Below are 288,358 nucleotides of genomic sequence, written 5' to 3'. Positions count from 1 at the left end.
ATAGTTAAAATTAATTGGGGGTTTCTACTCCATCTTTGATTATTTAGTTCCCAGATAAAAGACACACAAACTTTTATATTTATAATAAGCTTTTAAGCACTAAATCTGGGCAGATATCAACCCTCTACACTATTCTGTTTATCTGTCAATAACCAGGAGATATGACTTGTCATGTTCTGCCTAGGCCATTCTTACTCTGATTGGCCAGCCCTCACAGACAGGTCTCACAATCCATCTAGCCCATGTCCTCTTCTCCTCTCTCTTCACTCTCATGGTCTCTGCCTCAGACCCCAAGCCCTGGGAATTGAAGTCACATATACCTCTCTTCTAACCAGGTATAGGCTGTAGGCATTTTTGTTCAACCAATAGTTTTAAATCAAGAAGTAAGGTTACATAGCATCACTTGGTATATGTGAGGATTTCCTTGTCCCTAAGATCTTGAGGGGCAGTATTTAGCATTACGATGCATAGCAACAGTAGTACCTTTGGTTACTTGTGTACATTCAGACTATTTCAGAAACAAAGACACTGAGCAGGGCCTGAGGAGATGGCTCATAGGTAAATTCCAAAGCATGAGGACCTGTCTTTAATTCCTAGAACCCACGTATGAAAGTCAGGTATGATGACAAAGACTTAAAATTCCAGCACAGGCTATACAAAGACTGGGGTCCATGGGGCTTACTAGTTGGCCACCCTGATGGTCTTGGCAAGTGCTAGGACAATGAGAGAACCTGTAACAACAATAAGTGTGGAGAACAGTGACATTCTCTGTGGCCCTCTGTGCCGCATGTACACAAAACAGTTATTCAGCATGCACATTCTCGGCAGGAGCTGAGCAAGGCAATGCTGACTTCCTGCTCTACTTCTACTATACAAGCCTCGTTCCAACCATGTATCTAGTGTCACTGTTTGGCACTTTTGTGGGTTTTGTTGTGATGTCGCTGCTTCAAATGGACCCCAAGCATGGTGCAAAGTGTTCTCTCTGGCGTTTCTGTGTACACACAGAAGCTAGGCAGGCTCTGATGAAGGAAGTATACAGACATGTTGGCAAACCCTCATGTAGGAGCAAGAGGAGGTGATGTTGGCCATGAGTTTAGTGTTAATGAACTAACGCCATTAAATAACAAAAATCTGCAGCAATCGTATTGATCGATTGATGTAGAGGTTCTTGTCTGCTTACCTGCAGTTTGAGATTTGCTTATTCAAGGTGGGTGGTGAATCTCTAAAACAACCACTGTGACTAATGAGAATCTATTGTGTTTCTTCTTTATTTGAACAGATAGTCCACAGGCGATCCGAGAAAACAACAACTTACCGTGATTTTCAGCATTTTAGAGGTAGGACAGAAGGGGTATTCCCAGGGAGAAATACAGAGAGCCGTGGATAGAAAGCACCTTTGAATTTTCCCAAGTTCGTGTTCAACACAAGGGACCTCTCTTGGGACATGCTAAGAGTCTAAGGATCATTAGGCCAAGAACATCTGGTTGTAACCTTTGAAACAACTTCATTCAGGGTGCACTGTGTGATTTATGAGGAATTATCACAAGCATCATCTCTATTATAAATTTCATATCTACTCTGTGAGAATGCAAAATGAGACCCCTATTCCCTCATGTGGCATTGTCCTCAATGAGGAGACAGCTTGATTAAGACTCGTAGCAGTTCAGTGGCGTGAGTAGAAATTGAACCCAGGCCCTCCTGCACAGCTCATCCTGATGTTTTCCAGGCCTGTTTTGGTGGCTGTTCCCCTGTGACCCTCCCTTCTATTGGCATTTTCTCCATGCAGCAGTCAATGATGAGCTGAACCAATAGTTTTATTTTTGTTGCTGTTACTGTGGCTGAGATAGGTCACAAGTAGCTCAGGCTGGCCTTGACTTTGGCATGTAGCAGAGGTTAGCCGTGCATTCCTAATCCTTTTGCTTCCACCTCCTGAGCCGGGCATTGCAAGCATATGCCATCATGCCTGGATAAACTATCATATATTTAATTATCAGTGGTCATCAGAAAACAAGTGAATTTTCAGTTCATGTCAAAGCTGCGAAGCATGTCACTGTTAGTAGCCACCTATGGAAAGCAAGACTCATGTATAACCTAGAGCAGTGTGGTTCTCAGCCTTCCTAATGCTGTGACCCTTTAGTACAGTTCCTCATGTTGTGGTGAACCCCCCCAGCTATAAAATTATTTTGTTCCTACTTCATAACTGTAATTTTACTACTATCATGAACCATGATGTATTTTTTGAGTCTCAGGTAACCCCTGTGAAAATGTCATTTGATTGCAATCCACAGGTTGAGAACCCCTGCCCTAGACAATAGGAGTAGGGTGGTCGAGGAAATGTGGTATTTATGTGGACATACACAAAACAGTAAATTAGGCTGTTTAGCCAAAGCATCATGTCTTAGATCAGTTCACGGTTGGGACATGCTGGTTGTGCGATCTGGAAAGAGTAACAATGGGTTTGCAGGGGGAAAAAATGGCTTTTTAGTTCCGAATACCTTTGTACATATGATATGCAGTTGATCACATCCCAATTTAGTGCTGAAGAAACATTCCAGAAAACACGGGGCAGCAGTGGATAATCATCAGAGAAGCAGAGAAACTGCCACCACCCACCATCCACAGCCTTCAGTCCTTGTTCAATGAGGGAATATGGAACCAACACTTACATCTTTCTGTCCCCATTAGAATTGTCCTAATGGGGAGCCCACATAAGCCTGGGATTCTAGGAACCCACAGGACTTCATTTCACTGGCAACAACTACCTGGGGCCAGATTTGGGATCTGTTCCAAAATGGAACAGAACTACAGAATGAATTTGTATGTCTGTGTGTATACATATACACATACACATGTACATATATATATATAGTCAAATTGGCAATCGAGATTAGCCACCACCCTCTAAGGTGATGTCAGTTTTAGGTAGGTTTTGAGAAACAAACAATTAGCTATGAACTGAGAGACCATGGTTTAAAAAAATATAAGTTGCTCTCTGTGGAAAAGAGCAAAGCTCCGTTTGGGCTCACAGTTTAAGAACTCACAGTCCAGCCTTCATTTCCATTAGTTCTGGGCCTGTGGGGAAGTGGCCCACCTCACAGACAACAGGAAGCGGAGAGAAAGGTGGGCTGTTGGAGACTTGGTATTGTTCTCAGAGGCAGCCTCCAGTGACCTACGTGCTAAAGGCAGGCTCTGACTCTCCAAGTTCCTATAACCTCCAACCTCCCCCAAACAGTCCCCCAAATGAGGATCAAGCCCTCAATACAGAAGCCTGTTGGGGACATCTCAGAATCCAACTGCCACATCCTCTGCTGTACACAGTCCCTGCAGAGAGGTACAGTTCAGATTCTGGTCACTCCGGAGAAGTGTCTTGACAGCTGTTTCCATGGCAGTGATAGGAGAAGAGTGGAGATCAATGAAACCTGTAGGGGAGGGGAATCACTGCAGTGAACCCTCGGATAACCTATAATGTAGACCACACGGTCTAGTTTTCTTTAAAGTGGGGACTCGGTGAATAGAGAGAAAGCTGACACAGAAAGCTAATCTCCCTCCTTCTTGTCTGCTGGCAAGGGGATTCCCAACTCCAGAAAGTCACTCGTGCTTCCACACTGCTCCGTGCGGGCTGAAAACTTACCAGACTGGAGAGCATGGACTGGGAGACAGGAGAAGAAAACATTCCAAGCTTTCAAAGAAAACGCGTTCAAGGCGCTATGGCGGATTTGTGGAGATGGGAAAGGGTGGCCCAGGCAACAGGCAAATCTTAGAACTAGCACTGCCTTAAAGGGATGCTCTCCCCAGCCTTGCTCTTGTCTCACCTCACAGACAAGACAGAGACATCCAACGCCTCTGACAGCGGGTATTTACAGAGGGACCTGCTGTTACTATCCTGAGGGATCTACCTCCTTCACACAGGAAAAATGAACAGACCTCCTCACCTCATCAAACTATCGTGGATGTCCAGTCATTTGGGAACAGTTAACAGGAAAACACTACTCTGTTCCCAGTGCTTCCCTGTAACCCAGAGGCCTGGGTTTGCATTTTCCATACCTGAATGAGGCTGGGCTCCTCTTGGGAGGACAAGAGGAGAAAGGGAGGGTGAGCAGCAGGTCACTGGATTTTTTTCCTTTCTGCCTGAATGTGGCATTTATCCTCAGCACTCTGCCAGATTCCTGAAATCCTCGTGTCTTTACAAAATATTTTTCTATTTAGTTGAATCAGGCGGTACAACCGCAATACGTCTTCTCTCTGTGGCTGCCTTTCACAGCCAGCGCCTTCACGAGACTTAGATGAGGTTTGGGTGATTCATGGCGCTTAAACTTCTCCAGAGCACTTTTTTCCATTGGAAAATTCTCTGAAACTGAATGCATCATCAACACGGTTGTCCATGCATTAAAGAGCTACAAGCAAAACAATGAGCACCATTTTTTAAAACCTACGCTTAAGCCAAGAAAAACAGTTATATCACAAGACGTTAAAAGACCTTATATTTCAGTTTCCAGGGATCTTTCATGAAGAACATGGCCTGTCTTTGTCTTAGGGCCCCTTATTCTAGGCTTTCTAAATTGCAAACGAAAGAAATCGCTTATATTTCATTTAGCTTGTTTTCAAGTTATTAGCATGATATATGGAGGCATAAGTAATGCGACCTGCTCTATTTATGTGCAACTGATCACCCTTCAACCGTGTTAATTCTTTTCTTCATTGCTGGGGAAAACAATGGTTTTTTGTAATTTAGCTGGCTTTCTCACTGTTGTTTTTACATATTAAATGAGAAGAGAGTTACCTAACATGCCTTCATGTGAGTTCTTTTACAGTCTCGTATGAACGTAGAAGTTGTACTAATGAAACACAAATCTCACCTGGAACTTAATTAAAGATACAAGACTTAAGTGTGATCGCACGCAGCTACACTCCCACTACTGAAGAGGCTGATTGAGGACACCTGAAAGTTGATGCCAGACTGGGAGCTCCAGGACATCTTGAAACAAATATCCAGACTCAAAGCAAACAAACGTGTGTGTGTGTGTGTGTGTGTGTGTGTGTGTGTGTGTGTGTGTGTGTATGCATGTGCATGTGTAATATATTTTCCCATTGTGTGAATTCATTGCACATGGTATTGTTATATAAGTACGTTTCATGTAAGTATGTGGACTATATTTTCCCCACATCTCCTTACTCTCCAATTTTTCCCCTTCTTGTCCCCCTTCTGCTTCCCAGAGTTTTGCTTCTACGTTATATTACACAGATATGTCATATATACACAAATGATTTTATGTTTCTGTATAAAATATATACCTGCCTACATTTTTCCCTATTTGTCTCTATTCGCATAATGAAAAATTGTCCCAATTGTCTGAATCCAGAGATGCAGACTCGTGTTTATTGTAACACTCATTTGGTTTTCCCAAATGTCAAGTGAGCATGGCATTTCCCACCCAAGTTCCTCAGCAGAGTGAGACAGGAATATCATGGGTTTGAGGCCAGCCTGGGCAACATGGTAAAATCTCAACTCAAGGGAAAGAAATGTCTCCCATCCCAATGTGTAATGTGCTTATTCTCTTATTTAACAAATATTTATTGAACCTAATTATGTCTTAGAGAAAAACACAGAGCACTGCTTAAGGGACAGCCTGTGTAGGAAGGGATGCTAACACCTATAAGGGTATATGTAAGCCATGATTTACCAATTAAGGTATGAATCTCTGCCTGCACACATAGTAAACACTTAGTAAATATTAAGCACCACCAATGCTATATTTATTGATTGCTAGAGATAGAAGATAGGTGTGCATAGCTCCTATTCTTGAGAAGCTTACAATCAATATATAAACATAAGAGACCCATACCATAATTCCTACATCAAAATTATGCAAAAACAAGTTGAACTTTTCATGTGCTTTGTGTAATTTGTATAAACTACTCTGTCTGTCAAAGTTGTATCTGAATCTACAAGGGTTAAACATATGCTATTCCAGGGTTAAAAACATACCATTGTGCTGTGTCCTGTCCTTGCAAAACTGCACATTTTTCATACCAATAAAAATGTTAGGAAATTTTATAATAGGGCTTGAAATCAGAAGGCGTGGGTATATAAGTTAGCACTCTTCTTATTACATGGAAAAGAAATTCAAATCAAATTCACTTAAGCAAAAAAGAGAAATTCATTCATTACCTCATGGAGCTGAGAAATCAGAGTTCAGCTAGCTTATCAAGGTCAGTATCTCCCTCATCCTCTCTCCAAACTCTGTGTGCCTAGTCTTCTGAATAGTTCCTATGCCCATAAGCTTCCAGGGTTATATCTTCCTCACTGGCTATCCTTGGAATAGACTAAATTACTTTTCTTCTTGGACTCTAGCAAAACTCCCTATGGAACTCTTACTGACCAGCTTGGGTGGCAAGTCCATACGGCAACCACTGCCACAAGCCCACTTTTGGACCAGACGTGGGGTCATTCCCATTGACACCACATCTAACTAGAATGAGAAGTGGGCTGTTTCCGGAAGGAAAGGGAATGGTGAACAGAGAAATGCAGATAAAAACAACTCTGAGAGTCTGTCTCACCCCAATCAGGACAACACTCATCCATAAAACAAGTGAGGCCAAATGCTGGCAGGAGTTTCTGACAAACCTTCGTTCACCGATGATGGGACTGTAAACTAGTTAAGCCACTACGGAAGTCAGCATGGAACTTCCTCAAGAAACCAATAGTTGGCCCATAATGTGACCTACACCACCTAATACAGCACTCCTGGGTATTAGACAAAGGACAAGTTATCACGTAGAAAAGATACTTGTACATCAATAATTACCACAGTATGGGGTGACCAACAACCATGGGAAGGGAAGGGAAGGGAGAGGAGGGGAGGGGAGGGGAGGGGAGGGGAGGGGAGGGGAAGGGAAGGGGAGGGGAGGGAAATGTGGATTAGGCCAGGTGTGGTGGTACATGCTTCTAATCCCAACACTTAGGAGACTGGAGCAGGTGGATCTCAAGGATAGCCTGGTCAACATAGTAGGCCACAGTAGGCCAGCTAGGGCTACATAGTGAAACTGTGTCTCAAAAAAAGAAAGTGTGGGGTTGTGGATTTAGCTCAGTGGTAGAGTGCTTGCCTAGCAAGTGCAAGGCCCTAGGTTCAGTCCCCAGCTCTGAAAAAAAGAAAAAAAAAAGTGTGCTTTATAGACATAGTGGAACTTTTTCAGTCATAAATAAAAAATGAAGTTATGTCATTTGCAGGAAAATGGATACAAACAGATGATTATATTAAGCAAGTTAAGACAGTCTCAGAGAACCAAATACCACAAATTTCTCTTGTTTTAAAGTCCTATACATAATGACGTATAACTTATATATGGACAGAAGATGTGAAGAAAGCACCAAAACTGGGGGACAATGGGGAATAAATGGGAGGGGTGTGAACTAGAGGGAGGGCAGTTGGTATGAGGAGAGGGTGCTCAAAAATATATTACATACTCGCAAAAAAAAATGGCATTTTATCATCCTGCAGAATTTTCTTTTAAAAGAGTCGCTGTGAGGGATGAATAGATGGCTTAGATGGTCTAGAGCATGAGTACCTTGAAGTGGGTCAGTACACCCCATTGCTGGAGTCCCAGTGCCTGGCCCAGTGTTGGACAGAAGTCAGAACTCAAGGTGTAATTGACTTATGACTGCATCCTTACTGGAAAGGTTCCTGGCTGTTACCCACATACAGCTCTCTATACAACTGGAAGACAGGAATAAAATTCCTGCTTACGGTGAGAATCTGGCCATTAGTGTGTTAAGGTCAGGTTTGGAAACAGCCAGATTTCCACAGCTACTTGGTGTCTGGTTTTACCTCCAGATGAGCAGTCTTCATACATTGTTCAGGAAGCAGCTTCTTCACACTGTGGTATCTTAGAAAAACAGTACTCACGTCTCTCTTGACCATTCCATATCTAGCAACTGTTGATGATCTTAGGCACGTTCTCAGTGTCTTCACTTTCTCATCAGAACAGGAAGACTCAGAACCTCTAAAGAATTGAAATTAAAGCCACATTCAGACCAATAGTACCAGGACCAGTAAACAAAACGTTGGCTGGACCTTGGCAGAAGTTGATATTACCTGATCTGTAAGCCACAGACCTCTGAACCAGGTTGATTATATAAAAGCACCTAAAATAATTGATCTAAGCAGTAGTGAAACTAAAAGATGTGGAAAAACATTGTTCTATTAGATCCTCCACAAATCTAATCAGAGCAGAAATATTTGACCACACTTGAGAGAAACATCTCTCTAGCCTCCGGCAATTTGATTTTCGTCTGTCACTTTTGCTGAGGGTGTGGTCAGTTGGTGGTTTTGGATATAATTTAATTTAAATTACTGGGACATTTTACTCCACTTTAGTATACTACATATATTGTTTTAATGTCTATCTTTATGACATAAGGTTAGGAAACTGCTGGACTCATTCTTTTTTTTTTTTTTTTTTTTTAGAAAGAACCTATGAAAACTATTTATTACTGTGAGGTTAGTTAATCTTAGAAGGAAATACCATAACGCGGATTGAGTTGCGTTTTGCTGGCACCACGATTATTTTTAAGAAGAAAATTTTGTCTGGAGATCTTGATGCGGCTCCATTTCATCTTGAGTCTTCCATGCCACAATTCCGGCTTTGGAAATGCATGATGATGTCCTCTTCCAGAATTATTCGTTTCTAAGAATCAAGTGTGTTACAGAGTACTATATATTTGTCACTTCCTAGAAATATTTAGTCACAGAACGAAAGGTGTCTCAAAGCAGAAATAGAAATCAAGGTCACATCTCAGAAAAGGAGATGAGGAAAATATAAGAGCCTGAGGAAGGGGAGGAGCTCTGGGAGATGCCCGAGGAAGGGGAGGAGCTCTGGGAGACGCCCAGAGGAAGGGGAGGAGCTCTGGGAGATGCCCGAGGAAGGGGAGGAGCTCTGGGAGACGCCCGAGGAAGGGGAGGAGCTCTGGGAGACGCCCGAGGAAGGGGAGGAGCTCTGGGAGACGCCCGAGGAAGGGGAGGAGCTCTGGGAGATGCCCGAGGAAGGGGAGAAGCTCTGGGAGATGCCCAGAAAAAGGGGAGGAGCTCTGTGAGATGCCCGAGGAAGGGGAGGAGCTCTGTGAGACGCCCGAGGAAGGGGAGGAGCTCTATAAAATGCAGTCCTATGGAAAGGCGGTACGTTTGCACTCCGTTTGCACTCATGAACTCAAAGTAGCACTGGTTACCTGAAGGAAACCTGTACAAGCCCGACCCTTCCCTGAGGACCCACTAACAGGTGATGGTTCCTGGCAGAGGGAGACTCATTTTCTTTACTGGTATATTTAAGTTGCCCATCTTCTAGTAAGTAAACATCCAGGCATATATGCACAACCCTGACTAAACTCACAGGTTCACACACCAAAACTAGCATGAAGTAGGAGGGGGTGGGGGCTGCTAGGAAGAAGGGTTTAGTGGAAGTGGGATAAGAGAAGAGTAGGATGTGAGAGAGGCCCATACCATAATATACATGTAGATAATTGTCAAAGAATAAAACAACGGGGAGAGGCAGAGGCAGAGGCAGAAAAGTGTCCGATAATCCAGCCCTTGAAACCTTGACACCTGTCCGCCTAGCATCACACATCACCCACATACTGTCTTTTTATGAGGTTCCCTAGTTTCCTCTGGAAGAAAGAAAAACCCAGCTTCGGTATCTTTTAAAACAACAAATGATGTTTAGGTTTTCTTATCTAGCGGTCCTCTCCATTTACTGCAGATAACATCAGCTACAGAATCAAAACACTGATCTGAAGCTCCCGGGGTCATGGCCCTGCTTTGTCCTTCCTAACATATACTGTTGGTCTTGACTTTCCAGAATTCTGCTGAGAAAGCAGACAACAGCTGGCTCTGACTACAGCGCTCGCGGCCCCCTAGTGGGGCAAACGCAGTTCCAACCTGAATGCAGAATGCATGCAAATGAAATAATAAGCCGCAGTCACAAAGGGAGAGCATGAGAATACCCAGGGAGGTGTTGAAATCGTTTCAGAGAAAAGCTCATTATGGGGGAAAACATACAAACAACAATAACCCAAACCGAAGCTCAGACTGCACGTCTAAGGGATATTGAACGTGGAGTCAGCAGGAATAAGATGCAAAATCAAAAGGAAGGGCAACAGCAAAGTATCTGTCATGCAAATGCGGCCGGCAAAACGACAGTCTGTGAGGGCTGGAGATTCCCTTCTTACCTACCGGTGAGCAGCACATCCTGATGCTAAAGCTCACCCGCCCAGCTCAGCTGGACCCTTACTGCTGACATGACGATTACTTCCCTTTGTGTCAGTCCACCAGGTGTATTGCTTATACAAATTGGGAACAGGAGGAAGGGGCCAGGACAGAGAAAGAAGATTGGCTGTTTTGTTTTGGCTTTTTCTCCGTTAACATTAAATTTTATTTTTCTTGGCTATTTTATGTATTTACATTTCAAATGTTATCCCGTTCCTCCCTCTCCCAGACCCCCTCCCCCTGCTTCTATCAGGATGCTCTCACTCCCACCCACCCACTCCCACCTCACCACCCTAGCATTACCCTAGACTGGGGAATTGAGCCTTCACAGGACCAAGGGCTTTTCCTCCCATTGATGCCTGACAAGGCCATCCTCTGCTACATATTCAGCTTGAGCCATGGGTCCCTCCATGTGTACTCATTGGTTGGTAGTTTAGTTCCTGGGAGCTCTGGGTGGGGGTGTTTGATTGGTTGATATTGTTGTTCTTCCTATGGTGTTGCAAACCCCTTTAGCTCCTTCAGTCCTTTCTCTGACTCCTCCATTGGAGTCCCCTTCTTTAGTCCAATGGTTAGCTGCAACCACCCTCATCTGCATCAGTAGGGCTCTGGCAGAGTCTCTCAGGAGACACCCCTATCTGGCTCCTGTCAGCAAGCAGTTCTTGGCATCAGCAATAGTGACTGGGTTTGATGGCTGCATATGGGATGTACCCCCAAGTGAATCGAATAATCCTATTGAAAATGGGGTACAGAGCTAAACAAAGAATTCTCAACTGAGGAATACTGAATAGCTGAGAAGCACCTAAAGAAATGTTCAGCATCCTTAGCCATCAGGGAAATGCGAATTAAAACAACCCTGAGATTCCACCTCACACCAGTCAGAATGGCTAAGATGAAAACTCAGGTAACAGTAGACTTTAGCAAGGATGTGGAGAAATAGGAACACTCCTCCGTTGTTGGTGGGAATGAAAGCTCTAGAAATCAGTCTGGCGGTTGCTCAGAAAATTGAACATAGTACTACCTAAGGACCCAGCTATACCACTCCTGGGCATATACCCAAAAGATGCTCCATCATACAACAAGGACACATCATACTCCACTATGTTCGTAGCAGCCTTATCTATAATAGCCAGAAGCTGAAAAGAACCCAGATGTCCCTCAACAGAGAAATGGATACAGAAAATGTGGTACATCTACACAATGGAGTACTACTCAGCTATCAAAAATGATGACTTTATGAAATTCATAGGCAAATGAATGGAACTAGAAAATATCATCCTGAGTGAGGTAACCCAGTCACAAAAGAACACACATGGAAAACACTCATTGATAAGTGGATATTAGCCCAAAAGCTTGGAAGATTGACTGTTCTGATAGACCCACATCAGGCTCATCCTGTGCAACTTTACTGTCTTTCCAACCACAATGGTAACAACTGGATGGACACTGGGATCCTTAACCCTTTATGTTCTGCATGCTAATTAGCACCCTCCTTACTGGTCATGTTTTCTCAAAGTGCAAAACACAGGAGTGCACTAGGAGTTGATAAAATACTTGTTTTGAAAGCAAGAGAAACCACATTCAATCACACAAAAAGTGGGGATAGGTATGATGGCACAAACTTAACAATCTCAGTGCTAGGGAGAAAAAGACAGTGGATACCTGGGGTTTGCTGGCTAGCAAGCCTAGCTTACCTGAAGAATTCTAGACTAGTGAGCAATTATTTTAAACAAGGGGTGGGCAGTGACATGCAAGGCTAACTCTGAACTCCACATGCACACATGCACATGTACACATGTACATGTACACATGCAAAAACACAAGGACCCTAACTGGCAGTCACTGACAGTCATCAGACTTGCTGTGTACTACATAAGCTTGGCAAAATCCAGAACTATAAATTGACAAACTCAGCTCAGGCCACGGGGCCTGCAGAGAACAGAAATCTCTCCATCACCTGCGGGCACTCCTCCAACTCACAAGTACAGTTTTCAGATGGGATGCTTTGTGTAGAGAGATGGAAATCTCTCCTGTTCCAAGGTCCCATTTTCCCTTCTTAACTCATGCCCATAAATAACCCTCACTATCTGCAGCCTCTTTCCTATCTCTAACCAAATCTGGGGAGTCATTGTTCAGTGTTTTAATTCTATTGTATCCACAGGGAAGATGTCTGTGCCAACTAGTGTCTTTTGTGCAAAAGCCCTGGTGTCAGAAAAATTAAATTTGTCCCTGGTCTTAGACTCATCAGATTTTATATCCGAAGGTGACATTAGAAATCCCCTCAAACCAGCACCCCTTTGCTCTCAACCCATCATCCCAACAACTACCTAAGAAGGAACAGACCCTAAGAACTTAACTGACTTGCTCAAGGAGAAACAGTGAGCTAAGCAAGTTTTCTTCTCAAACTATATATTCTAACCATCCCTTAAACATGTCTGTGTATGCTTCTCAACTACACACAAGCTCTGGGGTTCTCTTTTAACAACAATCTCCACTAGGTGATTTACTAACCCTAGCACACATAGGATCCTGTATGAAACTACCTGTTGTGGGAAGGTGGGCTGTGAATCAGTCTAAAGGTGACTGAATCTCCAGACGGGTAACCTCCCGATTTGTTGTAATCAACAAGCACTGAATTAAGATGGCTTAGTGGCTATTTTGATTTGCATTTCCCTGATGACTATGGATGTTGAACATTTCTGTAGGTGCTTCTCAGCCATTCGATATTCCTCAGTTAAGAATTCTTTATTTAGCTCTGTACCCCACTTTTAATAGGGTTATTTGATTCTCTGGAGTCTAACTTCTTGAGTTCTTAAATGACTAAGATAAAAAAACTCAGGTGACAATAGATGCTGGCAAGAATGTGGAGAAAAAGGAACACTCCTCCATTGTTGGTGGAAATGCAAGCTGGTACAACCACTGTGGAAATCAGTCTGGTGTTTAGACTAGTATTCAGAAAATTAGAACTAGTACTACCTGGGGACCCAGCTCTACCACTCCTGGGCATATACCCAAAAGATGCTCCAATACAACAAAGACACGTGCTCCACTCTGTTCATAGCAGCCTTATTTAAAACAGCCAGAAGCTGGAAAGAACCCAGATATCCCTCAACAGAGGAATGGATACAGAAAATGTGGTACATCTACACAATGGAGTACTACTCAGCTATTAAAAACAATGACTTCATGAAATTCATAGGTAAATGAATGGAACTAGAAAATGTCATCCTGAGTGAGGTAACCCAAACACAAAAAAATAGACATGGCATGCATTCACTGATAAGTGGACATTAGCCCAAAAGCTCAAATTACCCAAGATATAATCCACAGGCAACATGAAGCTCAAGAAGAAGGACAGCCAGATGTGGATGCTTCAGTCCATCTTAGAAGGGGGAACAAAACTGTTCATAGGAGGAAATACAGAGACAAAAGTTTGGAGTAGAGATTGAAAGAATGGCCATTCAGAGCCTGCCCCACCTGGGGATCCAGCCCATATACATAGTCAGTAAACCCAGACAATACTGCTGATGCCAAGAAATGTATGCTGACAGAAGCCTGATATAGCTGTCTCCTGAGAGGCTCTGCCAGAGCATGACAAATACAGAGGGGGATGATTGCATCCAAACATTGAACTGAGAACAGGGTCCCCAGTGGAGGAGTTAGAGAAAGGTTTGAAAGAGCTGAAGGGGTTTGCAATCCCATAAGAGCAACAATACCAACCAACCAGAGCTCCCAGGGACTAAACCACATCCAAAGAGTACACATGGACAGACCCATGGCTCCAGCTGCATATGTAGCAGAGGATGGCCTTGTTCGGCACCAATGGGAGGAAAAGCCCTTGGTCCTGCCAAGGCTGGATGCCCTTAGTTTAGGGGAAGGTCAGGGTAGGAAAGGGGGTGGTTGGGGAGGGGGAACACACGCATAGAAGAAGGGGGAGGGGGACGGAATAGAGGTTTATGGACAGGAAACCAGGAAAGGGGATAACATTTGAAATGTAAATTTAAAAAAAAGATATCTTAGTGGCTGGTCAATTAACCCCAAATGAAGAACAGAACTGACTGACCTGAACTCAGCCTTGCCTCTAGAATATATAATTCGTAACAAATATGGGAAATAATCTGTTTCTAAATTAACAGATTCATTTATTTTTGAGAGTATCAGTGTTTTAATTGTGCTTAAGTTTCTTCATTACATAGTAGCTAACCCAATTGCTGTCTTCTTAGCCTATAAGACCCTGGAGAACTTAGAATTGTTTCTTCTATTTTTAGAAGGGTGCATTTGTGAATACTACATTTTATGGGTCTGAATCTGACAATGTTGAGTATAAAAAGGAACATTTTCTTCAGTATTAATATGCTGTGATTTTGCCAGTGAGCTAATTTTACTGTTCAAATGACCTAGCTTACACACTGTGGAGGCTGTCTTCCCAGGATGACAGCTGCAATCTTCTTTAGAACAGCTGTGACAGGTTACATGGGACCTCTGAGATTGGGCTCCTGGACTGTTGATGTTCCCTCATAGAGAAAGGGACTAGGAAGCATCACCAGACCCTTACCTGAGCCTCTAGCCACATCCGCACCTTCCTGACAGTCCTGTGTAAATCTGCTCCAGTTCTATGTAGTGTGGTGATCTTGAAAGGTCATAGAAGATATATGCATACTGTAGAAGGTTCACGGAATCGCAGTTCCACCTATGCAGTGAAGGGAAGTTGTCACCCATGCTGAGGTGAGATTCTGTGGTGTGTGACTTTTTGGGTCATCCTTAAGTAACTTCTAACACATTGATGCCACAAGTTTGTCTTTGGTGCAATCGTACGGTGCCTGTTGGTGGTGCTGCACAAAGCAGGACCAGCATTTATTTTCATCTCCCCACACAGAAAGGTCTCACGGTGTCCCATATCCAGTCTGTTTTTACATCACTATCCTTCTTCCATGTTCCATGCAGCTCTTTCTTCCCATTGTTTTGCAAAGATAATTTTACTATTAGTAGTATCATCATTATTATCATTATCATTATTATTATTATCAGTGTATACTTGAGGGTACATATGGGCATCACATATGTGCAGATGCTCTCCAAGGCCAGAGATGCCCTGGAATAGGAATTATGAGTAATTGTGAGCTGCCCGGAATGGGTTTCGGGAAACAAACCTGGGTTCCTCTGAAAGAACAAGTGTACTTAGCCTCTGAGCCAGCTTCTCCATCATTGATTTCTATCCCCGCCCCTACCTACCCCCCAGTCCCCGAAGGAGAGATTTCTTCTCCAGTTTAAGTGCATGTGACCTTTCCTACAAAGGGTGCACTGTATGTTCTGATTTTCCTCTCCAAGAATTTGAGAACCTGAGGAGTCTCAACTGCCAAACTTTGGAAATCTCACTCATTTGTGGATTTGTGGAAATCAAGGCTCTTTTAGTTATATGTAGTTTTTAGTTAGTTAATTCTCTCAGGCTGTATCACGGAGCTCAGAGAAGCTTTGCTGAGAATATACGAGAGGATCCCTTCTTTCCAAGGCAGCACTTATAGCAAAAACTATTTCCAATGTAATGTTTTCTCTTTATTAACCTTTGGGTACTCAACGACTCCATCTTCGATCTGTGACAGCTTCTCCAAGTGCTTTAACAGCATGGGTTTCTGGGGGAGCACAGGTATTTGTCATTACAAGTGCAGAGGAGTCCAAGGTGAATATGTTGGGAAGTGAGAGGCCAGACACAAGGTGAGTCTTGCATTCATCTCACCCCTTTGCTGTCCCACGTCTCTGCACACCTCACTATGCCTCAGCTATGTTACTGCTTCACTGCTGTTCTGTTTCCTCTTGGGGAAGTTTCATTTCTCTAGATGGCCTAATATTTGCTATTTTAGCACAAACTTAAAACTCTGAGGTGCAGGACTAGCCATCAATACCCATTTTTTTCTTTATAATTTTTTGAAAATACATTCTTTTCCCATATAATAAATCTTGATTATAGATTCCTCTCCCTGCACTCCACCCAGTTCCTCCTCACCTTACCTCCCCTCCAGATACATTCCCTTTCTGTCCCTCATTAGGAAAGAACATGCTTCCAAGAGACAACAACAAATATGACAAAATGAAGTATAAAAGGAAGCAAAAACTATCATATCAAAGTTGGACATGGCAACCCAACAGGAGGACAAGAGTCCCAAGAGCAGGCACAAGAGTCAGAGACTCACTTGTTCTCACAGTCAGGAGTCCCATTATAAAAAAAAAATAGCTAAATGAGATTATTACAGAGGATTGGATGCAAACCATGAAGGCCCTGAGTACGCTGCTTTAGTGTCTGAATTCATATTCAACTTGCTTAGTTGATTCAGAGGGCTTTGTTCTCATGGTGTTCTCCATCCCCTCTGATTCTTACCCTCTCCACCTCTTCTTCTGTGGGATTCTCTGAGATCTGAGGAGAGGGATTTGATAGAAACCTCCAGTTTAGACTTTCTCTCCTCAGAATGTCTCTGTCTCTGTCTTCATTTGCCGATGGAGGAAGCCTCTCTGACGATGGCTGGGTAAAGCCATTGATGTTATGGGTTCCCAAGCCAGATGAAGGACGTAGAGCACTGCCCAAATCCTTGACAGCTCTCAGAGCATCTCACAGAGAACAGGGCAGGACCTGGGCCACCCCGTACCCAAGTCAAGATTGGGCCTACTCAACTCCATAGAGTCGAAGGCCATAGTGTAATAAAGCCAGTTAGGCTGCTGCTTCCCTGCCAGAGAGCTGGCTTCTCGGAAATCATGTGACCTGAAGTCTGCTAATCTAGCTGATATGTTTGGAAGACATTTGCCCCTATCCCCCTGACCCCAACACTTCTTCCCTTGTCCTTTCTCCCCACCACCACCACTTTAAGTTATATAAACAAGCCCCACTATTTCAACAAATGAGCTGTCCTCTGACACAATCTCCCAGGTACTCACCACTGCCCTGAGACTCTGCTCCACAGCTCCTCTGCACCCTGAGACTGCCAACCAATGGGGGTGGGGGACCCACACTATGAGTATAGTATATCATTAGGAGTCATTTTGTTGGTGTTTTTGTAAACCGGTGTTTTAATCCAGGTCTCTGGGCTATCTAGTCTCTAGTCCTTAGTTATTGACTCAGTATTGGATGTGGGTTCCTTTTGATGGTGTGGGCCTTAAGTCAAATCAGACATTGGTTGGCTACTCCTACAAGTTCTGTACCACCATTGGCCTAACATATTTTGCAAGCTGGACAGGCTGTGGGTCAAAGTTTTGTGTCTGGGTTGGAGTCCATGTTTCTTTCATGATACCCTACAGTGTACCTTCCTGCAACAAAGAGACAAGAAAACATAGGGATAAAGGCTCTATGTGGGCACCTGCTTGACTTCTCCATGTTCAATGAGTTGTGTGGATGTTTTCCTCATCAATGCAGAGAGCGACCCTTTGTATTAGCATCAGCCTGGGTTGTTTGGGGATTTCCATGGTACTCTCTTGGCCAGTAACCTAACTGAATGTAGCCCGGCCCCACCTGGCTACAAGAAATGATCTGTTGAGACTTTTTTATTTCCCCAATACTAGGAATCTTCTTTGGGACCTCCTTCATAGATTCTAAGATGTTTCCGGTGCATAGTATCCATGTCGCCCCTGAAATGCACCCCCAATTTTAGCCATCCCTTCTCTCACTCCTCACTCAACCCATCCCATCTCCCCTGACACACATACCTGATCCCTCCTGCCTTCACCCCTACCCACCTTCCAGTCCACCTGTAAAATATCTTCTATTTTCCATTCCCAGGTAGACCCATATGCCCCATGTCCTAGACTTCTCCTCTCCTTTTCTAACCTCTCTGGATCTACAGTTTGGCTATCATTTACTTAATGGCTAATATCTAGTTATAAGTAAATACATACCATATGTCTGTATTTCTGGGTCTGGGTTACCTCTCTCAAGATGATTTTTTTTTCTAGCTCCATCCATTTGACTGCACATTTTATATTAGTTTTTTAACAGCTCCCTTGTGTAAATGTACTACATTTTCTATCCACTCTTCAGTTGAGGGACACCTAGGTTGTTTCTAATTCCTTCTATACTGAATAAAACCACAATGCACATGGTTGAGCAAGTGACCTTGTGTTAGAATGGAGTGTCCTTTGAGTATATGCTCAAGATTGGTATGGTTGTGTCTTGACGTAGATCGATTCCCAAGTTTCTGAGAAACTGATTTCCTCAGTGGTGGAGAAGCCAAAGACTCGATTTTTATTTCTTCTCAGTCTACTTCAACAATATTCTTATAAGTCCAGCAAACCCTGTCATTTTATAGTCCAGCAATAAACTGATAGCCCCTAATTTTGTATCTCCAGGAAAGCTCTTCAAACTGTGCTCTGATGAGTTAGAGTCAACTGTTCATGTGGCCAACTCCATTTGAATATTTAAGGAATCACTCAGGCTTGGTTGCCACAAGCTGAACTTAGGGTCTTCCCCAAACCTTCTCTACAAACTTTGTCCTTATCTCCATTCTTCATGCTTACACCTGTTCTTCATAAGTATCATAAACACTTACAGAAAATGTACATGCCCATTAATATGAGCCAAACTTTTTCCTGATCATAATGTAATAAAGCTAGAATCTAAATTCAATCATGTGTTAATCTTCAAACCAGATATAAATAAATCTTAGTGTAAAAGAAGAAATCAAGATTGAACTGAAATTTATTCAGAAAGTAACAAAATATCTGCATTGTAAGTCAAAACTGGTAGAATGTGAGAGGAAAGGAAATTGTGGAGTTTTAAATGGGTTTTCTAGCAAATGAAGTTAAAAATAAAGAAATATACAGTCAGGCCATTAGAAAAATAATCACAAAATTAGCCCAATCAAAGTCAAAGGAAGGAAATCCAGACATAGTAGCACATTATCTGTAACCCATCTTGTTGAGATAAGAGGCAGGAAGATAGTGAGTAATAGACAGCCTGCCTGCTCCTCCCCCCGCCCCGTGTGTGTGTGTGTGTGTGTGTGTGTGTGTGTGTGTGTGTGTGTGTTCATATATAAATATGTTTATATGTATATATGAATAATCTACTAAAAGTCAATTTAATATGAGTCAATTATATGCCTTTTACAAATTTACTCACCCTACTAAACCAAATTTAAAGAAAATACGAGCTAGAAAAGACAATAAGAACAAAAATATTTACGTTCATACAGATAGGATGAAATGTTTGTGATTCCAAAGGAAAATATATAGCAGGTAGAAAAGACCATCTTTAAAATAGAATGCTCAATAGTTCAACAAAGAAGAAATGTAAGAGTTGGTTAAAGTTTCACCCCTGCAAAAATGCATAAGCCTTGGGCCACTTTAGAGATCATTCCTACAGTCTTTGAAAAACCATATGGTCCGCTCTAAACTGCATTCTCAACTTACTCCCTGAGGGTACCTTTGCTCTGGTGCTGATCTTGTTACAAGAATACTGAAGAATTTCCTGATTAAAACAGTAGAAAACTCTAAATAGCACCGTAGCAAATTAAACTCCATAGCATGCTAACCAGTACCACATAGGATTCAATTAGCTATTTGCAAAGAATGAAAAGGTAATTTAATAAAATATTACAAATGAAATAAAACATGTTTGCTGAGTTTTAAATGTACTTCGAATTAAGCTCTAATTCCTGATTGAAGTTACAGTGTGCTGGGAATAGGAATGACTTACTGAAGTTCACCAGGATGTGATATAGAAAGTTACAACCAGTGTCCTACATACAAAATGAAGCGATAGAAATGACTGCATGAAGTTATGGGCTGAATAACTGTGCTTCTTTAATTATGTTTAGCCTGCATTGATTACTTACTCCCTGTTCTAATACTTTTTCATAGGAGACAGAAGTGTCATTGTGAAGGTGATATAATTACCTATTTATAATATCAAGAGTAGGGCTGGGGAGATGGGTCAGTTAATAAAGCACCTGAACGGGAGCATGAGGGGCTGAATTTGGATCCCCAGCACCTATGTAAAAGGCTGGGTGCAATGGCCTGTATCTCTAATCTCAGTCCTGTGCAGGATGACGTTAGGCAGGCTGGTCATACTTAATTGGTGACCTCCAGGTTCCATGAGGCATCCTGTTACTGGTATTTTTTTTAGAAGTGTTGCAGTTTTCCTCTTAATCCAGTTTGCTTCCTAATAATTGAAAATGGGTTGTTATATTTGTTTAATAGTTTTAAGGGCAAAACAGGTGAGTAGTATTAGTCTATTAATCCTTTAAACTAATCTGGGTACCTCCCAGCCCAAATCCCCATGATGCATGCATTTCTTTTCTTTTTCTTTTTCTTTCTTTTTTTTTTTTTAACTGTTCTGACTCTCTGGGCTCCAGGTATTGGCCCCTGGTGTCTTTTGGACTCTCTCTTTGTGTCCTCATAAAATCCCCCACTTCTTCTCTCCCCTGTCTCCTCCTCTGGCTGGGAGGAAGTCTATCCCTATTCTCTCCCCTGCTCAGTCACTGGCTGACAAGTTAACTTTATTGACCAATCAGGCAATAGTTGGGGAGCCATATTTATATAACATTGAGACAGGAGATTCTTATAATAGGAAATGCAACCAGATATGGTGGCACAGAAATCAATATTTTAATGATACAAGAATAATCCTTACACAGTGCACAATAACATTGTGCTTTCAAGAGCTTGTCTCAAAAACTAAAGTGGAGAATAATTGGTGGGAAACACTTTATGTTAATTTTTGGCCTTACATCTTGTATACCCATACTCACATATGTAAGAACAAATACACAAATGTTCAAAATGATCAACTCAAAACAACTATTATAATTAACATATATAACTTTATACTGAACTGACTTTAATACATAAATCTATCTGAAGACAATAATAAGAAACAGTATCAAGAAAAAAACCTATTTCAAACTTCAAATCAAGAGGCAACATGGGTAGAAAAAACTCTTTTGAAATATACAATAAATATTTATAAGAAACATTATTTTTCTGAGAGATAGTTTTAAGAGGAGTTAAGTGGACAGCAGAATATACTATCATGTTGAGTAAGAGATTTCAATACCCAGCTATTTTAGCCTCCATAAGGACATTTGCAAGTCGGTATAATCCCAACAAAACTCCTCTCGACATGTATTTATGGAATCTGACAAAAATCCTATATTAGACAGTACCAAGTATTTCGGGAAAAGAATAACTAATTAAAAATCAAGCTACATGCTTGCTTCAGCAGCACATATACTAAAATTGGAATGATAGAGAGAAGATTAGCATGGCCCCTGTGCAAGGATGACAGGTAAATTAGTGAAGAATTCCATATTTTTCTAATATCAAATAAGATTGACTTTCAACTAAAAGTTATCAAAAAAGATAAGGAAGGACACTTCATATTCATCAAAGGAAAAATCCAACAAGACGAACTCTCAATCCTGAATATCTATACTACAAATGCAAGGATACCTACATTCATAAAAGAAACCTTACTAAAGCTCAAAGCACACATTGCACCTCACACAATAATAGTTATAAACCAATGGATTTAACAGATATTTATAGAATATTTCATCCTAAAACAAAAGAATATGCTTTCTTCTCAGCATCTCATGGTACCTTCTCCAAAAATTACCATATAATGGGTCACAAAACAGGCCTCAACAAATACAAAAAGATTGAAATAATCCCGTGCATCCTATCAGATCACCATGGACTAAGGCTGATCTTCGATAACAACAAAAATGACAGAAAGCACACATACAAATGGAAGTTGAACAACTCTCTACTCAATGATAAATTGGTCAAGGAAGAGATAAACAATTAAAGACTTTTTAGAATTTAATGAAAATGAAGGCACAACATAGCCAAATTATGGGACACAATGAAAGCAGTGCTAAGAGGAAAACTCAAAAAGAAACTGGAGAGAGCATACACTAGCAGCCTGACAGCACATCTAAAAGCTCTAGAACAAAAAGAAGCAAATACACCCAAGAGGAGTAGACAGCAGGAAATAATCAAACTCAAGGCTGAAATAAACCAAGTAGAAACAAAAAGAACATACAAAGAATCAACAAAACAAGGAGCTGGTTCTTGGAGAAAATCAACAAGATAGATAAACCCTTAGCCAGACTAACCAGAGGGCAGAGAGACAGTATCCAAATTAACAAAATCAGAAATGGGGGAGACATAGCAACAGAAACTGAGGAAATTCAAAAAAATCATCAGATCCTACTACAAAAGCCTGTGTTCAACAAACCTGGAAAGTTTGGGTGAAAAGGACAATTTTCTAGACAGATACCAGGTACCAAAGTTAAATCAGGACCAGATAAACCATCTAAACAGTCCCATAACTCCTAAAGAAATAGTTATTAAAAGTCTCCCAACCAAAAAACAGCCCAGGGCCAGATTGGTTTAGTGCAGAATTCTATCAGACCTTCATAGAAGACCTAATACCAATACTATTCAAACTATTCCACAAAATAGAAACAGAAGGAACACTACCCAATTCCTTCTATGAAGCCACAATTATGCTTATACTAAACCACACAAAGACCCAACAAAGAAAGAGAACTTCAGACCAATTCCCTTATGAATATTGATGCAAAAATACTTAATAAAATTCTTGCAAGCCAAATAAAAGAACACATCAAAACAATCATCCATCATGATCAAGTAGGCTTCATCCCAGGGATGCAGGGATGGTTCAATATGCGGAAATCCATCAATGTAATCCACTATCTAAACAAATTCAGTCCTTCTTAGAAGGAGGAACAAAAATATTCATAGGAAGAGATATGGAGACAAAGTTGGGAGTAGATACTGAGGGAATGGCCATTCAGAGCCTGCCCCACCTGGGGATCCAGCCCATATACATACGGCCACCAAACCCAGACAATATTGCTGATGCCAAGAAGTACAGCTGATATAGCTGTCTCCTGAGAGGCTCTCCCAGAGCCTGACAAATACAGAGGCGAATGCTAGCAGCCAATCACTGAACTAAAAACAGGGTCCACATTGGAAGAGTTAGAGAAAAGATTGAAAGAGCTGAAGGGGTCTGCAACCCCATAAGAATAACAATACCAACCAACCAGAGCTCCCAGGGACTAAACCACCACCCAAAGGGTACACATGGACAGATCCATGGCTCCAGTGCATATGCAGCAGAGGATGGCCTTGTTGGCTACCAGAGGGAGGAGAATATCTTGGTCCTGCCAAGGCTGGACCCCCTCCCCCAGTGTAGGGGAATGTCAGAGCGAGAAGGTGGGAAGGGGTAAGTGGTTGGGTGGGGAAAAGGGGATAACATTTTAAATGTAAATAATAAAATATCCAATAAAAATCATTAAGAAAAGAAGCAAAACAAAGGAGGAAAGGCCAGAAAGAACTCCATAAATTCTGGCTGTGTGCACAAAGGGCATTGAGCTGATTGCTGTCATCAGTTCAGTTTTCTGGGAGATGGGTATGGAACCTGAATTAATCACGTAGCCAACAATTCAGTTGCATGGGGCGTGGGGAGCTCAACCGAGCTTCAGAAACCAAGACTTAAGTGAGTTTCCAGTTCGCAGTACTCAGTACCAACACGTGAGAGCAGGGAAGCACCATCCTGAGTAACCAGAAAGAAGAGAGACTCTCCTGGGTACCACCTAATCATCTCTGAGGCCTGCCTCTAATTTGTATCTTTTTGTTAAAGCAATATTGCCATTATATGTGTGGTAGGTTACTTCAGCGAATTATCAAATCCTAGAATAGTCATAGGAACCCATAAACTTATGGCCGACCAGTCAGAAGTAAGGGTAGCCCTAGAGGTCCCCAAACTTAAAGGTGGAATCCGAAATGAGAATAGTTTTGTAAAGGACTATTATTTAACTTTGAACTTCAGAAGCTCATCACAACATACAAAAACGAAATAAAGGGTAATAGATTAGTAATCTTAGCTTTGGCAAAATCTTCGTGATACAATTCAATATACAGAAAATATCAGTGTTCTATGGCTGTGATGAGACACAATGGCCAAGGCAGCATATAAAAGAAAGCATTTAACTAGTTGTGGTAGTTTGAATAAGAATGGTCCCCACAGGCTTGTACATTTGAACATCTGCTCATTAGGGAGTGGTGCTACTGGACAGGGATTAGTAAATTTGGCCTTGTTGAAGTAGGTGTGGCCTTGCTGGAGGAAGTGTGTCACTGGGGGTGAGCTTTGAGGTTTCAAAAACTCACACCAGGCCCAGAGTCTCTTTCTCTTCCTACTGCCTGCTCAACTCTCAGCTCCTTCTCCAACACCGTGTCTCCCTGAGTGCTGCCACAGTTAAATGTTTTCCTTTATAAGAGTTGCCTTGGTCATGTATCTTTTCACAAGAGTAGAGCACTGACCAAGACACTGGTGGCTTGTTTACAATTTCAGGAAGTTAGTCCACAGTCCCTACCATGGGTGACATGGAATTTACTCTACTTACATATAGGGTGAATATAAAATGATGTCTTTGAAGGAACAAGACTCCTGTTGTAGTGTTGCATTCTTTGGATTGGTTTAATTTTAACCCTGGTAACCTATCACTGCTCAGAGAACAACAGTCCTTAGGAGGGTACTTGGTGTGCTAAGAGGCCTATGGCAGTTATGTTGCAGGATACTTGATCACACTGTGACCCTGAGATTGTGTTATTAACTGGAAAAAAAAAAAACCCTAAACCAAAACAAAACATGTTTCTAGTTGTGGTGTTGCACAGCCCTTGGCACACATCTTTAATTCTTCTGACTGGAGTATAGACACTCCCTTAGTAAACATCTTTAATTCCAAACAATGAAGGTAAAGTTAGTTTGTAGAAAGAAGCACCCGTCTTTGAAAGCGACATCTAGTTGAATGGCAGGCAAAGTGAATCAGAGAAAGATTTGACAGAATAGGGTATGCTCAATGCTCATGAGAGAGGAAAGGGAAGCTGTATGAGGGAGCAGTGTAGAGATAGAAAAGGAGGCAGTTTTACTGAGAGAGTTTTACAGAGACAGGTTGAAGAGAGAACAAGCTAAACACGGGTAAAGACAGAAAAAGCCAGAAAATGAAAAGGAGCCAGAAGGTTGGAGAAGATTGCCAAAGTTAGTTTGAAACCAAGCAAAGAAATTCAATCAGAGCCCAAGAGAAGCCAGATTGGATCAGTCAGCTTGGGGAGGAGTTTGAGCCAGACCAGCTGAGTTGAACCAGCCAGCCAGAGCTCAAAAAGAATTAGGAAGAGTGAGCGTATTCAGCAGTAAGTTTTAGAGGCTGAAAATATATTCTAGACCTCAATTATATTGTATGGAGGCTAGAGGCTTCCTCAGCTAGGCCTAGGTTAGCAGATGGAGGGAGCTAAGCTTCTAATACAACAATTACTACAAGAGAGTAAAACTTTACTTTTACATTTGACACTCCAACGTGTGGCAGGACCTCAAAGAGAAATCATACCAGCTGTGGGCAAACTGAAGCGCCATCGGATTTGAAAAACACCCAGCGTGATCAGAGAAGAGAAAGCCCATCATCATTGAAGAAAGCCGAGGACTTCTGACAGAAACATTACAGAGAACAGAAGACAGAGTCATCTGAAGGTCTGCCTGATGGTCCCCTCATCTCACACTCCCTAGTCACTACCGGGGACAGTATGCTTGCTTTTAGCTCAACAAACAAGTAATGGGCTTTTTTTTCCCTAGAATAATCAATACCAGTTTATGATGTTTGTAGATTTTGGAGGACAGAGAAATTTTACCTGAAAATAGTGAGCTGTCTCACTGTCTCTTAGTTTTGTTTCTGTTTTTCCTGACTAAGATATTTCAAATGTCATCCAAAGGGAAAGAACTCAGGCATCAGTGGATATTGAACCGTGTTCTTCTCACTAACGTTAGCTGACCTGTTACTTAACAAGCCAATGTAATTAATTTCAGTTTAGGTGGAGATTTTTAAGAAATGAAAGCTCTTGTCAGAGCATACTAATGTGTGAGTTTAAAAACTAGTTCCTTTAAAAATTAAAAGTCTCCTGTATGATTATATTTTTCAAACTAATGGAAACAAATTTGAAATGACCCATTGTCTTTCTCCCTTCCATCTTGCCCACCCTTATTTCCCTTTTAAGAAGCTATAATGTCTAGAAAGCTGTACAAACAATTAAGCTAAATCATTTCGTAAGCGGTTCTGTGAAATGCAAGACTGGTTTTTTTCTTAAAGTCCAAATGTGTAACTCAGCCTACATGAGCATATAAGCATATTTTGCTTAAATTACATTTCCATCTGACAATATTAATTTCATCAAGGAAGCTTAGTATAAAATTAATTATAGCTATCATTTATGTTATTTCATCTTCTCCTTCCATTGAAGCTTCAATGAGAATTCATCAACGGAAGGGCAGGATTCACATTTTAACAACAATAATAAAGAAAATAACCAAAACTGCTTTCCCCACCCCTACTCCTTCGGTTCTGTGAGTAAAGACTTATCACTTAATGTCATCTGAAATGTAATAATGTATTTAGAGGTTCAGGGGAAATGCCTCCAATGGAAATAATGAGGGCACATCTAGTCACATTCTCCCGCTGACAGAGGACATTTCTATCTCAGTGACTTTGGTGAATACAATGATGGTTTGAGAAACGAATCCCAGGGAAGGACCTGAGTAAGGCTTTCGAGAGCAAGCTGTTAAATGTGAAGACAAGGGTACCACCTTGGTTCACTTGACGATCCCAGAACAGTAACATGTATAAAGAGAAGAACTTTGTGCTTTAGACTGCTTCTTCACAGTTCACCTTCCCATGAGTGTTCGTAAGAACTTCTGCTCAAGAGAACAAGCCACTGCTGGAAGCATCATCTGGGCAGACAGTACACAGCCTCAGACAGACAGCAAAGACAAGATGGAAGATAGAGAAGGCAAAAGCTTTTCCGAGGTGCACACAGCTACTGATCATTTCAAGGAAGTCTATTTCAACATCCTCAGCTTTCATTGACACTTCCAGAGCTTGACCTCCCTGAGAACTTCAGAAATACACCCTGGTTCTCTTATCCCTCACCTCTGGCAAGTGCCCTGTACTTTGAGGTCCTCCCGGAATCAAAGGCTTCCCTTTCAGTATGATGAATTGATCAGTGGAGCAAAAGCTTGCAGCATGCCATTAGTGTCCAAGCACAAGTGTGGGTTAAGACTTTTTGGTCACCACGTTCATTGCATTCTACAATGGGAAGACAGAAGGGAGGGTCATTCTCTTTTGTGCTCATCTCTCATATCCTAATTAAAGTCACAAAATGCAGCAATTTGTGCTTGGGCTATGGGAGATCTAAGAAAATAATTAAGATAAAACCTGAGTGTTGATGTAGTGTACCCAATGGCAATAAACACATAGCAGAGTTCCCAGGCCTTACTATGTACAGCTTAGAAGAGTATTTATAAGAAAAACACCAATTTGATGCAAGGCCAACCTTGCTATAGTTTTTCTATTTTCAGCAATAATGATGCTTTGTTTTGATGATGGCAGTGGGTGGTGATGGTGGTGGTGGTGTGTGTGTGAGGTGTGTGTGTGTGTGTGCGTGTGTGTTGCTTCATGCGCTCACATGCCACAGCACACACGTGCATAGACGTCCATTTTTGGGAATTGATTCTCTTCTTCCACCACCACATAGGCTCCGTGATCAGACTCAGGTCTTCAAGCTCGGCAGCCGGCAACTTTGCCCTCTACACCATCTAAGCAGCCTGACACGTCCCTGATGAGTACACAAGGTTGGAAAATGGACTTAACACCCTAAAGGCCACCAGAATAACTCAATGAAAATAGGAGCAGAAGATATACTCCTTAACATATTGTGCCTGTGGGCATGTTGATCTTGGTTCTCAAAGGGTCCCTGGCAGAGCTAAGCTCCAGTTGTCCAGAGTAGTCAGCTTAGGGAGGGGCTTGGACCGGCTCTTCATGTCTCCTTTTCAAGCTTTCCTACTCCCAGCTGCGACAGTCATTTATGAGAATAGTTCACTTGTCCGCAAGCCCGGGGCTCAGGTTCTGCTCTCATAGAGGATGCAAGCCACACTGCCTTCTGCATGCTATTTTATATGACATCAGAATGGTCAAAATGTCCATGATTGCATAAAACCATTTTCATTTCTATTTCATAGCTGTAATTTTGCTACTGTTGTGAATCATATCTGTTATGCAGGATACCTGATATGTGACCCCTAAAGGGGTTGAGACCCACAGGTTAAGAACCACCAGTCTATAGCGTGACAGTTGACAGAGTATCTTTGAGTCAAAGAAATACTGGGTAATAAATTCACATTTTAAATTCTCCTATATTGTCACCAAGATAGCAAAGAAACATTTTAACTAAAATTTTCAAGACACTATTAAATGCTTTTGTGTTACAATTTCCCCCAGGATTGAAACATTCCATCCTTTCCTTAAGCAGGAAAGCAAACAACTCACATAGCTCAAGAAAGTTCCCAAAACTGACCAGACTCACTAGACTCCTCCCTGCCAGAGAAAGAAATAAAAGTTAAGGATCCTTCTCCTTTTTGGACAAGGAAACCAAGCTAGAAAAAGCACTCTCAGGCAAGCTTAGCTGCAAAGAAGACTGGGCCAGGACCAGCTGCCTGGAAGAAGCAGAACCAGCTGAGCTGCTCGGAAGCGGTTAGACCAGAGTCGCTTAGAAAGAACACTCTCCAATCTGTTGAGCTACAGGCTGTGCAGTCTGCTTCATGTTCCCAGCTTTGTGAGGTGTGGCTCCTGCTGGGGTGAGCCTTGGAGACACAGATTTCTCTTGATGTGTTTCTGCTCCTATAAGTAACCCCTCACCCATACCCCTTGTCTTAGTTAGGGTTTTACTGCTATGAGCAGACACTGTTACCAAGGCAAGTCTTAAAAAAGACAACATTTAATTGGAGCTGGTCTACAGGTTCAGAGGTTCAGTCCATTATCATCAAGGTAGGAGCATGGCAGCATCCAGGCAGGCATGGTGCAGGCAGAGCTGAGAGTTCTACGTCTTCATCTGAAGGCTGCTAGCAGAATACTGGCTTCCAGGCAGCTAGGATGAGGGTCCTAAAGTCCACACCCACAATGGCACACCTACTCCAACAGGGCCACACCTACTCCAACAGGGCCACACCTTCTAATAGTGCCACTCCCTGAGCCTAGCATATACAAACCATCACACCCCTGTAAGTGACCCCTTCACCCATACTCTTGTAAGTAACCCTAACTCATTGGTTCACAAAGTTGGACTTTGATGGTGTCTATTCTTTGGTCTGTTGTGGGAACCCTACTATGGGGAATACTGTGTTTTAAGTCTCCTCAAAGAAAGTTTTGTCATACAACAGATACTATAAGTATACATTTCTGTTTCATTTGGGTACAAATACTCCCATAATCAATTCACACTATGTCTATATATTCCATGAACTTTGGAGTTAGGATGAAAATAAAGAAATTGTGTTAGGTATTCTACAGCATTAACCTAAACTATTTAGCATACTCTTCAATTTAATGGAACTTTTATAAGCCCTATATTAGTAATAGTCATGCAGTTTTATATATTACCTTCCACAAAATTGAAAGCCAAAGCATTCTGTACTTGTCAATGTTAAGATGCTTCTAGATGGTGTTCCAGGACACATGCCTTAAACTGTAACTTAAATACACAGCTTAATACATCCTAAGTATATAAATATATGAACAAATATTTCTTAACTACATATCTTAATATAATGCCATCTCAAATACCTGCTTCATTTAACTAGAATTGGCTGCTCCTCTTCTGAACATTCAACGTCATTATAGTTCTGTCAATTATAAAAACTGCTCTCTATCAGAACATAAAATTAGAATTTATCCATACCTCAGTATAATTCTTCTCAGGTGTCATGACCTGACCCCTAAGGGTGTCAGCTTTGAGATAGCTTCCAAGATAATTAATTTGGTATTACATGCCAGTCAGTAAATTACTAACCTACAAAACAGCCAGTTTTATGAGAAACTTTTTCCCAGTTTCATGTAATTTTATGTCGACAAACAAAATAAACTTAGAGGCTAAAATCTAATAGGAAAAAAAAATACCAGATACATGTTACCAAAAAGGCTGTTGGCACACTTCCCAATTGTTCTAGTTAAAGTTATTGCTGCTATGATGAAACACTGTGGCCAAAAGCAAGTTGAAGAGGCAAGGGTTTATTTGAATTACACTTCTATGTTGTAGTCCATCACGGAAGGAAATCAGGACAGAACTCAAGCAGGGCTGAAATTCAAAGGCAGGAGCTGATGCAGAGGCCATAGAGAGGTGCTGCTTACAGACTTGCTCCCCTTGACTTGTTCAGCCTGCTTTCTTATAGAATCTTGGACTACCAGCCCAGAGGTGCTCCCCCCTACATGAGTAGGGCTTCCCCACAGCAGTCGCTAATTAGAAAGTGCCTTACAGGCTGGTCTAGAGCTGCATTTTATGAAGGTATTTTCTCCACGGAGGCTCCATGCTCTCAGATGACTGTAGCTTGTGTCAACCAGACATGAAATGAATTTGATGACTGCATAACAAACTCTGCAAATCAGATGGTTTCTAGTGCTGGCCACTTGCAAAATTACATGAGTTCATCGGCTAATTAGTAATACTTTTGATGATTATTCTTAGGTTTAGGGGCTTAATCAACTTAAGAGGGATTTCAAATGGGTTAGATATTCTTATGTGAAACTCCTTCCCTTCCCAGAAATTTATCAGCTAGTTCTCAGTAGACCTGAGATTACAAAAAAAAAAAAAAAAAAAAAGATGGAGAAATGAAATCGGGGTAAGGTACATGACATAAAGTAGTAAGAAAGAGAAATGAAGGAATTAGGAGAGAGGGGAAGCAAGAAGGTGAGAGAGAAAATAGAAAATACATACATGTTCTATTGTTAATATATCCATTTGTAGATTCGAAAGATGATGAAAGATGATGTCCACCTTGTTCATCTCCAATAGGGATGAATTAACCACAAAACCTTGTAGTTTTTATTTAGTAATTATCTAATTTTACCATATATTTATATGCTTTTGCTTAACGTACACGGATAACTTTTAAAAATATTAGCATTTGCAGCCTTAACAAATATGATGGACACCTTTTTGATTTCTAAGCCTATTTTACTGTTGTAGCAGAGTGCCTCTAGGAAGTGACTGCAGCAATCCAGACAAGAGAGGATCGGGTCTCAGATGGCTTTAAGCAAAGGAAAGAAGCGACAAAGCTTAGAAGCCCACAAGACCCCAGAGGCACAGTAACTTGTGACTCAGGCCTGTGAGGTCAGGTGATGTACAAGGAATTATTTAGAAAAGTCTGGATACCTAGGAGAATAGTAATGACCGTGAGCCGAGTTCATTGTCTTGGAGATTTTAGTCACAAGGTTTTAGTTGTGAGAGAAGGGCATGACGGGTATTCCACACAGGCCTGAAAATTGGGGTAGGGAATGTAAAGCTTAAGTTACGGCGTGGGAAAACTTCCCATCACCTGGCATCCCTGCATGCTGTATGGGACATGCAAACCATCTTCATCAAGCAGGATTCTGTCTACACGGAATGGCCATCTTGGGTTATTAACATCCTCTGATGTTGTTTCAATTTGAAAGGTCATACCGACTTTCTTCTTGCTTCTCACAGCCCTCCCTGAGGAAAAGCTTACTCACCAGCTGTGCCCACTTGTCCTCAGGGATTCTACAGCAGCCCTCTTGTAAAGAGAAGGTGGCATCATGCTGAAGCCGCTAGGCTATTCTGAGTAAAGACCTTCTTCACGAGTCAGAAGGCTAAGTCACAAGCCCATCCCTGCTTTCTCAAGTGACTTGTTTTTAAACTGTAGACTTCGGGGATGACGTCTTTCTTCAAAATGCTTTCAAAATGTATTGTTTATAGACGGGCATGCTCATCTTTTTAATTAGACCACCATGTATCTCCAGTTTGAGATAATTTTCTTCTCTCCAGGGGTGTTTATAGTGAACCTCTAGATTTCATGCTGCTGTTAGACATTCATTTTGAGTCACATAACTCTTCATTTTACCTGAATTAAATGATACGTGCTGATAGAACCATGACACTTTGGTAACACTGTTGTCGTTAGAAGCACAGAGGGGCTGAAGAGATGGCCCTGTGGTTAGAGCACTTGCTGCTCTCCCAGAGGACTTAGATTCAATTCCCAGCATCCACAGGACTGCACAGCTGTCTATAACTCCAGTTCCAGGGGATTCAATACCTTCCACAGGCCTTTGCAGGCATGCACATGGTTCACATGCAGGCAATCCCCATTGCATAAAAAAAAAAAAGAAATTTTAAAAAGGAAACTACAAGACATGAAACAGGAAATTGTCCTTGTCATCTGCCTTTAATAGTCTGCTTTTCCATACAGCATTCTATCCAATGCTGCTGTCTAGTTGACAGTAGTTCCAACCACAGTTTGTTGACTGGTTCATGATATAAATCACATAATATTGACCAATGCAATTCTGTTCATTTTGCCTCCACTCCAAATATTATAATTCCTCAAGCACATGATAAAGAGCACTTTGCCTCTCTTTTATCTTAAATGCTTTCCAAACACTTACACTGTATCTTGTGTTGCTACCTCACATGTTTTCCTGCTTTGTTTTCATCCACAGAATCATTCTTTGTGTGAGTCACTCATCCCACCTGGGCATCCATCCCATCTGCAGACACCAAACCTCCACACTACCGCGGATGCCAAGAAGCACTTGCTGACGGAGCCTGGTATGGCTGTTCCCTGAGAGGCTCTGACAGCACCTGACCAATACAGCCAATACTCACAGCCAACCATGTGGATGAGCCCAGACCCCAGTGGAAGAGCTAGGGGAAGGACTAAAGGAGCTGAATGGGGTTGCAACACCATAGGAAGAACAATATCAACTAATTGAACCACTCAGAGCTCCCAGGGACTATACCACCAATCAAAGAGTATACGTGGAGGGAGCCATGGCCCCAGATACATATGTAGCAAGGGATAGCCTTACCTGACATCAATGGAGCCCCAGCATGGGGGGATGCTAGAGTGTTGAGGCAGGAGTAGATGAGTGGGTGGAACACCCTCATAGAGGTAAAGGGGAAGGGGGGAAGGGGAGATGGGATGGGGGTTTGTGGAGGGATAACTGGGAAGAGTGATATCGTTTGAAATATAAATGAATGAAATTATTAATCAAAAAGAAAGAACGCACACAAGTCTTTCATGGTTTTGTCAATGCTTCAATAGGACTTCCTGAGTCTTCAGTGTTGTTTTAGGAGCAGAAAAGGAAAACCAAGCTATAGTATCTGAAACTTGGCCAGCTATGTACACTTAAATAATGGTTTTAAAAATGTCTATCCAGTGGCCTTGTTGGGCACCAATGAGAGAAGCCCTTGGTCCTGCCAAGGCTGGACCCCCCAGTGTAGGAGAATGTCAGAGCAGGGAGGCAGGAAGGGGGGTGGTTGGGGAGGGGAACACCCTTATAGAAAAAGGGGGAGGGGGATGGAATGGGGGGCTTATGGATGGGAAACTGGGAAAGGGAATAATATTTGAAATATAAATAAAAAGTATCCAATAAAATTTTTTTTTAAAAAGAAAGAAAATGTTCATCCAGATTTAGGTTTTCACAAAGAAATCTTTAGCTCGGTGCTTCACTCCGTTATCCTTAATATCATTAAAATTAATTGTAATTATAAAATTTTAAAGTTACTTCCTGGCATATCATTCTGATATGTCATCTTAATGCTGACAGTTTTAGAGGGCATTAAATTTTACTCTCAATATTTGTGACTGTTTTCCTTAACACCAAGGAAGATATCATCCTTAAATACTCTCACTAACTCATTTTATTTCGTCTTTGGGGATCAAGGGGATCGATTTGTCTAGGAGCCAAAGACATTCAGCAGAACTAAAAAGTTTTCAAGGATGGCCACACAAAGGCCAATCAATTCATTCAAGATCGTGAAACATTCAGAATTTATCTTGGGGATATGTGGCTCGGGCTCGAACTTCTTTGCTTAGGAAGTGCCTGGGTTAGAAGGCCCCAGCACCGAAAGGCAAACAAACCACAGGGTGGCTCATCTTGAAATAGTCAGCTGCTGTGCCTTCTCCTCACCCAGCTCTGATCCTTCCTCTACCAAGTGTCCAGGCGCTATATGACCAGACTCTCACTTCTTCTCCCAGGATGGGAGAGTGAGGACAGGAGCTATTTCAGGTGAACTGAGCATAAGGCTCTAAAGTAGAAGGATTGAATTTCCTGAATAAGAAACTCAGAGTGAGCCTAGCAAGATAGCGTACATCTTTAACTCCAGCACTCAGGAAGCAGAGGCAGATAGATCTCTGTGAGTTCAAGGCCAGCCAAGGCGTACAGTAATACCCTCCCCATCCCCTCTCCAAAAGAAAGAACTTAGTGTATAAGTGAAAAACATTTGAGTGTGGCAACTTCTGGCTACCGTGTCCTGAAGGTTCTCAAATCAGACTGTGTCCTCTACCACTGGATAGTCTACGGCCTGCAATGGCTTCCTTGGACCATTTCACTTCTGTGATACAGTATCCGCCCTGCTTTCTTGTCCTTTTGATAAACAACTGGTATCTGCCATCACTTTGAAGATCTAGAAATCACAAACTATTTGTGTAATAGTTTATCTCATTTATTTTTTGTATTTTAGTTACTTTTCTCTTGCTATGACAATACATCATGACCAGGGCAACTTATAAAAGAAAGCTTTTAACTGGACTCACAACTTCAGAGTGTCAGAGTCCAAAATGGCCCACAAAGGTCGCACCAGGAACAACTGAGAGCTCACATCTTGACTCACGAGTAGGAAGCAGAGGGATGGTAGACTTGTGAAACCTCAAAGCTTATGACACATCTCCTCCTACAAGATCACACCTCCCAATCTTCCTCCAGTTCCACAAACTAACTCCCCAGCTCCTCTCCAAAAGAGTTTCACAAACTAGATACCAAGTATTCAAAGATATGGGGGGATGGGGTGCTCAATCAACCACCACAGCTGAGGAGACATAAGCACATCAGACCGAAGGCCTCCTGCCTAGCTTCAGTTCTGAACCTGCTAACCATCCGTCCCCCTCTCTTGCCCCACTCTTGCCAGTCTCAGGCATGCTACCCCTGCTGCTCCTGCCTTACCTCAGGCCTTCAACATCAGGGGCCTGCATCCTAGTTTGTTGGTTTGGGTTGACTATGACCTTTCCCATTAGTGGTTAACAATCTATCATTTTAGATGTAAACAAATTGGCTGGGAGATTTCCCTGCAACCTTAACAGCCCTGCCAAGCCTACAGAGGACTCTCGTACTCTGCAGAGAAGCCGTAACTTGGGGCATGGGTTTCTGAGACAATTACGTTTGGTCTTTAAGCCAATGAAATGTTTGGCTTGTGATAGCAGTGAATAAGAATAGGAGAAGGGAGAAGGAACCTGAAAAGGAAATCAAGGCCCAGGTCTTACGGGATTTTCTAATCACTTCGGGGATTTTAAACTTCACCTGGAAGTAACAGGAATCAGAATTGGGGTTTTCAGCAGATCAACTGCATGACCAGATTGATATTCTAGTTCAAAGTTGCACGAGATTTGGGAAGATCGGTGAGAGCCCTAAGGCAAGGATGTAGGCCCATGATGCTAAAGGCCTGACCTAAGGGAAGAGTAGCTGGGGGTAGGGTACCAGAGACTGGGGCAGGAGAGAGAGACAGATTGCTCAGTGGGTACAGAATTGAAGCAGGGCAGGAGGACTTAGGGCAGAAGGTAACTTTCACAGTAAGTGAGTGGGGTCAGCATGCTGCAGCTGTGGACTTGAGAAACTAGAAGAAAGGTTTTTCAGTGTGATTGTACCAGAGAAATGGCGTTTGAGTTGAGGAGATGCTCAATACCATGGTTTGATACACTATACAGTGTACGTGTGTATCAAACATCATAAAAGTGCGTAATTGCAACTACAAAGATGACTCAATTGTTAAGAGCACCAGGTGCTCTTCCAGAGGATCTGGGTTCAGCTCCCAGCACCCACATCGCTGTTAAAAACTGCCCATGACTCTTATCTACCTCCTCGAACCACCGTAGGCTTCTGTGAATAGATAGCACATAAATTAATTCCCTCAACCCCTGGAGAGAGCATCTAGGATAAGAGGGCCGATAACTGAAAGAAACTGTATTTACTGAGCATTACTGAGAAGATACACACACAATAGAAACCAAGAAAGGAAACCTGTTAGAAGAGAAGACAGCCCGGGAGACAAATCACCGATGCAAGAGGACCTTGAAGTTCAGGTAACCGCCACCAGGTGGAGTGTGGTCTCTGGGTTAGAGTCTATTCTAGCCCAAGTTCCCACAAATACATTAACCTGACAGACACAGGTGAGCATGTGTCTTGTCACTTGGTCTAGGACTCTTGGCAGAGCCAGAAATAGGATTTCCATGCTAATGCAGAGAAAAGGTAAGGCTTACGGAGGGGGGAAACAGCTTCCTGTGTTGCCGTTTGCAAGGAAACTTCCAGCAAGGCTTTTTGTCTCGAAGTCTTCATTTTAAAACAAATGAAGTTAGAGTGGCCTTTTCAGTTCCTCTGACTGCAGTGTGATAAACAAGAAGAATATCCACAGAAAATATCTCCCTCACACTGTTTCACCGCCCGGGAAAAACAAAACAGAACAATGCAGGCCCTTGTCCTCCCAGGCCTAACATTCCGGCAGGTTTAGACATATTTGTAAACTAAGGTTGCTACAATATAGCCAAGTGTGGTAATGGATTGCGATGTGTCCCACCCCCGGCCATATGTAGCCAAGAATAGCTATGAATACAACCTAACAGAAAATCATAAATTTGATCAAAACAGTATGACACCAGGAAGAGTGTGTGTGTGTGTGTGTGTGTGTGTGTGTGTGTGTGTGTGTGTGTATGGGCAACAATGTAGTGAAATAATGTCACAAGATCAAACAGTCTGTGTGTAGGGAAGCACAGAGAAGCCCTGATTGCTCCAGAGTTCTCCCTAGAATGAACTTTATATCTGCGTATGTGTCTTCAAGAGATCCTGGTGACAAGACTCCTATGCTTACAGTACCAAGGCCTGGAGGTGTATTCCTGTACATAAAAGGAAGTAGATACCAACGGAGGAACAGGAGTGCAGCAAAGGGCTGACTATCGGACCTAATGTTGAGCCGAAGGAATTGGGAAGGCAGTGTCACTCTTCCATCATTTGATGTTCTCCTTTGTTTCCAGGAGAGCAAACATTTTAGCATTGCATAGCCTTTTCCGTCTCTTGTGGCCAGGTGCCAATCCAGGAATGCTTAAGGTAGTGACCCAGGTCATCAGGCTTGGTGTCATGTGCCATTGCCCACTGAGACGAGGGCAGTCCTCCAATCACCTTAAATTCTTCCCAAGTGAAGGCAGGTAAGATGGCTCGAATGGTAATGAAGTATGCCACCAGGTGACCAAGCTTGACAACCTAAGTTCAGTCCCCAGGGATTCCCATGGTAGAAAGGGAAAACCAAGCTTGTCTTCTAACTTCTACATGTATGTCGTGGTATGTCACAAATTCTTCCCCCTCATTAAATAAAAAAAATAATTTTCATAATTTTTAAATGCTTCCCACATAAACTTTTTAATCATGGGTGTAAGTTGCAGACCACAGTGCCCTACCACCACCAAAAAAAAAAAAAAAAAAAAAAAGTATAAATCAGTCTGTCACCCCTCTCCATCATACAGAAGTCGGGCAGGAGGAACCTCAGAGACCGTGGCCCTAGGATGATACAGGCCTCGTGGAACTCCAATAGAGTCCATTGGCCAACTCTGGGCAAGTCGTCTGCTGCACCTCCATTTTCTCATCTGTAGAATGGAGCCACATTGCATACCACACGATGGATGGCACCACCCTGGCGTCTTGGAGAATAAGATTCGTGGCAGTGGAGTGGCAGCTGTTGTAGATTGTATCAGCAGGTATGAGCCCCCTTCTTCTCTCTGGCCGTTCTACGGCTAAACCATGTTTCTCTGAAGGAACTTGAGTTGGCAAGAAAAGCACCTCAGTAGACAAGCTCTTCCTTGGCTTTGGACCTTCCACATCGCCAGGGGCCACCAGGCATCAGTGGTGCCCGTTAGGAGGACTCAGGGTAGGAGTTTCTCATGCCAGGATGATGAACTCGTAGGGTAGTTCGCTGAGTTCTAGTCCTGGAATACCCATCTTCATAGTATTATAACCTTCCAAAAAAATGGCCATCTCTACAGGTGAGCACACACCACCCCCACGTGTGAATATTAGCAATACCAAAGCCATCTGAAATAGGGTCTAATGAGAAAGAACTACTTAGGCACACGTCACAGAACGTGCCAGTTCCTTTAAACTGTCCTGAACTATTTCTTAACTTGGTCTGATCTTGGTTTTCCTTTTCTCACATTAATTGTAACCCCTCCCCGTGTTGACAGAAGGGTGACGGTGTATGGACTATGCTTAACCTTAGCGTTTGGCAAACTTTGGGAAAAGCTGTGCCCCCCTCACCTGCTGGAGGGTTACCCTCCCTCCTTAGCAGGGGCCCTTCAGCCTGCACAGCAGTCACAAGACTCCAGCCATCTAGAACTTAGTCTCTCACTCTCCCCGTGTTTACCTATGCTAAGAGAAGATCTGCCCCATGACCGTTGGCTTCTCGTGGAACACCCCTCCCGAGTCCCCTGGGCTCCTGCAGGTTTGTCCTGCTGTTCCCCTGTCTTTTGGGGGGCCCAGGGCATGTGCTCAGGCAAGTGTTGTACCACTGAGCCACACCCCTGGCCTTTCTGTTATCTCTTACAGGGTGACATAGCTTCAGGTCGGCATTCTTAGCTTCCTGCATCTACCTAAGCTCTCTACCACGTACAACAAGCAAGAATGGTCTTTTCTTCTTTTAAACAATTTTGAACTCTTAAAGCAAGTGATGCTTAAAAAAAAAAAAACACTTTAAATTCTCTTTGTTTTGAAGGCTATGAAGCTTCTCCGTGACACTGTGGATACTTGCCATTCATTTGTCTAAAGCCACAGAGTCTACAATCCCAAGAGTGATGGTCATTGTAGACTCAGTAACGATGCATTAGTGCAGCTTGAGGACTGTACAAAATGGACCAGTCTGGGGCATGGAGAGAACGCAGGGGTCTGCATGTGCGGGGCGGGCAGGCTTACGGACTACTATGCTGCCCTCTCCACTTTGCTCTGATCTAAAACTGCACCCCCAGAAGTCCAGTCTGCTGAGTGAAAGCCATGGGTATCTTTACATCACGGTTCCGAGGCCGTGATGGACAAGGAAGCTGTTGTTTTTTACTACGCCTTCTCACTGGGCTGCTTGAAGAGCCGTGAATCCGATGGGTGTGGTTCTCATCGTTAGGATTTCTGCAACTGAAATGAAAGGGGAAAACGGAACTAAGTCATCCAACTAAGCCCTTAATTCCACTCAGATAGCATGAAGAAAGCACTCTGGGTAGTGACCAGGGAGCGGCTGTGAAGGGCTCCTCCCAGAGCTCCTGCTAAGGGCTCCTCCCAGAGCTCCTGCTAGCCCTCCTCCTCTGACTTCTTCCCCCACGCTGAGCAGTTTCTGAGCTTCATCTTGTACGCTCCCTCTTCCACCTCCAACCCTGTTAAAGGAAGGTGTGGACCTTTAATGCCAGATAGCTCAAGTGCTTCTAACAGGAGCCTGGTAGAGCTGGCATCATGTGGACCCAGGCCGCAGCCCTGCAGATGTCCCAAGCTGAACATGCGGTTTTCTCATCGCACCTGCAAACCAGTGACGCAGAGCATGGAGGACTGACGGACTTACATTTCCCTCCTAGTTATCAATTTTCTTGCTTTTTGTTTTTGGGGTTTTGTTTTGTTTTTTGAACCAGGGTCTCATACAACTCAGGCTGTCCTCAAACTCCCTATACTGCTGGGGATGGCCATGAGCTTCTGATCCTCCTGTCTCCGCCTCCCACGTGCTAGAAGTACAGGCGTACATCACCGCACACCCAGTAGATACAGCGCTGGGGATTGGACTCACGGATTCGCATGTGTTAGGCAAGCATTCTACCCACTGGGCTACATCCTCAGCCTCCTTCCTGCTTTTCCCTAAATTTCCTCTTTACTCGGTGCACCTCGGAGGGAAAAACGGACAACCATACAGACATTGCCCCTTGTGCCAGGCTCAACGATCAACTTTTGAGAAGAAAGTATGAGAAATTAGTACTTTTCTCCTATCTGCTAGGATGATGGCACCATTACAAAGAGATGTGCAGCCTTTCAACAACGGCCATCGTAACTTTCTCTGACTGGGCCACCATGCCTCTGCGCTATTTAATATAGCATAAAGAAACAGCTAACCCACATGTCCCTATGAGAACGGTTAAATAAATTATGGCCCATCTGTAGAAGGAGAATAAAGGAAGTGTAGCTCCCAGATGGCGACGAGTGTGTGATGAGGGCAAGTCACTAGCTGCAGATCACTATCTCTAGAATGTTCTTACTATCTAGAAAGAAAATGTTTACATAGGCATTTTCTGAAGTCTAGACAGTTAGACAAGTGACTCGTGAGACACTGCCCGCAAGGATTTAGGGGAAAGATAATTTATTCACTGTATGGGATACTGTCAGTAACTTGACTGTTAGTTATAATGAGCGACTACTGTGCGGTGCATGTGCTCATAAGGGGCGTATAGGTGTGGACAGGGGTGTGTGCAAGTGTAGTGTGTGCACTGGAGGCTAGGGATCATTGTTGAGTATTGTTCCTCGGGCACCAGTCCCCTTGTGTTTTGAGATAGGGGCTCAGTTGTATCTGGAGTGCACCAGCTTAGCGAGATTGGCTGCAGCAAGCCCCATCGATCCACCTGTCTCCGCCTCTGACACTAGGATTATAAGCACGCACCGCCATGCAGGGACCTTTCCCTGGGTCAATGTTTTAGAAGTAAACAGTGAAATAGAGGGCACTAGAGACAGGGACGGGAAACAAGGGAAGCAGCAAGAGAAATGAAAGGGGCTTTCGAGAATGGAAAGGTGTTAAGGGAGGGAACAGGAGCTCCGCATAGAAAAGGGTGGGTGCACATATCAGTATAGCTGTGCACATGAATGGAACCTTACAGAAAATTGTCTGTGTCAAAATACATACAAATATATGTGTACATAGGACAGAAACAAAAAGTGCCTAAGCCATATATGGAGACCACGCCACTGTTTAACTATGCACCCTGAGTTCAACTCCATTTCTCTCCATGTTTGTACATGGTATCTCTAATGGTTTAACTTAAGAAAGCTGATGGTTATTGGTTAACTATGATATACAAAAATCACTTAAAGATGTGCATTATTTTAATCCTTAACCAAAAAACTATTCTAATAGGAAGTTATCTCTATTTCATGAGAAATCTATTTCATGAGATATTTGCCTAACATTGTGTAGTTTTTAGAAGATGTAGCCAGGATTTCTTCCAATTCTTGGACTCTGAGGCTTCTGCTTTCTATGCTACCATCACAGATTCCTTCATGAAAACTTTGAGGTGGATACTGTTATCCCCAGTTAGGAGATGAGGGAAAAGGAGTTTAGAAAATTTAAGTACCCTTTACCCAAAAGTTTATTAAAATATAAGGAAAAGAGGACCAAAGACTGGGAGTGTATGTCAGTGGCAGTGTCTCCCCCATATGCACAAGATCCTGACCCTGAGTTCCACGTCCAACACCGGACAGGGTGGGACGGACTCAGGTGGGTGTCTGCACGTTACCCACAACGGTCTCCACTATTACCAAGCAGATTATCTCTTTGGTAACACTTTACAAAACTCACTTCTGGGCAGGGGAGATCATTCGGCAAATGAAGGTGCTTCCCACCAAGCCTGATGACCCCAGTTCAGCCCCTGAACCCCATGAGGTGAAGGAGACAATAGACACCTACAAGCTGACCTCAGACCTCTGAATGTACACACCCCATCAACCACAAGTAAGTAAATGCATTTTTTTTAAAGAGCCTATTTCTAGTAATATAAAAGGAGGAATTTACTTAAGTATACAAGGTCTGAAATATAATTTTGAAAAAGGGCCTAGCATGTACAAAGCCCCAGGTATGATCCCCAGCACCATATAAACCATGTAGGATGGTCAATAGGTATTGACCTTAGCAAGCCAGAAGGGAAAGCAGGGGGATCAGGAGTCCTACACGGCGGGAAGGCCAGTGTAAGCTGCCTGGAAACCCTTTCTCAAAAAGAAATTTAAAATAAAATTTAAAATAAATGATTGGAAAGATGGGAGAGAGGGAGAAGTGAGGAGGAGGGGCAGAGGGAGTTGGGAAGAGAGACCCACTTCCTGGATAAAGATTGTGTTCTCTGGAATCCAGCTTAGAGGATGCATCTCCACGTGATATCACACAAAGTTTAACTGTGTTCGTGGGACTGACCCTCAGCGTGGTCTCTCACCCCTCATAACTACTGCTCTAGAGAAACTTCCAACTTCACGGGAAAAGGAGGAGGGCTCTGAGGCCACATAAATAAAGACATTGTGCAACAGAGCGTGTGGCTTGTGGGAAGGCGGTTAGAGCGCTTGCCCTCTGCATTTTAGGATGAGCTTACTCATCCGTGGTGTTCCAGGGCACGGGAAAGCACCGCTGGATGACAGATAGGCCATTCTTCACAGGTGAGGCCTGAGCCATTGACCCATCATCTGGAGGGCATGACATTGAATTGCCAGGCAGCGGGGGGAGGGGGAGGTGATGGATTTGCACTGGTCTCTGTGTGCTCTCCGTTCCTTTGTCCCACTGTGAGCGATGACAAGTGAGGGCATTGGAATTCAAGAGGTGGTATCGTCGTGATATACGAGATTACTAATAGCCTCTGCAACCTTAGCGCAAGGACAAAGAGCAGGCTCCTGTGCAAACCCTGAGAACGGGTGACCCATTTTCTGTCTGGCTTTGTACAATTGAGCGACGCGATAAGAAACTATGCGAAGCTGTTTTCAATGTCAGCCACAGCTCCTGCTTCCATAAATAGGACGATACAGAGAGCACAGTGCCCTGAGCCTAGTGTGAGACAAGTTCTTTTTACGGCATGTGTTAGATTTATATGCCTCTGTCTCTGTGCTTTATAACAAGGCCATCCTGCCAGCATGCCCTTAGAATGGGACAGATGCAATATTTCCTTCTGGCGGGAGGCCGGATATAGGGGGAGGGGATGCAGCTTTATCACTCGAAGGAGCTAGAAGAACTCATCCCCAAGAGACCCTTAAGAGAAGATAAGTGGGGAAGGCTAGATGACTATTTATCTAATAAAACCTGATTGGAAGCAACAGGTGAGCTAGCGTCTAATCCACCTTGAAGTCATCAGGAAACTCCAAAGAAAGCTGCATCAAATTGCAAATGACTTCCTCTAATGATAGATATTAATTATACAGGGAAGACTGCAATAGGACCATACAATGGATGTTTGCATCTTCATTATTCAGTATTTCATGCCGCGATGATAAAGCCATAATGACAGAATAGCAAACAAGCTTTTTATTTATATGTCTGCCTCATAGGAAGCCAGACTTTGAAAGTCAAACCCGAGTTTGGAGGAAGTTGGTAAAAGGCACAGAGACACTTGCAAGGGGTGAGCAGAGATCTCAGGGACTGGAAGCCATATAAAATAGGTGGTGGGAAAGACATGTGTTTCCTTATGACAAACACACTCTTAAGACTGCATCAAGGTCTTCCTGTGAGTTTTCTAACAATGGGGGTTGGGGGGGGTGTCTGACTCCAACTCTGTTGCCTGCCTTTGGATCCCTTTCTCCTAACTGGGCTGCCTTGTCTGGCTTCAGCGGGAGAGGATGTGTTTAGTCCTGATGGGACTTATTGGGGGCAGGACTCAGAGAAGGGGGGTAATGGAGGAAGGAGTGGGAAGACAGGACTGGGAGGAGAGGAGGAAGGGGGACTTTGATCAGGATGTAAAGTGAATTAATTAAGTAATTAATGGGGAATTAAAGTCTCACCACTAGGGGATGACAGCACATTGCTGATGTGTTCAACAGTGCCCAGACCCTATGAAACAATACAGTCTTCCCATCATGACACAGAGAGAGTGGCTCTTGTGTCATCGCCGAGCAGCACCTGTTACTTTTATTCTTGCTAAATGCTCTGTGGGCTTATGAAGTCCTGGTGAAGGGCAGAACCAAGCTGTGGGAGACCAAGAGTAGGTGGCAAGGCCAGCAGGCTGAGATCACCTGCAAGCTGAGAAGCAAGGCAGGAAGCAGTGGGTGGAAAGGCAGGCGGGTGGAGCGATGCCTGAACTTACAAGGCAAACAAGCTACAGGGAGGGTGAAGAAAGCCCTTGACCATACTTTACTAAGTAGCTTGTCAACAGGCAAGGCAAACTGGGAGAGGATAAGGAAGAGAGAGGCAGCAGGCTGACCTGCCTGGAATCCTAAAATTCCCCTCTCAGAAGAAACTGTGCTAACTGGGGCTAGCACCTCACTCCTCCATGGCGGGCCTCCTGTGTGCCTTGTTAGCATGCTTGTCAGCTACTCGGTTTGATGTTTTTGCAGATTGAGTTTGTAAGTCTTGATTGCTTGTGACTCCTCCCTACCCCTTTTTTCTTCTTCTTCTCCAAATGGAGAAAACAAATACTTTCCCTATTTCAATAAAATTAGATAAAATAAAATAAAGTGGCCCAGGCTGCATTTTTCTTCCAGTACTCTCTCTGGAAACTGATAAAGGATTGTTTATGTATTTTGTTATTTAAGACTCCAGTTTCATTGGGTTGTTCTGTCAGTATGAATTGTAGAAAACCAATCTGAAAAAGAGAGGCTGTGGGGAAAGAAGGAAAGCCCAGCTATGTCTATCCCACCAGCTCTGAAACGGTGACAACCCACGGTGGGTGGAGACCAGGGAGGGAAGGGCACCTACAGGCAGATTAGTGCTGATCTTTTTTTGTGGAATGTGTAAGGTGTTAGGTTCTATCCACAGCATCACAGAGAAAAAAGAGAGGGAAGGAGCTAAGGAGGAAGGGAGGGAGGGGGAGGGAAGGAAGGAGGGAAGGAGGGAAGGAGGGAGGAAAATGCTTTTCAACTTACTAAACAAACCCTATCTTGCCAATTAAATACAAAAAGTCTAAGTTACAAATGAAACCTGTAACTTGTTTTATCATGAACCACCATGAATTAAACAAGGCTTATCAGAATGGTTAGAGTTATTTGTCGACTTAAAACCACATTCTTCATTTACACAACATACATGTTGCGGTGTGCTGAGACCGCACTTGTAGTTAATTTTGTTTCTGGAATGCAAGCTACTGTATCTCAGGAAACAACGGCCTTGTGTTCCCTTACCTCCAGGTGACAGACTGTGGACTGAAAGGGTGACTGGTGCCCTAGAACATCTGTTTTCCAGTCACGTGGAAGAGTTTCATAAGAACAAGCATTGACTTGACTAAGGTGTTGACATCTCCTGAGCAGGAAGAGCAAGTGACAGGAAGTATGCTTCACACCCACACACCAAAAACTGATTCTTCCATGCCACTGATAAACCACTCTCTAACACTAACCCCAACCCCAACCCCAACCCTAACTCTAACCCTAACCCTAACCCTAACAGCAACCCCAACCCCAACCCAAACCCCAACCCTAACCCTAACATCAACCCCCAACCCCAACCCCAACCCCAACCCCAACCCCAACCCTAACCCCTACCCCTACCCTTACCCCAACCCCAACCCCAACCCTAACCCTAACCCTAACCCTAACCCTAACCCCAACCCTAACCCTAACCCTAACCCTAACCCTAACCCTAACCCTAACCCTAACCCCAACCCTAACCCTAACCCCAACCCCAACCCTAACCCCAACCCTAACCCTAAACCCTAACCCTAACCCTAACCCCAACCCCAACCCTAACCCTAACAACCCTAACCCTAACCCTAACCCTAACCCTAACCCCCCCCATAAAAGGCTCATCTGATAGTTACAAGTTCCCCTGAGTGAACCAGATCTGAGCAGTTAAGGGAAACAGAAACTCTGTCTCTTTTCCACAGAGCATTTGTTCCATGAAAACTTACTAGGTGCTACTACATTCAAAGTAATTGGAAAATAAATTATTCACAGGGCTTGGTAGAGTGTTTGCCGAGCATGCAACAGAGCCCTAGATCCACCAACTGTATAAAGTGGGTATAGTGGCACACACATTTAATGTCAGGATTTTGGAGGTAGGGACATTCTCAGCTACATAGCCAGCCAGTTTGAGGCCACCCTGTATACATGAGGCCTTGTCTCAAAAAAAATAGCCACAGTATGTCTGTCTGTCTCATTTATGGAAAAGAAAATTAGATAGGGACTAAAGAAAACTGCTTCTCTGGGCAAAGTTGAGAGTGGATTGAAGAGTATATGAGGTGGTTATTGCTTCCAGTGCGAGATGAACATGAGTTTTCCAGGTAAGAGTAACACAGTCTTGTGGTTTGAATCTGAAACACGTGTTTCTAAGCTCTGGCCTCAAATCATGGCTATTTCGAAGGTTGTGGAGCTCTTAGAAGATAAGGACCAGATGTAGAAGTCAGTCACTAAGGAATACAGTGTCCTGGTTCTGGCCCGACCTCCAGCTTCCTTACCCACAGGGATGTGAAGAGGTCCCATCGCATACTCCCACCATCAGAAGCTCCTCCATGCCTCCCCACCACAATAGGTTCTGAGCAAAAGTAAAGCTTTACTCCTTTAAGGTTGATTTTCCTGGGAGTTGTGGCCACTGTGATTGAAAAGTGACTAAGACACACAGAAAGCAAGTGAACTGGGTTGAAGACCTGGGAAGACACCTTGCCATTAAGATAATGTGTAGGGATTTGGTTGGGAAGGGGGAACTAACAGCAGTTTGTTTTGAAAAACAAACTAGGCTTATTGTTCAAGAAATATTTGCCAAAATTCTGTAGAGTGCCAGACACTAAGAGTCAAGATAAAAAGTGTGATAAAGGCCTTCCCATCACTGTTTTCCAAGCGAGACAAAGGTACTGGTGACGTTTGAGCATCATTTGCAATGTATCACCTCAGGACCCACTTTATCACTAATGAGTCGGACGATGCATTTTTCATAAAATCTTGAGGCAGTTTCCACGAGCCCTTAGTTGGTGTGCTGATGTCATATGTTGTTCATATCCAAGGAGCCTAGGGTTTTGTGAATGTGATGAACAAGCAACTCAGTGAATGTTGCATTGTGTGATGCATGCCACGAGAGATAAAGAGAGTGCAGCTTGATGAGGCCAGCAAGTCAGAGGAGGCAAAAATGGCGGGAGTGGGAAGGAAGATAAGGCCATGGAATTGTCTTAAGTGCTCTACTGAATAGCCATTTGACAACAGCCATGAGTAGACTGTGGGAAGTGTTTAACAGAAACAAAAGGTACAGAGATATTTCTCCACTGTCTGGGATGCTAAGTACTGTGGTTCAGACTTTTACACTACGTTCTTTCTGCTCCCATCTAGCCTATATTCTACTTGGTCACTGTAGTGTGTGAAAAAGAATGGCCCTCATAGACCCATATATTTGAATGGTTAGGGAGCAGCATTAAGAACTGTGGCTTTGTCAGGATGGGTGTGGCTTTGTTGGAGAAAGTGTGTCATTGGAGGTGGGCTTCAGGATTTCAGAAGTTTAAGCCAGATCTAGTGCCTGACTCTTCCTGCTGCCTGAGGATTTGGGATGTAGAACTCTTCACTTCTCTCTATCACTATGTCTACCTATGTGCCACTATGTCCCAAGCCATGATTATAATGGACTAAACCAATGATGACAAGCCAGTACCAATGAAATGTTTTCTTTTATTAGAGTTACCATGGCTATGTTGTCTCTTCCCAGCAACAGAACCCCTAAGACAGTCATCTATGTGCTTAAAATTCTTAAAGTTCTCCATTGCTTCTTAATGGGGTGGTTAAGATTCATAATGCCTTGGTGAACCAGCTCTTTTTGTAAACCCCTCCTAATGCTCTCTGGTGAACTTCAGTTCAACCATCAGGCCTTTCTTTAGAGTCTTATGATCCTCATACTTTCTCCTGCCATAAGCAAGTTCTCTAAGCCACTCCCAACCTGAGACCTCTAGTGACCTCCTAGTAGAGCATGCCTGAATTCCGTGAGGTCACATCTCCCTTGGGCAGGGTTGCCCTGTAGCCACGAGGTAAACATCACTTTCCATTAAGTCCAAAGACCTGGTCTGCTTTTTTATCTTGCCTTCACTTCCTGAGAATGGATGTGGTCCACATTACCTCTCAGTATCTGTTTGAATCATTTCTATGGAGTATGTCTAGGTACAAAGATTAGTGATAATGCTTATGACAAAAGATCAGTAACACGAAATACTTTGGAGAAATTTAGAAGGTTGGAGGTTATTAAATGACCACAGACGCTGTGATAAGAACACTGTTGTGGTTTAAATATGAAATGTCTCCCATTGGCTATGTGTTCCAACACTTAGTCCCCAGCTAATGACACTATATTAGAAGGCTGTAACTTGTTGGAGGGAGTAGGTCAATTGGGGTGGGCCTTGAGGTTTGGTAACCTGGCCCCATTCCCTTTCTGTTCATGACTTCCTGACTGTGTATATGATATGACAGCTGCCTCATACTCCTACATCATGCTTTTCCTCCCCGATGGACTGTTTCCTTCCAACTGTAAGCCAAACTGAGTCCTTTCTCCTTTAAGAATCCCTCTTCTTGCGTAGCATTTGATCACAATAATGAGAAAATGGCTAATAAGTTCCCAATGGTGGCTAAGCAGTTTCAGTAGCAAAATTATCAAAGAGAACCTTTAGATGGTGATTAAGTAGAGATAGGAATGTCAGCAACCTGATTATGAGTAGAGGAGAAATGAAGATTAAAAGAGAAGGAAAGGAGGCACCAAAGCCAAAGAACTACCTGGAAAGGAAGAACTAGGAAGTTTGTTGTGATCAAAACAACAAGAACAGATCACAAAACTGAAGAAGAAGGAAAAAGGCATGAGGTTTAATTCATGCAACAAGGAGACAGGAGAGGAGAATTGACACATGGAGAAATCACCCTAAAAACCCTGCTTTAGAATGAGTGGGAATGAGACATTAGAATTCCAAGATTTGTGGTAAGTGGTTTAGATGCATTATATATTTTTTAATTTACACAGTAATTTTACCATGTCAGCATAATTAGCAGGGTTTTACACAAAACAAACTACGAGTCCTCTGCCAGTGAATGGTGCCTCAGGCGTCTATGTTTATGGACTGTCTTCTTCCAGGCAGTCTAATCCATTCTAAGTGGATTTCCCAGATATATAAGATTTGAGCAAAACACTGTCTCAAGCCTTGACTATAACAAAAAAAAAATGGCCCCCTTTTAGCTGTTTCTCTACTTTGGAGACAGAGGTGTTCAGATATGAAGCTCACTAACAGAAGTAGAGGGGTTTTAGTTGAGAAGGGTCTTGTGAACAGCTCTCAGTAGTCCCGCTGGCTCTCCTGATTGACCTCATGGTCTTGGTCACCACAAATATCACAGACATAAATATCTCTATGTCTTTATTATGTCAAGCCATGTGGAATGCTTCCATCTCGATGGGTGTTAATAGATCACAAAGCCCTGTCTTTGGACTAGGGCTCCAGAATTGCCACTTCCACCACTCCTCAAACAATTGTTTTGACATTCTGAAGCCCCTCCCTTCTTCTTTTCTTGTTTTGAGACAAGGTCTCAAATACCCAAGGCTAGCCTCCAGCTCACCATGTAGCCAAGAATGCCCTTGACTTCTGACCCTTAGAAGATCTCTTAAGTGCTGGGTTCCTGTGCTGCCACTCCTGGTGTATGTGGGTGGAACCTAGAGTCTCATGCGTGCTAGTCAAGAACTCTGCTAAGTTAGACACACTCCAACATCAGATGCTATCCAGTTCTCAAATATAATCTGCTTGCTATTCTATTGTACTGAGTAAATATGATGGTGGACACCCTCGGAGGGGACCACATCTTGGTCTCTGTAATATGAGTAGTTTCTGGGAAACTAGACAGTTGTTAAATTAAGAATCTGAAGATGACTAGATTATCCTAAATTGGCCGGTGGGCACAGAGTAATCTCAAAGGTACTTATTAATGAAGGAAGAAGGCAAGGCAGAGTTGAAGAGGTTTGGAAGTACAGAGCTGCTGACTTGACAACTGGAATCAAATGTCAAGTAAGGCAAATAAACATAGGCAGCTTAGACAGCCTGCAGAAGAGACACAACCTACTTACCCCTTGATGAGCCCAGCGAGGCATGTTTCAGGATCTCGGACCTCCAGAACAGTAAAATCACAAGTTTGTGTCAGGATATGCCAATACATTTGTGGTGATTTGATCCAGCACAGCAGGAAACAAATGCAAACACTTTTAACTAACTCTTCCCCTATGTGGCCATCTTACTGGGGACACTGAATGCCTTTTAAGATGAACCTTGTACCAATTATACCACATTCTTTACCAAAAGTTCTCCGCTAATGAGGCATAGTGGTGCTCAACTGCAAACCTAGTATTTAAGAGACAGAGGTCACAGAATGGGGGATTGTAGGCCATCCTTGTCTACTAGCAAGTTCAAAGTCAGTCTGAGCTACATGACATCCAGTCTCAAACAACTAAGAACGTGGGTCTGGGGGATGGCTTAGTAGTTAAGAGGACTTGATGCTTTTACAAAGAACCAGAGTTTGGTTTCCAGCATGCTTGTAGGAAGGTTCTCAACCACCTGGAACTCCAGCTCCAGGGGGATCCAATGCCCTTGTCTAGCATATTCATTCTCTCTCTCTCTCTCTCTCTCTCTCTCTCTCTCTCTCTCTCTCTCTCTCTCTCTCTCTCACACACACACACACACACACACACACACACACACATGTTATCAAAAATAAAATAAATCTTTTCAGAAAACTAAATAAAACCAAAGGGGAAAAAAACTTCAAAAAGCATAAAAAGTTCCCAGCGGATAGCTTTGGAATTTGCTTCTCTGCTCTGGTTCTCTAATGTGGGTCCATCAGACTCACCTTTCGGGCTTATTAAGACCGAGAGCATTTTATTGTTCACATTCTGACTTTCCATCGTAATAGTAGTGTCTGTTTTCTTTTTGAACCTCTTCTAAATGTTACAAGGTCAAAGGGAAGGAATTAAAGGGCTAGGTCAACTTTACGGTCGATTCAGCTTCCCAGACATCATCCACATAGTTTTCCAATGTCGGTGGGTGTAACTTATGCAACATTTCATTACATCTTTGCAAAAGGAAGTCAGTAGAGTAACAAGATAATATGCAGATTTATTAATGTTTCAGGAAAGGTAGAGCTAATTAAGCTTTTGAGAAAACATGTTTCTTTCTATGTCAGCCTTAAGAACAAACCTGCCAGAGACGGAGGCTGTGTCATACACTAGGGGAACAATGACTGTCAGTATTTAAAAAGAAGTAGCAGAGAGGATTTTGAACAGATATCATGCCACATTTTCTGCTGTCACTATTACATTGTAAGTATTGAAATATTGCACCACAGCAACAAATACATCCAATTATGTGTCTACCTAAATAAAGAACTGAGTCACCTACTTGTCTAATTCATGCAAATCACAAAACAGTCTTATTCAGCAACACCGTTCTACAATGTCACTTAAGGCAATTCCTGGTTTCTCTGCTACATATTACAAGACTAGAGAGACCGAAACTGTCTACTATTTTGATACGCTATAACCACATCATTTCTTTAAGAGATTGTTCTTAAAGTGAGAGCAACCCACTCTCCTTTACCTAAAAAGACCCACGTTCCTATTTCTACCATCTGGTCTTTCTCAGCACTACTTCTGAACTACGCTTTCCCAGATGTGAGTTTTCGGTGCTGGGATGGATAGTTACCCATCAACTCAACCCAGGCTGGCATCAGCTGGAAGGAGTCTCAGTGATGAGTCCTCTAGATCAGGTGGAGTGGTGAGCATGTCTGTGGGGCTCGTTCTTCAAGACCTTGACTAATGTGGGAGGGCTCGGCTTGAACACAGGCAATACTGTTCCCTGTTTTGGGACCCTGAACTGTGTGGGAGTATGTCAAGCCAGCTAAGTATTTCAGTCTGCACCCATTCACTTCTCTCTGCTCTTGACTGTGGATATGTGTGACTACCTATCTCAGGCTCGTGCAACCGTGACACCTACCACACCTAAAATCCCATTTTTATCCTCTAACTTGTCTGTTGTCAGTGTATTTCATCACAGCAATAAAAATGGAACTATGACAATCTCCACGGCTCGTCAAAGCTACCTTCAAACCCTAATCACTGAGGTTTTGTCCTTTGGGGGAGGGGGTAGCTTTCCCTTTGATTCTAGATTCTGTTTGTCTGTTTGTTTGCTCATTTGTTTGTTTTGAGACAGTCTTGCTAAGCATCTCCTGTGAACCTCAAGTTTTTAGTTTCAGCCTCCTAAGTGCTGGGATTCTAGCATGAGCCATCACACTCAGTCACCCACAGAGTTCCTGATGGTGCAGGTTTGAGGAATTGTTTGTGAATTCTTGTGAATTCCAAAGTGACGCTGGAGCCACTGCCAGGGACCTGTACTCTGAGGACCTCTGTTCAAAGCCAAACCCCAGTGACCAGTTGAAACTGCTCCAGTTGTGTTGGACCAACCAATACACCTATGGTGAGTATGGGTAACCGGCTCGGTTTCCTCTCCAGAAAAACAGCCTAACGGGACTAATCTGCCGACTGATAGTGCTGTAATCAGTTCTACTGCTGTTCTCTGCATTCTCTGGACACAAAGAAACCATTCTGAAAACATAGACCTTAACATTAGACATGTATGTAAACAAATGCCTAGCAGACAGCATGATCAGTGGAAGCAGGCCCTGCAGAGCTTACAAACGACCCGACAATCCTGCTTATGGCGCCTCACTCATCTGCTTAGGTCATCAAGCCAAAAAGAAACCATTGTTCAGACTCTCTGCTTCTTCAATAACAGTGTGAACCAAGGAGTCCACTTTACGTTTAATATTTTATATTACGCAACAAGGACTTTCTAGAACCAACTTTCCCAAGCCACATTTTTAAAACTAAGGTTAAAAATCTCACAAAAGAAAGCAAATTTGTTTCTTAGCTGGTCGTCTAATGAAATAGACCTCCTCCAGCAACTAATAAAGCATGTCTTTTAGCATTAGTAAATTCGGACGAGGCCTCTTTAATACAACGGAAAAGTGTATATTGGTCCTCAGCTCATTAGTTTTAGTATGCCCTATTAAAATATCTTACTTGCATTTTTGTGTCTGCCAAGATGTCAGTTCTGACATGACTCTCTTCAGGCGAAATGTGGTTGGCCTTTCCTCGTTTTTCGCTGACACAGAAAATGAACAATTTCCTAATATCATTGAGGGTAATGCTATCTGAATCATAGGAAGTTCAAGTATAAATGAGGTGCCCATGCTAAGTCATCTGCAGAAAGGTACAATTTTACAACCGGCTGAATTAGTTCAGGGCATGAAAATTTAGCAGCCAGACTAACCAGTTCTAAGAGTACATCTGACCGATAAAAAAAAAAAAAAAAGAAAGAAAGAAAAGAAAATTTCCAATCCATAAAAGGACCCGGCTTGAGGATCTGCATTTCCATTTGCATATAACATTTGACTTTAATCTAATGTATGTGCAAGTTGCTTCCTGCAGTGTTGAGCATTAACTATAAAGCACCCTTATCTAAGTGTATTTGATGATTTGGGTTGTCCATTAAAATATTTAAATTGAGCACTTAAGTACAGTTTAGAAAATTATATTCTCTACATTTGAAATAACCGTAAATAAAACTCTCTTTAAATTATTATGGAAGAATAATGCTAAGTGAAAAAAGCAGAATACAAAATTGAATCTACACTATAATTGCAACTATATAAAATTGGTTATGCATGCAAACAAGATTGGAGGAAACGGGGAAATGTAAGTGATTTAAGAAAGTACATTGAAGAGTTGCTTTTAAAAACCTCCTTCTCTTTACAGTCCTTTTCTGTAAAACTTCCAAAAAACATTTAAACCCTTTTAGGGAAGTTCTATGTTCTCTTAAATTGAATGTTTTCCTAGCATTCCTATAAACATAAAAAAGATAGTTTGCATATAAGGTAATACAGCTGCCGTCTCCTTTCATTCAAAACTGTATTTTAAGCTCATGTGAGGACATACGTTAATGCATGTTTCCAGACATCATTATTGCCATTCGTCACTAGCATTGCAGTTATCAAAAATACTAGTCTTCAAACCAGAAGTGATCGTGGGATCATAATAAAGACAAATGAACTAAATTACTGATGAGTTGAAAGTTGCCGTCTTTTGATGAAACAGCCAGCAGGAATTGTCAGACTAATTAACTCAGGGTCAAGCTGCCGCTGAACCAAATGCCAGAATGATCAAAATCCAATACAGGCTATGCCCCGTTACTCCACTAAGACTACGTATTTGTACTTAAGAGTAATGATCTGATATGTTAAGAAAGTTCAGCTCAGTAAAAATAACTGCTGGTGAGAACTATTTGTGCCAGGGCTGGTGTCAGCAAATCGCTCAAGTTCTTGTAGTGTAGTTCAGTCTGTTCAGTTCTGAAAGTGAGGGCTTCCTAACATCTCACGCTGTGTAGGCCCGAGGAGGAGTTCCAGTATAATTTCACATTCTCAATCTTGCTGCTGTGTGGTGAGAAGCAGGAGTGATCTGAGGAACGGGGCTAACAGAACACACCATTAAAAACTCAGGATTAAGGGACTGAAGAGATAAACCCAGTCGGCAAAGTGCTTGCTGTGCAAGAATGAGAAGCCACGTTAAACAAAAGCCAGGCCCAGTGGTGCCTCTCCATACTCCCTGACCTCCGCACTAGGAGGAGGAGGCAGGCTTCTCTGAAGCTCACTGGCCACCAGCATAGCCTGCTTTGGAGGTTCCAGGCCAGTGACAAAGTCGGAGAAAGTGGATGAAGCCAGCCAAGGTTACTGTCTGTCCTTCACAGACACATGCGCATGCATATTCATGCTTATTCGTGAACAAACTCACTGCTTAGGCTTAAATAGACAATGCCCAGCCCCCACCCTGCCCCTGCCATTCATCTCTCAGTTTAAGATGAGGCTTAAATAGTTCTTCCTTTCCTGGCCTCCTTTAACATTTCCATTGTCTACATTAAACTGTAATCCACTCATAAAAAATATTCCAAGAGCTTTAAGTTAGTTATAGATTATTAGGGTGGTGTCTTAAGTTCTTCTAGTATCCATGCCAACCACCTTCACCTCCATACCCAAAACACTCACACACAACCAGCGTGTGTGTATTTGGTTCAACATAAGTAAAAGGTAGGATTGACTAGGAATGTAGGACATGTTGAATTGGATACAGTGAAATACATGGGCCATGCATTCAGGTGTTCTTGAGTAGTTTCCAACTGGAGCCATACAGTTGTCACAAAGAAGGGGAGCCCACAGGCAGTTAACAGAGAGGCTACTAAAATGCTAACAAATTAAAAAAAAAAACAACCACTTTAATATATATTAAAGCATCATTCCCTAAATGGCCATAGTGCCAAGACTGAGAAGCCCACAGTATCCACACACTGATGGAAGCTTACAATTACCATGTCTAAGTCTTAATTATCTTGGCTCAACAAAACAGCCAGTCATTCAAACACAATGACTACTTTCACTTAACAGCCTGTCCAGTTTTAAAATAACATATGGGGGAATTTGGTTGTGCAGAACTTGAATCGCTGTATTAAAAGGCCACCGTGGTCCCCGCTCTAATTGTTCAGTGACTTCTAACCATAAGCTGCACAGTAAAGATTATACTCGGCTCTTAAGTGACATAGGCATCTTCGTGAGGAAATAAAGCCGCCACAGCTTCATTGGCACAAGTTACTCCAAGGCTGTTTACAAATCTGCTTCTGCTGGGAAACTGTAACTTCCTTAGGAACGTGACCCACTTCCTGGCTAATCCAAGCTAATCCATAGGTGGACACCGCACATGCTGAAGAGGTAGGTGGGGGGTGGTAGAATGTGGGAAAATGACACTAGGAAGAGAGATTTGGCTCTTTACTGCACTTGACAATGACAGGGTTTGTTGTTGTTCTCATAGTAAGCTTTTTAATAGAAAATAAAATTAGGATTTTAATTTCAGGCTGCCAAGATGGTTCAAGACATGTTTCCAAGCCTGATGACCTGCGTTAACCACCCAAGATACATAGGGTAAGGATATACAGGATTGAAGGAGATAAACAACTCCCACAATTTGTCCTCTGATATCGTGTGTGTGTGTGTGTGTGTGCGCGCGCGCGCGCATGTGTACACATGCACATACGTGTCTGTCTCTCTGTGTGCAGGCATGCACTTACACAAGTAATATACTATAGCTTAAAATAGTTTTTAAAGTTTCAAAATTTACCTGGTGTTGTGGCTGAATCTTGTCCCTCCTAGTCAGAAAAAGATATATTAAAATTCTAACCTAGGCACCTTTATTAGAAGAAATGTCACGGAAGGTGTATTTAAGTAAAAATGAGGGAATTCAGGTAGTCCCATCACCAAGGACAGCTGGTGATATATAAGATGGGGAAATTTGGCTACAGACTCAATACAGTAATGCCAGCATGTATTAAACACACACACACACACACACACAAATCAAAGCAGAGACTGGTTTGAGCTTCAAATCTCAAGGATGATTGCCAGAAACTGCTGTAAGCTAAGGGAGAGGCAGTGGACACAGTTGGACATAACATATTCTCTTTGGGCATGGGTTTAAGCAAACAAGAGACCATCAGCTGCTTCCATTTGTTGCTGATCAAACACCAATGATGGAAACTTCTAGTGTTCATACGTGAGGGTTCATTGCCCTCTGACACTTTGTCCCTACAGAGAGTTCCTCACAACCTACTGAGAGCTGTGGTGACTGCAACTTGAGTGTCTGCTCACCCCAGCTCCCACTCAAAGGAAACCTAACTAAGTATAGTTTCTGCACTTCCTCAGCTCCAATGATCTTTGCTGTCCCTTCAGTTCAGGCACATGATAATAAACTAGTCATCAGGACAAGTCGCTGTGTACACCAACTCTCATTTTCTTTCTAGCTCCGTTAACGAACAAAGATCTGTTCTTTCAAAAGACTCGGTTGATGGATAAGGGTCTATTGCACACAGAGAGAATCACTAGTCAGGTCCCAAGGTGATTTGGGATGTTTAAGTAGACGGCTCCATCCCCTTTCACCTTAGACTCTTCCAGATCACGATACTTAGGAAGACATCAGACAGCTGGGTGTTTCTTGCCTTCCCAGGACTGTGCTAGAATTCTTAGGCCAATAACCCAGTACCGCAGAAAGCTGTTAGCAGAGGAAGACATTGCAGGAGTGGCGTAATCCAGAGCAGACAGTCTACCACATGGAAGTTGCATCTTTGACTTTGACATACATTTGGACCTCAGATGAGGAAGATTAGCATATGCACCCACAGGTGTCAGTGAGTCACTAATTCTCCCTCTTCCATGCCTTCCCTGAACTTAATACCCAACCTTAAGACCCACTGCTTCTCAAGTGAAGAAGAGGGTATGGCATACATAAATAGTTCTGCTCATTCCTTGCCCTTGCCCGTGCCCTTCCCTCTTGGACCATTGGTTGGATTTTTAGACCATTTTGTTTCTTCCATGCCCTTGTTCCTTCCACATTTCCCTCCATCCTTATCCTTCATCCTCATCCTCCATCCTCATCCTCCACCCTCATTGCCATGTCTTATCATCATTATCACTCCAGAACATAATTTTTACCCCCTTCCCTCCTATTCTCTTTAACCTATCAAGATAGGAATCCTTTGTTACTCAAGTAGGATCATTCAATTTTCAAGCCATCCCTAATCACTTGAATCTGGGGGTTCCATAACTCCAAAATTTTGCTCTCAGAATGTGTGTGTGTGTGTGTGTGTGTGTGTCCTATCATCCTTACCATTGTGTCATATGTCTGTTTAGGGTAAGTAAGTATCCTCCTCTTCTGGTTTCTAAGGGATATGGGGACACACCAGTCCCTGCACTGTCCTAACATAAGGAATGTACACAATTAATATTTAACTGAATCAATAAAAACATAATAAGAGAATTCCAGCATATGCATATAGCTTCAACACTGGGTACACATTGACCAAGCATCTACCTTGTGCTTTGTATATAAAAAGTGATTCAATTATATTCTTTTATTCTTTGTAGAAGTACTTTCCTCATGTAAAAAATTTTGACCTTTGCAAATATTTAGCACAAGACTATTTTATAGCAGTTAAAATAAAATGTAAAATATTCCCCTACAATCAGCTGTGCATTAGCATGCACTAACCTAATTAAAAAGCAAGAACTGTAACAGGAGAAAGGAGATGGGCCATACATGGATTGCAAGGAAATAAGAAGAACTAAGTCTAAAATGAAAAGGAGACATTCTATCCCATAAAGGTCAAAAGAACATTGTCAAACTAGCTTTTCCACTTGGGGTCTTACTTATGAGATAGGCAATGTATCATTTTAAAACCACATATAAATATATATTTTTAATAAAGATAAATGTCTTTGTAAGTAATGAAAAGTTATATTCTTTTGTCAGATTGTCACCCTCAGATAGACCAAGAACAAAGCGTCTTATGCACATGTATCCATGGTTCTCAGTAGCTAGAATAGGCTCCTCCAGACAGTTATTCAGAACATTTTGCCATTTTGCTATCTATAAATTATGTTATTTCAGACTAAAATGGAATCTGAACCTGCTCTTTAATTAAACTGGAAAAAAAAGGTGACTATCTGACACCTTCCTTTTTAAATATAAAGCCAAGGAGCTGGGGCTATAACCCAGTTGATAGACTCTATCTATGCATGTAGCCCTGGATTTGATTCCTGACACCACATAAAAACAGGCATGGTACGACAGACCTTTCATTGATAGCCATGCCAGGATCCATGATACCTTGTCTTAAAAAACTGATGTGTAAAACAGAGAAAGGGAAGGGAGGAATAAAAGAGGAAGAGAAGTAGAAAGAGAGAGAGTCAGAGACTCCAACAAGCATTCAGTTAAATCTATTTGTGGCTAGAGCCATGGCTTTCATAATAAAATCTAGTGTAAAATAAGGGGTAAGTTCACATGTATGTCACTTTTATAAATGGACAATGTGCTCTTCCCAAGTTACCTACCTGATTCACTAGAAATCATCTCTTCATTAAAAGAATAGCCTAGAAAAGACTTCAGAAGGCAACAAAGATTCCATGGTCTGTGAATGTTCTGTTGTTTATCTTAGTTTGTCTTTGCTGGGAAGAGACACCTTGACCACCTCAACTCTTACAAATGGAAACATTTACAGTTCAGAGGTTTAGTCCATTATCATCACAGTAGGAAGCATAGGGGCATGCAGACAGCAGGAAGACAGAGTGACACTGGGCTTGGCTTGAACATCTAAAACCTCAAAGCCCACCCCCAGGGGCTCACTCCCTCCAACAGGCCTAACTCCTAACAGTGCCATTCCCTATGGGCATATGGAAGACGTTTTCGTTTAAACCACCACTTTGTTCTAGTCTTGAAAATGGCAAAAAAAAAATTAATCTATAATTTATATGATTATATGATTTCTTTTTTTCTAGTATGTGAGTAACTGGCAGAGGGAAGCTGAGTAGAAAAACATTCATCATTCTTCTAGATGAGGATATTTTGGTAAATGATGATTTGAGAAGTTCTCTCTCCATCCTCCTAAATAAACCGCTGCTCCATTTTGGGCCTAGACCTTGTTGGTTTATTGTCCCACGCACGACTTTCCGCCGGCAAGAAGCACGCGAGACATAGAAATTCTTACTATGAGTGACTTTATTTCTGTCTATTCTCTCTCATGGTGGAAGCCCGAGCTTGCTTCGATATTTATCCTGAAACTACAAATTGGTTGCTACTCCTCATCATTGGCATGAACAAATCTCCCCATAGGGAGCCGGGCTTGCGTAAAGGCTAGCGCCATCTTGACTGACCTGGCCTTCCACGTTTTCCATCTAGTGGTGGCGAATGTTATTGCGACCCTCAAATATATATAATTTTATAGCAGTCAAAGATCACCCCCATCGCTGTCAATGAAGAAACCTCAGCACGATGTGCAGGGGTTGATCAAAACTGAGTGTCTCAATCCCAGTGCAGTGATCCAAAAAGCAGAGAACTCAGAATACAGAGAGAGACCCTCTCCTCCCAAAGGGAAGGGAACTCAGATACAGAGTAAGTCCTTTCCAGGGGCCCTTAAAAGTGCTTGAAATAACGGCCTTGTCACATTACTGTTGAGATCTGAGTTTGCAAACCAACCATGGTATGAATACTGATCCACAGCATAGGGCTGATCAAACAGAGCCTTCCCGATAAGTGAAAGGCACCTCATTAAAATGGTCAAGCACTCCTATAATGAAATTTAGTTTCCAATTGTTAGTTTAAAGTTCACCCATTGTACTTGTCTAACAATAGGGAGGATAACTCAGACACTGTAGACACAATGTCTGTAGGTAATGCAATAGCAGCCAAAGTGTCAAGGTCTTTTCCAGGACAGTTCATCAGTCATTTTTCTGGAACAACCAGCAGACAATGGAACCAATTTCTGAGATCTGTATGAAGGACAGAGTTCTCCAGTCATTGTAGCTTTACACTTTCTGTGAAGGTAAAATGGCAGTTCCAGTTACCAGTTAAGGCAGCAAGAGTCACCAGGGAAATAGAAATAGCTGGAATCAAGCAGTGTACAGAGTCTGAGCGTGGGCCACAGTGGGACACGCAGGAAACACACTGACTGCACAACGGCAAGATTTCTGTGATGACAAAAGGTGAAGGGGGATCTTCCGCCTTCCTTTCAGGGCAGAGGAATGACTCTAGGACCCTAACCACGAGAGCTGAATCTTCATGTAACCAGGATCAGCAAGTCTCAGCAACCACCCAGGCAGCTGACACTCTTGGCATCCTGTGAAAAAACACAAACATTCCCTCTTCCCCATATAAAATATCTGGACAGGATCATGTCAATATGTGGATCTCTATTTCACCCTAGGCAGGAGTATGCCTAGTTGTAAACCATTTTGGCATCCAAATTTTAAAATTGAAATAAAAGGAGTATTATTAGCATTCAGGCTAACTCCCCCTTTTATTTATTAAAATTATTAAAATATTATTTCTTAAAGATAAGTCCTCGAGGATTAAATTGAGGGACACTGAGCACTTGTATTTATAATTTGACTTGTATACAAATTATTGGTCTCCAGCCACTTTTTTCTTATGTAAGGCCTAATCTGTCTGGTATCTGTCCTCCCCTAAAGGAGTCTAGGCAATCCAGTTTGAGTTCTTAAATGTCCTATAAAGGAACAGTATTTAGTGCTCTTAACCACTAAGCCATCTCTCCAGCACCCTCCACAAACTTTATTTACCTAAACATGAGCATTAATTAGAAATGTCAAATCCTGTAAACAAGGTCCAGATTTAGCCTTATTTAGAAATCTGAGTTGGCATGAGGCTGATTTGAAAGTAAGCAAACGGAGTCTTCCTCTTTTAAATAGGGTGTGTTATCAACTCCATTATCATTTTCAAAGAGCTGGGTCTATGGTTTTGTTTAGTTCTCTGGAGCCTAGAGCACTGAAAGGACAGTGAGTTGTCAGACAATTTATACTGGAATCATCACTGATTTCAAGTAGAAAACCTGTCTCTAATAAAGCATTAAGTAATTGTAAAATTTGAGGTTAGTAGTATCTAAAAAGGAAAACTTTTAATCAATTTAAAAAACCACAAGCCACACCTTTGGCTATCAGTATATGAATTGAAAGTTGATTTTTAACATTTAAAAACAGTGGCTACATACGTAATTTAATAGTCTATATTGAAGCAGGGGAACTCAAGAGAATAAACAAGTGATCCAATCATACATGTATTTTCATTAGATGAACCATCTATAAATACAGTAATCGCATTTTCTATGGGTTGTATGCACAAATTTACAGTAAATACAAAAGCATGTAAGGAGTAAAATTATCAATTTTGCCTGAAATTTGTATATGTAATAGGCCAAATATCAATATTTTGTAATAACCAATTAACTCTTGTTTGGAATAAGATATGTTTCACCAGGTTTCTTTTTAAAATACTTCCATGACTCTAGCCTACAATTCTGTATTAACACAGCTGAAGTTTTATCTCCAATGTGCATAACAAAGACCTAAGTCCTCTCGTAAGGGGAGGTACTTAGACAATTAACATATCTTTAGAAGCTTAAAATTAGTTTCAAATATTCTTTTCTGGAGTAGTGCAACAGCTACTCCCCAAATATTAAAGCTCATTTTGAGAGCAAATGTTTGTAGTAAAAATTTCCATATACACTGAAAGATTCAAAGTTCTAACTTCTTACATTGAAGAAGCAACAAAATTACATAATATAAGGCTATTAGCCACTTTTAATGATATCACTCTATGAGCTCTCTAAAATTATAAGCAAGCTCACAAAATAAAAACTCACAATCGTCAGGATGTAAACAAACTGCATAAAAACAATCCTCTAAATCTATCTTGAAATGGCAGTTGGAGTAAGCAAACAAGCTGTAATGTTCTCATAAGTTCTAAAACCTCATCAATCCTTTATAAATCTTGTAACAATCTCTATCCAATACAATCTCTACCTGTTTGATTTTTCCTCAATTATAAATAAATTTTAGTTAATCAATGAACACTGGCAATCCTTAATCACAATCTTAAATTCTCCTTGTAACAGCAGACCACCACCACAAGGTCACCTGAGCTCTTAGTACGTGACTAGGCAGCTGTTCTCCTCCGCAGTGGAAATTAGCATTAGAATACAGATAACTTCAGGGCAAGCCACACTTTTGGAAAGCAAAACTCAACCCCCAACAACAATCTAGTCACCAAGGCACCACAAGTCTATCTATTATGTTGTAAAGTTTGACTATCAATTCTACATTTGAACGCACAGTCTCCAATACCTTTCGAGACAATGTCCTAAATTCTTTTAGAAGCCTGGTTTCTAGCATAAGAATTCCATAAAAATATTACCTCAATTTAGACCTGTCTCACTAGGGTGGCCCAATGTCACGTGTTGTCTAGAATTACTTCATCCAAATTACAGTTTTAAGCTAACTTTCTGTTGCCAATATTATACCTTTTTAACCACATCCAATAACTTGAAAGCCAATAGTCCACAACCAAGGCAAGCAGAGCATATTTAAACATTTAAAACCAATGAGAAACAAAATTGAAGTGGCTACACATATCTAACCACCATTTTTACCTTTTTAGCTATGATTTTAAGAGATGCACCACACCTGTTGAGTCAATTAACCAGTCAGGATTTTTTCTAAGAGAAACAGCTATCAACTCTTGTACCAAAAAAGCTGAGAAGCTGTTAGAAGATCAGCCCGTGTAGACGCTTAGACAGCTTCTAAGCAGCTCCTCCAGCTAATCTAGACACCTGGCTCTAGGCACAGGGCTTTAAAGACCTGATTGAAACCTTTTTCTATTCATTTGTTCCCTTTGAACCGAGTTAAAACCAAGTCAAGGTGTGTAACCGGCAGATAAGGTTTTTACCATTTTTTTTTGAACACGAAACGAAAACATTTAAACAACGAGAAACAAAAAATCACAGACATAAACTGACAGACACGGGGACATCCTGGTGCACCAGAGACAAACAATAGACAAAGAGGAAAAAACCAGATGGTGTTCCGGTGACTATCCACTCGGGTGGAGTTGATATGGGCGATGGATTGTCTCAATTCCTGGACTAGTCCACCAACGTGTTGAGACCCAATTCCTGTAAGATACTAAGATATATTATCTGAGCGACAACCGACATTTGCCAATGGTATAAGTGAAACACAGCCCTGAATATTTTTACTCAAACCCAATTACATAAACTCCATCAGGCTGTGCACGGGCACTGAGATGTCCTTTGTTTGATTCTCCTGAATAAATTTTCAGCGGTCTGCCTCGATCAAATCTGATCAGCATGACTCTGTAAAGCTGTCGAAAAGACGGACGCCCAAGGCCCCGAGAAATGGAAGGAGCTTAATTATACCTTTTTATAAGCACCAAGACAAAGTTTTTCTCCCAAAATACTGTGTTCCTTTTAATTCTCTCCCGGGACATTTTTTCCCAACTTCTCACCTCCGAATTGAGGGGACTGCTACTTGAGATCGATCAGTTTCCTTTTCTCGTGCAACTTTTCACTACCCCTGTTTCTGACCATCTTTTTCCTTGCTCCAACGCTCTCCGCTTTGTTGTTTTACCTAGGCAGTTCCCATGCAACCTCTGACGCCTTTTGGCGGTAGCTAGAAACTCAAAGGTCAATAGAAAAGCCCGAGGGTTGAGAGCAACCACAGCGCACCTGCTCCGGCAAGGGCTGAGTTGAGCGGATCAAAAGAGAGTCTTACCCCACTCATAGCTTCTGAATTTCTCCCACTGAAATGGAGGCTTCCCAGGCAGTGTTTTTATCCAGGGTTTCTTGGCACCAAATGTCCCAATGCAACACTTTCCGCTTCAAGAAGCACGCGAGACATAGAAATTCTTACTATGAGTGACATTTCTGTCTATTCCTCTCTCATGGTGGAAGCCCGCTTCCCGCCAGGCGCATTCTATTTATCCCCGATGTGATTCCACACCTGATTGGTTGCTTACTCATGACCTCATCAGGCACGCCCCGGAATGGGCAAAGACCTGGCAGGAAGGCACTCTTGTACATGCGCACAGTTAACTTCCTGAGGGGGGGGGGGCCGGCTGGCGCGGCAAAGGCTGGCGCCATCTTGACTTACTTGGCCTTCCAGTTGGGGCGCAGTGGAAGCCAGCGCCATCTAGTGGTGGCGAATGTTATTGCGGCCCTCTACAGTTTATGTCAACAGTAGTCACTCATCTCTGTTTTATCAACCACTTATCTTCCAGTGCTGCTGTGTAACAATCCTTGATAGTTATAAAGAACTACAAAAATATACTCAATGCCATTGGCGACCTTAAATACTCTGAAGATGCACAGAGCAAGCAGAAATAACACTGACAGTAGAAGTCAATGCTTTTGCACTGCTCTCAGATTTTCTTGTGTACTCTTGATATGGAGGAACCTCTAAGATGTTTTGCTTATGCGGGCTGTATCTACTGGGTTGTAAGACCCGAAACAGTACATTTCAACCCACAAGCATACATTCCATCAGTCCCGTCATCGCATGCCATGGGATCTCGGGAATGACAGTGGTAGAAATGTCAATGAAGTCTTCAAACTGTTATGAAAATTATTTTGACTTCATAAGCTCATTGAAGGGATCATTGAGATGCTCATGGGTCCCCAGACCCACATTCTGAGAACTTTCAGTGAATGAATACAAATGCACTCCTCATCAATATAGTTCTAAAAGAGCTTTGGAAGACAAGGGCATGAATTTCCCAAACAGTGAGAGAAGTCATGGGGAGCAGAGCCAGAAGTCAGAAGCATACAGGGAGCTTGCTATTTAGAGTGATGCTTAGCGGGGCTAGTGATCTGCCACTCACTCTCCTGTTCACACAGCTATGTAACACAGCTTGTCTCCATGGCTTATATTTGAAATAATAGCTTCTTGGAATCCATCCCAGAGAAGTGAAATTTCATGTCTATACAAAAACCTGTACAGAAATGTTCATGGCAGCTTTCTTTGTTATTTATCAAAGGTAGAAATCACCAAACTGTCCTCTAATGGGTTCAATAGCCATGGGGTATTACATAGAAATAACGAAGGAAGAAAGTATCAAAAGATAGAAGGTGGTTGGATCTGCAAGTTAAAACACTATTCAACTTCAAAGAGTTAATGCTACATGATTCCATTCATGCAATTCTCTCAAAAGAAGATTATGAGCAAAAGAGATTCATGGTTTTGAGTATTCAAGGATCTCGGCAAAGGAGAGAATAGGGAGACAAGTGTGATTATGGAGGAGCGGCCAGAGGAATACTGTTCTGGTTTGCTGTCCACTGCTGTAATAAACACCATGACCAAAAGCATCTTGATGAGGGAAGGGTTTGTTTGTTTGGAGTCCGGCACTGAGGAACATCTGGGCAGGAACTCAAACAGGAACTAAGCTAGAGATCACAGAGGAATGCTGTTTACTACTGACCTGATCTGGTACTGGCATCCGCTCAGCTGTCTATCATAGATAGCCCAAGAGCCTTCCTAGGGATGGCTCTATAGACAGTAGACTGGGCCATCCTACATTACTTAAGAATGAAGAAAATGCCCCACAGAAGTGCCTATGGGTCAGTCCGATCAACATAGTTCTTCGGCAGAGGCTCCCTCCACCAACATCGACACAAAGCTAATCAGAACATCTTCCTGATGGGATCCTACCTGTGTCTTTAGTGCGTGGTGGACCATGAACTAATTCATGCTAAGATGAAATGGGACTCGCAACACAGCTCACTTGTATTGACTTCCTAATTTTTTGTATTGCACTATTACTGTCACATTCAGGTAAAAACTGGTTCAATATACAGTTGCTATGAATCTATAATGTTTCAATATTTAAAATTATATAATTGTGGATACATACATATTCCCTTGTTTTGTCCACAGAGATTTCATAGAAACAATGACATTCCATCCGGAACAAGCACACCTGGCACCCAAACCTTTTACTCTTTTCTTGTTAAAGGGGTGTGTGTGTGTGTAGTTTGCCTTCACGTGTGCATGTGCACTGAGGCCAGAAGAGGCATCAGATGCCCTGGAACTGGGCAGGTACAGACAGTTGTAAGCTTCCTACAGATGCTAAGAAGTGAACCTGTGTCCTCTGGAAGAGCAGCCAGTGCTTTTGAGGGAATATAGCTCAATGGTAGTGCACTTGCTCAGCTCACCAAATTTCCATAACAGTGAAAATTAATAGGAGTCAGTAAGGAATCATGGGTAAATCCAGGGAAATGTACAAGAGGTCTTTGGAGCTTCTTGTATACCTCAGAGCAAAGAGATGCTACACAAAACAAAACAGCACACAGACAGGGGTCGGGGGTGGGCACCGGAGCCAAGTCAAAGTGGCAGTGCCAAAAGATGGCAAACTGTGGGCAGCAAAGTAAAGTAATATAGCATTATCCCCAGGGAACAAAGTACAGATCCCAGAGTCCATGCCAGCATCAGCATTGAGTGAACAAACAAGTGTGAGAGAGAATAATTCCTTTTGCAGAATTCCAAGTCTGTCCTGGAGGAGGCAAAGTCCAACTCCCCTTCCTATGGCTAGCTCTGCTCACTGACTTTTGCCAGCAAGCATGGCTCCTTGATGTAATGACTTCCTTTCAAAAAGGTTACAGAAATGAGGTGAGACTGAGAACTTTACCAGAAGGAAGCCAAAGAGGGCATAGAAGATCTGAGTTCCCCTGTCCAAGATTCATGATGCAAATTTAATCATGAGACACACAGCACCAACCGAGGGATGTTCAACAACATACCTAACAGTATCCCTCGAAACTGTCAAGATGTCAGGCAAAGGAACCTTCACGGTCAAGAAAAGATAGGAAGCATAAGAACTAAGGAAACATGGAATCCTGGAAAGAGACAAGCAAGACAATAGGTTATGCAATTACCTTAAAACAATAAGGTAATGCATCAAGTGCAGTCGTCAATCATTAACCTTTATGTCAGTATAATGCAAGAATCCAGTAAGGGAAACTGAGGAACGGAAGGAAGACTAAGGAACAGGACCTGGACTCTGCACAATGCTTGCTTGCCTTTTTTTTTTTAACTGCTCTAAAATGAAAGTGCTGTTTTTAAAATAGTTATGAGTAGGTTCTCTACTGTTGGTTATTTGGAATTACCTCGTTACATATGTGCATTTTAATGAGCTTTGGGGAGGATCCACCCATACTCAATGGAGACTTATTTATCTGGGTTGATTCTCTTTCTTAGGTGTTCAACTACAGAAAAAAAATCATAAATGTCAGTTGTCTACTAAGGACAGAGCATCAACCAGGAAGTGATAAGACAGTGGAGCCATGCATAAGCAGACACTGATACGCAGGGCAGACATCAGCTCTGGTAGTGAAGTGGAGACAGACAGGCCGATTCTTAGACAACGCCTGGAGCTAGCAGGCCCATGCTAACCCGCCGAGCCTACTGGCATTGCGTGGGCTCAGCTTGGGAGTTGAGATTCTCTTCTCCTTTTCTTTTACCTCTGTTCCCTTCCGTCCCCTCTCTCCTTTCCCCTTCCTCCTTCTCTTCTTCCTCTTTCCCTCTCCCCCTCTCCCTCCCTCCTGCCCTCCCCACTCTTCCCTTTCCCTCGGTCTTTCTCTTTCCCTGTCCATCTCCCTTCCTTTGTTTTCTCTCTCCTTCTCTTTAAATGGAGTTGTTTTTATTTTTGTAGGAAATATCCATCAATTTTTTTTCACATTTCAGAGAAGACAGTGGGTTCTGCTTAATAACATACCGTGATTACAAACCTTCACTAGGATGTGAGCCAAACCAGAAAATGTCTTCATGTTGCAAAGGAGAAAATTATGCATTAAAAGCACCTGTGTGTAGAGTGAATTGGTGTGAAAAAGATTAAAATTAGTAGAGCTAACGCACAGAGTTTTGCACTGGCACAGATGAAAGTTATTCAAACACTTAATACTCAGAAAACAGAGACTGATGAGTGCTAGTCCTAGCTTGCTCTCTTCTTTGTATTCAGTCCAGGACCCCATCCCACTACCTGGTGTCATCCACAGTTTAGGTACATCTTCTCACACCAATTAACATAATCAAAATAATCCCTTACAGGCACACCAGAAGGCTAAGCTAACCAAGATAATCCCACACGAATAGGTCATGAGCCTTGTCTTCTAGGTGAATCCAGATCCTGTGAAGTGGGCACTATTAACTGTCCTAACACCTGTGAATTTGCATTTGCTTATTAAGTTTGTCATTGTCATTAATATGTTGGCATGACACTATGGTGTCTAAACTGTCTTCAAGCTTCTGGTGCAATAAATGCTAAACCACTAGAATTTATGGGTCTCAGCAGGGGTGTTAGACAATAATACTCATTTAAGTTAAACTTTAAAGTAAAAGAAAGAGAAGATTGACTCCTTTCTTCACTTGAGAACAAGACAAGCATGTTCTGGAGTGTTGGTGCTGCATGAGTGACTGTCACATTGCAGAAAACCAAGCCGTTGCTTTTCTCATTGTCCCTTGTCCCATTTGGTTTCCAAGGCTTTCTCACACATGCATTTCTGTCCATTTTAGCAGCTCAGAGTCCACTCTGGGGCACAACCCCAGTGACTTGGTGCTGTTGGGGTTTCTCACGTGGTCATCATGTGCAGGGAAGGCATTCAGAGGAGTGAAGCCTTGGGAAAGCAGAAACTATACAGGACACAGTGAATGTCAAATGCTGGGGCCAGGCTCTGCCTCTGCCCTGAAGAGTGGAACCAGAAATTACCAACATTTAAGGAAGACTTAGGGTGAACCAGACTCTGTATTATGTGTTAGCCTTCTGTCTAAGCTCCACTCTCACAGTTACCTGGCAACAGCCAGGTGTGCCTGAGGGTATAAAAGGGTCTGCTCAGCCCCTCCTCACTCTCTTGCCCCTTCGTCCCTTCTCTCCCCATTCCCCTCCCCCTTCTCTCCACTTGCTCATGGCCGGTCTCTCCCCCTCTCCTCCTCTCCTCTTCTACTCTCCTATTTCTCTCCTTCTCTCTTTCTCTGCACTACTAACCTCCTAATTCCCCTCCCCATGCCGTGAATAAACTCTGTTCTGTACTGTACTGTCTTGTGGCTGGTCCCTCAGGGGAAAGGGATGTCTCAGCATGGGCCCGCTGAGGAACCCCTTTCCCCAGACCTCCATAGAACATAACCCCACCCATCTTTTATAAACACAACATTGGTGTGGAAACCCAGGACACATCCTCTCTTTATCTGTTTATAAACACATCAGTGCGTGCTTTATGTGGTACACTATTATCTCACATAGTCTGCCTAATAATGCTTAGGTACCGGTTCTCACAATTCTCCACTTTCAGACGGGGAAATAGGCTTCACCAAGTTAATTGTGAAATAAGTATTTACATTTTATTAGCACATTCTCTCTTGTTATTGTGAAGCCTACAAATTTATCTCCAATTTCTTTTCTAATAACTCCACACATTCCAAGATATATGTATATGTTTTCTTAAATTATTATTATTCCTTGAACAAAACCTAATATTTGATACTAAACTATAAGCCAGGACCATCTGATGGCTTAGCAGTGAAAGGTACTCATTGCTAGCTGACAACTTGAACTTGACCTGTGGAGTCTACTTGGCAGAAAAAGAGAACTGATTGTCAAAACATGTCCTCAGATCCCCTCATGATTGCTGTGGCAATGCCCCGCCCCCACCCACAGAGAGAATAAATACTTAGGTAGATAAGTAAATAAAAAAGATTTAAAAGCAAATTACCAGTTTTCTTAATAATCCACCACTTAACATCTTGATAAGCATGTAGACTTTGAATTTTCATGCATGCGGACATGCAATTAATGTGAAATAAAGATATTACGTGACTCAGCTTACAGAAGTAGTTACTTTGCCAGGTCTTCAGCCTATTTACCACCTGGATTGCATTTACCCCATGGATGTGGATGTGAAAAGCGACCTTGCCCCCATCATGACGCTCTGCTCGTGTACTTTGTATCCGCTCTGGCTCTCTCGTCTCTGTCCAGAGTCACTAGTTTGGAGATTCAGGACTAAGAGTTTCCATTTCACCAGTGTGACCTTGAGCTCTCTCAAAGCCTTGTGAATAGGACTAAGTCATCAACATATGGAACTACAGGAATTTCCTGAAGAATAAGAAAATGTCTCAGGCCCTCTAAAACCAAGACTCAAGCAGAATAAGATCCACGGGATGGCGTTGGGGCACACCTTTAATCCCAACACGAGATCTTTGTGAATTCAAGGCCAGCCTGATCTACAGAGTGAAATCCAGGGCGGCCAGAATTGTTACACCTGGAAATGTGTCTCAGAAACCCATTTGAAAGTCAGAAAATTAACGTCAATAACATCCTTCAAGAAAACATTTTCCAAGGCCAGACATGGCTGGAGAATACCACAGATCAGACCCTGGTCTCTCATTTGGAAGCTTTCAAAGCAAATGAGTTTTTCTGGGAACTTCTTTTTGTTTGAGGGAGTCCATCCCCTGCTGCACTTTCTCCCCTTGCATGAGGAGAACAGCGTTAGCTTTCTGGGTTTGGTTCCTAGGTCCTCTGACCTCTGCTCATTGTTTATTTTTAATCTCCAGACAGGTAAAGGTTCTTTTCCAGACTTTAATCTTTGCTTCTCTGGAAACGCTTCATTACGCCTCCCTGTAATATCCAGAATTAAATGGTACAGCTCATTTATTCTGTTTCTGGGTTGCTTCTTTGTTTTTTAATGCAACATTGGAAATGACTTTGAAAGGACTGACCTAAAGTTTTTACCACTTAATTTATTTTGTTCTTTTTCCTTCTAGATAATTGTGGAAGAGAAAGCTCCTTAACATTAAGAAATTATAAGGTCACCCAGAGTGCTGGAATAGGAAGCTTGGGCAGGGCAAATGCGACATTCTGTGGAGAAGGAGAATGATATTTTTCTATCTAGTTTTCCAGGTAGAATCAGACAGGAAATAAATATCCTATTTCTACCAGAGCTGTGGTAAACATGATGAGTAATTTCCCCCTGAAAGAATGTCACTTGGGGATTCCTAAAGTGAACAAGATATTTTACATAATGAGCGTATACATCTAGATACATATAACATCTGTGAGATTTGGCTGAAGGCCAGTTAGAGCAGACAGTAGTATTGTAAACTAAGGTCCCTGGAAGGAAAGCCATACCTGTGATGACTAATTAGAATCCATGATTATGAACAGTTGGGCTATCCTGGAGCCACAGCCAATGATCTTGGACTAGTTTTATTCCCTTTTGAAAACCATCAATTGCTAACCAGTGATGTCTGACTTAATATCATTGTGACTATCCAAACCTTTAAAGTGGATCATTCAAAGACCTCTGGCTTCCAGTGGCACGGAACCCAACAATGCCATCCCACACCAACTGAGACACCCGTTGACATTTGCTGTCAACCATCCTCCTGTGGCCCCAGCTAGTGTACTCGATAAATGTTTTGATGTAGGATTTGCATTGTTCTGCATTCAATAAAATCTCACGTGGAATCCATGGTGAGGTGATACTTAGAGGAACCTGAAATAGCGTTCTTGGCCCATGACCACTCCTATTTGGTTTCAAAATAGAATACTTCTTAGTCTTTTTAGGGTTCAATCTACATTCTTGCATCTACAGTTTGATAGACTGGAATAAAGGCAAGGGCCGGGGTGTAGCTTAGCAGTAGAGCGAGGGTTTAATGTATCTGAGGCCTTGGTTTCAATGCCCACACTAAAAAGCACAGAGAGAGGACAATGAAGACTGTTCTTCTTCCTCAGGTGGAGGTGTGGACTTTGGGTTGGTGGCTTGAGGGTTTTGTGTCCTGGAGACAGGGTCTTACGTAACCCAGGTCAGCTCTGAACTCAGTAAATCATCAAATTCCTTTAATTCCTGACACTTACATCTCTGGCTGCCAAATGATGGTATGGTAGGTGTACTGTACCACACCCAGCTTGGAGGTGACTCTCAGGCTACCCCACAACACACTTCATCTTTGCTTTCCTCAATTATAAAAGGAGACTGAAACATTATGTTAGTTATAAACATTAAGTTCTTCTGCAATTTTACATTTCTCTTGGGAGCAGAGAGTAAAAGCTAATGATGACTAAGATTCGAAGAACTTCTCCACTCAGCTGCCCACACGGACAGACCATTTTCATGAAAATGCGAAGGTCCACAGGGTTGGGTTTTGACTTATTCCCCAGTATTTGATAAGTGTTATCCTGGAGTATATAGTCAATAAATATGAACTGAACAAATGGGTGAAAATGTGTCTAATATTTTAAAGACTAGGCATGTTTAGAAAGACTGTACAATAATTCCATTTAATTGAAAATTAAAGAAGGTCTGTGTGATGGTTAATGTTGACTGTTGACTTAACAGTATTTGGAATCACCTAGAAGACTTGCCTCCAGGCATATTCTGAGGGATTGTTTATGGTTTTGATTTCTTTGTTTTCTGGTTTGGTTTAGTTTGGTTTTTCGAGTCAGGATTTCTCTGTGTAGCCCTGGCTGTGATGGAACTCACTCTGTAGACCAGGCTAGCCTGAAACTCAAAAGAGATGTGCCTATAGCTTGTCGCCGCCCCCTGAGATGTGGGATCAAAGGTGTGCCCTGCCACCACCTGGCAGAGAATTGCCTTGATAGGTCAGTTGATATGAAAGAAGTCCCCTTGGGTCCTGGACTTCATAAAAGGAGAAAGCTTTGAAGAACAGCACTTCTCATTTATTATTGTCCTCTTGCCTGTGGCTGCAATATGACCATCCAGTAGAAGCTCCTGATGTTTGACTTCCCTTCCATGAGGAACTTTTCCTCACAAACTCCATCCAAAACAAATCTTGTCCTTAACTCTGTCTGGTCAGGCACTTTGTCAGCTACAGGAAAATCACTAACACTGACTTGTTTGTCATAATTGGGACATTCAAAATGTGGTCAAACTAAGAAAACATGTCTGACTTCTCTCTGTTTGCTTTCTTTAGACTAGAGGCTGGATTGATAATCCCATGGTTAAGACCCTTTGTTTCTCTTACTGAGGACATGAGCTTAGTTCCTATCACTTATGGCAGCTAACAGCTACCTGTAACTCCAGCTTCAGGGGATCTAATGTAATCTCTGGCCTCTGAGGATTCTGAACACACACACACACTCACATATACAACTCACACACACACTCAAACACAGACACACACATACACACACAGAGACACATACATATATACACACATTCACACACAGAGACATACATATATACACACATTCACACACAGAGACACATATACACACATTCATATACAGATACATATACACACACACACATACACACACTCACACACAGACCCATACATATATTCACACACTCACACACAGACACACACACACACATACACACACACACACACACGAACACACATACACACATATACACATACACTCACACACAGACACATACACACACACGCTCACACATACAGACAAATAAATAGAATAATAGAATAAAATATGCACTGGAAATGATCTCTTGTTAGAACTTCTGTGACAACTCTTTTCAAAGAGGGTGTGTACTTAAGGGATACAAACCATGCATACTTCCCAGAACACCATGTAGGTGTAATAATTTTCAATTAAATGCTAATGAAATGGATTAATATACAAAGTGAACCCCACAACACCCAAAAGAAATCTCTCAACTATCAAATCATTATGTAGATGTTGACACCAGTCTAAGCTGTGTGATTTCAACTGTAAGTCCATGGTTGAAATCCATTCTAACTCCTCATCCCACCCTCATGGCAAAGGAATTATTTCCTATCATGGAAAACTAATTACATAGCAAAGCTCAAGTGCATAAAGTGCAGCTTCTCCCACTAAAATCAAAGTTCACATTTAATTGCACATAGTAAGCATTTTATGGTGTGTGGATGCTGTCAACACCCAAGACTTTTCTCTGAGCAAGGGTCAAGACGGGAAGGATACAACATGGAAAACAGCAAGAAGCAAGCTCTTGGGCTAAACCCTGTGAGTTCTTTTAGAAGTCTATCTCACTATTCAGACATAATTGATTTTCTTAAAAAAGAAAAAAAAAAGAATGGGCCTTTTGAATAAAACTTGAAGCATAGATTTTTATCTCTTATGATTTGGGCTGAATATGGACAGGTTCAACATTCTTGTCAAATGAGGATGGAGAATTAGTTGGGGATTTAAATAAGACAAAATTATGTAGGATTTCTGGTAAATGAGATAATAAATGTATGAATAATGAAAGAAAGAAGGGGGCAGTAAAATGGATCAGTGCTGGTGCCTCCCATTGCAGGGGAAAGTTTGGGGAAAACATGGTAACATAGACCTCCTACGTTAGCCCGTGGGGCACAGAGCAGCAGGCAAAGAGTGGAGGAACAGGCCTGGAGCCCCAAGTTAGGTCATTGCGGGTCTAGAGCGTGACTCAGTCAAATTCCAGGAGACACCTGACGTAACAAAGGTGAAAAGGCAGATGGGGTAGAGGGGTGGGGTGAAGCATCTTAGTGGAATTTTGTGGAATACGGACTCAGAGATGAAGTAACATCTTCTTGCGTTTGTCAATTCCACCGTTGCCCAAGAACAACTTAAGAAAAGATCTCTTTCGGTTCCCAGTTTCAGTGAGTCCAGACCATGGCTTTGGGGAACAGCTAGCTACATCTTAACTGATAGAAAGCAGAGAGAAGACGTGCAGGAAGGAGCTGTTGTTCCAGGGCATTCGTGTACCCCAAAAAGACCACCACAGAGCTGATTACCATGCAGTCACCTTAGGGTCTCTTTATTCAAGCTCAAGCTTTGGTCACACCACTGTCCTTACTGCAGGAGAACAGGAGGGGATCCCTAGCCCAGTTTCAGACAAACATAAAAACAAAATGGAGGTATCTAGCCTGGTACACATCTGATTGGGAGACCATTTTGGCCTTTAACATAATTGGCTGGTGCTGGGCGTCAAACTATAAATTAACTTCTGTTGTCCTCCTGATTGGTGGTTGTTGTGGAGTAAAGTGTCAGGGGCAGGCTTGTGACCTGGAGGTGCAGAATTGTCAGGGAATAACCTGGAAACTGGTGCTAGGTATCGACCTGTTAGTCAACTTGAGTTGAACCGTAGGTCAGGTTCTCTAAGCTGGTGTCTGAACCCAAAAAATTTGGTCTCTAAGAGTCGGAACAAGACACAGCATTCAACAACATGGCCCCTGACGTACTTCCGCCCTCTAAGCCCTCCCTCTCACCTTCACCACTTCCTCATAATGCAGCCATATTATAAGCCTATCAAGAGAAGAATCTACTCATTAGTCTGAACCCTTATGACCCACCTCCGGGAAAAGCCTGTGGAGTCAAACCTGGAACTGAACTTCACTAATCACTTAGGTGTTTCTTAATCCAATCAATGTGACGAAATTAAGCATTTGTCCTAGCATTACTAAAATTACTGGTACTAGCGTAAGTCACCCAATGACGAGAAGAACCTATTGCCAGTCAAGCCTACGTATGCATGTTGGAGGAAGATCGTATTGGAAAATGGCTTCTGGATCTGTTTACTGCTTATGACTCTGCTGAACCAGGCCTGCTAACACGAACCACATGTGTTCCAAAGGACACTCTACCGTTCCTAATTATTTAGGGTAATGTATTTAGTTACACACTAAATTAATGCTAATTGAAGTTGGAAGAGGTTCAGAAGGCAATTAAATATTACTTGGAATAGAGCACTAGAGTAGGATATGTCGTTTTTCTCAGTACAGAAATTGTGTTGAATGATTGCACCAAGCTAAATTGACATCATCCCCACCCACTCCTGAATTCCAGCAAATAATTCAATCTTCTTAGCTCATCTCTAAATCAAATGAAAATGAGAGAAAAGATGATGCCAGCATTTCTCCTTACTTAGATTTTCCTTTTCGGCTACTTAGACTAGAGCTTTGAAGATCTTAAGGTAGAGTCCATAACCTCTGGTCACATATTGTGTTTCTGTTTTATATCTTTGCTAATACTGTCCAGAAATAACAGAGAATATTCAGAAGCTTGTTCTAACAAAGAATTGCAATGTAACTTCTGAAAGGAGCTTTTGTCGACTGAAGAGACAAGTCATGGTTAAGACGAGATGGGTACTCTACCAAAAGATGTGGGCTCCTTTCCCAGCATCCACTTGGTGTGGCTCACAGCATCCACAACTCCAAATCTAGAGATCCAACTCCTCTTCTGGACTCCACATGGTGCACAGATATACACAGGCAATATGCATATATATGTACATACATATATATGTGTGTATGTATGTATGTACAATACACACACACACACACACATATATGAATGATAAAAAGAACTCTGTATACTATGTCTAGCTTTTGGTCCCTTGGTCCCATTTCCCCAACAAAGAGCACTGTATACTCTTAACTGCTTGGCCACCTCTACAGCCCTATGTATGTTATGTATGTTATATTTTATTCCTTATTTTTTGTAAGTTAAACTGGATACCTATTTTATATATACCTACATTATTTGGTCCCAAGTAAATTATTATGTTCTGAAAAATGCCTTTACCCAGAAAACTAGCTTATCACAAAGCAAATATAAAATGACATACAAGATTATGTTTAACATACTATGCTATAGATGTGAATAAAATTAATTTTAATTAATTTACTGTAAATTAAAGTAAGTTTGAGGCTTACAACACCACCCTGGTAATTACTTACATGATATTTCCCCTGGGTTTGGCTAGAATCAGAGGAATAATTAAGTGACTTCAGGTCTCTAATGTGTAATGACAATTTGGAGACTCAGAGGAAGATTTGTTCCCTCTCATGAGGGAGATTTCCTATAGGGAAAAAAGTAAGAATTAAAACTCAGAGGAAAAAAAATGCATCCAAAGGGAGGAGATTGTAATTCAACAGGAGGAGAACTGATAAAGGATGCAGGTCCTCTGAGGCCCGAGGAAGCAGAGCACCATGGATATGGAAGAGTTCCGGCTCATTTTATAAAATGAAAGTAGTTCCTCCCACAGGTACATGACACTTACTATGCTTTAGACAAAATAGGTATTTCTACTCTGAGTCTGTACTGGGAGGAGTTGAATAAGCAGTCTTAAAATGATGGTCTCAGTTTTAAAATAAAATTTGAAAATAATCCCATGGGAAGAAACCAAGGGCAGAGCTGGGGTGACACGCCAGCAAGTTTTCAAAGACGAGAAATATCCAAGCAGAGAGACAAGAGGGACCACTGCAGTTGGGATGGCTGATTTCAACTGACAACCTGGTTGGATTCATAAACACCTAGGTCACTAAAGAGACAGGTCTTTGGATGTGCCCATAAGGGCCTCACTAGAAAGGACTAACTCAAACAGAAAGACACACTCTGAGTTTGAACAACACCATACTAAGGCCTGGAGGTCTGAACTGAATAAAAATAAAAAAGAGAGGTGTCTGAGCACCAGCATTCATCTTTCTCCACTGTGGATCCACTAAGAAGCAAGCTTATCTTCTGAGAGCCCTGGGGCCACCCGGCTCCATGCCTTCCCTGACAGGATGGACTGTTCCCTCTCAAACTGTAAGCCAAAGTAAAACCGTTCTCCCTTAAGTTGCCTTGCCAGGGAGTCAGTGCAAAAACAAAAGTTAATGCACACTAACAAAGAAAAGAAATCTCTTTTACCAGCACCAGGAGATGTTTCTAATCAGGGAACTACATATGGTTCATAGTGGCTGAGAGTTAAAGAGGAAGTGCTTGCACATAAACAGAAGACGAATCCTTCTTTGAACACCATGCCATAGAATTTACATCATTCTCGGGGGGGGGAGGTAGGGTATTCATGTGTGTGTCCAGACGTGTGTGTCCAGGTTGTTGTTTTTTTAATGATTTATTTATTTTTATTTATGTGCACTGGGGTTTTGCTCACATGTATTTGTATGTGACGGTGTCAAATGACTTGGACCCTGATTACAGACAATTGTGAGCTACCGTGTGGGTGCTGGGAATTGAACTTAGGTCCTCCCAAAGACCACCCAGTGCTCTTAAACTCTTAGCCACCTCTCTTGATCTTTGTCTTATTTTTAGACAGAGTTTGGAACTTGACAATCTGACTAGCCTGGTTGTTGAGCAAACCCCAAGCCATTGGTCTCTGGCTCTCTGGCACTGAGATCACAAGCACATAAACAAACCCAGCTATGTTTGCCTTGGTTCTGGAGGATTTAACTCGAGTTAAGGTGGGCATTTTTTCAGTGGTTCTCTACTCATCCTTACTGTTATGGATTTTAAGAAAATGAGGGTTTCACTACGATTGCTTCAAAGATTTATAGCTTGACGTGGAAGCTTTGTTTAGCTGGGGAGACTGAGACAGGAAGCAGCTTAGAAGATGATGCATGACCTTTATAAATGTGTTAACTTGGACTGCTCACCACTGACTGACTGCCATTTTTTAAGGAATGGCTTAAGTTTTCAGTCCTGGGGACACTAGGCTCAGGATACAAAGGAAGGCAGTGGAGAGTTTGCAAACTAGGCTTGCAATAGCAACCAAGACACATATTCTGGATAATTAAAGGCAGGTTTAACAAAACAAATAACAAAGCCCTGGGAAGAAGAACACAGGAACGTGAAAGGACACACAGTACCCAGGATCTGGAAACAGTGTGGCTGTCATCACCACAGGCCTGGAGGAGAGGAAGAGCCGTTGCTGGAAACTCAAGAACATTATGATGTGGGCAAAAAGACTTTCTGAAGAGTAGCCATGACCTTAGGCAATGGCCACAACAAATCTAATACAACCTGCAAGGAGAAATGACCTTCCTTTGCCCCAGTCACCTCCCACCACTGAACGTGTCATTGGTTCCTCATTGGGCAGATTCAATAAGAGGGAGCTTTTGTATGGTTCCAGCAGAACTAACTCCTAAGCAAAGGAGTAGCAAAGGTGGAAAGTGGACACAGGCTCAAATAGAAGACATCTATGTTTATATGTGTCTACTAACATGCATTTGGAGCATATACATCCCTATGCTGCAGTTCCCTTGAGGTCTACTCAGCTACAAAATCCTAATGAGGTTCCATGTAAACCTAAAAGTGCCCCCACTGATGGCATTTTTCAAAGAAGGTAGCAAAGAGAAATGGAAGAAACAATTGATTGCACAGGAGAAGCCCAACTGCTCCCAGGTGTTTGGCCAGCACTGGAAATTCTCAGCTTCCTCCCACCAACCACACCATGCTCTCCTACTCTCTGCCAGCACCTCAGTTGTAGGGGCTTTCGAAAGGGTCATTCCCAAGCAGCATCTCTCTAGCATCAGTCTTAGCGCTTAGGTCTTATTATTAAGTTGTCTCCTCTTTATATTGGTAAAGGCCAATGGAAAATGACTGCTATGCATACAGGAGCTTCTCGTAAAAGTCTTCCACATCCTACTCATAGTCCTCCTTGCTCCGTGGTGTAGCAACAATCCAGTCTGCCCCCATATCAATAGGTCAGTTGTGCAAGCAGTACAATAGCTGAGGGGTTTCTCTCCAATTCCAAAGCCCAGGCTGAGCAGCAATTAGAAGGAAAGGCTTTATCTTCCATGCCCCAGGAATCGAGTAGGTAGCAATGGAACATACCTCTCCCACACAGGTCCAGTGGACAGATAGTACACTATAGTCTCTGGAAGAGGCTATAAAGAAAGGCAGGCCCACTGCCCGCATTAGAATCCTCTATTGGAACAGCTCTTCAGATGCTCAGGTGTTTCTGTGAAGACCTCTTACTGGGGCCTCCGAACCCTTGTGTGCAGCTGGACTCTGTACTTTTGCATTCATAGCCCTTGTCTTCTCTCTATTAGGCCTAGGAACTAGAATAGCAGGAGCTCTTTACCCAGATGCACAGCCCGAGACTGACCCTGCCTTAATGGATACATCTAAAATAGTCTACCTCTGCATGGATGTCTCTCTGACTTTTACTAGGTGCTTTTCCATAGAAAGAAGGTGTGACCCTGGAAGCAGCTCGTTTTTCCTGTTTATCCTCTTGTTTATACTGTCAAAGTAAGGGAATATTCAAATGTAATGCTTACTTTGACTTACTGTCTTAAGTAAGCATTGTAATATATGGTGGTATGCTCTCTTTCTCTCTGTCTCTCTGTCTCTTTGTCTCCCTCCCTCTCATTTCATCATAAATTCTTCCCTTGTCTGTCCAGTGACAGAAGCAAACAACGAAAATCATGAAATAACCTCTGCTTCCAGTTTATCCTTTGGACTCTGCCAAAAATAACAATTTTAAAACAATGCTACTTCTGAGGAAGATTGGGCAAAATTAGTTCTGCTGTCACACTCTCAGTTATTTAACCAGTCAGGTCTTTCCTAAAACTGACTAGATCCAATGAAAGCAAGCTACCAGGACCTGTGAAAGGACAAACTCTGGCCTTTGGTGTTAAACGCACTGTTACGTGCATCAGTATCCATGAGAAAAGGCAAGCAGAAATGGTTCAGACTTAACTAGGATGGGCAAGATTCTGTGCAGTCTTGTCCTAGAGTTCTCCTGACCTTCAATGTGACATAGTCCAAATAAACCTGGACTCTGAGCATCCCAGAGCACATGACACTGGTCCTTTGTTGCTGACTTCATCAATGCTAGATGGAAGGCTCCCCAGATAAGGGGCATAAGTCCCATTAAAATCTAGAGGGTAGGGCCAGTGAGATGGCTCGGCAGACAAGGTCGTTTGCTGCCAAGTCTGATGACCCAAACTCAATCCCTGGGACTCACATAGAGGAAGAAGAGAATTGACTTCCCAAATTGTTTTCTCTTTGATTTGGAAGCAATGTGCTTCACTTGGAAAGACTGTTCCAAAGCCTTCATCAGGTGACACAGAAGACAGTGTGAAAAGAGATTGTACAAGTACGAAAGGCTTAGCTTCTTTGCCAAGCACAAGGCAGACCTCATAGAACTGCAGGGTCTATTTTATGAACATTTAATAGATAAGCCATGAGGTACATTTGATAAGCTTCAATATGGAGTTGAAGTGGAGTCTACAGTTCTGGATCAAAGACATTTTGCATCAAGTTCAAATCTACAGGGTCGAAATAAGCTATACAAAGTAGGCTGCCTACAACCGCATTTAACCCCTACTATTGCATGCAAAAAGTCACCTTCTTTCATGGGTAACCTCATGAAAGTTCTCTATGCCCATCTGATGAAGAAAGGAAAATCCAGGTTTGGTTAATAGATGAGATTACTGAATAGTTTGGTATGAAGCAAAATGGATTGTTATAGACCCATGGGGGAAAAAGATAAGATACAGCAGTATAAAAACATTACCATGGCAGACACAATTCTGATGAGAAAGTGTTGTGCCAGGAAATGTCCATGAATTCCAAAAGGCCACCAAGGAGACAATTCCGATGCAATCAAATTAGGGGCTCTTTATTCAAGCTTAAACTTGGGCTCCCCACCAACTCTGACACAGCAGGAAGGTGGAGCCTAATTTCAGGCAAACATTTATAGAGGCAAAAGGGAATATCTAGTCTGGTACACATCTGATTGGGAGCAGGGAAGCATTATGGCCTAACATAATTGGCTCATGCTGGGAGCCAAACCATAAACTTAACTTCTGTTTTCCTCCTGATTGGTGGAAAGGGGCAAACTTGTAACCAGGAGGTGCAGACTTATTGGTAAGTAACCTGGAAACTGGTGCTAGGTATCAGCCTGTTACTTAACTTGAGTTTAACCTTAGGTCAGGTTCTCTAGACCCAAAAGATTTGGTCTTTCCAAAGAAACATTCAAAATAAGAACATATATGGACTCAGTGGTAGTGCCAAATAGTTTGGGTTAGTTGTCCAGAATGCAGAGAGAGCGGGATTGAAGAACGAGAGACAGAAAGTCTGAGCAAGTGTGGCAGGAGCACAGAAGACTAGATGGTTGATGGAGACACGGACAATAAAGACTGTTTACAAGCTTTTAGATGAGAGTCAGGACTTGAAAGAGGAATAAACTTGAGACCATTTGTGTTATTCTCCAGTGCCTGTCTATATTTTGTCCTGGTTCTGAGTTTAAATATGAAACTCGAATTAATTTGGCAAAAGAAACTTCAAGACAGCATAGCATTTAGACTATGACACGACTATTGCAGGCTGCTTTTAGCTGGGTTTACAAGTCAGAAATAGGAACAAACGCAGAGGAGGTAGGCCTGAAAATGTGTAGTTTGTTCAGAAGATGCGATAACTGAAAATTTTGGATAGTGAGGGTGTGATTAGTAAAAAGATGATAACCATTAAGATGAAGCCAAGTACTGTACACTGTAACATCGGGAAGGCTGTGTTGACAGCACTTCAGGAACTGGCCAGTCCTGGGGCGTCACAGGTTCCCGACTGTAAAGCTGCAAAGTCATTAGAAAGACTCCACTGACAGTAGAGTACAGCTCTGGGGCCCTGCCTACATGGAGCTGCCTAGGAAAGTCAAGGCACTCAGCAGTGACTGCTTAACAGTCAAGCTGGTGGAGAACGCTGGCATTGTTCATGTGGTTCTGATTTTGTAGGCATGGAGGATCCAAAAGTTAGGGGGTTGTGGAAGCTTTCTTCTGTATCTTAAACAACCATCACCACCACCAAGCCCCAAGGAGGAGGAGAGAGGAGGAGGAAGGAGGAGGTAGAGGGAGAAAGGAAGGAAGGAAGGAAGGAAGGAAGGAAGGAAGGAAGGAAGGAGGAAGTGGGAGAAAAGAGGAAGAGAAGGACAAATATAGATTTGTGTGTGTGTGTCATTGTGTTCAAAATACCTGGCAGAAGTAACTTAAGGGAGAAAAGATATATTTTGATCATGGTTCAGAGGATCCAGTCCATCATACTAGGAAGGATGTGGCAGGGCAGAATAGGCATGGTATGACAGGCCAGGAAACAAAGGAAAATGCTGGATCTCGTTTTTAAATAACAGGAAAAAAATTCCACACACAAAGTAAGGATAATAGAAGTCCAGGGAGATAACTCAATTGGTAAATTGCTTGTTACACAAGTCTGTTTAGCCAGCACCCATGTTAAAAACCGACAGAGGTAATGTGTATTTATAATACCAGTGGAGAGACTGAGTGGCCAGCAAGCATAGCCTAATTAGTGAGCGTCAGGTTTCAGTGAGAGACCCTGTCTCATAAAACAAGGCAGAAGTCTCCTGAGGATTAAATCTCAAACTGACTTCTGACCTCCACAGGACCATGCACATATATGTTAACATGTACACACACACTCACACTCACACATGCTCACAGAGAGAGACAGAGAAAGGCAGAGGGGGGAGGAAGAGAGGGAGAGAGAGAGAGAGAGAGAGAGAGAGAGAGAGAGAGAGAGAGAGAGACCACACATACACTCCCATGCTCGCAAGAACAAAGAGCAATGTTTCACACTATATTATCTGAATTCAAATAAAGTTTTATTGAAAAGAAACACCACCCTATTCTTTGTACATAGTTTATGGACTCTTCTTTTTTATAACCACAGACCCAAATGGTTGCAACAGAAACCATATGGCCCATAATGCCTAAACTATTTACTAGCTTACTAGCTGGTCCTTGAGGGATAAAATTTTCTGACCCCTTATCCATACTACTCCATTTTATAATGGAATGCACTATGCACATCTAATTTTATGGTTCAGTGGATCAGAAAACACAAGTTTGGCAATTTGGATATCCCATGGTCAAGAATTCAATCTACCCCAAGACCAGTCAGGGTCTCCCTTTCTAATGACTAGTGCTTGGCAGAGTATGACACAGCCTTATTCCAACCCCCCAGGCTCTGTATTCTGCTGTTCCTGCTGCAGTTTGCTAAGTGTTCTGTATAATATTTCTATCTGCCATTGACAGTTTAGGGGGGTGCTTAGCGACAAGGTCTAAGCTAGCAACTATTTTCTGCTTCAGATCTCACTAAATACTGTCACTTCATGAAGTTACCTATTCAATAAGCTGTTATGGCCTACTTAGGGCATATGTTCCCTCAACAGCTCAAAGAAGGCACTGTGCGCAAGACAAGGGGCCGCAGCTTCTCTCCCCCTTCAGGAGAGATGTCCTAGTCTACAGACTCGTAAGTTCTTTCTTCCTCATTCACTGGAGTATAGGTTGCACATGTCCACACTCTTCTCCAAGTTGGCTTCTTTGAGAACTCACTTTGTGATTCTCTGGAGATTGAATATAGATAGTTGCCCCTGATAGGTAAATGCATACTATTTTTTTTATATTTCACTTTGAAAACTTTAAAAATATTTGAAGCTTACTACTAAGTATTTGCTTCAGTACAGATGCCACATCTGAAGCTGAATGTAGCCTTGGCGTCACTCTGTGTATTAGACAGGAATCGACAAAGAATATGAATGTGTATGACATTATCTGAAATGTAATCCATCCATTTTCCCATCCATCCATCTCCACATCTATCCATCCATCCATCCATCCATCCAACCATCCATCCATCCATCCATCCAATAATAAATGTGACTTCCAAATACATAGGATAAATTAAATCCCAAACCTTGAGAAATGAATTCATGTCTCTTGGTCTAACCCTTCTATGTGTTGAGCGTCCTCCAGGCTACTTCTTATTAGCAAGCTTGTGATCCATTCAGCATTTCCTCCTTGAAGATGCATTTCCCCTCTGTACATACATGCTCTCTTGGGATCTGGCTTAGAAGGAATGAGGGACTGAGAAAGTATGGAGAAGAACTGGCATTAGTTTGTGGATTTCAGAAGGCAGTTAGAGGTCAATTTCTTGGGCTCCTTATGGTTATGGTTTGAACACATATTTTTCCTTTTGGGGGGGTTCTATTTCTTACTCACTAATGCTCTTCTAGACAATGTACTCCAAGCTTGGTTCTGAACCATATCTCATAGGTTATGATAAGCTAAGAAGTTATTTTAGCTATATCCTGGTGGATCTGTCTCTCTGTATATATACTTCATTGAGTTTCCAGAACCTCCAAGCTCTGTATTTCCTCATGGAGGCTTTACAGGGCCAGGAGAAACCAAGTGACTCACTACTGTTGCCATAGTAACTGCATACCTTAGCCAGCTCTTTCCTACAACCCTGTAACTTTCACTGCTTTCTATCCTAGGGTACCACCTGTGAAAATTAAAATGTCATAATGGGACCACGTGAGATGGCTTACTCATATCCTGTATTTCTCTGAAAATGCATTTATCCCTACATCCTTCAAGTACGAAGCAGAGATCTAAGAATCTTATTTCAGTGCTAGCTTTTCTTGTGATAATTAGGGAGTCAATCACAGAATCCAAGTCCAAGCCAGAAAACACTGGCACAAAAAATTTCAGAATCTAAGAGAATTCGATAGAAAAGCTATTTCTATGTGCCTATGTGATAGGTAAAAACTGTAAGGATAATCACCACAGAACCTAAGCCTGAGGAGAAAGGAGGGTGTATGGCCCAACACCTACAAAGAGTCATGTAGAGATGTGGTGTCCAGGAGTAACATCGGCATCCCCAGAAGATGATGTTATGAGGAATAAAAAGAAATAAATCCTCTCTTCCTGAGGGTATTTATTTGTCAACTCCAGTATAGCCCATATGAAAAGAGCTCATTGGAATAAAAACGCCATCCTCCAGTGACCATATTTAGCCTCCCAGGGTAAACGGCAGGACAAAGAAAGATGAAGAGCACATTCGGAGGGACAAATAGAAACCGTGTACATCACACAGACCAAACACCAGTCTGTAGATGGAATGACAGGATCTCTAAGCCTGTCCTCACGGGCCCTAAAGATCGCCTATCAGAGAAGTGTGTTGCTCAGTTGCTCTAAGGCAAACACATGTAGAAAAGCTTTGTTGACAAAGATGAATCAGTTTCTTACTGTCTTGATTGTTAACATGAAAGGACAGTAATGAAAGCCTGTGGGGTCAGCGATGGGCCAAACAATCATTCGATACATTTAAAATAAACAAAAAGAAGAGGTAAAAGAAAAATAACCATGATGAAACAGACAGTGGGGTGGGGCCCGGGTCAGTGTATTGGGAAGACTTCATCTCAGAAGTTCCTTCTTGCCATAGATGGGAACTAACACAGAGACTCACGACAGAGAGTGAGAGACTTGGCATGTCTCTCACACCCCAGAGGATCAGAGGACTATACAGAAAAGGCAGAGGGAAGATTGTAAGCTCCACAAGTAATGGGTGACACCCAAGACGCCGTGTACTCCAGGCACAAGGCTGACACACATACAAACTCACAGACACTGTGGCAGCTTGCACAGGACCTGCACAAACTCAAGCCAGACACAACGCCCAGCACTGAGAAGAGGAAGTGAGTACCTGGTCCTACTCCTAATGCAATTGATAACTGCTGGAAAAGAAAAAACTAGTTTTCTACATTTGAGGGTCACTGGATACAGCAGCCACACTCCAGGGCAGACCCATGGCCAGGAATAGTTGGCCAAAACAAGAAAGAGTTCATGTATTTCTGAGACTTTTGTTGTTCTTGTGATAATTTGGAGGGTTTTATCTTTTTGTTTTGTTTTCATGGGGGTTGTTGTTGTTTTGTTTTGTTTATTTTTTTTTCTTTACTTTGTTTTTTGAGAAAAAGAAAGAGCGTGAAGTTAGGTGGGTAGGGAGGAGGGAATGATCCGAGAGAATTTGGGGAGGGGAAAGAATATAATTAAAATATATTGCATACACATTTTTTGAAATAATAAAAAGTATGACTTTAGGGGTGGCAAGACAGCTCAGTGGGCAAATATGCTTGCTTTGCAGCCGTGGTGGCCTTGACTTTTACCTCCTAACCTACATAAAGGAGGACAGAGAAGACAAACTCCATGAAGTTGTTCTCTGACCTCCCCACATGCTCTGTTGTGTACACTTGTGTCAGACATGTACATATACAATGAGTTTTTAAACATTTTCTTAAATGTAGAGGATTTAGAGACAAACAAGGAGCTTTGAGAAAACATCTATAAACTATCAATAGTCTCAAGGGGAATGAAAGTCATAACTAATTCATGATAAATAGCTATTAAAACACAAAACCAATTCCATTCAAAATAGCCTAGGTGAAATTCTGTAAGATAATAGCAAAGGAATGCTCAGAGAACAGGACAGAGAAAAATATAGGGCAAAAAGAAACGATGAGGAAAAAGGTTAAAGACCCTAGAGTACAATATGTTGCCTTCCCTAGGAAAAAAATAATAGAGAAAATTTAAAGAAAGGAGAGATTTTATTTGAACTGCAAATCTCAACTCCCTAGAGTTTTGGAACCTCATTTTCAGGATAATGATTACAGAGGTGAGGTTGGGGGAATCAGAACCAAAGAACATTTTCACAAAAATCCCAAAATGTTAGGTATGTTGAACAGCACAGTATCAAAGCTTATGAGACCGTGATGGAATTGAACTGCTCAGCTGCAACGCTGAAAGCTGGAGGACACTGGAACCCTGTTCTCCAAAGCAGATCTTTTCAGACATAAAAGAATCCAATTCACTTCATGTCCGTCCTTTCTGGAAAGTGAATAAGCAGAAGATACGTACTTAAACTGGAGGAGAGACTAAAGCAAACAATAAACACAGTTCAGGGGACAAGGTGCATCACTGGGAAATAGAGCTTGGACCCTTTGGAACCTCATTTTCAGGATAAAGATTATGGGGCAGTGCCAGTGCAACAGCTGTCCTTCAGACACACCGTGAGTGGCCAGTGGGATCAAGCCTGGAGCCCGAGGCTCTTAGTGAGGAAGAGATACCGGAGACAGAAATGGGACCAATGGATAATCTGCTCATCTTGAATCTAAAAAAAGTATGTGGAGAGCTGACTTGTAAATATGGTGGACAAGGGCTTTGCAGCTGCCTCTGCCCTCCGGTGCCTCTTGCTGCAACCATGATCTGCAACACCACATCCTTTGTCATTGCAGTGGTGGTGAACCCTTGGGCTGCATCTCCTTGGAACTCTTTGCAGACAAAGATCCAAGGACAGCAGGAAAGTTTTACGCTCTAAGAATTGGAGAGAAAAGATGTGGATATAGATGGATTCCTCCTTCCGCAGAATTATCCCAGGATTCATGTGACAGAGTGGTGGCATCACACGCCATGATGGCACTGGTGGCAGGTCTATCCACAGGGAGAAGTTTGAGGAAGCATACAGGCCCTGACATCTTGTCAGTGGCAAATGCAGGAACAAACACAAATGGTTCCCAGTCCTTCATTGGCTCTGCTGAGACCGAGTCTCTGGGTGGCAAACATGTGGACTGTGGGAAGGTAAAGAGGGCATGAGCACCGTGGAAGACCTGGAGTGTTTTCAGTCCAGGATTGGCAAAACCAACAGGAAGGTCACCATTGCCAGCTTCAGTCAGCTCTAATTCTTCTGGTGTGCCAGCATCCGACCCACCAGACCATTCCTTCTATAGCTCAGGAGAGCACTCCAACCCCATCTGCTCACAATCTGTAATCTCTGCTCTCACTGAAGTTCTTTGGGTTCCATATGTTCCTCATTCCTCTTCAAGTCTACCTGGATTGCAGAGTTGAGCTTATGATTATGAATATGAAATATATATACATATGAAAAGCTATAATAATACACATGAATTAGTCAGCACTGTGGAAAAAGAAACAAAAGGTTGTTCATGGAAGGAAATATCATGATACCACATGTGGCTCCACTATGAACTGTATTTGCATGGTGAAATAGTGACAATTAGTAGATTTAAGACTACATAGAGTATAGGGTTGTAGTGGGGTGGCCTGATGCTGCTTGTATTCTAATGCCAATATTGGGCCCCCAGTACCTGGTAGTCCCAGAGCTGAGAGAATCTGCACGTAGAACCAAGTGACTTGATGTGACCCTGTCCCCAGGTTATTTCTGACTGGTAAATAAAGATGCCAACAGCTAATAACTGGGCAGAAGAGACATAGGTGGAGTTTAGGATTCCTGGAATTGGGGGTTGGAAAAGAACCATGAGGAGAAGAAGGTGGAGGAGAAAGAAGAAGCCGCCATGGGTTAGGTGAACCATAAAAAACATGGCCCTGAGGGCTGGCCAGTTGGAGTTAAGAGCAGCCAGATGAAACCCAGTAAATAGTAATAAGTCAGGGTTATCAATAGGAAAGATTCTAATAGCACAGAGGGCAGATACCTGCCCAGTTCTCGTGCTGATTAAGGCTGATTGCAAATATAAAGGGTGTGTGTATCTTTTATCTGGGAACTAAATGGTTCAAAAGCAGGGTAGAAACTCTGGAACGGAATTAAAAATTTTCTATAACATAGGGTGGGAGTAAGATAAACATACCCCTCACTAACGTCCTAGAGAGTTACTGGTAATATTGAAAATGACACGAGAAACAACCATACAGCCAGCCACCATGTGACCTGCCCACTGTGAGAGCCACAATATTGTACAAGAATGTGATGGAGAGTTAGGAGAGAAAGAGAAACAGATGGTCTGAGCACAGTGAAGGGAGGCGGGACTGGAGACATGAGGGCAGAGAGGAACGGCCTGTTATGAGTAACCTGCTCTGCCAGCCAAGGCCATGGTGAAGTCATGGCCATGCGGCAGCAGGGGTCTGTATCAATGTCCAGGCCCATGTTATCCCCAAGGCCATGTGGGGATCCCTAGTCTGGGCTGTGACCATGTTGATGTCCATGGACTGTGCAGAGCTGGCCCTGCCCCTCACTGTCTGTGCACTTGGAACAGCAGACCCTACACCGCCACACCTGGGTAGCACAATGGAGCTGGTCTTGGTGGCAGAGGCATGAATCGGTGAGCTATCCCCAAGGGTGTGAAGCTGGCTCTGCCACCTGTCTGTCATGAGGTGATGTGGACCAGGAGATCTCTCTCTCTCTCTCTCTCTCTCTCTCTCTCTCTCTCTCTCTCTCTCTCTCTCTCACACACACACACACACACACACACACACACACACACACACACCTTGTCCCTTGCTGCCTGTGGCATTGGGCGAGCTATCGAGGACTTTGCTGGAGAGGGAGAGGGTGTAGGACAGCTGGCAGGCTGACCAACTCAGCTACTACTCAGGCTCAGAGCCAGGTCTTTGAGTTGGTCCACCCAATATCTATCCCATCTATGAATCGCTGGGGCTCATGAAGGGGCTGGGCTTGTAGATCCAAAGTTTCGGGATCTCCATGACACAGGACAATAACAGGATATCTGAGCGGAGTCCCAGTGAGCATCCAGTATTGATAGTGCAGCAGAAGCCGAAGCCCTCAAAACATACCAATGACTCGTTGCGATGAACGTTTGCAAGGAAAGGTATGTGGACAAAAGGGTACACTGTGGGACACGCTGTGACAAGGAAAGGTATGTGGACAAAAGGGTACACTGTGGAACACACTGTGACAAGGAAAGGTATGTGGACAAAAGGGTACACTGTGGAACACACTGTGACAAGGAAAGGTATGTGGACAAAAGGGTACACTGTGGGACACGCTGTGACAAGGAAAGGTATGTGGACAAAAGGGTACACTGTGGGACACGCTGTGACAAGGAAAGGTATGTGGACAAAAGGGTCTACTGTGAGACATGCTGTGACAAGGAAAGGTATGTGGACAAAAGGGTACACTGTGGGACACACTGTGACAAGGAAAGGTATGTGGACAAAAGGGTACACTGTGAGACACACTGTGACAAGGAAAGGTATGTGGACAAAAGGGTCCACTGAGACACACTGTGACACTACAGCTTCTATGCTCAGATGTTTGTTTGGCCGGCGTTGTTTGTTTGGTTTTGTTTTGTTTAATTTTTATTTTCTTTGGGGGATTGCAAGGGCAGAGGGTAGATACAAAGGAGCAGGGAGGTGAGTGGGATTGGGGTGTATGATATGAAATCTACAAAGAATCAAAAAGTTTTAAAAAGAAGAAAGAAAGAACTGTCCAAGTCTATTGTTTATCTTTCCCTGAGATTGCCTTCGGTCAGTTCAAACCAGCTCTAAACGTGATCGATTACTTTCTGTTTGGGGAGTAGTGGGTAGAACTTTAGACAGATTCACGAGGCCCATGCTAGCCTCAGATGGGTAACCCCTCTGCCTCTGCTTCCTGAGCACTGGGATAATAGGTCATGTGTTACCATGGTGGACACCAGGCTAACTTCTTACACTGTTTTAGTGCTGAGCCAGCATGGGGCAGTACAATGGGATATCAAAAGAGAGACCAGAGTGTCATGTGAACAGTTAACTGGTTCTCTCAGAGGGCTGTAAGAGCCTTGGTTTGTAACATTTGCCCATTTTCACTGTGTAAATTAATGACTAATTTCAAACCACCAACTCTGTACCACTGAACACAAAGAGGCAGAGCTGGACTCAGAGGACCCTCCTGAGACGCCATGACTCAGTTCCAGGGCTCTGCCTGCGTGGAGTGCCGTTCATGCTTTCTCACCAGACTCTCCTCTGTTGTCTAGATCCAGGAGTAGCTGCTAAAGGGTCTCCTTCTACTCTCTCCATCTTTCTTTCCAAATCCTCCCTGACAATAAAAATCTATGAGGAAACAATTATCCTGCTTTAGCAGTTGATACTTTGCCGCCAAATCTTTAATTGCCTTAAAATATGTTGAAGTAGATGCTCTTCGGAGGAGCTCCTATGCAAGGGGTAGCTTTCTCTCATAGTCCAAGGGAAATTGGAGCAAGGGATAAAACAAGCTGAGAGAGAAAGCCAAACAGCATCAGAAATATCGAGAGATAATGAGATAGTCATTACTCTGTGTGTGCGTGTGTGTGTTTATGTGTGTATGTATATGTGTGAGAATGTTTGTGTGTGATTGTGTGTATGTATATGTGTGAGTGTGCCTAAAATTAATAGCAACCACTTAATATCAAAAGGGTATACTGTGAGACACACTGTGACACTATAGCTTCCATGAGCAAATGTTTGGTGGAGGGTGTCAACTCATGAGCCAGTATTTTAATTTTACCAATTTTCTTACAATTTCAGTTCACAATTTTGATTGAATCAGAATCAAAGCAGTGTCTAAACATAGCTATTAGAGGCTCTTTTAATCTTTAGATTCCTCTTTTCTACTCATTTTTTTCCTTAAAATTTTTGTTGAAAAAAAAAATAACTGGTCCCACTGTCTAGATTGACTTCGTCAACATGGCATCCTTAAACATCCACTTTCTTCTGCATTCCTGTAATTTGGTTGATGGGTGAAGAGCCTTGGTCAGACTTGGATTCAATGATTTTATGTCTCCCTGTACGGATGATGCTAGGTGTCTCCATCATGTAGCACATACCGACTCGTGTATCTGTGTCTGTGTGATGATGACAAACATTCGTGACTGTAACCTTCATCCATGCATTCAGTAGGCCTCAGAGAACAGCGACAATAAGTCCATCAAGGATATCTCTGTATCAACAATTAGTTATCCTAAAGCACGTTTTTGTTGTTTTTAAATAGGCAGGGTTCTCGAATTTCTCTCTTTACTTACCAATTTAAATATCAAATCTGCTCTTCAGAACCTTCCACTGGCGATTAAAAAGGTCGTTCGTGGAGCCTATTTAATTAATTTCAATCTGAGATCAGCTCCTAAGTCCTTTGATGCATCCTTATTTGTCTTTGGTAGCTTCTTTGCTTTCTGATGAGAATGTTCTGGATTAATTTTGCAGGAATTCTTTCCCCAGATCAGCCATTTCTCCGGGAGGTGTGACTCCTTCTCAGGGTCGATACTATTGAGAGGTAACACCTGAGTCCCAAGATCTCATCAGCGCCGTACTCAGTTTCTCTGTGGTTGCCTAGGATGGGATTAGGAAAAAATGCATTGGAAAAGTCTTATTGATAATTTCTCATCAGCAAAACCATGGGGTTTTCATTCAACCCCTTTCACCTTAATTCTGTATATTCCCTTCCCCCACACCTTAAATTTAAACAGTTCAACTATCATATTTATTGGATTTATCCTATGATACACACACATAAACAAGATAGACTGAGGACACCAGCATCTCACAGGGCTACATGAGGAATTCCTTGAGGACTGCCAGAAATAATTTTTGAGAAGCTAGATATTCCATGAAAGAGAGAAAAAAGAAAAATTGGAAATGACAGACTGGGCGTGGCACAATTTGTACCCAAAATGTGGTAAGCTTTAGGTTACAGATCGTTATAGAGGCTGTGGTTCAAGAGGCTGGCTATGTACTGTGTCTATGGAAAACAGGATTTTTAGTATTCGGGAGTATTAATTTATTAATAATCAGTAGTTTAATTTTAAATGAGTATTTATTTTAATTTTTCTTCTGGTAGATATCATCAAGGATTCAGACACCACACATTTAACTTCAAAAATATTAAGGATGGTTTGTCATTTTTTTCCACTGATAGCATTTTCACTGATTCTCTGGGAGCTTCACATCATGCACCCTGATCGCAATCGCTTCCCAGTCCTGCCATGTCCACCCCACCTGTGACTTCCCCCACAAAAAGAAGTTAAAAAATAAAAATAAGAAGAAAAGAAAGAAGCTGGGCTGTGGTGGCACATGGCTTTAATCTCAGCACTAGGGAGGTGGAGGCAGATGGATCTCTATGAGTTCAGGCCAACCTGGTCTGCACAGCAAGTTTCAGAACAGCCAGAGATAAATAGAGAAACCCTGTCTCAAAGAAACAAATTTAAAATAAATACATAGACAGACAGAAAGGAAGAAAGGAAGGAAAAGAGGAAGGAAGGAAGGAAGGAAGGAAGGAAGGAAGGAAGGAAGGAAGGAAGGAAAAGAGGGAGGAAGGAAGGAAGGAGGGAAGGAAGGAAGGAAGGAAGGAAAAGAGGAAGGAAGGAAGGAAGGAAGGAAGGAAGGAAGGAAGGAAGGGAGAAAACAAGTCCACTTTGTGTTATCTACTCATTGGGATATGCTCAAACTCTCAGTGACCTGCCTCTTAAATAGAACTGAGTCCTTCTCCTCCCACATCTTTCTTAAGCCTTTTAAGTTTATAATTCTCTGCTCTAAATTTAAGCTGGAGGCACTTGCTCTAGTGTTCGGGTAAGGGATGGAGGTCAGCTGACCCTAGTCTAAGGATTGGAATCACGTGCCTCTGTCGAACAGAGGCATCAAGGACACCTATGTCACAGCATGGATTATTCTCAGGACAAAAGTCCAGAATACTGCTCAAGAATACAGCCCCACAATTAATGAACTTAACAGAGAAACAAAACAAAACAAACAAAGAACAAAAACCAAGGCTTAGATTTCAAAAGGGTATTCTCTTCTACACTGAACAGCAAGGAAGATAATTTAGATAATTAACTCTTATTCTTACCCCAGAATTCAGAGGCTCTTTCTCTTCTCTCACAGACTTATGTCTCATAATGAATAGCTTGTCTTTTTCCTTCCTATCATTTAACGAGTTTGTTTCTTCTTTTTTTTTTTTTTTTTTCCCCCCTTTCCTTACAGATCCTAAGGTCCAGATGCAATCTGTGAAGTAAAAAGTTCATGGCCAAGTGGCTTGAAGGTTACCCTAGAAACACTTTGTCTTCTTGAAAGGCTGGTACCCTTGCCCATCTCTCCACTCACTAAGTTTGGTCTGTGTCTGTATTAAGGGTTGCTACATTACTGTCTGCCGACTTCCAGGGATACTGCTAAGTACCAAGAAAGCAAGCACTTAGCTGCTTTTAGTCATGACCAATGGTTTGCTAATAAGAGCCTAAAAGGATCTGAAGGAGCAGGGGAAGGATACAGAAAACCTCTAATAGGTCACCATGGGACTTCTGCACCTGTTTATAGAAAGAGAGCAGCAGCAGATTTTATTACAAGCCCAGTTTAGTTTAGACTCATGAGTGGCAGGTTATGCTCATGATAGATGGTGCGGTGATTATGGATGGGGTAGGCAGTGTGTATTTAAGGTAGTGTGTGAAGAATTCATATCGCAACCTACTCTAATGCATCTATAAACAGCTACACATGAGGAGAAGAGACGACACTGGGGTTGTCTGTAGTTTCTGTCTCAAGCATTAACATCCAGGGAGGAAATTCTTCCACCTATTTGTCTCTGCATTGATATGAGAGTGGCCTGGAGACCAATGGGTGGTATTAGATAGAGTTATTTAACACAGAGACAAAAACATCATTTGCTTCTTGTGTGTGGAAACATTGCTTTCCCGGGGTTAAAATAGCGTCTCAGTTAGGGTTTTAGTGCTGTGAAGAGATACCATGACCATGGCAGCTCTTACAAAGGGAAGCATTTAATTGGGGTTGGCTTGCAGTTTCAGAGGTCTCGTCCATTACTGTCCTGGTGGGAAGTGTGGCAATGTGTAGGCAGACATGGTGCTGGAGATGGAGCTGAGAGTTCTATATCTTGATCCACGGGCAGCAAGGAGAGATTGTGAGCCCCACTGGGCATAGCTTGAATGTAAGAGAACTCAAACCTCTCCCCACAGTGACATGGTTCCTCTAACAGGGTCACACCTACTAATAGTGCCACTCCCTATGTTCAAACACATGGATCTATGAGGGCCACTTCTATCCAAACCACCGCAAATAACAATCATGGCTTCCACTCCCAGGATGAGCACTTTTCTATTTAACTTGCACAGAAGATACTTCGTCTGTGTGTTATAGCAGAAGGAACCGCAAGAAGTCATGCAGCCAACCCAAGGTGCTGGGTGGGCTTGTGAACAGCTAGAGAACATGTTTAAGAACAGATGTGTGGGGCTGTAAAACCCCTCAGTTGGAAGAACATTCTCTAGCTGCAGTATCATCATCTACATTAATGTTTGCTATAGACCTTGAATTTGCACTGTGATTCATAAGCACCTAAAAGGTGGATCTATACCAAACTACCAAATTGTGTTGTAAAGTTAGACACACCTGGAATCCTAGCACTTGGATATAGAGGCAGAAGGACCATAGATTTGAGGCCAACCTTGTCTACAGAGTGAGATCATGTCTCCCTGCTGTTTGCCTCCTACCCCAGGAATAAAGAAGAGAGAAAGAAAAAAAAAGAAGGAAGGGAGGGTGGGCCATGCATGGTCCATTGATCACTTAATATAATCAGACATAATATTTCTTCTTTCTGGGAATAATACTGCTTCCCTCTGGTGACAATGTGTAAGCATCTCAAACATTTTGAAGGAAACACATTCTACTGATGACAATCGGGTAAGTCCTATTTCCGGTATGTTATGTTTTCAGAAGTTGGCAAAATATTCAGAACATGTGTAGCCTCTCTTGCCAGCTTGGTTTGGTCCCAGCAATCAGCTGGAGTAGTGTGGTCAGGTGAGAAGAACACACTGGTTGGTTTGACCTTCCTGACTTCCTCAAAGTTTGGCCCAGGAAGATTGGTTTAACTTCACTGCCACTGGTGTTATCGTATAGTAGACAGGACAAATAATCCATCCTTCAACGGGTTACTATGAGAACACCAAGAAAAAGTTACTTAAATTTCCTCACAAAACTCCTAAAACATGACAGATGTTCCAAGAGAATTAACTAACTTTCCAAACATCCGGGTTGAGAAAGGTGTGTTGATAAGCAACCTTTTTGAACTGACTTCAGAATAGCTCCAAGACGTATTTAGTGAACAAAATGAGTTTGAGAAAAATGAATGATATTTATGGTTTGGGGGAGGGGAAAAGATGCAACTTCAGCCATTGATTGGATCATGGACACTTCTGTATTGTTTGAGTTTTACAACATATGCATGTACTTGAATATTATTTTTATAAGACAATAGAAATTAACAACAAAGAAATAAAAACTTGCTGAACCTTTGTGAGTTCCGAATAGATTTTGAAACTGTTAGGGAATGATTTCTCACAGCCCTCTCTTCTCACAGATCAAAGCTGCTCTCAGACTGCATCAGAATGCTTTCTGTGCTGTGAACGCTGACGCAGAAAACTACAAGTGGCCACAGCGCTGAGAGGAAGTGACATCAGCACAATCAGTATACATGGTTCATCTGTTATCTCTGCTCTCTTCCCACAAGGCTCAGGGAACATCGTGGAAGAGGTGGAAGGAAGACTGCAAGAGCACAGGAGGGAACAGTGTCTTCTGGGCATGACAAGAGCACTGCATGCTGAGATAACAGCCAAGTGAGAGGCTCAGACAACAGGTCAAGCCAGTCAACATTCCAGCATAAAGTGGGGAGGGACTTATGAGCCCCAACACCTAATTGAGGAACTATGCACAGGTGAATGTTTCTGGAGAAGGGAAAGTCAGTTTTCTTTAGGGGTGTGACCTCTGATAGGTTGACCACACTCCAGAGGAAGGCCCTATGTCCAGGAGTATAGAGAAAATATGACAGGGACTTAACAGCTTACTAAAAAGAATAAAGAGGACACAGAGTTGGAGAGGGCTGGAAAGATGGAGATGAACCTGAGAGGAGTTAGGGGGAGAAGAAGTTGGAGTGAGTATGAATAATAAGATACTGCACGGGATTCTCAAGGATTAACAAAAATATGAATGAAAAAGTCTACCATAAGCAAGAAGACAGAGAAGCAAACAGGCACATGCAACATGATGTAAAAAGACATATGTACATGTGTGTATGGATGCACACAGCCAACGTTGGTACACACACATGTATGATATATGAGATAATTATGAATAAAAGAGGCTATAAAATTGAGAATAAGGAGTATTGGAAGAATTAAAGGGAGATTATCTGTGAGGAGCTGAAGGGAGCTGAACAATTTGATAGGTGTAACCAGTCTATGTACTCTGTGGGTTCTTTAAGCTTCCACTCTTCTCCACCCCTTTCCTTCCACTCTTTCAACCCCATAACACTAGATAAGATAGAAAAAAGGAGAGAGGGGAAAGGAGTGATGCTATCGTTAGATTACTTCCCGCCGATTAGGAGCACTGGGTTCCATGGAGCAAGTTTGTTCTTCGCTATCAGGATAACTAATTTCTTCTCTTTCTTGTTTCTTCTTTGTGCACAACCACTTAACAAGCCATGACCAGCAGCCACCCACACCCACCAACCAACAAATCACTCCTTTTCTCGGAGCCCTCGCATTTATATACCCTCTGATGAGTTCCCAGAATTCAAACCTCACACAATTGCAGAATCTATCTTCAGCTGGCAGAGTCACTTCCTTGCTAGATCCTGAGGCAAGTCATGGTCAGCTGCTATGGACAGTCTGAAGCAGCCCCATATCCCACACCTGAGATTCAAACGAAGACATATTCCCATAATATTTCTGTTTTTCTAAGAAACCAAAACCCCGAAATTGTCACTACAGATAGGATTAAGAATCACCATGGAAATAAACTCTCGGAAATGTCTGTGAGGGACATCTAGATTGTGCTAGCTGAGGTAGGAAGAATCGCCCTAATTATAGACAGCACCATTCCAGGGGCTGAGTCCTGTACTGAATGGAAAGGGGAGAGAGAGCTGAGCACACAGGCTTGTCACTCCTGCTTCCTCACTGTGTATGACATGTGACCAGCTGCCTCCTTGAGCTCCTGCCCTGCTGCCAGGCCTTCCCCTCCCTACTCTGTATCCCTTTGAACTGTAGCCAAAGCGAACCCTTCTTCCCTTAATCAGCTTCTTGCCAGGTTTTTCACCACAGCAATGAGAAAGATAATTAATGTGGCATCCATTCATTATTTATTCAAACATTTCAGAGCCTACCGTGCCAGGTACTTTTGTTCCAACCCTCTAGGGAGACATGTTACATGCCTCAGTGTGGTGATTGGCCAGGGTAGATAATTCTTTTTCTCTGTAAATTCATTTTCACTTGTCATTGTCAAGTTGTTAATATTGTAATTGGGATTATTTATAAAAATACTCATTAAGACCCCCATCGAATCTGAGGTGAAGCGAGAGAAGCCCCTGTCTCTTCGTGTCACCCTTCAGAGACGTCCGCATTATAAAGAAAAGCATCACTTTGTAAATGCACCTTTACTTTCGTGAAATTTAAGACTTTGGGTCAGGCCACTGTGAACCTGCAGTGTATAAGCATAAGCAAGACACACCCACTGTCAAAGGCTTTACAACACAGCGGTCGTATCTGTCTGCATAGATCATGGGAAAATGCCTTCCCAAGGGTTTTCATCCATGAAAACCTAGGGGGAATAATAATGGAAAGCAAAGTGGAATTTATTAAATTGTTCTTTTATTGTACCTGCGCAATCATTTCGGCTCCGATTTCCACAGGCACAGAAGAAAACCAAATTAAGTCTTGGATTTATTGTCTGCTTTGGGCATCTTGACATCTACTGCGTAAACTTAAGTCTGTTTCCTTGCAACCATTGTCAGAGGCATCTTGTGCTTCTCACTGACAAATTATATAACGAGGAGACAAAGGAGATTACGGCACTAGACAAATCAGGCGGCATCGGTAGGCCTAGCACTCGCCAACCATAAGATCGCTCTCCTGTTTCTCACATCAGATTGCGTTTTTTTTCAACTCTAGCAATCTATTATTTTAAGAGACAGTGTTACAGCATAATGGCATAGAACCATAAAAAGAAAGATAATGGAACAGATGCATTAGGCAAACATCAGCAAAGGGATATATATATATATATATATATATGGCAAATAAGAGACAGGTGACATGAGAGGAAAAGGAGCAAGCCGCCAAGGAGATGTGACAATCGCAAGCTTCCGTGAGCCTAAGGACAAGACATATCAACAGAAATAACAAGGCAGTTGCAAGATCAAACGGAGAGGGCCAAGTCACAGCAAGCAATTTCAACACATCCACACGAGAACAGACATTTAAAGAAACCACGGAAACTTGAGTAGGAAGAGAATGTTTCCGTTGTAAATGCAATGGTAGTGGATATGCATTGCTCCCTAAGCCGAATAAATAAAAACTATACCTGGCACTACATTTTCAAGTACCCATGACTCATTCACATAACTTGATTACAAACAGGTGGCGAATGAGCTCAATGACACTTGAAGAATTAACACATTTCCCAACCACAAGACATATACACACAAAAATAAAAATTAATAGTTTAAATAAATTAATAATCCAAATTAAAATGCAGATATTTAGAAGGCTTTAGTATGCAGCTGATAAGTCATCAGTTAAAGACATTCTCAGGGCAGAAATAGAGATAGCACTTTAGAACAAACAATATCTTGTCTACATCAAAGTATTCTTGTGTTATCAGAACAGACACAAAGGCGCCACGCTGTTATCAGAATCTGGAGGTCCATTCATTAAGAGGAAGAATCAGATATGGCAGAACACATTTGTAATCCTGGTCCTCCTACCCCACAAGGAAGGAAGAGTGAGGTAAATTTGGGACCACTCTGTCCTACAGTAAGACAGATAAGAAAGGAAGGAGGGGGGGAGGGAAGAGTAGGAATATGGAATATTTGGGGGCTGGAGAGATGGCGCAGTGTTAAGGCTGCTCTCCCACGGGACCCAGCTTTGATTCCAAGGACCACATGTCAGCTCGCAGCCTCCTATGATGCCAATCACAAGGGCCTGAAGGCCTTTTGCATCTGCTTATGGCTTCCATAGGCAGCAGGAATACACGTGGCACACACAGATGCATGCAGGCAAAATACTGCACATCTAAAATACTTTTTAAAAAGGACATGGAAACGTTGCTAAATTAAAGTCACATGCATATTCGTGTAAAGCAATATTTACCATGGATACTGATAATTGAGAGAAAATTGGCTGAAAGTCTTAAAAACCAATAGTGTACTGGTCAGTGATGGCATACACGCTCAACCCCAGCACTCTGAAGGCAGAGGCAGGAAGATCTCTATGAGTTAGAAGCCAGCCTGAGAGCTAGTTCCAGGGTGGCCAGAGTTACACAGGGAAACCCTGCCAAAGAGTAAAACGAAATGGACACCAACAAACCAAATAATCCAATTTTTTAAATGGGGTTAGAGATCTCAACAGAGACTTCTCAACAGAGGAATGTCAAATGGACGAGAAGCACTTGAGGAAATGCTCAACATCCTTAGCCACCAGGGAAATGCAAATCAAAATGACTCTGAGATTCCATCTCATACCTGTCAGAATGGCTAAGATCAAAAACACAAGTGTCAGCTCGTGCTGAGGTGGATGAGGAGTGAGGGGAACACTCTTCCACTGCTGGTGAGAGTGCAACCTTGTACAGCCACTTTGAAAATCAATTTTCTCAGAAAGCCAGGAACCAGTCTACCTAAGACCATATCATACCATTCCAAAAGACGTTTCGTCCTACCACAAAGACACGTGCTAACTATGTTCAGATCAGCTTTATTCATAATAGCCGGAAACTGGAAACAACCTAGATTTCCTTCAACTGAGAAATGGATAAAGATGTGGTACATTTACAAGATGGAGTAATACTCATGTGTTTAAAACAATGACATCATGAAATTTGCAGGCAAATGGAACTAGAAAAAAAGTCATTCTGAGTAAGGAAACCCAGACCCAGAAAGACAAACATGGACTATCTCACATATAAGTGGATATTAGCTGTAAAGAAAGGATAACCATGCTACAATATACAAACTCAGAAAGGCAAAGTAACAAGGAGGGCTCAAGGACAATGGGAGGGATGCATGAATCTCGCCGGGAAGGGAAAACAGAATAGATATTGCAGGTGGACTGGGGCAGGGGTAGAGACAGGTACAGGGGGGATCAGGTTGTGGGGATGATGGACAGAGAGAGTACTGGGTGGGACAACTGGAACTAGGGTCAATTCAGGGCAAGGTGGAAAGCTAGTGCAATGGAAGCTCCTGGGAATATATTAGGGTGACCCTAGCCAAGACTCTTATTAATAAGGGATGTGGAGCTGAACCGGCAATTCCTATAACCAGGCAAGACTTCCAATGGAGGGACTGGGACACCAAACTCAGCCACAAAACCTTTCACCTACAATTTGTCCTGCCAACATGATGTGCTGATGGTGTAAAGGCAACATAGAAATTATGGCAGTGGCCGACCCATTACTTGTCCAGCGTGAGACCCATGCCATGAGGGGAGTCCATCCCTGAGGCCTGGTCGCTCACAGACATAGGATAGAACCAAACAATCCCAGAAAAAAAAGTAAAGAAATGATTCCTAATGATACTTTGCTAAACCCATAGCCATAAACACCCCTGTCAGAGTGACTCCATCCAACAGCTGATGGAAAGAGATGTAGAAATACACAGACAAAGATTATACAGAACCCAGTGAATCCTGTGGAAGAAGGGGAGAAAGGACTGTGAGAGCCAAAAGGGTCAAGGATGCCATAAGAAAACCTAAAGAATCAATTAACTTGGGCTCATAGGAGCTCACTGAGACTTAATGGACAACCGGGAAGCCTGAGTGGGTATAACCTAGGCCCTCTAAATATACGTCATGGTTGTGTAGCTTGGTGATTTTGTGAGACCCTTTAATGGCACAGGGACTGTTTCTGACACTTTTGCATGATTTGGGGATCCTTGTCCTACCGGGTTGCCCCACCCAGCCTTAATATGAGGAGAAGTGCCCAGTCTTACGCAATTTGATATCTCTGGGAGGTTTACCCTCTTCTGAAGGGAAACAGAGGAAGAGTACATGGGAAGGGAGGAGTGGGAAGGACCTGGGAGAAGAGGAAAGGAAAACTGTGATTAGGATAGATAAAGAATAAATTAATTCATAAAAAGTATACCAGGGGATGGGGAGATGATTGGGATTGGGGTGCATGATGTGACCGACATTCACAGTAAGAAAACCCTGGTTCTCCAACGTCCCTCTTGTCAATGGCAGGCACAGCTCAATCTGGTCCAATAGGCTTTCCCCACAGCTCTTTCACTGTCTCCTCTGTTCCTTCCTGGACTTCCCCATCCTCTCCCCTCTTGAAGTTTTCCCTCTCAGCTTCTACCCTGTCTTTGAGTTGCTGGTTCACTTTAGTGGGAAAGGGCAGAGAGCACTAGAGTACCCGTCTTTGTTACTCCCCGGCAGTCTCAGATGACTTCACCTGCACAGATCACTACAGTTTCCTTTCGCAGTGCTTCACTTATACCCTGATCGTATACGTTTAGAAGACACTGCCCCAAACGCTGGGCTAGTTGGACTTTTCTCTGTGTTTCTTTAATCCAGAAAAGGGCAGGGCAACTTCTGACTGGAAGTCTTCCCTAAAAATCGAAGGCACTAAATCTCGCCTGCACATCAGTGACATCCAAGAGTGCTGATTTCAGGTAAGAGTAGATTCGGTGCATCAATGTGGATGCCGGCATCCGAAAGATTGACCAACAAAGAGGGTGTTATTAACTATTTTCCCGGATATTATTTTTACTAATATACAAAAGTTCCGTGCTCTATTAAATCCCCACCATCTTTCCTCCAGCGGTGGTATTTGCTTTTTGACATTACACAAACCCAGAGGCAACCCTTAATTTAACAAAATTCTGAAGGTTCCAACAGGATTCCACGTTTGTGTTTTCAGTAAAGCGTAATGAAGTGTTCTTGTCATCTACCTCCCATTCCTCAGTTAACCTCACTGACATGTCCAAGAGCAGAGGGACAGAGCACACTTGGTACAGTGCCGTCCAACCTCCTTAATAATAGTTTTATGTAGTCGTGCTAAGTGCGAATAAAGCCAGATAATTTTATATTAAAATTAAACTTAAATATCAGCCTATCAACCCGGAAGAAATTTGAAGTTAGTAGTTCTTCTCACTTTAGAAGTATAAAATATTGTAGTGCTGAATAAATTTGATAGTGATTTACTATATCAAGAGTTGAACACATCCATGAGTACATTTCAGAGTCTGACTTCTTTCTTTTTATTCTTAGAATAATTTGGGTGCGGATTCTTCAACATTAACTGACTTGGTAGGGATGCCCAGAGTTTACCTCTCTCCCCTTAGCTGGGTTTTACTGTGCTAAGAAATCACTCTTAAAAATGAAAACAAGAAGTAACTGAACATTCTGTCCCTTGTAGATAGCCAAGTAAGGACCGTATTGCCGTGGAAGAGACCCCGGGAAGACGCATGCCACCGGTATTTCAGTTGCCTAGGGGTAGCGTAGTTTATTCTTCAGAAGAGAATTGGTAATGATGTCTTTCCATGGTCTATGAAGTGATTTATCACGTCATGGTAAAACTTCTCAACTTCAAGAAGCAATCTTAAAACTGTATGCTATTGTAAATACATTTCTGGGCTTACCTTATTTGTGCATAAGACTTCTTTTCTTCTACAGTTAGAATGATTTGCTTAGGATATTTTCATCAGTATTAAATCGCTAGATAAGCATTTAAAGTGTCACTGAAAACAGGTATGGACAAAAAAGTTAGACCTGTTTACATTTTGGGCAACATGGTTTGAGATCTCCCATTTCATCATACCTTTAACATCCAGCCTACTCTTAAAATTAAACGAGGAGGAGGAGGAGCTGTGATTTACCAAGTCACTAGTAGTATCTTCCTCCACATGCTTTCAAGGGTAGCTTCACCCTTCACCATTCAGATCTGTGGGAACAACCACAAGATCAAATTACTTAAATTTTGTGGACAAATTATGGTGTTCTAAACTATAAAAAATCAGAACAGATTAATACACATTTTTGTTCTTAGGACTATTCACGATCGAAGTGTTTTTCTATGCAGCACAAAACAAAATTCAAAACAGATGTCTCTTTCAAATAATTCTCTATAAAGGTGGTCTAAACAATATCTGGTGTAGGTATTCCTTCATATAATTACTTCAGTGGCTGTTAACAATTTCCCTATGACAACCACTCACCTGAGAGACTCAAGGGGCACATAAAAACAGAGAAGGCAGGATGGCAAAATGGCTTAGAGCATAAAGGTGCCAAGCCTGACAATCCAAGCTCAATCCCTGAGGTCCACATGGTGGAAGGAAAGAATCAACTCCCATAAGTTGTTCTCTGACTTCCACTTGCAAGCTATGCTATGACTGTGCCCATATACATACATGCATGCATGCATGCATATATATATATATACACATACATACATACATACATACATACATACATACATACATACATACAGAGAGGGGAGAAGAAAGCTTATAGAGACACACAGAGACAATAAATGTTTCAGAAAGCAGAGAAGACACTGAGTGTGCCTACTGGTAGACAGCCTCCCTGGATCCCAGCAGTTCTACTCGTACTGTAAGCAGAAGCATTGGCAGCCCTGAACCACCCTTGCTAGGGTGGGGACAGAGGCAGAAGCATGAAATTGGTGGCAGGAGAAACTGATGGCGTTACAAAGCTTTGCCACTCACAGTGCCAAGAGAAGCTCACTGTTGTCTCTGATCCAGGTATGTTTTGCCTTTTGACAACCTTCATAAAAGTGGGGCAGTCTGAGTTTCGAGATAACCTGTGGATAAAATTTCAGGTCTTTATAGTGTGTGACAGTGTCACTGAGAAATGTATTACCCAAACTAGTAGTAACAGGGCCTAATTATTTCTGACCAAGAAATAGCTTCATATGCATAAGCAGTGTGAGGTGAACTCTGCAGAATTTTCAGGGTATAGGAATGTGTATGGTGTCGCCAGTTGATTCTTATTTCTCTGAGGATTCTTTTGTGTCTGGGAGAGAGTTCGGAGTGTGAGCTAATCGAGGAGGGAATATTCTCCCTAGCTCTGGGCTGCTCTGTCCTGTGAACTGGAGTCCTGGGTGCAGTAAAGGAGGGGAGTAAGCCAAATGTCAGTGTTCATTCTCCCCTTCCTCTCTGTAGATGCAGTGTGACGGGCCACCCCATGCTCCTGCCTCTGTGCCCTATGGAGCCAAAATAAACTTTTCCTCCCTTAATCTGGTTTTGTCAAAGCAGAGAGAAAAGAGTAACTAATGCCGACAGATAAGAGACAGCCATCTCTTCCCAAGGCACTAGGCAGGTGTTAAAGACCGTTAACAAATTATTAAAGTCATTATCAGCCAATGCTAAGTTCTTATTGGAAGCACTCCTTCTAATATTTCCTATACATAAGCAAAGATATTGGGTGATGGGTGATTTGACTTCGTGATTGTCCGCTACAGGACTCGCCCTTACTGTTCTTGCTGCCTTGAGCAAAAGGGCTATCGGTCAAACAGATGACCCACCCTTATACCGACACTGACCATTTTCAACACTTCTTAGACAGCTCGGCGAAGCTCCATGGTTATTAGAACCACTTACTCCAGGGAGCTCATACTCACCTAGTCAGGACTAGTTCAAGCAGTTTAGGGCTAACGTTCTTGGCAACCATTTCCATCCAACCAAGAGGGGGCGCCTTTCCCCTGATGGCACTGCAGAGGGACTACTGTGACTGGTGCGAAGGGGACAGTGGCATGATTGGTTCGAACAGGAACCTTCATTCGCATGAAAGCTTGTTTGAGGCAAACACCCTTTCTTTGTTGGTTCCCTTGCTGAGCCTAATAGGCTCCTGTGTTGTCTCTCCTGGTGCGCAATGTCGGGTTCAGAGAAAGCTCTCCAGTGGTCTTTTCTTACCTGCTTTTAGCAGAGCAGGCTGAGCTGGTGGCACCAAGAAAGTGGCACCAGAAGCAAAGACAGCTGAACAAGCAGCTGGCAGGCCGAGCTGCAGAAGCAGCAAAATCACTCGCTTGGCAGCTAAATAAACAGGGGAGCCGCGGAGAGCACCAGACCTGCGGAAGTAGGGGGCACACAGGAACAGTGCCACGGTGAGAGTGGCAGCGGTGGGAGGCTAGGAGCCACAGTTGCAAGCCTTCATAACTGAAGGGTTGGAGCTAGGGCACTGTCTTAGACAGTGACACAGAGTGGCAGTGATAGTAACAGTTGAAGCGAAGGCCTCAGCATTAACAATGATAGCACCAGAAGCAGCCGCAATGGCCATCAAGATCAGGGGTCCTAGATACCCCAGCTAGAACTGTACTGTCAGCCACTACCAAGAACCGAGCAATCCCAGAGCCTATGTCTGCAAGTGGCAGTGACACCGGCCGCCAATGACTGAGGAACCCTGACTCTCCGAGTCATCTGTAGAGCTAAGAACTCCCAGGATCCCAGTTCTGTGAGAGCTGTAGGAGAGACCGTTTACTGTTGCTCCAACCTGTGTAGTGGAGGCAGCTGTCGCTGCTGACTTGTCCGCCACCTTTTCAAACTCAACCTCATCAAATCTACCTTAGACGCTTTCTCCAAGACCCAGCCCTGACCTTGGTAATCCCGCCATGGTACCGGTAACTCCAGTAGCCCTCACTTTCACTGTAGATCATCTCATATAGGTCTTCTGTGATAAAGGTGGTGTCCCTTCATAGGTTAGGCAAACCCCTTTGTGATCTGAATCCTAGTTCTCTTACTCATCTCCATACTCCCTTTCTTCAAACTCAAGATACATCAAGACCAAGCACACTGCCGTAACCCTCTCATTCAATGGGCAGCTCTAGCCTTAACCGTTTCACTGGCTGCTTCCTAGCCTTCTTCCCCCGCCTTATCACGGTCTGGAGCCTCGTACAGTAGTAGAATTCTCTAGCAGGCTATGTTCTCCAAAAAGGTTGGATTATTTTCCTAATTCTCAGCAAGCAGGAACCTTTGCAGTTCCCAAATACTATCCTTACCCCACTTATCACCTACCCTTGCCCCACTGGGTTGTAATTATAGTGTTTCTGGCTCTCCCGTGTATGCATTTTTCTGTCCCCACTGGCTTGGAGGGTACCTCACATATATGAATATTATAAATACCTAGTGATAAGTGGGTAGATTGGTGGATGGATAAAGAATAGGTAATGAGCTCTGGATATTAATGTGCCAATTTAAACAAAGTATACTTAAAATCAATCAAAGGATAAAGGGGCACACTATCATGTTTCCCTCCTGGAAGGGTATTAGTTGCTGTAATAAATATATCAACAATAGAACGAATCTGACTGCTGTTTCACAGTTCTGAGTACTTTCATGTTCTCTTATTAAACTCTGACAAATTATAAATGTAACCGATAAAATGAAACACAGTAAACATTTTCTACCTAGTATATTTACTCTTAACTGAAAGATGTAAGTCATTTGTTACATTAGAAAACAAGGTAACTCAGGTTTTCTGTTAATATTTCATAAATTTGTATTGTTTTTTAGAGTTCATTCTCACTGTATCAACTCTTTAAAAAATGACTTGAGTCCTTGGTAAAGGGCCAATAGTCCCCAGAGTAAGCGTGACTCTAAATTATTCAGTGATACAGTAAGAAAATATTTGGAAAGGGTAGGTGGAATTTTTACATTTTTACTACCGTTGAAGTAGTGAAAAGAGATAAACTTTAAGCATCTGAGGTAGTGTTTGTGAAATGTATTAAAATAGAATTTGTGAAAGGCATGCAAAGATGGTGCTTATGTATATGTCAGAGTCTTCAACAGGACCCAAGGAGAGTTTGCATAATCACGTTAATGGCACATCTTCCAGTACATTAGCAGAACAGTTAGAGCAAAGTGAAACTCAATGGTCTCTGCCCCATGACTCCCTGGTGCCCATTTAAATGCCAGGGGACTGTGAGCACCGATCAACTTAAGCTAGAGACCTCCTCACAGGTACTTTATCTTCCCTTAAGATTTAATGGTAAGGGTGTAAGGAAATTAAAGGACACGCTTCTTACCAATGAAGTCAAGAAAGGAAAAATGTCAAGTTCAGGGCCATGTTTGTGGAGAAAATTCAAACACAGGCCTGGACAGAGGTGTGAAAAATATAATAGAATCCTCATAGCTCTGTGTAAACATTCCCTAGTCGTTCTTGACACGTGATGGTTCTTACTATTCCCCAATAGGTTACGTTTTCATCTTATTTTTCTACGCATATGTGTTCTTTTAAAGTGTAGGGCTGGAGATAAGGGTTAGCTGTTAAAGGCGAGGCTCACACAGAACAATGTAAACTGTAGGAGAACTTGGCCAGACTTGTGGTTCCTGTTAATTACTCTCCTTATTTAAAGGCGTGGTGTCTTTTTTATTATACGGATTATTTATTCTCCCCCCACTCTCCCCCCCTTAGTTCTCATTTTTGGGTTCTGTTTGGGTGAATTTAAGAGGTGTGGTCTTACTGTAGTGTGTAACTAGAGGCAGGATTTGAGATTTTAAAGATTTCTAATAAGCTCTCTGCTTTGAACTTTTGGATCAGGACATGAGCTCTCGGCTGCTACTCCAGCATGTCTCCCCCTACTGCCGTCAGCACTGAATAGACTCTGACCCTCCCTTCTGCAAGTTGCCTTGATTATGGCACATTTATCAGCAGCCAAAAAGTAACTAAGCGTCCCAGGGATTGAGGTCAAGGGCCTTTCTCCTCTGATCCACGTCCGCAGTCCTCAGTAAGTATTCCTGCCCTTTATAGACCCACTGAGTTTTAAGTACTGGCTACCAGATGCTCACAGTGGTAAGGGAGTTCTGGGACTCAAACGTGGGGCATGAGCACAGAGTATGCACTCGCTGTGTCCCTGAGCACCGAGTGAGTGTGCACTCACTGTGTCCCTGAGCACAGAGTATGCACTCGCTGTGTCCCTGAGCACCGAGTGAATGTGCACTCACTGTGTCCCTGAGCACTGAGTATGCACTCGTTGTGTCCCTGAGCACTGAGTGTGCACTCACTGTGTCCCTGAGCACTGAGTGTGCACTCACTGTGTCCCTGAGCACTGAGTGTGCACTCACTGTATCCCTGAGCACTGAGTGTGCACTCACTGTGTCCCTGATCACTGAGTATGCACTCACTGTGTGACTGAGCACTGAGTATGCACTCACTGTATGACTGAGCACTGAGTATGCACTCATTCTATGACTGAGCACTGAGTATGCACTCACTCTATGACTGAGCACTGAGTATTCCCTTACTGTTATGCACTAGAATGAGCTCACTGTATCACTGAGCTATATTACAGTCCCTATTTGTGCAAATATTTTGATAAATGCCTTTTCTCATTTAGTAAAAATGAAAAAATAATAATGTAAACTAAGTCTCAAAGCACTATAAGTAAAGCTTTATAAATTAAAAGTATAAAAAAACCTTTAAAAACATTTTTACATTCTAATAATTCACCACTTAGGAATGTGTAGTAAGGAGGTGAAAGTCTTGACTCTACCCAAAGATTTGCCTACAGGAAAGTTATGAAGTGATTATTAATAATTAAAAGATAATAAATCATTAAAATGTCAGTCAGAGAGAGTTTAATAAATTATATATGATAAAATACTACATAGACATTTTAATGGCACATTTTGAGATATAAAATAACACAGAAAATGTTCACTATAATTAAGCAGAGATACACACACATACATACATACATACGCCACAAAAGTAACATATATGCCATGTCAAATAGTAGTAAATAGTTAAGTTAGGGTAATAGAATTATAGCACATATTTTTCTTCATTGAATTCTCTTCTGTTTAAATATTTTATGATACTGATATATAAAAAACCACATTGGCTCACTGCACCACAAAAATTAAACGAAATTAAAAATACTCTGATGGGAAAAGTTTTCATTTGCCTCCTAGGTAGGAATAGGCATACAATTTTAAGACATAGCTTTGGGGATGAGTAATACACTAGAAAAGTTAAGTGTGATCTTCTGTCATCTGAAGTAATGTGACACCCTGTGGTGTCACAGCCAGCACTGAGAGGGGAGGAGGAGGACATGTCCGGTCTCCCCAGTGTGTGCCTAGATCTGGCAGAGGAGTTGAGCACCACTTGGTCTCCTCTCACTGTCGCTGCCAGTAGAAATGTGCACCTTAAGGATGCTGGTGGGACGGGCCTTTCTGGGATGCTGTTTTAACCGAGAGCTAAGGATGCTGGTGGGACGGCCTTTCTGGGATGCTGTTTTAACCGAGAGCTAAGGATGCTGGTGGGACGGGCCTTTCTGGGATGCTGTTTTAACCGAGAGCTAAGGATGCTGGTGGGACGGCCTTTCTGGGATGCTGTTTTAACCGAGAGCTAAGGATGCTGGTGGGACGGCCTTTCTGGGATGCTGTTTTAACCGAGAGCTAAAAACCTCTTACCTTTCTAGGGAGAGACTTGACTGGAAGCATCTGTAACTGCTGTGACACAGAAACTCTCCCGCGGCTTCAAGTCAGCAGAGCCATAGACTCACAGTCCACCTAAGACACTAGTAGTTTAACAAGAGACTCTTTCTATTTTGGTACTAATAAAGCAAAATGAAATGTCTTGTATCTTTAGGTTGTGACATTAAATGGATAAATTCATTGAGGGAAAATCTAAATTATGACATCAGTTACAGACTCTTCTAAGTGCAAAACAAACTTAGATAATGTATGTCATTAGAGATACAGAAGTTAAATTTTGGCCATTTCTTTTTAAAAATCAATTTATTGGATTGAAGAGTTTGCCTTGACAGGCATAAGACCCCCAAGGACAAGTTTGTTTCCCGGCTCTGCAAAAGTAAAAATAGCATCAAATCCTTAAAAAAAAACCAATTCATTAACATGCAAAATGTTGCTAATTACTCAATAATTTAGCAATTATTGAAGCTTTAGGACTATACGGACAACTTCTGCCCACTTCACTATGCCACTGGGAAGTCTTTTGGAATTCCCAAAACCACAGAGTCTCCAACTGAGGTCCTATGCTTGCTTGCAGTGGAAGCACCTTCTACAACGACCAGCTTCTTTACAAACTAGAACTTACAACATAAGGCATTATACATATGCATGATCATAGTACACACACATGACTATGATTTTGATAAACTCAACAATTTAATTCTTGTCATTCTCCATTTTATTTCTGATTTCTTGAAGCTTCTATAACTTTCAACATAATGGTATCTGCTTTGATGAACTGTAAATAGTAAAAAAGCACTCAAGGAAATTTTTACCTAAAATCATGCTTTAAAAGGTAGAGAAATAAATCAGTGGGTTAAGGCCTTTGCCGTTAAGCCTAAAAATTGAATCCTATCCTTAGGACTTACATGGTGGAAGGAGAGAACAACACGGGCAACTTTTCCTTTGGTGTCCACATGTATACAAAGCTGTTTGTGATGTTTCTCTTCGTGGTCCTCCAATGGCACTGTAACATTTGTGTTCGTCAATGATCTACTTAGGAAAGTCATAGACTGGACCAAAAGTGAAGAATAGGAGATTTGTACTTTTGTAAAGTACATTTCTAGTGTCCATTCAGCAGATATATATTCCTGTGTACACCTACAGATATCATCTATCTGGTATATGCTAGGTGTTAGGAAGGCTAACAAAAGACACCCTTTGGAACAGATGGTCTTAGGTGACTTCTGGGAAAGGATCATTTGACCCCCTAAAGGGGTCATGATCCACAGAGTGAGAACTGCTGCTTTAAAGAGACAAAGTCATAGAAAAGGAAACCTCAAAAATTTAACAATAAACAGTGCCAATAATTATCACAGTTCAAGTCCATAACCACAATCTCTACTTTGTGATAAGTGTAGATCTCAGTGGCAGTGGGCTCCAGTTTTCAGATAAATGGCAAGGAACGTTGGCCATATGTGTTTGGATCTTAAAGATCTTGATACAATGTAGACTCGATGTATTGTTTATGAGGGAGATGTGGTGAGCTCTGGAATAATGCGCTGATCCAGACTATTGATTGGTCAATTTAGCTATCATTTATCCCTCTCCCTGCACTACGCATGGTAACAGAGCTGGAGAAACAGAGAGGAATCTAACACATCAGTGCCCACAGCTATTTGGTTTCTTGTAGGGAAGGACAACATGAGAATGAAATGAGTACCAATTAGCACAATAGATGTGGGTTTTCCTGGCTATTACGACATCATAGAAAGCCGTTCTCTTTTGAAAAGGAGATTTTTTTTTTTCAGAATACAAAAAACTAGAACTGGAAGAGGTGTTCCCCCGGAAGAGAAAAGGAGAAAGGCTGTCTAGGCTGAGAGGATAGCTCCAAAGGCATGCAACAGCCAGACGATGGCGGCATCATACGACCTCAGAGGCAGCTAATAGAAATCAGTCTCGGGAGGCAGACCACACCAGGGAATGTGTGCTTGCACGAAGGGCCCCACACTTCATTCCGTGGACAAGGGGGGGGCTTAGACATTGTATAAGAATTTAGCCAGGGAGTGACTTCTAGGTTACCTCTGTCAATAGCATAGAATGTAACAAAAAGGAAAAAGAGCCCAAGGTTCCGGAGCAGCACGGAGGTCGTGAGCTTTGCAATTACACTTGACCGCTAGCTTATTGTGTGCTCCAGGACACTGTGAAGAACAACATGTAAGGTTGTCGTCTCTCAAAGCTGATAGTGCAGAAACTGAAGAAGCAAACAGTGGGTGCACAGTGAGGAGACTGGGGCGAGCCCATCATGGAAACTCAGATTTCTCAAAAGGGGAAGCCACAGCTTTCCGAGATTCTGTACAGGGTCAACACCTCCGACTAAACTCAGGGGCTGTGTACATACAATGTTCCAGTATTTAAATTTGTGTATTATGTGTGTGGAGGTCAGTTCTCTCCTCCTACCATGCGGATCCCAAAGACTGAACTCAGGTTATCAAGCTTAGCAGCAAATGCCTTTATCCATAGGGTCCTCTCACTGGCAAGTTGATATTTATAATTATCCAAGAATATGCTATGAGCCTGGGGAGATGGCTCGGCAGTTAAGAGTACTCGCTCTGTTCCAGAGGACCTGGGTTTGGTTCCCAGCACCCATACGCTGTCGCTGTCGCTGTCGCTCTCGCTCTCTCCCCGGCTCTCGCTCTCTCCCCCGCTCTCGCTCTCTCCCCCCTCCTCATTAAATAAACAAATATAACATGTTTATAAAGACTCTGCTATATACTTCCCGGATGTGCTAATCAGACTTCCTTTATTATAACGAGTGCTTCAAAGGCATCTGCTCTCAGTTGGCTCACAGTTTTAGTTTCTGCTGGGGTCCACAATGAGTCGGACTCTGCTTTGGGGCCTCTGTGAGGTGGAGCTGATTGTTCCCTTCATCACATCTAGGGACCAAAAGAGAAGAAGGGGAAGAAGCCAGGGTTCCACAGTTTATCCTCCTCAGGGGGACCCCATCCCAAATAGCCTAGAGACCTCTCATCACTCTAAACGTTTTACAGGCTGCACCATCCCTGAATAGCTCCCCCAAATCCCCTCATACTGTAAGGGTCCGTGATTCACTGAAGAATGATACCCTGGACTCAGATAATATGTAAACGCAAAGTGTATTCTGCAGAAGTCCAGCCTGCTGTGGTCTCCCATTACCAAGATAGAGAGACCCTGACTTGAGCTCACAGGCCCAATTTAAAGCACGTTAGGGGAGTTCCAGGGTAGATGGGCTTTGTCTTACTCTAGTCAAGTGCAGTAGTGTGTGTGTGTGTGTGTGTGTGTGTGTGTGTGTGTGTGTGTGTGTGTGTGTGTGTGGTTATAGACAGGACTTCAGTCTGAACTGAGTGTGGACTATCAATCGAGAAAACCCACTACCTTCGTTTGGACCAGCCTGTCTCATCCCTCTCATCACATGGGTTTCAGGGTTTCTTCATTTAAGATCCAAACAGTAGCATCCCCTGCACCCTGTTCCTGTAACTTTACACACCCTGTGTCGGTTTAATAATCCTCAAAATATATTTGGGACATTGGCAGTTCAGTTGATATTTTCTTACTCTTACTTAAGGTTTCTTAAGGACTTCTTCTGGGTGAAAAACTTACCAGGAACTGGCTTGTTAAAACTTCTTCCCTTAAATACTTAGGATGGAAATGAAATCTTTTCTGCCAGGTCAGCAATCAGAGCAAAGTTAATGTAAGACCCTTATTGATTTAAAAACAAATCCGATTATATTAATCTTTTTTACTTCTTGTCTTGTCTTAAGGTCAAAGGTCAGGAGTCCTTTTGGGGAGAGAGCTTTTAAGGAGAATAATAGAAACAGAAAGCAATGTTTTGTATTTGGTTTTTTAAGTAAGCTCATCACATAAGGATTTAGGATCTAATTAATGGACAAATGGAGGACACCTGACCTTACCCAACCTGAGTTATTTTCTGTCCTCTTTCTTGTTTTGAGTCTAGGTTTTATTTTCAGAAATGATTAAGATATTTAGAAAAAAAAATGGCTGGTAATTAGTATGTGGTATGGTTCTGAAACCTGTGAGTGAATCTTAGAAATTTTCATATCTCTGATGTATGTTTTTTCTTCACGACTGAAAAAATTAACATGATGTCACTGAACGAAATAGTTGAGCAGAAGAATTTAGTAGATAATATAAACAATATTCTGAAGTGAGAGTCCCGGGAAGGAAGTGAGGAAGTCTCGTGTTTTTCCTCAAAAGCTCACGCACTAGCTTGCTTATGGGAAGATATATCTTAAGCTAACCTTTTACGAGGCAATGGGATCTTTTCAGGGCCCGTGGGCACCGAGCACCGAATACTGAAAATGTATTGATGGAACATGTTCCCTTCATCAACTGCTCATGTCTCTAGTTTAACTTCATGTGAAAAAAAAATCAACACACAAGACGGATGCGTGTCTGAAAAATAGGAACCTCGCACACGCCCTTCTATTATCTGAGATCTGCTGGCAACAACCAAACCCTATTTCAAAACTGTGGACATCATTATTACAGAAAATAACCTGTAGGTTGAATGCTAGCACTGCCTCCCAAGAAATGGGCCGTTTTGTGACATCCCCAAAAGTTCTGGTAGCATGTTTAGGAAAGGGGAATTATCCCTGGTTCTCAGAAGAAAACCTCCCTGCCCTTTCCCACTGTGCGTAGGAGGAGGGTGGTCTCCTGGACGGTGACACTCCACATCTTTCTGTGTCTCGGGCCCTTTTGCACCCTACCTCGCAGTCACACTTGGGCTGGTCACAGAAACTTCCAGTTGGTCTGTGGGGTCGTGGGGTTGGGTGGGAAGCACCTTAGAAGGCTGGCTCCACAGCGGCCTCCAGCATGCTCTCCCTGTCCCGGTCACTAAAAGGTGGACAACCTGCAGCTGCCAGAGGCAACATCAGAGTTTATCACTGCCAAAAAAGGGCTGCACCTCCGGCTCTAGCAAGGACGCGCCGAGAAAGGCTGCAGGGCGCCAGAGCGGTCGGACGGGGGAGCGAGAGCCAAAGCTTGCGGAGCGCAGCAGAGCGGGTACCGCAGTCCCGGGAGCCGCCTCGAAGGGAGACAGAGCGCCTAGCCTGTAAATGTGCGAAGGCGGAGCCTGAAGGGGGCGGGGCTGCGAGAGGCGGGGCCTGAGGAATATTAAAGAGGGGCGTGGCTAGGGTGGGAAGGTGGAGCTATGAGAAGGTGTGGTCATGTAGGGGCGGGATATGTGGAAAGCCGAGCCTACTGGAAGGGAGGCGGAGCTAGTGAAGGTGGAGCCCGAGTTCCAGGGAAGCAGAGCCTAAGCTTTAGAGGGGTGGAGCTAGTGTCGTGGGGCGGGGACCGAGTTAAAGAGGCCAGGCCTCCTTGGGGAGGTGGAGCCTATGCTCCAAGAAGGCGGAGCCTCCTAAGGGGAGGCGGGCGCGGGGGCGGTGCCGGGGCGGGCTGCGCAGGCGTCCCTTGCACCTTGTTGATTAGTCAGTGCCGGGAGCGCTGCTATGGCGTTCTTCGGACCCGCGGCTCCTCCTCACGCTGTGCTCGAGGCGGAGGCTAGGAGAGGGCCGAGGAGGAGGAGGCGGGCGGCTGGCCGCCGCAATTGCAGAGCCGGGGCCAAGGGAGGCGGAGGCGGAACGGGAGCCGCCGCAGCTAGCCGGGCCGCCTGTAGTGCTCTCCTGGCTTGAGGGCGCCGGGCGCCAGCCATGCCTCGGTGTGGCTGCTGAAGCCGGGCGCCAGCGTCCCCGCCGCTGTGCCTCGCTGTCCGGCTGCCCGCGGCGGGAGTACGGAGCCGCCAGCCAGCCAGCGGTGGCGCGGGCGCGGGAGCGCGGGGCCGGAGGAGGCGGGGAAGATGGACCCGTCGCCCTCGTTGGGCTGCAGCCTCAAGGATGTGAAGTGGAGCCCAGTGGCTATGCCGCTCGACCTGCTGGTCAGCACCTACCGGCTGCCCCAGATCGCGCGGCTGGACAGCGGTGAGTGCCTGCGGGGCGCACGGGTGCCAGGAAGGGTGGGACCCGTGGTGGGGGTGGGGGGTGTTGGAGGGTCAGTGCTCGCCCCTAGCCGTCTAGTTGGCCCAAGAGGCTGCCGCAGCTCTGGCGCGTTGCTCTCCACTCTCCCCAGCAGCGGCCGTCGCCGCCGGGAGAGGTGCAAATCAGAACCCTTGCAGTGCAGTTAATAAGGACACCTTCCTTACATCGTGGAAACCTACAGATAGTAATCTTGGACGCAAGAATTACTCAATCTGGGAATCTTGAAGTTATCTTAGGCAACTTTCTGACGAAAATAATTGGACTCTGGGTGGTATCTTGCTTGGGGTGCTCTCTCCAACCCGCCCTCTCTGTGTTTACCCAGAAGCTGCAGATTTCAGAGAAAAAGCTCCCAGGTGACCCAATGAAAAGAATCTCGTTTCTTGGCGACCTCTTTTTACAGCTCATCTATTCTGTTTAACCCAACAACGAGTGATTTGGGGCTGTGTGCAGAAAATGTCTTTAGCAGAAGTGATGGTATGTTTAAGGTTAATTATTAGCTTACTGCTCTCCCAGTTTAGAAAGAAAAATTAAGCCACTAAAACATATTGATTTGCAATCTGAGCTTTGAACCAAGAAATGCCAGTATTTCCTGAAACTGACCTCGAGAAAACAACCAAGAATCCCCCTCCGCCACCACTACACACACACACAGATTATTCTGCACTGTGACATCTGCAAGCAAATATGTAGTGGCAGTCAAGTGGACACCTTTGAATTGAGAGTTGTGACATTGGACGGGGCTGATTAAATTGCGTCTGGCTTTTTTGCACTATAACCTCACCAGGTTTATCTTCATGGCACTGCAGATGATAGGAAGAAGTCTGGTCTGCTGTACAGGGTAGTGGGGCACCAGGTCGGTAGCAGGCAGGCACATAGACAGAGAGCTGTGGCCACACACAAGCCGGATCAAAATAGGTCTGAGTAGAAGGATGTTATTTTTTTCCAGTGACAGGCACTTGCTTCACTCCTTGTTTTCTAGAGTAAGAGTGTTTCACCTGAGATGTATAAGTGCCCCCAAGAAATTCCTATTTTATTTCTTGCCTGTGGAGTAAAATTAGACATTAGAAACACTGACAAGAGAATTAACATGTAAGAAAGTTTGTAGAAGCTGGAAAACACTGGCGTTCTTGCTGCCCTTGTCTGCTGGAAGCGGTGGTTGTGGTGGGCACTGGGAATAAACTCGTCTTTGAACTAGGAATGAAGTGTGCAATGGTAATACTGTTGAATCCAGGGGAGGACAGATGGCACATTGAAGCATTTCTGCTTGGCAAAGTGTGTCGTGCTTTTAGTATGTATATGAGACGTGTGCGTGCGCCCCTGTGTGTGTGTGTGTGTGTGTGTGTGTGTGTGTGTGTGTGTGTGTGTGTGTGTGTGTGTGTGTGTGTGTTTGCATGTGGGTGTGTGCGTGTGTGTGTTCACAGTTTTACTTCCTCCTCCACTGTGAAGAATTGTGTGTTTTGGCAGGTTGTGACTCTTTACCTTTCCATTCCCAGACCTTCCCTCATTCTGCAAACTCTGCCAAAACTTCTTAGCCAGGCAAGAGAGCATTGCTGCATTCCATGTGAAAATCATCCGGGCTTCCGCCAAGTGCAAAGAGGCCGTGTATCGCCTCAGACATCACTTCTAAAGTTCCATTCTCCACTTTCCTATCCCTGTCATTCAGTCAAAGGATCCACATTAGCACTGAGCTCACCCCACGCTCCTTTTCAAATGAGGATGTGAGCTACAAGTCCTTAACACTGTCCTTTCAAGGCCTGGGATGGATTTGGTCACCATGTGTGACTCTAGTTCTTTGTTGTAAATTCCTCTTGTGATTACCACTTGAGAATCACTTCAGCACACTAAATTCATACTTGTAGCCAGGACTGTCTTATACCTGATTCCTTCATTAACCAGCCCCACCTCCTTTTTATTAGCATTAATTTTAACATCTGCATAATATTCCTTGGAATAGCTATAATACATTATCTATCTGATCCTCTATTGATGAACATTAAGCTGCTGCTGCTGCTGCTCCTCCTCCTCCTTCCCCCCCCCTCCTCCTCCTCCTTCGTACTATTTGTAAGTTCCGAGATTATGAGCATTCCTGTACACAGGTTTGTTTGGGAGTGAGAATGCATTCCTGGCTTGCTCAATGTACAGGCGTCCCTTCAAAACTTGTGATACAGTTGCCTTTGCTCTAGAGACCAAAGGTTATACTCCTGAAAACATAGGCATTGTGAGAATACCACCGGGCCCACATCCTTACTATAGTAGGACTCTTTGTTTACTTCCTAAGTTTTTGCTAATAATGGGGGACAGGGCACGTGTTATTTTAACAGTTCAATTTGGGTAGACTTTAAAAGAGCCAAGTCATAGATTCCTCCCGCAAACATGGCTCACTACAGCGTTGAAGACACGTTAAGGACATTGCTGCCTTATTTTCAAATGCCACAGGAAAACTCTCAGGATCTATAAAGTCTAATCTTGTGTGTGTGTGTGTGTGTGTGTGTGTGTGTGTGTGTGTGTGTTAGCCAGATTTAATGCTGCGAGAACATTTTACACACATGTATGCATGCACACACACTCACAGACATGAAAAGTAGTCATTCTCCAAATCGTTTGTTTTAAAGGAAACCAGAAAGAAATAGAAAATATGCCCCAGAGAGAGGCTGCCTTTAGAGTCCGAGAACACTGGAAAGTTGGATTCATGGGTCTTGCTCACCGGCTGCCTGTTGCATGCAGGTGTGTTTCCACACGTTGCACACGTTGTCTTCGCTCCTAGCAGCCCTGCTTTAAGGACTTGGGGGAGGGAGTGTAGACTCAGAGGTTGAACAGAAGACTGGAAATGAGCAGTGGGATTTCCAGCAGCCTTTGTGCCCCTCAGTGCAGACTGCGCTGCCTCCTCCTGAGAGAAGGGAGTGGGACGGGCCAGGTCTGACTCCTGCTCTAAATAGCCTCACTGTCTCTGAAAGCATAAGGACCAGAAAGTCAATATTTTTAAAACGGTGTAGACATGGAATTAAGTGCTGGCGTCATCCATCATATTTAGATGGCTTTCTGCTTCTCCAAGGAGGGGCTGGGAAGGGAAGAAGGGAGGTTACAGAGGGAGAAAGTTGGAGAGAAGGAAACAAGTGGCATGTGGGGCTCGCGTTTGTTGTATCTGTTCAAATAACTTCTTTGTACAGTTAGTATTTAAAAAGTGTAGCTTGGTAGTACATGAAGAATTTTCCAGTTCTTTGCATGAGCCAGGCCAATTAGATGCATTTAATTTGATATGTCCTATGATGAAAATTTTAAATTACATTTATTTATTCATATGTATATGTGTATCTCTCTTTCTCTCTCTCGGGGTGTGTGTGTGTGTGTGTGTGTGTGTGTGTGTGTGTGTGTGTGTGTGTGTGTGTTTGCACAGGCATACATACCACATTGTACATGTGGATGTTAGAGGACACCCTAGGGGAGTCAGTTCTCTCCAGCTACCATGGGGGCCTGGGGGATGGGCTTCAGGTCATCTGGCTTCGCAGCCAGTGCTGTTACCCACTGGGCCATCTTACCTGCTCTCCAGTGAAGAACTTTACCTTTGAGAGGTAAATACAAAATTGGTGAGACTTCCTAGGTTTTACCTCCCGAGTCTTTCTGGAGACTCTGAAGGAAAAGACTGCAGTTGTTCTCCCTGGGGAGTTGATAGGATGTGTGTGATCAGCAGAGGCCAGCCCCAGTTATTGACTCGGTGACTGTCAGGTATTTTAAATGGTCGTAGTCTTGTAAACTGTTTATAGGATCAGATTCCATGAATTCATTCAGAACCAGGAAGAGGACAGAGCTGCTCCACTCCAGCAGTCCATGCTCAAAACTGGGTCTATGGAGAGCTGTCATCTACTTCTTCTTGCAAAAGTCTTAAGCTTGGAATTTTCTTCCCTCCCCCCTTCTTCCTTCCTCTCTCTCTCTCTCTCTCTCTCTCTCTCTCTCTCTCTCTCTCTCTCTCTTTCTCTTTCTCTCTCTCTTTCCCTTTAAGAACTCGAGTACCCTAAGTAGATTCTAAACTTGTTCTTTAAAACTTTTCCTTCATTTTAAGTGAAAAAAATATGCAACATATTATAAATATCGGTATTTTAAGTTACATCATCATATCTTTCATAAGCTCTAGTAGAATCTGTATTTGATTCCCAGTGTTCCATATTACTTTTATCACATTTGTGTGTGTATGTGTGTGTGTGTATGTGTATGTGTGTATGTGTGCATGTGCATGTGTGTGTATGTATGTGTGTGTATATGTGTGTATGTTTATGTGTATGTATGTGTGTGTATGTTTGTGTGTATGTGTGTGTATGTGTGTGTATGTGTGTGTGTGTGTTGTGTGTGTGTGTGTGTGTGTGTGTGTGTGTGTGTGTATGTGTGTGTGTGTGTGTATGTGTGTGTATGTGTGTGTGTGTGTGTGTGTATGTGTGTGTGAGTGTGTGTTGTGTGCATGCTTGCACCACAGTGAGTGTGGAGGTCAGAGGACAGCTTGTAGAATTTGGTTCTCTCCTTCCACCTCCTGGGTTTAGGAGCTCCAGCTCAGGCCCTCAGACTTGGCAGCAGGCACCTTTACCCACAGAGTCTTTCCCAGCCTTCGATCTTTATTTTAAAGAAGCATGAATAAGTTCTTGAGCTGTTAAAACTTTGTACCTTTTCCTCATGTTCTTAAATCCGTGCTTCTGCCTCCTCGCACCCAGAATAATGTCCTGACTCAGTCTCCCTTAGTGTTCAAAATGGCTTTATTGATCACTCTGTAAAACGTTCTGAAACAAACAAAGCAAATTGGAATACAGCATTTTGTACTTTTTTTTTTTATACCATCAGACTTTTAGATTTTGAAAAATTCCAGATGTTAACAAAGGTGGCCGTATTATTTGTGACAGGTATGCACGGTACTAGAGGTCAGAGTTCGGCGCTAACAGTACTGGGTCTCACTTTTCATCTTCCTCTGTGGGTTCTGAGCTTGGAGGCTTGGCAGGCTTCTGTGGCAAGTCCCCTTATCCACCAAAGCTTTTACCAAACAAAGAACGCAGGGCTGGGAGTGCGGTTCAGTGATGGAGCACTTAGCATGTCAGAGGCCCTGGGCTCATTCCTGAGCCTTCCCCAGAGCACACGGAATTTCCTAAGCTACAAAAAGTGTCACTCAGATGCTGGAGACTTTTACCCCTCAATTTGTGTCAACACTTTCCTTGTTTCCTTTGTGTCCCCACCCAGTGTATTTTAGAAAGATCTGGGAGAAAACAATATTGTATGAGTTACTTGACTTAAGTGAGTGATGCTTTCAATAATTATCTTTGGAAGTAGGAAATATGGAAATGCATTATTCTGTAGCTTTGAAGGTGGACCCTTACAAAGTGTTGCCTTTGCCTTTGAACACAAACCCGGGTTTGAAGAATGCCAATATAGGATAATAAAAAAAATAGTTCAAGGCTTTGTCTTCCAAAAGGAAAAGGAAGTCCTAGGCTGTCTTCAGTCATGGAGAGAAGAAGGCGATCAAGTTGGAGACAGGTAACGAAGACAGCTTGAGTCTCCTACCTCTTTGCATTAGTCACTCTCCACCTCTATGGCCTGGTATCCAACAAAGAAGCGGCTTAAGGCAGGAGAGGTTTATTTGAGCTCGCAGTCTGAGGTGTGCTAGTCACCATGGGAGGAAGTGAGAGCTTTTGGCAGCTGCTCGCTCCCATCCCTACGGATCAGGACTCAGGAGGAGACAATTGGTGACACCCAGATGACTTTCTCCTGGTTCCCTTTGTTTTCAGGCTGGATCCCAGCCCCTAGTGCAGTGCCACCCACATTCAGAGTAAGTCTTTGGCCTGTAGTTGATTCTCTCTGGAAATGAACTCACATATAGAACCCAAGTGCCTCTCAGTAATACCTGCTTATAAATGTCAGAGATCCTTCTAAGTCCATGTTTTGTCTGTGAAATTCATTTAAGTTCTGAAAATATGCTGTGTGATTGACATGAATGGTGGAGTGTTAGCACGCACATGCGTGCCTTGTGAAATCAACAGCATAGAGATGCTGCCCCAGAACATATGTATATGTGCTTATTTTATGGCTTCACTTCTCCCTGGAAGTTCATTTCCAATACAGAGGGTGCATATACAAACCCAGGGACAGAACAATGGTGTTTAATGATGTTGAAGTCGGAATCAGTAACTGCTGTTTTGTAACTGTATGATCTTGGTTAGATCTCTTCATTTCTTTCATTTGTAGGTTTTTCATGAAGGAAAAATAGACATAACCGCCTCCAATGTGTGCTATAAATGATCCTATAATACTAATTCATTAGGCTCAGACTGTGCAATTCCCTGTGAGAATTGTAGTACTGAGAAAAGCTCTGTTCCTCATGGAGGAAACGGTCTGTGTATCTGCTTATTTTGGGCATTAGTGCAACATACTGCAATAGCACATAAGTATTTCCTGTGTATTGCCTCACGGTTTGTATGTGTATCTAAGGTTGGCTTAGGGATGCCTATATGTGTTCAGAGGGAGGCGTCTGCATGTATCGCTGAGCTCGTGAAGGAACCGGAGCGAGGTGTTATGGCCTTGAGAATCAGGAGATGCTCTGGGTGGCTCGGCCTGATTTTTCTGTGATTTACAGGTGTCATAGACATCTGCAGGTTATGGAACGGAGTGAAGTCTTTATCAGTGAGAAATTGTGGTGAATGAACCATGATTGGGCTGAGAGGCCGGACCAAAGGTCAGGGAGGGATTCTTAACTGAATCAGGGCCACATGTGGGTCTGTCCAAGTGGTACCAAAGCAAAGGGCTAGACATTCGAACATCTGCAGGTGTCTTTTCACAGTTTGGGCTATGGGTGACCTTTTTTAGTGGCTGTGGTTAGTTCTGAATGCCAGGTAAATGATAAGAAAGCCCATTTCACGTGCTCTCGTTCAGGGTATACTCTTCACTTTCTCCCAGTTCTGATATATCCTGCGTGCTGGCCATGTCTGAAAATGGCGACCTCGGGATGGGGGAGGATGTTGTCTTAGGCAGTGGACAGGGATAAACCCTTAGATCCGTGAGTCGAGGGTGGGCACAGCCACTTTAGTGTCGTTGTTTTTTAAGTACCCTGGCTGTTTTGAAAGTTTTACATGAAACCCATTTCCACACCGGCATTGAGAATCTGGGGAAGTGCTTGAATGTTGCTAGCCTCTGTCTCAGTTGAAGAGGGCGTATTTTGGGTCTCTCTCTCTCGTTGACGGCCTTACTAAAATAGCCAGTTCTTGTAGGCCAGCTTGTAAAGTCATTTATTTTTGTTGGCTCTTCCTGAGGGATCTGTCTTTTCACTTCCTAAGCCACAGCTCGTGGAAGACTCATAACCCCCCTCTGGTCTTAGCAGGACCCTCAGTCTTTAGTACACCAACTCTTGTGTACAAATGAAAGGTAACTTCCACTCACAGTTCACATATTTCGTCATTCGTAAAGAATAGTGAAAGGTTTTGAATTTCTGGAGATTAACTCTTTCCTGGCATATTCTCACATGAAAAGCCTCCCCCACTTCCCTACCCACCTCTACTCTGAAATCCACAAGAACCTTTTCTCCAACTGCAGGTTAAAGATACCCAGAGTTATTACTATGTCTCGGCTCCTAGCACAGACCCCGTCCTGCGGGAAGCTGAGTAAGCACTTAATAAGTGAATGAGGAAATTTCAGTGTTAAGAACTGTGTGGCCTGAGACAGGCCTGCAACAGCCGTTAGTTGTAGTATTTTAAATAAATTCTCTCAAGCAATTGCAATTTATTTTCAGGGTAAATAAAAAGTTGCTGGATGAGTAAACCACGTGCTATGCTAAAATGAGGGTGACTGTACATGTTGCACTGTCCATGCCTTTGAATTTTAACTTTGATGTCATTACGCTGCTCACACGGTCCCCATGTGCGTGCCTCAGAGTGCCGGAATCTTTGAGACTAGTCATCACTTGGAGAAAGGAAGGCCCAATGAGGCAGTCATCTGTTCAGTGACCCAGGGTCTCACCATGGACACTAGCAATTTTATTTCTAAGCAAAGCAAACCACTTGGTTGAAATGTGCTACAAGACTGTAATTGCTAATTTGGTACAGTTGTCTCTTCCTAGAATAGCCACAAGACTGACTGTAGTGTCTTAATCCCAGACAATGAGTTTCCTTTTATGCCCTTGAAGGAGTATTCTGTGGAAGGAAAAGTACTCCGAAGCCCTTCGCAGCACTGTGATGCATTGCCTCACAAGTATAGGCAAGGCATCTCAATCGATTCCCAGACTGAAGTGGTTAAACACCGCTTGGGCTTTGGTGGCTTAATGCTTGTTTAATAAATACCATATTGTTGAATTTACAATGCAATATGAATTCCCAGCACTGTGGAGACACTTGTTATTCTGGGTAATACTGACCATGCGCTGCAAGTTACTGAGTTCAAGCCTAGTAACAGCACAGAGGAGAATGCAGTTGTTTTCAGTAGTTTCGGTATAGATCCCTGGGAAGAGTTCAGATATACTGTGTCTGCTGCCTTATTTTCTTAACTCACTGGAGAAAAACTTCCTCAGCCAGACACTTTCTTTCCCCTTTATTAAGACGATAGCTTCTTTAATACCAGACTTCATGATGTTAGAAATGAAACTCAGGGGACTAGATTTACATACTCAGAATAGCTGGCAAGAGTCACCCCCTTTCTGTAACACCACTGTTTCTAATCATGTGTACCCCCATGTAGACAGTTACAAGTACTGGTTATTGGAGACTGCTATCCATTCTTAAAAAGGTTAAAGAACTCCCTGAGAAAACCTTGCATAACACATGAACGCCCACCTCTGCTGGTCCAGCTTCTTCCACAAGTGATGCTCACTTCGGAGCACCGTTCTCTTATAGTCACAGTGGACCGCAAGAATGGTCAGAACCACGGAATGAAGGTCTCCATCCCCTTTCATTTCTGTCCTTGGTCTTATGGCCGTGGGTCTTCCATCACAAACTGTTTTGGGCGTTCATGTTTAGGATATCTCAGCATTCATTTCTACCTTGGGGCCAACGTCCCACAAAATCAGTCAAGCTCCAGGCCCAAGTTAAACAGCAACTTAGCTGGGAGAGAGGCACATGTGTGTATGTGAGATAGAAGTGCTCTAGAAGGTTCAAATTACCTACTTAAAAATAACAAGTCACAGGAAGCTTTATTAAGAGGCTCCCTTATTTTTTTTTCTGTTTATTTTGGTCTCGTGTTTTGGCCAGTTAAAATGGAGCCAGAGTAGACAGGTTCGGCAAAAATTTCAGAAGCTCATTTATCCTGGTTACTGTACATCAGCCAAGGTTAATTTCAGTCATGTCGAACTACGCGCGCACGCACAGAGTGACTTACGCAGCATGGACGAGCCTTTCTCTATGTTGTCAGGGCTGACATGCTAGACCAGAGTTGAAGACTTACACTGTTGCCGCCTTTTTGCTCTGTCTCCTTCAAGCTGTTGTTTCTGTCAAGGTGACCTCATGGTTCCGAATGGCTGCTGGAGCCCTAGCTGTTGCATCCCATGTAGCAAGAAGGGCAAAGGGTATTTCCTCCTAGCTCCTCACCGCCTTTCACTGACGTCTTGTTGGTCAGGGCTTTGGCACTTTGACGTAGGAGAACACAAAGGCAGAGAGTCTGACCTGTATCCAAAGGTGCTGTGGCAGGAGATGGACGCCCATTAGAGACGTCTGTTACTCAGAAAGCTTTTAAAACAGCCCAGCTCCCTGACGTCTCCCTTGCATTTAAGAAGCCTGTTTGTTGTTTGTTTGTTTGTTTGTTTGTTTGGGGGTGGGGATAATTAGAGCTTACTCATGTTAGGTAAGTAATCTCCCATCAGCTACATCCTCAGCAAAGAAACCTGTTATTAGAGCTGAAAGAGCTGTATGAGAAGCACAGGGAGAGCTGTGTCTGTAAGGAACGGTGGTCACACAGCCACCACTGCTTGCCCTGGCACAGTTTTCCCATTTTCCCTCTGTCTTGATAAACTTGTGGGAATAACTGTATAACTCTTGAGAGAAGCGTTTCCCTACTCTGGTCCTTTTGGAAAGAAAGGTGTGATAGCTATATTCAAAGTAGTATTTTCTATTTTCATCATCATAGGAAATTTGGAAAATATAGAAGAAGAAGGCAGAGTGGATATTGGCTTTAAACTCAGAGGGCATATTAACTGTTACGTGACAGTTGGTATTAGGCAGGTACGGAGTGTAAGGAGCAGATAAGAATGTGAAAGCAGGACCAAACTGCCTCTCCGTCAGCTACACACTCTGCTGCACTCTACTTTGTTACTGCTGGAAGGGAAAACTGCTAAGATTAATGGGCTTCTGTCTTAGGAGTGATCATTCGTTTTTCGACCATTTTCCTACTGAGAGATACTCCCTTTGAGTATGCTGTCTTTGAGAACATTTTTGTACTTAAATTGGTAGTTTCTTATCACATCATTGTTTGAGGCTCCCACCCAAAAAAGTTCATGAGTGTTGGTAAGTTGCATCAGGAAACACTGAGACTGTGACAAGTATGACTGTCACTTCACACGCCACCGACTGTCATAGTCATTTCTTAGTCTTTGCTAATTTAGATAATTAAAAAAAAGCATGCCTTTTTTCATTTGTATTAATGTTTCTTTGGTTACTGTTAAGTTAGCCTCAGTAATATATTTTTGTGTGAACTTCCTGAGATTTTTGTTAATAAAACTTTTGTAAAGATCTTGTAATCAAAATAACAAAAAAATCATAACTTTATACTGGTTTCTATGGGATGTTTATGGGATAATCTCAAATTTCATAGGGGCTAATCACTTTCTAAATTTTCTTTCTGTTTTTCTTCTGTTATTAAGTAGCTGTTAGCTCTGATTTTGCAGTTGAATAGTCATGATGAGTTTAGAAATACTGCATGTATTGTTTTGTGCATGTAGTCCGTAATAACACACCCAGACTGATGTTTGGGCCAGTTACGTGAGCCAGACTGTCACTGCTTCAAAGTGTTACAGCCAGGAGTCTAAACACTGGTACTCAAGGCTGAATGATAGAAATTCACGGAGCACTGCAAGTCATGGGGACAAGCTAATACAAGAGCTTGAATGTCATTTGTCTTCTGGTGGACATCTGTGCAAAATGTCTTCCCATGCAGTCTGTGGAGAAGGCAGTTGGAAGAGTCTGTCTCAGTTCTCTCTGTATGGGCCAGTGACTGACAGGAAATGATATTGTCTCAGTCTGCCAACTTGCACTGAAGGCCTTTATTAGCGACTTTATCTATCAGCGTGTGGAGGTGACAGTTGATGAAAGAATATCTTTTATTGCCAGAGGAAGAGCCTCCCAATTACTACACGGTGGATATGGTAGCTCATTCCAGTCTTGCCGTGTCTCATCTTTTGCTCTCCCTTCCATCCCCATGCTCTGTTTTTCTTTGATTCAACTGGAAGATAGTAATCTGAGTATCTTATGTAGAGTTGAATGTGGAGCCTAGAGAGTGGGGAGGGAGGAAGATGAGTGTGCAGTAAGTGCTGGTGTCATGTAGAATCTACTGTCCTAATTCATCCTTTACACCAAGCCCTCCCACCCTTGAAACCTTGTCTGTCCATAGCCCTTAGTCATGGTTCTGTTGCTGTGACAGCAACAGCACGATCAAGGTTTAGTTCATCATGATCATGGCAGGGAGCATGGCAGCAAGCAGGCGTGGTGTTGGAGAAGTTGCTGAGAACTGCATCCCGATCTATAAGCAGAGAGAGACTCTAGGCTTGGTTTAGGCTTTTGAAACCTCAAAGGCCCAGTGCCCAGTGACACACTGCCTCCAACAAGGCCATACCTCCCAATCCTTCTAATCTGTTCAAATGGTGTCGCTCTTTGGTGACCAAGCATTCAAGTTTATCTATTGGGCACTCTTATTCAGACCACCACACTGTGGTCTACTTGAACATCCAGTGTGTGCTCTTCATACTTGCTTTCTATTCACCCTGTATCCCCATTTACCCAGACATGTACACAGTTCTGTCACTGTTTAATAAAAATTGAGTCTTCGGATTAAAGGTGTGCACTACCACAGATGGCTTCATTCTCTTTTTGGTGATAATCCTGGTGATTAGCTCACCAACCCTCCCTCTGTGTAAAGTTATCGATTACTGTTTCCTCAGGATCTTCTAGTTTACGCCTCTTCCCCTCAGCCATCCCTCATACCAGATGTCTTCCTGAGTGTTGTAATGTCTCAGTCAAACAGCGAAATCTGAGGGCTGGGGGGATAACGGGTCTTACGTCAGATCAACTGGAGTTGATTTAATGAGAAGATGAAGTCCAGAAAGTCCATCCCAATCTTATTTTGTCACAGAAATATGGGACCCCATTTCCCCAAGTCAACGTAAACTTAGTGTGAGCTGTCCTTGCCAGCTCAATGCATGCAAGTGAAGTAAGGTCTTATTGCTATGCCAACTTGCATTTCTTCTCTGTAAATCGTACATGTCTCTCTCTCTCTCTCTCTCTCTCTCTCTCTCTCTCTCTCTCTCTCTCTCTCTCTCTCTCTGTGTGTGTGTGTGTGTGTGTGTGTGTGTGTGTGTGTGGTGTTTATATACTAAGGTATGTGCATGTGTAGGGCAGAGGGTCCTAGGCATTGGAGTCAAATCCTCAAGCTGGACAGCATCTCTGGCCACTACATCATCTCACTGCTCCTCTAGATAGGGTTTGTATTCTCTGGGGGATATTTTTATTTACATCTATCTGCTGACTTTGCATTATTCCATTTAACATGTTTTAGATAGACAATCTCTTGTTTTGTTTTTAATCCTGATTAAGGATATCTACCTGGAAACATAGATTGTGCATGTAGTCCTTTAGATTGTTTAGGAAGATTTGAACATTTCAAATTTGTCTTCAGTCCATCTGGAATTAATTTTTGCATATGATGTAAGATTTCTATTTTCTTACAGGCTGCTGTTATGTGAGCCCAGTTATTTAAAAAAAATCTGTTTACTACTGATACGAACTATCTTTGTTGAATTTATTTTGCTTTTTAACAATAGGGAAACACACTTGAGCCACACCTGTCTTTTAGAGATTTCCCTGGGCTGTGTTCCAAGAACATTAAAGGTTAATGAAATCTGAAAACAATCTCTTTATTCACTAAAGAAAAGTCATAGAAGATCTGTCTCTCTAGTATCGATGTGTTCTTCTCATGCAGTAGCCACGGGAGACCCAATAGTTGTTTGTGCAAGGAAAAATTAAATTCCTTTTGAAGCAGGGTTGCCCTGGTGAGGTTTGGAAGCGATAGGAACTTGTAAAATGCCGTCTGGAAGCAGAACCCAGATGCTTTGGCAGTAGGCTTTCTCCAGGGAAGAGTTTGTCTTAAATTCTTTACTAAGCTACTGTGAGTGTGTTTGCACACTCTGTGTGTGTGTGTGTGTGTGTGTGTGTGTGTGTGTGTGTAAGAGAAGGGGTGAGGGAGGAATTGTAAGTTAGGAGGGGGGTTGCAACTTGTACTGGCTTTTAGATTCTATAGTTAAGCGTGTGCTTCTGTTATTTTTGGTACAAACAAGGGGCCCACGCTGGCACACTGTTCTTAATGGTATATTTCTGCCTCCCTTGGACTCCACAATGACCTACCCTTGTTGATTTCTAAAGGTTTAAATTCCCCTTACATTTTGTTTCTCTACCCCAAAATCGTTGTTAACATTGCCTCATACCTCAGTTTCAAACTTCATAGCATCTGAATAAATGATGCAAGGGAACTCAGAGTCGTGACTGAAACTTTGTCTATTGCCTATGTCTTGTGTAAAGTTCCAGCAGACTCTCGACCCTGAGTTCCCTGAGGAACTTTTGGAAGGAGGAATAGAACGTACTTACATTTTTATTTCCTTCTAGATTTGTACTTCTAAGCTGCGAGCAGAAATTCAGACTTCCCCTCCCATCATAGGTTACACAGGGACTAGTGTTGATGTCCCAAATGATAGATTAGAAGTCCAAGTGAATGACTCTCCCCAGGTTTGTTGGGATTACATGATACGTGCACACGTGCACTCCCTTCATTCTTCACTCTACAGTGTTCTAGCAGGTCTGGGCAAGACAAATATCTTGACTCCAGAATCTCTCCTTTCCCGCTATAGCTCAAAGGATTTAGAGACTTTTAAATGGTTTTCATATATATATATATATATATATATATGCATGCGTGTATGTGTGTATGTAGTATGTATATATGTATATATGTGTATGGTATGTATATATGTATATATGTTGCATGCAATATTAAAAAACAATCCATGCTATCGCCGGCTACACTCTAGTAACACAGTTCCCTCTCCCCCATTGGCTGCTGCAAGCCCCAGTCTTCCCTGTTCACCTGCCTCCGAACCCGCTGTACCTTCCCAACCATCCGTCCTCTGCAGCTGTCACAAATCCCCATAACCCAGTGAATCAAAACTCTAGAGGCTTGTAACTTATCAGTCAGATTTATATCACTAAATTCTCAACCCACAAACGCCCATACGGTGAACTCAGAGCCAATTGATATTGATACAAGCTGTCCGCCTACAATGGACGAATTGTCCTGTATTATTCTATCCCTTCTAGGATATTCTTAGCTACCTGTGGCTATTTAACGCCATGTGGATCTGGTTCATCCTCTTCTTCCTCCATCTTCCCTGTCCTTCTGTCCCTCTCTGTCCTGTCTCTGAAATTCTCAGCCCGCCTTCTTTTTTCACTGCCTAATCACAGACCCTGATCTTATATTACATCTGCCTTCACCTGCATATTGACAGGAATACATATATATATATATATATATATATATATATATATATATATATATATATAATGGTTTTACAAACCTATCAGGTGGATACTTTCATCTCATGATTGTCAAATATATATATATATATATTATATATATTATATATATGTGTTATATGAAGTTGTGTTCATACAAGTATATATTCTAGAGTTTTCTAAGGTTCTGACTTCACACTTAATTCTTAAAGGCACCTCCAATCTAAGATTATATCTGTTTGTATTAGCTATATGGGAAGAAATTGTACTGATGAAAACAACATAATGTTGAAATTTTGTTGGTGGATCATTGAGATTTAGTTACACTATTTCATCAAAAGCTATTTGAACTTTCCATGTGTTGTAGGAACATATCCCAAAGTGGACGTAACATATTCATCAATTCTGAAGTTCATGTTTTTAATCAGAATATGTTTTATAATTAGTGGTGTGACGTAGTTAAAACAATGGCGTCTCCTCTGTCTTAGTTGTTGTAAAATAATGATCATCTTACATCTGGGATGTTAATGTCCCAGATGGCATGAATTATGGTCATCCTATGGAATATCTTTCTGATGAGTCCTTCAGTATTCAGAGGAAACATGGGAAACAAAGGTAAGAATGCCCCAGTAGAGGATAGCTATAACCTAAATTGACGTTGTCCCTGAATCATCCATCTCTAATGGGGAATGCTATGATGTAGATCTGGGATGTCTCCCAGAGGCCCTCTTAAAGACCTAGGCCTCAGCTTGGTGCTGTCAGGAGGCCATGGAAACTGTAAAAGATAGGGCCTGATGAAAATACTTCAAGTTACTGTGCTGGGCCACGTTGTAGGATCCTTTCCTGCTGTTTTGCTTCTGGATACAGACAGAATGATTTTATTTTCTGTATGCTTGTGCCATGATGGGGCCTTGCCATGGGCCCCAGAACAACAGGGGCAACCAATGAAGTAGACTCTCCAAGACTGTAGACAAATGTAGCCTTTTGTTATAAGTTAGTCATTTCAAGTAAGTGTTTTTATAGTAACAGAAAGCTAAGAAGAGGGAAACTGTTAGGTAAGGGGTGTGTGTGTGTGTGTGTGTGTGTGTGTGTGTGTGTGTGTGTGTGTGTGTGTACATCTGTGCGTGAAGGTCAGAGAACAACTCTTGGGAGATGATTCTCTCCTGCTACCTTGTAGGACTCGGGGATGACACTCAAGTGCTCAGGCCTGCACTCAAGTGCTCCTCCCAGCCCCTCAGAGCCCTCTCACCAGCCCAAGGATTCCTTTTGGTATAACATACACACAAACATACACACAGTGTAGTTGAGTGGGTACATCCCATCCCAAATAAAGATATGTCTAAGTCTAAATCCCTTCTTATGTTCCCTCACTTAGATAAAGTCTTTGCAGATGCAATTGACAATCATGAGACGAAGGCTCCACCTGATAGGTTTGTAAAACCCTTAGTAAGCATCCTTGTAAGAGAAAGAAGGAGAACTGAGCGAGATTTGGAATGCAGTGGGCAGTGTGACCATGGAGGCAGAAACTGGAGAGTTTCCATGTAAGTCAGGTTTACTGGTGCCATTAGAAGGGAGATGAGGTGGGAAACAGAGGTAGAAAACTCATAGGAATGGTCCTGCTGAGTAATGAAGTTTGGATTTGGCCTCCAAAATGGGGAAGGAATGAATTTCTGTTGCTTTAGATTATCCAGTTCATAATAATTTATTATAGCACTCCCAGAAAACTGCTGTGCCTATCCGGACACTCAAGCACTCGGACACTCACACACAAGTTCTGTTGGCCCATAGTTAAGTAATGCTAGGTTTTTAAAAATAGAAGTTATAAATATAGACGCACATAGACTTTACCCTAACATCCATCAATAGGATGTGCGAGTGGGAGTATGGTAGGCGGTTTACACAGTGCTATTCATTTATAAGCTGTGGATCCTGCAGTTGCTATCTGATACACACGGTACCAAGAGCTGGGAGCACAGAGATAAACAAACGTGGAGCCGACCCAGAGGAGGTTCGCAGGGCCGCCCGCTAGGTGCAGTCTTAGACAGTTAACTCTTACCCCTGAGACAGAGAGAGGGAAATGCTTCATCTCAGGGTCAGTTAATTTTGCCTAGGACTCTTGAGCAGCCATTCAGAAGGCATCATTTGACCAGTGAGCTAGTCATCAAAGCATGAATAGAATTTTGCTCTGTTTAGAACAGGCAGAGTTGTATTCCTGACAGAGCTTCAGAGCAACCGAAACACAGGCATCTGAGAGAGGAAATGAGGCCCTACAGACAAGTTGGAAACAGATTTCGAGGAGCTGTAGCGTACTGAAATTTGGGGTTCACCTGTGGCAACACCAGTAGCCCATAATGTTGAGCTACGTCCAAGACACAAGTGACACTAGATGCATTGGTGAGTGTCAGTGTCAAAACTGCAAATAATGCATATTATAAGAGTAGGCAGGCCACACAGGTCAGAGAAAAGTCTCAGAATGTAGTCGGAGAACATGAAAGGGCTGCAAGGGTAGAGCTGTCTAGATTTGTTTTTTATGAGGATTGTTTTCTTGGAACATCATTTATAGCAATACAAGGCAGGGGTTGAGAAAGAATATTTGGAAGCCATAGGATTATATAGTGAAGAAAACATGTGGCCTGTAGCCCAGAGCAGGTGTGGAGAGCCATGCAGAAGGTGAATGGCGCAGACGTGCAGCCGAGTCTTGCCATGTGACTGGATATGTGAGTGGGGAAGAAGGAAGCTTTAACTAGACCCAAGATTACTGACTTTGTGCCAGTTCTGTATCAGAAATGACCAAAAAATAGGCTGCAGGTTAGTGTTAGCAACAGATAACTCCAGAAGGTCCGGGTTTTCAAACAGAAAAGATTAGGCTGTGGATACAAGGAAAGATAAAGCCTATGGCCGTTTGCGCCACTCAGTCCCCAGCGCTCTGAATAACTGAATAAAAATTAAAGGAAAAACTAGTGGTTTATGGATTTCTCACAAATTGGCTACTCCCTGCCCTCCTCCCCCCCATTCCTCCTCTCACCGTAGGCCCCAGGTTTGGAATCCCCATAACCGTGCGTCCACACTGTTGAAGCAGGAGACTGAATAGGTCTCCTTGGTCCCTTAAAGCCTCTCTCCGGAAATGATGTAGCTCAGATCCCCGATACGTGTCATTGTTAGTGGCTGGTTCTCCTGCCACGCTTCCAAGAGTCGTATCACCATGTGTCAAGAATGATTCCAGATCAGTGATGGTGGAGCTTCAAGAAGACGGCATGATTCTCCGCAGCCAGGCACAGGTATTTTAGGGAAGTTACATTTAAATGTTGAAGCGTCTGCATCCCGAGAGTCCAGGGTTAGACAAATGGTAATAGAGGATTGAATGGAGTCATTACAAGTCAAGTGAGCATAGTTATGAATAACGTGGACCAGGTGTGAATAGAGCAGCTCAAAGGTGGAAAAAGGCCAACCTTAGTAAGCTGCAGCTACGACTGCTGAGACCCCGAAACCCTATATGCTCTGTAGCAGCTGGGTACAACTTTAAAATTTTATCTAATGGCTGCCATCGGGTTGAATGAATCACTTAAACAGAATGTGGCTTTTGTAGACTCCAGAATTGCTGACTGGCATTTAGTGATTTAAAAGGTGCCTTTAGATTTTGCAGTACGATCCCAGCCAGTTCCTTTTACCCCAGCAGGAAAGACGATGCCTTGCAAGGGGTCGCTGCTGTAATGTGGGACAGAAGGTCAGTTATATGTTGATTCATACTAAGATTGCTGAGTCCTCAGAAAATTAGAATGCCTTCTTTTTCCCCTGTCTCTGCCTCAGACAGCAAGATAGGCTTTTCCTTGCTGTAATGCTGTTCTTTTTATAGCTTCAGTTACTGGCAGAGGGAGGTAGTTAATAGCAGTTTTCCCCATTGGCTGAGGTTCAGACATCAGACTTACATTTCCTATCCTCCATTCTCTTAAAAGGTTCTTACACGTTTGCTTACCTGACCTCCATAGGGGGTCTATACTAGAGTATTCGCTTCTAAAACGTTTTGTGTGCACACATGTAATTAATCACTCTCACCAAATTAACTCTCCTTCCTTCAAAATTGTGTATTTATCAGAAAAATGAAGAAATAAACCTGGCCTTACTGCATGCCACCATTTTTTTTTCCTGATAGAAATTCTCATGTATCATGTAGCTGAGGCTAGCTTCAAACTCACTGTAGCTGAGGCTAGCTTGAAACTTACTGTGTAGCTGAGAATGACCTTGAACTCCTGATCCGGGCTCCTACCTGTTAGACAAGCACGCTACCAGCTGAGCCACATCCCAGCCTATTGTCACCTTTTTAATGGGTAGCGTGAAGCGCTGTGCCAGCAGTGACGGTAAAATGAAAATTCCAGTTGGAACAAACAACATTTTGTTAACTTTCTACTTTTTGGTAGCACTGTACTGAGGCATGGGGAGAAGTTTAAGTAGGAAGCTAGCTTTTACCTTCTGTGCATGCATATATACACACATTTTTACCTTTTACCTTCTGTGCATGCATATATACACACATTTTTAAAAAGATGGAATAGCTATACATTTATGGAAGAGAAGGACCTTCACCAAAGGACTCACGTGAACACAAAACAGGAAAACCATGGTTAAATACCACACAATGAACTTCATAGCTATCACACTGACCTATCAAGAAAGCATACCAGAAGCAGAATATATATTCTAAAAAATACTTGGCTTTCGTGCAGTCTTTAGAACAGGGTCACCATTCCTTGCCAATGAAGAAGGAGTAAAAGTTCTGCTTTGTTACCCACATATTTCCATTATATATTTAAATTTAATCTCAGTGTTAATATTTAATTGAGATTCTTCATGAATGGAATATACACAAACAATTCGCTTTTTACTTGATGCCAGGTGTATCTGTTTACTCCAGCTTACAAGAGAGAAAATTCCAGCTATTCCAGTAGCGAGTAAGGCCAGGTTCCTACCACCACCCCGCTGACAGGTAACCTCAATGCTTACTGATAGAGCTGTTGATAAATTCCCTCGGTCTTCCCAAGGCGCTTAATTTCTTTTCTCAGGATTGACCCCTAATGCCCCTCAGAATCCATGATACTAATTCTGAGATGTTAATTGAGTGCTAATTAATGCATTTACATTAATTTTAAAGCTGCCACTAGCTTAAGAACACAAGCTTTTAGCTTCTTGACACCAGCATAGGAAACTGTGAAACACAATGATCGTGTATTCTCCAAGTCAGCTAAGCCATTGGTGTTTACACCTGTGGAACAATTACAGTTCACATTTACTAAGGACTGATCATGGTGCTGGCAAGTGTTCAGTTTATATACATGATCTCAGTGACTCCTTAGCGTAGACCTGACATAAGCGAAGTCAGTGGCTGGAAGCACTTTGCGAACCCAAACGCAGCTCCAGCCTGCCTCTCCCAGCTCTCGTGCTGGCCAGTGGTCCTCCCTATACCTGTCGCGCTATGCAAACTAAGACAGTTTGTGGTCAGTTGTCTCTATGAGAAATTGGACCTCTCTAGGTGAACGTAGCCAAAATAGGTAACTGATGGAAAGTACCACAAGGAGCTCATAGGACAGGAACTGAAGTGAACATTGAGGTTCCCAGTGCTTGAAACATTTGTCTTCTCCCACCCTGTCCTCCCCACCAGGAAGGGCTAGATAGTAGCATCTAGCAAAGTAATAAAGAGGAAGGCGGCAGGTACCAATAACAATAGCTTTTATTTTCCTTCTTGGCCTTTAAAACACACATTCCCAAATTGTCCTCTGTGGTCTGTGTATGATGTCTACACATAAACACATGTATACAGCAATAGCCTTCACTTACCACGGGATGAGTCTTGAAACTCCAGCCTTCTTCCCAGTGTGGCCCTCCTTCTAGTTTCATGTATCATAGCTCGTACCCATAGTTGGATCCCTTCTCTGACTGGAGGGCAAGGTGCTTCATATCATGATGAAATAGCAACACTGGAATCAAGCAGACCAGGCTGGTACCGGCAGAGGTGACAAGAACCTGTCATGAGCAGGCACATGACCGTACTTAGCTTCTATTTCAATAGTCAGTAGATTCCTCCTGCCCCAAACACACCAGGACCTGACGATTTTTATGCTGTTACAACGTTAGTGGTGATTCTTGCCCAGCATTTTAAAGCTGTAAGAAAGCAGCAGGTGAGCATTAGAATGCTCCACATGATGTTCAAGTGGTCATGGATAGATGCACACTCCTGATTAAAGCCAAGGACTCGGACTAGCTAGAATGTTCTGATGCTGAGGAATGTGGACACCCCCAGGTAGGGTAGATCACACAGTAGATGCTACTAAAAGTGGAAAGACTTATCTCACTTTCTTATTTTCCATTAAAATAAGGGGATAACATTTGAAGTGTAAATAAAGAAAATATCCAATAAAACTATAAAAAAATCTTTATTAGATAACATTCACTGAATAGTGACCTTTTTGTTGTATGTGTATTGAGTGGCGTTAGCAGTGCCCTGTGACCTGAGCGCTAATGCAGGCCTCTCAGAATTGCAAGTAGTTGGAACAAGTGACACTAGTCTGACCTCACTTGTTTAAGACTCTCCTACCAAACAGTTTGCTACGGGTCTGAGGTTGGCACCTATGGTACCTAGCTTCACTCTGGCCTGCAGATAGATGGTCTATATAGATGGCATTTCACTGGAAGATGGCATACTTATTCACATACTTCTACAGTTGCTTTTGTACTATAGCAGATGTAAGCAGAAACTATGTAGCCCTATAATATAGTCCACCAAGCCTAGAATCTTTGCCGTCTACTCACTTGACCAAGTTGACCCTCCCTCATCTTAAGCTGTTTGTTCTTAGCCACTTACCTTTAGTGGTCACTATGGATGGTGGCTACATGTCTGCAGATGTTGCAAGGCTGACAGGATTGTATATGAGCCTTGTGTATGTTCACTTAATATATGATAGGTCTGGAACAAAAGACATCCTAAAATAAGCCCGTTCGGGAATATGGTGTTACAATCACTTATAATCCATGTTGCTATTATCTATTTGCAGAGTGGTATAATTTTATAGGCCAGGCTTTCACATCCCCTCTTGTGGGATACCCAGACAAGACAGACTAAATTATTTACTGTAACAGCACAGAGCAGAGAACCAGAGTCACTCACCCCATTTGATGCAGCAAATCATGCAATTCCTTGGGTCACCTATGTTTTCATGAAAACTAGAAATAAATTGAGAGCATGCTTGTGATGTGTAAGGCAGGTCAGAGGATCGAAGAAATGCAAGGCCCTGCCATCACGGAATGTTGACATTGAGTGCTTTACCTTTACTATTTGAGTTACGTCTCTCTTTTTAAAATGCCGTAATAGATTAGAAGATTGAAGGAAACCTGAATCTCTAGCCATCTTGGAAGGTAACCATTCAGCTTTTTTTTCTTTGCCATAAAACAAATAGGTTACACTTTATAGAGGTCGTCAGTTGACTGGTGTAAGAAAGAGTTCTATTGCTATGCTACCTCTCCTGCATGGGGGATGGGATTGCTCAGTGGTAGAACTCCACTGAGGAACATGCCTAAGGCCATCAGGTTCAGTTCACAGCAGAGAGGGAGGAAGAGAGAAAGGGTTTTCCCAATTTAATAAAGCCGAGAAAACTTGCTTACATTCTGGGGCGAAGGAGCATATGCCATAGGGTTATGGATGACACATTTATTCAATGAATGGCTTTGATTAATAGACTTTTAAACATACAAAAGGAAAAATTCAAAACTAGAGAATTTAGCTGAATGTGTGATGTGGTGTAGAAAATGGATCTCTCCTAAAGCTGTGTGGATTGAATTCCAACGTGAGAGAAATTCTTAGATCTGGCAACAGATGTTCTCCTTTAGAGTCTTTGGTGACAACGCTGGAAGATTAGTCTGTAGACTTGATATACATGATCAGAAGTCCATTCACTGCTTCCTACTGAGTGTAAATCAGGTGGTGGAGGTTGCATTGTGGTTGTCAAGGAACAGCATATACAGTTAAAAGCAGCTAAGTTGCCTGTAAGTGTGTTCTCTGAGTTCAGTGCAGCCACGGCTACTGACAGCTGGGACAGTTGAGCCCTGACCCTTTAACCAGACACTGTGGCTCTCTTGGGACTATGCTTGGGAACACTAACCAGGGCTAGACTGGTGTGTGTGTGTGTGTGTGTGTGTGTGTGTGTGTGTGTGTGTGTGTGTGTCTGTGTGTCTGTGTGTCTGTGTGTCTGTGTGTCTGTTTCTGTGTGTGTGTGTGTGTGTGTGTCTGTGTGTGTGTGTGTTTGTGTGTGTGTCTACATGCATGTACTATATACACAAACTGTTTCATTATTTCAGTAGCATGGGGATTTGATCCTTACTTTTGTACCTAGAATCCTCAGAGGAATTGCAGGAGGCTGGGTGATCGTGTTCATGGCCATCAGCTTAGGAATCCTACAAGCCACGTGCTGGGTCCACAGTGATAGCAGAATGGGAAACAGGAGGATTGCTGCTTTGTGCATCAACTTTTTCTGTCTCTGTTGTTTGGGAGGTCATTATTTTGAACCAATCAGAGGTGGATTACAACCCTCATTCTCTCTAGTCACCAGGCGAACCTGGAAAGTCAAGAAACTTTTCTGAAGTTATGTCCTTTCCTAGGACATTTCAGCATCTCATTTTGTCCAGGATTATCCCAATGTGTACCTCTGGTGCCAGTGGAATGATTTTTAGAGCTCCCTTTCACTCTCAGGAGTGTCTTGGTGGGTGACCCAGCAGGTAAAACACTGGAGAACTGGAACCTGGACCCCTAGCATCTCTGCGAAAGCCAAAGAAAGTGTGGGAGGCACGTGTAATCCCAGCATGCAGGAGACAGACAGGGATTCCTGGGCCAAGATTACTTGCTAACTACCTACCCAGAATTGGTGAGCTCCAGGCTCACCAGGAGCCCCTGACTCAATGTAGTAGAGGATGACGGAGAAAGACACCTGACTTTGATGTCAGGTACACAAATCCACACAGGTACACATACGCTTGTGCGTATAGACATGCATACCACATCACTCATGCAGATAACAGTGTCCGGGGTTGGGAACACTTAGGCTTTCCATTTATAGAGGAGAGCCTCCATCTTCTTCGTGTCACAGAGATAAAATTAAATACTGTAAAAATACAACTGTGTTTATATTTCCTGGCATAACATGGCTCTGCTGCTGAAATAATGTGAGTGTAATTTTATTCTATATTACCTCACTCATCTTTGATACATGAATTAAAGTTAATACCATATGGCGTCGTTCAGGGCTATTATGTGTACTGATTAAATGTTTGTGATTTTCTAGGTATTACAAGCTTTTTAGACTGTGGACATAATTTGTCACTGAGAGTAATATGATTCAGTTTTGAACCCTTCAAATCCAGGGAAGTTTTACATTCACAGTTTTGACTGTTTAATCTGGGCGTCTAGCCTTCCGACATTCAGCTTGACTTCATCATCTGTTATTAGATTTCTGGTCTTTTTCAAAGGCAAGGAATTACTAATTCATGGATTCTAGATGTTACCATATGCCATAATGTTGACAAGACTTTCCAATCCATTTTCTTCTCTGGGGCTCTCCCTTTCCTGCTGATGCAGTGTGTGTGCTCGTTTGTGTAGCTGATGGCGGCTGCACATCTCCAATGTGCCATTGTGCTCATAGATCATTGGTTTGATACTTAATGAAGAGATTCTCTTCTGTTCACAAGAGAGACTCAGAGAGGTCTGACAGCCTGTCGGCTTCTGTATGTGTGTGATCCTGAATGAAAGCTATGCGCCTTTGGTCCACTCCACAGTTCACCCATTAACTGCAGACTGTCCCATCTGCATCCAATCACCTTTGAAATGAGCTGCCCTCCTTCCCAATGAGGAATCCCAGGGAAGTTCCGTGGTGGGCTATAGAGAGATGAGGAGTGAGTAGGAAGCAGTGAACTTGAGTTGCTGGTGGCAATCAGGTGGAATACCTCCAGGGGACTATTTTTTCTCTCAACTACTTCTGCCCTTCCATAGGCCTCATTCTGCTATCTCAGACTAGCAAAAGATCCAGACAGATCTGGGGACGGGATGGAGGTCAGGATGCCCATCTGCTGAGGAGGAACCGATTGTGTTGAGCCTTGAAAGACATAGGAGTTAGCTGACTGGCCTGCTGTTTTCTCCCATGCTATTAAATAAATACTTCTTTGCCATATGTAACCTTCTCTTAATCTTTGAAAGTCAAACCTGTCATCATTAGGGCACCAAGAACACTACATTCAATATGAAATTTTTGAAACAGCTGATCTAGGAAGAGGAAGACTCATCTTCCTCTCCAGTACTGGGTTATATGTCTGGGTTGGTCGAAAGGTTGGAATGGGACCTGGTACTACTGGATGTGGGGACCTCCGGGGATGGTGTGGTTCAGTGCGAATCACTGCCCACTTCTGTTTTGACTTGATTTCCTTAATGATTGTCCTCACAGAATGACTACCCAATTCAGAATGCAATGTTAAACTTCTGTCAGTTCCCAAATATGCAGTGGGATTGTTGCTGGAGTTTTCTGTGTGATGTGACTGCAGAATCACCTCTAGACCCTGTGTGCCTGTGCTCCAGCCCAGTGGCTGACATGGAGAAGCCTAGGCCAGAGTTCCACTGGCTGAATCTAACACGTTGACCAGTGTTGATGGACATTGGGTTGTTTCTGGTTATGGCTGTCTTCCACACTGCTGATACGAGTATTTGTATACAAGTTATTGTGCGAACATCTGTTTTCCTTTCTCTTGGATACACATTTAGGAATTGCTGAGTCATGTGGCAATTCTATGATGAGTCATTTGAAGAATGTTTCCCACGCCTGCGCCCTTTTCATTCCTGCCAATGATGTATGGCAATTCCAATTTTCAGGCCGTGCATGTTTGTCTCTCGGTTGCTGCAGCCACCCCAGCAGGTGTGCTGTGTCTCGCTGTGGCTTTGATGCATGTTTCTCTAGAGCCAAGGGTATTGGGTACCTTTGTGCCCATTGCTGTTCGTGAGTCTTCTTTGGAGAATGCTTCCTTGAATGATTTGCTCTTAAATACTCTTATTTATGCAGAATTATCATGACTTCTGTGAGTGCTCTGAGTCAGCTAGGTGTTGTGCAGCTGTTTCTTCCCACCTAGCCCTGTGGGTTATCTTCCCACCCAGCCCTGTGGGCTATCTTCCCACCCAGCCCTGTGGGTTATCTTCCCACCCAGCCCTGTGGGCTATTGTCCCACTCTCTTGATGCTAACTTTAGAAGATCAGAGGTCTTGGCGTTAAACACTGCCTAAGCTGGATGTGCCTAGTTTTTACCTGCACTTTAGGTGTCCAATCTGAGAAACCTTTGGTACATCCTAGGTCCCTGAATTTCCTTGCCTTCTAGAGCTTACAGGTGTAGCTCTCACACATTACTGTTTAAAAGTAAAAGTCAGCATTGTCCAGCCATCTTATCTGTAAATTATTTCTGGTGTTCTAGTCCCCTTAAAGGAAGTGGGAAGTTTTAAGGGAAGCTTTCACCCTTCGGTCTCGGGTTTGCTCCTTTGAGGGCAAAGGAGTCTCCTTAATGGCACAGCCATTCATTTCAACTTTTTAAGCTCAGTGCTATTGTGAGTTGAAGAATACATTTTCTCTTCTACAGTAGCAAATGCAGTATGCCTCTGAACCCTCTTGCTCTGTTAACCTGAACAGTTGGTCTCTGTTCTAGAACAATCTCCTCATTTTCTGAGAACATTTGTTTGGGACCTTTCATTGAAAGCATCTCTCTGCCCATCAGCTTCTTATCTAACAATGAACAAAGCCTTCGAGCAGAGGGCAGAAGCCGAGGACACGCAGGTGACTTGGAAACCCTAGCACTGCCTTTTCTGTAAATGTTGGACATTAACATTCTTTCTGCAGTTGAGTTTCTGTAACTTGCAGGCTTACTCTCCTCCGATTCTGACAAGCAGACTTTTAAGGAAATCACCTGTTGGCTTCTTCTAAGTCCGCTGTGCTTAGCTCGGCGTTCGGGGCTCTGCTCTCTCTGTACCCAGCGCGCCTTACACTATGGGTGTCTGGATCTCTTAAAGTATCTCGCTCGTCCCTGTTCCTGTCGGTGCGTTACAGTCCTTAGATATACCTAGCTTTTCAGGCGTTTGAAATTGATTTCGGTCCAAATAATGGTGTTGTATATGTTATAGCACTAAATACAGAAACTGAGAACTATTTGCTATGGATGTCATCGTGCTCCTATAAAGGGCAATAGACATTATAGAGACCATAAATTTAATATCATTTACTTAGCAGTGCAAAAAGAATAACATTTTCAATGTAGTTTTTACTTTTACAAGATCAATCATAGTTTTTGCAAAGCAGCACTGGACTTTGGTCTTGGCAAAGCTGCTCTTGCACTTCAGAGAGACAGAAAAGGCAATTTGCGCCTCGATGTGCTAGAAGCAGCTTTCACAACAGGGGCTTGCATTCTGGGGCTGGTTGTGAATTGCCTCAAGTGTCTGTTGGTGACCTTCCCAGGGACTCCATCAGCTGCACCAGGGACAGGAAGTTTGCTGTATTTAGGAATGCAAGCAAAAATATCAGCACATTGTTTCTGCAGATGACTTTACCAGCACTTTTCTTTCTGTGAGGGATGGAGAGGGTGGGCCGTGGGGGGAGATTGCTGAGTGGGTTGGCTTGTGTCCGAAGAAGGAGCCCTTTTATACCGGGCACTGAGGACCAAAGAAAAGCCGGGGAATAAAACCAGAGCAGGCCGCTTTTGTTTCTGGACACAAGGGAAGGCTTCTGTGTGTTAGAAAGATGTTGTGTCTGGGCGAGCAGACATTCAGCAGAGAGCTCAGCCAGGGAGGAAGCCCGAGCCGTGTGTGAGCTGGAGGACATGAGCAGCCTTACTGACTGCTGCGTTAATCTCTGTTGTCAGCCAGTAGGACGGGCTCATAATTACTGAGTACCAATCCACCAAACAAGGTGCTTTCTAAAGTAGCTCTTGTGATTATCTTCCTTTTACAGAAGACAGTGCCGGAGATGGCCACTGGATTTAAGCTATCAATCTAGACACAACCTTCAGTGTGTAGATTCTTCAGTGAATTGCAGAAGAATCATTCTATGTCACACTAGATACTGTTTTCCACATCTTTACATGCATATTCTCCAAGACATTGGCTCAGCATCTCCCAGAAGCCTACATTAGTTACTGTAACAAAATACCTGAGAGAGGTAACCTAATGGAGTAAGGGGGTCACAGAATACAGCGGATTAATTGGACTGAGACACCTTTAGTCCATGGGAGATGGGCCACCTCTGGCAGGTAAGGTATGTGGAACGGACCAATCTGTGATGCCAAGCAGTAAGTAGTGACAGAACCAGAGATGGAACCATGCTGTGGTCCTATGGCTTATCACTAATGGCCAGCCGCTGCCAGCCAGGCCCTGTCCCTGTGTTCCGTCCCACAAGTTTCCTAACAGTGCCTCCAGCCAAGGACCAAATGCTCAGAGACCTGGGGACAATTCACTTTGAAACTATTATAGGGTCTTTTCTTTTCTTCTTTGAAAGAAAATACATGAACTGTGTGGTCCTGATGTCTCCTAAATTTTAGAGATACATGCTTGCTGATTTTCAGGCGAAGTTCTGAATTTTATTATATTTTACTTTTATTATTGTTTTACTAAGTTTTATTAAGAAAGCACTAATGATAAGAGAAAATAAAAGTTGCCAAATGGACTCTAACAGTACGCCTCTCACCTAAAATTCTACTTTATAGTCGTTAAATAGCCTCTTTGGGTTGCTCCAGACAATCTTGGACTCCTGGACCCGTGTAACTAAGAATCCACGTTGACATAAGGCATCTCCAAGATCACTTCATATTCAGGGTTGACGTTTCAGCGTTGATTTCTGCTCAGCTGTAGATGCCATGTTTCCCACGCATCTGGTTCTCCCTGCCATCAAGAGCACTGTTGATAAAGCGTTCCTTAGGAATGCTTGCTGTTGCCTGTGGACTTTCACCCCAGCTACTGACACCCTTTCCAGTGGGCATCAGATACAAGGACACATCACAACTGCCACCTGGCCAGCAATGATTGTCACACGCATCTGAATTCGAGAGATTCATTTCCGAATCAAAGCTTCTTAATGTAACATTACAATAGAAATCCAAGGCCCAGGTTTCTTACCTCATTGGTTTCAATAGGGCTTGCCAGTGCGTTTCCTGAACATGTTGTGCCCATTATTGGTAATGGTAATAGAATACGGTGTGGCAATTCGTGTTTCCAGGTTAAGTCTCTCTTGAGAATTTAAACTAGGAAATTTATCAATAGCAGGGGGTCAGAAGCCCCGATACCACGATGGGGAGAAGTGCAGTGTAGAAGCTGTGGAAGCAGAAGTAAGGTGCTTAGCTTCTCAGTAAGGGGGGTTTGGGGGACAGAGCCTTACCCTGTAGCCCAAGCTGTCCTAGAACTTACTAGAAAGCCTAGGCTGCCCTCAAGTGTGTGATGATCTCTCCTTCTACATCCCCCAGTGCTGGGATTGCTGTCAGGAGCCACCGCTGAACTTTAAAATTGTTCATCTTTCAAACATCTCTGCAGATGGATTGGTAAGGTGGCTGAGGATTGTAAGTGCCTGCTGCCCTGAACTTGATCCCCAGAAATCTACATGGACTCCTGAAACTTATCCTCTGACCTCCACAAGGATGCTTGCACATGTGTGCAGGAGGGGAGCGCCTGTGCCTACAAGAACATGTGCACCCCACGCATGCATGCACAAACAGACACATACATGCATGTGCGTGTGCACATGTTTTACAAATCTCTGCCCTTTGTTATTCCCTAGCTAGTTGTAGGTGCATGAAGAAAAAACAAATTTCTCACGCTTGAGTTGATCAATTCAAATCTGAAATGTCAAGACAGAATCAGACATTCTTCTCAAACTGTAAACTTAAACTTTTGACTTTTGTTTTCATTAAAGACTCCAATCCAGGAGAACCTGGTGGTGTGGGTAGGACAATGTGCTCAAATACCTCTAAGAAGGAAGCAGGTTAAAGCCGTGTCTCGAGCTGCCCCCTCCACTCATTATTTGAGTAAGAACAGTGAGGTTTGGCCGCAGCCAGGGGCCTGGTTTTAAATGTTGTCCCCTTTTACACAGATTTAAGTTCTAGCTGTCATCTGAAGATTCTTATCCTTTTGTTTTTTCTTTTTAAAATTAGGGACTATGGGTTCTCCAGCTTGATTCAAGCTGGAAATACATTAACTGTAATTGTATTAGACACAAATCAATTCTTTATTTTTTTTTTCTTTTACTTCTTCCAAAGGTTTTGATATTTTCTACATGGTTTGCTAAGTATCAACTTAACCACCTTTTAAAGTATTGTCAGATATACTAATTGTTAATTGCTAATATATAGAAATGTGATTGACTTTTAAGAGTTATCTTGGGTGGGAAGGTGGGGGGCACCCTCATAGAAGCAGGGAGAAGGAGGAAGGAATAGGAAGTTTCTGGAAGGGAAACTGGGAAAGGGGGTAACATTTGAAATTTAAATAAATATAATATCCAATTAAAAAAAGAATTATCTTGGTATTCTTTATCCATTATTTACTTATTCTAGGAAAGACTTTTTTATTTCATGGGATTCTCTATGTAGATATTTATATTCTCTGAACTTTCTTCTCCAATCTATAAGATTTCAATTTCCTTTTCTTGTCTTAATCGTTGTGATTAGAATTTCCAGTATTATATTGAAGATGAATAATTACCTTATTGATGTAGGAGGGAACCACGCAGGTTTCGGGGATGGAGCTCAGGTTGTCTCCTTGGTGGCAACTTTGTCTTCTTGTAGACCCCAGTTACTTTGTCTCAGTTTCCAGTTGTCCAAGCTTCCTTGTCTTAGCAGAACTTCCTTTGTGTCTCTTCTGGAGAGGATCTGCAGGTTGATAAACTTTCTCTTCGTTTTCCTTCATCTTAGAATGCCTTGATTTCTACTTCATTTATCAAGGATGGTTTTGCTGGATACAGACTTCCAGATGGGCAGGTCTATTTTCACAGCTTGATAAATACACTCTGTCTCTCTGCCTGCGATTTCTGAGAACATCATTTGAAGCATGACTCCCCTGTAGGTAGCACATCACCTTAATCGAATTACCCTCAGGTCTTGTCCTGTGCAGTGTATGGTTTGGGGATGTCCTTGCCCGGGTCTCACTAAGCCTGCCTTCTCTACTTGGAGTTTGAATCTATACATATCTTTCACTGGCTTGCAGACATTTTTAGCCTTTCCTGATTTTTTTTTTTCCATAACCTCACTATCTCTCCTGTCCTCAGCTGTGGTAACACGAATGAATGTCCTATCTTTTGGTATTATCACACCTGGAGACTTGTGTGATCATTTTTTTTCTACTTTTCTTTTTTTTTTCCATTTTTTCCATTGTTCATATTAGAAATTTCTTGTTGATCCATCTTTAGGTTCATTTGCTTTTCCTTCTGTATCACATCTGAATAATCACTGCAGATATCGTGGTCCTGGTTAGTAGACTGCACTCTAATTCACTTCTCTCAGAAATTGTTAGGGTGAGCCCAGTGTATTCTCTGTTTGTAGATGAACCCGAGAGAGCATACACTTTATTGGAACCGCTCCCTGATCTCTGCCCCTGATATTCCAGACTCCCTACAACTCCCTTTCCAGTTTTCCGGCTAAGAAGTTAAAGATTTTTCACTCTTTTCTCTAATATACAGTTTCCACAGTGTCTGCATCCACAGCTAAGAAAGAGGACCCGAGACCCTCCCCACTCGGGGCAGGCAGTGGAAATTTGCTTTATGGTGTAGGGACCAGAGTTCCCTCAGTCAGGAGAATTGCCCTTTTGAAGAGTTTTGGGAACCTGGTCATCTCTTACCACCACTGCCATCACACCAGCTTCTGTACGGACTGACGGATGCGCTGCTATGTCCCCGCCTGCGGCTCCCGCTCTAGAGTGTCCTTGGAAGGCCTCCTTCTGCACGCCTTCCAGCTCTCAGAAGTAGATACAGTGGTGCAAGAGGCAGCGGTGCTGTGTCTAACACTGACTCCTGATGACCGCAGCCAAGGCCTTGTGTTTCCTGAGCATCCGAAGCACGCTGAGACCCTTTGGCTGTCGGGATATTCGCACATCCTATCAACTTCAGCAAGCGCAGAGTTGTGCACCTCGTATCCCTGTGAGAGCGACTGTAATAATTGGAACACAGAATTCTGTGTAAGTCTTTCTTGTTGGCACTGCACTGTCAAGTCAGAGACAAGTTTCAGGTAGCTAATGTCGGCTCCTTACACCCCTTCGATGTATTTCTGTAAGCCGTTCACTCATAAGACAAGATTTTAAGGATTGGATTTCACATCTTCAGGGCACCCCAAAATACCAGCATGCCAGTTCTGCCTTTGATCCCTTTCTTGTATCTGACAGAACGCAGAGTTGTGCTTCAACGTTGACCATTTCTTCTGCTCACTGACTCTCGCTCGGACCCCACTTGAGCAGTAGCTGGTGTCTGTTCTCACGGAAGTTCTGGGGCGTGAGCACATGAACAGCATTCTTGGTTGTGACTGGTAAATGTCTCATGAAATTTGATATGTTATGTTCTTGATAAGTTAAAAGGACAAGCCTTTAAAAAAAAACTCACATGACAAGGATCGTGTTTCAGAACTCAAGTGAAAACAGCAGAAACCAGATTGCTGCCCTGTCACACTCCCTGGTTTCACGTCATTGGATTGTCTAAGACAAAACCATGACACCCATTCTTCTTCGGTCCCATTAACGAAGCTTGATGTCCAGAGAGCTCTGAGTGTTTGCCTCTGTTTGGTTATTGTCTTATCTTACAGGCACAGCGTAGGCCAGGAGCAGTCAAAGTAAGAGAATGCCAGTTGCTCTGTATTGGGAGGCATGAGCTGGAAAGAAAGGCCATTCATTTAGCATAAAGTTCACCTCAGCCGGATCACTGCTTTTCACTAGAGAAGTCAAGTGCCCTTGATCAGCAGAGATTAAAGTATTCTCAAAGCCTAACCAGAAACACAGCCTTCGAACTGAAACCGGCTGGCTTTCCTCACTTCCTATCTGCACAGCATGAATGTACTTTTAGAAGTTGAAGTACCGTGCTGTGGGGTTCAAAAATGTCATGGTGGCCCCAGAACTCAGAATGGCCTGCATGTGTCCTGTGAAGCGGAGGGGAGTGCAATGGAGAAAGGACAGGTTTTGTTGGAAGTGGGTAGGTGTCCTTGTTGATGGCGTCCTGGGAGACGGGTGGGCAGCGGTGACTAGAGTGCTGAAGTTGTGTAAGAACTATTTACATATGTCTTCACGATACACATTATCCCAGGGGGTAGGCCTTGGTTCCAAAATGATGAAAGTTAGTTAGACTGTCACTGGGAGATAAGGAGTACATTTCCAGTAGCCAGTATGAAGTGACGTGCTCTTTTACCAAGTCCATTTATGAAAGACGTGTGACAATGAGGCAGGACAGAAGTGTCACCCCCTTATATAGATGGACAGAGTGAAAGTCAGCCCACGCTGCAGACTGCAGACAATAAATTGGCAAGATCCCCTTGCTCCCCGCCCTGATCTAGGCACAGGAAGGTATCATTGTCATCTTCACCTTAAACTTGTTTCTGCTTCCCTCATGCCTGCATTCGTATGCATGTCTTAGGAGAGCCGTATCCCATGGTGCTCTTGTCGAGGTCAGGACAACCTATGGAGGTTACTTCTCTAACCATTTGGGCCCTGGAAATAGAACCTTTACCCACCGAGTCATCACGCCAGCCTCTGATCTCGATTCTAAAGAATCATTTCTTGATAGGAGGAGGCCGTATGTAGAGAAGCATAAGATGTATTGTGTTAAATGCTTTTTAACATCCAAACTTTTGCTAGGACCTTGCAAATTGTGCAGAACAGACTTGAGCATATCGTCAGAAAAGGAAAAATACAGGACTGCCCAGGAACCCAAGGGCAAGAAGGTGACAAAGGCAGGTCCAGTCCCTGACACTGTAGCAGAGTATTGTCATTTCTAAAGTGTAGGCTTGAGGATGAACAATGATGTTATCACAAAAAACAAACAAACAGAAAAGAAAAAAACTCAATGTTTTAAATAAGTTTGCAACTTCAAGTTGGCCTGGATTCCTGCCCATCTTTGGCTTCATGCATCTAGCGGTTAAACACATCTGCAAGGTGTCGCAAGGCTGAAGATGCTCAGAATTTGTGTTTATAGTCATATTTCCATTCCCATGCCATCCCCCCTTCTGCCCTCTGCATGGGAGGCCGGGCACCCTGTGTTCCAGGTTGTGGACCAAGTCCTTCCTCTGGGGTGAGAAGAGACAGAGTAGCAATAGGATCAGACTTAGACCTCTCCAAAAGCCGGCTATCCCATGTTCAACTTCACCACCTAATTTTAGTTAAAGCCTTTACTGTCTAACATGCAGCCATGCACAATCCATCAAACTTGCAAGTTCAGTTTTTCACTCGGAAGCAGCCAAACTGTTTTAATGGTTTTGTCAAAGTGTTTCCTCAGTGTCTCAGAGATTGCTGCATTTCCAATAGTTTTGTATATTTTTTAAAGTTACAACCTCATTTCTTACTATACAATCTGCCATCTCTGTTAGAACTCTGCACCGTACGCTTCGTATGTGGTCATGATCGTGCACACAATTAGACTGAAATTGCACTAAACCTCTCCTTTCTTCATTCATTGTGTTTTGTTGGAACTTTTTAGACCTGAAAGACTTTAGCTTCCAATTTTAGGAAGTATAGCTTTAATATAGCCATAAATGACGTGGCGTTTTTGGAAAGGTCACATTTTTTATGGTTGGAAGGAAAATTGGAAATATTTATGAGTCACTTGAATTGTCTAAGTGAATTTAAGTCCAGATTTTCTATCCAAGTTTAGATGCTTAAGTTTAAATGCAGAGTGCCCTTATCTGAATATGTCTGATTTTAATGTGGGAGAATGTGACAGAACGTACTAACACAAGCCCCCGTTCCCAGAGCACAGCCACATTATCATTCAGAATGGAGCTCTGTGTGTCCATGTCAAGCCCAGTGAAGCAGGTACTCCAGCTTTCTCTCCAGCTCAGTCATTCATTAACAGGGTGGCTTTAGACTAGTTATTTCTTCTCTTGGATCCTGAGGTTTCCTCACATATTAACTTGGAGAAAGAATTTATGTAGCTGTGGACCTTTGGCCTTGTTCGTGGAAAATAATTAATGCAGCACAGCACATGGCTGCCACTGCCATCATCCAATTGACATATCCGTGTGTCTTGCATATCGTAACTGTCACCAGGGAAGAGCCCCTGCCTTGCCTACTTTGCAGTGCAACTAGATATGACCTCCTCTTGGTCCCCAGGAGCTACGAGGCCACACTGGGGCAAGGAGAACAATAGGGAATTTAGAGTCCATGGATGAAATTGCCATAACTCAGCTGATTAGCAGGTTGAGTGGATGAAACCGAGTACTCTGAGCAGACTTAAAAGGGAGTGAGAACGGCAGATGTATTTGGAGACATGGAGTAGAGAATGAAGACTGAAAGAATTAAACTATAGAGTAAGGTGAAGAGTTTGAGTCCAGAATTGCCATCCTGCCGGATATAACTCTGTGGTAAAACACTTGCCTCTAATGTGTTTAGGTTCCTGGATCCAGTCCCCAGTACCACCAAAATACAGAACCAGAATTAATTATCTTGACTTCCATTTGCCTTAGATCCAGGGATTTGTACTTTAATGATCATTTAAAAAATACAGTGTTTAAGTAATCTTGCTTTGTCTAGTCTTTTTTTGGCTAGGCTTTAGTTGAGCATTTTGCTTTTCCCTTGGACGTCAGAATCAAAAGGCTCAGAAGACAGTAGTGGTTCAGAAAAGGCAATAGAAGTAATCAAAGAATATTGCTGACTAAAGTCCACAAGGAGCCATAAACCTTTAGTTCAAAGAGAAGTTAAGAAGACCACCCATGGAAAGAACACTGAGACTGTGCTTGCTTTCTCACTGAGAACTCGGAGGAGCTTAGGTGGGTGAAGTTCCTCTTGCAGAGAGAGTCAGCTTACCTGGAGACTCCCTGACTGACATCTGTGTTCTGAGGAGGGCTGTTTGCCTTCACGGACTGTCTGCTGACTTGCATTTGGCCACAAAACCAAAAGTTATTTTATCTCCCATCTCTTTTTCTTTTTCTTTTCCTCTCTTGTTCCTCTAATATAGGATCTTCCTAGCCAGCTCTGGACGGCTCTCCTGTAAGTATACTTACCATGCAGTGGGCAGTCCTCAGGCTCACACGCGTCCTACTGTCTCAGTCTTGAATGCTGGCATTGCAGTCGTGTGCTACCACATCGGAGTTCCTTCACACACATCAATTTCTGCTTTTCTGTAATTCCCTACTTTCTGCTCCAAATCGAAAGGTAATGGAGAGCAGAAAATGAATTCCCATGGCCATCAAATGAGAAGTTCTTTGACCCAGTAGTTCAACAGAGTATGGAGGCAGAGTTCCCCTCTCAGTATTTATGGACGTACTTAGAATCACTGTTTACCTGAAATAATGATAAATTGCATTTGAAAAAAGAAACACCTTCCTTAGGATATATGCACCGTTAATTGGTAAGCCTACAAATGAATGTCATAAGTAACCCTATTTCCTACTGCCTGCCATATAGGGGAGAAAATATATTTCTTAAGCAAGAGCTGTGCAGTTAACAGAGTTTAAAAGCTAACTTTATTGGGAATGCGTTCAGCACACCGAGTGGAAGATACAATCGAGCAGTAACTGATTAGCGTATGCCAACCCACTGGGGTAAAAATAGTGGCGCAGGGAGCCAGGCGATCATGGAGTTGACCCTTCACTCAATCACAGACACTAAATTGGGAATGGTACAGAATTTTAAGTGCCTTTTTTTTCTTGGGCCTTGCTGTTGTGATCTTTCTTTAGAACTGTTCTGATATACCCTTAGGAAGGCTGGCCTCTGTGGATGTTGTCTGTGCCAAATTACAGCACAGAACAAGGGCCTGTTCTGTTCAGTTACTGAGAATAGTGCCTAGTCAGTACTATTTGACAACATGCTGAATTAAGAGAATGTTAGAAGGATGTTTGACAAAGGAAAGTGGGCAAAACGTCTGATGTTTACAAGTTCTGTTTATATGTAAGTTGATAGAGTCAGAAAGCTGTGCTTAAAGCTCTCCTTTAAAGATCCTACTGAACACAGTGTAGAGAGAAGATGATTTCATCTGGTTCCAAATATATGTGATCTCTCGGTAGAGTCAGTTCTATTTTAGAATCCAATCCTTTTCCTTTCTGGTTTGAAGTGTATCAGACGCTGGTAAGTTGCTTTATGTTAACCAACCTTGCACAGTCCCGCCGGCACCCAGGGACACACCTCGGTTTGTTGTTTCCTTTCTCTCATCTTTGACTTGTATCCTAGTATCTCATCTGAGGCCTAAAAATAAGTAATTCTAGGCTCTTGACACGCAGCCCATGAGAAAATGAAATTGTGTTCTTGTATTTATGTGTCAGCGCACATCCTGGCCTTACAAAGATCAGTGGCATTTAATGCTGAAAGGGGAAATAACTGTGAGCTACTTCTGTACTCTATTTCCGTGTCACAAGGCAAGCCTTTATCTTGCCTTTACTCCATCCTAGCTCTTTAGCATATGAAAAGCCCCCTGTGGGTGCCGAAAACTGCTTCTATTTTTTTAATCAACAGTCTATGATCTATAGTCAGGTACCAAATAGGAAACAATAGGGGATGAAGTAGAAAAATGCTATAACTTGGGGGATAGGAGGAATTCTGTGAGTCAGACATCTTCCCTATGTCTCCTCTGGATAAAAGATAAGATTTAGCTGATTGTTACACTGGTTGTCGTTATACTCCTTGTCACTGGGAGGCTCAGACCCTTGCCAGCACACATTCAGCTTACGCGTGACACGTTGTGTCTCTAAGTATGTAAGTACCAGTCATGTCACATGACAGTGATAGCTTGTGATTGTATACACTGACAGTAGAGACCAAGGGAAATTAGAATTAATCCATATTCAAAACCCACATACCCTCCTTTGCACTGATGTAATTTTCTTGAGCAGGATAAATGCTAAAATCAGAAAAAGAGATAGGGCAGCCCTTACCTCGTGGTTAATGTACTGTTGAAGGGCAAACGCGGGGTGAACTAGTGTCTGCCTTACGTTGCTTCTCATCCCCAGCCAACACCTGTGTGGCGCTAGTGACTCATTGAACACACTTGCCATCCTCTGTCCTTAATCCTCAGGGCAGATTATAAAAGAGTGCTCAACCGTTTCTGATTAGGAGACCCCGCCTCCCCTTCCTGGATCTCCTCTCCTGAGCAACCCAGAACACATATTCAAGGTCAAGCTAGGACTTCCACTGGCACCGAGACCGGCCATGTTTCCTTGTGCTCACACGGGCTATGCCTGTAGCGGCTTTGAGGTGTTCAGTTGAGGTTGTGCGTGAGGAGCTGTGGAGGTTCCTGTGTGAAACCTGAGCACCCTGTTACGTTTTAGCGTTGACCATTCTCAGGGGCTTAAGGCTTGCACCTAAGGAGCAGGAAGCTGAGTTCTGGTCTTGCTGGAGTCACAAATCAGGAAAGTTTGGGTACATTTCCTCAATTATCCAACAGAAACACTTCAGCTCTAAAATTCTCTGAATGAACACTCAATCACTACTGATTTTCTCAAAATTGTTGCTTAAAGTCACCACTATATGATCAGTCTAGATGTTTATTTTTCTTCTAACTTGTCCCAAGCCAGAATCTCATAACCATTCTGATGTGTAGCAACAAAACCCTTTATAATGATTCCTGGCAAACCTTCTCCCAACAAATTCTATCCTGTGTTACAGTGGGTAACAGGAAGGTCCCATCCTGTATTCAAGGGATAGAAGATGATTGGATTGTAGAGAGAATTACTCAGGAGTTTAGTCCGCAGATGTACAGTGAACGTTGGTACAAAGTACTTCTGCTGCTGAGACTTACACTCTCAGCCTAGTGTGGAAGACAGGCCCACAGACAGGAGATGCCACTACAGTTGTGAGGACTCTGGACAAGTGACGCTTGCCAAGAGAAGGAAATGGTCCCATCTGTAGGCTGGAAGGACTCGTACCTGCAAAGGTTTCTCCAAATTGCCAAATCTTTTCATACTTAATCTGTTCAAAAGTTTGAGGACCTGTTTTACTCACACACGCACACATGTGCACACACATACACACACACACACACACACACACACACACATACATACACACATAATATATATGTGTGGGGTATGTATAAAACAATATTTATAATACCTGTTGCTCCTATTTTATTCACTTTATGACAGATCATAACTATGTTTTCGTTTGACAATGAAGCCAGTTATAGCACAGTTTCTGCAAACGCAAGCCTTCCACAACCCAGGTGAGGCCATGCACTAGGGCAGTAGACAGCACAGTGCCTAGCTTCTCTTTTCTCATGTTCTATACTGTTGTCACAGAATAAAGCAAGGGAGAGAAGAAGGTCAGCTCCCCTTAGCTGTGTGACCACATGCGAGAGCGTCTCATCTCCCGTCTCTAATTCTTCGTCTGTGAGAACTGTCCAGAGAAGAGCGTGCTCAGGATGATTAAGCTTTTCCCTCCCTCTTGCTACTACAGCTCAAGTCAGACTATGCCTCGTGTCCAGCTTCTCTTTACAACGTCAAGCTCCCTTCAGTCACCCTTTAGTCAGCTTAATACTGACAGGTCTGGCAGAAGGAAGCAGCTTATGTCTAGCTTAGGAGTGCCCCTGGGAGCCGTAGAGGGAGATAAGAAAGAACAGAGCCCTGTGAAACTGACAGACGAGACTCTGGAATTTCTTGTTCAGGCCTGTAAACAGGGATTGATTTCTCAGGCAATAGGATTAGCTTGGGAAACACCATTCCTCCTGAGCTGTCAGGGCACAGGCTCTACCAGTCTCTGCGTGGCTCTATCCTGACTCTGGCTAGGTTCACACCTTACCATGGGCCGTAGGTGGGCCACAGATCGGTAGGGGGTATTTACACTGTACCTTATAGAGTTAGGACCGTTTATCTGACTGAGAAGATAAAGGCTTTCCAAGCAGGGCAATAATAACATGAACCAGTCTGCTTCTAGAAGCATCCAGGGGCAGTGAGGTGGTTAGAACAGTGGGCAGACATTAAGAGTGGACACATGGATGAGGAACATGGGAGATGAGAGGGATTGAGAATAAAGATGAGTCAAACCAGCTCAAACAAGCTGGGCCTTATGTATACGAACCATTTCATTCTCATAGCCTCTACACAGTAGGCCCTTTTATTATGATCATCTGCATTCTATAGAGAAATAAACTAAAGCACAGAGTGGGATGCTTCTTACTAAAGTGAGAAAAGGTTTAACGTGTGTGTGTGTGTGTGTGTGTGTGTGTGTGTAGCAACATGAATGTTGGGAAGACTGTAGCCTCAGCCTCAGTGTGTGCAAATGGGACTAATTGAAGAAGCCCCAAGGTAGTGACTGTAAGGGAGACAGCTGGACAACACAAAGCATGTGTTGTATAAAACCATCTAAGTATTGTATAGCTCTCCCGTGTCTAGCTTAGATTGTACACTTCACCAGTGATGTAAAAATCACGAAAGTTACACATGGATTCACGTATGTGTGAATGCATCCACTTGTGTCTGTACCACCTACCTTGGATTCTTTTTTGCATGTTGTATGTGTGTGGTGAGATGCACATATATGTGTGGGGAGGCCATTGGTTCACAGGAGTCTTCCTCAATCATTCTCTGATGTATTCATGGAGGCAAGGTCTCCATAGAACCCAGACCTCATCAATGCAGCTAGTCTGGATAGCCAGCTTGCTTCAAGAATGCCCTGTCTGCCTCCTGAGTGCTTGAAATGCCACATAGCTTTTATGTGGGTTCTAAGGATTGGCACTAGACTGAGCCATCTCTCCAGCCCTACCTTGTTTTCTAGACAGACATCTCATTAGTGTGGGGCTTGCCAAGTACACTGGTCTCACTGGCCAGTGTGCCCCAGGGGTCATCCTGCCTCTGCTTTCCCAATGCTGGAATTACAAGCACGTGCAACTTTTTACAGCTTAAAAACTGGATTCCTGGGATGGAACTCAGCCGTGCATGCTAGCCTATTTCAAGCAGTACACTGAGCGATCCTCCAACTGTTGAAAATGTACTTCCTGTTCTTTCCCAATACAGAAGGTATATGGTTGGTGATAGATTAATACCACAGGGAGAAGTCTGAGTCCCTCCCTCAGGTTGGGAGGTTTAATTGTAGCCATGGTGGCAGTTAAGAGTCATAGTAGATTCCAAGGAATATTGAAGTAGTTCCTCAAAGTAGGACAGACATTCGATAGAACCAGGAGCCGGAAGTGTGTGAGCACTGGTACTGTTCCTTTCCACCAGTGTCAGTGCCTGTCGTTTTCAGCATTTAGAACATTCTCTGAGCCTAGTACCCTCTCCTCTCCCCAGCCCCCAGCTAACTGGTTAGGGTTGAAAACTAGAGTCAAAAAGCAAAGTAAGGAAGTCTTACAACCTAAGCATAGTGTGTACAGTAATAATTCTCAACTATTTAAAACGTTGACAGTTATGCACGACCAGCTTTTAAAAAGCCAAGTGAAATTGTTGAAAATCACTGCAGATTTTATTCTTAAACATAAACTAATTGGTTTTGGCTGCATTCATCTCTCAATTAAATCTGATGTCAAGATTATATTTGTCTCCAGAGTGAGGCACATCCTGTTGGCCTGGTTGTAATGTTAATGAAGCCGTCACCCTCATTCTCGGCCTTCCTCTCAACCTCAGGCAAAGGAGCAATGCTTCCATATGATCATGACTCAAGGCATTCATTGATTTTGATTGATTTGTATGCATAGAGTCACATTATATGCAAGGTAATTAGAAAATTGCCTTGTAAACATAAAGTTGTACCCACAATACTCACGTTAAGTTCTCTATCTGCCTTGTTTGAACCACCACCTTCCCTCGTGAATTAGCATCCAAGATAGGCAGGACTCTGAGGTGGTCCCTTGCTCTTTGTCCCTTGGTATTATCAACACCATGTTACATACATGGATTGCGTGAATGTGGTTAGGATCATTGATTAATTTACTTTAAAGCAAGTAGGATCTCCCGGCCTTTTGTTTTAAGTTAGAGAGTATCTTAGTTTGGGCTGGTATAATAAATGTCATAGGACTAGGTGGCTTATGTTAATGGGAACTTACGTCTCATCACTCTGGAGGCTGGGAATCTGAAGTCAGAGAGCCAATATGGCTGGGTTGGGGCAGGATTGCAGGCAAATTGCAGATTGCTGACCCCTCCTTGTATCCTCAGGTGGTACAAAAAGAAGAGAGCTTTCTGGGGCTCCTTTTATAAAGATGTTCATCTTATTTCGGAAACTTTATCTTAATTGCATGACCGTCTCTCAAATCCATCAATCTAGGAACTCTAGGAGAACACAGGGCCAGTGAACTGAGGGACAATTAGCCCAAGTCAGCCAGCCTACTCAAAGTGTGCTTTCAGAGTCAGACTGTTCTTTATCGGGTCTTAGAGAGGAAGTCAGAGGTATTCATAGGGTGAGAGGGCTTCGGTGTGAGACACTTGCTGTGCTGCTGGGATGGGGAGAGGGCCACAGAGAAGGCCCTGAGACTAGAGACTAGAGACTAGCCTTTGACTGGGTAGCAGTCTCTGATTTGTAGTCAGAAAACAGGGGTTAGCCCTTCAGCTGCAGCCGAGACCCACATCTAGATGAGAATATAGCCAGCCAGCAGGGTCAGCCTGATGGATCTGTCTGTGCTTAGCTCTGTCGGACCATCCCTCTATCAGCTGGTCTTTCAGCTTTTCGTCACTTTGACAGAATTCCTAAGCAACAATTTAGAGGTAGAACAGCTTGTTTGGTTTCAATCAGGTAACATTAGGGATATTTGGTGAAGGAGGCTGCCCATTGCGTGGTGTCTGGGAAGCAGAGAGAGAACACCAGAAGCAGCAGAGTGCAGAAAGCACTTCTGATTAGTTTCCACCTCCAGTTAGCCCATTGAGCTCCAAGCTCATCAATGGGTAAGTCTAGCATGAAGTTAGCGTACACATGGTTCTGTCACCCTTGCCAGCACCACCAGCTGGGGACCAATCCTTCAAGTCACAGTGTAATTTTAGAGGCTCATGTACTAGCCAAACTATAACACTGTCTAGGTTTTGAACAAAAGTAAAGCACTCCTGATCAAGACAGTAGGAACTCGGTGAGTTTCAGTGGAATAGCAGCACAGTTGTTCAGTCTAAAGCCACCTGTCCATATTTGCCCACGTCTGAGAACTCTTAAAATATTGTTTAATTTGGCATATTTAACTGTTGCGAGTAGCATCCTGAATCCACAGTTGGTAACAAACCGTCATTCAAACAGTCTCTTTAAAAGGCTATGTGCACCAATGGTGCTTAAATGCCCCACCATGTGTCTTGCTTCACCCCAAGCCAATTAGTTTGTATTTCAGATCAAAATCTTTAGGACTAAAGTGTAAAAATTACTTTTTCCTTGGTACCTTTGACCACAGAAAATTGTATTGATAATTTATAAGCAATAAAACTAGTTAGGAGATATAATTAACCATAGTACCAATTGACATTGTTTAGCCTTATAATGTAAATTTGTAAACTCTTTTGTTTGTTATTATTGTTGTATTGTTCATGAAGCACAGGGACATGCATGTCGCAGCGTGTGAAAACCATAGCACAAGAAAGATGACAGAATAGTGTTGTGGGTCGATTTTCCCCATGCTTTGCATGTGTCGTGGGCATCAAACTGAGGCTTGCAGCCTGGCACAGCCTACACCTTTCACACCATTACCCAGCAGGCCATCCCCCAGCTTCCTTCTGGGTATCCTGCTGCCAGGCTTTGCTTTTGGATATTTAGAAAGAAATGCCTTTGATCCTGTTTCATTTTCTGGTTATGCTTCGAGGAGTGGCATCTCAGTGGGGATACTGTGTACTTCCTGTCTACCTTTATTTCCTCGTGACCTTTATCTGACTATAAAATTTGATTTGATTTTTAAAGTGTTTGCCTGTTTCCATCATTTTAATAGACGGTGCCCTTTCCGTTTCTGTTTGTCGGTTGTGTATTTTTGGAAGCCACTGGTGTAGAGCGCTGTAAAGCTGTGGTCTGGGAGAGCAGCTCACCTGGAACATGACACCTTCCACTGTTACTTGGCATCCACATTGTAATGAAAAACTGTTCTGTGTACAGAGGCTATTAAAATTCATTCCATTTGTGCATTGATGCTGGAAACATTATTTTCAGCATTGACCTATGTTTCGTTAAATCTATGTGAGACTTTGTTTCTTTATATTTTGTTTGTTTTTGTTCTTAAGGCTGGGTTACAGTTTTTGGAAGTCACTAAAATGTGAGCAAGGCGTTAAAGCCATCAAATATGTAATTTAGACATGTTCATAAGACTGTTCCTCTCGTGTAAGTTCTATGCGATGACTTTATTTTAAATTCAACTCATTCACATTTCAAGTTATTTCTCATGGAATTTAGTTCAAGAGACACTTCGGCTAAAGTTGAAACTAAATGACACTGAAAATTTCTCAAATTTGAACTTCAACTTGATTTATCCATTTGAAATAAAATTGTTAGGGAAGACAGCTGAGTCAGTAAAATGGCTGCCTAGAAAGCATGGAGATCTGAATCTGATCCCTGTACATGTGAAAACTGGGCACTGGAGTAGTCTATAGCCCGGGGATGGGGTGATGGGGCTCACTGGTCAGCTATCTAGTTTAGCCAATCAGTGAGCTCTAGGTTCTGTAAGTGAAGAGGAATCAAGGAAGACTCCCAGTGCCAACTTCCGTCCCCCTACGTAACACTACACACGCACACACACGCACATGCACATGCACATGCACACACACAGTTGGACTTTCCACTGGGAACAAATCACACTTTTGTTAAAGTGAAAGGTAATGTAGTCACTGCACCTTAGTGCAGTGGACAAGGAATCACAGCATGAACGAAGTCAGTCACAGGGGAGATGGCTGACTGAGGTAGAAGATAAAGCAGAGCCCCAGGAGAGCCTCCTGCACACCTGCTGCTAGACTGAAGCTCTGATCTTCGCTCTCCTCCAGTCATGGTGGCCTCCTTAGCACGGCTCAGAGAACATGAGGAATTTCTCACAGTCATGTTGTTAATAACAAAGCTACCAGTTAGAGCTGGAGAGATGGCTTGGCAAGGACAGCAGTTAAGGGTGAGCACCAGAGCTTGGATCCCCAGAACTCACTTTCATGCTGCTCAGGTGTGGGAAATCTCCAAAGCAAACCAGCTGTGTAGACTAGGAGACCAGCTATGTAGACTAGGAGACCAGCTGTGTAGACAAGGAGACCAGCTGTGTAGACTAGGAGACCAGCTGTGTAGACTAGGAGACCAGCTATGTAGACTAGGAGACCAGCTGTGTAGACAAGGAGACCAGCTGTGTAGACTAGGAGACCAGCTGTGTAGACTAGGAGACCAGCTGTGTAGACAAGGAGACCAGCTGTGTAGACTAGGAGACCAGCTGTGTAGACTAGGAGACCAGCTGTGTAGACAAGGAGACCAGCTGTGTAGACAAGGAGACCAGCTGTGTAGACTAGGAGACCAGCTGTGTAGACAAGGAGACCAGCTATGTAGACTAGGAGACCAGCTGTGTAGACAAGGAGACCAGCTGTGTAGACTAGGAGACCAGCTGTGTAGACTAGGAGTTTTGGTGAGCCGTGGAGCCATCTGCTTTGCTGCCTTAATAAGGTGGACAGCAACGGAGGGGGACTCACTGTCAACATCAGCCTGGGACTTCCACATGCATGTGCACATATGCATGCATGCCTGCATCATGTGTCCCCACATATAAGCACAGGCCTGTGTATACACACCACACTCACAGACATATACAAAGTAAATAACCACTGTGTAAGCTTCAGCTGTCTGTGAAAGACCCTGGTTATTTCTAGCATTCCTCACTCCCTCCCATGTACCACATGGAGTCATCACTTCTTCATAAACTATTGGAACCTGAGAGTTGAAGGGAGAAATTCTAGGAATGTGCCTGGTGCTTTGCTCTTGATGCCTGGTGGAGTGTGGGGTGACACCTGCCTGTACTTGGGTCTCGGTGTCTGTGGACCATTTGTGGTGTGAGCATCTTCTCACAGTGTGGAGAGCAGTGGTTCTCAACCTTCCTAATGTAGCAGCCCTTTAATAGGATCCTCATGTTTTGTGATACCCAACATAACATTGTTTTTATTGCTACTTCATAACTATAATTTTCCTACTGTTATGGGTCTTGATGTAAATATCTGATGCAGGATATCTGGTGTAACCCTTATGAAAGGGTGTCGGACCCCCTAAAGGGACCGAGATCCACATGTTGAGAACCTCTGTCATAGATACCACTCAGACGGAAGAGTGGTCTTACTGATTGCGAGTATCCAGCACAAGGTGCCGATTGCGAGTATCCAGCACAAGGTGCCGATTGCGAGTATCCAGCACAAGGTGGCAGGGGCAACAACATGGCTCTCTATCAGGCTTCCTGGGCAGCTCAGTGGGTTTTCAGTGAATTCCTTTCCCCTGTAAATCTGAGTCTTTCCTGAAGGATTCCACACTGCCCGCCGGCCACCACACTGGCTTATGGAGAATTGTGAGAACCACAGCTACCCACCTGCCGTTTTCTAAAACTTCCCTTCTGTAGAATTCTTATCTCTAAAGTGTTAGCTACAGCTTGCCTTTTCGGAGTACTGAATCCGGGGCTTGACTCAATTAGGCGTAGTACTGTTTCAGACAGAAGGACTTAGGTATCATAACTGGTAAATCTGCTATTAGAAAAGGACTCCTTTGTCGTCGGTTTATTTAAAGAGAGGTGATAGTATGACCTAGTCTTCTCTCCCCTTTGTCCCATGCATTCCTTACTGCTTACACTTCGCTGGTAGTCCCCTCAACACATACGTTACTAGTCATTGCTTTGACTAAAATAATCTCTTCTTTCCTTTCTTAGAATAAAGAATAAAATGTGAAAACACAGTGCCTTGACTTGCTTAAAATTCAAGATTATAATCTTTAGACCTTTGAATAAAGTATTCATCTGAAAGCAGAACCCTGGGTGACATAGATTTCTTAGTGTTGGTATAGGCAGGGCAGATCAGTAGAAGGCACTTGAACAAGTCTCAGGTTTCCTTGAGAGGATTAAGGATTGAGTAAGAGCTTACTGCTTGATTTCTCTGTAGAGTGTATGTGGATATTGATGACTTTATATGGAAGACTCTTTTCATTGGAATACATTTTGTGTTGTCCAGAGATCTTGTGGAGTGTAACAGAGCAGGAACAAATTACATTGGGCCTACAGATCTGATTGACAGTGGTCTAGGTGGGAACCTGCAGATCTGATTGACAGTGGTCTAGGTGGGAACCTGCAGATCTGATTGACAGTGGTCTAGGTGGGAACCTGCAGATCTGATTGACAGTGGTCTAGGTGGGAACCTGCAGATCTGATTGACAGTGGTCTAGGTGGGAACCCAAGGGCTCTTTGGCTTTGTGTGTATGCACTCAAAGGTCCGTCTGTGGAGATCTTAGCTTCTGTCTGTCTTCACTTGCTAAACATGAGATACATTTGATCGGCAAAGGAACAAAAAAAAGAAATCACTCTTAGTTAGGCAGCATGCCATGACAGCATATGCATACTTAATCAGAATGTCTTCCAAGAATAGAAGTATCCTGGGACCAAGGGAAAAAACCTTCCTGATTGGGTTAGCATATCATCATAGATTCTACTCCCGAGAATTAAATTCCTATTCTTTGAATTTTTTCACAGTCTCAGGAAACAGGGATCTCCCAAGCTTTGCATGAAACTAGGATTTCTGTGCTGCGGGCTCCTTGCCAAAGCGAGATGCCTGGGAGGAGCTGAGCAGAGTCATGCCTGTTCATTAAATGGACTGTGGGTATGGGGCGGCCTTACCCCTACTCTGTGATAGCATTACGCACCACTGTAAACTGTTACAATCCTGTCAGTACCCACTGTAGAAAAGATGTCCTCTATGCATGGTTTTTTGGCCCAGGTTTCTTCTGTTTGCCCCAGCCCTGGCCTCAGACCCTGGTCCTGAGTTCTCCTTGGAGCCTGAGATGGATACTACTGGGGGAGTGATCACATCCTAGGTCATATCAAATTCCACCTCTCAGGAAGAATAAAGAAAAAAAGAAGAGAATGGCATCTCTTAGAGAGATGTGGTGGCCACATTGCTTTAGTGTTCTATTGGAGATTCTAGCCAGTGGTACTGAGGGAAAAAAAGTGTCCAAATTGGAATGGGGAAGTAAAACTACTTCTGTTTACGGATAACCTGTGCTTATAAATGCACCATCCTAAAGAATATGTAATTTTTACCAATTGTGCTAGAGCCGAGAAGTTCAGCAGCATTGCTGAATACTGAGAGCAGTGCGCAGAAGATAACTGTGCATCTTACGTTAGGAGTGGGCACTGTAAAACGGTGCTGCCTGCTGCTCTCAGAAAGAATGACTACAGTCTCACATGGTTAGCAAAAGTGTTATAGGACTTGTGTGCTGGAAAGTGTACATTATTAGTGTATATTATTACATATGATCCAAATGAATAGAAAGGCGTCACTTGTTCATAGATATAAATATTAATAGTTCTAAAATAGTAATCGCCAAATCGATCTATAGATTAAACAGTTACCAAAATCACTGCTTTCTTTTCTGCCAAAACTGATAGTTCTAAAATTAGCCTGGATAAAAGGAACCCGGAAAAACCCAACCAATTTTGAAAACAAGTTGTCAGACTCAATTTCCCATTTTCAAAAGTTATAATAAAAGCACACTTAGACAGTATAATATTATAAAAATAGGAGGTAGTTGAATGGCGAGGAAAGACTGGAAATAACCCTTACACATATGCACAGGTTTTGACAGTGAGCATGACAGTTCAGTGAGGAAAGGGTTACCGTTGCAGAAGCTGATGGTTACGTTTTTTAATATCCGCATGTGCAGTATCTATGACATACACAAAATTTAACACGAGTTGTAGACCTAAATATAAAAAAATAAAGCTATGAAAAGAAAACACAGGCATGGTTCTCCTTGACCGTACGTTAAACAGTAGCAGTTCATGTTTGAAAGTACAAATAACAAAAGAAAAATCTATTTGACTTCATCTGAACTAAGAATTTTTGCACTTAAAAGGACCCCATAAAAAAATGAAAGTCTTACACAATGAAACATATTTTAGTTCATGTATAGTAAGAAACTTGTTTCTCTAATGTATAAGAACTCAAGAACTGAATCACCCAATGGGATACAGTCTCTCCTGGGCCTCTTCAAATTCTGCGTAGCACATTAGCATGCAGAGAAGATTTCCAAGCCTGTTCATCCAGGTACCCTACTCCCAACATTCCTGATCTTGTTGGCCAGAGTTGGAAACGGATAGAATTCTTACTAGATTACATCGTGCATTTGGCTTGGGGTCAGAACTGTCTCTCTGTGGGCTGCAGGGTCCTCTCATCATACACAAGGGACAGTTGCCTCTGTGACCATCAGATAGGTCAAAGGGTACGATTATTGACTGTGCCAGTTATCTTTTTTTTTTTTTTTTTTTTTTTTTACCAGAGACCATTGTTCACAAAATGATTCTGCTAGAAACAGGCCACAGTGCTGAAGGTCACAACTGCTATCTGTGGGACAGAAATGCTCTCATGTCCTTGGAGGATCATGGGGCACATAGAACATTTTTATTAGATGATCCTAAAACCATTACTGTGTTTGTCCAGCATTAAGATGATCCTTGTGTCATTGTGGTTTTTTCCACCATGTTATCTGTCCCACAAGTTTTTAAAAAAGACAATGGACTTGACTCCTTTGATGCCTTCCCAGGCCCTTGCCAAGCAGCTTCAGACATGGTCCCTGTGTTACAGTGATGCTGTTCTCTCGTCTCCAGCTCGACATTCTCTTAACTCAGCAGTGAGGCTAACACAGCCTTTTCTACTGTTCTCTGGACTTCAGTTTCTTCAGTCCCCACTGATTTCATACTATTACCTGGCTCTCATGATTTCATGTGACCTCATCCTTCCCGATGGCTTTATAGCTTTTCCCTCTCGATGGTTACTGGCCAATTCGTTATTTCTGTGACAATTCTCCTCCCTTTCTGCTACTTCCTCTTTGCAGCCCTTCCTATCTTTCCCACACAGACAACATGTGAGTTGTTAGTTTGTGATTGCTCTTCAGTTCCTCTCCTTCCACATGAGTACCTTTTCATCGTGTGCTTTATAAAGTCCTTTGGGACAGACGTATCACAAGTGCATTCTGCAATGTCTGTCCGTCTGGAAGATAGAGAAACTGCTAAGACCCCCCCCCCATTAAAAATGTTCAATTAGATCATATTTATTATATTCCTTAATTTATAGAACAAAATCAGCCGAACAAAGGAGTTGTCTCTAAACTACCTTTTCAAAGGGCAAAGAAGTTTTTATTTATGCAGACCGATTTTAAAATAGCCTCTGGTAACACACTCTTGGTTACTGTGAGACTGCTGGTGTTGAAGGTTATGCTAATGGAAGCTTTGCTAACTATTAAAACAAGAAGGGGATCCTGGAGCTGACACTGGGGTAATGCCCCAGCAGAAGGGTGTTTCTCAGGCCTGTGTGTGGTCAGCCATGCAACAGGTAATTTGTTCTACTCTCTATCAATTAAGGAGCCCAGACTACTGGCAGTTTCCTTCCTTTGGAAATCACTAGTTCTCATAGGGCTTGTGGAGTGCCTCAATGGCTATGACCAGGGCAGGAAGAAGGCAATGTCCTTGCTCACACACCATTGGCTAGAACTTGGGAAATGTGGCAGGGCCAACTGTTAAGGCAATAAGGCACCTTGCTCCTTTATACACAGGGAGAGAAAAGCAAACATATTTGGTGTTTAGCCCCTGATGTCCACAACAAATAAAAATTCCAACTTCAGTGATTGATTCTCACTGCAAAGCCATTAACAAGTCAGATTATTTCAGTTGGGCTTTAGTAATCTGTCAACAAGCATGTGAGTGTCTGTCTTAGTCAGAGTTCTGCTGAAGGTGCTGAGATGAAATTAGGTCATCCAGGGATGAAAGCCAACTTAGAAAAAGGAGTCAGTGTGCAAAGTCAGGCATTCTGGGAGTTGCAAGGAGTAGAAGCAGTTCCGTGGTGTGAAAGCTCTGAGTTCCTGACCAGCCATTAGCTCTGGTGTGAAATACAGCACCAGAAACACCGGGAACAAATGTGAATTTGTTAATAAGCTTCAATTTTATAGTTGCCATAGTGATGTGATTCCCACAATGTGGGGAATTATTAAGATCAAATGTGTTTGGCCTCTTCGCTGCTGCAGTTCTGTAAACTCAGGCCATGTTTTATATGACAGGAACATCCCCCAGACAAATCCAACAAGGGTATGACTGCCTGAGTCTTCAGCTTTGTCTGAACATTAATACTGAGGAAACCTGTTAGTCAAGAGCAGACAGACTTAATACAAGGACACATTTAGTTGTCTCAGTCCACTTAGTACAGAATTATGGATTTTCTTTTTAAATTATGTGTTATTTGCAGATACATCTCAGGCCCTAGGTGTAAACACAGAGTGCATTTCCATCCCATGTACACTCTGCATACTCAACCAGAAAGAACTGCTCATTTCAGTTGACTCACATTTCAGCGACAGCTCTCATATGAGGTCATGTGTGGAACTTTCCACTTGTGACATCATGGTAGCATTCAAAAAATACTGGATTTTAGAACATTTCAAATTTCAGATTTTTTTATTAGATTTTTATTAGAGATGACTTAAAGTATACCTCCTTTCCTGTTTAGAAATAAAAGGAGCATTTGACATACTTGTGTTCTACTGTGGGGAGTGCTATGTAATATATTGAGGGTGATTCAGAACCATACAAGTAATTCATACATACCAGAAGATACATGCACAGTAACTCACATGTATTCCACTGTACTGGTGGGCAAGCTAGAGTGGTTATGAGGTGCGTGATCAGTTATGATCCAACATGGAGCAGGATATTCCAGATAAAGATTAACATATTGGAATATTTAAAAGCACAGTGAAACCAAGGGTCATGCATGTGGCCTGTGTGTTGCATTCTGTGGGGTCTGGTGAGATACACTGCCACAGCCTGTATTTATAGTCCTGAATGTCTTTTCTCCTTTCACCCTGAAATCATGCTTCTCAAGCCCGACAACTCATGCACCTGTCATTTTTGTGTTTGAAACAGCGGATGGCTATGTAGCCGAGGCTGCCTTTAAACTCACTCTGTAACCAAGACTGTCCTGCAACTTAGAATCCTTCTGCCTGAGGCTTGCAGGTGCCTGGAAGAAAATGACTCCATAGCCCGGCAAGACAAGTTAATAAATTCTTTATTTTATCTGCACATTTATGCACATACGTTCAAAAGTTGACCTCATAGCTCTAAAATAAATGTACAATCCCAGCATAGACTATAAACAAAGCTACAAAATTGTCATGATTTAAATTAGTGGAATCGGGCTTGATGTTTAGTTAGGATTAGGCTTGGCGTCGAGGGGCACTCATGTAGATGCCATTAGGGCTGGCTTTTAAGAACAGTAGGGTGAGGAGCTGGGCATATGGAGGTGAAACTATAAAGAGAAGAACAGAAGGTGATTTTAGGGACCAGTTACATAAGATTGAGCAACTATTTGAACGGAAAAGAGCCCTTTGGGAGTCAAATGTAGAGCAGGAATATAAGGTTACACATGCCCTGGGCTGTGTAGCCACAGGATGAGTAGAGACATCTGAAGACATGTGAATAGAGTAATAGGATACTATACTTTTAATTGCGCTTACCTGTAGGAATATTTAAATAAGTTAGAAAAGGGAAGAGTGTCAGCTCTTTCCTTTGGTTTGTTCACTGATGTTTGGCCAGGACCTAGGATATAATTGACTCTCCCTCCGTCAGCATCAGGGAATCCTGTATGGTGTATGCTGTATGCCTGGGGGAGCGGGGGGAGTGAAGGGGGATGGGGGTAGGATGGGAGGCCCATCCCTCCAGAGGGGTGTAGAAAATAACCTTGCCTCCACCAGGTGCTCCACATAGAAATTAGCAACCGATGGCATGAGCTGGGGAGCTGCCTGTAGCTAAGGGACCCTGGAGAAAGGTGCGGGACTGTAAAGGAGGGTGAAAGGTAGGACGGGCAAAGGCCAGGGCCTGCCCTGCTTCCGTGGTAGCTGGTGAAGGGAGAGCACTGAGAGGAGGTGACAGAAAGGGGATTTGGGAGGACAGTTTGTACAATCAGCCAAAGGGCAGAAGGGAGAGTTACTCACTTATACATATCCAACTCATAAATACTGATATTGGATTTTGAAATTGAGCATTATTTTAAAGCAGACATCCTTTGACATTACCTAGTGTTAATATATACGTATATTCATATACATATATATGGATTATCTTAAAAGGAATGTATGGATTATTGTTAGGGGAACAAGGTCAAAACACATGAAGTGTGCCCCAGAGCATGTTAACTTTCAGGATGATGTGCACATATTTTGCAATGTGACACCCACTTCCTTTAGGCTTCTTATTACGACAACACTGAGCTAACTTTTAGAACATTATACGTAGTTAAGCACCAGGATAATTATATCACAAAAGATGTTTGCTTTATGAATTCATTTAATTCCACATCTTTATTAGTGACCTACCCCAGGATATTTTAAGTTATTGTGTTGTTTTATCTCCAGACAAGTTTCGTGAAATGTATTTTGCCTAAAGCAGATACACAGATCAGTGGTGGAAAAATAAAATAAGACATGAGCTCAAAAATGGGCATCGCTTCCTTCCGACTTTATGGCTCCGAAAGCCATCGTGAGCCTCTTACTAGCGTTTGCTACACCAGCAAACTGCAGGGCTGAACATTATGCTTCCAGTTTGATTAACTTGACTGCAGTTGGTTTTTGGGTGCCACTTTAGAGCCCACTGTGGAATAAAATTAAAACGTTCTTTATGACACAACAATTCACTTGCAGAAAATGGCATCTTTCCTTTATCCCTGAGTGGCAGTATGCTCTCCCCCTGGTTCCCATATGGGTCTCGGGGCTCCGTTTTCTCCAGATTCATGTTCCTGGCGTGGGAGTGTTCATTCCCGGGCTCCCGGAAGGCTCCCATCTCCTCCTCTGCTCTGAGCCAAGCTCATCCATCACAGGAAAAGCCCAATGGCTCTGTCTCCTCTTAACGCTTTCTTCATCTCTGCTGAAGTGCCAGGCCCAGCCTAGATTGCTTATCTCTTTTACACAGCATGGGTCTTGTGCTCCCTCCCACGAAATTACACATGAGCACACTGTGGGCTCCTGAAATGACAGAACCAGGTCTCCCTTCTATTTCTACCAACTCCTCCATTGCCTGCTCACAGAAATTAAAAAAAAAAAAAAAAAAAGCAGTACAGATAAAGTGGGTACAGGCATCATGGTACATGTGCACCAACATACATACACACACCACATACATACACACACCACATACATACACCACATACATACACACACCACATAAATAAACAAGCAAACAGCCTGCCCCCTCAGACATTCATGACACCTTTCTAATACTTGACGATCCCTTTAATAAGCTTCATGTCTCATGTAACTCATGGATAATGAAATCATTCACTGTTCTTGGTGGCATCAGCTGTCTGAGGATAGTGAGCGCTTGTTGTTGTTGTTGTTGTTGTTGTTGTTGTTGTTGTTGTTGTTGTCGTCGTTTGCTGATGCATGAGACCCATGTGCTCAGACAACGGCTTACTGTACTGGTTGAGTAAATGAATGAAACTGGAAGCCTGGGGTCAGCTTCCCCCTGTTTCCTGAGTACTGCCAGTGGTTTTCCAGGTAAAGGCCAGTGTTGTGGCAGAAGATGAGGAAGAAATGCAAAGGAGTCTCCACTAACTAGCTGTACAAGTCTGAGCAGAGTAGCATGACCTAAAATCACAATGCTGGACTAACATTTAGGGGGAAGTGTACTTTAATGGCTGAAGTCCTCTGCCCACTCGTAACAGATTAGACTTGGCCACGACACCCTTTGTTCTCGTCACTGTGTGTTCTCTGGGAAACAGGGGTTGTGTTACCCCTCTCGCCAATGAGAAGCAGAGGTCCTGCCCGAGACCACACAGTGGAGGTGGCCCTGCACGGCTGGACAGCTGGTCTGCGAACACACCTGCTGCATGCCCACCCTCCCGTGGGCTGCTGCGGTGGGTACTGCTTAATATCTCCCTGGAATAGAGCGCCTAGACCTTTCCTTCCTGCTTTAATATGCCTGAGGAATGCAAAGGGCTGATAAGTAGGAGATGTTGTTACTAAATAGCCTAGCCTTCCCAAAGCATGAGGTGCAGAGGAGTCTGAGAACCCCAGCCCCCCACCCCCACACACCCCGACACGAATCAGACCTTCCCATCCTGCTAATGAACAACACCTCCAGGCCATTCCTATCAGTAAACTATTTGTCTTTGTTTTCCATCCTCCAAAATAAAATATTCTTTCATTAAAACTGTTTCAGAGATCATCATAATAGTTTAGAAGTCAGTTCCCTGGCTATGAGTGGAACAACCAAGCAGTCATTACTGCCTTCGTTAATGATTGGAAAAGTACGGAATCTTTTCATTTTAAAGAGGTCTGCAAACACCATTTCAAAACATACAGTTGCATCACTAATAACTCTTAATTATTGTACTAAACATAAAAAATGAAGAAGGCTGTCTTCCCCATGAAGGAATTAACCTCACCAGATATTTTCATTGGGCATTTAAAATGACTAACCCAGAGTTAATGGGCTGGATATTGTCGGCATCTGAAAAACATCTTTTACATTTCAAGAAGTGGATTTCCCTTTTTGAAATAGTTTGTCATCATTGCAGAAGGCTAAAAAGGTGCTTTGGAGAGTATTAAAACAAGAAATAATTTCATCTGGATGTTATAAAGCTTCATTACACTTAATTGATTGGGAGGGTTGGTGGCAAGCCAGAGAGAACTGGCGGATGGACGCATGGAACTTAAAAGGAAATATATGCACTTAGTGTCAGGCCCTCTTTGCACTCCCGGAAGTTTACTTCTGACAGTTTTATTGGAGTGGTTGCGGCTAAGCTTTGGCCCCCTCTGGTCTACAGCTGAACCCACTTTTCTGCTCATTGACCCTGTGAGTTTATACATCACTTCGCATCCTCACCCGGGAAGGAGCAATGCCTTCTCAGTGGCGTTGTCAGACCACAGGAAATGACCAGAGCAGCATCTGAGCTGTGCCCGCCCTAGGCACCGAGTGGTTTTGTCATCAAGCCACAGCCATATAGGTAGGCTGATGCATGTGAGCGCCATGTTGTCAAGGCAATGGAAACCATCTGTCGGGGGCCCTATGTAGAGTTTTCAACTTGGTACGGAAACTCCTTTTTTTCTTTATTTCTCTTCTCCATTTTTTTCCAACTGAAGAAATTTATATTGTATTTTAAACTGTCAATTTGTTTGTAAGTAACGTGGGGAGGGGGAGCACCAGAGGTTAATGCTACCTTTTTCCCTTGTGTTTGTTGTTGCTGCTGCTGCTGCTGCTGTTGTGTTGTTGTTGTTGTTGTTTTGAGAAATGGGGACAACTAAACCCTAAATCCTGTAGCCTAGACTACCATGGCCTCCAGCTCCAGTAGAACCAGGTATAACCAAGCACCACCACGGAACAGGAACAGCCGGGTGGCTGCACAGCCACAAAACCATGTCCTACAGGAGGGCCGAATTACAGACTACCTTCGAGACCAAGGATGCTGGTACAGACAGTGTCAGCCATTCGGGGGCTGCCGTTTAGAAGAGATGCTTTCTTGGGACCAGTGGGGCACGGGTGGACGGTATTAAAGGAATTTAGAGCCAGTTCACATGAGCTTGCCGCTGCGGCGTTTCTCACCTGCTCCTGGAGTCTGTGTCTTTGACTCCAAGACACCTCACCTCCAACCCCCAAGGGCAGGTAGGATGGGGCAGCGAGTAGTCCAGGGCACAGGCAGCACCACTGTTTTGGAGACAGATGTTTCACTGAAGCTGGAGCCTGCTGATTGGCTAGGCTGGCCAGTCAGCCAGCACAAGGGGTCCTCCGGCTTCCACCTCCCCAGTGCTGAGGATTGAACTCAGGTCCTCGTGCTTGCCTGCCTTTCCAGACTGAGCCGTCTCTCCAGTCATACAAGTTGAAACTAAAGAAATTCGGTTGTAGGGTGTGGAGTCCGCAGGTCTGAATTCCAACTTTCTCACGGAATTGTGTTTTCTAGGAGAGTGCGTGGAAGGGCTGCGGGAGAATGACTACCTGCTGATCCACTCGTGCCGCCAGTGGACCACCATCACTGCCCACAGCCTGGAAGAAGGTCACTATGTCATTGGGCCAAAGATAGAGATCCCTGTACATTATGCAGGTGAGACCCCGCAGGACACGGGTGGGGTGGGGCCTGAAGAGCCGATGTTGTCCTATCCTTGCAGCAGGAACTCGAGAGATGCCCACTTGAAAGAATCAGACATTTCTGGGTCGTTAGGTTTTAACCCACGGTGCCTCCATTTTGTCATAGATATTTGTAGTTACTGAAGCTGGGTGTTTCTAAGGTGACATTTTTACTCGGAGAATTCCTCTGTGGTCTTGAAACTGGAACATGTGTATGGCCAGTCCCTGAGCTCCACAGTCTGGTGCCTGAGTAACCCAAGTACAGCCTGAGTGTCGCTCTCGTGAATGACTGGGACGTACAACTCCACAAGGTGCCATTTCACGAGTGCACGGCGCTCCCTGAGCTTAAAAGTATCTGTTTAGAGGTTAAGGTGCCTGGGCTTGCCCCTCCCCCAGTTAGTCTTTTAGGACGTAGCAGGCCCTGACCTCATTGTTCAGATTAAGTTACTTTGAACTCCATTCAGATCCGGGATGCCATTGAACACAGTGTTGTGAATCCTGTGGTCAGAACTGAACTTGTGCTCTATTTGCTTCAATAAACTTTCAGTAGGGTTAGATTATAAATCAGTTTTTAAAACCCAAATGCATCACCGCCTGCTATCTTCTGGTTTTACAGTTTGTTATATAAGGTTATTAACTTCTTATCTGTTATTCAACTTTTCTTAAAGTTATAGCAGGATATCTTATCCAGCCAACCATAAACTGTGTGACTTGGGCTGCTGTGTTAGCTTTGGCAGACGTGTCTCTATTGCTTAGCAGACTATTTGAAAACAGAATTTACCGTGTTCTACAAATAGTAGCAAGTGGTATTCATTTAACCAGTATCTAGTGAGTAAAACATCCTTTGTGGCCTTTTAATTCTTAGAATTCTTCAGCTGCTCACCAAACTTAAAAACAGGAAAAAAAAAAAAAAACTTTCAGAAATATCATAGGAAAGAGAACTGTTGTGCCCCACAATTTGTTTTTCCTAATTCTGCTAGCTACTTAGTTGCTTGAGTGGGCTTTATGGGGAAACATGAGTAGAGGAGCCTGGGGAAGGTGCTGTGTTGATCAGACCAGAAGGCAGGCAACTGGGCAGCGCTCATAGGAGTGGGGAATTTACAAGCTGTCTGGGTTGTCCAGATTCTCCTCAAAGAGGTTCCCACCTACAACAAGTCCGCTTTATTTTCAGCAGGCTCAAACTCTGGTTTCTCTCTTTATGAAAAACTAAGAAATAAATTGCCGCCGTGAATGTTTTTACCAGGCTGTGTTCTGTTGGTGAACTCGAGCTTTAGAAATTTCTATAAAACACGGTGAGCATTTCCGTCAAACCAGTCTTCCCAGAGGGTCGTTCTCTCAAATCTCAATGGAGACCCCTCCTGCCTAGACTTGGGCCTGCAGAGCTCTGCCTATTTCTCCAATCTTTATCTTCTCTAAGGAGGGGACATTCTACTGTAGAATGTCAGTCACCTCCCCTACTCAGCCTGCTAGGTGGCCTCCTGGCCTGCCCCTCCTCCAGTGTGGAGTCCTGGATTGGCTCTGGACGGCTGACTGCGTGTCACATTCACTTGTCTTCATTCCCTTGCTGCTTTCCCTGCTCGCACATGCCTTCCTCACTCACCAGTTGGAGTGTACATTCCTTAACAAATGAGATGTAAAATGTCTCTTGCTGGGTGGTGCTGGCACGCGCCTTTAAACCCAGCAGTTAGGAGGCAGAGGCAGGTGGATCTCAAGGCCATGTGGAGTTCAAGGATCTCAGGTGGAGTTCAAGGCCATGTAGTCTACAGAGGGAAATCCAGGACAGCCAGAGCTACATAGAAACCCTGTCTTGGAGACAACCCTGCCTCGTGTATCTTTTCTAACAGTCTACAATTGATGAACTTCTTTGTGGAAATGGGTGTTCGGTCCAGGGATCAAAGTCTTGGCTACACAGTGGGATCAAATAACTTGTTCTGGAGAGACTGGTCGCTGAGTCCTATCTGCACAAATTCTCCTTCAGTTGGTCTCAGTGATGGCCTAGGTCTAAATGGTTGCATGAGACTGGCATCAGGATTTCCACGGCTAAAAATGCAATTAAAGTTGGAGAAGGGCATCCAGGGCTGAATGGTAAGATCCCCACCCCCAAACAACAGCAGACATTACTATTTTGAGCTTATACTTTTATATTAATGACTATCCGTCTTCCACTGGGAAGAAAGGCGTGGCGTGTTCAGACACTTATTCTCTGTATGAGGATTGATGGATGATGCCTGCAAAGCCACTTGTTGCAAAGATATGGATAATGTTTAATGAAACAGACTGCCAAGGCTAAATTAAGGAGCGGGGACACTAAGGTCATACCACTTTACATTAGTGTATAGAAAACAAATTAAAGAAAGAGACACCTGATATGAGGCCAAGTGCCTCCTGAGGTCATTTATGGTCAGACCAGCGGGGGGAGGGGGGGGGAGTGTGGGTCTCAGGCTTCTGATGCTTTCCTCCAATTGCTTCAGCAAGAAGCTTATATTACATTATATTATATTGTAATTATATTATAATATATTATATTATACTAAGATTTATTAATTTAGATATGATCATGTCAGTGGTTTGGGTGGCATATTCGTAAACTGTTTCCTTAGTTTTCAGGCAAAGTTTCACTGTTTCCCAGGCCTATCTCAATTTTCTGGGCCCAAACCATCCCCCTGCCTCAGCCTGCACAGATATATGTGTGCCCCACCATGCGTAGTTTGCAGCGGCATACTGTTTGTTTCCAAGAAGAGATTTATTACAAAGTTCAGCCCTGGGAAGAAAGAGCCTTAAAGTGCAGTGTGGGAAGAAAAGCCATCGCTCCCATTGTTCTTGCTTATTTGAGCTCTGGCTGTAATTAGCAGAGGATGCACTCCCCAGGCATGTGTTTCTATTGTATTATTAGCTTCAGGATGTCAGCTAAGTTGGAATTCATCGTTCATTCCCGGAGGAAGCCTAATAAGTAGTTCATAGTAGCAAAGCCTACCAGCCTCGCGGTCCTCCCTGTTTGATTTCTGCCACTCACTCATCTGTTGCTTGGGCAAACCCTGGCTTCTTACTGTGTCAGTGGGATAGAGAGAGCACCTTTGTGCTGAGGAAGCCAGAGGCTGTGCAAGCGAGACAGCTTTGAGACTGCTTAGAGCTTTTCCAGCACTCCACAAAGATTAACCAGGAGGATCGCCGCAGCCATTCATCGAAAGGTTTCTGAGTTCCGAGCTCCCATCTTGGACTAAACAAAAGGTGAACTGTTTTTCTGGTCATTGAAGCAGATGAGGGCAGAATAGGCCTCAAAGCTGTTCTGGCTGTTGTGCACTTTGGTTTTGTTAGTCTGTGTGTGAGTGTGTCACTCTCTGTTTTTTTGTGTTTTTTTTTTTTTTTGTCTTTGTTTTTTTTTTGTTTTGTTTTGTTTTTTACTGTTTTTGCTTTTTTAAAATAATTTTGTTTTAAGAACTTCATACATGAGCCCTGCATCTACGTCACTAACACCCTTCCTCTCCCCATCACTACTCCTATGCACCCCATCCCAAATTCATGTTCCCACCTTTAGTTATCAATACGTGTGTATATATACACATACACTATATGTATATATAATATATGTACGTGCACATATATGAACATATATATAATGTCTGTGTACATGTGTGCGTATGCGTGTGCTGTCCCTCCTAAGTCCGTTTAGCGTTGTCATGTGTACATGTGTATGGACCTGACCTCCATTGCGCAGTCTCTGTGGGAGCTTGCTCCTGGAAAAGGCAGATTCTCCCTCTCTCAGCAGCTTTTGGCCACCCGTAGCTTCCTGGGCTGAGACCATGTGGGATTTGCCCCTTCCACACTGGCATGTTAGCTGGTATTGTTGCTGTTCTTCAGGCAATGGTATTTTGAGAGTTCTTGAATAGTTTCTTCTATATGTTGTCTTGAGACCTCACCCTTATACCGTTCGCTCGGTTTGGCCCAGTTTGGTGTTTTCACTTGATTGTTTGTTTTATCGTTCTTCCTCTGCCCAAATGTGCATTCTGACACCTACACATCTACCCTGACTTTGAGTATTGGGGAGCAAACACCACAGTGCCCTAATGCGTCACCACGCATTCCTAAAGCACAAGGACAGTCTCTGATAGAACTGGCACAGAGTTCTGTGTTGTCACTGTCACCTATGTCCTTTATTACCTGTGTCCTATTCAGGATCACGTAGACCTCTTAGCGCATTTCATCATCAGGTCTCGCCAGCTTGCTTTTGTCTTCACCGTTCTTGGCTGTCTTTGCGTTGGGTGGTATGGGCATGTTTAAGGGTTATAGATTGTCACTTCCCAATCAGATTCCACTTGTGATTTGTACCAGGTTACTGTGTATGTGACAATGGGTCTGTAGGAAGTCAATGGCCTTGTGTCTGTTATTAATCAGACCAGTTCCGATCACTGGATTAAGTTGATTTCATCACTGTATGTATATTTACAGATAGATGGATAGCTAGATTGATAGGTTCATAGATAGATGGATAGGTAGATAGATAGATAGATAGATAGATAGATAGATAGATAGATAGATAGATAGATAAGCAGACAGACAGACAGTACCGTTGCTAGGAATTTTGAAGAGGAGACTTCTGGTCTCTCTGACAATACTGTTCTCCTGAGAATCTTCTGGCCCCTCCATTTCACTCTGTACAGCCATAGACCTTGTCCTTCTGATGCAGTGTTTACGGTGGTGCAGTGAGAATTTAGGCTTTGCACCTAAGCTGAGGCTGTGTCAGTCTTCCCCCTGCTGTAAAGAAAACCTTTCCCTACTTCCCCATTGCTTTCCTTGCCTGTGGTGACTAGCACGGATTTTTGGATTACTGTTCTTACTTACGCTAATGCTCAAATTGCTCGCTCCCTCTGGACAACATGCTCCCTGTGTTTTGGCCGAGTGTGCCCTGCTTTCTGACTGATGCCGCAGTATACCGCTTCAACAGGAGGAATGACAGCACTGCTACTCAGTTCATGCTCTTCGTAAATGGACAGCGTGTGGTCTGGGCAGACACACATAGCCAAGAAAGGGGTGAAACTCTATGCCTCTGCTTTTCCTCCTCCTCCTCCTCCTCCTCCCCCTCCTCCTCACCCTCTTCCTCCTCCTCCACCTCCTCCTTCTCCTCCTCCTCACCCTCCTCCTCCTCCTTCCTCCTCCTCCTCCGCCCTCCCCTCCTCCTCCCCTCCTCCCCCCTCCCCCTCCTCCTCCCCCTCCCCCTCTCCTCCTCCTTCCTCCTCCTCCTCCTCCTCCTCCTCCTCCTCCTTCCTCCCTCCTCCCCTCCTCCCCCTCCCTCCTCCCCTCCTCCCCCCTCCTCCTCCTCCTCCTCTCCTCCTCTCCTCCTCCTCCTCCTCTCCTTTTCTGATTCTGTTTTTGGACAGAGTCTAACCATATAGCCCGTGGTAGCCTCTGAGTTGAGGTCCTCCTGCCTCCACTTCTGCTTCCAACCTCAGCATTGTTAAGAGGTTCCAATTCTGAATCATTCCATATTCTGTCAGAGATTCTCGTGAAATTTCTCATGTGAAAAGGAACAATTCCATACAGCATTGAAAGGAGCCGACCGTATCCAGAAGTCTGCACTCTGGCATCCATCTATCTGTAGGACACTCCTTGTGCTGACTTCTGAGGTGATTCAACATCTTCAGACAAAGGCTTCTTCTGGAAACAGTCAGTTCCGAGAGAACGTGTGCAATCGGCGCCGTGTGTTTTGCTAATGGTAGAGAGAGCTCTGAAAAGCAGTGGTTGTTCAGGAAGAAGGTGGCTACTTTCATATAAGTGCATTCAAAAGGCATCCCAGATAAACTTTATCTTAACCTTCTACCTTCCCATCACTACCCGATGGGCAAAGGTTTCCTAGGAAACCATGATTCTGCATTTTTAGAACATCTGGCTCAAAATTCAGCCCTGCCCGGACACACTGTGCGTCCACCCTGCGCCTCTTTCTGTAACTTACCCAACTGAACACGTCCATCCTTAAAAGTCCTTAAACGCCTTCCTACAACTTAATTCTAGCCTAGGCTTCCAGGGATGAGTGACTGTGTTTCACAGTTTATATGACAAGTTATCGAATGCATTTTCTCTTTGCAGCTCAGTCATTAATCCAACTGACTCAAATTATTACCTCGAAAATACATCTCCTTTGTATGACCCACCCCATTCAGCCTTGAATCTAATTTAGTATTCATAATTTGACATCTGTTTCCTTTAAATTGAATCCATGCTTAGGGTCACACACAGACCTGGCTCTGACATACCATCTGAAACTGTGTTTATTGTCTCGTGTTCTGTGAAATGGAGACATGTTCCCTGAGACCATGTTGTGGAGATTGCCGTAGCTCTAACTTTGTTTTGTTTTGTTAATTGAGGCAGGGTCTCTCTCCTTAGCCATGGCTGTCCTGGAACTCACTATGAGGACCAGACTGATCTGATCTCACAGAGATCTCCCCACCTCTGTCTCCCAACTGGCCACACCTAGCCTACATGTCTAACTTTATAAATGGCTCAACACACGAAGCCTTTGAAGCAAGGGATTCTTCATGTTTACCTCTCAAGAGAAGCAAAAGAAAACTATCAACTTGGCCTGGTGGTCCATGTCTGGAACAAGGGAGGCTGAGTAAGAAGTTCATGAGTTCAAGGTCATATATAGCAACCTCAAGGCCAGTCTGAACTGCATACTGAGACCCTGTCTCTAAAGACCAACAACTACCAAACAGAACAGAAACATGTCAAGACGTGGCTTTAAGAAAACAATCGGTGAGCCCGGCTCTGGTGAGCGGGGCCTCTAATCCCCAGCTGCTAGGAGGGAAGGCAGGAGTAGGACCATTACAAATTCAAGGCCAGCCTGGACTACATAGTGAGACCCTGTCTCAGAGAACAAAGTAAATAGAAGGTTCTGGGGATAGCTCAGTGGGGAGCACTTGCTTAGCACGTGGGAGCCCATAGCCTCGATGCCAGTATAGACAGGAAACAAGAGCAGAGGCATGGAAGGAAAAGGAGAGGAAGAATGGCTTGGACGAGAGGACCCGTGTGCCCGTGCTCCACTGCCGGGCAGGTAGGGTGATTGTGCGATGCTCATGAGAATTCACATCCCTCCATGAACCACGTGCTGTCACTGTGGGTAACAGATTGCTCCTGGACGTAAGCGTCTGAGATAAACTCCAGCCACGTTGGCTTCTATTTTTAAATCACCACCCTGCTGCAAATCCGGTCAATCTCTCACAAGCCGGGATGATCGCAGAGCCTTCTCTCTGAGCCGCTTCCTGTGTAGAAAGAGAGGGATGCTTGCACACGTGCCTGCTGGACTTGCTATGGGGGCTGCACTGCCCTTCATCAACAAAGCACCTGGGCTGACGCACCAGAGCCTGTTTTCAAAGGCGTGACATGTACAGTGTCTCGCTCACGACAAAATTATAATAGTACGCTATCTAATATAACCTTGAATCATAATTACTGAACAAAGGGAAATGTTGAAACAAGTAATTTCACTCTCCTGAGTTACAGGTTTAATTAGCGTGAATCATCCGTTCACAGAAGCGATCGCCAGTGTTGAACCGAGTTCTGTATACTTTCTGTCACGAGGGGAAAGCTATGATAAAAATGGAAAATCGCAAACTTTCCTTTGAAAAGAGAGCCACCGTGACAGGCCAAGGAGCACCTCTCCCAGCCAGCCTCGCCATTAATAATTACTAGAATCAAACTAACGAGCAGCAGCCACAACTGGCGTGCCCGGCCGCAGTTGACAAGTGAACCGTAGGTAGTGTTTATCATTCTCTGGGCTGTTCCTCAGCCTGGTAGTGCCTCACAGATGTCCACAACAAACCTGCTAGGTCTGTTCTGTACTTGCATTTTGCAAAAATGCAAAATGTTAAGTCTCTGGTGATGTTGCCTGGCCAGTAAGTATGATTTGAGGCTGGGATACATGGCTCCAGGCCTTCTCTCCCTATGGTCTCCTGGAAAGGTCTAGAAGGCACGTTCTGTGTGGTCAGTGCCATCTATCTATTCTAGAAAAGAGAGACTGGTTAGAAGTAGCTAGTAGCCAGCTAGCCCTTCCTTAGGGTTCAGCTAGCGTTCTGACTCCAGAAGAGCAGTAAATGGATGACATCAGTGGTCACCTTCTCACTGTCATTGGCAGCCACAGCCCAGCTCTGTGTGACTACCCAGGGAGAGCTTCTAGGGCACCAAGGCCCAAGAATGGGCTATTACTAAGCTTGGACTCCTGCCCATTGCTGGGGGCCTGGAAAAAGATCTGCTGCCTGCCATCAGGGAACACGTGAGCCTCAGCCTGGGATTCTTGAAGGCTGAAACTGGGAAATCCAATGGCAGTGGAGTTAGCAGGGAGGGGGCCAGTGAGCACAGCAGGCGAGGACTGATTGTTTTCATCAAGACTTTCGTGTCAAAGGAAACAGGAGGGCAGAGGGATGAAAGGCTTTTACTATTTCATTTTCAGAGAATAATGCAACCTGAAGACTGTCTAGGCTAAGTGAAGTAATTCTAGAGAGAGAAGGAAGCTAAGGAATGCAGTCACCAGCAGAAGGGCTCTGTCCGCACACCTCAGAGTCATGCTGACACTGACAAAAGAAACATTTGTTTGCTCTAGTTTTATGTGGCCGGATGGATGGAAGGGCTGTCTAGGCTGCCCGTTTCATGGTTGGATTCAGGTGAATGTAACTGTCATAAAGGGCAGGGACTGGGGCAGGAGACACTACTCACACAGGTATATCTTTTAACTAGGTACTTCTGGTTGGCCTATCTTTTCCCCAAGAGGAGGGCAGGGCTCCTCCTAGAATGAAAGTCACACAAGGTAGAGGACTGTGGCCAGCTCCTATTCAGAGAAGCAAGGGCATAGAAGCTTTCTTATAGGTTACTTACAGGACTTTCTGTGCTGCATCAGAGATGGACACGTTATTACCCTCCTTGGGTAATACCTGGCCTGAAGGGAAAACAGGTGTGTGTGTGTGTGTGTGTGTGTGTGTGTGTGTGTGAGAGAGAGAGAGAGAGAGAGAGACAGAGAGAGAGACAGACAGAGAGACAGAGAGAGAGACAGAGAGAGAGACAGAGAGAGACAGAGAGTTAATAAAAGCTGCTCCCACCTCTTCTCTCACAGCATACCAAAGCCCACTCTGAGTATGCCTCCTGACACTCTTGCCAGCCCATTGTACTTATATATGGTCAGACGGGATTAATACTTGACTCAAAGCAAGAATGAAACATTACATAAATATTTACTTTCCTGAAAGAATAAATTGAAGATTGCCACCAATCCTTGGTACAGTTTCAGCATGGCTAATCTACTTCTCATTGCTTCAAATAATAACCTAGGGTACACTGGGGGTGAGCCCTGGCTTCAGTCCCTGCTCCTCAACCCCAGTAATAATGGCTAGCATGATGTTTTACTGATTTTGTTGGATGTGATGTTGCTGTCCTGATTGTAATAGGAATTGTCCTTAATTCTTAACAAAGTATTATTAAAAGATAAATGTGATTTTGATATAGATACATAAAATGCTTTTTAATGGAAGATATGGAAAGAGACTATGAACCAATACATTCGTAGTCATTTGACATCTTGCAATGTGACTTTTCTTGATGGTTCTATAAATACTAAGGAGATACCTTTAATAAAACTATAATAAAAACTATAAACTCTCTTAGTTGTGGCTTCCCCATTTCAGCTTGTTTAATCTTGTACACCCTGTCACTTGTCTACTGTGTCTACAAACAGGAACCCTAGGATCAAAAGAAATTCACTTCTAACACGAAGCACAAGTGGCATGTAGGTTTCAGGACAGGGGTGGTGTGGGGGAGGGAGTCAGGACAGGGGTGGTATGTGGGGTTCAGGACAGGGGTGGTATGTGGGGGGGTCAGGACAGGGGTGGTATGTGGGGGTTCAGGACAGGGGGGGTTCAGGACAGGGGTGGTATGTGGGGTTCAGAACAAGGATGCTATGTGGGGCTCAGGATAGGAGTAGCATGTTGGGCTCAGATCTTCTTGGCTGCTGCGCTCAGTCTCTTCTGTCCAGGTACTCAGTGGAAAGTTGGTGCTGGAAGGGGCCGAGTCCAGGTCCAGTCCAGTGTAACCTATGACGTAATGTGATCAGTGTGGGTGGAAAGCTTGAAAAGCCGCCTGTGCCCTCGCTGTTAATGGAGTGTTTATAGTTCGGGTGGGAACATGTGCATCTCACTTCGTAATTTGATTTCCATGTTGGATTTGTACCTCTGCCCTTCTCAAAGGTTCCCTTTTAGCTTCTAGGGGTAAATTTGAGCTTTTTCTCTTTGGAGAAAACAGACCTTCCAACCAAGTCCGATGCTAGTAACGCTCCCCGAAGTCATTGGGCGCCGTTTCTTGGGATTAGAATCATTGAATGCCTTTGTGACTCACTACCCAGGGAAGTTGAGTGCTGGCTTTCTCTAAAGACTGACTGACCCTTCTGGTAGTTGTCAGTAGACACAGAACAACAGCAAACCGAGCATAGCCTGCTCACGCCTACCGTGGGATGCAAGGGGAGGGATGATTCAGACACTGCCATATTAGTTTGCAGTGGGGCGTATATGACGCAGTCCCCCCAGCTTGTCAGAATTCATTTACAGAACATCCTGGGCTCTGACCCTCGGAGTGACTCAAATGAGTGAGCGTAAAGCAAGCAAAACACACAGAGTTTTTATCTATGGCCGTTAAAAGACCTTGTCAGGAAATGAAGCACGGTAGGTCATAGACGCGAACGTTCCAGTCCTTCAGCTAAGGGTTTCCACCCCGGGTGGCAAGTGTTGCTCCTAGTAGTCCTGCATACACCATTTCAGGGCCTCAGCCTCTCTCTGTAACTGGACACCAGGCCAGGCCTTCGTTCACCCTGGCTTTCCTCCTTGCCCAAAACTCCTGTCTTCTTAGTGACACTTCCTCAGTCCTGCCACACGCCACCTGATGTGTCCTGGAAACCCTACTTTCTCGTTGGGGGTTCTATGTAAAGGTCGAGTTACTTTTGCTCTGCTTATCCTAACTGCTGGGCAGACGTTTCCAGCATTGTCTCCCATGTGAATACAACCTTCAGCTCGTGCTGACCCTCAAGTGCTGACACTGCTCATACAGGTTTGACATGACTTACGGTCCTCTGTTTCTTGTGTAGAGGACTCACACATCCCAGCCACTGTCCAACTGCAGTCCTCCCTCAAATGCTGTTGTCCTCCAGCCCCTTCTCCCTCCTTCCACGCACTGGGGAGGCCATCTTTCTTTTCCCCTCCTCTTCAGAATCTCTGCAGCAGTTTGTGCACAGGGCTTCTCTGGCTCTAACTCTTCCATTGGGGGGGAGGGGGTGTTTATTTGATTTGTTTTTGTTATTTCGAGACCGAGTCTCACTATGTAGCTCTCGCCGTCCTGGAACTTGCTATGTAGACCAGCCTGGCCTTGAACTCACAGAGATCCACATACCTGTGCCTTCCAGAAGTGTAAATGTGTGTGGCGCCGTGCCCAGCTTATCCTCTCCTTTCTAAAGGCCCCTGGTGGCCACACCTGTGTATGTCGCACGACCTTGTAAGCATCTAGCACAGACCTGGGAGGTATACGGATTCAGTGAATTAGTTTAACCAAATGGAGCTGTTTCAGCCTTCAGAAACAAGCCTTCTTTCAGCCACGTTCCAATGATGCCCTGAAACAGACAGGCAGCTCCCGCTGACACTGATAGGCAGGGGTGCTGTATTGGGACTGCAGGCCAACCTCTGTTAAACCATTGTAGGAAGGAGAAGTGCTTTGCTCTAGGGGTGGGTGACAAGGGCCTTCAACCATCACAAGCAGAAGATGCCCTCCGGACCTGGTTTGAACAAAGCTTTGGGCTGTGACAGCAGTGAGGATAATGTCTGTGGTTTGTAAGACAGAGGGAAAGGGGTGTTTGTAGGTAAGGTTAGGAAGCTAGTCAGAGTCTGTGCAGGAGTTTGGAGTCCAGGCAGATCAGTAGGAGGTGCGGTTTCTATACTAGGCAGAATTACCCTCTAAAGGAGACAATGGGGGGCAAGCTCCCACCCATCTTCAGATGAGTGAGACAGGTCAGGAACAGGCAAGGAACACCAGTTAGGAAGTTACTGAAATAAACCCGGAGAAAGATAGTAAAGCCCTAGGCCTGGGGGTGTGGAGAGGGATGTAGGTGAAAGGTGATACCCAGATATAAGGAATAAGGATGAGGGAGAGAAATCTAAGAAATATTTGCCTGAGTTTTAAGGAGACCTGTCAGCCTCCCTGGCTTTCTCGTCTCTGCCTACCAAGCACACATGCTTCTATTACTATATATGTCTTCAAATCTTATTAGTTTACGTCTTTGTCGTGTCTATGTCTATGTTGGTTTAGGTCTATGTCATTGTCTTTGTTGCTTAAAGCTTTTCAACTTAAAGTAAATGATGCTATAGGCCAGCAAGAAGGCCCAGTGAACAAAGGCACTCACTACCAAGGCCGACAAGCTGAGCTGGGTCTCCGGAACCCACAAGTCGTCGTCTGAACTCCAACATGCACCATGGTATGTGCACACATTCGCATACATATGTGTGTGTAAATAAAAAAGTAACAAATTTAAAGAACTTCTGGCAACAAGATGGAATCTTTCAATAATGTCATTAAACATGATGGAAATCATTTAATAGGATTATTCTGGTATTATCAAACATTAAGTCTTTTAGTCATACAGTGAGATTTTTGTTATAAAACACTGTGATCTCTGAGAAGTCAGAAGCCTTTTAGTCAAAGTTTCTCATGATCTCAGACACTAGAGTCTGAGCTACGAAATGCACATGTGCTTTTTTATTCCCGTGTGTGACAGCTAAGACTGCTCCATAGAAAAGTTTGTATTCAGTGAAAGGTCAGATGATAAAGAGGAAGGGGTATTTGTGAAAATCCCATCCTCTAAAGGTTAACCTATCAAAATTTGATAGTTTTACCTGTATTTGGGGCTTACTTCTTAACTGCATACTATAGAGAGTCTTCATTCTCATGTCAAAATCTAGGACAATGAGTTATTATGGTCATATATCTTTTAATATAATGATTAAATAAGCTTTCTTATGATGGAGAATATATAATGTAGTTTAACTTACTACAATCAAAATATTTGTCAGGGGTCTGAAGGTGACAGGGTTAACAGAGTGCTTGCTATGTAAGCATGGAGATCTGAACTAGATCCCCAGAACCCAGGTTAGAGGCAAAACAAAACAGGCATAATGGTTCACGTTCGTAATCCTAGCTCTGAGAAGACAGGGTCTCTGGAACCCTGGAACTCATGGTCAACCAGTCTAACTCACTTGGCAAGCACCAAGCCAGTGAGAGATCCTGTTCCAAAAACGAATGTGTGGGTGACACCTGAGGAATGAGCCACAGATTTTCCTGTGACCTCAACCGACACAGACGACACACACAGGCACACAGGCACATACACGAACTCGCACACACATAGACACGCTTGAATATGCCCACATAGCAAAAATGCGTTAAGGAATTTGTGAGTTCTTAACACCAGCAGCTCTTGACCAGATTTCCAGTTGCATCTACTTTCGCACCCTGTGAACATCTGCCGATGTCTAGACACATTTTGGTCATTGTCACTAGAGGAAGGCAGGTACTATAATCTGGTGACCGAAGCGAAGATGCTGCTGGCGTCCTACAGTCCGAGCGTGCGTGGGCGGCAGCTGCCGCAGACGATGCTCACAGGACCAGCATCGACAGTGCTGCAGAGAAACATCCAGATCATCCTCGTCGGTCACCTCGCCCTCCTCAGCATCACCCCTTTTATATAGTCTGCCACACACCATGTTCCCCTCGCTCTTCCGATGCAGGCTGTCAAGCAGACATCGTCTGGAAAATCAGGGTCAGGGTTGTTTCTAAAACAACCAGTTGCTGCCCAGACTAGGGTTGGGGGAGGGGGAAACTAGTTCAACAGATTGTAAATCCATGTTACTCTCCATACACTCTAAGACTGACAGCAGCCAAGCCTGTCATGGCAGAAAAATTCAGGGGGCTGTGGTGGAGCAATCGCTTCCGCCCTTAAGCTTTGTTTACCATCCAGCAAGCCGACCTTACCGTTTACCCTGCTTCCTTTGTTTACCAAAGGGGGAGTGCCTATAAATGCCTAGCCAACCTGTTTCGGAGTGTGAGAGCCATCCGCCTGACACGAGTCTGTAAATGCCACATAGGGACTTAACACGTGTCCACAAGGAAAGCGTGGTTTGAAACCCCATCCTCCCTGCTCCCCATGCTCCTCCCGAATGTGTATCTCCATTGTTTCTAGTGCTGGTTCTTCATCTTTCCCAAGCCACCTCAACAAGTGCTCTGTTCTGCTCTTAAGTTCAGGCACCTGCATCAAGAGTCAAGTTAGGGAAGAGGCACTGAGGCAGGACTGCTGCAGGTCTGTGATCTACCCAGATACTCCTCAGACACCTCCTGGACGCTAGGCAGTAGGTATAGGCAGTGGAGCGCAGGTGACTGTGGTGAGAGTTGACCCCCTATGGAGCACTCAGGAAGTACCTCCACGTGGCGGCTTGACCATCCCATGTAATACAGAAGTTGTGCTCTGCCGGGTATGGAGACTCTCAGCTTTTGGTCCTCCCAGGTATGGAAGAGAGTTGAGATTCAAACTCAAAACTAGCTATGGAGTCTCTACACCCAATCCGAGTCCTGCCACAGCAGCAAAAATCAGTTCTCAGGAACCTCCCGGCTTGGTCTCTATCCCATAAGGATGAGCTCATCCTCACGATGTTGGTTTTGTGCAACAGGTGAGGACAGCCTTTGACTAGCAAATTGTGCAAGTGGAAGTAACAGATAATGCAGCCCTTTGTTCCTTGGCCCCAGGAGTTTGGAAAGGCTGCCCCAGTCCCTTCCGAGCAGGCTGGGTTATATGAATCATGGAGAAGGCTTAGAGCATATTGACAGAGGCTTAATTCTTCCTTCTGCTTTTCCAGATCACCCTTACCTCTTGTCAACCAGTGTTCACAGGGAGTGTTCTCAATGAGAGCTCTTCCACTTGGAAAGGCTCCTAGGTGCTGGGGTGTCTGTTCTTCTCAGGTATCTGACATAAAGGCCAGCGAGGTGGCTCAGTAAGTACAGGAACCCCCCAAGCCTGACAACCTGAGTTCAGTCTCAAGAACACATATGACGTGAGGAGATCTCCAGATCGCATGAGTTGTTCTCTAACCTCCACACATGTGCCTTGGTGTATGCTACACATACAAATATGTGCCCAGGCATGCATGCATACTTGCGCAGGTACACACACACACACACACATACACACACACACACACACACACGTAGAGAAAGATAATAAATAAAAATCAACCAATCAATCAAAAATACCCCCATAGTATATTAAGTTTATAATTGTGTGTTTGGCTTAGTTCATTGTCGTCTTAGGCTGCATACGCCCTGAAAACTGTCTGCACGCTTGGCGTCTGTCTAGTGCCACACTGGCCAGTACCACTACAAAACAATTAACTGGGTTCAGGAGCAGCTCTCCTAGTTGTGATGAGATTGGCCAGTCAAGAACTACTTGGCTGGCACCTTTAAAGTGACTCCCGCCACAGCGTCCAGGTGGCAGGAACCACTGGAGTCAGTTCAATGATTCCTGCCAGAGAGACTCTGGTGCAGTGCATACCCTCCCTGCAGCTTGAAACAGACTCATGGTGCTGATGTCTTGGGAAGCAGGAACAACAGAAGGGTCCCACTTTCACCTTGTCCTTCTGTGGCCCAACAGTGGCCTTCTTTCCAGCTACTGTAAGAATTCTATGAAAAGGGCAAGAGCAGGGTTAAAAAGCAGGGAGCTCCATGGCCTTCCAGCAGCTTTGCCACCTGGCGTACGGCTTCTCTGTGCCTCACTTTCATCATTTATAAAATAAGCATGACAGCACAGAGCTCATCCACTTGTCACGAAGATTAGGTGACACTTAGGATCTAGCTGACTATGCTGAGCACTGAACGAACGAGTGACCTCAGCTGCCATTACTGCTTTTCCTAATGCTTTTTCACTCATGGTTGGTACAGAGGAGTTGTTCTTAGTGAAGAGAGCTCAGTGTGGCATTCCCATACAAACAAATCCCCAGCTCCATGGATCTTTCCACTAGCCCATGGCGTGTTAGCACCGTCTGTGACCCCAGTACTAAGGAGGTAGAGCTCCATGGGTCTTTTCCCTAGCCCATGGCGTGTTAGCACCGTCTGTGACCCCAGTACTAAGGAGGTAGAACTCCATGGGTCTCTTCACTAGCCCATGGCGTGTTAGCACCGTCTGTGACCCCAGTACTAAGGAGGTAGAGCTCCATGGGTCTCTTCACTAGCTCTCGTGATGTACCAGAATCTCCATGTCTTGCTCTTTTAGATTGATGAAGGTGGGTTCAGGCACATTTCTCCTGCTTGTAATGATCTTGTGAGTCAAGAATGACTTGAAGAAGCCAGTCTCTATGGCTGGTGGTCGATTCACAGTTCCTGTGGTAGTTAGCGCTGTTTCAGGTTGTGTTCAAGGTAGGTGTGGGGAGAATTACTCAACTGTAGTCTTTGCCACTTCAGTTCATATTTCCAATTCTACAACTTCAAAAATACTTTTTGTTTCTTTCCTAAATCTTCATTATAATGAACCTTTGATTGTCAGGTAGTTGGAATAGCAAATGTTTCGGTAGTGGGAGCTTTGTAAATTATAAAGGACAACTCTTTTATAAAGCAGAACTTTCATTAGGTCTACATTTCCATGGTTCTACATAACCTTAAGACCTTTTAGAACAGGTATCTGTAGTGCTTAAAACAAATGACATCTGATCTCTGTCATCCGAAATGCCCTAGCCCCTCCCCCAGTTGGAAGAATTTACTTGTAAATCACACAGCACGTTATTGTGTCTGGCAAGGGAGGGCGCAAAGTGCCACCATATGTGTCTGCCACTTTCTCGTAAGTGCATAGCCATAGTTCATTTAACCTATCATTCCTTCCTACACTACTTTCAGTGTACAGGGCACGTAGAAGGTTCCTTCATAGCTAAACACGTGAGCAGTCATTAAATCACCATGAATATTACCTACTAAACCAAGCTCTTCTCAAAAGCATGCGCTCCTTGGAGCAGCTTTTATTACCATCCATCCACTTTCCTCTTACCTTCATATCATTCCTTTCCCCCTCACCATCTTACTGAGCATGTGTCCCTAGGGTGCTGCTTAAATCAAATGCTGTGAGTAGTTGTTTGTGTTGGACCTGAATTGCTCCGCCTGCATCCAAGAAAGGATCTAGCATAATCTCAAACACTCGATTACTGTCAGTGTGGTTTAAGCTAGGACTCAAACATAATCCCAGTAACCTGTGTCAACCAGGATAAGATCACTAGCAAGGGCCACTCACTGATGCAGGAACACAGACTTAATCTAGAAAAGCAACGTGTAAATCAGAGAAAGTACTCTGGTTATTACCCTCTGCAAGAAATGGCACTGGGAAAATGATGGGGCCCAGTGGGGAAAGCAGTCTGCCTTTTGGCCATCTGCACAGAGAAGGCATTTATGACACCATGTCCTCACATTACCTCTACAGAGTGTCACTCTTGCCTGGGTATCCCCTGCATCATTGATGACCACACATGAAACATTCGATAAGAAGTATGCAGTGAGGATGTGAATTGGCGGTCTTCGTCAGATGCTCAAACACCTCACACCCAAGAACCCAGCAAGTCATAGCTCTGTTGTTTAGAAAGCTGCTGAAATCGCACCCCAGGCTTCAAGGACCCTGTCAGTGCACGGGAAGAGCACCAAGCGCCAAGTAATCAGTTTCTTATATGGAATGCTATGTGCTGGTTTCCCATATAGAAAAATTTCTAATAGACTCTTACCATGTAGCTCAGGCCTGCCTCATACTCAGAAATCTTTCTATTCTGCCTCCCCAATACTATGGTTTTAAGTGAACTACCATGTTTGGCTTCTCAGAAATATTTACCCGTAGTAAGGTCTACTGACTGGGAAGATAGTTTAGTTGGTGAAGTACTTGCCGTATTACAAGCATAAGGACCTATTGGTCCCCAGAACTCATGGAAAATGCCAGGCATGTTGGCACCATCTGTGACCCCAGTACTAAGGAGGTAGAATTGAATAGATTCCTGGGGTTCACTGTCACTGTCACCAGCCTAGACAAATTGGCAAGCTCCAGGCCAGTGAAGAGATTTAAGAAATCACTGGCAAAGTGAGTGGCAGCAGGGGAGCTCACGGAATTTTGATCTGTGACCTCCATACACATACACACATATGTGCATGCATACACGTGAACATGCACTTTTTTTTTTTTTTTTTTTTTGGTTCTTTTTTTTTTTGAGCTGGGGACTGAACCCAGGGGCCTTGCGCTTCCTAGGCAAGCGCTCTACCACTGAGCTAAATCCCAACCCCATATGAACATGCACTTCTACATATAGGACCACAGTCACTCAAGACTGATTTACCAAGATGAGTGAAAGAGACTCTCCATGATTGGCACCGTTGGCAGGAATCTAGTATGCAGAGAAGCGGATGGTGCCGGTTCCCTCTGCCTCCAGAGGCAGAGAAATCTAGATGGCGTATAGCAGCAACTTTAGTAATTTTCTCATGGCAGCAGTTGTGGGCAACTGGAGTGTATTGTATGAGAGCTGCTCCTCTTAGAACCTTCCAGATTCTTGTTTTCAAATGGCTTTGCTTCTAAAGATATCCTTGAAAACGTGAGTAAGTCACCATGCCACTGTCATTGGCCAGAATCTTGAGAAAACATGAAGAAATTAATATTTTTGAAACTAATTTACTGAGAATAAACACTAGCTTCAAATAGGTTATTACCATTAAAAAAATCATGTGGAACAGGAGTGGAAATACTGTTCCACTCAGTCTGTAATCGTGACTAGAAGGAGTCATGACCACTGAGGGAGGGTTCTGTTGTTCTTGGAAAAGCCCAGCCAAGCAGGAAATATTCTTACCCATAAACCCTATCAGCCGATCCCTCTGAAAACCACTGAGAAGTTTCGAATGGTGTGTTTTTCAGAACCTTGTCCATGGTATGCAAGGCTTCCATCAACTGCAGGCCATTGTTGGTCCTTGGTGGGTCTCAGTCCATGCAAACTGCTATATTGAAAAAAAGAAAGACAACCAAACATTGACTGGGTGACTTAGAAATAAAAATGTCTCAGAGTTCAGGGCGCTGGCAAGTCCTAGATCAAGGAAAAAGCAAACTAACAGCAGGACAGGTTCAAACACCCTACCTTCTTCCTGTAAAGTCTCTCATAGTGGGAAGGTGAAGCTCTCTCTGTGGTCTCTAAAAAGCGCTAGTCCCATTTACAAGGGCTGCACCCTCATAAACTTAACCACCACCCAGAGCTCCAATTCACATCACATAAGGATTGGATTTCAGCCTGCAGTGTTGGGAGGCCACAGGGGCACTCTGACCACAGTGGCCGACCCAGGCCCTTGCTACATGGGACCTGGTTCTGCCGGGATGCAGTACTCACATTCCAGTCAGGAAGCAGCTGCCTCCCAGGCTGGGATGGTAGCTTTCTTAACATCTTCCTGGTATACTTGTTTACCATTTGGCATTTCGCTCTGTACTTAAAAAACAAAAGCAGGTTTATTTGAGGCAGTAGAGGAGTCACGGTAATCTGTAAATCTCTACAGAGCGAAGGCAGTGTGGGATAGGAACACTCTATCCCTCCTGCTTCCTCTGGCATCTGCTCTGATAACTGCTATGGAACGGAGTGGTCAAATGAAGAGGAAGAGGGGAAGACGCTACGGCCAAAGTGGAGCTGCCTAGTAAACACTGGAGTTCCTTTGCTGATAGCACTGGGGAAGTTCAGGCAGGGAGTTCAAGGCCAGCCTAGACTGGATGAGACGCTGAGTAAATAGATACATGCATGCATGCATACATACATACATACATACATACATACATACATACATACATGTATACATAGGTGCCAAGCATGCAGTTTTCTACAGTAGCAATCCCAGGACCAGCTCTCTTCCTCAGAACTCTCCGAGAGTCACTTTTCTTTGCCATAGCTCTGACCTCTCGCCCCATTTCCTGGGAGAGTGAACCCAAGCCAAGTCTGGTGGCCATTCAGCTGACAGGCCAGTTTAACCAGTCTTCCCAGTCCCTTTAACATTGAAGCACCGGTCTGGAGAGCTATGTGTGTTGCTGCCCTTGTGGTGGTGGGTGTGGACACTGCACAGGGCGGAACTCCCTGTCCCGTGACTCACTGGGTGTCGCTCCTCCGGGTGTGTCAGCACCCTCTCTCTCAGGTGCCCTTGCCTTGCAGGTGTAGCGCCTGGAGCTCCCCCTACCTTCTGGAAGCATTCCCAGTGGGTAATTGCTTTCTCTCTTCTGAGGCTCGGTGGCCAAGGTGTGTCTCTTTCCTAGGCCGAATGTTGTCCCTTGTACCTCTCAGAAGTAAGAGACACTCCTGTTTGTCAAGGGGGGTGTGTGCTGTGTTGAAGGGTCGGGTTTTGATGATAAGAAATAGTATTTCCTTTCTGTACATGATTATGATACTGAGGGAGATTGAGATATAGAGATATAATTCCAGTCTCATCCCTTCCTCCAGGAGGTTTCTGTAAGGTCACTAGTCCATCCTAACCCATCCTAGCCCGCCCTGGCCAGTCCTGGCCTGTCCCAGCCCATCCTAGCCAGTCCTGGCCAGTCCTGGCCCATCCTAGCCCTCAAGCATCACCACCTTTGTGGCTTTGTGTTAGCTGGAATTCATCTTGGGCTCCGTCCTTTGCCCTCCTGAGCTGAAGAATGTCCAATATCAGTTCAGTACAGCTCGCCCCACACTGCCTGCCCGCCCTTAACCTGCCCATCTTCCCGCATCCTGTTCGGTGGCATCGACACCCAGGCCAGAAAACTGGGAGTCTTCCCACAGCTTCGACCTCCACATCCTGTGATGAAAGGTCCTGCATTCTATCTTCTCTGCATATCAAATGTGCTTTCAAAATGCTGCCCTCACTCAAACCCTTTGCATCTCTCACTTACCACAGCCTTTGAACTGCCTCCAGCTTCCTTCCCCAAACTTTACCACCCACAGAGTAGCCAGAGATGCTCAGTATTGAAAACCTGCCTGCCCTATGTCCACCTTAAAGGCTCTCACAGCTCTCCAGGTCAAGAGACTGTCTGAGCAGTTGCCAGCACACCAGGCAGCGCCTTCCCCTTCTCCGTGTGCCTGTGTGTCTGCAGCACTCTGTGTGGACTGTGTCATCATCGAGGCGACTCCCCCACCTGGACTTACTGAAGCCTCTTCCGACTCAACCTTAGCATTCTCGGTCTCAGTACAGTGGTCCCTTCCCTGGCAGCTCCTGGGCTGTCTGAGAATGGGTGCATGAGAGCTGGTAGGAACTCCTCCTGTTCCTCCCATGTCAACCAGTGGACCCCGCTCTAATAACACAGTGCGCTTTAAACTCAGCAGTCTCACTTAGGACATTTCTAACTCTACTCAAAACTCTAGGGGAACAGTATTTCCCAGGCAAACCTGGTCACTGGGAATCTCATCTCGATTCTTGGTGTGGGACCCTGCACACTGAAGGAGCTCTCTCCCGACTCTTGAGGCTATGATCCTGATATCTTCGCTGTTCCGGAAAGCGTCCGTCTCTATCACTGGGAAAGTTGTCTTTGTTTCCTTTCCTATTGTAACAAAGTACCCTGGCAGAAGCAGCTTAAGTGTGAAGGGTTTATTCGGCCTCCCAGTTCAAGGGCATGGCCATCTTGTGGGAACAGTCAAAGGGCGGGAGGTTTGCGGTTTGTTACTTTGTGCTCACATTTGGGAAGCAAAAACCAGCGAGAGCCAGTGCTCCACTCCCTTTGTACTTCTCTGTCGTCCAAGATCCCTGCCCAAGGACTGGTTCTGCCTAAGGTCAAGGATGGAATTTACCACATCAATTAGCTTAATCAAGATACTCTCTCCCAGACGTCCTCAAAGGCTGACCTTAATCTATGCAGTTCCTCTCAGGTGTGCCTGGAGCCTCGCACAGCGCTATCAGGCAATAAACGTGTGGTTGGGTTTTGCAGCATTGTCCCGGAGCCTTCTCTGGGGCTGGTAAAACAGGTTTACTGCTCTGGTCAGAGGCAGACTCATCATCCCCTTCTAAAATGACAGTGAGCACTTGCTGATTAACTCACAAAGCAGAGTTTCCTCTTAGACGTGTTAAAATAAATGTCGGGCTTTTTATTTTACATAGAACTGTGTTTTGCAGGTTCTTGGTTCTTTGGGAGTGGGGGTGGGGTGGTTTCCAAGATAGGATTTCACCGTGTATCCCTGGCTGTCCTAGAATTCACTCTGTATTCCAGGCTGGCCTTGAACTCAGACATCCCCTGCCTCTGCCTCCACAGTGCTGGAATTAGCAGTGTAGACCACCACCACCCGACCCAGATTCTTATCGGAATCCAGATCCCATTAAACTACCATGTTGTTTGTATGGAGAAAGTGAAAGGAACATGTGAAAGAGAGAGGACCCAGCAAGGACACTTAGGTGACAAAGATGCTGAGTGCCAACCCGTGACACAAGACTTAATTTGATTCTTCGGCTTAATGTATCACCATGTTTGTTACCTGCGAGTTTATACTGAAGACTGGAACACCTACCTGTGTTAGCTGTTAAGGAGCATACATCCATAATGCAAGTTAATCGGTATGGGACGGGTGCTCTCACTGGGTAAGCCTGGGACTCACTTGTACCCCATACTAGCCTGGAACTTGTGAAACCCTCCTGGCTCTGCCCCCAGTCACAGAAGAAGTGGTATTAAACAAGCACGCATACCAGGCCTTGCTTTTACGCAGTATTTTAAAATGCTGTTTAGAAACAGTAGTTTCTCGGTTTTGTAAGTAGAGAGCTTCTGGGCTTTGCAGAAAACTGAAGGACTCCTAGATGTAGGTCAGAGCATTAAACTGTCCCACCTTATTTTGATAGGGTTTGTGTTTGACATGAAGCAGGTGGACAATTAGATTCACGAGTGCTGCTAGATGGCTCTGGTTGTTGAGAGGGACTTCGTAGAGATGAAATGTTTGTGTTCGTATCTTGCCCTTGGTCATGTAGCCTGCCATCCATCCGTCCTCATTTAAATAACTAAGAAAATTATCACTATTTCAAGTATTTTTTTTTATTTGCTGAGCAGTCCATGTGAAATTGTGGCTTTATTGGTTTATGGACCCTGCATTTCACCTATTGACAACAGAGGCTTTGTCGGTGAGAACCTACATTCCACCGCTGGTTTTTCCAGAGTATTCGTAGCACTTTCTCAACAGCTGCGAGATTGCCAACCCAGTTTCGGTATGTGGACCTCCCAGCTTGCCGGAAACCAAGCGTAATTTAAAATCACTCCTGTGTTGCATAACCATGTATAACTCTGGCACTAAATTATAGTTAATGATTTTCACCAGAGTTAATCTCTTATTATTATGTGGTGGTCAGGTTTTCCTGAAAAGTGGAGAAAGAAAATGATCTTGGCCAAGTTTCACTGTTGTAGCCTACTGGTCTACCAACTCCTTGGGTATTCAGTGGCTGGATCTCAGAACAGGGAAGTCTCTCTATAATATATAAGTATACCCGATGTAAGGTCCTTTTCTTCCTTGCCCTCTCTTGGAGTTTCCCCCACTGTAGAATTAAATTAGTTGGTGCAGCACTTGCTGAGGGAGGACATAGCAAGTCCAGCAGCAGCCCTGGGACACAGAAAAATCACAAGCCTTCCTGGAAGGAACTGGCATTCCCTGACATTATACACATAAGAAGCCTTGTAGAGAGAAGGCACAGTGCTATGAAACACAGCCAGACCAAGTAGACCTGGAGGAACTATGGCGTGACGTTCCTGCTGACTCCTAGATAGAAGTCTATAGCCTGGATGGGTATAGAAGGATGGCCTGGGTGGGAAAGGAAAGTAGTGTTGGAGGAGCAGGGGCTTTTTCAAGGGAATAAATTTGCATTTAAAACTCTACAGTTGGCAATTCCCCTTCCCTGAAGGAGAGTCAAGCACATTCAGACCTCAAAAGGTGTGCACCTCCCCCCCCACGTGTTTGAAATGCAGTCTGGACAGTCATCTTGCCATGTGCCCACTGTTCAGAACCTAATACATCTGTCATGCATGCCAAACTTGATTCAGAATTTGCTTTATTGGTGCTTCCTTCCACCAGAGCTGGAGTGTTAACTTATCCCTGTCCCAGGTCTCCATTGCAAGCTCATGGTGGTGGTGGTGGTGGTGGTGGTGGTGGTGGTGGTGGTGGTGGTGGTGGTGATGGTGATGGTGGTGGTGGTGGTGGTGGTGATGGTGGTAGTGGTGGTGATGGTGGTGATGGTGGTGATGGTGGTGGGACGTTTCTACTCGACTATCCTTCTAGTATCTGCTCCAATTGCTCAACAAACTAGAAAGATTACATTTTTTCTTCTTTCCCTAACCTGCCCTCTCTCCCCCTCACACTCACTGTAAGATATTGGTAAAATAAGAAAATAAAAATCATGGTAATCAGTCCTACAAAACAATTGTTGGTACCAATTTTTGAACAGAGAAAGTAGAGAAACATAGCTGAATGCGTAATCCACAGTGGGATCTGAGCCCTCGTGTGATTTACCTAAATCCTGAAGCAGCTTCTAAGGATGTTTGTTCTGCATGGAAACAGAGCAAGTCCTCACGTCAGGTCAGAAGGAATCCCTCACTAAAACATTATAAATAAATAAATAGCCGTGATGGCGTCAGGAAACTGCCAAGGATGTTCAGTAAAGTTCAGTTAGTACTCTGACTTAACTATGCAGATGTGCAGTGGACTCGTTGTATAAAGTGACAAGGTGAGACCAAATGCAGCACCGCCTTTCTAAGAGGGTAAAGGCACAGAGTACAGCTGGCAATTATTAATTTCCTTAAAATAATTAATGTGTTGAAAGCATACAGTATATCGCATTCATTTCCCCCTGGAGAGGAAATCATTTATGTCACTGAAGAAACTGTGGTAGGCTTTAGTTTTTCAGGAATAATTTTGCTTTTGTTAAAACAGGAATCAATTTGGACTCGGCACTAATCTTCCAAAATAACCTACCGGCAAAACTACTTACCAGCTGCTATTACCATTTATCTAATTAAGCAAACTTGATAAATGAACACAAATAGGAAAGTATAAGAATTAAATCATTATGTAAATGACAGTTGTCATAAGATTCCTTCAAAGAGACATCTTAGTTAGCCAGTACAAACTCCACTGTTGTAGAAGTGAATTTCCAGTTTTACAATGAGGTATGCAAGTCTATAAATAGAGGATTATTGCTATTTCTAAAGTATGTGCATGTCTAACAAGCACCCCATTTTCTCATTTATATCCATGCTTGTTTTAATAATTAAAATATTGTGAAATTTACTTTCTGGAAACCAAAACTGGAAGGGCAGTTGGAAGTGTAAATATACAGTTACGTTATCACCGAGGCCTTGCACAATATCAGGGATCATGTCTCAGTAAACATGCTCAGTCATTATTTGGTTAGATCTATATGCATTTGTCTCTTTCATTCATTTCTTCATTGAGGTTTTCATGGCTCCTGGTAATCTCTCCTTTTCTCATCTATAATCTGCTGTTGATGGTATATAGAAAATGAGAAGATCACATTTTAGCTGCTATATGTAACAACTAAAGGAAAATATAGCTTAAATGTATTTAATTTATAAATATGGTAGATTATTAACATGCTAAATTTTTATTAAAAGTTCTTTACCGAGACATATAAAGGACTTGATTTAGGCCAAGCATGGTACTCCATGCCTATAGTCCCAAAACTCGGGATCTAAAGCTGGTCTGGCTGTATAAAATGTTTAAGACTACCTTGGGGCCACAGAGTAAGACTCTATTTCAATTAAAAAACAACAATGAGAGAAGATAATTTGTCCCATTTAGGTACCTTTGTTAGTTTCATTATTGTGGTGACCAAATAGCACAAATAGCTTATGGAAGGAAGTATTTTAGGTTTGCCTAATTGAATAAACCATAATTGTGGCTCGTAAGTAACTTGCCAGTAAGTGTCAGGGTTTCAGGGATGTCTGTCTAATATGAAGGGGAGGGCGTGAACAAAACAGAGGACAGGGAGAAAACAGAGCAAGATCCAACACCCAGGAACATACCATCAGTGATGGGCCACTTCCTCCATGGAGGTCCATCTCCTGCCTTTCATCCCTTCCCAATAGTAACTTCATATCATGAATCCGTCCATTGGATCAAAACCCTCGTGACTGAATTGTCTCTAAAAACCATTACAGACACACCAGAGTTATACTTTAATAATTCCCTAGACACATATCAATCCAATCAAGTTGACAGTCAAGACTGGCCATCGTTAGCATTCATAGTACCTACAAGGAGGTGCTGTGCGGGCTGCCATGAAGAAACATCATCAAATCTTGCCCCTCTGAACCACAGTAATGACCAGAGCGGCAAGACCATGGGTGCAGTGCTGGCACAGATGTCAGGAGTCACCACCTGCTTCCCTCTCCACAGGACGAAACATGCCTGGTACTGTAAATCTGACCAAATATTCACGTTTGGGTAGTTCACAGGCCTACTATTACTGTTCTACTAACACCGAAACTCCTAACAGGTCAATGTGCAAACAGTGTCAAAGGAGTGCTCAGCCACACATGGGATCTCTCTAGCATATTTTCTCACCCCAAGGCTCAGGACCATCTTGGGACAGGGAGTGAAAAGGTTGTAAGACCCAGAGATCAGGGAAGACTGGAGTGAAGCAGTGTCTCTTGGATATGACAGGACCACTGTACTTGTGAACTTGCTAGGATTGCCTACCCAAGACCTGCACAAGATCAAGCCAGTCAGTATCCTAGCATTAGCCTTCACCCCTAACAGAGGAGCCATTGATGATTGATGGCTTCTGGTGAAGGGAGAGACAGTTTTCATTAAGGGCACAAGCATATGGGCAGCACAGATCTGACTTGGTGAGTTATTTAAGAAAGAAAAGAAAGGCACAAAGTGAGGAGGGCATGGGGAGGTGAGGGTTGGTTCTGGGAGGGTTGTGGGGAGGAGTGGTGGTAAGAGATTGACTGTCTTAGTCATCATAGGAGCATGAGGGATGGAAAAGAACACCACTGGAGAGATAAGCCAATGAGGCACTGTCCTGCAGGCACCAGAACAACTGGTGGGGGAGACCTAAAGACCAGGTTGCGTGGTCCAGTATTGGCCTTTCTCTGTGTCTGACCAGTATTTTCTGTGCTACTCTTCACGCAAATCCACCATCATAGTTTGTAGTAGCGTTGAAGGTGGCAAAGGGTTTTGTGTGTCTGTGCGATTGTTTGAAAATTATCTGTTTTAAACACTACACATACAGGATCACATCTAGAATGGAGTACCACACAGGTATAAAAATATATTGATGTTTGAATTATTGGCTTGGATCTATTCCACCTAATTTCTTCCCATTAGTTTACCCTCTTGGTGTTGATTTTATATGAAGTAAACAGTGCACTCTATAAACTTGCCTAGGAGAGAGAAACGCTACAGTCTTCCCTAAAATAATTGGCTAGGGTATTGGGAAATTATAAAATACTGATGTAAAACTCTGTCTCGTAGTAGTATATTTTAATTCCACTTCATGTTAGCGTGCTAGTACTAAAAATAGTAACTCTGTGGAAGTCAAATGCTTGGCTTCAGAATGTTTATTGACCAGCCAAAACTACTCTGGGCAGAGGGCATCTTTTATTGGAGGGTTAGGGGGAAGAGACAGCCCCTGCCTTAAAAGGACTGTAGACGGCCATTTGGGCCCACGCATGAAACAGCAGGCTGTTAGCTTCTACATCAGAGCCAACCAACCGTCAGGTCCCGTTGTGTGCCCAGACCTCTTCAGTGTGAACACCAACAGTGTGAGACTCCGAGCAAGGTCGTCCTTTAGTGCAGCCGTGAAGAGCAAGCCACACACACTTGGGAAACGCAGCCTGGGAAGCAACAACCCCGAACCATCCAGAGAATAGGAGGTACTTATTAAACACAATCAGGACTATTTTTTTTTTTTGAAGCAGTTGGAATATAGAACCACTTTTAAAAACTAAAAACATTACAGAGATCTTTAAAAAAAAAAAGAGTCAATTAATTGATTCATTAAACTTTCCCATCTAGTAAGATTTTCAAAGGGATGTGTAGAAAATGGGGGTGGGGATCAAATCTGTACTTGCATCTCAGTTATGTGTATTCCAGAGAGAAAAAGAGATAGAGAGGGAGAGACGTGGGAGGACAGGGAGACTACAGTGTGCTGGGCCACCTTGAGAGGCTTGAGTGCTTTAGAGTAGCAGATTAGGAATTATCACCTGTGAAAGCAAGGCAGTTGCTCACCCACAGGGACAGCATCACACAGGGACAGCACCACACAGGGACAGCACCACACAGGGACAGCACCACACAGGGACAGCACCACACAGGGACAGCATCACACAGGGACAGCATCACACAGGGAAGGACCCAGGACCCATTTGGCTCCTTGGGAATTGTTTAGTATAAACACCCAGTACTACTCACAGTCCCCACACTGTTACTTGTTCTTAATCATCGCTCTGACCTGATAGGAACAACAGAGGAGAGGAAAGATTTGGCCCGGCTCTTCCTCGCAGCAGCTTCTGTCCCTGTTCATGGTTTGTTGGTCTTCTGCTGAGGACAGCATGTCTGTGGAACGTGTAATAGAGCTTCCTTGCCCTATGAAGGCCAGGGAGCAGGGACAGGGTATAAGGGACCTCAGGGATCACATACATCCTTCAGTGGTACTCTTCCTGAGAACTAATTCATCCAGTTAGGGCCAGAAGTTTCCACAACTGCTCAGCTTTGGGATCAGCTTGGGACCAGGTAGCCAGCACATTTGACTACTTGGGAACATTGATTTCAGCCATTAGTCTGCCTCTCGCCGCAAGTCTGGTGGCAATTGTGTGTGTCCAAATTCAGCTTACTCAAGGTCTCAGGACATGGGCATAATAATATAGGCAAATTCTTTGTCACGGTGTAGCATAAATGGCCTCTGTGGAGTCCTTATCCTACTTGAAACCTCACGAGCCCGCCCTTGACTGTCTGAGTCCCCGTAGTGCCTGGTCTTCAGTGCTCCCACCAAAATCAGCCATGAAGCAAGCTCTGCTTGTGGTATTCCAGACTTTCTCTAGCCCACTTCTCCAGATGCTTCCAAATTCCTCCCACCAATCATTTCCAACAGCTTGTGAGACAAGTAGTAACACTTGGTAACAGTTTTCTGTTAGACCTTACATAACCTCGGCCAGAGTATATGGGAAGAAATGTAGAAATGTTCATTTCCCCAAGGTGTCATAGGTTTCAGCTTTCTTTTTCTTTAAATGGGGATGATGTGCTGAAGTAGAAGGCTCAACTCTGTGCAGTCAGGATGCCCAGAGCAAGGAAGGGAACCAGGACCAGGTATAACCCTCAGAAATTCTCCTCCAGACTCCGCTTCCTCCGGTTGGTCCCACTTCCTCCTGACATAGCACCACCAGGTGGAGACCAGACGTTAGCATATGAGCCAGGGGACAGCTCATACCTATCCCAACTACAGTACATACTCACAGAATCAGGGAGCATTGTGGGAGGAGGGAGGAGGGTACTTGTGAGTACAGGTAGCATAGTAAACCATCTGTAGGACAGAAAATCAACAATTTTGTCTTTATCTTAAGACAGGATCTTGGGGTTGGGGATTTAGCTCAGTGGTAGAGCGCTTGCCTAGGAAGCGCAAAGCCCTGGGTTCGATCCCCAGCTCAAAAAAAGAACCAAAAAACAAAACAAAACAAAACAAAAAAAAAAAGATGTTTAAAAAAAAAAAAAAAGACAGGATCTTACTATGTAGTACTGGCTGGTCTGGCACTCTAAGTAGACCAGATTGGTCTCAGAAAGATATGCTTGCAGAAGTTCTGTGATTAAAGGCTTGCATCATCAGTCTTAAGTGTGTGTGTGTGTGTGTGTGTGTGTGTGTGTGTGTGTGTGTGTGTGTGTGTGTGTGTGTGTGTGTGTGATTTCAGAACATGAAGAAAAAAATTACAGGTGAAACCACTCAAAAAACTATTTGTCTCTTGGAAGCAAGAATCAGGTTGGGAGGTGTGGAGTGGCTGCTGTTTTTCTTTTTAAATTGTAAGCCTTAAGGCCCTACTGCTGAGGCAGGGTCCTAGGGTGGCACTGTGGCCCGTTGGTGGTACCTTTAAGGGGTAGTGCCTAGGGCGAGGCTTTTGGGTCACTGGGAAACGCCCTTTATAAAGACTGTGGAACTCAGTTCCTTCCCTGACCAATGGTCTCTGGGTTTTACTATGTCACTCTCCCACCCTCATACACTGCCTTGCCAAGGCCCACAGAAGCAAGAACCAGCTAGTTATGGACTGGAACCTTCAAATGTGAAAGCCAAAAATAGACCTTTTCTCCTTATAAGTTCATTAGTAAGGTATTTGTTACAGCAAAACTGACTAACACAAATACCCTCTAATTGTTAGAGCTGTGAGAGCGTTTGACTAAATAGTAAAGCCGAAGGCAAGGTTTGTTTTGCTTTAATGAAGCACCACACACAGTTTTGTCACCACCTATAAGTGTCACAGCGGGGAGGAGGTAAAGTATAGTTTGCAGACTTTTTAGCTCTATGCTGTTGCTGTTACCAACCTCTCAGTAGTTTACAGACAAGGGCAGGAACGGGCCTCTGACCCTGCTGCAAACAGACACAAGGTTTGGAATCTGGCCTGAATCCGCCACTCCTTCCTCTGACACTGACCTCACGGCCTGTTGTTTGTACGTGGATAAGACCACAGTGACTGGAGTAGGCTGACATTCTTGTTGAGGTAATTTAGTGGTACAGTGTGGAACACCCAGGACAGTCACTGCAATAGTGTCTGTCGGTTAATGCTGTCTTCTTTTAAAGGAGAAATCTGGCATGGAGAGGGGTTGTTTTCAACTGTGAACTACATCCTTATTGAAATTATGTTCCTGGAGTGGGGGAGGGGAGCATACATGGAAAGCTCAACTTGCAGCACCCTTCAGGGAAAGAGGAAGCTTCGATTGTCTCTAGATTAGAAAACCAGGCTGTCACACACCTGCCTCCAAACAAGGATCTGGGACTGAATCTGCCCCTCTGAGAACCCAGCCTCCTCTGACTTCCTGTGGTGGAACAGTGCCTGCTGCAGGCAGGTTAGAGTCCCTGGCCGTACACCATAGGGTGTCCTGGACAAGCATGCAAGCCTATGGTGCTACTCCAAAGGGCCTCCCTCCACTGTCTCTTTCTGCGTGGGCAGAATGAACCTTGGCCTTTCCTATGCAAGCCTCAACACTCCACAGCCAGACTGCCAGAGCTCTACACAGAGAGTTGGGATAACATTCATCTCTGTGGTCAGGGCTCAGTTGAGTGGGTCCTGGAGACCTCGGAGGAGTCAGACAACAGCAGCTAGAAAGGATGGCCTGAAGAGAGGAGGCAGGATTCCTGATGACTCAGTTAATTCATTTTAAAGGTATCCGTCAAAGAGATCCTTAAAAAATGTTAAAGCATTAATGGTATCCCAGAGACCATTGCTGCCCACAGAACATTGTGTCTAAATGATGCTACTCCCTTGGATGCGTGTGTTCCACTGTTTCTCTTGTTATTTTATTTATAGCTCTGACTTACTCACGGAAATTGCTCAAGGTTGCAGCATACTGAAGATAGCTCTGTTTTGTAGGCTTAGATGAGGACTTTTTTTTTTCCCTTGGAGTTTTGGGGTAAGCCATTTTATAGAGGATGAAAATTACAACATAGTGCCGAAGAACACTAGGTCAAACTGATGGGGCCTTTCTGTCTGTAATGGCCATCGATAGCCATTTGGGTCACATACCCTTCACATTCCCCGAGCAAGACACAGAGATCCAGGGTAGAACAAGATAATGCAGGTCTCTGTCGACACAAAGCTCACAGTACGGGCCGAAAGGAAAGAGATGCGGTTACATTCTGAGATAAAGGCTGTAAGTGCAGAGTTCAAGATGTCGCAAGGGTTTAGAAGTTGGACTAAATAGATGTTGTGTTCAGGTCAGATCTGTTCATGGGAGTCACTTGTAAGCTTATATAAGAAAGAGAGTTGCAAACAAGGGAATTAAGATTGGTTGTCACCAAAAACTATGGAAGTGTGCCCCAAAAGCACAGGGCCATCATCAGAATAGAAAGATTGCAGTGGGGTCACTCTGGACTGTGCTGCCAGGATCAAAAGCACCTTTGGAAATGTTGCCTTAGAACTGCCCTCTTACTGCTTTACAGAAGGGCTCTGCGTGTGCTGGAATGGTTGTAGGTCATGCAACTAGAAGAGGAGGGTGACAGAACACAGTGTAGGCAACTGGCTGGAAGAACACAAAGATGAGGAAGAACCAAGGGAAGAGAATCAACAAATAAATTATATCTGACAATGCAAAAATGAAGCCTAATGCTTCGTAGGCTATTTTTAAAAAATAGTTCAGACTTTTTAAAGTACAGACTGATTTCTCCATGAGCATAGATACAAAAATATCATATGTACACATCATTGATAGAGCAGAGAGCTTAGATTTAGACAGCAAAAGTAGAAATATTCGGTCTTTGATTCATTATAAAAATGGTTCTCTTAGGAAGTGCATGTCACAACTTTGTAGATTTAAATCCTGCTTCTGCTTATTTATCATTGTGTGAGATGAGCTAAAGCCTTCCAGTTGGCTCGCTAGTGCCATGTTAGATCAACGACAGGTGAGACCCTCATTCAGTTCCTAATAGTTACAGGTTCTCAGTGGTAGGAGGAAGAGATCTTGCCATAATTATGTATTGGAGGACTTTAAACAGGCATTAGTGGGTAGAGGAGAAGAATAATATGCTGATCAATAAGAAAAAATAGAAAACTTTGTTCCAAGAATCAGAAGTATGTGTTTATTAATTATTTTGTGATTTAAAAAAAAATCCTCAAAATCTATAGCAGTAAAGCTTGGATGATTCACCCCTTTTATTCTGGGTGTTTTTACTTTGGGGAGTTCTAAGACTGAACACTCATGAGACTTCAGAATGCAACCTGAAGCATAAGTGCGAATGGTCATCAGACACGTCAAAAACCCCCACGTACAATTATAAAAATAGGGGGACATTGCTAACCTGACCTGTTTCGCGGTGATTTGTTTCTTTCTTAAAACAAACCAAAAAGCCAGATGTCCAGCTGCCTGAGACAAAAGCTGTTTCCTTTGAAATCCTGAATGAAACAGCAAGTGCCTCTCCAGAATGGCGAGGTCCCTGCAGAAGGTAACCGTGACCCGATTCTGGCATTTAAATGTGGTTGCAGGAGTGTTGCTCATGGCAACAAAGAGCAAGTGCAGACATTAATACCCCCCCAAGTAAGGCCTCTGAGATGAGCGGGCGTGGAATTTTCCTGTTCTACCATACCAGTGTTCTCTAGTTTCAGTGATTACATTGACCCCAATGGTAGTGCTCACCCTGGTAGACCTGTAACCCTCAGGGTCACGTGTTTGCTTCAAAACCCTCCATTTCTGTCATAGACTATTTCTACCCAGCATTCTTCTGTGTCCTTCTATGGGTTGCAGTCCAGTTTTCAACTGTCAAGACAATGGAGAACAGTCCTTCCCTCTCCCGGATTTACAAGATCAAATCAGTAATTTTATTTATTATTCCAAAAGACGAAAGGGAAGTAAAGGGCTGAGAATGTGGCTCTGTAGGTCTTGAGTTCAGTTCCTTCGAGAGCAAAGGAAGGGGGAGAAAAGGACAGAAATGTCTGCTGTGCCTGTCAGGTTTCGCTTGGCTAGACTGTTAGTAATGAAGTGTGGACTGGACTAAGCTGATGCTTTCGCTGCTTGCCTTTCCATTCTTGATTCCTTGAAGTAAGGTTTCTGAGTGGTTCCATTTCCTCAGCGGGAATCCACGGCCCAAATAAATAAATAAATAATAAATAAATGGAAATCCACACAAAATAGCTGTCCTACAAGATATTGGCACAATGTTACTATCCAGAGTTGGGTTCTGGGTGGCACTATGTTGTTGGGATTTTTAACAATTGTCCATCGAACTAGATACATTATGGTAAAAAGAATACTGTAATTAGACACGAGGTCTTCATTGTTAATAATGATCACAGGCTTCTGTCAAACTTCCGTGTCAGTATCTCAAACCCATTTATTATCATTGTAAGACAATTTCTCACGTGTAGTTTTCTACAACCGAGTCCGTGACACAGTGGTGTCTTAGTGATCACCGCACAGGTGCCACAGTGACCTCTGTCCCCCCTCCTTGCCGTGCTTTCCAGTGTCATTTGCTTTTCTGATTTCTCACAAAACATTCAATCACTGACGAAAGCCAAGTCAGCAAATGGGGGAACGTTGGTTCGTGTGTTTAATCTGCGGTGTCTGCAGAGCCCTAGAAACTGGAAAGGGCCCATAACGGGGAGGGGGCAGGGACAGAGCCTAGAAAACACGCGGGCTGCATGAAGCTGTAGAGGGAAGAATACGGGGGTGAAAGGAGGACCCAGAGGGGGAGGAGGGACGGTTACTGCTCCGCCTGTGACTTGCCCGGGCTCTCTGTGCATGGGCTCCCTCTCACTCCCTTCCCTTTCTCCCTCCCCCTCTCTTGGGCTCTCTGTGCACGTGCTCCCTCTCACTCCCTTCCCTTTCTCCCTCCCCTCTCTTCTTCACTCCTCTCTCACGATGTCATACCTCCCATTCTATGGCCATGATGCCCAGTCTTTCAGGGCTGAGGAGATGGCTCAGGAGTTAAGAGCATGTCCTGCCCCTCCCAACTTTGGTCCCCAGTAGCTCATAACTGCCTATAACTCCAGATCCAGGGAAATCCAGTGCCTTCTTCTGGCCTTCATAGACACCCATACATAGAGCATATACTCACAAAGACATACACACATACATAGAAATAAAAGTAAATAAAAAAAAAAAACAAAAAACATGGGGGTTGGGGATTTAGCTCAGTGGTAGAGCGCTTGCCTAGCAAGCGCAAGGCCCTGGGTTCGGTCCCCAGCTCCAAAAAAAAAAAACCTTCTCTAATTCTGTCTTTCTTGTAATGTCGAGTAGTCACTGCCATTCGTATGTGATTTCAACATAGGCAATAGGAAGCAAATGTGGACAAAGTACAAAGTCTGGTACTAAATTCCCGTTTTCACTTTTGCCACAGCCTTGTTCTGCTAACAGATGTGCCTGTTTAGATCACCAAAATGGTTTACACATTTATCAGTGTTCTTTTGGCTTGGCCAGTATTCATAAATTTAGCCTACTAACATTAGCCAAGTGGACATCTTTTATTAGTAATCCTTTGTTCTAGTTAATCAACTTACTCATAAGGTTTTCAGCTCCTTCCAATGGGTAGCTTTGTTTTCTTGGCTTTGAGAACTGTCCTCCTTTCTGTTCTCCATTCACTGCATCACTTTCTGTCCCCATTGAAGTGTTCTCTAGCCTCCTATCAATTCTGGGTTGTGACATCACGTTTCCTAGCTGGTGATTACATACATAGGGTTGTTCCCAGGAAGTACTGTAGAAGCCACTTGGCACAGGGGCTATGATTTAGTTCATTAAAGTCTTTTTCCCTTTCTGACGCATCTTGTGTCTTCACTCTTGATCTAAGGGCAAATATCTTTTACTATTTTCAATATACTTTTCGTGTTGCAACTCAGAAGTCAAAGCCTGTCATCAGAAAAAGCCCTAATCAAATCAAGAAATGCTTTGTGTGAGTGACTCGAGGACTTGCACTTGATCAGAGAAATTGGCCATGAGGCTAGAATAATAGAATAGTTGATAATTGCTTACTGTGCAAGCATGGGGACCTGAGTTCAAATCCCCAGCACCCATGTAGAAAGCACGGTACAGTAGTGCACAACTGAAACCTCTCCACTGGGTGTGCAAAGTCAGGAGGATGCCTGGAGCTCAGTGACCCAATCACAGAGCTCCAGGTTCAGCAAGAGACTCTAAAAGCAAGGTGGAAAGTGAGAGCAAACACGTGACGTCCGAGTCCGCCTCCATGTGCACACGCTTTCATGCTCACATGTACACACACTAAACAGAATAGCTATCACATCAGTAAATAGGAACCACAAGGCTAGACACCTCTTCTACATGGAGGAGTTGTCACTAAAGGGTACGCTCGTGAAGCACTGTCACAAACAGAAAATGCACAGCCTGCCGTGAGCCCTCAGAAGATATTTGGTGAAAATGAATGTTCCTGGCCAAATTATCATCTGATCAGAGTTTTTTGGCACATTTCTTTCTATAAGAACATTTAAAGATACTAAAGTAACAAGGAGAATAAATGTCAATAATAAAAAATTGTACATCCATGTTGTCGTTGTCTTGTTAAAATATCGACACCTGACCTTTGTGAGAACTAGTGGGGCACAGGCGAGGAAGATAGGTACAACCCACCAGATATGCTTGTATGGATGTCACTGTGAAACATATTAATGTGTACGGTTAGTAGGCATTAACTGTAATAAAAATTCTATTTTCCAGCCATGTAGATTGGGATATTTATAGATGTATGTGTTGGTCCCTTTGTACTAAAACCCTGGTTGTCTTGTGGTGTTTAAGTACCTCAGTGTTCTGTTTGTACTGGCTACCTGCATCTTAGCAACTGCAGAAGGGAGTTGCTGAGAACTGCTGTCTCCCATGGCCACAGTCAGGATGGCCCTTCCCCTCCAGACCCCGGAAGGGCCTGGAATGCTCTCTGGTGACATTTCTTCTATTGACATTCTCAATGGTATTTAGAAACAGATGGGTCCAGTCAGGTGATGTCTGGCTCCTGTTAGTCCTCCTCCTCCTCTTACCCCACACACCCATTCTATCCTTTTAGCTGTGCCTCACCTTTTTATCCTCAACACCTCCCGGGGGCCCCAGTCAGCTTTTCATCCCCTGACCTCCTGAAACTATGTCCCTCTCAGAGGTCACCCTCAGTCCCTCCTTTGATCTGCACCACCCATGAGCCTCCAGGAGACACTAAGGGAGAAAAGATTCCCTGTGGACACATGAGGAGTCCGTACCCCATTAGACTTAGGCATGGGTTCCCAGTGATCTCTCTCTGCTGGGACTCTGGCTACTCTACACTGTGCTTCCAATCAGATTTTTTTTGTGCTGATCTTGCAACTTAATCCTCGATTGTAATTCTGTGCTCCTGGGAAAGTGTTAAAGTTTGGAGCAACTGGCTGAGTAGTGAACTATGAGAATACTGTAGTCTGCATGGGTGTCTGCCCACCTCTGGTAAGGCTGCGCCTTGCAGCTGCTGACTGCTTTGTTTGTAGTTGGGGGGAGGGGTTGGGGGCGAGGACGTGAGAATTTGAAACTTTAAAAGCACTTTGTAATCATTTTAATTTATGTGTCTCTCCCATTTAAGTTTGGGCATAGTGAATTTTTGTAGAAAGCACTTATTTCACATATTTAATTCTTTACCTCTGCATATAAGCAGCTGTGTACGTTCATGGAGGAAAATAGATTCTTTCCACAGTTTCTTCATGGTGGGGAAACTAATATTTTAATCCACCTTTTCAGAGAATCTGGTTAAGTCATGAACAGAAAATTTTGATTTTTCACTTTTTTTAATGTTTCTGTCCAAGTAGGGGGATGAAGGGAGAGGGAGATGCAGAGAGATGAGACATGAATTGAGGTGCTAGGATGCCTGTGTTTTCATTGTCCAGAGTGATACTTTGAGTATGTGTAGCAGGACGTTAGGTGCTTAACCCTGTCCTCAAGGCACACTTCTCTTGATTAAACTTGACTGGATTCTGCGTACACTGGACAGCTTGCTTGAGCTGCATGAGACCGCATCATGTGAGCCCTTGAAGGTACCCTCAATGCTTTGGGGGGGAATGTATTATTTCTGGGTTACTCAAGAACCGAGAATTCCCATTGTTCTGCTTACATCAGGAGTTTTACATCAGCCTCTTCCACTGGTAAATTTGACTCAGATTAATGAGTAATAAATCTAAAGATAATCTTTTAAAAGTATTGGAGAGCCAAGAAAGGGAATATATAATTATGACTTAAAAGGACACATGACTAAGACACTGGAACACATTTCGTATGGAATGGAGTCTTTCCTATTTTGATGCAACTGGATAAAAATTGCTTCCCAGTTCAACGTGCATCATTAATTACTTTACTCTTTTAAAACTTGATGTCAGGATCAGAACTGTAACCAGAACACTAAAATTGGTTTAAGGTACACGTTTCCTAGAGAAGTGACTGGGCCGTCCCCCAGCATTTGCCTTCCTTACTAGTACTAAGCATGGCTTCACCATTAAAGGACAGCATGACATCCTTATCAAAAGGGAGAAACTTGTCTAGTAAGTGGAAATTTTGTTAAAGCACCATTCTTTACATTCCTGCTGGGCCATAAAGTTTAATGTGGAACAGAGATGAGAAGCCTAGGCATTTGAATTTCATGTGGATTCTGAGGCCAGAAGGCTGCCATTGGGTTTGTGTCTACAGTCCGGGCTTTGAAGTCTCTACAGCTCTTACCTTCTCATCACATGAAGTAGAAATGAACTTGTTTATCATCCAAGTAAGAACGCTTTAAAACAATCTCAATCAATAGGAGTTTCACTTGACCACTTTTTTTTTAAGAGCTTATAAAAGAACCCAATCTGGGGGTGGTGGTGTTTTTGTTTTATTTTGTTTGTGAGATGATTTTTTTTTTCTTGTTTTATTTACATTTCAGCCGTTACACACACACCCCTTCCAGTCCCCCTCCCACAGTTCCTCATTCCACTCAACTTGGCTACTTTTTAAACTGCATCTAAATGCATTTTCCATATAGCCCAGGGAGAAAGGGTGTTTCCTTCAGTTGGAATTCTGTGAGGTAGCTTGGATATACAATCAGAAATAGAGCAAGTTTAAGTAGAGATCCTTCTAGTTATTTCTATGTAATGTAAGTCTCTTTGGGACAGAATAACATGTTAAAAGACTCTTGCAGATATTTTTAAAGTATGCTAATGTCAGCCAAAATTTTCAGTCAGTATAATAATACTTCTGTTATGGTTGTGTCCTTAAGTACAATTTTAAGGTCTTACTTTCCTAACTATAAAATAGTCCTGTTGCTTTCATAAGTGGAGTATCTCTCTCTCTCTCTCTCTCTCTCTCTCTCTCTCTCTCTCTCTCTCTCTCTCTCTCTCTCCTATGTATATATGTATGTGTGGGTGGGTGGATGTAGAGGAAGAGGGGGAAGAGATTCCAAATGACCCACTCTGGGGTTGCAGGGAGAGCAGTTTTAACTTTTTGAATGGTCATCTTTCTTCCTCCTCTCACACCCCCCCCACACACACACACACTTGCACCATCTGCACATAAAACTGTCCCTTCCAAGCATCTGCTCTTGCCAAGGTGTAAATCAGAAAACCCAGGCTTCTTTCTCCCACTTCAAAAGCCGGCCCCTCCCCCCCAGCCCCCCCCCCCGTTCTGCTTTGACCCCCTGGAGCCCTGCCAGCCAGCGTTGTCATGATGATGTCAGCTGACCAGGAATGTTCGCATTTCTCACGCTGTGCTCCACATTCTGTGACTTGAGCAAATGTCCTTTTTGAGCTCACTGAAGATCCAGGGTTGAATCAGAAAAACACAGCTTGTTTGCAACCTTCCAAAATCAGGAACCCATTTTTAGAACAACTTGGTGATTTACAAACCCACCTGACACTTTCTGCATTTGTTGATCAAGAAAAGAGTCACCAGGAGTTAATTGAGCTATGAAGTCTGTAAGGCTCTATTAGAGAACCGCAGTTGAGCTTTCTAAGTTCAGCAAGTATTTACGTTATGCGTCCACGTTGATAGTAGATTCTCGTTGGCTTCAGGCTTTTCATCACGAACAGCAATGCCATATGCTTAACGGGGGAAGGTAATTCTGTCACAGGATATCGGCCTTGGTATAGAATCTCACACAGCTTTCAGCATTTCCTCATTGAAAACCACTAGGTACTTATTTCTAGTCAGTTAACACTTTTGACCAGTAAGCCAGAAATATTTTTTAAACCTGGAGTAACTGAAAACTGTCTCTAGCGATGGATGTTTGGAGGGAGCTGTTGAACTCTGCTGTACCTTGCTCTTCTCAACAGATGCCTCAGACATGTGGTAAGACCCGTGAGGAATTCCGTCCACCCACCATCTGAAATGTGTGTAAACGCAATTTTACAGGCTTTTAGAGAACAAAGCCTTAAGATAAAAACCTGGTCTTTTTCACACCTGTTACATCTGAACTAATTATCCCATATAATTGGAAGCACTGTGTGTAATTCTAGTTCTGACGTGACTCTGGTAGAACATAAAATCAGACTGAAATTTTACAGGTAAGTTTTAGGTCTCTGAGTGACCCTGGGTAGTATAAATGTTAACCTGAGCTAAATATTTTAGATTCTGTGAACTGGGTTAGTCCTCAAAATTTTTGTAAATGCCCAATAAATAGTTTGCTTAAGCTTGTTAATATACTTGGCCTGATTAACCTTTATAATAAAATAGCAAGAATTTAAGTTTTATGTTCTCTCATTTGAATAAGAAAATTATATACTTATAAAGAAGGAAAAAAAGCAAGAATTTTATTTGACTGTCACTTTTTAAATTGGACCTTAGCTGGCGGAGACTCACTTTGGGTATTGCCTACTTTCCAGTTCTCTTAGGACAGGAGGATTATGAATAGCTTTCTTTTAATCATTAAGTTTTGATTCATTTAAAATAATGGAACTTCTTGAGGCAGAAACTAACCCATACACTAAGAGACATAATGTCAGTCAGACAGATCCCTTGTCTTCTGTCCTCTCTTCTCATTGAACAGTGTAATGACTTTTGACAAGATTCCAATTCATAAATTTAAACCATTGCGAATTTAATGTTTAATCTTCCTCTTACTGCTCATGGTAAATCTATCCTTTTTGGTAATTTTTAGAGTGTTCCTTTGTGGCTTTTTATAGAAATTTCAAAACAAGTTGAACTAGGCAAATTAAAGTCTAGTTGAAGACAGAGATTTTTAAAACCCTATTTTAAGAAATAATTGCAGATTCTAGAAACAGTTTCCAAATTAGCAGGGAGGACTCCATCAACATCCCATCTCTGACTGAGATCACCTACCCGCGTTGTCTAGAATTCCACTGAAGTGGCCAACGCTAGAGAGGTGCCGAGATCCAGGAAGCGTCTGGCATCTGGATCCTACTGCCCTCCTTAACGTGTCTTAGGATCCCTGAGGGTAGCGGGCCGCTTAGAGTGCACTCTAGCAGAGCAGCGGGGAGCTTTAAATTAGTTACCTGGAGTGAAAGGACACAGGCACGTTCATGTCTACCTACTGGTGTGCTATTGTACAGACAGCGGTTGTCTCTGTGAAGGCAGCGCACGTGAGCCCTATTATTCTCTCTCCTCTCCCATTTATTGTGTGTAAAATACACAGATGTTTTCCTAATTGACATGGGTTTGGCACTTGTATCATTGATGTTGATATTGCGAACCTTACCACACTTTGCGAAGGGAGATTAAATTCCTGTTACAGAGCAGTGGCTTCATTGATCTGAGCTGTCCTCTCTCACCCATCTTCAACACACTTCTGTAGATCTCTGTCTTAAAAGACCAGCCCTACCAACTGCTCCCATACCACAGCTTTCCATTTCCAGTGTGAGCTCCAGTGAGCTCTGTTCCCAAGCAGCCCACTAGAATCCGTGTTCATGAAGGCCGTGACGTTGATTCCCTTTGCTGCCGAACATTGCTTTGCCTGACCAGTGATTCTCTTTTTCTTTGTTTTGTCTTGTTACTAAGTCACTGATCTTCTATTCCAAAAATTCTTTCTAAAGAATCACTTGCAGGAGTTGGGGATTTAGCTCAGCGGTAGAGCGCTTGCCTAGCGAGCGCAAGGCCCTGGGTTTGGTCCCCAGCTCCAGAAAAAAAAAAGAGAATCACTTGCTCTCCTGCTGTCGTGTGTGCAGAACTCTCGTGTGACGTCACAGCGCACACATGCTTCTGTAAATCGAGGGCTCAGCAGGTTTATGCTCCGTGCCTAGAGAGTCTGTTTTCAAGTAAAAATGCAGTATCGACAAAGCAAAGACTGAAGGATGAGTTGAACTGGGCGGCTTGCCTCTCCTTTCTTCTCATCCTTGGAGACCCACACTTCCCTTTTGTAGAAAGTTCTTTGCAGGTCGATAGTTTTTAACACTAGACTTGCTTTTTGAGGAATTTTGTTAGGAGTTTTAAAACACATTCTTTAAAATTCCCCTAAATCTAAAATTCCGCACCCCTTGATTTTTCAGTGTCTCATTTATCAGGAGTTATAATTTTACTTTTTTTTTTTTTTTTTTTTGGTTCTTTTTTTCGGAGCTGGGGATCAAACCCAGGGCCTTGCGCTTCCTAGGCAAGCGCTCTACCACTGAGCTAAATCCCCAACCCCATAATTTTACTTTTTTAACTTCCAAACCACTAATATATTTTAAGAAATCAGCAGAGCAGTGAGCTATTCATTCCCTTCCCACCAGGACAGAAACCAAATCCTTGGGTTGGATTGGAGTTTTACATTTACATGTATCCTGAGACGAAAGAACCATTGGGAATGCTTTTCACGTTATAATTTACCTCTGATAATCTCCATCAGTTTCTAAGGAAAATTTACTTTCTAGTGATGAGGCATTTATCCAGTGTGTAAGGAAATTCCTATTTGAGTGGTCCGTTTGGGTTCATTTGTATTGGTAGAGCTAAACCAGTGAAGGCCAATAATTTCATGTGAAGTTTTACTGAAATGTTTGTGAAATCAGGGTTCGTTTTCAAATATGTCTTCAATTGAGCAGCATGGTGACAAAAATGACGTTGCTGTTGGCTTTTGAGAAACCTGGCAGTGTCTGTGGGAACTGGCAGGCTTAAGCTCAAGTCGGAGTTAGCAAAACCAGGCAGAAGTGTAGACTGCATTCTGAAAGGAAGGCGACTCCAGTCGTAGACAGCTGAGATGGTTTAGATGCGGCACTGATGACCCCTGCACTGGCCACAGGGCCCTGTCATACCATCAGCTATCAAAACACAAACCTGGGTCAAGTTGTCCCCAGTGTCGTTTTTATCAACTTGGTGATGTAATTCTCAGCCAGCAATTCATCTCCTGCTTTTCATCCTGAGAGTCAACTAAGCGTTGGCTTGTTTGGACAGTACTAGCCAGGAACAGGCATTTCCTACGTTGTTGCTAATAGGACCACATTAACTGCACCCCATCATGAGTGTGGCTAGAAGACTCCCTCCTCTGGCTTCCACTGTGTTCCTGTCTTTCATCTGTGTGCAGATGCAGTGGAGTACATTTTCCCTTTTCACTTCTTCTACGTCATCGATTTTATATCCTGTGACATTTTCATTGAATCATTATCTGGTTATGTGTTTTCAAGATGACAGTCTGGCTAAGATTTCAGCAATGGTGGCGTGTGACTGATGGAGAAGACTTGCCATGCTCAGGAGTGATACCGGTTCCTAATATTGACTTCCTAGTCATAGGCATCATCCCTTGTAGTCTTTGGCTAGGTTGTCCCCTTGATCATCCAGAATTCAGTGCCCTCTATGAGGATTTACTCTGCTGAGACATTGCACTTGCAATGTATGGACTTGCAACTCCATATGTATGTATGTATATACATATATACACATATATATAATGAAATATATATGTATATATTTTATATATATAATCAGTATGGGCATATGTTTTATCATTTAGCAGTGTTTTGAGAAGCTTTTTAAACCAGAAATCCTTAAGCTTAACATTTTACCCATATGATTTAACTCCACTGGATTATTCAAATAATTAGACACTCACTCTAGATACATAAGATTGCTATACACTCACCATGGTGAGCTGTTGACTTCGCACTATTGGACATATCCCTTCATAACTCCTTGTGTAAAATCTATTCTGTTCCGTAAAACTCTGGGTGATCAGGGCATTACCTAGATCTCCACAAGCTCTGGTGACACGCAGGCTCCCAGCAGGTCAGGAGATAATTTTTGTCAAGCCTAAGCGGAAGTGATATCATTGGTCAGCATTAGCCCTCGTTTTGAGAAGCTTGCAAATATGCTCAGTTTTTAGGGGTGAGGCCGGCAAGACCTGGTTTTAACAGGGATGTGAACAGTTTGGTCTGAGTATCTGGAGCTAAAGTCATGTCAGATGGACAGCGAGCAGCCCTCGTGTTAAGGCCTGGGGCAGGACAGGGTGGCGAAGCAGCACAGCTCTGTGTCTACAGTGCAGGGTGACGTGACGCCTGCTCAGGTGGGCATGGCCATGTCCTCCGGGGTGGATGTGAGCAGGGTGCTTGCAGGCAGCAACAATCAAGGGGACAGGAGAGGCTTGCAGTGGGAGGAACACAGGTTCAGTGGCAGGGACAGAAACTGGGGGTAGCAGGTGCTTGCAGATACCTTGACTGCTGCCCTTGCGCCAGGCCCGCCCAGCACGGGCAGGTTATTGACTCTTACATGCGCACACTGGCTACTCAGATGGACCAAGACAGTGCTCAAAATGGTCCTACCATTCCCACACTGTACATGTACGCTAGGCAAATGTTAATGTGCTTCACAAACTGTGGTGTGGGACCTATGTTAAGTAAGAAGCACGGGATCTCTTCCTCACTGAACCATCTGTGTTTGAAAGTACTCTGTGGCTTTTTCAGAAATCACTGTACAGACCGTCAGAAGTGGCGCCTCTCCTCCACCTGTCCTGCCTTTGGCTTGTATCACTTTCTGCTCTCTTAGGGTATTTTCTAGATAGTGTGCCATCACCACCCTGAGCCTCCTGCCTACCTCCCAGTGGCTAGGATTACAGGGTCGTGCACCACAGCACAATTGATAAAGTGCTGAGCATTGAACCCAGAACTTCATGCATGCCAAGGAAGCACTGTACCAACGGAGCTACGTGCCCAGTCCTAGACAGTGCATCTTGCAAAGTTCTTCATAATTATGTACTACAAAAATAGAAAGTAGAAAAGTAAGCAGTAAGCTTCAGAGCTTGGGTCATGTGATCGGGAGGTATAGACACTGAGGAAGGAAGTTAGGTAGACTGACTCAGAGGTTAGGGAACTCACCGCTAAACCCTGGCACCATGCTCCTGCTGCTTCAAAGCTTGAATAATCACTATCCTGGCCGAGCTCGAGGTATTAGATCTACAGGTAACAATATATGTCAAATAGTGTAGGGCAGCAGTACAGCGGCGGGCACAGTTAGCTGCCTACGGCACGGGTTGGTGGCTGCGGTATGACTGACAGTACGTGTCCTCCTTTCCACAGTAATCGAAGCTTTTGTTCACGCAGCACTCGCTCCAAGTGTATATTATTCAATTATTTATTCTTCACTTCAATTAGTGTGTATTAAGAGATTGGGGATTCCAAAGAGACTGCCCCCAGGGAGTCTGCTGCAGAGACAAAGACAATCAGGCCACCAATTCTGCTAGAACAGGGCGTTTGAATCGCATCCTGAGTGCTGAGGAGCCCAGCAAGGATTCCAGCCAAGGCTACGCTTATAGAAGTAAATTACGTTTTAGAGTTGCTCAGAGCACCAGTGCTGTGGATGGGTAGAAAATAGAGCCAGATCATAATTAAGTGAAGTGATGAAGACTGTTTCAGACCAAAACTTAGACAATAGAAATAGAGCAATTGGAACAGCTTCAGGGAGTGTGCAGACTGCAGAGGCAACAGGATCCCGAGTTCGAGCCCAGTCTGGGCGAGACTACATAGGAAGTTGAAAGCCACTTTGACTACAAAGTAAGACAAAGATAGGGGCGCAAGGAGAGAGGGCGGGATGGGTTTAGAGTAAACTCTAGTCCTTTCTAGGTCTGTGTTTCCAGTGACTGCTGTGGATTAGTCTGGAAACTGCAGACACCACCTACTAAATTCTCTAGGTCACCCTGCCTCCGCCTCATGACCTTTAAGACTGTTTCCAGTCATCTAGTCTGCCAGCTGTGGTATGCGTCTTCTAGCCTGTGTGGTTAGTTAACTAATGTGGTTTGCATTCAACCAAGGAAATTCAGAAGACGGTCTCTTAGAGCCAGCAAAGGTAGACATGCTGTCCAAGTTACAAGTGGCAGACTTGCTGAGTTCTCCGAGCAATGATTGAACAAACCACCCACTAATTTTAGGCTGGGAGAGCTTAGAGCACAGTTGAGTTTTCCATAGTACATAATGTCCTTCCTAGATATTCTATAGCCTTTGGAACAGTCTTCTGGCTCGCCAGCTCTTAGCCATCTTAAAGGCTCATATCCACACTCATTATTATATTAAATGTGGTCAAGAGCTTAGTTTTGAATATTTTAACTTTTTGCACTGGATCATCTGGACCTCAAAGGTCATGGGAGCTTAGCATATTCTTTTATGTCCCTAATGGAGCTGGGCAGCAGTGGGACTGGCAGCCTTCTCACATTTGAATGCGTAATCTGGGTAATGACACACAGGACCACAGAGGTCTTATGAGTTACCACCTTCAAGCTATACATAAGAACTCTAGTGTTCAAAGCTGTATCTTCATGGATCCCAGTCATATGTATACATATACCAAAATGGACTAGTGCACATTAGATACATCCTGATCCACTCCTGTTCATGTGGGTGAGGTCTAAAACAAAGTTGCATTTGGTCTTTGACAGGAAACTTTTCGATGGCTTTTTGAGCCCCACTTCTGGTACTTCAAACTTCATAGAACTATGAACAAGTTATCAAATGTATGCATATATCATAGTGACTGATGTACCTAACACAACACCCTCATTCAGTACATATTTTTCTTGAGTGTAGATGTACCCATTCATACCTACTACTTTATAGACTGGCCCTTACTCCTACATTTCTCCATTGGATTTCCATAGTAAATCTTCTCAACATGAAGAAGAACTGAGGTATCACTGTTTTATAAAATAAATGAAAACAAAACAACAACAACAAAAGCCCCAGCACATTCACCTAGAGACCTTGTCCTGGTGAGTTCTGAGGAGTTACAATTTTTAGTTACTAGCTCTGAGTCTGGGATTTAGCTAGCTACCTTGTATAGAGTTACTATTAATCATAGCCTATGAAATCAATAAAACAGACCTCACTTTACAAATGAAGAAGATATATTTCTGTTCTTGCCCTGGGTGCTGGAGCCCACTTGGCCAAAACCTATGATTCTGGCAACTTTTATGGTTTATATCAATTTGACAGCATGTAGAATTACCTGAATAGACAAGCCTCTGGCCAGACCTATGGGGGACTTTCTTGATTACCTTAATGGTTGTGGGAAGACTCATCTTAATTGTGGGCAGGCCATTTCCCATCTGTGGTCCTAGGAGATGACCTCTAGCACACCATTCATGGCACCTACTCCTTGACTGTGTCTGTGGTGTGACCAGCTCCCGCTGTGGTGATTGCCCTACCTACCATCGGGGTTCGTACTGCCGACTTTGAACCAAAGTAAACCCTTTCTCCTTTAAGTGGCCTTTGTCAGGGCATGTTACCACAGCAACAGGAAGAGTAACCAGGTCCGTGGTCCACAAGCATGGTTGGTTCCTACTGCTCAACTCCCAGACTGTCCATGATCCATATTCCGCTGCCAGCCCGTTGCAACACTGTAATGGAAAACGGTGGGTTCAATGTGGATTTGACTTTTTGGCACCTGTAACTACTACAAGTCTACTTTAATAATAAAGTAACTACTACAAGTCTACTTTAATAATAAAGTAACTACTACAAGTCTACTTTAATAATAAAGTAACATATATGCCCGTGCTTGTATTTCATAGCAATTGGGATGTTTCACTCAGAACAAAAACACAATTAAACTTAGGCTCAATGCGTAGTTACAGCACACCATACTGCAGTCCTTTCATACATGCTATTCATTTCATTTGTAATACTAACATCCCAACAAGCCTTAATTATTTCTCATTTACAGATAAAGAAACAGTGTCTCAGGCTGGGGAGATAACTCAGTCACTAAGAATTTGTGCTGCCCAAGCATTAGACCTGAGTTCAAGTGCCCAAAGCCACATAAATAATCAGGCGTGGCCACACATACATCTGTAACACGGTAGGTGGGAAGAAATAGGAGGGGGTCAGTGGGGCCTGCTGTCAGCTCAGGGTTCAGTAAGAGACACTGTCTCAAGGAGACAAGGCAGAGAGATAGAAGACATCCATCCTCTCCTGAGCTCAGCACCAGGTAACACATGCACACGTATGAAGCACAACACACACGCACACGTGTGCGCATATTCAGAAAGAGCCAGGTACTTGGGGAGGAGCACTCAGCTAATGGGGAGAGCTGGACCTGCACGAAAAGCAGCTAGCCTCCTGTCCATGACTCTGGCAGTACCAGCCTGTCCACTGCCTACAGAACACCCTGCTGCTGATGGGAGAGCTCTGCCTGCCTCTCAAGCCAGCGTCAGCCCAACCCCGCGCTTGTCATTTGCATACTGTACTTGTGAATTTTGGATCACTTAGGCATCAACACAGAAAGCATTTCCTGAGTAGTAGCTGGAATTGTCTAGGGGAAGTCATGCGTCCAAAGAAGGTATTCTATTATGCAGTCATTAGCATCTCGTTTGGGAACCTCTGTTTTTCAGAATTAATTTCACAGAGAGCAGTGGAGTTACTTATTTATCAGGCGTTTCTGAGAAATAAATACAAGAGATGGATACATGTAGTTCAAATCAAGACAGTTCATTACATCTGCTCCGGGTATTTAAGGAGCCCGGAAGTAATTGGACATAGTAATTGTGTTGTGCTATCTGAAGGTTTTCCCTGACGCTTGTTTTCGGTTGTGTCTTTCCTGAGCCTGTAATTGCGAAAACATTCTGCCATGGTGATTAGCTCCCAGTTTAAAATTGACTGTTTCATTAAAGGTAACTCCATAATGAGTCCAGTGAGGAGCCCAAGCTGTGTCCTTTAGCAATTGTACTTCTCTCTTCACTGGACCATGTGCATACAGAGTGGTGAGAGTCCCAGCCTTCACCCTCAGTCCCGTCTGAATTAAGGAGAGAGGAGCTCCATTACACTGCCCTTAAGGCTCCTTCCAGATTTAGCATTCACTGATTCTTTGGGATCTTCACCAAATAGAGGTTCGAAAATTGATTCTGCTTTCACACTGAGAGAGAAGAATGCCCACAATTGAATGAAAGATCAGAAGCTGTGGAGAGGAAACAGTTGTGTTGGGTGAGTTCCTTTATTTGAAATCAGCCTTGGACTACTGGACAGGAAATTAAGTTCTTGCCTGGGTCATTAATCATTGTGCCAATCTGAAGACTGGCAAGGGAGGGAGGTGGCCATATCTGTGGAGGAAGGAAGGAATGGGCAGAGGGAGCCCTCCTACAGCTCCCGGACTGAGTGGGCATTCACAGGCAGTGGTAGGATGGTCCAGACACCCGCTCTGGCACAGATGTCTGTGATATTTTTGTCCAGCCCTCCTGATAGTTCCCAAGCTTCTCCTACCCAAACCTGTTTCCCACGTTCATGGGAGTTTCAGTGAACAGTGGCAGAGAGGTGACAGGCCCATGGAGATCACATCCCCTGTTCAACTCCAGAGGTGTCATAAGGAGGAAGACAAGAGGGCGAGGACATCACTCAGTTCTGACCTTAGCAGCACTGGTAAGGAACCACACAGCAACAGAAACAAAGGGGTCAGTTGCACCGTCTCTGAATAACTGTTCCTCTCAAGACTCGCCATCTTCTGTCACCTCTGACTTGGTCTTGTCCTCTTCCTGAGTGGAACACTGTAATTTTGGGAGAATCTCTTCTACCGTTACAAAGTTGGATTTTCCTCAGCCCCATTTCGTTGTGATAGAAAACTAACCTGGCTCTTGCTTCCCGGCCTCCCACACCTCCCCAGTGTGGGGTTGTGTCAGAGCTCTTGTGCTTCTCTGTTTATTTTTTCCTGCGAGGCGAGAAGTCTTGGTAAATAAAAAACTTGACAGTAGATCTTATTTCCACAAGAATAATAACCTCGACGTCTCCAGGTGTCATGTGTCTCAAAGCTGTTCCCAGTAGACTCTAAATTTACCTCTGAGCTTCCTCACCACCCATCAGACCCACCTGGGACATGTGTCCCTCCTAGGCTGTGACTGACTAAGCCTTCTATAAGCCCTGGCTTACAGACTTCTCTGATGAGGATATGACTAATTTGGGTTAGGACTCAAACGCTTTTGGCATAGTTAGACTCTGTGTGGGTTTTTGGTTCTGTCTCCCTTTCTCCAGACACCTGCTTCTTTCTAACTGGATTTCACAGTGGTCTTACTCGCTCTGCCCAGCGTGGCTCTCAGCATCTCTGATGAGTCTGGCCCTGAATATCCTCCACACCCTTGATGGGTGGCCCTGGAGGTGGTGGTGGTGGTGGTGGTGGCTTTCACACTTCAGTAGGGCCCCAGAAGCCTTTGCTGCTGTTCCCTCTGCAGATCCAGCCAGGGTGGAGAGCTGAGTGCCATAGCTGCCTCTGTCTTGTTATTTACACCAGAGATGAGATCCAAGCCAGTTTCCAAGGCCCGGGAGAAGGAACAGCAGTGTCAAAACACAAATGTCTTTGTCAGCCTAGGAAGTGTGAATCCCCTCCTCCTCTCTGATTGTCAGTCACTATAGCATGTGCTAGACCAACCACCATGTTAGTCTTTAATACTGTCCACCACCATGTTAGTCACTCATACTGTCCACCACCATGTTAGTCACTCATACTGTCCTCTCTGCGGTGGCATTATCCAGAGCATAGAAGAGCTCAGGAGGACCTGGGAAGCACCAAGGCACTGGGGATTCACAGCAAGACCTCTGTAAAGGCTGTGTGTTTAGTATCCTGTTGAGAGGCTTTGGGAAGGAACTACATGGAGAACATGCCTCCTAGAAAGGGAAATCTGAAAGTTTCTTTAACTTGGTCCATTGTTTAGCTATTGGATTTGGTACCCTGCATCTATTTTCTTATTTGTCACTGTCCTGGAGTTTGTTTGTTTTTTGTTTTTGTTTTTTTTAATACAGATCTGGACTTATTTATTATCAGGAAATGAATACATTTTTACAAAAGCCCTTTATACAGATCAAGGTTGTCATTAATCAATAAAAGTATTGTTGGTAAAAACAGGGGGCAGAGGATAAGTCCCACCCCTGAAGGACTCAATGCTGTACCCTACTATTGGCTTACCCTCTGTGCTCCTCACAGAATCCTATCAGATGCTGTCTTAGGTAAACATCACTTGGGAAGAAAAGGTTTATTTAGCTTACATATCCTGCAAGGTGACCAAGGGAAGCCAAGGCTGCAACTCAAACCTGGCAGGAACCTGGAGGCAGGAATTGATGCAGAAGCCATGGGACAGTTCTCTATACTGGCATTCCTTCTCATAGCTTGCTCGGCCTGCTCTCTTATGGTACCCAGGGCCAGCAGCCCACTGATGTCCTCACCCACAATGGGCTGGACTCTCCCCTATCTATCACCAATTAAGAAAATGCCCTATGGACTTGCCTACAGCCCAATCTTATGGAGGCATTTGGTTCCCCCTCTCAGATGACTCCAGGTTGTATCAAGTTGGCATAAAACTAGGTGACAACAAACAGGAGGGCCCAGCTCTGTGCAGGACCTGGGGTCTGGGCAGGCACCATGCTTTCCTTCCTTTGAGACATCTAAAGACCGAACTGAGTGGCTGGAGTCTAGGTTGCCTGGTGGGCTGAGTCCCTTGGAGAGTTTGTGCTTGGGACCGTGAGTCATGTCTGTTTTCCTTTCTTTTCAAAAACATGGTTCCATTTGGCATTCACCTTTGGCTCTGCCTAGAGGAGGAGTAAGAATTTTAAGCTCGGTCAGCTTTGTCACTAGGTTTTCAAAGATGAGAGAAGGTGCCAGGGGACCTCGCCGCACTCGGACCACCTTAGCTCCAAAGTCTTGCATGGTGGCACTCCTCAGCAAAGATTTGTGGCGCACAGGTTCACTGGGTAGTGTTAGACGTCCAGCCCAGCTATTGTTCCCATATACAACCTGCAGAGACGTTTTGCACAACTGGCCTTACAGGTCTGTCTGTGTCCATGGAACCTGTGACAGGTTTTCTAAAACCACAATAAGCAGATGCCCTCGTCAGAAGACGTCTCCCAGCTTTCTCTAAGAGGGATCGCAAGCACAGAGTGGTGTCTGGGTGACATACATGTCAGACTGACGAGAGGGTGGGACAGCATCCTGCAGCATTTGTAGATGTAGTCCAGGCACTCCCTCAGATGGCTCCCTGTCGTCAAGCCCTGTCAACAGACCGATTACTGTTTGTCTCCCACTCATGGAGTCCTGCTCATTCCCATCTCTCTCCTGCTCCTCCTCCTCTTCCTCCTCCTCCTCCTTTTTCATGTATCCAGTTTGTTATTTCACCACCTGAACTTTAAGTCATCTAAAGAAAGAAAATTTCCCTAAAGTTGACCTTCCTCCTCCTCCAGTTCTGCAAAGCCAGCCCACCACCAACCTTTGTTGAATTTTAGTCTCTTGTCTCCTCTGTCGATGCCATTGCAGTGTCCTCCTCTAACCGTGGCAGAGGTTCTGGAGGATAGTGTGGGTGTGCAGTATCAGTATTACTTGGTAAGAGTGCCAAGTGTCTCCTGCCACCCCACACCAGAATCAAGCTTTGGTGGTTAGATGGAGCCCTAGACATCCATTTTAACAAGATATCCAGGGATCTGGGTAAACTTAACATTTAACAACAACTCCAAGTTTCTATGGCTCCTTTTACCCGTTATCTTATTTCCTTACTTTGTATAGCTTGCTCCAAGGTAAGCTCATCTCTCCGTGACTGTTTGGGCCACACTCATGACTCTGCATTGCTATACCTAACAGTTGACTATACATTTGGACCAATTGCTGAAAGCCATTTCCACCTTTATCTTCTTCTCTGGTTTCTTCTTGATCTGCTTAGGACCTCACAGTCTATAAAGAAAAATGTCAGGTTCTTCACAACCTCTGGCCCAGCTGAGAAGTCTCCCCGGAAGACAGGGCTTTTGAACAAGAGAGAGAGAGAGAGAATTCTGTGCGCTGCAGCATTTGCTTAGGCTGGGAATCTGAAGACAGTCCTTTCAAAAGCTGGCCCTGGGCCTGTGTGGAGTGTGGGGAATGCTAGCAGTGAGCAGAAGAGCGATCCCCAAGAGCACTCAGCCTCTGAGACACTGGGGTGCTCTTTCTTCCTCCCTGCTGATTTTGAAAGCCAGCCTTAAGTTTTCTTTCCCCACAAATAAAAGGATGAAGGGGGAGGGGTATTTTCTTCCATTTTTATCGGGATCACATTCTTTCTTCCCCTCAACCACATGCAGCCGTTAAATGTGTTTATTAAGCCCTGTCAGCAAGTGCTTTTGTAAAGGTTTGGTGATTTCTGTGCACATATTTTAGGTGTGGTATAGGCATGTGCTGTATAGGATATGTGTATGTGAGTCCACACTTGGAGGCCAGAGGAGGACTTTGGGCATCTTCCCAGTCACCCTCTACCTTGTCCCATTGAGACAGGATCTCTCAGTAAGCCCAGAGTTGTTTTCTTTTTCCAGCTAGCCCACCTGCCAGGCAGCTCCACTAATCCTGCCATCCATGTGCAAGCCCCCACCTCACCCCCAGTGATGAGGTAAGGGTCTGCCAGTCATACACACCCTTCTCCATGGACTCGAGGGTCCAAACTCAGGTCCTTGTCACATACTCCAACCCACTAAGCAATCTCCCCAGCCCACCAATGTCTTTAATTTATGTAAATTAAATGGTGTTTTAAACCTCATCTTTCTTTTCTTTGTCACACAAGATCCAACCTTGCTTCAGATCCGCTTTTTTTGTGGTATGTTTGTACCCCGCTGTCATCCAAGGATGAACATCATGCTTCAGTGACAGTCCTTTAGAAGCTGACCCCTGTGTTCCTACATAAATGTCTTTGGCATTTGCACACAGGAGTTAGAACTGCTGGGTGTTAGAAGTACGGACTTTTAACTTGACTGTATACTGCCAGGTCACTCTTTGGAGTAGCCGCCCTCCTCTCTTCTCTCCATGGATCCGAGGGATTCTTCACCTGCTGGGCTGGGGACTCAGTTGGTAGAATGGTAGAACTCTTGCCCTTGCTGATGTTTGATCCCTTGCATACTTAGGAGATAGAGGTAGAGGATCAGAAGTCCAGGTCCATCTTAAGGAAAAAGGAAGGAAGGAGGGAAGGAAGGAAGGAAGGAAGGAAGGAAGGAAGGAAGGGGAGGGAGAGAGGGAGGGAGGGAGGGAGGGAGGAGGGAGGGAGGAGGGGAGGAGGGAGGGGAGGGAGGGAGGGAGGAAGGAAGGAAAAGAAGAAAAAGGAACAGAAGCAATCCTTACCTACATTAAGAAATTACAGCTCTGCAGCCCTACCAGGAAGGAAACAGTTGTTCCTCCTTCGTTCTTGTGGAACTGCTCAGCCTTGCTTCAAATGCCTGTCAGTGATTTGAGCAACACCCTTAAGTCACTGTGGTCCCTTGGACATCACTGTGTTGGTGGTGGTACCTTCTAGACGACTTTCCCAGTATTCATCTCCTTTAAAAAAGTTGTCTTTTCTGTCACCTGCCCATCAACTTTCCCCACAGTGTAAAAAGTCTTAATTTTGATAAAAATCATTGTTTCAACTTATAGTTTCTTTGGAAGTCCAATTTGATTTTTCTCCTTAGAATGAGCCACTTTTACCAATACCCAAAACTAGTCTTTTTTAGTTGGTTGTAAAAACATTTTAATCATATAATGTTAATATTTTTCCTCCCTAACTGTAAATTCATTAATTCTGCAGAAATATTCATGAACACTGAAATGACCAGAAGTGTAGCAAAACAAAACTATGTCCCTGTAATTAGTAAGAACAGTACATGAAAACAATGTGCATGTATGTGTACGTGCCTGCTCACATGGATGTGCATCACACGCAGAGGCCAGAACGAGGGCCTGGATCACCTGGACCTGAAGGTTGTAGGTGGTCGTCAGCTGTCCCGTGTGCACGCTGACAGTCACACCACACCGTCTGTAAGAGCAGCACGCGCTCTGAGCTACCAGGCTCTCTCCAGACGCCTTTTCAGTTTCTTAATCAACACTTGTTTTCTTGGTTATGAGCCGTCATCGCCACAGAGTAACACGTTCTATACACATTTTTACTTGCCCCAGTCCGCTGCTGTATGAATAATGTGTACCAACCCCAATTACCTGTTGGCCATCTGTCTCATTTGATTGATACACGGTTAGGCATAATTTCCATTTACAATCAGATCACTGAGGCTGTCATCACCATCAAAATCACAAATTATTTAGCCTCATGACTGAGTCTTTGCGTTCCTACCCACAGAGGGACACTGGTACACATTGTGTCTTGTGGACTGATAATTGACATTTCCTGTGATCCAATGTAAACAGAACCATACTTTATATGTTAATTTGTACTTGAATTTTCATTATAGCTTTTTAAATACATGAATCCTGACAGTAGCCTTCTGAACTATCCCAGACACTTTAAATGTTTATTTTTCTTTTTTAAAAAAAATTTTTTTAAACTTAAAATGAAAAAAAAATTGATCCCTTTTGATATGAGAAATTACAGTGACCAAGTATATTATTATTCATCTTTTAAATTTTTCCTGGTAATATCTACTTATTAAAAGCCTGAGCTTACATTAGAAACAAGGGTATTGCTTTTTGTTTTCAGGTGTAATGATGCTCACACACCTAGCACTCAGGAGACTGGCCCAGCCTGGGCTACACAGTCAAACAGGGAAGGGAAGTTGGGGGAGGAGGGGAGGGGAAACAGAAGGAACAAGAGTATTTTTGCTTGTATTACATCTGTCAGACTGGGTCCTCTCTAAAAGCATTCCCTCTGCCCCAGCCTCGTTGATCCCATCAGACAGCCTGTCGGCAGCCCAGTTTACATAATTGCCCTCCTTGGACAGAATATGTTAAGGAGTCCTGTCCTCCACACGAACTGTTTAACATGGAACAGGGTCAACCTGAGAATGCCCAGTAAGCTCTTTGCAGAACAAAAGTGGAGGCATTTGGAGGAAAGTGAAATATTGGAGCAAGAACGGGGCAGATCATGAGCAAAGACTAAAGCTGGGGGGAGGGAGGATGAGGAGGGAGGTGGGGAAACTACTTGCTGTAGTGGAGGGGGAGGAGAAGGAGGGGGAAAATGTATATGCAGAAGCATTTGGGTTAACTAAGCACTTTCAAGAAAGTAAAATTGCAAGCCAGCAAAGCAGCCCAGAGCTGTTCAGATCTCTGGTTTTTTCTTTCTTTCTTTCTTCCTTTCTTCCTTTCTTTCTTTCTTTCTTCCTTTCTTTTTCAATAATGTATTCGTTCTTTCTTTCTCTTTCTTTCTTTTTCAATAATTTAATTATGCACTTTATATCCCTATAGAAGACCCCCCTCTTCCTACCCCACCCTTACAAATCCCTCCCCTTCTCTTCAGAGAAGAGCAAGCCCAACCTTTGGCAAAAGAAAAGCACTTAGCAAGAAGGAAGCAGCTTTCCATAATCTTGGCTCTTTTCATCTTACTGGGTTTTAAGGTTTCTTTCCACACTGTGACTGATTCTTAATCAGAGTAGGACCCTAGACCACAGTCACTGGGTGGCAAACATATTTTAAGCACAAGACCCTTGGATTTGAATTGCTCTTCCCCAGGTGAACAGGGAATCTCATTGGCAGCTGGCCAGCAAACAGATTACACTTGATATGGTTTCCCCCAATCCCTGTCTCTTCCAGAACCAATAAGGTAGCAGAGAGCCACCCTAAATCCCTCCCAAGTTTCTTTCCCTCAACTCTCCTCTTTCCATCTAACCGCCAACCGTGTCATTTCTTTGTGTCAGATTCTCAGAACCTTTTGATGTCTTATAGTCTGCTGGAACTTCTCCAGGAATAATGTGGAGAGCTAAGACCTTTCTTGTATCATAAGAAAGGTTACAAGAACAGCATAATTACTCCTGTTTCCATTGATAACACACGTGCCTTCGTCCCACACTTTGACCCTGCACTGAAGAACGCATTCAGTTGCTGAGCTCTGTCTATAGGACAGTCTAACATCAGTATTTCTGACCTGTGTTATGGAATTAGGGAGCAAACATGTCTATAAAGTCATGGCTTAACTAGAATCCTGCTGTGGGAGAAGAGGCCCGGATTTGACTCCAGAAGTCCACAGACCGTGCTGTGCAGAGATGGGTAGTCAGAGTGATAGCCAGAAGCCAACTCTGGCTGAGCCAAGAGACTAGAACATGCCTGACTGACGGTGACCTTCCTTATCTCTGCCTTAGCAAAGGAAGCACTTGAAGGACCTGCCTTGATGTGATTTTTTTTTTATAGAACAATTTGGGGGAGATTTCCCGCACTCCCCACCCTGACGTGTACATACCCTCCCTGTTATCAGCATCCCACACCACAACGGAGTGTTTGTCCTGTTTGATGAACCTGCTTTGCACACCATCATCCGAAGGCCACGGTTCACTTTAGGTTTCTCTTGGTGGTGGATACCCTCTGTCCTTGGGCAAACCGTACTGACCAGTATCACCATCCTGTTGTGCAGAGTGCTTCACTGTCTGGCCCTGCATTCCCTTCCCCACCCCTGTCACCACAGATCGTCATATCCCGTGTATAGTATGGCCTTTTCAGAATGTCCTGTACCACGTACCTTTTCATATGGGCATCTCTCACACAGCAGCATGGACTTAACGTTCTTCCATGCCTGCTGAGAGCTAGGGCGTGTTACTACTCCTACCTACGGAGTGTGGTGGAGATGCATCCTCTCTCTCCAGAAATGCAACACAGGGCCTGTACAATATGGTTTTACTTTGTTATTGCCATAACTGACTGGACTGAGCCCATGAAGAGTCTTCCGTGCCGTGTGTTTTTGAGACTCGTCATGGGTCTGTACATGGAGTTTTAATCATTCCAGTTTTGGCACAGACTTTGAAAACTGGATCCTCTGTAACCGGGGTTTGCTTTCCCTAATGAGAACCATAGCATGGGCAGCTGCTTGTCTCACTGCCTCTCCTCTGTGGTCCCACCGGTGTGTGGGAGTTCACTGTTGGCCGGGGAAGAGAGAGCGAGCAAGAAGCCAAGAGTGGAGTCGAGTTTCAATTGGGATAAAAACTGGAATACTGAAGTCCCTGTGTGTTCCTCACCACCCTTGCTCTCCAGCCATGACGCTGGCTGTCTGCCTGCCTCCTTTTTAAACACTTTCCTAAGGCGTGGAGGGAAAGCATGTGTCATACAGACTCCCAGACTTCCACGCAGATCCACACTCACGCTGTCATTTCTGCCTGTCAGTGTAAAGTGACGGTGTAGCTGTGTGGTGCACACCTACGTCTGTCTGTCTGTGCTTGTGTGGTGTTCCGTCCCTTCGCCTGGGCAGAAATGTGTGTATTTGTATGTACTATGTTTTTCTTATGTTGGTTTTTGTGGCCTGTTTTCATTCTTTAACGCTCTCTCTTTCTCCCAGTCTCTGTTCCTAATGTTCTGATGACCTTTGTTTCCCCCTTCACGTTTCATACAGTGCAACTAAAATTAACGAAAAATGCTTTATATTGGGTACTCTTGACTTTTATGTAGATAATAGGTCATTTTGTTGTATTTCTCTTCTTTTAAGAACCCAACTCAAGTAAAGCTCATTTTGATCTATCGGAACCTACTTTTTTAATATATGTTTTAGCTTCTTAGCAGAAGCAGCTGCTCCATTCAGGCTGCACCAGCCACTGTGCCAGACATTATAAATGGGTGGCTTGGCTCTGCTTTCCCAGAAAGGGGTCAGTCCCAGTCACACCGTGGGCCTTCCGAGCTTCAGCTGCCTATAGCGTCCTTACATGAAGCACGGCCTAATCCTTTACCCAACTTCAGGTCACTGTGGGGACTAACTGAGACAATCCGAGTAGACTTTCAAATTTTATCAAAGATAATTCATTGACTAAATGAATGGTAATGACCCCCCCCCATCAGCTTTCTTTATATTCTTACCGAGGAGGTGAGGCCCACCTCAGCCCACCGCTCTCATCCTCGGGAGCTGCACGTGCATTGTTAGCCACAGCCGATTTGGGTCAGAACACAGCTACAATCCCGGATTTACTCCCGACTCTGCCTAGACCAAAGCGAATTCTTTAATCTCTACAGGCCCCAGGTCCCTGCCGGTTCATTGTCTAATAACCCCGCCTGCCTCTGGGCTGCTGAAGAGGATGTCTGCCCGGCAGGCTGTAAGGAAGTGTCCTGAGATTGTTCTGAGGCAGAAGCTGGGCCTTCTCCTCTCCCTTTTGTCTTCCCAAAGCTGATGGGATCTCCTAAGGAGCCGCTCCTCCGGGTGTGATTCTCTAACTCTGTCTGTGTTAGCACCAGCACACGGTGACCTTCAGAGTAGAGTCAGATCCTGAAAGGCACTGAGAGACTAGGGAGCTGTTACGTTAGTTCTATCGTCAAAGGATATGGGTTTAGGTTGGAGTGCATGTGAGGTGTGAAATATAGTGACGGAAGGGGAAGGATGGAGGTGAGGTTAACACTGGAAGCCTGAGTATCCTTACAGAATGATATAGGAAGCCGAAGAGATACGGTGAGCGCTGAGGACAGAAAGATTCCAGGAAAAGAACATGAGAGTTAGAGAGAACCGGAAGTCAGTACAGGAGGAAGGAAGACAGTGCTGAGATTCCCCTTATAAAGGGTTAGCAGCCACGTTCAACTATAAGATCGTGTTAGGTCCAACCTTTTAATGGAATATTTTCCTTAGACATTTTCTAGTAATTCTGAAGAAACAAAAGACTAAATGACATACTATGAAAAATATAATTTTTCTTTAAAAAAAAAAAAAAAAAACTAGGGAAGTCCTTTTCAGAGTATAGACTAGCCTGACTCTTTGAAACATCCATCCTGGAATTATGCTGTAATTATGCATCTTTAAATCCAAGTAGATCTAGGTTCATTCAAAGATGGAGTATCATGGAGGAAAGTGTTTGCCTAACTTGTTTTATATAAGGCCCAATGGAAGAAGCGTAAGAAGAAATGTGCACAAATTATTTACAACAATCTATTTTTGCCTTATGTCTTTTTGTGGGATGGTTGTTTTCTGACTAGGGATTTCTCTCTGCACCGTTTTTGTTCCTGATCTTGGCAGTGATGTGGGCCTTTGTATTGAGATCCGTCCTCTTCTTTGACTGTAAGGATCTTTGTCTTCTTAATTCCAAACCGCAGCCTTAGGAACTAACTAGACCTAATACAGAAAATCCAAGTCAGAGTACGAAATGCTATCTTGTAACGTTCCAAGCTTGTATGTGTGTGTGTGTGTGTGTGTGTGTGTGTGTGTGTGTATCTGTGTGTAAGTGTGTATTTGTGTGTGTGTGTGCGTGTGTGTGTGTGTCTCTGTGTGTGTGTGCGTGTGAGTAAGTGTGTATCTGTGTGTGTGTGCATCTGTGTGTGTGTGTGCATCTGTGTGTGTGTCTCTGTGTGTGTGTCTTTGTGGATATGTGTCTGTGGGTATGTGTGTGTGTGTCTATGTGTGTCTGTGTGTGTCTGTGTGTGTGTATCTGTGTGTGTGTAAGTGTGTATCTGTGTGTGTGTATGTGTGCATCTGTGTGTGTGCATCTGTATGTGTGTGTCTCTGTGGATATGTATCTGTGGGTATGTGTGTGTGTCTCTATGTGTGTCTGTGTGTCTGTGTCTGTGGGTGTCTATGTCTGTGTATGTGTGTGTGTGCGTGTGTGTGTGAGTAAGTGTATATCTGTGTGTGTGTGCATGCTTATATCCATGTTTGAGTGTGTCTATATGTACAGGTACAGGAACATGCATATGGAGGCCAAAGGTCACTACTGAGTGTCTCCCTCAATCCCTCTACCTTATTGTAAAGACAAGGTCTCACAGTACCTCTGGAGCTTTCTGGTTCACCTAGACTGGATGGTCAGTGAGGCAGGGCGCTCCTGCCTGTCCTTCCACAGCATGGCCATTAGAGGCACACACTGATACACTGCTCATTTATATAGACTCTGGGGTATAGGCTAGCTCTTCTTGCTTGAGCAGCAAGCATTTCATAGCCTGAGCTAACTCCCTAGACCATTTTTGTTTTTAAAATTAACACGAGGTTCTAAATTGGTAATAAGAAAATTAATTTTTAAATCTCTAAGACATGAAATAGTAATTACTTTGAAAATAATTGCATTATCTTTTGTAATAAAAGTACAGTTAAAATCTCAGTGAGAGAGTTAATTGACGAGTTTTAAAGGTTTGCCAATAAACTGCTAGGCAAAACATGAGGTTGGCGGAAATGTGAGTGGGCACAAATTTGCATTTTGACAGGGAGAAGAATTAAAATCCACTTGCCCTTTGGCCCAGCAAGTTCTCTTTAGGCTTGTTCCCACCAGTGTACTTGGACTGAACACTCAGAACCTGCAGTACGAGATGACATCACTGTGGCTACAAAATTTGGAATAAGCCTGATGCCCGTCAGGAGGAAGCTGTTTAAGTTGGTGATGGCATACGTTGGAGTCAGGTTCTGTGCAGCTCTTCTAAAGAACGAAGCAGCTCGTACACATGCGGAACTGTGTGGGTGCTGTTCAGTGTTGGGGAGCAGTGGCATTGGGCACATGACTGAGCTGTGTCAGGCACTCTGGGTGAAAGATGTGAGTAAATGCCCCTTTACCATCGGTAGAAGCAGACACATGCATGGAAACAGGTTGTGGTGGTGACAGTAATGGGCGCATATCTCTCCTGGCAGTCCTGCTCCTCAGTCCAGCCTAGGAAGACTCTAACCTATTTGAACCATTTAAAAGACATTGCTGAATTAGTTGTAGTTTTATTCCTGAATCCCAGGATCTGGGAGGCAGAGGCAGGAAGAGCAAGAGCCCAAGGTCATCTTCTATATAACAAATAGGTAACCAGTCTAGCATGCCTGAGATCTTGTCTCAAAATGAGTCAGTTAACCGACTAAAAAGCATTTCTGCACAGTGGTCTCCTGGCTATCCGACTTAACGCTGGCAGTCCGTCTCTGAAAGACGTGAAAAAGGCAAAGCTGGCCCATTCCGTTTCACAGGCACCTGCTGCTCTATGCCAGTGTGGCAGCCTTCACTGAAGGACACAGACCTGCCCCCTCCTAGTGCTGTACTTGGTCAGGGTTTCTGTGCTTAGCCTTGCGTGGCCCAAGTCTACTTGGACTGTGCTTGCCTCCCAGTGCATTCCTGGTGCCCCTCCACTCTTCTCTGTGCCGTCCTCCTGCGATGGTTTCTGCTCTTTAACACGCCCCACAGTGGGGCGGGGACATCAGTAGGATGTTGGTCATGTGAGTTATGGTCCCATGATGGGTACGGCAAGCCTCTGGTCTTACCTTGTTTTTTGTTTTTTGGGGTTTTTGTTTGTTTGTTTGTTTGTTTGTTTTTACATACATTACATGTAGCTCTATCCCAAGAGAATGACAAGCAGTTTTTAAAAAGTGCTGTAAAAATACAATATTTACCCCTGGCCATGCTCACTGCCACAGTGATGGGGGACCCATGGAGTCTGGTCCTCACTGGTCACAGAATGAATTCTGGCTAATAGTTGCCCTATAACGTCCAGCCAGTGGCACGTTAGAGTAGCACTGTGCTCCTCCTTCCTGCCTCAGCTTGCACTGTTCTCCCTCCCTGTAAGGAACAAGTTTTGCTTCTCTTTTACATGTGTGGCACAGCCTTCCCCTGTAAGGGAAGGACAGTTGTTATAGGATAGCCCCATGGTGTTATGAGGGTGCTGGAACTTGGATGTCAAGGGGAAGACTTGGGGCCTCTTGGTTATGCCTAATAGAGTATACATTGTGAAGTCCATCCAGTATGTCTGCCTGAGGGACATGGGAAAAAATGACTTCTCTAAATGACACTTAACTCCTAGTCAACATGCTAATTAGGAAATAGAGTTTTAGAAACAACACATGGGAAAAAAGCTTGAGTCTTTGTTTCTAAACACCATGTTAGAATCATTTAAACTCTTGTCACTGAGCGTGCCCTTGGTGTTGGATTAGTTTCTGGGAGTTTCAGGGCAGCACAGATGGACCAGGTCTCACAATGGAGACATTTTATGAGATCATCAACGCTGTTGAAAGACAATGCAGCTTCCTCTGACTCTAAGAATGGAGCTTGACAGTAACATCTCGGAACAGATGTTTCCACAGCCTCCACATGTTTTTATTTGGTGGCACAAAAGACTGTGTTATTCATGAAATGGTCTGTTAGAGAATTAGTTCCCCTGGGTGGGGGCCGTGGGAATATGTGTTGTATAAATTGATTTTACTTTTGGCAGGAGACCGGCTCTTAACATAGCCAGTCTGCAAGGTTGGGCTTCAACGGGATCCCATTCTCAGACCACAGAGTCACAGAGGATGTAGCAGTGACATGGCTTAGCATCTTCCCCAGAGTGTGTCAGGTCAGCTAGGCAGAGGCCATCACACCATTCATAAAAAGGAGAGGCTGGACTCTGGCCTTTTAAAGCCCTGGCAGAAGCTGGGGTGAGCCTGTAACTTACATCATCATCCCAACAAGCCCACTACGCAGCTCACGGATGTTGGTTTTAGATAGCCATTTCAAGGGAAGACTGCCATTCTGAGAGCCTGGCGTAGCATGTGGTTTCGGGATCTCCCAGGAGACCTCAGTGGGACTGTTCAGTCATGTAGACTAAGAGAGCTGGTCATTTTCACATCTAATGTCTTGTTTTGTGACTGTCCTGGTCTGTACTTCCTACACTTGTGCAACAGGACAGACGTCAGCAGACTGTGTTCCCAAGGGTCACCTTTGACCTGCCACCTACTTTTGTAAGTATGGTCTGATGGGGTCCCAGCTGCTCTTGTCCACTGCATCTTCTCTGTGGCTGCTTTGTCACCAAAAGCCACTTAGCTAGTGAAACCTAAACTACTTACAGAAAAGTGTGCCAACCCCTGCAATAGAAATTACACACATACTGTGACTCAGCCCATGAAGAAGACATTTGATCCATACACTCAGGCGACAGAGGCAAAATGATCACAGGGCCAACCTAGGCTACACATGAGGACCCTTCTCCAAAGATAACACCAAAGAAGAAGAGGAGGAATATGTAAGGTTTTAGTAATTCAGGTTTTGAAGTCATTTAGAAAATAGCAGAACTATAAATAGTTGTATACACAAATAAATATGCAAACCAAAATCTTACAGAGTGATCTGAAAGGCATTCTAAGGTGAAAATAATCTTTTTCTGATGTGTAGTGTATTCTGATGTTAAGAGCTATGCTGTATTTAGCTGTTGCTGTATTTGTTTATCTCTCGTCTGTATTCAGTTCCCAGAGCCATGCGGAAGGAAAAACAGGACTGAGAATAGCGTTGTACTGTAGAGCGCTTGTCTAGCATACGGGAGGCCCTGGGTTTAATTCCTGGAAAAGCATACACAGCCCTTACAAAAACCACAATATTAGGTATCATGGCAAGTAGGCTGGGGGAGGGGGGAGGAAGGAAGGAAGGAAGGAAGGAAGGAAGGAAGGAAGGAAGGAGGGAGGGAGGGAGGGAGGGAGGAAGGAAGGTAGAAACTGTTGTAAACCTCCTTATTTTGTGATCCAAATAGTCTGCTGTGTCAAGATATAAAACATGCATTGGATATGAGGTTTAATGCAGTGGCTAGGGAGATGGCTCAGTTGGTGAAGTGCTTGGAGGACCTGAATTCAACCCCTAGAACCCGCACAGGAACAGTGGATAAAATGGCGCATGCTCGTAAGCCGAGTGCTGAGAAGCTGAGGTGGAGGCTTGCTGGCCGGCAGCCAACCTCTTGGTGAACCCCAGGTCGCAGTAACAGATCCTGTCTCAAACAGGGTGGATGGTACCAGAACACGCCAAGGAGACAGACACACACACACACACACACACACGCACACACACACAACATTTATATACAAAATGAACATGAAATAACTGTGGTTTTTTTTTTTTTCAGTCTAGACTTAAATCTGCTGCTAAAACTGATTTCACTTTTCTTTTTTGCCTTTTCTTAGTGTGGCTGCTAGAAAAATGTACATAACTCAGTCTGAGCAGCTGCTAGCCACTTAGTGCGTGTCTGAGCTATGTACAGGTCCTACCTCACCTTACAAAAGATTTTCCGGAACACCATTACAGATTCTAGTAAACTCTAATGGTAGGCCCGAGCAGAGGACATTTGCAGGTTTTCCTCACACTGTTTCCTGATAGCTTGATTCACATTCGGCTTCCAAATCTGTGACTTCTTATAAAACATTACAAAATATGTGCCACTACAGGTGGTTGGGAATATTGGCAGATATCTGAAGTCGCAGTCAGATGTTCTGTTGTCACAGTCAGGTAAACCTAAACTTTAACTGCCATTGGCGAGTGCTCTGGCCCCTCCCTCCTGTCCCCAGCACAGAGAGGCTGTCCTGCCTCAGCTGGGAGGACATGCTCAGGTGTTTTCTAATCTCGTCCTTGGCTGCGCTGGCTCCTTTTGAGCGTGCATAGAGCACCCAGGTGATGCTTTATAAGTAGGTCAGGGCCACTCTCCTCTGTGGCTTGTGAACTAATTCTTTCCAGAGTGACTACTTCATCCCCATCAGAAACATGGGTGTCACTACATCTCCACTGTCTCTCTGCCTTCCCACCCAAGATCTTTGGTATCTTTTCAAGCAAAAGGTCCAAGAACAGGCCTAGGTTCGCTCCCTTGCACATACACTGACTCTTTCCCCCTGCCTCACTTCCATACTCCCTGGTGACTTCACAGCCATGGCAGAATCTAAATCTAAGTCTCTTCCTACTTCACGCCAGCCCCTGTGCGCTCTCTGGCTTCAGTTTTAATTCTCAGCCGGGCACGTCCAGTGGTGACTTAATGTCTCTCAGCAGTCACGTCGCATCATAGCTCTCTATGACCACCGGGAAATCCTCTTTAACCTCCAGCACGTCCTCTTTCAACCCTGTTCTAACTGATAGCTTTTCTCTACCTACGGCTGGAGAACTTGAGTCAGGAAGAGAGAGCCAAGTCCGGCTCGCACAGCTGCCTCTGCTGCAGCGGAAGGTGGGCTGCCCATGGCTTGTCCGGAGCGGCTCCTCCTCAGATATCTCTGAGCATCACACTACCCCGGTTCTATCTAGTTAAAATACTAACTTCAAAAAGTTAGTTCTGCCACGGTATAGGACCTTAGCTTTAGAAAGTAATGGGTGTGTTGTTATAACTAAATGACAAGAAAATGTCCTGCTAAAACAAGCAACTGTTTCCTCCTTCCCTTGGAGGCCTAATGTCACGCAGGCCCTGATAGTAAGCTCTCAATCTGAGCAGAAAAAGACATAATGCAGTCTGTTTCCATTTTCACACTGAATTTCAAAACTTGTCTGGATCCTTGTTGAATAGAACCTTCAGGTGCTCGTCCTTTTTGACACGCTGGTGAGCAGCAATCCACGACGGAGACAAGCTGGCACAGAGGAGGACGATGTCACCACGGCGACAGCTGTCCAGCCTAAGCACCTCACATCTCTTCTGCTTTCCGTGTGTTTTAGGGCAATTCAAGCTGCTGGAACAAGACCGGGATATAAAGGAGCCGGTGCAGTATTTCACCAGCGTGGAGGAAGTGGCCAAAGCGTTTCCTGAGCGTGTCTACGTCATGGAGGAAATCACATTCAACGTGAAGGTAGCTCTGAAGGATCAGATATTGACCTCGCACCGAGACATCCCGGTGCACAAAACACTAAGTGTACACACGGTGCCCCCTAGGAACGTTCCACCCGTCCCCTTAGCGTGTGACACACTGTAGGTGGGAGAGCCGACCTGAGTCCTAGTAACACGTTACTGATTACCATGCCCTTTATCAGAACTTGAAACTGTTAATTTCAGAAATAAGATTCCTGTGTTATTTGTTTTTCTCATGGCTGACACAAATACTAACAAAAAACCATTTAAGGAAAGGGGTTGATTTCTCTCACAGTTCCAGGGGACAGTCCCATCGAGGGGAGCTCCCAGCAGTAGGAGCCCAAGGCAGCCAGCCTCATTACATCACATTCAGGAGGCTTCGAGAGCCATGACCCACTGCCCAGAGCACTTTCTTCTTTTTATTCAGTCTGGATCCCCGCCCATGGTTTAGCTTCAGTTAATGCAATCTATAAAGTCCCTCTCGGGCAAGGCCAGTGTCTTGTCCCCTACCTGATTCTTATCCTGTCATGTTTGGAATCAATATGCGTCCATATGTGAGCCTCCTCCCCTGGCCAGACCTGCTAGAGGAGCAGCAGGGTCATTGCTCATGGGATCCAGTTGGACTGTGCACACGCCCGCTCCATTTTGTTATCAACACCCACACTCACACCACACTTATGAAGTGTCCACGTTGAAAGGACTTCCTGTTTACCCTCTTTTACACAGGAAGTCCAATTAAGTCAGATTCTATGAACAGGCCAAAAGTCAGGAGTCAGCGTACCTGTTTCTTAGAAAGACATTCTCTCTGAACTGCACACTACACAGATTGTTGGCTCAAGACAGCATCAGTGTCTCTGTGGTGAGTCTGTAGCCACACCCTCAGGAAGTGCAGACCAGGTAACTCCCAGCTGGACAGCCCATGAAGACGGCTAGGGCACGCCATTTGTCCCCACTTCTGAAAGGCAGCCACTGTGGTCTGCTTCCTGCAGTTTCACTGTTAGAGTTAGTGAGACTCTGTAGTGTATAAAACCTTCTCCTGACTATGCTTTACTTCTATATGAAAGTGTGAATTGTTCTTAATTCCCCCGGTGTCCCAGTGTATAAGGGATCAAGAGAGCAAGCCTTCCCACGTTCATGAGAGCATATTCTCTGTTTTTAAACTTACTAAGATTCATTAACTCACAGAATATTAAATCAGGGGAGGGGGTGTTGCTTGGTTCGTGTCTGAAGTTTTGAGGAGTTGGAGAGAAAATTGGGGCTCTGAGCTCACCAGCTGACTGCTGCCACTCCACTGTCCCAGGAAGCTGAGCTGGGCTTCCTGAGTGTTCTAACAAGTCTTACCTTTCCCCTTGAAACTTTTATTTAAAATTAGCTAAACAAAAAAAAAAAAAAAAAAAAGAAAAGAAAGCCAAGCTAATACTTTTAGATTCTTTTCTAAAAGTATTTTATCTCCTAAGTGGTGACAAATCAGGCATAAAAATGTCTTATGGCTTTTAAGGTTAACATTCTGGCTTTGATCGCATGCAAAATGTTTTGAGGCAGGGTCTTGCTGTGCAGTCCCAGTTACCCTGGAACTCGCTGTGTAGTTCAAGCAGCCTCAGACTCACAGAGGTCAAGGATGCACCACCGTGCCCTGCTTCATGCTCAGTCTTCTCAAAGATGTCATCTAGACGCCTTTCATTAGATAAATACGCTTGCTGTATAAGCCGGAGGACCTGAGTTGACCCCCAGCATCAGTACAAAAGCTAGGCAGGACCCGTCCATGCCAGTCATGCTGGATGAGAGGCTGGTGGGAGGATCTCAGGCCTTGCTGGGCAGCCAACCCAGCCAATGGGTGACTTCCAGGTCCAGTGAGAGATCCTGACTCAGAAGTATAAGGTTGAGGATGGTAGAGGAAGGTAATCAGCATTGACCTCTCACACGCACACGCACACACGCACACACATGCACACACATGCACACACACACACACACATGCACACGCACACACACACACACACACACATTCACATGAGCTTACATAAACATACAAAGCAACAAAAACCAATAATAATCTGTGTGTGACAGAGATGCTGCTTACAAGTCTGAGGCCGCAGGTTAGCGCATGAAACGTGAGCTTAGAGCACCCAGAGAGAAGTGGATTTGGCTCGAGCTCCGTGCTGTGCAAACGTCAATATTTGATGACAGAGGTAATACTTACAGAGCTGTAAGAGTCATCACATCCAGTTTGCATCGGTCATTAAAATATTCACTTCCCTTCAAAGAACCCTCGACAGAGAGAGCTTGGGAAATTTGTATGACATACCCAGAACTGTATGCGCTCAGTGAATGCACTCCAAGTGAATGAACTGGGGACAGACAGAGTTGCAGGAGTGTTCGCTGAACTTCGGTGCTGGGAATCATGGTCTTTAACTGAAAGTAAAAATGATATTGGTGTTATAAGCAACTTCAGAGGTTAAAAAAAAAAGCCATGTTTGGATCTTAAATCCCCTGGAGGAAGAAGAAAAGGAAACTAGCACTATCTAGGCTTAGACAAAGTGCTTTCCAAGACACAGATCTTGAGGTGGAAGGTTGTTTTTCTATAAATTTAAACCTACAGAGAAATTTCACCTACAGAGAAAAACTTATTTTCCAACTCAAAATGGCATAGATCCTGGGAGATGGCTCAGTGACTAAAGCACTTGCCAGAGTTCAGATCCCTAGACCCTCCATAAATGCAGGTGGGTGTAGTAGTCTAGCTGTGATTCTACCTCAGAAGCAGAGAGACAGCTGATCCCTGGCAAGCCGATTAGCAAGACTAGCCATATCAGTGAGATCTGGGCTTGACTGAGAGTTCCTGGCTCAGTGAACAGGTAGAAGAATGGCTTCCACATGCACATATGTATGCTTGTATGTGCACATATGTATGCTTTCACACACACACACGTGAAGATAGAAAAAAGAATGCCATAAATTAGGCCAATAGGATACACGTGTTGAAATTTTTGTAATTATGAATTCATGACTAATTGGCTTCATAGTTGTTAAAAGACTTACATATTTACATGTGTGGATAAGATGCACGTTGAGTCCAAAACTGATATGAATTGTAACAATAACGATTTGAAGTAATACCAAATATATTAACATCATAGCAGCTCAGGGTTGGAGATAAAGCTCAGTAGTGGAGTTCTTACGTACATGTGCTAGTTAGGCCTAAGTTTACTCCTCAACCCTGCAAAAATAATACACCATAATAATAACAAATGTAGTTCTGTCTTTTTTTTTTTCTTTTTTTTTTTTTTTTTTGGAGCTGGGGACCCGAACCCAGGGGCCTTGCGCTTCCCTAGGCAAGCGCTCTACCACTGAGCTAAATCCCAACCCTTAGTTCTGTCTTTTGTCCAAGATGGTAGCACCAGTTAAATTAAGCACAGTGGAGAGCGTCACGGCTATCTAGGCTTGCTTTAAAATGAAGTCTATGTTTCATTTCATACTTTATGCAGGGTCTTATGATGCAGCCCAGGCTGGTTGTGAGCTCACAGCAGTCCTCAATCAAGTGCCACAGTACGGGAGCTCCTGAGCTCACCGAGATTTCTTCTAGCCTAAAATAAAGAAAGAAAACGTGTCTTTAAAGACGCCTTGATACATTAAGATTACTGACCTGATGGCCCCATCACTGGTGAACTGCACCAAGTGAATTCTTATGCAGTATTTAACTGGTTAACTAGTATGTCAAACTCCTACTGTCTGCTCAGGAGTGTTTTCAATGAGTATGCAGGGGCCCATCTTCATGGAGACAGCCTAGCTGGCCACACAGGTCTTGAGCTTGGAGAAAGATTGAAGTTGGGCCAACATGTATGGCCTCACCTTTGGACAGTATTTGAAAGCCTGAGTCCAGTGACATTAACCTGCAACAGCCAATCTCAGTCGTAGGTGATTTTGTTCCTGGGCAGACTGGCTGTGCCTGTGTAACTTTGTCACGATTATGGGACGGAGAAAGTTCCTGGCACCTCGTGTTCAGTTCTAGGCAGCAGCATCAGGAGCACCCATAACTCCAGCTCCAGGAGGTTGAGCATCCTCTCCTGGCCTCTATGGGCACGGCCTTCATGCACAGGCACACACACCTAAAAAATAAAAATAAATCTTTATTCTTTTAAACAGCCACACAACTATGTTCAGACTCTCTGTCCCTCTTTAGATAAAGCCACCATGATCAGAAGACCTGTGAGGCTGTGGACTTAGATCTGAGTTCAACCTCACCCACAGACAGTAAGTGTAAGGTCAGACATGTTGCATTTACCCCCGACCCCAAACACACACACACACGCACACACGCACACACACACACTCACACACACACACACACACACGCACTCACGCACACACACACACACAGGCACGCACACACACACACACACACACGCACACACATGCACACACACACACACGCCAGCACACACATGCACGACGCACACACACACACACACACACACACACACACACACACACACACACACACAGCTTCCAGTATCCTCCCCTGCACACTGGGAGTGAGACAGCCACCTTAGGTACAGGTTGGGAGAGTTAAGTGGATCCACCTGATTTTATATTGTTGTATGGAGACACCCTGACTATGTACATGTTGGCCTTGCCTTCCCATTGTCTTCATTAAGCACTCCATATAGAGAAGCTAGATTTTGTCACTGAGTCAAAATTACCCCTTTATTCCAATATCTTTAGGAGACATTACGCTAATAGCTAGTGAATTATTTGAAATGTCTTCAGCCTTTCAAACTCAGCCCAGTGCTGATGAGAAATTTTCCCACACATGCATTCTTGCCATCAAAATAATGACTAACCAATTAGGTTTTATTTCACATTCTGTACTTACTGCAGCATGAGGGGGTGCAGCTTTGATTTAGCATTGGATCTGAGCTTCTCTGTCTTCACTGCTGCCCTACAAGCTGGGAAGTTACTGCCTTCAGGGTGGGGGTGGGGGGACTGCTGCTCTAGACTGGGCACTGTCATACTGCTTTTAGCTCCAGTCAATCAGATTCAGCTTTCAACTTTCAACAGACATTCCCCAGGCAAAAATAACAAGTTTGCATTGTGTCTTGCATTGGGAATGTATGCTTGGTTCTGTAAACTTTGCCTAGTACCCACAGCTAGAGAGGTCGTAGACCTTAAAGGAGAAGTCTACACTACATCTCTCCAAAATCAGCATAGTTTTTAACTATATTCTTTATATGTATCCTTCTAGCCTCAGATAAGTATAGCTCTCACCCATCATTAAAGCAGCTTTATCCCCTTTGAGCAGACAGAGGCTACTGTAGATCTCTAACTGGTCAAAACGCAGAGACTACAGTAATGAAGGGATGTCCAGCACCAGCTGGTACATCTACAACACAGTCCCTGCACCCAAGGCCTAGGGGACACCACGGAAGAGGAGGCAGAAAGACTGTAAAAGACAGAAGACAAGGGTGGTTGCTATGAGATAATTTTTTTTGTTGTTGTTCTTTTTTTTTCCGGACCTGGGGACCGAACCCAGGGCCTTGCGCTTGCTAGGCAAGCGCTCTACCACTGAGCTAAATCCCCAGCCCCGTGCTATGAGATAATTTTAAAAGGAGTGGGGGGGAGTCGTATTTTTTTTCTTCTTATAGTTCAGAAGGGATTCAAGCTAAGAACTCAAGGCAGAAACCTAGAGGCAGGAGCTGATGCAGAAACCATGGAGGAGTGCTGCTTACTGGCTTGCTCCCCACGGCTTGCTCAAACCATCTCAGACCACCAGCCCAGGGTTGGTACCGTCCCCGGTAGGATTAAGATGGGCCTTCCCACATCAATCATCAGTCAAGAAAGTGCACCTCAGGCTTGCCTACAGCCATATCTCATGAAGACATTTTCTCAATTCGGAATCCCTCCCTCACCTGTGTCAAGACGACAGCTAGCCAGAACAAGTCATTGCCAAGCAACAGAGGATAAGGATCTCAGGATCTCAGGGTTTCATAAGGTACAGGTAATAGTGATTATAAAGTACACATGGACATGGTGTAGACGTGGTTGTAGCGTGTGAAGTGATAAATCATGGTGACCAGATCAAGCTGTGTAGCATCCAGCGCCTCACGGTTGTAGTCCTTCCTCCTGTCCAGCTACAATGCTGTGTGTTTGACCGACAGTTCAGCATCCCCCACCCTCACTAAAATGACCCACGCTGGGAAGTCCCCATTCCCTCACTAAAACAGAAAACGGGTCAACTGCACCAGGTACTAGGACAACGGAAAATACGCTTAGATTACACAGGAATGACCCATTCTGCCCATACTGTGTTCAATTTGATTTTCCACACAGAAGTGGGGACGTGCTATGTTTCTCCTCCTGTGCCTAGCTTATCTGACTTAGCACAGTGTCCAGAATTGTCTGTGTTGTCATAGATAACATTCTTTCCATTTCTCTTAATTCTGAATAAGCCACCCAGGGGTGCCTTTTCTAAATAGGTAAATAGTCACATACGATTCATAGGAATTAACATAATTTCTTGATACTGACAAATGTGCTCAAGAAGTCAATATTAGGATGCTATAAACAAGCCAACAGGAAGAGTTTGGGTTTTTGTAGCCATCAGTTTTAGATCTCGAGGGCCTTAGTCCTGCTTCCCTTAGCAAAGCAAACAAACAAACAGCAAACGAAGAAGCCAGTGCCTTAGCAGCCGTCAGACACTCACACGGTCAGTGAAGTCTAGAATGAATTGCAGGTCCCCCAGCCCAGCCCAGCCACCCTTTCTGCCACATTTCATCTGTGTGCGTGAGGTAGGACAAGATTGTAATCTGAGCATACGTTCCATTGTCCCAATAGCCTGTGCACCTGATCCATTTTCCTTTGTAAAATGTCAGTGGGCTAGCTATGACCGGATACACCTGTAATCCCAGCCAGTTTAGGTAGAGGCAGTCGGTGCACCCACTTAAGGCAGGCGAGTTCAGGTCACCCGTGGCTGCCTAGCGAGTTTGAGGAAGATCCTAGTTGTCACTTCATTTTGTTTTGGGTGTATAGTTCAGTGCTAGCCACTGTTCCTAATTTAAAATGACACTCTAGGTTTCTGGCTTGATAATTCAGAGACCTAATCTCCTTGTGTTTTAAGTATCTAATGATGTCAGAGGATTCTTCCTAGGAGTCTTCAAAACAGAGTAGGGCTGATTGGCTGCAGCATTTTTCTCTAGAATCTTGGACCCCAGGTAGTGAAGACTACCGACATTCAGGGTAGCTGAGAGTTTTAACAGGGTATTTTCCCTTCAGTCTCTTGTATTAGCCTTTCCTACCATTTAAAGAGAGTACTTGAGGAAAGTGTAACTCCACCCTCATCTCCTGTTCTAAGATCTGTTGACACTCTCTTGAGATGTATGTGACTTTTGCCTTAGGGAGCTCAGTGTCTTATGGTCCCATCTAAGTCCCGTGGCATCCTGTGTCGGTTAGAACCCTCAATACTCCCTCTCCTGGTTTTACCTCCATGTCTGATCTGCCGGCCTGGGAATTGGAGCCACGTTGGACAGTGTTCTGATTAGCACAGAAGACCACAGAGTGACAGGCCTTCTGGTGGTCACTTTTGTCAGGCAGAGAAAGGAGTTCTTAAGATAGCTAGTAAATCTTAAACACAGCCAGTTTTTGTTTGCTGGTTTTAAAAATCACATGGCTACCTTAGAGTGAGTCAGCTGTTGTATACGGTCGAGACCTGTGGAGGATGGTGAACTGGGTACAGTGTGGGTGTGATTATCCTAGTGTTTGAAGACCACTCAGTGCTCTGTTTGGTTTGCTGAGGCTTTGCGAAGTCCTCTGAGAAACTACCAGGTTGCAAGTTGTCTGCCAAGCCATGTCGTCACCACTAAATCAGTGCCATTGTGCCTGCCATCCCCAGCCTATTTCATGTTTTACACACACACACACACACACACACACACACACAGGATCAACACTTATCTCAACTCTTAAAAAGTAGTTTTTTCCACTTTCCCAGAACTCAGTTATATATATCTGTATATGGGGTATCAGACATTGTGTATTTATCACATGTTAAATACACATATCTGTGAGATTTATCCATGTTCTTGAGAATGGAAGTTTCCTTTTCATTTTGCAACAGCAATAACTTGACTGAAGCAAAAAGTTAGCTTCAAAGGACTCCATGTTGTCACTATAACAGGTCTTGTAGAAGCTGCAGGTTAAGCTGGCTGTCGTCTAGTGCTGCTATCGGGTGATCCTCTTAGACTGTTGGATCACTGCAGACGCATTGCTGCTGTCTAGGGAGGAGGGTGGAGGATACATGCGTATCTGTGCCTGTGCACACACGGCCAACGCTTTACATCAGTAGCCAGAGTGACTTGGGTATTAATTCTGAGCGGCATTATGAGCAGTAAAAGCCTGATCGTTTCCTGGATTAGACCTATTAGACTTGTTTAGATAACACTCTTTGAATTACTTCCTCTCAGGAAACATTGAAGCTGGAAATGTTAACCAGACTCACATACCAAAGCACTTAGACAGAGCACGTTGTTTCTTTTCCACTTAAAAAAAAAAAATTAAAAAAACTTTTTTTAAAGGGAAGGAATTAGACAAATAAATCATGTGCCTGGAAACCTAAGACCGTCAGGCTCAGTGGCCAGAGGAAGAGCATTTCTCTGTGAGATTCCTCATCTGTCCCTGACAGCAACCACAGGATTGGTCGGTCTGTTGGAATCGTAAGTTATGCAGGGCTAATTGCCAGCGTTGACGATGATGTCAGATCTGGAGGCACAGAACTGCAGTCTGTGCTCCCATACATTGTGCATTTTATGTGGAAGGAGAGCTGCTTGCTGAGCATGCCGACACAGTGTGGGCTGAAGTGTTGCCGTGCCCAGAGAGTGACGTTCACTAAGGGAAGTTTACTCTGTTTAACTGCAAATCCTGTTTGCTCCAGGTCTGGGAAGCTGCTGGATCCTCTTTCAGTGCATTTCAGGGACGGCATCTCACTTGACCCGTAACCTCTTCCCTCTAGAAAGTGTGTTTATAAAGGTAGGTTAGGAGAAGGTAGAAACAACAACTTAATTGCATAGGAAGGAACATACGCCTTACAAATTTGGGGTTTGGTTCCATGGTAGAGTGCTTGCCTAGCATGCACAAAGTACTGGGTTCAGACTTGGGGGAGGGGAGATTAGAGAGAAAGGTCCTTTTTTAATCTCTTCACGTTTGAGGAGCATTACTGAGTCCCTGAATACTAACTGAAGATAGTTTGTTACACAAGTGAAAGAGAAACAGACATCAAGACTCAAAATCAAGAGCTCCTCATCTTCAGAACCCCTGAGCGTTTCCCAAGATCGCACTAAGAAGGAAGTATGATGATCAAGCTGAGAGCGTCACACGCCAGTCTGCTCTAAATCAGGACGTGTCGGCTCGTTTCCTTTGCGATGTGTCCGAGTTGATGCATAGGCTCTGTTCTGATACGGTTTTATTCCAAGTTAACACAGTCAATGAAAACTTGAGCTCTGTTCAGTACAGGGAAGAGGATAATGCTTAGAGACAGTGGTTTGCGCTTGAAAACAGCAGTGGATGAAGACCTCCCTGTGTGGAAACCCAGGGATACAAACAGAAAGTGTGATAGAGAATAAGTTAGGTGTTCTTGAAAAAGGAACGGCCATGCTGCCTTTGTTGATTGAGTCCCTCCCATGCCAAAAGCTATGGGTTCTTCTTGTGCGTTCGTTCATCCAGCAGAATACATACAGATGAGAGGGCACTAAAACACTAAATGCTTTGTCTAGAGTCACTCACTGTTTCAGGCAAGGTTCAGCTTATGGTTCATAGTAGTACTGTACCGATCACATTCCAAACACCAGGCCCTTCCATGACTGGCAAGAGTTTTGTGGAAGAGAACATGATACATATTGTAGAGTTGATGAATCATTTAGCTGCACATACTCCATGGTGCCTGTATCAAGAGATAGCAGCAAGGACTAGACATATACAATGGGTGTGACAGTGTTCTCGTAAAATGAAAACAGTGGGCTGGATTTCCACAGTGAACTGTAGTTTGCTGACCTTTGATCTGCATACATGGTTGTAAGTTTGACTAAATGCTAGTTGAAATTAAAAGCCGTGTGTGTGTGTGTGTGTGTGTGTGTGTGTGTGTGTGTGTGTGTGTGTGTGTGTGTGTGTGTTAAAAGTCAAATGAATGGTGCTGTTCCTGAGATCAAAGTCAAGAAAATAGGATGATTGAAGCCCCGAAGCTACAGATCCTCTAGAAAAGGAAAGTTGAGGCAGGAGAGATGGCTCAGCGAGTCATGTGTGCTGTGCTAGCATGAACTGAACTTAACCCCTAGCACCATGGGAAAATCCAGATGTGATGGCACATGTTGTGCTCCAAGCTCTGGCGAGACAGACACACAAGGTACCCTGGGGCTTGCCGGCTGGCCAGCCTGTAGTCTACTGGTGAGCCTCAGGTACCAGAGAGAGGCCCTGTCTACTAAAAAAAGGGGGGGTGCTCCTAAGGAACAGCACCTGGAGTTGGCCTCAGGTCTCCACACTGCACCCACGCACACATGGGCACCTGTTGGCGTACACACACATATACCTGTACATGAGCACAGGCACATCAGACATTAGCCGAAATTTAGTGCCGGGCTCACAGGGACTCTTTTGTGTGCAGCTCCTTGAACAGTCAGAAATTATTCTGACTATTCAAATGGACATTCCCACCCTGCCGCATCGTAGAAGCTGGGAGTCCACCTAGGGCAGGTGAGTACAAAGGAAACAGATCCAAACCTTCAAACCTAACAGTCCTTCTGTGAGTCACCCATGTGGACTTTAAACCCCCACACGAAGCACCATTAAAATAAGCATGTTGACATCAGGTATTTACAAATGACTCCTCTGGAAAAATCCACTTCACCATGGAAACCCCAGAGCTGTTTGTTTTTTATGGTACTAATGTTGATTGACAGATTGCTTACTCCAGAGATTAAAATTACATAGAGACAACTTGTAGTGATGACAAGTTATTTACAGAGATGTCTCTGCCTAGCTTTCTGAATGCACACTGGCATTTCCTACTTGGGAAGCGACGTGAGCCTCATCCATCACTTCCGCCAGACACTTTTTATTGGCAAAGAAAAAGTTCAGTTGCGATAAACATTAAGCCTGATATTCAGACCTGATAGAGACAGACTAATAAAACCGTAGACATTCTCCCCAGGGACCGAGTTATAAACCAGCGTTATCACAGGTGTGCCACAACGATGTAGAACTATGCCAAGCTTGGGGTCACTCTAGAATCTGGAAATCTATTGCGGGAATCGTAAAGCCGTGCGTTGAAATGAAAAATGTGACCATATTACTGGATGCTGAGTAGCGGTTGATTTAAAAACTAATTTCACTGTAGAAATTTTTAGAAAAACCAAAATTGGAAAGTTAATTGCTCATGTGGTAAAGAATATCTCAGGCCAGTGTATTTCTCAGTTTATACTGAAGTGCGGACAGCAGTCATGTAAAAGCCCAGCAACATGAAAATACTCACTCCTCCAATCACCATGTCACGAGAAAGAACAGGTGGCAAACTGAAAAGTCGGAGATAATAATTTTAGTCCTTTGTGTAAAATATAATCTCAAACCTCCAAGAGAAGCAACTGGGGAACCTAAGGCTGGGGCTGGAGAGATGGCTTAGCTGTTGGGAGTACTGGCTGCTCTTCCAGAGGACCCAGTTAGCCAGGATCCCAGCATATGGGGGAGCTGACAGCCACCTGGAACTCCTGCAATACCCTCTTCTGGCCTTTGCAGACACAGCTATGCATGCGTGCGAGCATCTCCATATAGACACACATAAATAAAAACCAAAGTCTTTTTTAAATGTAAGTTAATTCTTTAAGTCTGTTCTTTGTGAGGCACGGAGAGTGACAAAAGTCTCTGCCAGTAACCATTAGCAACAGTGGCGTTTGCTCTTCATCTCACTTGGGAAGGGCCCTTCAGCCTTCTCGGCATTTCAGGTGAATTACTGAGGTTAGGAAGGTTCAGTGGAGGAGCCCTTGCCAGGAATGAAAGCCTGGGTTAGACACCCACACAGCAGAGAGAGCAGGAAAGGAGGATGTTTCTCAGCCTGGGTGTGTCTGATAGTTCGTGCTAGGTTCCAGTAACGCTGCGTCTCAGGATTGACACCAATCTCCTGGGTGTTCACTTTTTCCTCCTGACAGTTACAGTCATTCTAGAGCAATGTTCTCAACCTTCCTAACACTTTGACCCTTTAACGCAGTTCCTCGTGTTCTGGCGGCCCCCAACCATAAAATCATTTTCATGGCTCCTTTATAACTGTAATTTTGCTAGTTGGAGATAGAGGTTTGCCAACAGGTCGAGAACCACTGTTCTAGAGGAAGCTGTTTAAGGCCATATGTACAGCTGGCTTGCTTAGGTTTTTTTCTAAGTATTTTTGCTTACTCTGACAGTTTCATACCTGTCTGCAGTGTATTATTACCACATCTCCCTGCCCTGTTCTCTCTTATCTCCCTCCCACATCCTCTTGCTTTCGTTTCTTGTCATTTGGCTACTAGCCCACTGCTCTTAATTAGGGTTCCCTACATGAGCAGGGCCGTGGGGTTATTTACTGGCTTGTGCGTAACTTACCAGTGGCTGCACCACTGGAGAAAACGCCTCCTCCTCCCAGCACCATTAACTGGCAGCTTCTTCAATGACTTCCTTATTCAGACGTCTCCAAGTTCAGCACCCATAAATGGCTGAGGTGATGATGGCAAAGTCAGGGTTTTCCCATTCCCCCATTCTTCCACATCTGTTTGCTTTCCCCCCATCTCCTTGTTTTCATTTGTTTGTGGGTTCTGCCCTCAGTATAAACTTGTATTCAGTATTCTGTAGACTGTAATTGATTATAGTTATTGTGATTCTCAAACAGTTGCAGATTTTGTCAGTGCGAATTAAGTCGGGCCATCTCCTATGTTCTCTTGACACATCCTCATCATCTTATAAGCGTTCTGTTTCCTGGCAAACAGGGTCCCATGCTCATCCTGCACCTCTCCTGCTCTACTGTAGACACAGTATATTTCAAAGAGCTCTGGTTCCTGTTGAGTGCTTGGTTTGTGATATAAGGAGTGTATGTATGTGTGTCTGTCTGTGTGTCTGGTTTGTATGCATATATCTCTTGTGTGTGCGTGTCTGTGTATGTCTGCCTCTGTTGTGTCTGTGTGTCTATGTATATATATGTCTATGTGTCTATGTGTCTATGTGTGTATATCTGTGTGTATGTGTACTGTGTGTACTGTATGTCTGTGTGTGTGTCTGTGTTTATGCGTGTGTATCTCTGTATGTACATGTCTGTGTATGTTTGCCTCTACATGTCTATGTGTGTATCTATATGTATATCTATGTCTGTGTATCTCTGTCTGTGTGTGTCTGTGTGTTCTTTTGTTAGTGTGTGTATAGATGTATGTCTTCTGATAGCTTCAATTCTAAACCAGCCCACAAGGTGTTCTTTACTCTTCCTGCTTCTCACCATTTTATTTCTGCCTTTTCTTCCACAGGTAAACTCTGTATATAATGCATTTTATTAATTAAGTTATTTATAAGTGTGTGCAGACATGCTAGCCACAGTGCATGTGTGGAGTTCAGAAGATAACATGGAGGAGTCATTTCTCTCCTTCCACCTCATGGGTCTCAGGGCTCAAACTCAGCTCATCTGACATAAAACAAGTGCCCACTGGGCTATCTCACTGACGCAAAGCTCTGAAACTCCTACCACTCACCCAGTGTTTATTCTTTCCTGCCCTGCACATGAAGTCAGCTCCCGTAGACTCTGTTCACATCTTTGCTAGAAGGACCAGAATCCTCTGAAGGAGACAGTGTTCAGTGGCTTATTTGAATGTGTGGGGTCTAAAGGTCGAAGCTCAGTAAGGCTGGGTCAAAGGTCTCATTTTCCGCTACTTCCCTCTGCCCTACCCTGCACACATCCTGAAAATTAACTCCTTTAGCTGTTTTTCTTTTTTTTTTTTCTTTGTTTCTTTTCTTAAAAACAGTAAATGAATGAGTAAGCAGAGGAAATAAACACCGTTTGTTTTAAGCACAAAGAGTATTCTATCTAAGCCTTTGCCGAATGCAGCCTCTAAGCCAATGCATTTAACCTTAGGAAACTCATGCTACCGATCAGCCGAGGGTTCTTTTGCTCTGTTTGGGTAGACATCTCAGAAAGACAGCGTGGATCTCCCTGACGTGAGCCACTTTGGAGTTTTGAGTAGCGACAGACCAGCAACCAGCAGCTCACGCTAGGCAGCCACTCCTGCTGCCCAACTTACGTCCACCACCTCGAGCGTCCTCAGCTACTGTGGCCAGCTGTTCTGTATGGCTCTTCTGCTCACTGTCCTTAGCTTCTTGCCATCTTGTCACTCCCCTCAGCCTGCTTCAGGTCTTTGTAGTCTCTGCTTCCTATCTGTTCTCTGGGATGACAGGCCCATGAGTTGTCCGTTTATTCTGTCACAAGCACGATAAAGGACCACAGTGGGCACTGAAACTCCCAAAAGCAATTCTCAAGATCTGGACTGAAACACAAGGCCAGTGGTGGGGTGGGGAGGCAGTGTAGAAGAGGGAGGTCTCCTTAACCGACCCTGGGAGATTGAGAGGAGGGCTGTTTATATATCCAGTCACACATGTACACAGCCTTCTGTTTGCTAACCACAACATTTTTGCACTGTCATACCAGTCTCCTCAGGCGTCCTCTGTGAGCAGTCACAGAGAGTAGAAGTAATGTCTTCTAGGATCATAGGTGCGTGGAGTGACAATTGAAACGGCCTCCTGACTTTTCCCCTAGAAGGAAACAGTGGCTTCTGCAGTGGCCAGAGCAGCTGGGCCTGGGTTTTATTCTCCTCCATTGGCCGTGGCTGCACTGAACCTCCCTGAGTAGCCATGGTCCATTTTCTTCTTTCATTAATAATTTTATGCATATATACTTTGATAATGTCTCTGCATTACCCTTTCTGGGCTCCCTCCCGCTGTGTTCTGTGTGATGAGTCTCCCTTATAACTTTGTGGGTTTGATTTAACTCATGTTGCCCACATGAGCGCAGGCGATGTTATTTACCTGAGCAAAGGCAACATGCCAGAGGCTTCACCACTGAGGACTATGATCCCCTCTCCCTCTGCAATCTTTTCTGCTCCTCAGAGAAGGATGTGCCCCTCCCTCATCGCTGATGAGAGGGTGATGGGGCCCATCTTGAACAGGTCTTGTGTGGGTAGACACTGTTGTTGAATGTTCATGGATATAAGGACCAGGTCATGGTCTCCCCACCCTCCAGTTCTCACGGTCTCTCTACCCCGCTCTTGTACAGTGTTTGGAGCACTGGGTGGACTAATATTGATTACCCATTTAGGGCTGAGCACTCAAAGGTTACTTGTTCTCCGAACTTCAACAACTGGACTGCAGTGTTGGTAATTACACCAGCAGCTCCCAACTTGAGTGAAATTGAAATTCTGAACTGGGTAATCTTTCCTGGGGGCAGGACAACAGGTTGCCCTGTATAGTGTTCATACTTAGCATCACCCTGGACTGTACCCAGAGATAAAAAGCAGCTCCCGTCATTGTGACAGCCCAAATGTCTCCAGAGATTGCCACACATCTCCCTGTAAAATCATCCTGGTTTAAAACCATTGGTCTCCGTCTTCTCAGCTAGGAGCATAGCAGAATTAGTCACAAAAGATAATTCTGGAAACACTGTCTATATTGTTATTAAGAAAATAATTTAGAGAAGCTGCAAAAGTAAAGCCAAAGAATAAATCCAAAATTATATAGCATGAAGGCCATTCATTCACTTTACATCGAAAAAGAGTAGCTAAGAAGAGACCCAGATATCATGCCTGAGCGTCAGCTCACCAACAGCCAGAGCTTCGGGCACAGAGCAGGACTAAGCAGGTGCAGGATGCAGGCCGTCCCTCAGCTCAGTGGTATCTGAGTAGCGTGGAAAGCAGAGGCCCTGTGTCAGGTGCACATAGCTGAGTGCTGCTCCTTCCTACGGAAGTCACTGAGCTGTCAGAGCGTCACTGCAGTTCTACTTGTAATTGCTAAATGTGGGGAAACTCGTTTTCTAACAAGTAAAGCCAGTCCTCGTGCAATAAACATGTTAGCCCATTGTCATTATTGGGGAAGTATACACAGGAAACCGAAGAGATTATGGTTGAAAACTCAAGTAAGAATATGGATTTGAATATCTGAGATAACTGATACATACCCTTTCTTTTCTTTCTTATTTATGTAAGATTTTTGACAGGTTATATGTAGTAGGGTTTGTATTATTTTTATTTTATGTATTTCTTCCAATGAACATGAATACTTTGTGATTATTTTTAAGTAAAGAAACAAAGCATTTTGGGGACTTTGTGGAGAGCTTAGTGGTAAACCACTTGTCTAGCTTGCTCAGAGCCCAGGTTCAATATCTGGCAACATACACAAATATTTTTAATCCTTTGTGTCAGGTCCAAATTTTAGAAATTTATTTGTTAAAAAAATTAAAGGCAAAGCTTTAGTAAAATTTTAAATAGCAAAAAGAATTTTTTCTTCACCGTTTATGGAAATGTTATTTATAATTGCAAAAAGATAGTGTTAATATTCCAGGACAATTCCATCAAGTAGACCTCTTCATGTTTATAGGAGGTAGAGCTGGTTTAATACTTCAGTGTAAAGCCAGGAGTGGTGGCACATGTCTCTAATCCTGGCATTTGGGAGATGAAGGCAGAAAATGGATTCAGCTACCTGGTGAGTTTGAGGCTAGCCCTAGCTATATGAGGCCATATCTTAAAAAGACCAAGATAAAAAAACAAACTGAGTTAAAGTCTAAATTAATATTGTCTTATATAAAAAGGATTTTTTTAGCTGAGGATCTATTAGTAGTTAATGGCTCTGGAGGAAGAGGTCATCGTCTGTTAGAGGTATGGCCACTGGTGATAGATAAATATCCTCCATGATCCCATGAATAACCCCACACCCACTCACTTGCAAGTCCAATAAACTCCCGGAGTTATTTAAAAAATTAAAAAAGATAAGAAGGCAGAAGGAAACTACTGGGGAAGGAGAGTTCCCTAGAGAGTGAGAGGGGCTGAGAGGAAAATGGAGGTCCTTCTGATATAAATGACTCAGAGACATGTACGAAACTGTCAAAGAGTAAGCTGTTATTTTAACACAAGAAATCTTTCAGCGGCGTTCACCCAAGTTCCTCTCTAATGTAAATATATGTGCCAAATAGAAGAATGCAGCTGTTGTTAGCCGCAAAATAAAAACGAGGCGTCCACATTAGAGGTAGCGGGAGGCGCAGCTTTGGCCGGTGCGTTTGCCTCACTAACGTGGAATTCGGTTTTTCGTGTCCTAGGTTGCGTCGGGTGAGTGCAATGAAGACACTGAAGTTTACAGCATCACCCTGTGTACTGGGGATGAGCTCACCCTAATGGGGCAGGCAGAGATCCTTTATGCAAAGACCTTCAAGGAGAAGTCACGTCTCAACACCATCTTCAAAAAGATCGGGAAGCTCAATTCCATCAGCAAGCTGGGGAAAGGCAAAATGCCGTGCCTCATTTGTATGAATCACCGGACCAACGAAAGCATCAGCCTTCCATTCCAGTGCAAGGGCAGATTTAGCACCCGAAGCCCCTTGGAACTTCAGATGCAAGAAGGGGAACATACCATCCGCAACATCGTGGAAAAGACTCGGCTCCCCGTGAATGTGACCGTGCCCAGCCCCCCACCCAGAAATCCCTACGACCTCCACTTCATTAGAGAAGGGCACCGCTACAAGTTTGTGAACATCCAGACCAAGACGGTGGTGGTTTGTTGTGTGCTACGGAACAACAAGATCCTCCCCATGCACTTCCCCTTGCACTTGACTGTCCCCAAGTTCAGCCTCCCGGAACACCTGGGGAAGGGAGACATGTGGCCGGAGACCCTAGTCCACCACTGGCTTGGCATCTGCCAAGAGCAGTTTGACATCGACGAGTATTCACGGGCTGTTCGCGATGTGAAGACGGACTGGAACGAAGACTGCAAAAGCCCCAAAAAGGGCCGTTGCTCTGGCCACAACCATTTACCCAATTCCCTCAGCTATGCCCGCGATGAGCTCACCCAGTCCTTCCACCGGCTCTCAGTCTGTGTGTATGGCAACAATCTCCACGGCAATAGTGAGGTGAATCTCCACGGCTGCAGGGACCTTGGGGGAGAGTGGGCCCCCTTTCCCCATGACATCCTTCCCTATCAAGACTCCGGGGACAGCGGGAGCGACTACCTTTTCCCGGAAGCTAGTGAAGAGTCTGCAGGCATCCCGGGGAAAACCGAAGTTCCCTATGAAGAGCTGTGGCTGGAGGAAGGCAAGCCCAGCCGCCAGCCTCTCACTCGGTCCCTCAGTGAGAAGAGCAGGTGCGACACCTTGAGAGGCTCCACGCGCTCCACTTGTGCAACCTCTTCTCCTCCCGCCCCTGCGACCCTGGGAGCCACAGTGAAGTCTTCAGAAATCGCCCTACCTCCACCTCCAGTGCCTCCCAAATCTGAAGCTGTAAGTCGTTTCCGTGTGTGAATGGTGTGCTGGTCTTTCTGTGTCTGCCCAGGCATCGACTCATTTATTTTCTTAAAAAACAAAAACCCTTCCCAGTTAAAGACCATCAGAGTGAATAAATGTATTTAATTTGGAATGAGGTATGGATGCGAGCCCAGTTATTTCAGTTGGGCAAGCGAGAGCTGTACTATGTTGGGTGAGAAACTCTGAGAGTCTAGAGAGGATCTTTAAACTTGATTTGCTGTTGCCTAGGGAAGAGACAGCAGACGATAGGTGGCCAGAAAAGGGACAGTCATGACAGAGGTCTGAGTGACAGTGTCTAAACTGTAGCTCTGTCAGTGATGGTGGCCAGCAGGAATGAGCTTCAGAAAATGGCCTGTAGGTAGGCCAGCAATATTCACTGGTGAAGCGGGAGTCAAACGAGAGTAAGCAAGAGAAGTGGGATGGTTGTCCTGTAAAACAAGGTAGAGACTAGTGCTGTGTCTCTGAAGGAATTAATCCTCTGTGCTTAAGACCAGGAACAGGGAGGCTGGAGAGACGGCTCAGAGGTTAAGAGCACTGACTGCTCTTCCAGAGGTCCTGAGTTCAATTCCCAGCAACCACACGGTGGCTCACAACCATCTGTAATGGGATCTGATGCCCTCTTCTGGTGTGTCTGAAGACAGCGACAGTGTACTCATATAGCTTAGATAGATAGATAGATAGATAGATAGATAGATAGATAGATAGATAGATAGATAGATAGATAGACAGACAGACAGCAGAACCAGGTGCTGTGTGCTTCTCTCTCAGCAAACTGTAGCTCAGAGCGTGAGATGGGTCAAGTTTTAGTGTGAAAAGATGAAAGACGGCACAGGGGCTGAGGTTGTACCTCCAGCGCATGCGTGTGGCCCAGGGTTTAATCCCCAGCGTCCCCAAACAGTAGAAGTCAGTACCACCAGGAGGAAGGATCGTTCTTCCATCCACCATCCTCGTTTGACAGCCATTCTGAACCTTTGCATCCCTTTCCATCTGGAGGGACAAAAGCCACAGAGGCACCAATAATGACTCCGTGGGTTTGACAGTGTCTTTCCAGCGGGGTTTTTGGAGTGTTTTCTTGTTTATTTGTTTTATTTCATCTCTAGCAGAACTTGTTTTTTACAAATTTGTTTTTTTTAAGAGGTTCTCTGCTCTTGCAGAGGATCCAAGTACAGTTCCCAGCACCAATGTCAGACAGCTCACAAGTGCCTCCAGCTACAGAGAAGCAAATACTCTTTTTGACCAGTACAGGCAGGCACACACACACACACACACACACACACACACACACACACACACACACACACAAAGAGAGAGAGAGAAAGAAGGAGAGAGAGAGAGAGAGAGAGAATTAAAAACAATCTTTTTAAATAAGACCAGAGAAAATAAATGGAAAGGTGGTCTTTCTTGCTCTACACACACGCACACACATTGTTTCCCCATTAGCTGGTCTTTGGACTCCTCACTGAGACCCTATGACTATAGAAAATCCACTTTCAGACCTATGTAATTATGGGACAGCTGCTAGAAATGCAAACATCAGGAAGACCAGGCCTGTGGAACTAGTTCTATTCAGCCTTCTATAGAAGGTAACGTGAAAAGAGATCTCTGAGTTAAAGATGAGGAACAGTAGAAGAGACAGATAACGTGTGGTGATTTAGAGCACACAGAAACTTCTAGTGGAAGGCGAATGAAAGGCGTTTGAATAGAGATGATGGCATTTAAATGAGCTCAGAGATATGCGTGAATTGGAAGAACAGTGAGGGAGGGGGGTCCCAGAGAAAGCAAGAGCAGGGATGTGGTTCCTGGGAAGACCTAAGCACACAGGTTTGGTGGAGTTGCTTGGAGAGGCTGGGTAGGGTGCTTTAAGGACCATCCAAAGGCTGGGGCCAGGAAGTGGACAGGCTGAGAATCGACAGTGGATCATTCCAGACATCTGATTGGCTATCCACAAAGGATCCTCGATGCTACAAATGTTTCCCAAGATAGGACCCATCCACCCCACCACCCATTTGGCTTCCAAAAAGCTGTAGGGCTCGACTGTGCTTTGCTTCCCCCACACTTTGCTTTCCAAAGCTTGAGGCACGTGGGCAGAGGGATACCCAATAAGAGACTCTAGACTTTGCAGAATTCTCCATGACTTGGGATCCTCAGACCTTAAATTCATGTCAGAGGTTCCCTAGGGGGTTTCAAAACATAAATAAGTAACAAGTACAGGGCACCCTCCTGACAAGCACCAGACACCTTTAGTGATGTCGGAACTCAGCAGTGTATTTGATGTGACATCATGATCGACCTTGACCTTTATCAGGAACACTACCTGAGTCTTTCCTGTTGAACTTCGACCTGCCTGGCCTGCAGTGGCTCTTGTGTTTGTGGAGTGACTGGTGTGCTTGTCAAAGTGATCATTCCTAGGGTCACTTATGCGACGAACTCTCGACTTGGTTTTTACTATTGTTCCTGTTTTGTGACTGTGAAAGATGAACAGGAGTTCCCTCATGAGTATGACTGAAGCCTTGCCTACTAAGGAAGGTTGAGAGGTGGGCTTCTTTTTTTGGGGGGGTGGGGGGCAGAGAGGTATTATTTTTGTATTTTGTGTTATGTCAAATCATGTAGATTTTGTGAACAACTGGTTTTCTCAAAATTTCTTCATACCTAATCTATGTGTAATTTGTACAAATATTCATGAAGAGGAACCTTGGAAGCCATTGGCACATCTATGAGGTTCAATGAGATCCTGGGGTTTTTGACAGGAATATGAGTTTATAAGATTGCATTGTGACTCTGGTGAGCACTGCGACTGTCTTTTCTTTTCTTGTAATGTGACTGATCTGGGGTCACTCAGAATTTGTAAACAGGGTAGGGTAAGCTAACAAGACAGTTTTTGTTGATGTACACCTTTTTAAGGTTTATTTTATGTATGTTAATACACTGTCGCTGTCTTCAGACACACCAGAAGAGGGCATCAGACCCCTTTACAGATGGTTGTGAGCCACCATGTGGTTGCTGGGAATTGAACTCAGGACCTCAGGAAAAGCAATCAGTGCTCCTAACCTCTGAGCCATCTCTCCAGCCTGATATACACAGTTTTTAAACTGCAATTTTTGTTTCATCGGTCTGTATTAAATCATTTGCATAAGACTGCAGCATTTTTATAATGACATAAACATTTTAACACAATGGTACTTGCAATAATTTCTAAAAGAAAATGACTATGCTGTCATCCCATCTTGACCTTGGTTCGAAAAGAAAAACATCAGACTTAAACTGAAACCAAAAGCTAATGTCATAAAGACCTAGGCCTCCAGTCCACACAGTGATTTCTCATGACACAAGAGACTCTTCTCAGAATGCCCAGTGCTTATAAAATACTGAAAACATAAAGGACGTGTTATAAACACCTGAAAATCATTTACATCTAAGGAAAAAGCTGGATATTTTAAACGAAGCCATTTTTATTGGTTCTGTGACCATGAAATGAATTTTCCATTTTTAGTGTATGGGGGGCGGGGGAACCAGAGAATGTCATGACTGTTAGATGTGGCTTCAGCTTATGATTTTCAAACAGGAGCTTTAACAGGCCATAAATGCAAGCGCTCCCATAGAATTAATCACAGTCCTGCCTCGGGTAGTTAGAGTGCTGGAGAGTGGCAGCCTTGTGTCTAGCAGTCCTCCCACCCAACACTAACGTGGTGAAGAGAGAGACAGGAAGGGCCCACCTCTAATTATCAACATCTTCCAACTAAGCCCCACCTCCTCGATCACATCCCACAGCAGCTCCACCAGCTGGGGACCAAATGTTCAAACACATGTTCCTCCAGGAGATGTGTCTCGTTCATAGCCAACACCAGCGGAACACTTATCTGGAAAGTTGACTGTCCCACCAGGAACTTCTGGGACAACAAAGCAGTCAAAGAAAGAGTGCCACAGAAGGGAGCAAGTTGACTTGTGAATGTAGCTGTGAGGAGGTCTGTCCTCCATCCCAGACTTCCACAGTGCTGCTAAGTTGTGACACTGTTGCTCTTGGGACTCTGATGGTCTTGGTTTCTCTGAGTGAGGGCAATTCTTAATGTGACAGTCCCTCCGCAGTCAGTTATTCTTTGATCCATGTTTATAATGAACACTTTCTTCACTGTATAGGGTTGCAGCCCTCTAGTCTTCATTTTAACTCCTGGCTGCTAGCTAATATTTCTTTTTTTAATAATTTATTTTATTTTATGTGTGTTGGTGTTTTGCCTTCATTCATGTCCGTGTGAAGGTATCAGATACCCTACAACTGGAGTTACAGACAGTTGTAAAAGCCGCCATGCACATGCTTGGAATTGAACCCTGGTGCTCCGGAGGGACAGCCAGAGCTCTTACCGCTGAGCTATTGCTCCAGCCCCCTAATATTTCTAAAACATTTACTCAGACATTTGACAAGTGACAATCCAAGAACTCCTCTGTCATTCTGTCTCTGTCTCTGGGCCCTACCCCTCCCTTCCCCCTCCCCACCTCAAATGGCTACCAGAAGTGCAGGGCCGTTTGCAGGAAAATTGATAGAACTGGAAATTATCATATTAAGGGAGCATGTGTTTTCTGCCATTTGAGGTTCCCAGGTTTTATATAAGCCGTAAGTGGGGGGGCGGGTAAAAGTGGAACTATTTAGGGGGTCCAAAAAGACTATCAAGAGTGGGGAAAGCAGAGTGAGAGAAAGAGCAGTGCTCACTGTGCAGTGTGCACTTGTATGACAGTGACCTTATGCAGCACAATACTGGGTATGGTGAATACATAGTATGAATCTTTTTAGAAAAAAATAGTAAAATCCCAATACCAATAAAGTGCAAGGTATGCCTGGAGGTGTACGCTGTACACAGAGAGGTTGCCCAACACTTGAAAGCCTCAGTTCATCCCCCAGCACAGACACAGCCAACAGCATCACCAGCTCTCAACCCTCTGAAGCCATCTGGGCAGCAGTGTCCTGTCTGGGACCGACATCTTCTGTCTGGACAGTCACCCTGGGCTGGGCGTTGGCACTACACAGTCTGTAATACGCTGGTGAAAAGAAAACCCAGGGTGAGCTCTAGATTGAAGCCACCGAGTTCACCCAGCTTTTCTCTGAGTTTGCTAGGCTTTCTGACAGACAGGACACTCCCCCAGCTTCTAAGAGTCAGGTGTGAGGTCCGAGCTGTAAGATGACGACTGAAATCAATTACTCATCATGAAGGTGGGCAGCCCATCATTGATAAGTCCCCAAAATGAAACACACCACCATGAAATCAAAGGATGCATTGAAAGCTGGGCCCCACTGCACCAGGTACGGTAAGAGACCACTTTCAGCTGTAGGTCAGCTGCCGTCAGCCAGACGAACGTTCAGTGAGAGGATGGACTCTATCCAGGTCCTTGGAGTCAATCTCCTGTAGTGAAGCTCAGAAGAGCGCCAATCTCCACAGCACAGGATAGCCAGGAGAGCTCCAATCTCCACAGGATAGCCAGGAGAGCTCCAATCTCCACAGGATAGCCAGGAGAGCGCCGATCTCCACAGCACAGGATAGCCAGGAGAGCGCCGATCTCCACAGCACAGGATAGGTCACTCCAAGTGGTTATGCCAGGAAGCCCCACATGGACCTGCATCCTCACTCCACTTAGCAGCTTCACACCTGAAAGAAGTAGCGAGCCTTCCCGAGTCAGCTCCTGTGGGGATGCTAAGTCCTTCGCTGTGTTATTGCGTTATACAAAGGACTTGGCACATCCTCTTAGCACTTAGGGAACATTCAGAATAAAGAGTAGCAATAATTGAGTATAGGACGGATTCCCGCTCACAGCCAGACAGGAAGTGATGTTAACCTTTCAGACGGGCTGGGCACCTTTGAGGCTGCTGAGAGGCAGGGTGTGAGGACCAAGCTATAGGATGAAGAATGAAGTCGCTCATCATTAGAGGGTGGGATTAGCGCAGCTCCAGAGAGAAGCACACCACAATGAGACTCAGGGGGGAGTGAAAGCTACGGCTGTATGCCTCGTCCCATCCTTCCTTGACGAATGGATGGAGAGAGGAAGTAAGTCCCTCCAAAGGGTCATGTACATCTCCGTAGCCGAACCCAGAGAGACAGATCAACGGCCAGAGGTGCTGCTCTCCTCACATGATGACACATTTGACTTTTAAAACAGAGCAGTATTTTAGCCTTTACTAGTACCTACTTGACATGGTATGCACCATAATGACCTGGCAGTGGAGTCATCATAAACCAAACAGTAAGGACCTGCACTGTCCCCTGGTACTCTGAGGATCCCAGTAGCGAATGTCATTTTAAGGGGGAGTTAAGGGGTGTGAAGAACTTGCAGGTGCGTGTAAAAAGGGCACTGGTGAACAAGGTTCAAGGAGCTGGCATTCCCAGTCCCGCCTGCATGGCGGTCTCAAAGCTGAGGTGTTCTCTCCCTTCACCAAGCCAGTAGTGTTACCAGCCCTGAGCACCGCCAACCCCACCCCCAACAGGATTAGGATTTATTCCTAACTACTCACGTTAAGAAAGCTTTATAAAAATGTTGGTTTGAAAACTAAAGGAAGTGATCGTGAGAAATGATTCGACCTCAATTTCTTTAATTCTATCTTTATCCTTTTCCCCTTTCTCAAATATTGGGGCCAGTGCTAGGGCTCACAGCACTTCACATGTAAGCCTGACAGCCTGAGTTCATGGCAGAAAGACAGAACTGACGCTCACATGAAGCGTCCCACTACTTCCACACACACTTCCACACTCACGCACACATCACACACATCACACACAAATGATACTACATTTTTTTAATCTTTCAAGAAAAATATGTTAATGTTAGGTAAGCCATTAAATGGCAGGTTTTCTTAAAGACACCATATGCATTAATATTCAAGTTGAAATATTGAAAACCCTTAAAATGAATCTGGGGCCTGGGGATTTGAATAGCTTGGTGCTGAAATGCTTACTTAGTGTGCACGAGGCCCTGGTTTTCAGTATCGAGCCAGGAAAAAAGATACCGCATGGAAGAGATAATTCGCATCAAGCGAACTGCTCTACAATAGCCTCCGTTCAAGATTCCGCTAATTAGTGAGGTCTCCTAGAACATTTGGCATTTGATTCATTTTAATTACAACTTTTGAGGACTACTTTGTAAGCCAGCCCTACCTGGGCTTTCATCCATTAATTGAAATGACGACTGTGATGAAGTATGCTGTTGTGGGAATTCTGAAGCTAATTGTCTTCCATCTCAGGTCGTTTTTACATGAAATTTTCTGAGCCATTTTTCTCTCTATGTCCATTGGAACTCTCAATGACTGGCATGCTAATTAAGGTAATTATGACACCCTAGTGGAGTAAGTCGTGTCTCAGACATGCACTAAGTGCCATTTGTGTAAAGTCACACTGACAAGAGGGTTATATGTTATGCAATGATATATATCATATATTGTACTCCTTTCTCAGAAAAAGCTTTATATGAGGCCCCAGTGGCACCCAGGTCTTAAACAACGGCCTCTTTTCAGAACCATTTGCCCTTCTTGCCTCTGGCGGAGCGACTGCAGCTCTCTCTCTTAGTTGCCCTTGCCTGGGGCTTGAATTTGGAGACCTTCTCCCAGTAGGGTCTGTCTTAGATCCTTAGTATCAATATACAATGAGACGAGGGAAATAAGAAGACACCATATTAAAGAATGGGGATTTAAGCTGTAAATTGGCCTTCGGTAGTTAATCTAGTAGCAATTCATTCACACTTCGATATGATAAAACTCGCACTTCTGTCCAGCTGAGAATACCCGCTCTGGCTGTGTGACAGGGCTATGAACTCTTTGTATAAAAGACTCTTTATAAATAAGATTTCTTAAGGCTGTAATGATTGTGTTATCTGGGAGGGGGAGTGTGGGAAGAAATGTAAAATGCAGGGCAGAGAGCAGGCAGGGAAGGCGAGGTTACAAAGTTCAAGGCAGCGTAGTAACAAAACTCCTTTCTTTGGATTGCCGTCGTTGTCCTGAACTTGGCTCTTGTAGAGAAGAGCACTCAGGATGAAGGTGAGCGCAAGCTTAGATCAAGCTCCCCACCAGCGTTTATTTTCTGAATTGTTCTCAGAATGGAAACAAAAGTTTCAGGCCCAGAAGAATCCAAACTCTCATTCGTGGACGCTCACAGTTCCAGGCAGAATAACCTCTCCCACAGGCCCATCATCACCACGACGACCAAGTGTGACGTACATTTAGACGGTAAAGCCTTGGGAGCTGTGGCCATCAGCAGCTGTCTCCACATCCACTCTCTTGTCCTAGGGCTGAGCAGCCACTACTATGGAATCGAGTTTTTCTCAGAAGGATATCTAAAGGATATTAAGCAAGGAATATGCCATGGTAACATGATTTCTTTTCTTAAGCTATCTCATTGGTCAGTTATCATTTAACTGTATCATTTAAGGTGTATCATTTCCATCTGAGAAGAAGAGAAGGGAGTTACAGAGTATCAGGAAACAAAGGCTTCCTAAGAAATGTCATCTAACCAAAGTCTCATACCCCTCATAGACACTTAGGGTGACTTTTCTTTTTTGCAATTTTTTTCTGTTTTTTCAAGACAGTTTCTCAATATTGCCCTGCTGTCCTTGAACTTGCTCTGTAGACCAGGCTGGCCTCAAACTCACAGAGATCTACCTGCCTCTGCCTCCCAAGAGCTGGGATTGAAGGTGTGTGCCACCATGAAGTTGCTTTCTGTATTCTTTTAATCTGAGGAACATGGAATAGGAGGAAGAAATTTTCATAATATATATAAAATACCACAACTACATGTAAGACTTGAATTTTTGTTGTGCAGACATCCATATTTTCCAGCCTGTTTTCCAATCAAGCAGGAACTCACTATATACAATTAAATCCTCACAAATTATTCTTTTTTATGTATTTATTTATTGTATATAAGTACACTGTAGCTGTCTTCAGACACACCAGAAGAGGGCATCAGATCCCATTACAGATGGTCGTGAGCCACCATGTGGTTGCTGGGAATTGAACTCAGGACCTCTGGAAGACCAGTCGGTGCTCTTAACCACTGAGCCATCTCTCCAGCCCACAAATTATTCTTAACATGTAGGCATTTCAAGAAGAAACGTGCCCCATTTCCCCCCAGTATTTGGTCCTTTATCTCGTTCTCAGGCACATATTCTAGGACTTATAAGAGCTGCAGCAGTGGCAGGTGTGAGGGGTGGGGGGTTAAATGCCTATTCCTGGGAGGTAGGAGAGCAAATTTAACCTTCCAGGCCATCTTCAGACATCAGGGGAATAGTTCTATCCCATGATGCATTTGACTTCAGTGCAGTGATTGAAGTTGTGCTTGACTTCCTGGTGACCATGCCTACGTAAAACAAAGCCCTGCACTCTACTAGATACATTTTATCCTCATGCTAGCTCATGGAGGGTTAGGGAGCCTGCACTGTTTTCTGTACAATGTGGCCGGCAGAGGCTGGCAGAGGCCGGCAGAGGCTTATGTGCTCATTCTCCCTTCTCTCCTCATCAGTGAGAGTTCCGCATCCATAGATGCATGGGCACAATTTAAGTTTCTTTCCATTCAAGAAGAAAGCCATCCCATTCCAAGCCCCTTTCTAAAAAGCGTCCCCTTCTGCTCCCTTCCTGGCCGTTACTGGAAGTGAGCGGTGTATCTTACTGACTCCGTCCTCTCCTCCTCTGGCTCCCGTTCACAGGAATCTGCCTTCTGTGCCTTTCAAGCCTCATCTGCTAGGCTTGCCAACGACCTGCTGACGTCCGTCCATATGGTGTGCTTTCTTCCCCCTTCTATGGCTTTCTGACGTTTTTATCTGCTCACCGTGGCTCTGCTGCATCTTGACACCGCATCTTCCTCCGTATCTCCCCTCTCTTGTCTCCCCTCATTGCATTGTTCCACAGTCCTGCTCTGTGGACAGTATGATGCAGTCACCTGTTCTTCTCTTCTGTCGTCCCTTGGGGGCCCAGCCTTCCTCGCTTCTCACGTGGCATCTCAGTGCCACCAGAACTTCAGATTCCATCAACAAGTAAAATCTAGTCCAAGCAGTAGTTTTAGTCTTGAATCCTACAGCTTCTCCCAGCCCTCTTCCTTGGAATTTCTGTCTCTGTCTCTAACACAAGGTATTAGCATCTGTCTCACCATCCGCCCTCCCGGAACACAGCATCACTGTGGTCGTTCGGTGTTAGATGTACCAGGGATCTAGCATCATGCTGGCTAAGCCTCTATTACACTCTAAGTCCTGCTTCCCCAAGACTTTCTCACTACAGTGTCCTATGAATTTATTCTCCTGCTATCTGGAACAAATTCATGGTGTTCCCACAAACCTCTACACATATGTCTATTAGTACACTCACCAATTTTTATTTTAGTCGTATTTGTTTCCTTTCCTCACAACTAACTCTGGGAGTTATGCATTTTTGCATACTCAGCTCAACTTCTATCAGACACTTAATATGCATTTGAACTTCTGAGTAGAGCAGTGAGGTTAACAATATGTAGAAAAAGACTCATTAGACTTTTAGAAACAGTAAGAATAGACAGTGGTGATGTCCTGCCTATTACCACCCAGGACAGACACCTATTACAGTTTTCTTCAAATCCTCACCATTAGGTGTTTTCCTTGGATCTGGAGTATGGCTTTTACACCACCTAGCTTTGGAAGAACAGTTCACCGTCTCTGCCTTTCCCTAAGTTAACTTTGTTCGGAACCTTTGTGCCATCTCTGCAAATACCAAGAACTAATGACACCACACTATTCATGAGAGATATTTGACAAGATTTAAGACACCAAGATTTCAAAGAAGGAAAGACCTCTGGATATAAAGGTGGCCATGTTCTAAACAGTGGAGGCCGGTGCTAGGAGCCTCTCTGAACATCCTCACATCGCCTACAGACAGGCAAAGGTCACCCATAGTCTGATGGATGGTCACATTCACCTTAAAGCTGAATGCTGACCCTCAGGTAGCACAAGGTTAGTGTTTGTTCCTGAAAACACAGACACCTTGTTTCCAGTTGACGTTCAGCTTCCAATACTGATTATAAGGCAGACCCCACCCACCTCCCAGGCACAGGACGGTGTTTTAGACGCTTGATTGGGAAAAGGAACCCTCGGGAGGGTGGGAATGCTGACAACTGGAGAATGTAGTCATTGTATTTCACCCCATTACCATACCAAAGTATGATGGTGAAGATGTGGTACCACGGAAGCTCACACCCAGCCCACACGACCCGACGATATGAATTTCCACAGTAAAAGATGCGTATGGCCTAATTTAAAGGTAGAAATGCATTTCTGTTGCCTTCTTTTTTTAACCTTAAAAATTAGCCTGTTAATCAGTTAAGTTTCACCTGAAGTTCTTTCTGGGTCTTCAATTCTATTCCATTGGTCTATCTGTCTGTCTCTGTACCAATACCATGCAGTTTTTATCACTACTGCTCTGTAACACAGCTTGAGGTCAGGGATGGTGATCCCCCCAGAAGTCCTTTTATTGTTGAGGATACTTTTCGCTGTCCTGAGTTTTTTGTTATTCCAAATGAATTTGCAAATTGCTGTTTCTAACTCTGTGAAGAATTGACTTGGGATTTTGATGGGGATTGCATTGAATCTGTAGATTGCTTTTGGCAAGATGGCCATTTTTACTGTACTAATCCTGCCAATCCATGAGCATGGGAGATCTTTCCATCTTCTGAGATCTTCAAATTCTTTCTTCAGAGACTTGAAGATCTTGTCATACAGATCTTTTACTTGCTTGGTTAGAATCACACCAAGGTATTTTATATAATTTGTGACTAATGTGAAGGGTGTTGTTTCCCTAATTTCTTTCCCAGCCCATTTATCCTTTGAGTAGAGGAAGGCCACTGATTTGTTTAAGTTAATTTTATATCCAGCCATTTTGCTGAAGTTGTTTATCAGCTGTAGGAGTTCTCTGGTGGAATTTTGGGGGTCACCTAAGTATACCTTCTTATCATCTACAAATAGTGATATTTTGACTTCTTCCTTTCCAATTTATATCCCTTTTGTTGTCTGATTGCTCTGGCTAGCACTTCAAGTACTATATTGAATGGGTAGGGAGAGAGTTCACCTGAAGTTCTATGTGACATATTCCCACCAAAACAGACAGATGCTAAGCTCCGTATCCACTAGGGAGTTATAGCAGTGGCACTGGGCCATTCCATTTTGACTCCTGGTCTAATTGAATAGACATGAAGGGTAAATAACTGTAGTAGCATGTCGGCCTAGTCCAGAAGCAGGAATCTGTCCTGGTGGCAAGACAGAACGTGTTACCTTTAGGACTAGGCAGTAAGAACGGCCGATTAAATGTCATGAGCTGGGAAAACTGAAACAGAGGAAAGCAGGGAAGCGTGAGGTACTTCAGGCGATGGTGGACCTACCAAGCCGACCCACTGTAACCGAGAGAGAGGAGGAAGAAGAGCAGGGGGAAAGGTGCAGGAAGAGGAAGCGGAGTCTGAGAAAGAACCAGGAAACAGGCCGCTTGACCCATCCCATCAGTCGCCTTTTATTGCCAGATAAAATTCATTTACCGTCTTCCTTCATATAAATGTCTTGTGTTGAATCAAATCAAGAAGGGTAGGACCATAGCTGGCGTAAAAGATGATAAGAGACAAAGCGAAATAAGAGGCAAACCAACCCTCGCTGTTTATAACTTGCAAGGACCAGAATGTGTATATCCCACCACAGCGTGTAATCCTTCCCATAATATGCCGTGAAATAAGGCCATCAGAGAAGCCACATCTGCAACCCGAGTGGAAAGTGCCCAGCGCAGGACTGTGGCTAGCCAGCCGCCTCACCCACTGAGGACTGCCCTTCCTGCCCGCCTGGGACAACAAGCCCTTCATTCTGGGCCTCTGCAGAAAGATTCTTAGAATCCCAGCCCAGGATAAGCTGTAGCTTTTAATACTATCATTTTCCCAAAGGACATTTTAAAGGAGCTTGGTATTTCCAGGCTGAACTGAGTTAGACCCAGACTCCGTTCAGGAGTCCAGGAAGGTCCCAACACTGTCCGTGTCTCAGATTTCATTTTGAAGGTTAGCTGTAAACACTTCTTTAACCACAGTTTCCCTCACACTGGGCCCTGACATCTACAAATGCTTCTTTTCACTGTCGGCCTCCACCCAGCCCTAGGAAGCCCTTTTGGATTGCCCAGCTGGTGAAGGTACTGTCAGAACAGCCTCAAGTGCTTTTGGCCATAAGAACAGGAAGGGGGATACCCTCAGGCCACATTCAGCTATACAAGGCCAATATTAAGGTCAGCCAGTTAATTTTAATTGAAATATACATCATAACGGGCGTCTCAGCACATTGCCATCAACGTGTGAGGTAAGCTATTCCTAATGAACTATCATACCTAATGACTGATTCTAAAATGGAGAACACTCCGAATTGAACTCATCACTAATCTTTTTTCTTCACATTCCACTTAATTCTGACATTGAGAAGAACTCATGTATTTTAAAAATTAAAACGTTAACCAGTTCCTCTTTAAAAAAAAAGAAGAAGAAGAAGGAGGAGGAGGAGGAGGAGGAGGAGGAGGAGGAGGAGGAGGAGGAGGAGGAAGAGAAGAAGAAGAAGAAGAAGAAGAAGAAGAAGAAGAAGAAGAAGAAGAAGAAGAAGAAGAAGAAGAAGAAGAAGAAGAAGAAGAAGAAGAAGAAGAAGAAGAAGAAGAAGAAGAAGAAGAAGAGGACCCCAATCAGTAGAACAGTCCCCCGGTTTTCCAGAGTCCATCGCTCATGAGTTTTCTTTCTGTGGGTGCTCACCGATGCCACCTGTTTCATTAGAGGGAGGGGTGAGACAGGGTCTCACTGTGTGGCCCCAATTGGCCTAGCAATCAGTCTTACCAAACTTACAGAGATCCACCTACCTTTGCCTCCAAATGCTAGAATCAAAATGTATACCACCACCCCTGACTCACCTTTTCATTTTTAATGAACTCTTATTAAAATATAATTATGAGGCTGAAGAGAAATATCCAAGGTTAAGAGCACTGGCTGCTCTTGTGGAAGACCCAAGTTCAGTTCCCAGCAGCCACGTGGTGGTTCATCACCATCCATAACTCCAGTTCTAGGGATTCAACACCCTATTCGTATTTTCACGGGTGCCAACCATGTAAGTGTACACATACAGACACGCACACAGAACACGCATGTGCAAAATAAAATGAAGAAATCTAATAAAAAGTAAAAACTTTAATTGTTTCCCTTCATTCCTTTGTTTTCCTCTAACCTTCCCATTCCCCTCAAAATCATGGCCTCTTCTATAATTGTTATTGTTACAAATACATAAACACATAAACACATAAGTACAACCTACTGATTGCATGGCTTCCGAGCTCACCGCCTGATATTGGATAATTAATTAGAGGACTCCTCCCTGGGGAAGGAGAACTCTACCCTTAGCTGCCTATAGTTCTCTATATAAAGATAGAACCCCACTCTATCCACTTTATGCTGACTATTGGTGCTGTCCTTGTTCAGGGCCTGTTTACATACCATACTGTTGTGAGCTAGGAGACAGTGTCACAGCAGATCTCCAGGTCCTCTGCTCTTAGTCTTTCCACCTCCTTTTCCAAAGTGTTTCATGAGCCTTCAGTGTAGGGGTTGTGTATCCCTCGGGATGCACCCCCTCCGTGATCAATTAGTTATGCTCTGCATCGGGACCAGCCGTGGTTTTCTGTAGAGATCCTGTATCTGCTGCAAAGAGAGCTACTTTGATAAGTGTCGTGTCTCTGCAGCACACCCTGTTTCAAAGGCTCCAAAATGGAAAACTTACTGGACCTATTGAAGAGGAAATCTCCTGCCCAAGTATTTAGCTTTAGCTTGAATAGAAGAGCTCTCTTCTTCCCAACCCAGTACCGGAGCTGAGGGTTCTCAAATGAGAGCAGAGACCCCTGGGCTTACACTGAAATACAATGAATGATGTTCTTTAAATCACTCCCAAAGGATGTGGTAGAATATATTTATGATTCCAGCATTCAGGAGGTGCAGGCAGAAAGATGGGTTCAAGGTCTTCCCCCACATCACACCAAGTTCAAGGCCAGCCTGGGCTATATAATAATTCTGTCTCAAAAAGTAAATTAAAAGAAATAGAATTGCTTCCATCTCATTTAAATCAAGGCACCTCTCATAATCATATGGCTTCCTTTTCTGGCTGATTTTCTTTGGCAAGTAAATCAGACCTGGGACTCCAGCTGGAGGCCCAGTCTGCAGTCAACGAAGGAAGTATATGTATCATGGAAGGCTGTTCATTCCACTTTCAGCATCCTTTCAGTCACCACAGCTGTCACTTGCTGTTCCCGTGTCCCTGAGACAAGTGGTTGAAGAACAGACTGAAAGAGATGCTGGCACCACAGCCTGAAAGCAGGCGAAGATGTCTCAGAACATGTTTAACAGTAGGCCATGGGTCAGGGTGGACTAGCACAACCAGGCATCGGGTGCCCCCTGCTGCCCGACATGGAAAAGGGCACACCGGATTAGCATCAGTAAGAATGCTCTAGGGAAAGAAGGCTCCTTGGACTAGAGAGGCTGCAAGGACAGTCACTTGCTGAAGTCCCAGGCTGTCCCAGGTCACCTAGATCATTCTCAATGTAAAGATGAGTGGAGGCCATCTGACTGGGGTAGGTTTTTTTTTTTTTAATTTTTTATTCTTTTTTTTTTTTTCAGAGCTGGGGACCGAACCCAGGGCCTTGTGCTTGCTAGGCAAGTGCTCTACCACTGAGCTAAATCCCCAACCCCTGGGGTAGGTTTTTATCAGCAGAAGTTCTACTCTGGCATTGGAGTGCTTTCTCATTGCTCCTCCAGCTTCTGTGTGGTCCCTGGACCCATAGCATGACGTTCACCTTGGAGCTTGTTGAAAAGCAAACTCGCCCAGACAGTAACTCCTGCCTGTAATCCCAGCTACCCAGAAAGAAAGGAAAGGAAAATAGTGGGGAGCTTTCCTGGGACAGCATCTTACTGTTACCCTGGCTGGCCTCAAGTTTGTGGCATTTCTTCTGCTCTAAATGAATGCTGAGATTACAGACATGCACCATCGTGTCTGACTTCAAAAAACAACAACTTTTAAAAGAGATGGTCATTTACTCAGTTGCTAGAATATATGCCTAGCATATACAGTGTCCGTTAAAACACACACACCTCCCAGGGACTAACCCACCATCCAAAGAGTACACAGACCCATGGCTCCAGCTGCATATGTAGCAGAGCATGGCCTTGTTGGGCACCAACGGGAGGAGAAGCCCTTGGTCCCGCCAAGGCTGGACCTCCCAGTGTAGGGGAATGTCAGGGCAGGGAGGTGGGAAGGGTGGGTGGTTAGGTAAGGGAACACCCTCACAGAAGAAGGGGGAGGACGGATGGGTATGGGGGTTTATGGATGGGAAACAGAGGAAGGGGATAACATTTGAAATGTAAATAAATTTTTAAAAAAATCCAGTAAAACACACACATAGGAAATGTTAACTCTCAGCCCCCATCCTGGATCTGCTAAATTCAAATACGCATCTAAACAAGGTCACTGTGATTTTTATAAGGCACCAGACATGGCTGTCAGTGGTGCTTTAACCCTGCAGAAGACCCACATTTTGGCCCAGAAGGCTCGATGAAGAAAGCCACCAGGCCTAATGACCTAAATCTAACCTCCAGGGCCCACACGGTGGAAGCAAAGAATGACTCCCATAAATTGTCCTCTGACCTCCACACAGCTGCTTTGGAACAGCTCGTGTATGCGAATCTGAGGGTGTGCTCGCACACAAGCAATGTAAAAAACTCTGTATTCCCAAAGGTTTGGGTCAGACTGTATTGCATATGGAAAGTGAACAGGGCTGCAGCAGTCTTTGTCATTGTCATGGCTGACACCCCCACTGCCTCCCACGCCCCCTTCTGCTCCACACATCCTGGCATCTCTCAGGCCTGGGTTTCCTATTTCTTGCTCTATTTCCCCAGACGCTAGCATTAACCAAACTGCTTCCTTCCAGCCCAGTCTGGTCCCAGCAGTTTTATTCTAGTTTTATTTGTGTGTGTGTGTGTGTGTGTGTGTGTGTGTGTGTGTGTCCATGTGTGTGTGTGTCCATGTGTGTGTGTGTCCATGTGTGTGTGTGTATGTCTATGTGTACATATGTGAATGTCTATATATGTGTGTGTATGTGTGTCCTGCTTACCCACTACCTTGACTGCTTAAAGTACCCCTCTCCCTGCATGTCGGAGCGGTGCTCCCCAATCTTACCCTTACCCCTGCACCCCCGTCCCTACCCCTGCCTTAGTCATGACGTCTGTTTTTAACCTGGAGTCTTCTTTTCCCACACCAGGTCAGGGAAGAATGCCGGCTCCTGAACGCCCCACCTGTGCCACCCCGAAGTGCGAAGCCTCTGTCCACAAGTCCCTCCATCCCTCCTCGAACAGTCAAGCCAGTTCGGCCACAGACTCGGTCTCCAAGCCCCACCCTGTCTTACTATTCTTCAGGGCTGCATAACATGTGAGTCCCGACCCTGGCAGAACCCACAGCAGACAGTTCACAGGCCTTGGGAGTATCCCCTGCAGCAGGGTGGGGAGGGAATGCTGTTTGCCTTCTTAAAAGAATTGTATAGGGAGATCACAATTGGGCCCCTACTCGTTTTAACCTTGGGTGAAAGAGCTGGCATCTTGGTTTTTAAAAAAAAGAAGAAAGAAAGAAAAAGATGGCACAAGGCGTGTGAGAAACCAGGGAGGGCTCTCCTCTTAGCTGCAGTGTGTGGGCTGCTGGCACTCCTTAGAAGCCAGCTCTGGTACTTCCGCCTTGACTCTGACATAATCAAACAGGGCTTCCTACCAGAACCACAAACTCAAACTCAGCACTCTGCTCTGATATGAACCCAGTGGGAAACCCGTTCTGACTATGGCTACAAAGAAACAAAACAGACCAGCCCCCTTTCTCTCAGAAAACACTCAAGGTCTTCTGCAAAACAAAGTGCCCGTTCCTTCTGCTGTTGGCTGGAGTATGACCACTGCCCACCTGCCTTTCCGCAGTCTCTGGTTTCACTGTCAATCTTACGATGTGAAACTGTGGCCCTCAGGATGAGGGCACCCCTCACCTGTGTTCCTGATGTATAAAGTCTTTGTGGGAAGTTTTTGTTTTGTTTGGATTTCTTTTCGTTCCCTGGGCATTGAAATTCATATGCTATACGTATAACTACTGTTCAGAAACCGAGGCAAAGATGGGCACTGTGTTGGCAACATTTCCTCCTGTCGGACACCAGGGAGGACCCCGAGCTATGACAGTGTTGATGCGGCCACGTCCTTGTCTCTGGCTTGTGTATGCCCTCACCCCTGCCCACTGCAGGCATCGCTCTTAGGTTGGCCCAAAGCATGGTGTGAAAATGTTTCTCAGTGTAAAGGTGCAGGAACTTGCTAACAACGTTTCTTACTAAACTAGACGTACTTACATGTGTACATATACTAATTTTTATCCCACTGCAACATTTTAAATTGGTGTATACACATCCACGTATACAAAGAACTCCACTGATTCTTTTTTTAAAAAGCAGGTAATTTATTGAATATAAGAAAAATATGTGTGTGTAAACACACACACACACACACACACACACACACACACACACACACACACATATATTCCTAACTACCTTTTGACCTTAGAAATAACATCTATGAATAATTGTAGGGAAAATCTTGGGCTTTGACCTTTTTTCCCTAGACAGGGTCTCACTGTGTAGACCAGGCTGGCCTAGAACTCAGAGAGCCACCTGCTTCTACTTCCCAAGGGCTGGGGTCACGTGATCGTTTCACTGATCTCCTTTTCTGTTTGTTTACTTTGTAAGCAGCGTCACTCAGAGTGACACAAGTCCTCCCAACAGTGCTCCTGTTTCCTGCTATCCCTGCACCCGAGTGAAGAGTGACTCTGTGGACCCCAAGTCCCCGTTCGGAAGCCCTTCTGCTGAAGCTCTGTCCTCCCGGCTCTCGTGGCCCAACCATTCCTCAGGAGCGTCGGAGAACCAGACAAGGAGTGACTTCCTGCTCGATCCAAGCAGGAGCTACAGCTACCCCAGACAGAAGACGCCTGGCACGCCAAAGAGAACCTGCCCAGCCCCTTTGGATTTCGATGGTTGTGAGCTCCTGGGCAGCCCGCCCAGCACGACCTCTGTAGAGTTCAGCAGCAGCGGTGTCTCCAGTTGCCCCAAGTCAGCCAGCTACTCCCTGGAGAACTCCGAGAGCAACTCCCTTGCAGCTGGCATGACCAAGCAGAGCGTCTCCTGCCCTGCCTTACCCCCAAGGGCCCCAAAGCCAGTGGAACAGAAAGCCACCCCCGAAACATCTCCTTTGCCTCTGAAAATTGATGGTGCTGAGGAGGACCCCGCAGCGGGGTCGCTGGACCTCGCCGAGGACCAGTACTTTGTCAGAAAGGGCGTGCAGGACATCTTCTCCGTCTCTTATCCTTTCTCGTCTCCCCTCCACCTCCAGCTGGCCCCCAGATCCTGTGGGGATGGCTCCCCATGGCAACCACCTGCTGACCTATCAGGACTCTCTATAGAGGAAGTGTCCAAGTCTTTGAGGTTCATTGGTTTGTCTGAAGATGTCATAGCCTTCTTTGTCACTGAAAAGATCGATGGGAATTTGCTTGTTCAATTAACAGAGGAGATCCTCTCGGAGGATTTCAAATTAAGCAAACTACAGGTAAAGAAAATACTGCAGTTTATTAATGGCTGGAGGCCCAAAATATAGCCAAATGCCCATCTGTTGTGAGACAGAGCTAAGGAACATGTGCTGGAAGGGGTGGGCTAGGACACAGATTCATGTTTTTGCACTTAAAAAAACAAAACAAAACAAAACCTTCTCTGTAAATAGAGATAAGAGAAAGTCTTACTATGCAGATTCCGTTTCTGAATGGTGAACAGGCTATTTTGTACATCAATAAAGATGCTATACAGAACACTTAGAGGTGTGCCTTGTACGTCACTCAACATTCAACAGCTGCTAAAAGAACTGAAGTCATATCCAGAGAACTCATTTGTACCCTAATCGGTCTTCGAGAAGGCATGGTATTTATTATAAAACAGCCAAAGCTGAAACACTTGTGAACAGTTCGCTTCCTGGGGAGCCGACGGTGGACAGTTCATTGTATTCTGCGGCCCGCTTTGCTTCCTGTCTGTTGTTTAACTCCTGTGCCTGACGATGTTAGTGGTGTGAAGTGACACTTTAATGTTCTATGCTTGCTGGAGATCTTTTTATCAAAAGGCATTTTCCAAAATTCATGTTTTGCTAGAGGAGATCTGGTGTCCTTAGAAATGACACAAATCATGACCATTACGTTTGATCTGTAATCTCTGCCAGTTTCATTGTGCAGAGGAAAAGGGGGAAAAGGTATGTGTGTGTGTGTGTGTGCAGTACACACGGATATGTTCTGATGTAATTTTTTAATCTGATATTTTAGATAACATCTTTTTACTTTATAATAGCCACTGAGGTTTTCAGACTTTTAACTGAGGGAAATGACAGCTACTTTGAAACCATCACCCTTTCCTCCCGTGTGCCCCAGTGAGAGGTCTGAAAAGCCTTTCTCCACAAATGTGAGGTCTGCCCACAACACACCTCCTGTGTCAGGAAACCCTGTGACTTAGACAGACCACCTCTCTATTACACACGCCGTATCTCTGCCCTGATTCCTAAGATATCAATAAGAGTTCTTGCTAATCCCATAGTCCACCTCCTTCTCCTCTTCTAAAAGATAATTATCAAACTCTCACTCTGAGAACTCCAGAACGTGTCTAAGAATTTTGCTAAATGGGATTAAATATCCCAAAATATACCATCGCTTTCTTTCTCTTGACTGTTTGAAGGGATATAACTTCAAAGAGTTCCAATTTGTTCTGAGCGACATGTTCTCCAAATAGTCCCTGAGTCTGTCCCCAGATTCTAACTCGCAGACATTCTGGTAGTGAGATGCTCACCTGAGCTGCTCAGGTAAGATTGTTTGACCACCAGGAGTCAGTGTATCCTGAATGGGTGACCGTATTTTATCATGTCTTCCTGTTCACCAAAAAAGAAATAGCTATTGACGGCAAGACCCACCAGTCAGGGTTTACAGCCTTGTGAAGTACGTCGTTATCTCTTGCCATTAGAGGTCTACTTAATTCCATCTTGTGATCTAGAGCTGAGATGAATTGATACTTAGTCTAATTTCTCATCTCTGATCTCATTAATAAGAAATAGCTTCTACCCCTTCCTAACATACAATCCAAATGTAAATACTGCCATCTCCCACCCAAGACTCATGGAGAGCGTTTCAAACCACAGCCCTCTAGGAGGAGAACTAACTCCTTAGAAAGTTAACCTGTCCTGAGAAGATTACCTTCCCTTGAGAATAAAGACAGACAGCTTGCAGTGGAGACCCTGCAGGTCCCCGCTGGCAAACCCTTGCTTTAGCCATCCTCAGTACTCAGCCTTTGGCCATGATTCTCAAACTCAAGCCACAGGTTTGGTTTGCATTTTTGATGAGGGTTGCCCCGTGTAACAACTGACTCCCTTGTCTTTTGCAAGAACCTCACACAGAACAAGACTGTCAGTCTGCTTTTAGTTCGTTTGCTTACGCCCTGGCATATTTATGCCAAGTCTGTTTTGATTGGATCCTGGGGCCTCCCTTAGAGCGAGGATTGGCCCTGAGGTCATACATTCATTGTACATTCAGTGAGCACCCTCTATGTGCCAGACCCAAGGCTGAGAAAAGGACGCCTGACTTCATGGAACTCGTTCATGTTTCAAAGTCACAGTTGCTCACAGCGTATACGTGCACGAGACTATGAACGTTTTCTGAAAGCTGGGAGCATGGAGAGTGACGTGTGTCCCATCTTTAAGGAGCCCCCAGATGGAAGCCATGGTAGGCACCTCTAAGACATCCAATAACTACCCCAGACGTTGGCGAGCACCCCCCTGATACTCGGAATACATTAAAGAGGAAACGCATCTGTCTCCCTGCTCCTGTTTTCTTTTACCGACTTAGAATTTTTTAATGATAATCAGTGCTGGCATTTCTAAAAGCCACAAATAAGTATAATTACCACTTCTGAGCTGAGCACCTGTCTGTGGAGGATCCTGACTAGACAAGGAATTCATAAGCCAGAGAGAATCAGACAGGCTGCACAGAGCAGAAAATCGAAACAGCCCTTGCCTTCCGCATCCTACAGGGAACCTCTTCCAACCATCCAGGTCAAGACAATACGTACCTCCATTAGTGGCACATGCCCTCCAGTCCAGTGAGGGACGGTGATACTTGTGGAGAAGTCCTATCTGAACAGGATCTTTGGGGGAATCCTTAAACTCATGACTAAACCCATCTTCCTGCCCCTCCCCTGTTGGAAGAGAACGTGTCAGCAATAAGCCAAGCAGCTAAAATGTAAAATATGAAGTCAATTCAGAGAGAAAACTCAAGTGTTCACCACCGCTTCCTTCACAGAATCTTCCAGACGCCTGCAAGTTCTGCCTTTAAGTTGAACTGCTCAAGTTTATGAACTGTGAAATGTCCACATCTACTCTCCCCCAGCCCACATAGACCATTCAAATTTATGAAGTTGTATCAAACTGCCCATTCAGCTAAATTGCAGTGTTTATTCTTGTCCTGCAGAAGTGCCACAGCCTTATGGGGAATGTGACAGTTCACTCCAGCTGATCAGATGCGTACACAAACAGCCTCGTCCCCACTGCTAGGCCACCTGCACATCATCCATGCCTCCTTGTGACGCTCGGGGGCTTGGGAGTGGATGGACGGAGAACCCATCGTTTTCCTAGTGCTTTGTGTCCTAAATCAAGCCTGGGGCCTATCTTCTGTAAGTACATAGCCTGAATAACAAACTGGGAAACACCAACTTCTCCAAGGAGCCCAGGAAATTGGAGTTGCAGTCCACCAGAAAAAGTCACATCTACTGGTGGACGCGTGAGGCTTTGAAGAACAAAAAACATGTCCACTGCGTGAATTCCCATTGCTCTTCTCGAAATCTGAAATCTGCTAAGGCAAGAGAATCAGAGGCCCCGAGGGCAAGTAGTGGAAACAGAATTTTCACCACACTGTAGGTTTGTAATGTAGGATTCTGTGGCCGTGTCGTGTCAGCTCATATTTCTGGGCTTTCAAGAAGTCTTGTTTTACACTTTGGCTCATCGTGAGAACCAGGAACAAGTAAGCGTGAGTGTGCTTCAAGCTAGGTGCAAGTGTCACCTGCAGTCGTCTCCCTCCGCCCACCCCCGAAGCTGTGCACCTTTGTAGTAGAGCTTGGCAGACGGTGAGCTCCTGTGGTTTACAACCTCCTGTAGGATAGGGCTTCCATAGTTCCCTTGCCATAAACCTGTCCCAGATTTCATACCGAGTTCAGCTAAGACAAGGAAGGAAGGAAGGAAGGAAGGAAGGAAGGAAGGAAGGAAGGAAGGCTGAGACCTTGGGGCATTTCCCTTCACTTAAATGGAAATCGTATTTTCTAAGAATTCAGAAGTCTCTGTACAGCTTCTGGGCTGGGAGAACAGTGGGTTGCCAGCCACACGTCAGCAATCGTGTTGCTCTCCAGAGCATTATTTAATGGGCCCAATGTGTACCTCAAGATAAATGCAGTATATTATGTCTAAAAAAATTCATTGTCTGTTGATTTAAATGGTTCTGAAATGTCTATAAATAAAGAAATTTTCAAGGTTGCTCTTGCAGTCTTTCCTGAGTGAGTCGGATCTGGGACTGACTTTTCAAAGACCACATTCTTCAGCCCTTCAGCCTAGGGAACTAGAAAGGGATTCCTAAGACTGCAAACTCCACTCAGAATTGAGATACAGGACAAAAGCCGTAGTTCACAGAAGCTAAAAGCCAGGCAACCCCATGACACTCAGAGAGGATCCCATACCTGTGAGGTCCAGGTAGGGAAGACACATGCAGACGTCGGTTTAATCTGGAAGGAAGTATACTGTTGCAGTCAGAGGGACTGATGCAAAGTCCTATCTTTGGCTTCCTTGTTATTGAAGTGGTACAGTATTTACCTAGCAGAAGTGCCCCCAGCGTGCTGGAGAAGGCGGGGAAGTGTCACAAGGAGGTAGGGAATGGCAGGTGGCATTTTTGTTCTCCATTTATGAAATCTCTTCCCAGCATCTTATCTCCCCATCAGAAGCATGCCTGAGTCGTCCGTCCTACCATTTCCTAAGCCTTCAGCCCCTCTCTCCCATCCCACAGGGATGAGTATCTGATACCCTGGACTGCAGAGTCAGGCACTAGAAGAACCACGTCCATGACTAAAACGGACAGTTCTCAAGCTGGATATAGCTAAGAAATCGGAAACTAGAAATCAGTTCCAGGATCACAGCTTCTTTGATTCTGTGTAACTGGCACTAGGAGAGGCATCATCTGCTGAAAATATTAAGTGGAAGATACACTGTAACTTTACCCAGCCGGCTCCCCCTCAGGATGCCTGCTCACCTCAGTCCCTTCTTGCTTGGATAATTTGTCCATTTGCTTTGGGAGGAATTAGACATCGTTCCCAGGCTTTGTAGGTTCTGCTCCTTTGTGACGAGAAAGCAGCCTGTGTGTCCCCATCCCTTGTGAGCTGACCGTTCTTTGGCCTCCAGAGTCTTCAAAGTCAGAAGACTCTGGAACAGATATGCCATGACGTTTCTGACGGTGGCCGCTCACTGTGATGTGAAGGCATCAGCCACAGAACAGGGTGAAGTTAAGTCAGATGAGGTCCAGGGGATGAAGCTGGGTGGGAAAGCACAGGACCAGCTTGAAGCCCTCGGTTCAGTCTCCTGCACCCAAAATCAAAGTCAAATGGGTGGCATCTGTGGCACTCCCATTGTCACATGCAGAGCAGACAGAAACACAAACTTGCTGGGTAAGCCCAGCTTCACTTCTGTCACCACTGACAAATGCAGCAAGAATTTCTTACAGTGAGTACATTATTTTTTCTTACAACCCACCAGTGACTTCCCTGCAGTGATGGACATAGAACTGAACTCAGAACGGTGTGTCCCCAAAAAGGGCCACAAACATTAGCTTCAAGACATGCAGGCAACTGAAAGACAGTGCGTGTGCTGGGTGTTTAAGCTATGGGTGTTCTCAGGCCCCGAGTCAGATAGCACAGGTCTGTGTCCTACAAAACTCAGATATCCAGGAACCATATCACCACAGGGCTTTAACAAAGGGGGGGGGTTGGAACCCCACACTCTCAGCTTCATAGAAATAAAACTCACACTGCCAATCCCTCCAGAGCATGAAATAAAATGAAGAAGAGAATTAGAACGTGGATCGCCACCTTGCACTCATTGCATTGTAACGTCTCCGGTTTCTCCAACTCTTAACCTCCATAAATGACGGAACAGCCTTGGGATGTATGGGCAGAATACCCTGCCCTGATCCCCCACCTTCTGTCCGGCGGCTGAAAAGTTGGTGAGGAGACAATCCTCAACTGATCCTCCCCAGTTGAAGCCAGACCCGACGGTGCCCGGGGTGCACTGGGACAGTCTGCCCCACCCCAGGCCCCCTACACCTGAAAGAGGGACAGAGGCGACAGGGAGTGGGAGAGGAAACCGCAGCTGAGCATGGTGGTACGCGACTGTAATTTTAGCACTTTAGAAGCTGAGGCAGGAGGATTTCTGGAGGTTCAAGAGCAGCCTGTACTGCACACCCCTTGTGCAAAAAAGAAAGAAAGGAAGAAAGAAAGAAAGTAGAGAAGGAGAGGAAAGGAAGGGAAGGGAAAGAAAAGGAAAAACTCCCATTTATACAACAAACTGTACTGGAGAGGTGGCTGAGTATGATAAAAGTGCTTGCCACTGTTCCAGACAACGAATTCAGTGCCTCGTACCATGTCAGGCACCTCACATCGCCTGTAACTCGAGCTGGCTCCAAAGTGCTCAAAACCTTTCCCACGGGCACCTGCAAATAATACATGTAAGTCAAAAATCTTTTCTCGTTAAAGAGACTCTGAGCACATCAGCTCCTTCGCTCAAAACAATGATCCATTGAAGAATCTAAATAAGATGGGTGTGTCTTAAACATGTAAACGGTTTCCAGGCTTCCAGATAACCTGAACACACTTCATTTGGCTGTGTCCAAGCTATCTACAAGAAACAGCTTATGGAGGGGAACCAAGGCAGAGAGAAGCTGTAATACCAAATATTGCCACTAGGTGCCAGGCTCTTCCACCCATGACTGCCACAGGATGGCAGCCAGTTCCTGACCGACAATGAAGACAAGCCAAGGACCAGAGCAGTTTTCAGTCCGCTTCTGTTAGTTGTATTCTTTTTGCACGTCCGCCAACGGCACTGGGATCCTGAGGTTATGGGCATCAGTAAACAGATGTGGCTCAAGAAAAACAAGAAGTAGGAAGCCGGGCACTGTGTGGTTTTTCAAATCAGGGGCCTGGAGCTCAGAGCTGTTTAGTTACAGGGCCTGCTACTTCTCACGCCAGGGATCTGACACCTTCTTCTGGCCTCACTGAGCTGTACTCACACGTACACACCTACACAACGCAGACAATTAAAAAAAGTAGTAACAAATTAGCAATAGTTATAAATCTGGCAAGATTTATATGATTAGTGATAAGATTTATATGATTTATATATAGAGAGATAGATATATTTATATATAGATAGATAGATAGATAGATAGATATAGATAGATAGATAGATGATAGATAGATTTATATGATTAGTGATTCGTACTTCTGCACAGTAAACTTTGTCGATTTGGGAACAAGGGTCATGGAGGGATCCAAATGCCACCGCTCCCATGGAGAACGCCACCTCCCACACTGTGGGCTGCAGACTTCATATTTCTTCTTCATGACATCCCCACTGCCCTACTTTGCTGTCTGTTGCTGGGATAAACGCTGACCAAGACCAACATGGGGAGAAAGGTGTGTATTTAGCTTACAGTGACATTCATCATGGACTCTGGCCAAGACAGAGACTGGAGCAGAGACGTGGAGCAGCATTGCTGGCTGACTTGCTCCCCTGGATCGCTCAATTACCTCCTTTTACAGTCAGTGGGCCGGGCCTTCCTTCCTCAATTAGCAAATTAAAAGACTTGACCACAGACAAGTCAGAGTAGTGGGCAGTTCCTCCCCCAGGCTCCCTGTTCTCAGTGTCAGGTTGACAAACACTAGCCGGACAGGTACTGGGCACACTGGATCCTTTCGGTCCTGTTTCTGTGGGACTACAGGACTCCAGCAGGCCCGAAGACGTACCCTATTTTTCTTCTGAATTTGAAATTGTTCAGCCAGACAGGTAATTTTACAGCTGAAGCAAATGCATTCTCTTTGTTTATCCTTTACGGCCGCTGTGTATGGTGGCGTCTGAGTGTGCACGTGCATTCTCCATGAGTCGTGAGACTCATCAGCTTGAGGCAGGACCACTTAGGAACCCTCTATCCAAAATCTGAGCCCCAGAGGACTTTCAGCTTCACGCCTTGGGGTCTTGCTGTTCTTGACCTCCATCCAGGGCAGCAGGACGGCATGGACGGCTCTAGGCCCTGCCTTCTCCCACCCACTACTCACACTGTTGTAGTATGCAAGTTGTTAACCCAGTGCTTTGCAGGTTCCCCTGACCCCGCACAGAGATAATCTGTGAAGCAGGCCATTGTTAGCATCGTCTAAGCTCCACCCCACAGTTACCTGGCAACAGCCAGGTATGCCTGACACTATAAGAGGCTGCTTGCCCCCTCCTCACTCTCTCTTATCCTCTTCCCCCTTGTCCCTTCTCTCCCCATTCTCCTCCCCCCCCATGTGTTCATGACCAGCCTCTATTTCTCTATCTCTTCTCTTCTCTTCTCTTCTCTTCTCTCTCTCTCTCTCTCTCTCTCTCTCTCTCTCTCTCTCTCTCTCTCTCTCTCTCTTTCACTACTACCCTCTTAACTCCCCTCCCCATGCCCTGAATAAACTCCATTCTATACTATACCATTGTACGGCTGGTCCCTCAGGGGGAAGGGATACCTCAGCATGGGCCCACAGAGTCACCCCCTTCCCGCACACCTCCATAGAACATATTCCCACTCTATCTTTCTATAAACACATCAGTCATTCCTTATCACGCTCCTTCTCCGGCCCAGAGACTTCATTTGAATTCCTCATTTCCCTCAGATGAGAATAGCACTGGAGTGCCCGTCCCCATGCTCCGGTCTGAATACTCCAGCTCCCTAGAGAACACTGTTCAGAAGGCAGAGTCCCCTGCGTTCACATCCTGTGATGGAAAGCTGCGGATGTCCTCTGTTCTGGATGTGGAAAGGCAATCTGTAGAAACACCACTATGACGGCCACATGTGAAGAGAGAGCCATGACCCTCCCGTGACTCAGGGTAACCACGGAGAAGCCATAATCTGGAAGACAGAAACAACTAGTTTCTCTCTCACAGATGAAACAAGAGGTAAAACAATAAAGGTCTTGTCAGTGAGCTCTCGGGAATGTCCCCAGTAAAAGCTTGAGGGACAGGTACTGTGCGTGGCCCTGGCGGCCTCTTTGGCAGGCCTGTGCGTTGTTTATTCACCGCCTCTGCAATGTCGCCAGTACCCACCACATTTGCAGACGCCCTCTTCCACCTGCAGGCATCACTCCCTGCTGGGGGTGACTTATCTGGAAGTGAATTGCCTGGGGTTTTTTGTCTGTTTGTTTCTGTGACAAATACCTGAGGGGGAACCATTTAAAAGAGGAAAGGGCTGGCTTCACCTCCGTTTCTGAGCATCATTCTGCACTTGGCTGACGCCATTGCTTTCTATCCTACTACAGTGGAAGGTGGTGTGAGTACGGCCGCTCCCCTCGGGACAGCCAAACAG

The 288,358-nt window shown here is 44.0% G+C and overlaps 1 protein-coding gene and 1 non-coding gene across 2 annotated transcripts; both read left to right on the top strand.

Annotated features, from left to right (window-relative positions):
- Window positions 1–21,441: 21,441 nt before the first annotated feature.
- Window positions 21,442–21,544, top strand: LOC116885078. Its single transcript, XR_004385951.1, has one exon. It is a non-coding gene; the product is annotated as a U6 spliceosomal RNA (small nuclear RNA).
- A 95,394-nt stretch (window positions 21,545–116,938) lies between these two features.
- Window positions 116,939–279,896, top strand: Garem1 (GRB2 associated regulator of MAPK1 subtype 1). The gene is made up of 6 exons (XM_032885750.1): window positions 116,939–117,421; window positions 174,453–174,593; window positions 240,933–241,063; window positions 258,404–259,576; window positions 276,888–277,054; window positions 278,400–279,896. Exons 1-6 carry the CDS (start codon window positions 117,301–117,303, stop codon window positions 279,295–279,297), a joined length of 2,631 nt encoding a protein of 876 aa, XP_032741641.1. The 5' UTR covers window positions 116,939–117,300; the 3' UTR covers window positions 279,298–279,896.
- The last annotated feature ends 8,462 nt before the right edge of the window (window positions 279,897–288,358 follow it).

Source organism: Rattus rattus, chromosome 15, assembly GCF_011064425.1.
Source record: "Rattus rattus isolate New Zealand chromosome 15, Rrattus_CSIRO_v1, whole genome shotgun sequence".
NCBI lineage: Eukaryota > Metazoa > Chordata > Mammalia > Rodentia > Muridae > Rattus > Rattus rattus.
Note: the sequence above shows the minus strand (reverse complement) of the source record. Positions and strands in the feature narration are given on the sequence as shown.

Coding starts and splice junctions, on each gene's coding strand:
- Garem1 (XM_032885750.1), top strand. CDS start 117,301: ATGGACCCGTCGCCCTCGTTGGGCTGCAGCCTCAAGGATGTGAAGTGG. Junction 117,422..174,452: donor GATCGCGCGGCTGGACAGCG/GTGAGTGCCTGC, acceptor TGTGTTTTCTAG/GAGAGTGCGTGGAAGGGCTG. Junction 174,594..240,932: donor GATCCCTGTACATTATGCAG/GTGAGACCCCGC, acceptor CGTGTGTTTTAG/GGCAATTCAAGCTGCTGGAA.